The 248,220-nt window shown below is 61.9% G+C and overlaps 7 protein-coding genes, 3 long non-coding RNA genes, 1 other non-coding gene and 1 pseudogene across 18 annotated transcripts in view; 8 read left to right on the top strand and 4 right to left on the bottom strand.

The window, feature by feature from the left end:
• Nucleotides 1-2,241: 2,241 nt before the first annotated feature.
• LOC122203900 lies at nt 2,242-5,487 on the bottom strand. Its single transcript, XR_006195389.1, has 3 exons — nt 5,351-5,487; nt 2,570-3,011; nt 2,242-2,418 (listed from the first exon to the last, which is right to left on the bottom strand). It is a non-coding gene; the product is annotated as an uncharacterized LOC122203900 (long non-coding RNA).
• On the top strand, nt 4,463-26,266 carry MMP17 (matrix metallopeptidase 17). The gene is given in 11 exon segments (XM_042911068.1): nt 4,463-4,606; nt 13,777-13,909; nt 14,658-14,787; nt 15,195-15,234; nt 15,236-15,479; nt 15,731-15,907; nt 17,472-17,571; nt 18,278-18,360; nt 18,460-18,612; nt 23,802-24,059; nt 24,682-26,266. Coding segments are annotated over 11 exon segments (1,803 nt in total). The 3' UTR covers nt 25,023-26,266.
• A 17,390-nt stretch (nt 26,267-43,656) lies between these two features.
• Nucleotides 43,657-44,944, bottom strand: LOC122203902. Its single transcript, XR_006195391.1, has 3 exons — nt 44,461-44,944; nt 43,995-44,089; nt 43,657-43,776 (listed from the first exon to the last, which is right to left on the bottom strand). It is a non-coding gene; the product is annotated as an uncharacterized LOC122203902 (long non-coding RNA).
• A 1,823-nt stretch (nt 44,945-46,767) lies between these two features.
• On the top strand, nt 46,768-67,764 carry ULK1 (unc-51 like autophagy activating kinase 1). Its single transcript, XM_042911083.1, is given in 29 exon segments — nt 46,768-46,920; nt 47,291-47,383; nt 47,467-47,508; nt 55,426-55,458; nt 55,795-55,831; nt 56,573-56,746; nt 56,837-56,910; nt 57,129-57,230; nt 58,149-58,207; nt 58,300-58,382; nt 58,636-58,686; nt 58,925-59,016; nt 59,649-59,802; nt 60,593-60,653; nt 60,794-60,883; nt 61,436-61,558; nt 62,295-62,443; nt 62,566-62,652; nt 62,975-63,243; nt 63,761-63,954; nt 64,249-64,358; nt 64,442-64,474; nt 64,477-64,584; nt 64,967-65,160; nt 65,243-65,415; nt 65,518-65,636; nt 65,890-66,047; nt 66,736-66,871; nt 66,952-67,764. Coding segments are annotated over 29 exon segments (3,165 nt in total). The 5' UTR covers nt 46,768-46,809; the 3' UTR covers nt 67,008-67,764.
• A 3,275-nt stretch (nt 67,765-71,039) lies between these two features.
• Nucleotides 71,040-81,802, top strand: PUS1 (pseudouridine synthase 1). 3 transcript variants are annotated; one of them, XM_042911079.1, is made up of 6 exons: nt 71,040-71,450; nt 71,806-72,037; nt 72,994-73,131; nt 76,964-77,066; nt 79,644-80,335; nt 81,538-81,802. In XM_042911079.1, exons 2-6 carry the CDS (start codon nt 71,816-71,818, stop codon nt 81,565-81,567), a joined length of 1,185 nt encoding a protein of 394 aa, XP_042767013.1. In that variant the 5' UTR covers nt 71,040-71,450; nt 71,806-71,815; the 3' UTR covers nt 81,568-81,802. The 3 variants fall into 3 exon arrangements, with proteins under 3 accessions (XP_042767013.1, XP_042767012.1, XP_042767010.1); XM_042911078.1 differs by having other exon boundaries at nt 71,431-71,468; XM_042911076.1 differs by lacking the exon at nt 71,040-71,450 and adding an exon at nt 71,549-71,716.
• Nucleotides 81,803-86,921: 5,119 nt separating this feature from the next.
• EP400 (E1A binding protein p400) lies at nt 86,922-184,792 on the top strand. Its single transcript, XM_042911081.1, has 54 exons — nt 86,922-87,017; nt 97,407-97,570; nt 100,262-101,622; nt 113,391-113,478; nt 115,021-115,128; nt 115,610-115,992; nt 117,948-118,238; nt 119,169-119,354; nt 121,254-121,394; nt 121,814-121,892; nt 122,594-122,643; nt 123,013-123,070; nt 123,787-123,876; nt 126,195-126,302; nt 127,319-127,503; nt 127,747-127,924; nt 130,338-130,474; nt 131,306-131,475; nt 131,784-131,958; nt 132,052-132,188; nt 134,239-134,425; nt 135,919-136,085; nt 137,498-137,667; nt 138,438-138,647; nt 140,462-140,626; nt 142,093-142,248; nt 143,671-143,765; nt 144,226-144,497; nt 147,841-148,043; nt 148,357-148,526; nt 149,752-149,948; nt 152,996-153,107; nt 153,281-153,424; nt 156,669-156,809; nt 157,018-157,101; nt 157,440-157,574; nt 157,793-157,837; nt 157,917-158,070; nt 158,232-158,473; nt 158,583-158,756; nt 160,593-160,729; nt 160,847-160,903; nt 163,308-163,386; nt 163,508-163,759; nt 164,735-164,780; nt 164,855-164,964; nt 169,589-169,796; nt 169,926-170,119; nt 171,727-171,945; nt 173,716-173,911; nt 174,378-174,502; nt 176,391-176,537; nt 181,038-181,115; nt 181,885-184,792. Exons 3-54 carry the CDS (start codon nt 100,297-100,299, stop codon nt 182,155-182,157), a joined length of 9,234 nt encoding a protein of 3,077 aa, XP_042767015.1. The 5' UTR covers nt 86,922-87,017; nt 97,407-97,570; nt 100,262-100,296; the 3' UTR covers nt 182,158-184,792.
• Nucleotides 149,393-149,523, top strand: LOC122204311. Its single transcript, XR_006195607.1, has one exon. It is a non-coding gene; the product is annotated as a small nucleolar RNA SNORA49 (small nucleolar RNA).
• Nucleotides 184,793-188,019: 3,227 nt separating the features above from the next.
• NOC4L (nucleolar complex associated 4 homolog) lies at nt 188,020-214,877 on the top strand. 2 transcript variants are annotated; one of them, XM_042911070.1, is made up of 16 exons: nt 188,020-188,369; nt 189,773-189,954; nt 208,622-208,742; nt 209,438-209,544; nt 209,823-209,930; nt 210,132-210,281; nt 210,354-210,453; nt 210,558-210,592; nt 210,997-211,047; nt 211,151-211,262; nt 211,492-211,552; nt 211,771-211,881; nt 211,979-212,139; nt 212,797-212,879; nt 213,027-213,140; nt 213,220-214,877. In XM_042911070.1, exons 2-16 carry the CDS (start codon nt 189,943-189,945, stop codon nt 213,340-213,342), a joined length of 1,449 nt encoding a protein of 482 aa, XP_042767004.1. In that variant the 5' UTR covers nt 188,020-188,369; nt 189,773-189,942; the 3' UTR covers nt 213,343-214,877. The 2 variants fall into 2 exon arrangements, with proteins under 2 accessions (XP_042767004.1, XP_042767003.1); XM_042911069.1 differs by lacking the exons at nt 188,020-188,369; nt 189,773-189,954 and adding an exon at nt 208,273-208,408.
• On the top strand, nt 188,294-188,424 carry LOC122204320 (annotated as a pseudogene).
• On the top strand, nt 189,969-193,057 carry LOC122203903. Its single transcript, XR_006195392.1, has 3 exons — nt 189,969-190,169; nt 192,498-192,599; nt 192,967-193,057. It is a non-coding gene; the product is annotated as an uncharacterized LOC122203903 (long non-coding RNA).
• Nucleotides 201,352-208,129, bottom strand: DDX51 (DEAD-box helicase 51). Its single transcript, XM_042911067.1, has 16 exons — nt 207,832-208,129; nt 207,592-207,743; nt 206,523-206,673; nt 206,063-206,208; nt 205,898-205,969; nt 205,701-205,807; nt 205,435-205,543; nt 205,204-205,349; nt 204,837-205,029; nt 204,644-204,759; nt 204,440-204,556; nt 204,163-204,264; nt 203,995-204,058; nt 203,766-203,900; nt 202,398-203,552; nt 201,352-201,428 (listed from the first exon to the last, which is right to left on the bottom strand). The coding sequence occupies exons 1-15, from the start codon at nt 208,127-208,129 to the stop codon at nt 203,526-203,528; spliced, it is 1,935 nt and encodes a 644-aa protein (XP_042767001.1). The 3' UTR covers nt 201,352-201,428; nt 202,398-203,525.
• A 22,384-nt stretch (nt 214,878-237,261) lies between the features above and the next one.
• Nucleotides 237,262-248,220, bottom strand: part of GALNT9 (polypeptide N-acetylgalactosaminyltransferase 9) — a 107,722-nt gene continuing 96,763 nt past the window's right edge. For 4 of the 5 annotated variants that reach the window (XM_042911071.1, XM_042911072.1, XM_042911073.1 and 1 more), the window contains 5 exons: nt 246,938-247,123; nt 244,023-244,160; nt 242,974-243,069; nt 240,170-240,337; nt 237,262-238,068 (listed from right to left, as the gene is read on the bottom strand). In XM_042911071.1, coding sequence (XP_042767005.1) covers nt 237,922-238,068; nt 240,170-240,337; nt 242,974-243,069; nt 244,023-244,160; nt 246,938-247,123 — 735 coding nt within the window. In that variant the 3' untranslated portion in view covers nt 237,262-237,921. The remainder of the gene's footprint in view (nt 238,069-240,169; nt 240,338-242,973; nt 243,070-244,022; nt 244,161-246,937; nt 247,124-248,220) is intronic. The other variant, XM_042911075.1, reaches the window with a different exon arrangement.

The following is a 248,220-nucleotide window of genomic DNA, read 5'->3' as shown; positions in this document are numbered from 1 at the left end:
CCGTCATCGCCACCCGATTCCAGAACACTCCACCCCAGCCGCCAGATTAGCCGTCTGCGCTGCGTCTCCGGATGTGCCTCTTGTGGAGACTTCCCACGTGGACTCGGGCACCGCCTGGCCCGTGGCTCATCAAAGCGTCACCTCCTGTGCGTCCGTCCGTGGCCCGTGGATGCTGGGTATTCCTGCTCTGTGGCCCTTGTGGGTAGCGCTGTGGTGATGCTCACCGGCAGACGGAAGTTCTCCGCCTGGTTCTCAGTTGGGGGAAGCCGTCGCCCCGTGCAGGGTGGACGCGAGGACCCTCCGAGGAGAGACCGGCGAGGGGCAGGGAGCGGCTGCGGAGCCCCTCGGGGACACAGGGCACGGGGACGTGGCCGGCACAGGGTCCAGCTCGTACTGAGGTGCGGCGTGGGCATGAGGAGCTGGGACACGATGGGGTAAGGCCTGGGGGCCCCAGCTCCCACGACCACGTCACCACGTGTCGGGACCCTGCCCCAGTGACCCCTCACCTTCCGTCCAGGCTGAATTGTGTCCCCCAAACCCATCCGGGGGAGCCCTGACCCCCAGCACGGTGGAATGTAGCCGCGTGTGGAGGCGGCGCCCCACAGAGGTGACAGGCTGAAGTGGGGTCACCGGGGCAGACCTGTCCCATACATCTGAGTCCCCACGGGGGGCACAGCAGGACGCAGACACGCACGGGCCTCGACCACTGAGGCCACGGCGAGGAGACAGCATCTGCGGCCCTGGGCCCCTTGCTGGCCATCGAGGACAGTCCCGTCCCAAGATCTTCGACTCAAACACAGCGGCAAAGCCCCTTTCGCCACATAAGGGAACACGCTCTTGGATCCCGGGGGTTAGGACTGGGTGTCTCGGGGCCACTGTCCCACACTTGGGATTCACGATTCATCCCCCGCCCTGGGCGCCAGCCCCGCAAGGGTGGGGATCGGGCGTGCAGCCCGAGCCTCACCGCTCTGAGAGAGCGAAGGCAGGGGCCCCGGTCTAGGGCCACCACCGCCCTCCAGACGCCTGTCTCGGAGAGGGGACCTCATTTGAGTAAGCAACCTTTTGCATCCCGTACACATAGCACACTTCTCCTGTTCTCATTTTTATTGATTTTCAGTTACACAAGCAAACCAGAAACAGCTGCTCCTGGCGGGAATGGAGAACAGGCCGGGAAGCCGAAGGCCTTGACCCGGGGGGCCTCACCGGGTCCCCGTGACAGTGACTAATGAGGAAACCCACCCTGGAGAACCCGCCCTGGCAGTGGGGATGGGAAGGACAGGGGAAGCGAGAGCCGGCGGCCCGGACGGTGCGGGTCACGTGCACGGGCCCGGAGCATCTCCCTCGACTGGTCGTGAGCTTGGGCTGCCCAGGCACGGACGTCCCGCAGCCCGAGGCCCCAGGACGAGGAGCCGCAGGTGCAGGTGGCGGGAGGGAGCGCCTGGGGAGCGTGGGCGGAGCTAAGGCAGCTGCCCCTTGCCCTGCTGCCCGAAGTCATCACCGTGCGCTTCGGTGGGTTCCCTCCAGAACTTTCCCTCTGCTTTCACATGAGCGCAGTGGGCGACGGCGACGAGTGAGTGGCTCAGGCGGCAGTGTCACAAACCCCTGGGCTGACGGGGACAACAGGGGACTTCCTAAAGGAAATTGGAGGTGCTGACGCCACAGAAAGGGAGATGGGTGGCAGGCAAGGCCGGATCGAGGGCTCAGAAAGATGATAGAGACCTAGGTGTTCGTGCGTGCACGTGTGGTCGATGTAAATACATAGTTGTCTCGTGGCTTTTTTTCTGATTACTGTTCTCTTAAAAACAATTTGTTTTTTTCACTCAACAAACGTCTAAGCGGCCAACTGGTGCACCTGGTCCTAACTCCCAGGCAGTGCAACATCTCCCGGGTTTGTCCCAGGGTGGCCAGCCCAGAGCACCGCCCGCTCCCACAGCACCTTGTGGGTCTTACAAGAGGTGCCTGTCTCTCTGGCGGGACACAACACCCCAGGCTGCAGGGACCACAGATGGGCGGGCAGCGCCCTCACCCGCGTCGCGGGCCACAGTGGGCACGACTGACCAGGCCCGCGGCCCTGCTCTAGCCCGTCCGCCCCGCGTGGACGTCCGGGCAGCTTGACGTTAAATCAGTACATCCTGCACCCGTCGTCTCCTGCAAAGACGGGAGCGTTTTTCTAGGGCAGACACCAAGAATGCTGGCCATGGAAAACGTGCTTTTTAAATTTTAATACCTGCTCCCTGCAGTGAGGCTGTACCAGCGGGCCCCCCACCCCCACCCCAGTGGCACCAGAGTCCCCACTTCCCACACCCTTGGCACATGATGACGTATCAGTTTCCCAGCGTCGCCCATCTGATGGTGAAAGCGGCCCCTTCTCGGTGCCTGGACTCCGTCCACATTCGCGCACCAGGATTCCGTGGCAGGCTCCAAGAGAAAGCAGCAGCTGTCGTGTGGTAGTCCCCCGGCATGAAGTGACCCCCGCCCCCCCCCCCCCGCAAGCATCCTTGGTGCTCGCTGAGGTCACCAGCCACCATCTGGACCTATCCGAGGAGAACCACAGCCCGCCCACACTCACGTTTGTGCTCCCGAGGCCACCGTCACAGCCACGCCTCTTTGCCATCCTCTGGAATGCGTCCCCCCACAGCATCCTGCTCCAAACCCTCAAATGCAGGAAGAACTCTTACACAGGGGTCAATTGCTCTGGCACCCCTTCCAGGCCCCTTGATCCAGCCCTGCCTGCCATCCATCTCCCTTCCTCAGACTTCATCACCTCCCGTTTCCTTTGGAAAACCCCTTCCTTCCTACAGTCTGTGCAGGCAGATCAGCTCATTTCCATCCCCCGGACACATGTTTGGCTCAGGGACAGACACATAATCTGCATCATCCGATAAAAGATGGCCGTGGGCCTGTGGCTTCAGAAAGAGTCTGTCTGTGGCTGGGCTTGCTGAGCTGCAAGGACGTTGGCCGGAGCGGCCCTGCGACATCTTTGCTGCCGTTTGGAGAAATCTTGCCTGAGACTGAAGACAACACAACAATGGAGGGAGAAACTGTGCAGCTTGATCCAGCCCTGCCTGACATCGGTGTGCCCTGGGATGTCCCAATCTAGCAAGCCTCTACATTTCCTTTCCTTGACTAGAAGCAGTTTGAGCTGGTTTCTGCCACTGACAACCAGCTTGTCCCCATACACGTGAGCAAAACGTGGGGCTGTGCCTGTGAGAGGTCACTGTGTGCCAGGGTGCCTCACCACATGGGATCTCAACTTGTCAATACAAAGGGCTCCTGAAGCAGGTGCAGAATCTCCTTGCTCCACAGGGGCCACAGCTTGGGGCAGGATGGAGAAGTGGAGGCTTGCCTGGAACCCAGCCCTCACCACCCCCCCCCCCCCCCCCCCCGCAACAGGGTGCCGTGGATGCAGCCGAAATGATGCCTGGGCCTTGGTTTCCCTTTCCATAGAATGGGCCCTCAATTCTGACAGCACTAGCTGTGACTAACCAGATGGTTGGGCAGACTTGTAGACCCAGTGGGATGAGAACTCTAACAAGGGGTGGGGGTGGGGGGTGCATCTGAGCCCCGCCCAAGCCCTCCCCACCGAAGATCCCACGGGGTACTTAATTTCTCTGGGCCTCAGTTTCCTCGTTTGAAAACTGGGAATAATAGTTTCCCTCTCGTAAGACGTTGTGAGAAGCCAATGAGATTATAAATGAGTCAGGCCCAACCGGTGTCCAGCGCACACGGGCCTCGGACAAACGTCAGCATCCGCCTCCCCAGCCCAGAGCCCACAGACTCCCGACCGCGCCCAGACCCCGGGAGACTCGCGCTCCGACGGCGCCCCCGCCCCTCCCACGCTCTCAGCCCCCCACCCCGCCCCCACCCCTTCCTTTCGCGTCTCGAGGGCTCCACCAGGTGTCCGCCGGGCGCGCTGCGGAGGCCGCTTGGGGTGCCCAGCCGTGACCACGAATCTGGGCTCTGGCTCGGGGTCCGCGGGGCGCGCGGACAGGCGGGGAGCCGGGGCAGCCCCCGGGGCGGGGGGGGGGGGGGTGGGGAGGGGCGGCCCCGACCACCGGACTCGGCGCCCGCCCGCGCACCCCCGCCGCCCCGAGACCGTCGGGGGACGCTCGCAAATCTCCTTCATTTCGGGCACCGCAGCCCCAGTGTCCCGCGCTCGCGCGAGGCGTGGGGTGCGACTGGGGTCCGAGTACCTGCGCAGGACGCGGGGCCTTTAAGGCGGTGGGCGGGGTGAGCGCGGCCGGAGTCCATTAGCATACATTAGCATGCCCCGCCCCGCCGCCGGGAGGCGGCGCGCGGGGCTCGGCCGGGCCGGGAGCGGCGCGCAGCAGAGCGGGGCGCTCAGGCGCAGGGGTGCAGGGACGCAGAGCGGCGGAGCGGGGCGCGGCGGCGCGGGGAGCCGGACGCAGGGGCGCGGGAGCGCGGGGACCCCCACAGCCGCGCCGACCGCCCCGCGAGCGTGATGGGGCGCCGCGCCGCCCCCGGGCCCGGCCCGCCGCCCCCCCGGCCCCGGCTCCCGCCGCTGCCGCTGCTGCTGCTCGCGCTGGCGGCCCGCGGGGGCTGTGGCGCGCCCGCGCCCCGCGCGGAGGACCTCAGCCTGGGAGTGGTGAGTGCGCGGCCGGCACGCGGGGTCCCGCGGGCCGGGAGGACCCCGACAGTGCCCCTCGGCGCCTGCGGGAGCGCGGGGAGCCCTGGACCCATTTCCTGGGCGGAAAGCTGAGGCTGGGGCGCAGGCTGAGCGGCGGACGCGCGCGCACCCGGGTCTGGGAAAGCGGCGCCCTGTACCTTCCCGGCACCGCGGCGCTCGCTGCGCGCCGCAGCCGCGGGAGGCAGCGGAGGCTGGGGCTGCCCGGCCGAGCCCTTGCCCGCGGCTCGGAGCGGCCCCGAAGGGGGACCCCAGGCGAGTGGGACGGCCGTCGCAGCCGCCCGGAGCAGCGCGCCCCGCGTGCGTTCCCAGTGGGAGTGGCGGGGGGGGGGGGGAGGGGCGCGCACCCACCACCGAGGAAAGGTCGGGGCTGCGGAGTGGGGACGCCCCGGAAAGCCGGCGGTTGTCGAGTTAGCTCCGTGTGGGGTGTCGGGGAGCGAGAGAACCGGCCCCCAGGCCCCATTGGACGTGGATCTTGGCTCTGTCCCCGGTCCCCTTCCGCCGCCAGCCTTGCTCTGCCTCCCCCTTGGCCCTGTCCGAGCTTGATGGGGTTCCCCTCCCATTCCCAGACTCGGATGCAGCCCCACCGCCGTCCCCAGCGCCCCCTTCCGGAACGCCAGCTGTCCCCCTGCCTTGGGAGCCGTCCTGGGGCCGGCGGCAGCGCCCTCCTCCCACAGCCCTCCCCCTATTCACACTCCTCTGGACCTGGAACCTGGAGATCAGACTTTCTGGGTCTCGCCGCCCCCAGGTTGGCGAGGCCAGGCGAAGGCGCGAGGGGCCGTCGGATTTTTATTTGGGGGCTTCCGCGCCTGCCGCGGCCCCTCACTCCGCGGAGAGACGCGGGGATCCGGGCCAGGGGCCAGGGGCCGCGCCCTCCCCACCCCCGCACACGGCCCACATCCACCAGCGCATAAAGGGCTGTCCTAGAGGGGTGCTGGCCGAGCCCCTCTCCCAGCGCCGTAGACACTTGGAAGCTGCAGGTGGATTTCAGGCAGGCAGGCGGAGGCATTTGTTGGGGGGTGGGGGGGAGGCATCCGCAGCCCTGTACAGTTGGCAGGACTTGGCCACAGGTTCTGGCTCAGAAACAGGCTGGGGACCGCCCCCGCCCAGCTGCCCCAGCCCTCGCAGCCATCTGGGACAGCGCAGCCACCGGTCCCGGCTGCCGGCTTCCGGACGCCTGAGGGACCCCACAGTGGGCTTCCTCCCAGCCAAACTGCCTCTGATATTGGGGTGCTCCTTTGTAGCTGGGGGTTTCCTGGATCCCCTACCCCCCCCCCCCCCCGCCACCGGCGCATGATCTGGGGGGCAGCCTGTCGCCAGGTCCGGGCAGAGTGAGGGTAGAACCCAGGCTTCCTAGCTCAGAGAGACCCTGCTGGGAAGGCTGGGAGTCCTGGCCCGGCCAAGTTGGTTTGTCAGACCCGGGGCGGTTCTGAAGTTTTTCTCTGCCTGCCCAGGGACAGCCGGTTGTGCACACTCCTGGCCAGCTAGAACCTGCGCACCCCCTCTTCTGGCTGCCGGGGTTCCGAGACCGCCCCCCCTCCCCCACAGCGGGTGGGCAGTCACTGGGCCAAACTGTGGAATGCCGTTGTGGGGGCGTGGGGGTGGGGAATGTGGCTCTTTAGCCTGGAACCCCAAAGACAGCAGGGCCCTGGCATCTGGCCCAGTGGGTAAACAGCCGAGGGTTCTGCGCCTGACACTTTTTTAAGGCTCCCACCCGGGAAGGCCAGGACCCGCCCGCCTGGTGGAGCAGCCTGCCAGCTTTCTGCCCGTTTGTGGGTGGAGGGCGGTCTCTGGTGGCCTTCTGGGGAATGACACCTCGGAGCCGCAGACCCAGAGGTGCGGGAAGTCTTGGAGATGGGCAGGATTTATGGGGAGGAGGGGGACTCCATCCCGCCCCCTCTGTAGACGCCCGGGGCCGCTGACTCTGGATATTCAGACCTGGGGCTGCCAGTGAGGAGAAGGGCTTCTTTGTAAGTGTGACCCAGCTTCTGCCAGACAGAGTCGAGCCCAGCGGGTCTGGAGCACTGGCTGGTCGCTGGCAGAGGCTGGCCCGGCCCACCCCCAGCTTCAGAGTGAGGACAAAGCCCTGCATTGAGTCCCCTGCGCCCCGCTAAGGGTGGGCTTTCAGGCCGTGCACAGTGGGACAAAAGAGTGTGCTGTGCTCTCCTGGGGTCCGCCGAGCTTTTCGTTACTGTGTTTCCAAGTAGGTAACACCCGTAGCAAGACATTCAGGCCATACAGAGGGTCCGAGGGAGAAATTCCCTCTCCCCCGTCCTCCCCTCGTCTCCTAAGGATCCTTCTGGAAGTCGTCTGGGCACTCGCAAGGACTTGGGGACCCGGGCCCCTTATTTGTATGGATGACAGCCTCCTGCCCACTGTTGCGTGCCCGGCTGCTTTCACTTGGAAGCCTGTCCTGGGCGACGTTCCGTATTGGCACGTCGCGATCTGCCCGGTCCTCTGTGCTCACCCCAGCTCGCTCCAGCGCGGACGTCACATCCTTCAGCCGGCCCTGGGCACAGACGTGCGGCTGTTGCCGACGTTCTTGCTAAGCCAGAGGCAGTGCCAGAACCTCCCGGTTACTGCAGCGTGACTGTGGGGGGGACCCAGGCCCTGGAGCGGGGGGGCCGGTGACAGGCGTGAACATCACACATTGAGCGTCGGCAGATTTGCCAACCGGTCTGAAGTTTGTGCCCAGGTGCTTGGGTTTCTACCTCCAGCAACAAAGTCCTCGTTGCCCCCAACCACACAGCATCTCGGGGGGATCGCGTGATCTTTGACAGGCAGGTGACCGGTTTGCGGCTGAGGCTGTACGTGAGGATGGCCGGGAGCAAGCAAGGCCCGTGGCCCGAGAGGCCCCAGAGGATGAAGGGACGGGCAGGACGTGGCCGGACGATGGCAGTGGTGGATGTGAGCCGGGACCGCAGAGGTGCTCAAGCCCCGTGTCCCCCTCCTGAGCCGGGGGCGGATTGTGGCCGGGTGACAGTCACCCTTGGCCTCTGGGTCCCTGCTCCTCAGTGCCAGCACCCAAGGGAGCCCACGGGCCCTGCGTGCGCTCAGGACTGAGGTCACAGACATGGCACCCCACAGCTGCAGCCTGGGACTGCCCGCCCTCCGCCAGGACAGACAGCAGGAAATGGTTAACCTCTGCGTGATTTTGCGCTGAGCCTTCCAGAGGGAAGACTCGTGGGGCCCCCTCCCAGCATACCTGTGGGGAGTTAGATGTGAATGTGAAGGTCCTAAGGTCCACCCAGCACCGCCCAGGCCCCCAGCCCTGAGGCGTGCCGTCCCCTGGGAGTTCTGGTCCTGGAGCACTCCTGGCCTCAGGTGGAGCACTCCTGGCCTCGGGGCTGACGGCCAGTCTGAAAGAAGTCTTCGTGTGCTTCTGTGGTGGGAGCCTGGGCAGGGCTGTGCCGGACGCCTGTGGACTGAGCCCTGGGAGTGTGGACCCCGACCACACCGCCAGCATCTGGCCTGGGGGCTTAGGATGTGTGTCCCCCTCACGCAGGCCCTGAGGCAGACCGGGGTCTGGATCCAGCCCGCGGGCCTCAGTCTCCAGTCTGTGAAAGCGGGCCACTGGGACCTTCACTGGGTGAGGCCTCTGGATTGCTCCCAGCGGTGGGAAGTCAGCTGCCTTCCCGTCCTGAGGGGGAGGGAGCAGTGGAGAGGATTTGGGGTTTGGCAGGCGGCTGGTGCAGTGCCTTCCGAGGGTGCTTCGAGCATCTGTGGTTTTTGCCTATTGACGGTGATGAGTTTCCAGTGCGCGGGGTCTGTGCGTCGCTCGTGGAGGGCGAGGGGTCTGTCCCTCATGAGCTGACAGCCTGTGGGGTCTCCCGAGCACCGTCGGCTCTCCGCAGGGACAGGACAGAGTGACAGAGCGGTCTGGCAGGGTGCACACCCTGGCTCTCCCCACCCCCTGCCCAGAATCAGCTTCCACTGCTGACCGCCTGCCAGTCCCTGCGTGCCTGCCTCCTGTACGCCTTTCTCTGTGCTTCTCTACGGAACTTCCCGCTGCCTCCTGCCCCAGGGCCTTTGTGTGTGCCACGCCCACCTCTGTGAAGTCTTCTAGGCCTCGTCCCCTGACCAGCTCCTCATTTCTCAGGTCTCAGCCTACTGTCACCCACCAGGGACATCTTCTCTGACAACCATTTAGTTGGCCCCTGTACCCTGTCACTCACGTCCCCTCCTAGCAGAGAGGTTACGGGCATAGGCTCTGGGCTCCCGTCCCTGCCCTGCCCCATGCTGGCTGGCTGCGTGACTGTGGGTGCCTGTCCTAACCTCTCTCTGGCTCTGTGTCCCCGTCTGTGAAGTGGGGATGACGGTGCTCACCCGTAAGATTAGTGCAGCAGGGACTTATTTCGTGGCTACTGTGCGCCCAGCACGAACACCACAGACGATGCCCCGCACCCCCGTCCTCGGGCAGCACTGCCCTGAGGGGCGTCGTAAGCACGAAGCGGGTTAGCGACTGGAAAAGCACTCAGTAGTTGTCCGCTGTTAGGACCACATCTGGTAACTGCAGTCATGCGTGAAGTCGCTTGTTCCCGCGTCCACTTGTGTATTGTTACTGTTCCCCAGAACCCCGTCCGCTTCTGGAGCCCCGTCTGCGGGGAGGGCTCTCCCGGGTCCCCCCTGTCCCCAGAGCGCCTGGCACAGTGAGTGCTCATTCTGGGTGTGTCAGGGGGATGGACAGGCTGTCCGGGGGGGGGGGGGGGGGCCGGGAGCGTCCCCCTGGGGAAGACACGGGGGCGGGGGGGGGGGGGGATCTCCGCAGCCGCCCACCGCCCCTCCCGGAGCAAGCCGGGCACCAGCTCATTTCCCTCCAAGGGGCAGAGCGAGGCAGGCGGAGACTGATGCCAGACCGTGGCTCTGCCACTGGCTTCACGTGCGACCGAGGGCCCAGTTTCCTCAGCTGTGAGCGGAGGTGGTGGCCGCACGCTGCCCCGACCCGGGTGCCGAGCGAAGGTACAGAGGGTGGGCGGGGAGCCAGAACCTCCCGGGCACAGCTGGGCTCTGCTGGACTTAGCGTTGGTTATCTGGGTCCTGGGGGTCCTCTAAAGCCACTGCCTGCCAGCCTCCACGTCCCCTGAGCCACGGCACCGTGGCCGAGGTCTCACTGTCTGCGCTCTGCCGCGGCCCCTCTGCAGCCTTTGAGCCTCGGTTTACTCATCTGTACAGAGGGGCTCATGCTCTCTGTGCCCCCCCCCGACAAGGCTGGTGGGGGGAATCCAGTCACAGACGGACCGTGCGGGGGAAGGGCCCACGGGTCAGCCACCCACCACCGTGGTGCCTGGCACGGCTGCAGACACCCGGGCCAGGGCCAGTCCCCGGCACATGGTGGCCCCGCCAGGCTCCAGGGGGTAGTGTGAGCCCCGGTCATCGCAGTCTTTAGGCCCCCACTTGCCCCCTATAAGTGAGGACAACAGCGGCCACGCCGTGGGACAGTGGAGAGGACTACCTGAGACCCTGCACACAGTGCTGCTTGTCTGCCAGCCTGGTGCAGCCCAGCACCGTCCCTCCGTCCGTCCCTCCGCCCGTCCCTCCGCCCGTCAGTCCCCCCGTGGGGCTGTGGCTGCAGGTTCCCACCTGCCCACCTGCCGGGGGCCTCACCTGCCGGGGGCCTCACCTGCCGGGGCCACTCTGGGGCCAGGGCTGTGCCTCCCCGGGAATCCAAGAGTTGGGAGGGGAGTGGGACCTGTTTTCCCAGTAAATGGAGGCATGTGGTATCGCCCGTGACAAGCGCACAGGGAAAGATAAAAAGCGGAGAGGCCTGGGGCCGCTCTAGAGCCCGGAAGCACCATGTCCCGCTAGCGCCTTGCACGGGGCACCGCGGCTCCGGCCTCAGTTTCCCCGCGGGCGTTAATGGCCCAGTTCAGGGATCCCGGGGGGGGGGGGGGGGGGGGGGGGGGGGGGGTGAGGAAAGGCGCATCTCCTTGGCTGTTGGGGACTGTCCGCGGCGGGACAGCGACTGCGAGGTTGGGACGTCCCTGCTCTTCCCCTCCCCTCCCTTCCCCTCTCCTCCCCACGGCCTTCTGGAAGGTTCACCTCCGCTGCTGCAGCCTGGTTGCCCTGGAGACGCGGTCGCCGTGACGACGGCGCGGATGGGCGCGCAGGGAGGGGCGGCCCCGCTCGCGCCCCGGGCTCTGTAGTGTTGGGGGGGTGCGGGGGCAGCGCGCGTCCCCTGCCAGGACACCCCCCCCCCACCCTCGCGCCGGTTCTCAGCTCCCACTTCAGAAGGTAGTGCTGCCGGGGGCGGGGCTGGCCGTTTGGCTGTTTGGGACTTTGCCTGTTTTCCCGGAGGTGGAGATGAGCTGGCCGGTGGAGGGGGGGCGCTGTCGTCCTGGCTCCTCCCCAGGGGGATGGGGCCTTCCGGTTCCAGGCACTTCCACCCGCTGGCCCCCCTCGCTCCCCGTGGCCACCGAGAGCTCCCCGCTGCCCACATCCACCCCCCGCCGCCACTCCCCCCCCCCCCCCCCCACACACACACAAGGGATGGCAGGGGCCATGGAGAGGGGACAGCTGGGGCCTTGAGAGGGGGCTGCCTCGTGATGCGAAGGTCAGGGGGAGGGGTCCACACTGGGGGGGTGGGAAGTCAGATTGAGGGTACAGACCCCCACCCCCAGCCCACACCTGCGAGGGAGGGGGCCTTGGCCCCGTTCCTCTGGTCTGGCAGCTGACGGGGTCGTGAGCGGCCGTGTTCCCAGGGCCCAGGCAGGTAGGGGCGGCCAGCGCCTGCACTCAGCTGCCCTCGTGGTTCTGCAAGTTAGCACAGGCGGCCCCTCAGACCTGAAGCTAAAAGCTGCTTTCCAGCGTTGGCAAACATTCCAAAACCACCTGAAGGGCTCTTGAGGCCTCCGAAGCCTGGAAACGCATGTGGTCTCCTGGCCAGGCTCCCTGGGGCAGGGCAGTGCCCCTCCGGGAAGCTCGGTGCCTGTGGGGGGTGGGGCACGGCTCAGAGCACACACCCAGCTGTTATCCCAGCCCCCGGGCCAGACAGCTGGGGAAGGGGGTTCTTCTCCCAGAGTGCCCCATCCCCCACCCGCTTGGGTGGGCCCTTCCCTGGTGAGGAGGGGGGTTGCCGGCACCCTCATCTGGCATCCTGGACATCTGAGGAAACTCCAGAGGGCTTCCTAGAGGAGGCAGCCTCGTGGTGCTGAGCAACGGGGCTGCTGCAGCCCTGAGGCCCTGGGGTTCCGTAGCTCAGGCCTAGAGTCTTAACAGAGGGCTCTGAAATGCGCGTGTGTGTTTTCGGACGTTGGGAAAGAAAACCGCAGAGTCAAAACTTTCAATAGTCTTTGAATCTTTTCCCGAAAACGTGTGTAGCCACAAATACAGGTGTTTAGTGTCTGAGGCTGTCTCGGGTCGCTCCAGTGCCGGGACAGGGACCAGGCACGGGACATGCTCATCCCGCTGGTGGCCCAGCTGGATGAGCTTCAGTGTGTTTGCAGTGATGTGAAGGGGGGGTCCTCCCAGAGGAAGGGGTGCTCGGTGACAGCAAAGGTCTTAACCCTGAGGATGGCACAGGCCAGGATGGGGAGGTGGCCCTGTCCCAGCCAGTGCCACCTCCTTTGAGCACAGGGTGTCACTCCCAGGCCCCCGGGGAGAAGGTGCCGTCTAATGAGGCGCGTCCACGTGGGAAGGTGTCTTGATTGCTGTTCATCGAGGACCAGGTCGCTCCTGGTGCTACTCAGCCCTGTCCGACCACCTCAGAGGGGCCCCAGTTTTGCACACACTCTTGGGGGCCTCCAGTTAGGACCAGGGGGTCTGGGCCAGTAAGGGTTTGGCGGGGGGGGGGGGGGGGGGGGGAAGAAACAGAGAAACCTTGGGAAAGACCCTGTGTTTCCTGGAAAGGGAGGAATCTAGCTGGTTCTCTGCAGGTGTATGCAAATTGTATGCAAATCATCAAGGTGGCAGCTTCTGGTCAATTGAAGCCCCTGGGAACTCCAGGAGGGTGAACCCCCTTCCACTGAGCCAGGCCCCCCCTCTGAGCAGGGAGCCTCCTGGCCAGGGCTACAAACTCAGACGCTTCCGAGGGGCCTGCAGTAGCATAAACGAATCGAGAGGGTTTTTTAAACATCTACCAAAACACATAAGCCTGTAAGCGGGTATCTTGGAGCCACAGGCCTGGGAAGGGCAGGGCTCAGGAATCCCGGACCTTGCCTTCCACCCGCCGGTGGGTTTCCCTGTCCCCCTGCCTGGTGAGTCTCCCCAGTGTCCACATGGCCCAGGCGCTATCGTGGGATTGTCACACAGCCTAGGAAGTGAGCATGAGCACCAGTTGGCTGTTCAAGACACTGAACCCCAAGGGGGAGCTCCCCCGAACAAGGGCAGCAGCGCCTCCCTGTCTGCTAGGGCCCCGCACGGATGGTGGAGGTGACTGGGGCTTGAGACGGGGCCGTACTTGTGTCCGTGCTGAAGGGTCGCCTTGCTTCCTGCCTCCTGCTTGGCTCAGGGAACCCCGACCAGGGCGCTTTCGGGCAGAGCCGTCCCCTGACGGTGCCACGCGTGCTTCATCCAACACCTGTGTCAGGTGCTGACGGGGCATTTTCCACACTCTGACTCATTCTGTGCTCACATTCCCAGGCGGGGAATCAGCCCAGAGGGCTTGAGTGCAAATGCACAGCAAGTGGCCTCAGAGTCTGGGCTCTTACATGCTGTGAATGTGCAGGTCGTGACCAGAGTCCTAACACCGGAGCCTGAGGCTATGCTCTTCTCAGTGTGGGTTTCAGACCTTAGGTCTTCGATTCTTGCCTCCCAAGGGCCTGAATTTGGCACATGCCACATGTAATAACCTTTGTAGAATTTCACTTTCTTAAGTGTCCCCTGGGCATCTCCTGGCTCAAGAGAAGTGAGGTGGGGCAGGCTGCTGTGAGCAGTCGTACAGGTTGTGCACTGCTCAAGCTCACCCCTTCTAAGAGGCATCAGGTTTGTTTAGGCGCTTCTCCAGCATCCGCCCGTAAAGTAACTTAAAGAAGGAACACGAGGTGCCTTGTGGGCTGGTGGGGGGCTGGGGCCAGGGTGGTGTTGATCAGGGCTGGGAGAGGCCTGCCCCTCACCTCAAGGGCCCATAGCTCTTCTTGTGGGGCTGAGCCCTCCCCCCCACCCACTCCGCCGCTCACCCTGCTCTCTCCTCTCAGGAGTGGCTGAGCAGATTTGGCTACCTGCCCCCAGCCGACCCCACAACAGGCCAGCTGCAGACACAGGAGGAGCTGTCCAAGGCCATCGCCGCCATGCAACGGTTCGGGGGCCTGGAGACCACCGGCATCCTAGGTCGGTCCTCTAGGGGCGCGGGGGACGGGCGCTCCGGGAGCCTGGTTTCCCCTAACTCCTCCCCCCCCCCCCACTCCGGGCCCTCTGTGGGGGTGTGGTTAGGGACGGGTCCCCGCTGTCTCTGGGGGCAGGACCAAGGATTCTTGCCGCGTGGGACCCTGTCAGCACGCCCCACCCCTGGATGTGGGCACGGTGATGGGCGCGTGTGTGTCCGTTGTACCCAGACCCACCTCCCCCACTACGCGGTCTGCACCTATGCCCACCCTCGGTCCCCACTGAATCTCGTCCCCTGCAAGTGGGGGATCTGTGCTGCCGAAACCGCCCGCTTTCCACGGGAAACCAGAAACCTGGGGCGTTTATGTGAGCGCCCCGCTTTTCACGCGTTGGGGGCACATTCCGGTTTTGTGGAGGCCCTCCCGGGGGCTGACGGATCACAGCTGTCCCCGGGCCTCTGCAGAGGTGGGCATGCCCGTGTCACCACAGAGCCCGTCAGGTGTGGGTCCCGCGATACCGGACGCAGATCGGGGCCGAGCCTCGCCCGCCCGGCCAGGGCCCCGCCGGTGGCCGGCCTGACCGGTCCGGGCCCTGCCGAAGTTCACACGTGCTCCGAGTGACCCCTGTCCTGGTCCTGCACACACGCCTGGCAGTGAGGCCCCGCCCCCACCCGACCCGGGTCCCCGGGGAGCAGGGCGTGGGGCCTGAGCCCGGTGCCACCTCTAGGGGACCTGACCCCACCCTCCCCCCGCAGACGAGGCCACCCTGGCGCTGATGAAAACCCCTCGGTGTTCCCTCCCCGACCTCCCAGCTGCGGCCCCGGCCCGAAGGAGGCGCCAGGCTCCGGCTCCCGCCACGTGGAACAGGAGGAGCCTGTCGTGGAGGTGGGCGGGGGAGGGGGGGGGCGGGGAGGGTCCTCTCAGCGCTGGAGGCCCGGAGTCGGAAGTCCCAGGGTCACGAGGCCCCCGGAGTCGGAGGTCCGAGGGTCACGGGGCCGCCGCTTCTGAGGCTCGGCGGCGGCGGGGAGGGGAGGGGAGGGGAGGGGAGGGGAGGGGAGGGGAGGGGAGAACCCGCCCCCAGCCTCTCGGCTCCAGGGCTGCTGCTGTGGTCCCAGCCTCCCCTCCCCCCACGCGGCCACCGCCCCGCCTGCCTGCGTGGCCTTGTCTCAACCTTTACCTTAACCGCGTCTGCAAAACCCTGTTTCCAGATACGGTCCCCGGGCGGGCGGGGTAACCCTGGGGAGGGGGCGCCGGGCCGGCCAGACCCCAGGCTCTGACCCCGCCCGCCCTAGGGTCCGCACTTTCCCGCGGGACTCGCCCCTGGGCCGGGACAACCGTGCGCGCGCTCATGCACTACGCCCTCAAAGTCTGGAGCGACATCACACCCCTCAACTTCCACGAGGTGGCGGGCAGTGCCGCGGACATCCAGATCGACTTCTCCAAGGCCGACCACAACGACGCCTACCCCTTCGACGGCCCGGGCGGCGCGGTGGCCCACGCCTTCCTCCCCGGCGACCAGCTCTCCGCGGGGGACGCCCACTTCGATGACGATGAGTCCTGGGCCTTCCGCTCCCCAGGTGCGTGGGGCTGAGGCCAGGTCCCGGGGGCCCCCCTCCCACTCGGGCCTCAGGGACCAGCAGTGACCCCCCCCCCCCCCCCCCCCCCCCCCCCCGGGGCCTCAGCAGTAACTGCACGGAACCGGCCCGTCGAGGACCCGGGCCTCCAGCATGACGGGAACGCCCGTCGCCTCACGCCCCCTCCCCGCGGGTGCCCCATCCGGTCAGCCTGGCCGTCCCTCCCCTGACCCACTGGCTCCCCGTGTTCCCAGACACCCACGATATGGACCTGTTCGCGGTGGCCGTCCACGAGTTTGGCCACGCCATTGGGCTGAGCCACGTGGCGGCCACGAGCTCCATCATGCAGCCGTACTACCAGGGCCCCGTGGGCGACCCTCTACACTACAGGCTCCCCTACGAGGACAGGGTGCGCATCTGGCAGCTGTACGGTGAGTCCCCCCCCCCGCCAGAGCCGGGCCCGGGTCGCCCCGGGGACGGAGCCAGAAACGCGGGGGTCCAGGCCCCAGGACCCCACGGGATGGCTCTCTCTGTCCTGCTCATCTCCCTGCGCTCAGCGTCCAGGCCTCGCGTGGCCTGAGCGGCTCCCTGACGTGTGTGGGACCAACAAACGGGTGGTCTTTCGCGGGGGGCCCTGGGCTGCAGGCGCCCTGCAGGCCTTTGAACAGGGCCTCAGAACAGGGCAGGATCCCCGTCCGGCCCCCAGGTCGCTTCAGGTTGTGGCAGCTGGCACGGACTTGCCCCCGGCCTGTGCAAAGTACATACGTGCGTTAAGGCGTCCGGTCTTTATGACCCGGGAGGTCGGACCTGCTGTCCCCACTTAGAGATGGGAAGGCTGAGGCCGGGGGGCACCCTGGCGGCCGACAGAGCCAGGACTGAACCCAGAGCTCAGGGACCTGCTGTGCTGGGGACGCATCAGGCACTTGCATAGAAGGAGGCCCCACCAGGGAGCAGGTGTGGGCCTGGGGTGCAGGTAGTGGTGACATCCCCGTGGTTCCCATGTCCCTGCCCCGACCCCCGGGTACCCCCCATGACCCCCGGGTGCCCCCTATACCCCAGTCTGCCCCTCATGACCCCAGTCTTCCCCCCCATGACCCCCGGGTGCCCCCCATGACCCAAGCCTGTCCCCCATGACCCCCGGGTGCCCCCCACACCCCAGTCTGCCCCTCATGACCCCAGGCTGCCCCCCACGACCCCCAGGTGCCCGCCACAACCCCAGGGTGCCCCCCCATGGCGCCAGCATACTTTCCACCTCTCCTAACCCCCCTCCCCTGCTGTTGTGAGCGCCCCGGGGTCCACCAGGCTCTGACATGGGCACTTTCCTACTGGAGTAAAACCTACCACGTTAACCCCTTTGACGAGTACAGGCCGGTGGCATATTGGCCACGTTCGCAGGGTTGTGTATCTGCCCCTTCTGCATGGTTCCACAACACTTGTCACCACCCCGCACCAAAGGAGACCCCACGGCCATCAGCAGTCACCCCCCCCACACTGCCTGGCAGCCACTGACCTCCCTTCTGTCCACGTCCACGGCTGTGCCCTCTCTGGACGGTTCGTGCAACTGGGACCACACGCCGTGGGCCCTCTTGTGCCCGGCTGCTCTCACCCAGCGCCCTGTCCGCGCCCCAGGTCCACGCTTCCTTTCTCTTTATGGCCAAAGATTCTGTTTGTCCCCTCATGGGTGGACATGTGCATTGTTTCCACCTCTGGCTACTGTGCACATTCAGACGAGTTTTGGTTTGCACGCCTGTTCTTGGTTCTCTGGGGTCTGCACCCGGGAGGAGGTCTGGGGGGGGGGGCAACACTCATTGAGCCCCTGGAGGTTAAGGAGGGGTCGCGGGGACCCCTGTGTCTCCCCCTCGGGCTGTGATGCTGTGGCTCTGGTGCATGTGCAGGGCCCACAGCTCCGCGTCGGGGGGGGGGGGGGGGGGGGGGGGGGGTCCCAGGAAGGGAGGGGGGCCCTGCCGGGTTCAGTGCAGCCTCCTGTCCCCACAGGCGTGCGGGAGTCCGTGTCCCCCACGGCACAGCCGGACACCCCAGAGCCCGAGGAGCCTCCCCTCCCGCCAGAGCCCCCCAACAACCGGTCCGGCACCCCGTAAGCCGTGGGCCCCCGCCCTGCACGCTGTGGCCAGCACCTCCCCCAGCCATGGCTCAGGGGCCTGGACTCCTGGCGCTCCCGGGGCTAAGCCCTGAGCCACCCTGCCTTCCTTACACTCCTCCGGACGGCGGAAGGACACCCGCCCGCCCTTTGTCCCCGACCTGCGCCCCGTGCGCAAGAACGCCTGTCTGTCCAGATGCTCCTGATGTCCGCTCGCTCCGTGCTCCGTGTCGGCCACTCTGGATGGCGCAAAGGGGACTCGGGCTTTGATTTTTATTACTTGGCGTATAGTTGACAAACCAGAATGCAACTGTCTCTGAGCAAATGACGGGGTGGGGCGGGGTCTCCTTAAGGGGGTCCTTCTGGGGCTTGTGAAGCCCCGCCCCCCCAGAGTGGCTCAGGAACGGAGGCTCCCCCCAGCCCCCCCCACCCCCCTCTCTCTGCCCCAGCCCCCACCCTCCCCTCCCCTCCCCTCCCCTCCCCCTGTTCGCTGCCTCAGCCCCCTCCTCCAGCCCCGCCCCCTCTCTCTGCCCCAGCCCCCCCCCTCCCCTCCCCTCCCCTCCCCCCCTCCCCCTGTTCGCTGCCCCAGCCCCCTCCTCCAGCCCCGCCCCGCTCTCTGCCCCAGCCCCCACCCTCCCCTCCCCTCCCCCTGTTCGCTGCCCCAGCCCCCTCCTCCAGCCCTCCCCCTGCTCTCTGCCCCCAGACCCAGGAAGGACGTGCCTCTCCGCTGCAGCACTGACTTTGACGCGGTGGCCCAGATCCGCGGCGAGGCCTTTTTCTTCAAAGGTAACCCCCACCCGGTCCAGTGAGTGGCTACCGGACGGAAGGGCAGCTCCGGGCCCCAGACCTGCCCCCTGCAGCCCCACCCCCTCTCCGTGCCCCCAGGCAGGTACTTCTGGCGGCTGACCCGGGACGGGCACCTGGTGTCGCTGCAGCCCGCGCAGATGCACCGCTTCTGGCGGGGCCTCCCGCTGCACCTGGACGGCGTGGACGCCGTGTTCGAGCGCACCAGCGACCACAAGATCGTCTTCTTCAAAGGTGGGCGGGCTCCGCCCGGGTGCTCCGCCTGAGTCTCTGCTGGTGCCCCCCCCCCCCCCAGCCCGCCTCTGCCCCGGAGGCCCGGCCTGTGGTGTGCTCCAAGCACAGAGCAGGGGCCGGCCCACTCCTTTGTGCATGCCACCGACGCGCGCTTACTGAGCACCTACTGTGTCCTCCGCACCGCGGTAGGCACTGCAGGTACACAGCGGGCAAAACAGACAAAGGTCCCCGCCCTGTTCCCACAGGGGGTACACGATGGGCACCTGCGTGAATGAGGAAGTTAGTTTCAGTTAGGGCTGAGGGAACGTGCTCCAGCCAGAGGGAGCTGCCAGTGCAAAGGCCCCGGGGCAAGAACAGAGCGGCCAAGGGGCGGAGGGAGGGTGAGCGAGGACAGAAGGGCAGGTCAACACCTGAGGGAAGGAGCTGGACTTATCCTCGATGCACGGAGCCACGCGCAGCTCCCACGTGTCTGTCCAGGATGGCGGGTCTGTTGGGAGAGGGCGTCACTGCACCTTCCACACCCGCTCCCTGGGCTGGGGGTGGGGGTGCGGTCTTGTGGGGGCAGGACGGGACGCGGGGACCTGGGCTGGGGGGTGTTGCTGTCTGTGTGGGGGCGGCGTGCCTGCACCTGTGGGTGCCTCGGGGGCTGTGAGCCTTCCCGGTCTCGCCTGCTGCCCTGACCGGGCTTCCCAGTCCAGCCTTGTGTGGGGTCCCGGGGCCCTGCTGGCTCCAGGGCCGCTGCCCGAGGCCACAGTCCCGGGGTTGGGACCCGCTCGGTGTCATCTTCTGGGTTTGGGTTATTTTGCAACATCCGCCCACGGGCTCCTGCATTGGAGTCTCCGCGTGCCGCCCCCCCCCCCTCCCCGCCGCGCCCCGCCTGTGCTGGAACAGGTGCGGCCGGGCACCCCTTCCGGGGAAGCCCTCACAGCCCGCCCCCTACGCACATCCCGCACATCCCGTGCGGAGGGCAGGGACTCTGAGGCGCGAGCTGGCACTTGTGTTTTCGGGCTTCGGTCACAAAGTACAAATTGGGGGGTGTGAAGCAATGGGTTCGTTCTCTGGGCCGGGGGCCAGACGCCCCAGATCAAGGTGCCGGGCCGGTTCCTGCTGAGTCTGCGGGGGAGACCCAGCCCCAGCCCCTCCCGCCCCTGCCTGTGTCTCATCGGGCTGCTCCCCTCCGTGGGCCTCGGGTCTGTGCATCCTCTTGGTAGAAGGACACCAGTCAGCGGATGCGCCCTCCCCCCGCCCCCCACTCCCACATGACTTCCTCTTAACTAATCTCGCGGCAAAGACCCTGTTTCTAAACAAGTCAGATTCTGAGGTTCAGGCGGATGTGAATTTGGGGAGCATTGCTCAACCTGCAGCAGCTCTTTGAACAAAATTGGGGCGACCGTACCTCTTTGAGGAGGCAAGAATGTTCCGCGTGTTTTTTGAGCTCGTTCACGTCACCTGCCAGTCCCCGGTCCAGGTGGGGCACCTGTCAGTCACCTCTGCCTCTGGTGGGTGTGGTCCCCCCAGAGTCCCCTTCCTCGGGCCGAGTGGCCGTCAGGAGCCTGGCACACGGGAGGGCTCCCTGGAGGCGGCAGCCGTGATTTCAACGTTCACCAAAAAGCAAAACAGGAAGAACGGCGCACGTCCTCGTCCTCGTCATCTGTTACAGTCGGGAGCCACCCGCACCTGACTTAGCCCCGCGGGCACCGCCTTTCAGAGGGACCGTCCGCCAAGTAGGCGGTGTGTATGCGCGCCCTCCCTCCTCCCTCCTCCCAACTCCCTCCTCTCTCTCCGGCCTACTGTGCGCGCCGGCCTCCCCTCTTCTCACGTGACAGATCTTGGAGATTCCTTCCTGTCTCTACACAGAGTCTCCTCGGTCCTCAAACCTGTGTTTTGAAAAATAACGTCCGACTTCCAGGAAAGCTGCCAAAGCAGGACTGAAGGCCGCGGGCTCGCCCCTTGTCAGCCTTCCGCTCTGCTCGCTTCCTCGTTTCCCGCGGACGGTTTATGCCCCTGCTGGCCAAAGAGGGGGTGGCACACGCCGAGCCTTCCCACCGCGTCTGCCCCCCCCCCAACACACCCCGGGCGCGTCTGGGGCCGGCGCCCCTCGGGCACGTCACCTGGCAGCTTCTCCCCAGCAGGTTCTGGTTTTGCACGTTCAGCAGGACCGTCCCAGAGGGACGCGCTCCGAGCTGCCCTGCCCGAGGCGTCATCTGTCTGGCGCTGTGCCCCGCCCCCAGGGCCGCGCATCTGCGAGGTTTTCTCCCCTCTAGGGTCACCGGCTCCTCACGTCGCGGGGAGAGGTTGGCCTCTCCTGCCCCTTGCTTTGTGGGCACGCCTGCCCCCTGTCTCGGCCGTCTGGGGCCCGTCGTGCGGGCTCACCTTTGCTTCACCCCACCCCTTCTCGGGCACGTCTGCCGTTCCCGGTCTCTGGGAAAGGATTCTTAGAAAATTATGTCTACTTTTAATCACGGCAAAAACACAACATGAGAAGCTACTGTCCTAAGCGCACAGTTCGGACGCGTCAGGCACCTTCACGCCGCACGGAGCCACCGCCACCGTCCCCCGTCAGGACTTGTCCATCTTTCCGAACGGAAACTGCCCCCCAGCCCCCCCAGCCCCTGGCGCCCACCTACTTTCTGTGTCTACTTTCTGTGGATCTGGCCGGCTGCCTCAGACGCGTGCGGTCCTACAGCGTTTGTCCTTCGGGACGGCTCGTTTCCCGTAGCCTCGTGCCCTCAAGGTCCACGTGTGTGCCGTGGCAGGTGGCCGCACGTCCTTCCTTTCCAAGGCCGAATGCCATTCCATCGTCTGGATGGACCACGTCTCGCTTAGCCATCGTCCACCGTGGTCACTCGGGTGGCTCCCACGTCTTGGCTGCCGTGAACAGCACTGCTATGGACACGGGTGCGCGAGTACCTCTGAGACCCTGCCTTCGGCTCCGTGTACCGACCCAGAAGGGGGCGAGTGGGCCCTCTGTGTTCGACTCTGAGGACCCTCCACGCTGTCTCCCACCGGCTCGCGTTCCCAGCAGCGGCGGAAGAGGCCTCCCCCTCTCCACATCCTCGCCGGCACTGGGTGTTTTCGGGTCTCTTGATAGTGGCCGTCCTGATGGGTGTCGGATGGTGTCTCGTGGGGTTTGGATTCGTGTTTCCCTAATTAGTGAGGTTGAGCATCTGTTCATTTGTCTGTCGGACGTTCGAATGTCTTCCTCCGAGAAATGTCTGTTCCGACTCTTTGGCAAAAGACTTTTTATAAAAAGTTTATTTAGAGAGAGAGCATGCAGGGGAGGGGCAGAGAGAGGGGCAGCGAGAATCCCCAGCAGGCTCCACGCTGTCAGCGCAGAGCCCGACGTGGGGCTCGGACTCACAGACCTTGAGATCGTGACCTGAGCTGAAGATTTGGATGGTTAACTGACTGAGCCCCCCAGGCGCCCTTCTGGCAGAACACTTTTTTTTTTTTTTTTTTTTTAATTTTTTTTTCAACGTTTTTTATTTATTTTTGGGACAGAGAGAGACAGAGCATGAACGGGGGAGGGGCAGAGAGAGAGGGAGACACACAGAATTGGAAACAGGCTCCAGGCTCCGAGCCATCAGCCCAGAGCCTGACGCGGGGCTCGAACTCACAGACCGCGAGATCGTGACCTGGCTGAAGTCGGACGCTTAACCGACTGCCTGGCAGAACACTTTTAAATGTTCTCCTTCCCCTCCTCCTCCTCTTCCTCCCTCCTCCTCTTCCTCCCTCCTCCTCTTCCTCCCCCTCCTCCTCCCTCCTCCTCTTCCTCCCCCTCCTCCTCCTCTTCCTCCCCTCCTCCTCCCTCCTCCTCTTCCTCCCCCTCCCCCTCTTTCTCCCCCTCCTCCTCCTCTTCCTCCCCCTCCTCCTCCCTCCTTCTCTTCCTCCCCCTCCTCCTCCCCCTCCTCCTCCTCTTCCTCCCTCCTCCTCTTCCTCCCTCCTCCTCTTCCTCCCTCCTCCTCTTCCTCCCCCTCCTCCTCCTCTTCCTCCCCCTCCTCCTCCTCTTCCTCCCCCTCCTCCTCCTCCTCCTCCCCTCCCCCTTCTCCCTCCTCCTCCCCCTTCTCCCTCCTCCTCCTCCTCCCCCTCCTCCTCCTTTTCCTCCTCTGTCTCCTCCCTCCTCCTCTTTCTCCTCCCTCATCCCTACTCCTCCTCATCCTCCCCTCCTCTTCCCCCTCCTCTCCTCCTCCTCTCCGTCCTCCTCCTCTTTCTCCTCCCTTCTCCTTGTCTCCTCCCTCCTCCTCCTCTTTGTCCTCCCTCCTCTTCCTCCTCTTCCTCCCCCTCCTCCTCCCTCCTCCTCTTCCTCCCTCTCCCCCTTTCTCCCCCTCCTCCTCCCCCTCCTCCTCTTCCTCCCCCTCCTCCTCCTCCCTCCTCCTCTTCCTCCCCCTCCCCCTTTCTCCCCCTCCTCCTCCTCTTCCTCCCCCTTCTCCTCCTCCTCCTCCTCTTCCTCCCCCTCCCCTCCCCCTCCTCCTCCCCCTCCCCTCCCCCTCCTCCTCCCCCTTCTCCCTCCTCCTCCTCCTCCCCCTCCTCCTCCTCTTCCTCCTCCTCTGTCTCCTCCCTCCTCCTCCTCTTTCTCCTCCCTCATCCCTACTCCTCCTCATCCTCCCCTCCTCTTCCCCCTCCTCCCCTCCGTCCTCCTCCTCTTTCTCCTCCCTTCTCCTTGTCTCCTCCCTCCTCCTCCTCCTCCTCCCCCTCCTCCTCTTCCTCCCCCTCCTCCTCCTCCTCCTTATATCTTAAACTTTTTTTTTTAATTTTTACATATGGATTTGAAGTTCTTGGTGATTTCTAAACATTTTGCTTCTGTGTAAAGTCTGACAAAGGTGCTCACGCATGCGTCCGCTTACGGCCCTGACGAGTGCCCTTCCTGCCCTGCCCGTGAGGACACCCCGGCCCGCCTGTCGCAGGAGTGGGTGAGGCGTGACTGAGCAGAGCGGCCTCCCGCGGGCTGGCTGGTGACCCCGTTCCCCCTGTCCTTATGGCGGCTGCCTTGTGAGGACCTGGCTTCTCAGGCTGCTGGCAGGTGGGCCGAGCCCGTGCCAGGCACACAATAGGTGCTCAGTAAATGCTCATGAGGACCCCGGGGTGGGGGGCGGTTGCACCGGGGGGCCGGGCGGGGAGAGGAAGGGCTGGAGCGTCCGCCCCGCGGGGCGGGCCGAGCTCTGGCCCACGGCCCTCTCTCTCACCCCCAGGAGACAGATACTGGGTATTTAAGGACAATAACGTAGAGGAAGGATACCCGCGGCCCGTCTCAGACTTCGGCCTCCCGCCGGGCGGCGTCGACGCTGCCTTCTCCTGGGCCCACAATGACAAGACTTATTTCTTTAAGGACCAGCTGTACTGGCGCTTTGATGAGCACACACGGCGCATGGACCCCGGCCACCCCGCCCGGAGCCCCCCGTGGAGGGGCATCCCCAGCACGCTCGACGACGCCATGCGCTGGTCCGACGGTGAGCCCCGTGCAGCCTCAGGCTCCCCACCTGGGGAACGGGGGTCACGGCGGGCTCACTGGGAGGATCCCCCGGGAGCCGCCACGTGCACGTGGGCCCCCCACCGCCATAGGCCTCCTGCTGCGTCTCACGCACCCCTGGGCCTTTGCACCTGCCCTGCATCCTGCAGACACTGTCCAGACATCTGCACGCCCCCTCCCTCACGTGCTTCCAGCCCAAACAGCACAACCCTGCCCGGCAAAGGGTAGCATGCATCTCCCTCCTTGCAGGGCCCGCTCTCGGGGGCCAGATGCCCCCTGCTGTTCTGTTTCCAAAGCTACATCCCCAACACCTAGAACAGCCAGGCACATAGTAGGGCCTCACTTAACATCCCGTAGGGAGAGAAACCGAGAGGTCATCTTGTCTATCTCCCTGCATTTCTGCGGCTGCCCCGAGCTTTCCCAGGCGTGGGAGGCCCCAGGGGCCCGCAGACGGCCACTGGGGCCGAGACAGACTATCCGTGGCGTAAGCCGTTCTCCCGCTTCCCTGCGGCCTCGAGTGCCGCTCCCTCGTCGTCCCGCTGTCTAGCCTGAGTCTGCCCTGTGGCCTGCCCGGAGCTCACGCCCCCTCCCCCCCCACCCAGGTGCTGCCTACTTCTTCCGTGGCAAGGAGTACTGGAAGGTGGTGGAAGGCGAGCTGGAGGCGGCACCCGGGTACCCGCGGTCCACCGCGCAGGACTGGCTGGTCTGCACAGACCCACAGGCGGACCCGGAGGGCGAGGAGGGAGAGGCCGGGGCCCACGCCCGGCCGGGACAGCGCGGCCAGAGCCGCTCAGAGGACGGCTTCGAGGTCTGCTCCTGCACCTCCCCCGCCTCCCCTCCCCCGGGGGCCTCGGGCCCGCTGCTGGCGGCCACGCTCCTGCTGCCCCTGATTGTGCTGTGGTCGACGGCCCCCGGCACTCTGACAGCCGCTGGCCTGTGGTGACAGGGCCGATGGGTCGCAGTGGGCCTCAGGGCGAGGACCAGCGCCCCCACCCCTCCGGTGCCCGGACCCACAGTTCCTCAGTGGCCCCGGCCTTGCAGATCCGGACGCACTGCCGGCCCTGAGCAGCGGCCTGGCCGTGCCCCTGCGGACTGGCAGGAGGCCAGCAGAGGGCGCCGCCCCCCGGGCGGCTCAGCCGCAGAAGAGCAGAAAAGCAACCTACCACCTGTCCTTCCTTTTCTGCCACGAAGTGGCCTGACTGCCATCTGTGAGTTGGGGACACTCTGTCAAGGCCGGGCTGGGGACAGGAAGCGTCCCTGCGGCGAGCAGGCAGCTGGATCGCACAGAACTCAGCTGATGAGCCAGGGGACGCAGGGCTGGGGACGGGAGGGCGTTCGGTGGCCACGCTGCCCCCGGCCCCACCGGCCAGCACCAGCCCCGTCTGTCGTCCATACTGCTGCCCCTGGTGCTCCCGCCCACGGGGGCTTTTGTCCCCAGTCCCCGCGGGCCTGCAGCCGGCTGCACAGGGAAGCAGAGGAGTCCCCCAAGCTGGGGTCTCTCGATCCATTTCAAACAAACACGACCTTTCCCTGCTCCGTAAGCTCAGCCTCGGCTCCCTGGTGCACTGCAGGCAGGAGCTGCAGGGTGGGGTTCTCTGGGGCCTGGAGGGGCCATGCGGCCTGGCCCCAGGCGCAACTGCACTTTGGAGGGGCGGGGGCTTCCAGGAAGGCCCGTGTGGCGCTCGCTCCCTCCCCTGGAGATCCCCGACACCTTCCCGTCCAGCGCGCCCCGACCCTCCTGTCCCTCGGTCCTTATACCCATTTCACAGATGGGGGAGCCGAGGCCCAGCGGGGGAAATGAGCCTGCTGCCAGCAGGCGGGGCCGGGGCAGGTCTTAGGACCAAGGCTCTGGCACGTTTGCCTGGGGCTCACCGACGGAGCCCCTCCCTGCGTGCACGCACTGCTCAGAGCGGACGTGCAGAACGCGCCAGCACCCATTCTCGGTGAGGCATCCGGGATGCCAGCTGCCAAAACCAGGGAGCCTCCCAACAGGAAGTGCAAGGAGGCGGTTGGGCGCCGGTCCAGGGACGGCCCTCCCGCCCAGAGAGCCAGCGACTGGGAGCTGTGCGGCCCAGCCAGGAGAGACCGCCTTTCCCACGGCCTAGCCTGCTCCCTACGCCTGTGGCCTAGCCCCCTCCCCCCGCGGCCTAACCCCCACCCTGTGACCTAGCCTCCCCCGCCGCTGCCTAGCCACCCCTCCGTGTGGCCTACCCCCACCCTGCAACCTAGCCCCCGCCACGGCCTAGCCATCCCTCCCTGTGGCCTACCCCCACCCCGCAACCTAGCCCCTGCCACGGCCTAGCCATCCCTCCGTGTGGCCTACCCCCACCCTGCAACCTAGCCCCTGCCACGGCCTAGCCACCCCTCCGTGTGGCCTACCCCCACCCCGCAACCTAGCCCCTGCCACGGCCTAGCCATCCCTCCCTGTGGCCTACACCCCCAACCCAGCGGCCTAGCCCTCCCTCCCCTGCATGGCCTAGCCCCCCCTGCCCGACAGGCTAGCTGCCCCTCCCCTGCCCCGCGGCCTAGCCCCCTGCGGCCCTTTCCTTCCTAATGGAAGCCACTGTCGCCCCAGGTGTTAGGCCCCGTGCAGGGAGCGGAGGTCCCTCTGGTCTCAGGGTTCTCACTGGCCCTGAAGTCGGTGCCCGGAGGGCCTATCGGGCCTGGTTACAGCAAGTGCTTCCTACACAGCGTCACCTGGGCCTAGTGGAAATGCAGATTCCCGGCCCCGCTCCTATGATCAGATCACTGTGGGGCGGGGGGGGGGGGGGGAGTGTTAACCCCCCACCCCAGTGAGACATGGCTTTCCTGGGGGCCCAGAAAGGCTGCCCGGAGTAGGAGGGGCAGAAACAAGGGGGGAGCTGGTTGTACAGTCAGAGGGAAGAGGCAGGCCAGGGCGGGAGCAGCGGGTGTGAATGTCGGGTGGCGGGGGTGGGGGGAGCCCAGGAGGACAGGGCCGCCCACGGGGGATTCCCTCTGAGCAAAACCCCACACACTGGCTCTAGGGAGGGGCACAGATGTCTGCACGTCTCAGGAGAGCGCAGGCTCCTCCGGCCCCGCACCTGCACCCCTGCCCAACACCCAGCAGAAGAGGCAGGTGGGGAGCCCACCAGGACGCGGATGCGGGGATGTGCGGGTGCACTGCCCACCCCCCCCCCCCCACTGGGCCACACGGGGCTGCGTCCCCATCCATGTGTGTGGCAGCTGGTCCTCAGAGCTGGGAGGGGCTCTGCCGGTCCTTCCGGTGGGAACAAGCTGCCTCCTGCTCACCGAGGATGCCCCTCCAGTGGCCCCCCTTCATGGTCCGGCAGCTCTGGGGGCACCTGCCCCAGGCCCCCCAGGTGCACAGCGGCCTGGACCAGGTCCACGAGGCTCTCAGTGCGGGCGGTGGTCTTACTGCTGTGTTGAAGCCAAACGCTCTTTCCAGAAACTTTCCCGCCGGTTCTGCGTCCCGCGAACACAGCAGCAGCAGCAGGGGTCCCAGGAGATCCTGCCCGCACAGTCTCTGCGTTTTAGGGGAATCACCATGCAGACATCCGGAGGCTTGCGTTGAATTCTGGATTCTCAGCCAGTCTCTGTTTTTACCGCGGGCTGTGCCGGTCCTGCCTGGAGAACTGCCCCCTGCCCCAGGCGACCAGCGGCCGTGTGACAGACCCAGAGACCCCTCAGGACAGGTCAGGGCACTGGCGGCCCAGGTGAGGACGGCCGCGCTCACCCCACATTCCAGGCCCAGGTGCCGGCTGGCGTCCACGTGACGACCACGTGAGCATGGGTGGCAAGTTTACAAAACACACCTACAGGGGTGACCAGGGGCCAGGACACAGCCGCTCCGGCTCCCACCTTGCGGTGGGGGAAACTGAGGCACGGGCTTAGCTCGGGGTGTGCGGCCAGCACCGCAGACGGGCCCGACCGCGCTGGAAAGGCTGGAGGTCTGCGGCCAGGTGCCAGCGAGACGGCGGGTCCCTGCGGTGTGCCCATACGGGAAAGAGCGAGTCCTGGTCCCACGGGGGCCCCACCTCTGTGACCTCGTCCACTCTAACCACCCAGATGCCATCCCGCTGGGGGCGGGGCTTCCCACGAGGACCCCGGCGTTCGGTGCAAACACACAGGAGCGTGGGCCACAGGCCAGACTCAGACCTCAGCTGCACCTTGCCCTCTCCGCCCACTTTCCTGGGAGCAGGTTGGGGGCTTAGGGAGCTCTGGGGGGCTCGTCACCCCAAGGAGTAATCACAACGTATCGTTCTGGCCCCTTTTCGCACTTTACAAATACAAACACAAACTCATTTGGATCCTCTAGATGTCGTGAAGGGAGGGATGTGGTCGCGCCTGCTTTCCGGAAGAGGAGGCCGAGGCTCAGGGAAGGGCAGTGAGTTCCGCGGGCGAGGGGCCTGGGAGCGAAACCCAGGCAGCCACGCTCTGAGAGTGAGCTCGACTCCTGTGCTCTCCCTGTGTCCCAGTGGGTGTGGATATGGGGGGGGGGGGCACCTGATGCTGGCCCCAAAGATGGTGAGCAGACGTTCCTCCACAGCTCTGGGGACTGAGCCAGCACCCGCACGAGTGACAGAGCCAGAGCCAGGGCCGGCCAGCTCCTCCCAGCTCCCAGGGCGTCCGCAGGCCCCTGTGGGTCGCAGCCACTGGCCCCCACCGGGAATCGGGCCCTTGCTGGCCCAGGTGGCCCTCCCTGAGCCTCCAAAGGGTGGCAGGACCCTGGTGCTTCCGGAGAAATGAGAGAAAACCAAAGCGGACCGAACCTGGTGCCAGCTGCCCTCTCTCCCCGGGCAGGACACCGTGACAGGCCGCCCAAAGCTTGTGGCTTAGAGCAGCGATGCCAATCTACTTCTGTCCTGTGTCTGGTCACCGGGGTGCGGCCGAGCGGGTCTCCCCTGGCGGCTGTTGGGACTTGTGGCCAGGTGGCAGCTGGGGCCGAGGGCGAGACCTCAAGAGCGGGGGCACGGTGCACCAGTGATGAGACCTCGTCAGGGGGCCAGCGGGCTGGCTCCTGCCACGGTCTCGGGCCACTGAGCCAAGGGAGGGGACAGACCCACCTCTCCTGGGCAATCGAGTGCCGTCTGCATTCTGAGGAAACCACCGTGCCCACCTTGGAAGATCCGACCGGCCATTCAGCTCCAGCATCATGGGGGAAAAACCAGGGCCCCGAGCTTCCCCAAGGCTGTCCCTCCCGACAGAGGACGGGCCACTTTCCACGTACTCAGGCGACGCCTCATCACCTTTTCTCACAAACCTCCCACCCAGTCCGTGCATGGTCCCGGCTCCACCTTCCAGACACGCCCGGATGTGCCCCTCCGCCCTGCCTGGAATGTTCCAGCAGCCCTGACTGATCCCCTGCACCGCACTGGCCCCGGCCTGTGTTCCCCACGTGGCAGCCACGGGAGCCTGTGGAACGCCCACCAGACCGGGCCCCTGCCCTGACCCCCGAGTCCTCACGGTGGCCCTGCCCTCACTGGCCCCTTCCCTCCCCGGGCCGCTCCGTCCAGCCTCGCCCCAGACCACCAGGCCTGCTCCCGCCTCGCTCCTCCTGCGTGCAGAACTCTGTGTCTGACGTCACCCGTGCGGCAACGCCACTCTGAGCGCCCCCCTCCCTGGTCCGTTTGTATATTTATACACTCCCCCCGTGTCTGGCCGGCTGTCTTTCCTCCTACTAGACCACAACGATTCGGCCGGTCTCTTCTGTGCTGTGGCCCCACACCTACAACAGTACCTGGCTCACCTGATGTTTGTCGAGTGAATGTGCAAGTGACAGATGCCGACTCAGCCGCACGCAGGGGTCCCTCCTCCTGCCCGGCCAGGCCATGGCTTCGATTTAATGAATTGATCGTTTGATCTGTCGTCCAGGGAGGGGAAGCAGGCGTCATGGTGTTAAGCCTCTGTGGGGGGATTGCGGCCGGGAGAGGCCAGCACCCTGTGGTCAGGGGGTGCAGCGGGAGGGGCCAGCCGGCAAGGGGAGGGTAACACAGCGGCTTTTGGGAGCAGCACAAGGGGGAGCGGGGAGAGGGCAGAGCTCGAGGAGCAAACGGCGCCCCAGAAGGTGCCCTGCTGACAGGCTTTCCTTGGGGTGTCGATGCACTGAGATGTGAAGGGGTGATAAGGAGGCAATATGACTGCTCCCCCTGCCTCAGAGACCGAGCGGCCACAGAACGGGGCTGGGGGGCGGGGGAGGGGGCACGGGCAAGGACACTGGCAGGTCCCCGCGACAGCCCACGCAGCGCACGGATCTATCGTGAGGCTCGCTTCTCGGGCACCGGCAGCTCTGTGCACATCTGCGTGTCCCGGGCTGGTGTGGTGTGGGGACGCTGGGTGCCCTGCAAAGGGGACAGGGTGCTGACCGGGTGCCATAACCAGGCACCGGGCGCGTCCCGGGAGGAACAGAGCCCCCAGGGGTCTGCACGGGCAGCCAAGGCTGAGAGCTGACACACGGGTGTCCGTGTGTCCTGGGATCTGCCGCCCCTCATCGCCGCCCGGGAGGCGGCCGGGGTTCCGTCACCCAGGACGGCCCGGGGAGCCCCAGGCCGCGGCAGCTCGGACCCTGATGCAATCCCAGCTGCCCAGCTCAGGCTGGACTCTGCCCTTCCCGCGGACCCGGCCCCAAAGGCCAGCCTCCAGCTGCCCCTCCCCCACCTGCCACCCCGCCTCTGGGCCTTCCCCTCCCACCTCTCAAACAGTCAGGGGCTGGGAGTCGCTGGCCTTTGCTTCTGCTCCCTCTAAGTCTTAGCCCTGGGCCGCTCACCTGACCGGGTCCTGGGCCACCCGTTCCGTTCCCGCGGGTCCCCCGTGCACTTGCTCACTCCAGGTGTCTGGGCTCAGAGGAGACCGCGCGACAGCAGGTGTTTCGTGTCTGCTGCTGCCACGTGATGTGTCTTTCCAGGTGCTGCAGAGAGAATCAGAGCTCCGTTCCTTGTTCCTCGTGGGGCTCTGCCACGTTTTGTTTCTCTGTTCATCCGTGGACGGACAGCGATGGTGGGGGGAGGGGGTCCCTCCTTTTGGCCACGGAGAGCGAGCGGCCGTGGACGTGAACGTTCTGCACACATTTTCGCCGAGACCCCAGTTTCCCTCCCCTGGGGGTTCGTGCGCGGGGGGGGGGGGGGGGGTGTTTCCTCACCCACTCTGTGAGCCCCCTCCCCGTCCCCTCCCCACCTGCCGCCCCGGTGGCTCTGCCTGGGGTGGGGGGGTGGGGTCCCCGGTGTGGCCTCCAGGCTGGAGCAGAGGAGTCCCACCCCCCACCCACGTCCCGGACGCATCGGCACCAGGTGCTCAAAAGCGCAAATGTGCCTAAAGTGGCTTCTGCAGTCCCCGTGCTCCCCCTGGTCCTACACAGGCCCCTGCCGAGCTCCTGAGGCAGTGGGTCTGAGACCCCGGGCCTGCAGGCCTGCCTTGGTCCAGGGAGGAGCAGGGAGGAGGAGATGGGCCCTGTCCCGGGTCAGTCCAGGGCTGTCGGGGTGTGGACTCAGCAGCGAGGCTGGGACGGGGCCGGACGGGGGCTCGGCCGCCACCCCCGTGAAAGCCACGTCTCCCGCAGGTTGATCTGGACCACGTGCCAAAGTTATCACTTGTCAGCGGGGGAACCAGAGAGGAGATGAAAAGGGGCTTTCGGCGGGGGGAGGTTGGAGAACGCGCTTAGCGGTTTGGAAAGCAGGGCATCCCCTAAGCAGTTCTCCGGCCCAGACGCCGGTGTTGTCTCGCGCAGCCCTACACTCGGTGAAACCGGGCGCAGGGACGACCCAAGACCGTCCTCCCCAGGTGCCACGGTCACAACAACCCAAGCACACCAGAGCACACGGACCCACGGACACGGCGAGCAGCCCGGCAAGGAGGACCTCCAGCACACCCCAAACGGGAGCTTCGATTTCCAGCCTCCTCTTCCAAATGCACACCAAGGGGCCATTGTGAGCGGCCTGTGGGCTTCCACAGGGCTTCTGTGGGCGGGCCAGAAGGACAAGGAGAGGGGAGGACAGACATGAGAAGGACAGGACTTCCATCCTTGCCCTCCCCTCCCCGAGTTGGAGACGTCTGGCAGCCCAGGGCCCCTTCAGCTTTCCTCTCCTACCCGCCTGGTGCCGAGCAAAGGTCCCGAGGCCTCAAGAAGTGTTGGCCGCGTGCGTCCGGCAGACACACCTCCGCACGTCCATTCACCGCCCAGCTGTTTGCCTAGCACCCACTCCATTCCAGGCGTGTTCCAGGCGATCTCCTCCATCGTGGCCTGGCGGGCCGGGACACAGTAGATGCGTCACAGAAGAGGAGACAGGAGGTGCCCGGCTGACGAGCCGCCATGGGAGGCGGCAGACACGGGGCTCGTCCACACCACGTGCCATGAGGAGAGCGGGCGGAAGGCCACATGTGCTCTCGTTACAAGACGGTCAAAACAGGGAAAACCATGACTCACAGAGCTATAAAAACGAAGAGGTGTTAAAGATTTTGCCCAAGGAGGAAACCAGGCAGATGTTAGAAAGTTGAGAAGAAAATTAAAAGGCACTCTTGGGGGCGCCCGGGGGGCTCAGTAGGTTGAGCGTCTGACTCTTGATTTGGGCTGAGGTTACGATCCCAGGGTTGTGGGTTCGAGCCCCGAGTCGGGCTCTTTGCTGGGGTCGCGGAGGCCGCTTGGGATTCTCTCTCCCTCTCTCTCTGCCCCTCCCCTGCTTGCGTTCCCTTTCTCTCTCCCTCTCTCAAAATAAATAAACTTAGAAAAAATACTGAAATGGATAAGTACATGGAGGAAAATCTGGGTTTTTCAGTGGGGGTGCAGGGGGGAGATCAGCGGGACACAGTGGATAAGAAAGGATTTGCGTGACTGTCCGTCACGTACGATTTACAGGCTTGTAGGTGGCACGGGAGCCCCGCACGGAGCACTTCCGTCGGGGCCTCCGGCCGTGCGCCCTGAAGCTCGGATGCCAGTTTTAGAAAGTTCAAAAACAAGCAATACGGCTACATACACACGCACGCGTAGACACATACACACAGGTGCACATTGCACATACGCGAGCGTTGCTTTGCGGCAGCCAGCGAGTGACGCGACTTCGTGGGTGCATCTGACAGACGTGATGCTCTCTGGAAGGCGCCAGGCGCAGTGGGCTCCGTACGACCCACTTTTCCAAAGCCCAAGACCAGGTAACCCTCACCTACACAGAAACAGGCCACGATAGTTCTCTGGCAGGGAGCGATGAGGGCACCCAAGAGCTTCTGGGGTCCGGGAAAACCCTGCGTCTTGCAGAGAGCACTGGTTACACTGAACACGTCTGTGAAATTATCCTTAGGATCAGTGCACTGGGGCGCCTAGGGGGCTCCGTTGGTGAAAGCGTCCGACTTCAGCCCAGGTCGTGATCTCCTGGTTTGTGAGTTCGAGCCCCGCGTCGGGCTCTGTGCTGACAGCTCGGAGCCTGGAGCCCGCTTCAGATTCTGTGTCTCCCCCTCTCTTTGCCCCTCCTGCACTCACGCTCTGTGTGTGTGTGTCTCTCTCTCTCAAAAGTAAATAAACATTAAAAAAATAAAAAAGTAAAAAGATTAGCGCACTGACTGCGGATCAGTGACACCTGAATTAAGAGTTAAAGCAAAGGAACGATAAACACAAAATTGAGGCACTGACCACCTCCGAGGGGCTGAGAGAACTGGACGGGTCAGCGGCGGCTTTGAGGTCGTCCATATCTCACAATGCCTTTTTCTATGTGCTACAGACATTATTTTATATGTATCGAATCCTAATGAGAAGGTGTTTAAAGCAAACATATGGGAATGTACAAGAAGTACTCTTGAATCTCTCACACTTAGTGTTTCTCTTCCCTCCGTGGTGAAAATGTACAGCCTTTAGAAAAAGTCTGATGCACAGCCACATACACAGCACCTAGATTTAAAAAGAAAATGTTAATGTTTATTTAGTTTTGAGAGAGAAACAGAGACAGAGTGTGAGCTGGGGAGGGGCGGAGAGAGAGAGGGAGACACAGAATCCGAAGCAGGCGCCAGGCTCCCAGCTGTCAGCACAGAGCCCCACGCGGGGCTGGAACTCACAGACCATGAGATCATGACCTGAGCCGCCCAGGCGCCCTCCTCCAAACGTTTTACAACCAAAGACCTGGTCCGGGGCCACGTGTTTATGTGTGTAAATCTTTTTTTTTTTTTAATTTTTAATTTACATCCGAGTTAGTTAACATACAGTGTAATAATGGTTTCAGGAATAGAATTTAGTGACTGATCACTTACAGAGAACACCCAGCGCTCATCCCAACAAGTGTCCTCCTTAGTGCCCCTCGCCCATTTGGTCCACCCCCCAACCCAATAAATCTTTTAATCTGCGACAGCCCCCTTTTTCCCACACCTTTAACTCGGTGACAGGCTGGGACCCACCACCCTGCGACGGGTCCTGCAGGTAAAGGAGGCCGCGGTCACACGGCGTAGACCGACCGGCTCTGGTGGGAGGAGGGACGTCTGGGCTGAGGCCCAAGAGGCGCCCAGGAGGCCCCTGGGGAGATGCCCGCTGGAGCGCCTGCGCTCGGGGGAGGAGCCGGGCCCGTGTGGGCGGGCCCGGGGGCGGGGCCAGTGCTTCCGGGGCGTGTCCAGTGGCGGGCGAGCCCGGCGTGGGCGGGGCCGGAGAGGGGACCGGCTGCCGGGAGTCCCGAAGGGCCGCACGAGCCAGCTCACCACGGAGCAGAGTGGACACGTCAGGCACACACGTCGGGGCTGCACGGCCGCCTGACTCCCTGAATCATCTGCCGGGTATGCGCGTGTGCTGGGCGCTGATCTCAGCGTGTCGAACAGTCAGCTCCTTGATCCTCAGTCAGGACAGGCCGGGTCACACGTAGTAACAAACAACTCCCTGGAGCGCAGCGACTCAAAACCTTACCGCTTTATTGCTCGCTCCTGCTATGAGGTCGTTGCAGGGGTGGCGGGGGCTCCCCGGGGCCGCCTCAGATGCCAGGGGAAGCAGCTCGGGAGGAGCCGTCCAGAGCTCCAACACGGGGGCTAAAGCATTGCTCCTACTGACAGCTGGTCAGCCGGACCCGATTCGGGGCTCTGACCCCAAAAAGGCAGGAGGCGCGTGCCCACGGGGTGCCCAGCACCCAGGAAGCTGGAAGCATTCCAGTAGATTATGGCCCCATTTTACAGAGAAGAAACCAATTAAAAAGGATGAAAGTAAGTCGCCCAAGGCCCCACACCTGGTTACGGGAAGCGAGGGAGGGTTGGTGCTGGCCGAGGAGGAGGATGGGTGTGGTAGGCGTGTGGGTTCAGAGCTCAGCTCCCATCCTGGACACCCGCAGGAGAGCCTCGCCCTGCCCTGTCTGAAGGCTGGACTCCCGCCTCCGGACGCTTCTCCCAAGCCCGGGGGCTCTGGTGATGCAGGGCTTGGACCAGGGCCCCGAGGCCTCTGCCCGAGCCCCGGCTCTGCCCAGAGCCCCCATTTCCTCCCCCGAGGCAGCTGTCCTGTGGCATCTCTGTCCACACCTGGCAATGGCGGATGGGTCTCCGGTTCCTGGAGCCGGGTCCCTCCTGGGTGTGGCCAAGCGGAGGCCTGGGCCACAGGGGCCCCTAGTCCCCACCTCCGCTGCCCTCCCAGCACTGAATTCTGCAAGCAGGCCTCCTGTCTGGGCCCCAGCCCCAGCCCTGCCTTGCAGGCCTTGCGAGGCCCCTAAGGTCCAGTGATGCCTCTGGAGTAGGGCTCTGTTCCCCACCGGGATGCTGACTGGCGTAGGGTGACGGTAATGCTTACTTCATCAGGTCTGGGACATCGGACAGGGACAGCGCACGTGACCATTCACACGACAAATATCCTCCGACGGCTTCCTGGGGGCCAGGTACCGATGTAGCTTCTGGAAAATCCTCATGTCTTGGAGTGCTCGTTCCAGTGAGGGAGACGCACAATAAACACCATGAGAAGTAAAGCATAAGGTCTGTTAGATGGCAAAAGGGGCCCTGGGAGAAAGGGGGCCTTACGGTCCTAAGTGGGGAGACCAGGACCTAGGGGAGAGCTGGGGGAGGACAGGTCCCTCCCGGCAGAGTGAAAGTTAGTGCAAAGGCCCTGGGGCAGGAGAACTGGCAAGAGCGCCACGGCCAGAGGAGGGACGCACGTGGCGTCCAGGGCCAAAGAGCTGGGTCCTGCTCGGGGCGACGTGGGCTTGTTGGGGGTTTTAAAGAACCGCATGCCTGTCTCCCACCTGGGTGAGGTCTTATGCTGGGCTGAATAATGTCCTCCAAGATTCATGTCGACCTGCAAACTCAGAATGTGGCCTTATTTAGAAAGAAGGTTTTGCAGATGTGCCGGTTAAGATGAGGTCGTGTTCAACTGAGATGTTTCTAAATCCAGTGATGGGTGTTCTTACGACAAGAGGAGAAACACAGACCCAGAGAAGCCACGTGGAGACAGAGGCAGCGATGGGAGGGATGCAGTCACAAGAAAGGGACACCCGTGGCCCCCAGAAGTTCAGGAGGGCGCACAGCCGTGCCACACCTCGGTTTAGGGCTCTGGCCTCCCGAGCTGCGAGAGGAGTCATTGTACTTCAGCCTCCGGTTTGTGGTGACTTGTTAGGGACACTCACGCAGGGGGGGAGAAATGGCCAGATCCTGGATCTGTTTTGAATCTAGAGCCGACGGGATTTCCAGATGTGCTCGAAAGGGCGGGTCAAGGACACCGGGAGCAGCAGGAAGGGTGGAGCTGGCACCCCACGGGAAGCATCAGGGGCTGCGGTGGGGGGTTGTTGCCGGACTGTCAGCCGTGCCCGGGACCAGCAGGGAGCAGCCGGGATGCCCCGGCAGAGGCTGCCCAAGCAGAGGCCCCTCAGTGGGCACCAATCGCCATCCCTACCTAGGCTGAGTCCCCACCTAACGACAGGGGAGCTGGCGGGAAGCGCAGGGCGCCGGGGCCAGACGATGCCTCCCGGGCTTCTCTTCCGCCCCAGATGCGGGCCCCCGGGCCTTGCCCGGATGGGTCTCTGTCGTGCTTGCTTTGTGGCCATTCCCATAACGGCCAAGCGTAGAGAAAACAAATATCTGTCAACTGACGGTTAAAAACAAAGGGTCTACCCACAAAGGGGAATATTATTCAGCAGGAAACAGGGATGAGGCCCGACCCAGCTCCGGTGCAGACAAAACGCCACAGCTCACGCGGCACGAAAGACGCCAGACACAAAAGACCGCGTAGCGTGTGATCCCTCCCACAGAGTGCTCAGAGCAGGGCCACGGACACAGAGGGGGGATTGGGGGTTGTCAGGTGCGCGGCTGTTCATGGGGATGGGGTTTCTTCTGTTGGGGATGGAAATGTTCCGGAGTTCGTGGTGGTGGTGATCGCACAGCTCTGAACATACTAAACGCCGCGGAGATGTTCGCTTTAAGATTGTGAATTCTATGGTATACGAATCATAACGTACATTTTTTCAGTTTACTTTTATTTATTTTGAGAGTGGGGGAGGGGCAGAGAGGGAGGGAGACAGGATCCCAAGTAGGCTCCTCGCTGACAGCAGAAAGCCTGATGCTAGACTCGAACTCTCCACCAGGCTGCCCCTGTAGTTAAAAGAAAATGGATGGGGCACCTGGGGGGCTCAGTCGGTTAAGCGTCTGACTCTTGATTTCGGCTCAGCTCATGATCTCACGGTCGTGACATTGAGACCTGCATCCGGCTCCTGGCTGACAGCTGCTTGGGATTCTGTCTCTCCTCTCTCCCTCCTTCCCTGCTGTCTCTCTCTCTCCGCCCCCCTCCCTTCTCTCTCTCAATAAATAAATAAACCTTTATTTATTTTTTTTAAATTTTTTTTAACGTTTTTTTATTTATTTTTGAGACAGAGAGAGACAGAGCATGAACGGGGGAGGGGCAGAGAGAGAGGGAGACACAGAATCTGAAACAGGCTCCAGGCTCTGAGCTGTCAGTACAGAGCCCGACGCGGGGCTCGAACTCACGGACCGCGAGATCATGACCCGAGCCGAAGTCGGCCGCTTAACCGACTGAGCCCCCCAGGAACCCCAATAAATAAACCTTTAAAAAAGAGTCTGGCAGGGCGCCTGGGGGGCTCAGTCGGTTGGGCGTCCGACTTCGGCTCAGGTCACGATCTTGCAGTTCGTGGGTTCGAGCCCTGCATCATTGGGCTCTGGGCTGACGGCTCGGAGCCTGGCGCCTGCTTCCGATCCTGTGTCTCCCTCTCTCTCTGACCTCCCCCACTAGCACTCTGTCCCTGTCTCTCTCTCAATAAATAAGTAAGCTTTAAAAAAAGAATCTGGGGCCTCTGACATCGGTGCTGGGTCACACCAGCCCCGTGGCGCACGGACGCCAGACTCACATCCAGGGTCACACGTGCCAGTGGGAGACCCTGGGCCAGTTGGCCCTTGGCTTTCTCACCTGTGAAATGGGGAGGGTGGCAGGACCACCGCTCAGAGCGGAGCCTGCCCCTCAGAGCACCTCCCCCAGGCCAGACCCTCGCTCAGGACACGTCTGGGTTTTTTGGGGGGGTGGTTCCATGGTACAAGACCACCGGTTCACTGAACCCGGGAGCAGCTCGGGGGCATTTAGCACGTCCAGCGTTGTGCGCCCGCCACGTCTATCTGGTTCCAGAACATTCTCCCCACCCCAAAATAAAGCCCTGGGCCGGTGAGCAGTCACTGGTCACTGGCCTCCTGCTCCGGGCCCCGGCAGCCACCAACCTGCCTGTCTCTGCCCTTACGCATCCCACACAGGCCACGGAGTGGGCTGTGCAGCATGTGACCTTTGACCTTCTGGCGTTTGAGCCTGCCAGCGTCCGACAAATAGACCCGTCTCCACACGGTTATGTAATCTGTCCTTCTCAAAAAAGTCTAACCCGACCTCAGATGTACTGCCCGGAGGGATCTTGGTTTGTGGTACTCCTCAGCCTGGAGTTACTCTGTTTATACTATGAAAATCCATGAATTCAGCAACCCACTTGAGGCTAAACAATTCACAGGAGCCCGCACCTGCCTCGGTGCCCGCCAGCACAGAGCGGGGTGCGAAGGCAGCGAGGGTGTGGAGGGCCCTGGGGTGCTCCTGGAGTCTGGCGGGGCGGGGAGGGGGGGGCAGGAAGCAGGTGGGGAGGGGAGGCGGGAGGGGGCATCGACGTGGGCCCGGAGAAACACCTGGACGGCAGGTGAGGCAGCGAGGCCAGGTTGGGAGAATTCTGGGGCTGGGGCCCAGGGCTGGGTGGGGGGGACTCTGACGCAGCCCCAGCCCCTGGCCTGTCCCTGTCCAAGTCCTGTGGTGACTCAGGCCGGCCGGGTTTCTGCATACCTGTAAGATGTCCTGCCAGGCGCGTGACTGTCTGTCCTCCCTCAGCAGGGCGGCTCAAGTCCGAGTCAGGCTGAGTCACCCCTCCAGGCTCTCTGCTAAGGCCTTCTGCGGGACCAGTCCAGGCTTCATTGGGGAGCTGCTGGAGGGTAAGTACTGGAACCCTCCATGTGGGAGGAGATGCTGGGGGAAGCGTGCGGTCCCCGTGCCCGCCGGTGGCTCAGTCCTTTTCCCTCCAGGCCCTGGAGGACACTGGCACCAGACCTGCCTGAGGGCCCCGCCCACCTGCCCCCAGCCCGGGAGACCCTCCCTGTCCCCGCCAGCCCCTGCCAGCCACCAGCCTGCTTTCTGTCTCTGGACTTGCCCAGTCCCGACATTTCACGCAAAAGGAATCCTACAAGGCGCGGCCTTTGGGATCTGGCTTCTCACTTCCCAGGATGCTTTCCAGGTTCATCCACACGGCGTCACGTGTCAGTGCCTCCCTTTAAAATGAACTTCATGGGGTGTAACTCATATCCATGACTTAAAAAAAATTAATGTTTATTTTTGAGAGAGGAGAGAGTGAGCAGGGGAGGGGCCAAGAGAGAGGGAGAGAGAGAATCCCAAGCAGGCTCCACACTGTCAGCCCAGAGCCCCACGTGGGCTCCCACCGACTGTGAGATCGTGACCTGAGCCACAGTGGGACGCTTAGCCGACTGAGCTACCCAGGGGCCCCTCCTTCGCGGTGAAATGCTAACATCGCAGTGCGTCTTAAGCCATGTGTCCAGCACGACCTCAGTCACCACAGGACACGTCCGTCCCCCCGAGACCCAGGGATCCCTCTGCCCCAGAGCAGGGATCTGGTCTCGTGGTCGCGGTGACCGAGCCCTGCCAGTGGACGCTGGCGTCCGTCGGGGTGTCTGTGTCCAGCTGCCTGTACTGTGCATGGAGAGTTTTAAGGCTCGTCCACACGGGTGCTGGACTCGGTCTAGACCCTCGGGTTGTTGAGAATATTCCCGCAATTTGTTTTTCCTTCTCTTGCTGATGGACATTCGTTTCCAGCTCTGGGCTGTTAGCTGCAGTGAACCTTTCCTGTGCAGGACTTGGGGATAGGATTTCTGGGTTGTTGGGGAAGTTCATGCTTTGAGTTATAAAGCTACCAGAATTCTCTGCCTGGAGGGACACAGGTGTAGCCCTTCCCTCTGGGCCCAGGGCTGGAGGGGGCTGGCGGGCCAGGCCAGGGCGGGAGAGCCGGGAGCCTCCTTGGAAGCCCTCAGGCTGTCACCTTCCCACTTGTAGGGGTCCAAGAGGTGTAGTCCCACCCCACCCCCTCCCAGCGTTTCAGAACCAACACCACCTCCAGAGCAAAGGCAGGGGTGGGGTTGGGGGAGATCCTTCCTTTGCTTAAGCAAAGTCTGAAGGCCTGAGATCTAACCTGTGCCCTGAGAAGCTTTGCCTACATTCCCCCGGAGGAAGTCAAAGCCCTTTCCAGAATGAGCTCTGACTTCAGTAGCGCTTCCCGAGGGCAGGAGTCGGCTTGGGACCCGGGGGCAGGGAGGTGCCCTGTCGTTCTGGAGGACTCTTCTAGAAGAAGCTGGCTCCTCTCCATTGCTCTACTTAATTCTCTTTGGGGCCTCTCCCACTTTCCAAGGAGGTAACTGAAACGCCCAGCGCCTGGAGGGGACCCACCTCATCCCTCTCTGCTACCCGGAGCCAGGTGGTGAGGGGGTGGTCAGGGTGGGGGAGGACGCTGCCCCCAGGCCCCCCCTCCCCGCCGGCAAAGTGTCAGCCAGGTCTGAGGAGCAGGGAGCCTTGTGGGCAGGGCGGCAGGGACAGGAGTTGAGTGGAACTCCTGGTAAGGACAGTAGTGTGCCCTCTCACTGTCCTACCGCAGTGTCATTTACTAGGCCCATCCGAGGACCGCTTAGCAATTCCAGGGGAGGGTCGGCGCACAGCTTCCCCGGAGGGCCGGGTGGCAAATACGGCTTTGCCACTGCACAGACCATTGCAGTAGCCCTGCAGATGTGGCCCGAAGCAGCCGCACACAGTAAACAGGCTGGGCTGGGTCTAGATAAGGTGAGGACCTCAAACCACCCGAACGGGTCAGAGGACCCGGACGGACGTCTTTCCAGAGAAGACAAACGAACGCCCAGCGCTCGCACGAGAAGATGCTCATCTTTAGGGAAATGCAAATCAACACCGGGGCGAGAAACCACTTCACGCCCACTTGGGTGTCTATTTTTAAGAACTCAAAAAATAACAAGTATTGGTGAGGATGGGGAGCGAGGGGAGCCCCCGTGCACGCGCGGCGGGAGTGCAAACTGGGGCCACCGCTGTGGGAAACAGTATGGAGGCTCCTCAAAGGAGTGAAAATAGAAGTACCCGGTGATCCAACCCTGCCACCTGTGTGGACGTGCCCCACAGAGTTGAAAGCAGGATGCTGAGATATTTGTACATCCCTTGTTCACAGCAGCCTTATTCACAACAGCTAAAATGTGGAAGAAACCCCAGGGTCCATCGCCGTATGAATGGACAACGGACAATCAGAATGTGGTCTCTCCCCATAACGCAATACTATTCAGCCTTGGAAAGAGAAAGAAATTCTGGGACACCTGGCTAGTTCAATCCCCACATGAGGCACAGAAATTATTTAAAAGAAAAAAAAAAAAAAAAGGAGGGGCACCTGGGTGGCTCAGTCGCACTTGGGTGGCTCAGTCGGTTAAGCATCTGACTTTGGCTCAGGTCATGATCTCACAGTTTGTGGGTTCCAGCCCCGTGTCGGGTCCTGTGCTGACAGCTCGGAGCCCGGAGCCTGATTCGGATTCTGCGTCTCCCTCTCTCTCTGATCTTCCCCCGCTCGCACTCTGTCTCTCTCAAAAATACATAAAACCTTTAAGAAAAAAAAAAACCTTTTTTTAAAAAAAGGAGATTCTGACACCCGCGACTACATGGACGAACCCGAGGACACGACACGAAGGGAAAGAGCCGTCATGAGAGACAAACACCGCGTGACTCCCCTTCCGTGAGGGCCTAGAGCAGACAGAGGGTAGAAGTGGGCGCCGGGGGCTGGGGTCAGCGTGGGGTGGGACAGAGCATCAGTCAGTCCGGGAGGACGAGAAAGTGCTGGGGGCTGACGGTGGCCGCAGGGCGGTGCGGGTGTAGTTGGTGCCCCTGAACTAGACGCTTGAAAATGGCTGAGATGGTAAATTTGCAAGTTATGTTTGTTTCCTGTTTTTAATGTTTATTTATTTTTGAGAGAGAGAGAGAGAGAGCATGAGCAGAGGAGGGGCAGAGAGAGAGGGAGAGAGAGACTCCCAAGCAGGCTCCAGGCTCTGAGCTGTCAGCACAGAGCCCGACGTGGGGCTCGAACCCACAAACCATGAGATCATGACCTGAGCTGAGGGACACTTAACCGTCTGAGCCACCCAGGCGCCCCCATCCAGCAACCACCTTTACCGGCCTGCTGGGCCCTTCCTTAATGAATTAAATACACCTCCAGTTCCTGATTGGTCCATATTTCTAGGAGAGTTTTTAACTTTTTGAAAATTACATGCGACACCCTGGGACTCACAGTGACACGAGAATGCGAACTTCCATGTGTTTTAGGGCACACGGACCACCCCACACCCCAGCGTCCGCGACGGACATCACGGACTGATCACAGACCCCTCCTCACTCTCGCTCGCGCCGTAAGGCCCTGGGGACCCACCTCCAGGTCCTTTGACACGACAGCCACTCGCCCTTCCCCTTGTGGGAGGTGACGGCGGCACTAGAGCCCTGTCTGGGCGGGTGTCATCTCCGCGGAAGGTGGAGTGTTTCTGTACGTTGAGCGAGGGGGTCTTTCTTGGGATCAGTCTGAAACTTCGTTCAACTTCCTTTTAAAGTTTCCTCACTGCTGGGGCTCCTGGTGGCTCGGTCCGGTAAGTATACAGCTCTTGATCTCAGCTCAGGTCCTGATCTCCCAGTTCATCAGTTCGAGCCCCACGTCGGGCTCTGCACTGACAGCACGGAGCCTGCCTGGGATTCTCTCTCTCTCTCTCTCTCTCTCTCTCTCTCTGCCCCTCCCCCACTCGTGCTCTCTGTCTCACTCTCTCTCTCTCAAATTAAATAAATAAACATTTTTAAAAAATAAAATAAAATATTCACACACCGGGGCACCCGGGTGGCTCAGTCTGCTAGGCTTCCGACTTCGGCTCAGGTCCTGATCTTATGGTTCACGAGTTCGAGCCCCACGTTGGGCTCTGCGCTGACAGTGCTGAGCCCGCTTGGGATTCTCTCTCTCCCCCTTTCTGCCTCTCCCTCTCTCTCTCTCTCTCAAAACAAATAAATCAACTGAAAAAAATAAAATAAAAACATAAGGTTTCCTTACTGTTTGCTGGGTCTCGGGCAGAACACTGGAGGGCAGAGATGGACAGGACCGAGTCCTTGCTTTGGAGACGGATGCGGTGCAGGAGCCAGAGGGGGTGCGGGTCTAAATCCTCGAGCGGCCGCATAGCTGTGTGACGTGGGGTGAGTCACTTCACTTCTCTGGCCCTCAGTTTCTCCTCCCTGAGGTGAGTGGGAATAGGGATCAAACCTACCCCCGAGGGTCACTGTGGCTGTGAGAGCCACTTCCTGTAGTGTCGCCTACAGGCAGCCCACATAGTTCTCGTTCGGACCCTTTGGTAGGAGAGGGCCGCCCCGGACGGAGGGTCAGGGTGCCTGCTCACTCACCCTCAGCTGGGAATGTACGCCCAGGAAACCTTGTGAGTTCTGATCTGGAGGTCACAGCAAAAGGTAGTGAGGGCACAGATTTGCAGATAAGGAATCTGAATAATGAGGGTATGAGCACCGACAATGAGAGAAGGGAGGAACCTGGAGGTGACCAACAGGGCCCGAGGAGCTGGAATTGGGTGCCTTGGGGGGGCCTCCCCTTGGGGGCTCAGTGACCTGTTTGTTCCAAATGCAAAGCCTCCCCCCACCCCAGCCCGCCCCTAACTTCACTGTCCTTCCTGGAAAATCTCTTTCCCAGGGCGGGCTGGGCTCGTGCCCCGGGGACTAGCCCCCTCCGGCAACCCTGTGCCCCCACCCTCTGTCCTGCCTATTCTTCACACTCTCCTCTGATGCAATTTCATGACCTTTTGTGCAATTATCACCCCTCTTATCTCCCCATCTCCACCCACTCCCGAAGTCCTCTTACTCTGCTCCCGCAGCTCTGGGGGGCCTGGGCGAACGCAGTTGGTCCTGGACAACGGAGGGAATGGAAAGTGACCCCAGGCGTGCCGTGGCTGACCTCATACTGAAAAACAAGGGGCTTGGCCAGGAGACCCCCTGTCCCTCCCAGCTCTGGTGGCCTCTGGCCGCAGTCCAGTGTCAGGAACCTGTGTGTCCTGGAGCCTGAAGAAGGACCTGGGTGCAGGCCCAGGGTTTCCAGGAGATGCTAAGTGGGATTCCTTCCAGGGGAGCGGGAAGTATGGCTGCTGGGTGGCTCTGTGAAGGCAGTGGGGGGTGGGGGGGGGCTGCTTGTTGGAAGCATCCACAGGCTGGTGCGACCACCCGGGGCCAAGACTGCAGGCTGAGGGCAGTGAGGGGGTTGTGGGTACTCTGCATTTACAAAAGCAGTAGTTGAGCGTAAGAATATTTCACCCTAGTGGCGCCTGGGTGGCCCAGTGGGTTGAGTGTCCGACTTCGGCTCGGGTCTCGATCTCAGGGTTCGTGAGTTCGAGTCCTGTATCAGGCTCTGTGCTGAAGACGTCTTTGGTGTAAAAAGGTGATTTTATTAAAGCTCAGGGACAGGACCCGTGGGCAGGAAGAGCTGCGCTGGGGTTGTGAGGGGTGACTGGTTACATCCTATGGAGCTGAGAGAGGAAAAGTCAAGGGGAAGTTTCTTAAAGGGATTTCGTAGGCTGAAGGAGACCCACAGATCACTGGAGGCCTGGCTGTTGTCAAGCTAAGGCTGTTTTCCTTCTAGCAAAGCATTAGCATTAAGACAGTACTAAGTTCCTGGATGTTAGGCTATTGATAAGATGGCCCTTTTCTCCAGACGTTACTAAGATGTTTGTAAACTGATGGAGAAGTTATCAGCTTAACCATTTGTTTTCTGTCCTTTCCTTTGTCCTTGGACAGCCAGGAGTGCCAGAGGATTGTCACACAGGTCCCACCTGAGGGGGGCAGGGCGGGTGTTGCTGGGTCCTGCTTGCTCTCAGCTTGCCTTATGCTCCCTCATCCCTTTGACCCTTCCCGAAGCAGCCACTGTTAACAGTTTCCTGTGTGAGAATCTGGCTCTTTGCCCTGCTTGTGCACATCACCTAATTTCTCTGGGCCTCAATGCTCTCATCTGTAAAATGGTGCTATAATAGCAAGTACCTCATGGAATCGTTGTAAGGAATACGTGAATGAATACATACGGAAAGACTGGCTCATGGTCAGCCAGGGCTTAGCCACTATGCTATATATTACACATGCATATGTAACCTAGCACTATGTGGTACGTACAGGTACGTACGTATATGTGGTTGTCCACACGTGGAGGTCTGGTATACCCACCCCCTTCCAGCGATTTTCTAAAATGACAACTAATAGCCCAGTTCACTGTTTTGCATGTTAATTATAAACTCTGGAGCACTTTACACCTAAGTAGACGTATATTTAGCGCTGTGTCTGAGAATCTGCTGTGTATTATCCCCATGAAATGATTTATCTAACCTTTCCCTCCGATTTCCTGTGTTTTGGTTCCTTTGGCAGACAATTTGTTATGAAACAATATGATTTAAAATGCATCACCTGTAAAGCAGCCCTTCTCTAAGAATTTGTCTTTTCTTTTTTTTGTACTAATTTTATTTCATTTTTATTATTTTTCAAGCTCTATGCCCAACGTGGTGCTTGAACTCATGACCCTGAGAGCAAGAGTCACGTGCTCTACAGACTGAAACGGCCAGGTGACCCTCTAGGAATTTATTCAATGCAGCCCCTAGCCCTGGGGCTACACATGGCACGTCCAGCTATTAATGTGCCTGTGCAGACAGCAGGCAGCCGGCGAGGGACGTAGGGCACGGTCTCCCTTCCCCTTCCAAGTTCCCCCTGCAGCCCCCCAAGGGGCCAGTCCAGTGCTGGCTCCGCCCCGGGCCCGCTCAAGCCCCGCCCCCGCCAGGTCCCGCCCCGCCCCACCGTCCACTGAGCGCGGCCTCCCCGCCAGGCCCCGCCCCCACAAGGCGCCGCCCCGCCCCCAGTCCCGCAGCCCACTGAGCGCGGCCGCCCCGCCAGGCCCCGCCCCGTGTTCCACCTCTCGGAGCGCACTGCGCCTGCGCCGGCGTCTCAGGCTCAGAGGCCCGGCGGCCGCGGCTCTTTTGTTTCCCCGCCGGAGTCCGAGCCGGACCCCGAATCCGAGCCCGAGTCGGAGCCGGGGAGGGATCCTCATCAGCGGCCCGGGCTGCGAGCGCCCCCCCCGAGCGGCCTGCGGGGCTGGAGGCGGGCCCGGCCTGCCCGATGGGGCGCGCCCCCCGCCCGCCGCCCCCGGCCCGCGCCGCCGCCTGAGCCGCCCGCCCGCGCGATGGAGCCCGGCCGCGGCGGCCTGGAGGCCGTGGGCAAGTTCGAGTTCTCGCGCAAGGACCTGATAGGGCACGGCGCCTTCGCTGTGGTCTTCAAGGGGCGCCACCGGGAGGTGAGGGGCGCCGGCGGGCCCGGACCGAGGCCCGGCGAGGGGGAGACCCCTCCTCCCCGCCGCACACCTGGGACCCCCCCCCCCCGTCCCCGCCCCACACCCCGCGACGCTCTTGTCCCCGCCCCACGCCCCCCGGGCCCCGCCCCAGACCCGCGGATTCTTATGCCCACCCCACTCCACGGGCCCTTCATCCCCATCTCCACATCCGGGGCTCCCTCGCCCTTACGTCTCCCGGACACCTCATTCCGATCCCACACCGGGGGCCTCGCCACCGGCACCGGAATCCCCCCAGGTGCTTACCTGGCCTGGGGTGGCCTTCTATGGTTCTGGGATTCCCGGCCCCTGAGGAACCTTTGCGCTTGGTTTTCAGAAGCACGACCTGGAGGTCGCAGTCAAGTGCATCAACAAGAAGAATCTGGCCAAGTCCCAGACACTGCTGGGGAAGGAAATCAAGATCCTCAAGGTGAGCGGGTGTTAGAAGTGATAGGGGAAGGGGGTGCTGGGTGAGCCTGCCTTGGTCATAAGAAACTTGGGTTTCTGTCCTAGGAATTGAAACATGAAAACATCGTGGCTTTGTATGACTTCCAGGTAAGGCTCCAGGCTGCATTCTCGGTGGGGAGGGGGTACGCTACCCTCCCAGGCTGGCCTGGGCACAGCCCGGTCCTAGACCAGCCAAATGCTGGAGACCCTGGTCAGTGGTGGAAGGTTCCAGTCCGGTGTCTCATGTTGGGAGAAGGAGCTGAGCACCTGTGTGTATAGATCTCTGTCTGGCCTGCCCAGGACTACGGAGACTTGATTCTCCATTCTCGGCCCGGTTGTGGGCCCGGGCTTCTCAGGGCACGTTGGGAGGGCCCCACTGCCCCCGGCTGCCTGACTGCCACAGGCCCCAGGGAGCACCCCCGTTGGAGTTACTCTGACTGGCCGAGGTCTGGCTAGCTACTGCACAGCCCTCAGGGGCTGTCTGGCCCTGTGGCCCTGACCATGGGTCCTGTCCTCGACGTAGGCAGGCCCGGGGCAGGGCAGTCCCGCCGGCCTGGCCCACCTGTCCGGGCCGGCTGGTTGTTTGTTGACATTGCTACAGCGGCAGGGCATTGGCCAGTCTCTTCCTGCGTCAGGCTGGGGGAGGGGAGGGGCCGAGGGAGATTCCTTCTTGCTGGCAGTTGGGGCCAGACAGCCCAGGCCCGAGCAGCAGCGGCTGGGAGGCGGTCAGGCCCAGCGGGCTCAGGAGGCCTCAGCCGGGTTTCCTCACCGCCCCCAGGTCCCCAGGGCCCGAGGCGGGGCCCCGCTTCGGCGAGCGTCCAGGACCCTGGACACCCAGTTTGGGGACGGGGAACCTGAGGCCGCAGATCTGCGGGCCAAAGTGCTGACTAATGATTTTGAAACCTGTTTACGGAGGCCACGGGACCAGCCCCTGGCTGAGGGGAAGTTCCCAGCCCGGCTGTCTGTGTTTTGGTGGCCTCCTCCCTCCTCCCCTGCTCTCCCCCTCCCCCTTCAGAGCTGGGCCGTGGCCTTGGGGGCTGTGGCGTGACGTGAGGTGACGGCAGGGCACGGGTCCAGTGTGACAGCAAGTACCTGGAAGCCGGGCACTGGGCACAGAGACACTGTGTCCCGGGGCCAGGAGAGCGGCCCCCCTGCCTTCTCCGCCTCACGCCTTTCCTTGTCCCCCCCCCCCCCCCCCCCCCCCGGAGCCCCCGCCCTCCTTCCTTCCCCATCCCGGCTGCACCGCACACCTGCTTGTGGGCAACGCTTCTTCCTCTCTTGCTGGCAGTGAGTCAGCTCCCCTGCTTGGAGGAGGCACTCGCTCGGAGGCCCGTGTGGCCCCCCCCCCCCCCCCCCCCCCGGGGCCTGGCCTCTGCCCTCACCCCCGGGGTGTGGGCTGGCCCTCTGAGTCCGAGGACTCCACTGAGACACTGGGACCCGAGAAAAAATGGGCTTTTGCAACTAGGTAAGAGATAACTTAGCTAAAAAAAGATTATAAAGCGGACTTGGGAAAAGGCAACCCCTTCCCTGTTGACCCCCGTCTTACCCCGGAGGCACGGCCTCCCCCATACCGGTTGTTTCTGGGTCTCTCCAGGGACAGAAACACGTTCTTACAAGCCCCTGTGCCACCACAGCGTCCACGTGCTGTGGGTATCTCAGGGAAGGACCTTTGTCACTCCACAGCGTCCCAGTGTATGTGAGAAATTACACCCTTCTCCCAAGAAAATGCCCCCTGAACTCCTGCGAGGGTACTGACCCTAAGCTCACACGCTGAAGCTGGATGACCTACTTCAGTCCTGGCTCTGCCCCTTAAACTAGCTGTGGGTCCTTGGGCAAGCCTCTTAACCCCTCTGGGCGTCCATCTCGCTGTGTTAGAGACGATGGTGTGGTGCTCGCATCTGTGTGCGCACTTGCTGTTCCAGTTGTGTCCGTGGGTGTTCCTTGCGGTCGCATTGGTACGATCGCCCCACATTGCAGGGCTGACTTTGCCCAACCCCAGCTGAGGGCACGGGTGTTTTTCCGGGATTCTGACATGTCAGCGGTGTGGGAGAGACTGGCCTTGCCCCCACTTCCGGCCACGTGTGTGTCTGTAACATGGGTTCCTGGACAGGAGTCCCTGGGTAAGGGGGGACACGTGCGTCTGGTTTGGGACACTTGTCAGATTGCGGTCCCCAGAGGTGGGCCTGGACACGGTGCTGCATTCAGAAGGGCCGGTCTCCCCACATCCTTGCCAGGGGGGTGGATATCAGACTTGCATCGTGGTGGAAAATGACATGTCCTTGTTTTTTCACTTGTCGTGAGTGAGGCTCAGCATCCCGACGAGTGTATCAGGAAAACCACCTGTCCTACGCATGATCCCTGTTGGCCTTTAATCACTGAGGTTGGATGGCACTGTGGTTAACGACCGGCCGGCCCCCAGCCATATTGCCTTCCCTGAGCCCAGCTCCTCGATGTACTTTGTGTGACTTAGCTTGGGCAGGCTCGTCAGCCTCTTGGTGTCTCAGTGTTACCGGTAAAATGGGACATAACAGCACACCTGCGTCGTAGAATGGTTGTGATGAGAACCTGGGTCAATTTACATCAGGTGCCTAGATCTGTGGCTGCTGTATAACAGGTGCTATATAAATATTGATTTGTAGGAGCTCTTTATATATGAAGGAAAGCCCTTTTGTGATCGATTACATTCTCTCAGGTTGTAGTTTTGTTTGTGGTCCTTATGGAATAGGGACGTTTGTCAGGCTGATGTGGGTGGGGTGGGGGGGAGGGAGCTTTGGACTGTACTCTGTTTTGAGACACCGCTGACCATGCAGAGGCAGCTGCAGCCTGGCGCCTGGGGCCTTCCATTGAGGCCGCACCTGAGTGATCTATGGTATCTGGACGTGCTCTAGCCCGGGGAGGGTGGCCGTTGCAGGAGTCAGGATATAGGACTGTGCCACCCGCCGGGACCAGCCTGCCCAGCATGCCCCAGGAGGAGGGCTGATGGCTACAGGCCTTGCCCTCCCAAGGCGGCTGGTTCCCACAGCTGGACGTGACTCACTCACCCAGGCCACCCAGCTGCAGACAGCCGTCCCACCTCCTGCTGACGTGTGGCCGGTAGGCACCTCTGTCCTGCTTTACTTTAGTGCCTTTCAGGACACTGCCAGTCCTCAGCCTTGCCGTCTGCTCTCTGAGAGGCGCCAGGGCCCCGGGGGCAGGGTGCGGGCCTTGTGGGTGCCCCTTGGCATCAGCCCCCGAGGTTAGGGCCTGTGAGTAGGCCTGAGGGTCTGGGCAGTTCTGGAAATGCTTGCAAACTTGTGTTATTGCTGTTTTACCGATTTTTTTTTTTTTTTTTGACTTAAAATTGTGAAGCATAATACATCCTGGGCAGTAGGAAACTCAGATTATCATGCTTTATGCAGCATTGGGCGGGACTCCTAGGTGAGGTAAGAGATAGAGTGTGCTGGCCCCAGGGACCCGGCCCCCGAGCTTCTCCCTGCTGTGGGCCCCCGTGGCCCTGCCATTCGCAGGGACCCCTCTCTGCCTGTGTGCTCTCAGCGCCGCGCTGGCCGCCCGGTCGATGCCCTGGAGCACAGCTGCTGCTGGCACACGCGTGGCGTGTCCGTGGGCTCACTGGGTGTGCCGCGGCCAGGGCTTGGTGGTCTCCAGTGGTGTGTGTGTGCTCGGTGTTCTCCGGGGATCGGGCCGGCTCACGCCCCCCTGCCCTGAGTGTCCCCCGGCATTTCCGAGTGGGGGGCGGTCCCAGCGCCGGGAGGAAGGGAGGGGGGGCAGGTGCCTCCAGGGAGCTGCCCGCACACAATGGGCAGCTGGGGAGGCTCCCCGAGGAAGGAGGGGGGGCTGGGCATCCTTCCCTTCTGGTCGCTGTCTGGCAGAACCCCGGGGGCGGCTCTGTTCTGGCTCCCCCGGGCTTTGACCACCTTCCTGAGCGGGGACGGCTGGCCCCTGAGGAGGTAACTAGGTCAGTGCTGGCCCACCCACCCGGCCCAGCCCAGGCAGGGAGTTGGGATCCTATTAAGCAAAGCACCTTAGCGCCCCATGGCGGGGTGGCCTCCTACGTGCCTGGATGCCCGTGCCAGGCTGCTCAGGACGCCTGGCTTGGCTCCAGGGCCTGTGGGACCCTGGCAGGGGCGGGAGAGGGCTCTGTTTCGTCTCCCTTGCACCTCAGGCTGGGGACCCTCACCCCCTTTTTTGGGACTGCACAGGGAGGTAGTCAGGACTCAGTGTCCTGCTCAGCCCTGCCCACCCCAGTCACATGGGGCAGGGTTGCGGGACCCCTGTGTGTCCTGTTTCCTTCCCTCAGGTGGGCTGTGAGGTGGGCGGGACCTGCCTTGGCCCAGGGCGGCAGCTGGCCGCGGAGCAGTGAGGGCACCCGGGGTGGACATGGGGTCTGGCGGGCCCGTGCCTTGGCCACATTTATGTTTCTTTCTTTTATTTTTTTTCAAGTTTGGTTTTTGGGGGGGGGGGCGGGCAGAGAGAGAATGAGCAGGGGAGGGGCAGTGAGAAAGGGGGAGAGAGGATCTAAAGTGCGCTCCGTGCTGACAGAGTCTGGTGTGGGGCTTGAACTCACAAACTGGCTCAAGACCTGAGCTGAAGTTGGACCCTTAACCGATGGAGCCCTTCCCCCCCGCCCCGGTGCCCCACGTTTATATTTCTGTATCAACGGGATAACGGGTCTCCCAGAACCAACCTGAAGATGAGAACACACCGGTAATTCGCACCTGCCTCCCCAGGAGGTGAGCTCTCTCTGGGACGTGGCAGTCATCTGCAGCCGCGGGCAGCGATCCCAGTCTTTTCAAGTGTGGGGCCCGAGTCTAGACTGACCCCAAGGAGGTGGCTTGGTGCCTGGAGCCTAGGTGGTCTCTGTTCACCCCCAGGGAGCTGGGGAAAGCCAAACTTAGCCTGTGTGGAGGCCAGCAGCAGTGGGACTCGAGGCAGGCGGCGCTGACCCCTCCCGGCCCGCCGACGGGCCCCCAGCAGTGCCTGGCCTGGACGGGGGCCTGGGCACGGAGCCTGTCTGCAGAAGGGCCCCCCCCTGGGGGCCGGGAAGCCTGCTGCCTGCACCATCTCCTGGTCCCTGTCAGGGCCAGCGACCGTGCCGCCGGGCTCTCCTGGGACCTGGCTTGGTGTTGGCCCAGAGGCAGGCCGAGAACGAGCTTCCAGGCCTGGGCGTGCTTCCGGGCCTCGCCGGGGAAGTGGCCCGGCCTGCGCCAGCCAGTGCAGTTAGGGTGTCACAGGCCTCTGAGGGCCCACCTCCCAGGTGAGGGGACAGATTCCAGCAGGAAGGGGCTGGTCTGAAGCTGTCGTCTGTCCCAGGGTGGTGGGAGACTCCGATGTGGCTCTCCTGGGTCACGCGAGCCTGAATGCCCCACAGTGAGGTTGGCTTGGTGCCCCGCCCTGGGCCCCAGCCCTACTGTGCTCTCTCCCCGCCGGCCCTCTGTGCCCCCTGCCTGGGAGGGCCCGCTGGGGATGAGGCTGACTCCCGGCCAAGGGCAGAGGGACAAAGATCAGAGGGGGAGGAGGAACCTAGGCCTCACTCTGGCCTACCGCTCCCTGACTGTTCCCTGAGGCTCCGTGAGCCCCAGGAAGGCTTCAGAGTGGTCTCGGGAAAAGAGGCCTCTGGGGAGGCGACAAGCTGTGACCCGTGGGGATGGGGCATGCCTGGGGTGGGCAGTGGCCAGGGGACCCAGGGCCCGGGGGGTAGGGTCTTTGGAGGGAGGGCACCTGCCATGACAGTTGGACGCTTGCCCTGGCCGGGGTGTGGGGAAGGGTGGGAGTGGGGCCAAGGCCCTGTGCCGGTGTCCTAGGGTCTCAGGCACCGGGTAGACTCGTTGTGACTTCTGCTGAGGGGATCTTCTTTCCAGGGGAGGTAGTTGCGGGCTCTGGGGCACTCCCAGATTTGGAGAGGGGAGGTGGGCTGGCCAGGGGTCTGCACCTACTGCTCCCGCATAGCCCTGGCATTCCTGCCGGTCCTGGTGGGTCACTCCCTGCGGACACCCGGGGGGAACCGATGCTGTGTCTCTGTATTGCCCGTCACTTTGGCCCTGCCTGTCCTCGGTCGGTGGGTGAGTTTGGGGCTGTTCTGAGAGCTGAAGGGGCCTGGGCCTGAGTCTCAGCTCTACCGCTCTGCTGTGTGGCCCGGGGCAGGGGACTTGGCTTCTCTGGGCCACTCAAGACCAGAGTGTTCACGGTGTCCCTGGAGCTCACTGGTCAGTAGTAACTATGGAGCACGCCCGGCAGGCAGCGGAGGTGGCCACGGTCAGGGTGATGGCAGGCAGGGAGCAGGTGGCCTGAGTGATGCCATCTAGCCCCTCCCTCTGCCCTCTGCAGGGTCCTGTGCCTGGAAGCCTCCCACCCCTCCTGGCCGCCAGTCCCTGCCCACCTGGCTGCCTCCCTCCTGGTCTCCATGTCCCGTCCCGCCCCATGTGTGTGCCTGAGACTCCCTGTAGTTGCCCAGGGTTATCTCTCCCTTGCAGCTGGCTTGGAAGGACCTGCCTGTGTGGAGAGCCCCGCCCTCCCAGGGGTGGAGCATGCTTGGAACAGGTCCCGAGGGGCTTCAGTGTTGGTCTCACTCTGCGGGTACAGCCCTGCTACCCAGCCATCCCCCCAGGTTGTCCTTGCCCTGGACACACAGCCCTCCGTTGCAGCTCTGGGGGGGCTTCTCGTTTGGGGGTACTGACCTCAACGTGGGGTGTCACCCAGGACGGCAGCTTGTGTCCCTGCTCCGTGCCCACCTTGAATCTGTGCTCAGACCCCGACCCGGCCACAGGGGGGCCGAGCCAGGAGACCATTGTCCCACCAAGCGTGGGTGGGGGGCATCCCTGGGACCTGAGCAGGGGTTGGGGGGGGGGTGGCCCACTGCTGGAGGTCAGGCCTCTGGATCATTGTCAGGTTCCCCTCCCAGAGGCCACTAGAAATGTCCTTGGAGCCATTTCCCTGCCCCTTCCCCGGCACCCCTTCAGGCCTCCCCCCACAATGCTTGGAGGACTTCTGCCGGGTCACAGACTTGCCTCCCTGCACAGTGCGGGGGTGGGGAGTTGGGGTTGTGTGTGGAGCAGAGAAAGGGCTTATGCTGTGGCTCCCCAGGCCCAGTGGTGTGCTGGCACCGAGGTCTGGGGGCCTTGCTGCTGGCTGGCAGAGCCCTGGCCTGGGGGAGAGCTGGGGACGGCTGTCTGGGGACAGCAGAGAGGTTAAGGGCCTGCCTGCTTGGCTGACCTGGCTTCTGGGGCCTTGTTACTTGGCTGTGACTTGGGGATCTCAGTGGCCGCATCCAGGTGGAGGCGTCCTGCCTGCGGACGAAGCCTCTGCTGGTGGCACGGGGCCCCGTGGGTGCCGGCTGTTGGGGTCGGTGGTGGGGGCCGTCTGTGCTGGCCTGGGCCTTGGGCTCCTCGGTCTCGTGGGGGTGGACCCCGCTGAGGATGGCAGCAGCGCCCGAGGCCACGGGTGGCTGAGAGCTGAGCCGGAGGCCGGCCTGTGCTGGGCTCAGTGGGCTGGCGCCGACCTTGTGTGTTGGCGTCTCCAGCGCTGGAATCAGGAGTGGCTTCTGAGGTTTGTGGGTCGAGGCCCTCGCACCCTGGCTGTGTCCTTCCTGGGGACCTGGGTGCTTCACTGGCTGGGTAGAACGTCAAGCTGAGCCCTGTTGAAACCTCAGGGCTGGGCCTGACCCTGATGTTGACAGTGACCTGGGCAGTTGAAGGTTGCCCCCTGCCCGCTCACCCACCCCCACCTCTCCCCGGACCCCAGCCTCCTGCCCCGACTTGGCACATGGAGTGCTCTGATTGGCTGCCACTCCTGTCATTCGAGCCCACGTGCAATGACCTCAGAATCGAAACCCCGCAGCCCTGGGGCCCGCCAGGCCAGCTGTGCCCGTGCTCGCTGGCCTCTCGAGTGTAGCCCAGCTGGTGTTGAGGGCCTGGGTGCCGGGCGTCTGGGGCTCACTGAGGCCGAGGCGAGCTTCCTGGGGGACTGGTGGGGGGGGCCGGGTGGAGAGTGCTCCCCTCCACTTGTCATCGCCTCTTCTGTGTCCTGCAGGAAATGGCCAATTCCGTTTACCTGGTCATGGAGGTGAGTTCCTCCCGCAGGCTCGGCTGTGAGGGCGGGGAGGCTGGACCCTGCTGGCTCCTGTACCTTGTCACCTGGGGGTTAGAAGCTGCTTGCACGTCTGTGGGCTTAGGCTTAGGGCCACTACGTCAGGAGCCCCGGCGGCCCTGGCAGGTGCCTGAGGGGCGATAAAACGCCTCCAGTGACCTCTTCAGTATGGATCGTGAGGGCCGCCTGGCCCAGGAAGGAGGCCGGCAGCACGGGAGCGGGTGTAGGGTTGGGGGGAGGACGGGCGGGGCCGGGGGAGGGTCCGGCCGGGCCGCTGACCGCTGACCGGGCTGTGCCACTGGTCTGTTGCAGTACTGTAACGGCGGGGACCTGGCGGACTATCTACACGGTGAGCGGACGCCCCGTGGCCGGGAGGGCCGCGCGCCCCGTCTCACCCTGGCCTCGCCTGCGAGGTGGCCTGATGTGAGCGAGGCTCCCGGGCTCGATGGAGGTGGCGGGTCCCCTGGTCCCCGCGGCACTCGCCGGGGAAGACAGAAGGGGCGGTGGGCCCCCGCTGGGGGCACAGACGGGGTTGGAGCCGTCGGGAACAGCCTCGCGGGACAGATTCAGTCTGGAAGAGCCCCTCTTGAACGGGGCCCTAAGTGGTTTGTGGGGAGGCGTTGCCTTCCGACGACCCCCCCCCACCCCCCGGCCCTACAGGGTCCCCGAAGCGCTCGGCCGGCTGGGCTGCAGGGCCCCCAGCAAGGCCTGGCTTCCCACCCAGGGCGGTAGGCTGTCACCCACGCCCTCACCCCGGAGGGCAGGCCCTGGGGCTCAAGTGGTAACTGAGAAAGGGCATTAGGACAGCAGCACCTGGCGGCGGGTGGGGCGGTGGCACCGAGACCCCGAGGGGCTGGGCGGCCAATGGGGAGAAGATGCCGGCCCCCTGGAGGCGGTGAGCCCGACCCACCCCGGGGTGAGTCACGGGGGGGGGGGGGGGGGGGGGGGGGGGGGGGGGGGGGGGGGGGGGGGGCCCGCAGGAGGCACTGCGGATGCCCTGGAGGGCCCGGAGGGGCGCGGAGTGCTGGGGGGTGGGGGGGCAGCCCCTCCCCCGGGCGCCTGGGTGAGCCGCGCCCCCTTCTCCCTGCAGCCATGCGGACGCTGAGCGAGGACACCATCCGGCTCTTCCTGCAGCAGATCGCGGGCGCCATGCGCCTGCTCCACAGCAAGGGCATCATCCACCGCGACCTGAAACCCCAGAACATCCTGCTGTCTAACCCCGGCGGGCGCCGCGCCAACCCCAACAACATCCGCGTCAAGATCGGTGAGGCCGGGGCTGGCGGGGGCCCGGGGCGCCGCGCGGGGAGCCCGAGAGCTTCGGCCGCCCTGCTCACGCGCCCCTCCTCCCCCGCAGCCGACTTCGGTTTCGCCCGGTACCTGCAGAGCAACATGATGGCGGCCACGCTGTGCGGCTCTCCCATGTACATGGTAGGTGGGCCGCCGCCAGCCCCCGATGCCCCTGCTGCCCCTGCTGCCCCTGCGGGGCCCGGCTCCCTCCCGTGGCCGTGGCCTCCCCTCGGGTGGCGGCCTGAGCGGCTGTGCCGCTGTTTCCCACCGCCCCCGTGGCAGTCGGGGCACACAGTCCGGTCACCAGGCACCACTTCTCCTCTTGCCCCCGGCGCCGACCCGGACCGTTGACCCCACAGGCCCCCGAAGTCATCATGTCGCAGCACTACGACGGGAAGGCCGACCTGTGGAGCATCGGCACCATCGTGTACCAGTGCCTGACGGGCAAGGCGCCCTTCCAGGTGAGTGAGCCTCAGCTCAGGCGGGGCCGGCTGCTGATTTGCACCCTGACGTTCCCCTCTGGGTCCCGGCTGGGCCGCCAAGGGCTGTTGCCCTGCAGCCTTCCCCCACGAGAGTGCGGCGCGGCCACGGTCACGTCAGGGCCACGGCTGGAGCGCGCGGGCTCCGGAGTGGTCCGTGTGCCCGCGTGTGTGTATGGGCCGAGTCTTGTGCCCTGCCCCCCTGCCCGGGCCAGCGTTGGCGTGATGCACTGCGTTGGCGTCAGGCCCCGGGGCGCTGGGCGCCGCATTTGGTAAGCGGCAGCCTGCTCGGCGGTGGGATTCCAGAGGGCGCGCTCAGGGCTCTGAGCCCACCAGGCCGGGCTGCAGATCCCGCAGGGATTTCACGGCCTGACCAGGCAGCTCTCGCTGTTGCCAGCTTGCCCCTCAGCCTTCTTTGACTGCCTGGTGACCCAGGCTGGCCCGCTGGCTCCCCACACCCCTCCCTGTCCCTCGCCATCAGCCCGGGAAGGTGGGGTGCTCTCTTGCTCTCGGCTGCGTGCTCGTCCTGGGCTCAGTGCCTGGCACCACAGTGGTGTGCAGTGGGCAAACAGACGACCACATACGTGCCGGCCAGCCGCTCCCCATGGGACACAGTGCCTGTGGGGAGGGGAAGGCTTATTCTGGGGTCCTTTCCAGGGTGGGGCTCCCAGAGTAGTTAATTTCAAGAAGCAGATCTCCAGTCATACCAGGGGCCTGGCCGCCTCGCTTCTGGCCCGCCTGACACTCCCCATGTGGTCCCGGTGGTCCACGGCCTGGATGGGGGAGGAGGGGAGCCTGTCCCAGGAAGCCTGGAGGGCGTGTGGTGTTCGGACCAGGGCCCCGACTCTGGCCGGGGGACCTCCCAGGGGGCCTGGATGCTCATGCCGCCCTCCCTCCCAGGCCAGCAGCCCCCAGGACCTTCGCCTCTTCTACGAGAGGAGCAAGACCCTGGTGCCCACGTAAGTGCCCTCGCCTCCTCCCCCCCCCCCCCCCCCCCCCCGCCCGCCCCAGGTGGGCAGCCGCATCATGCTGTGTCCCGGCCCTGCCGCAGCATCCCCCGGGAGACGTCCGCCCCGTTGAGGCAGCTGCTGCTGGCCCTGCTGCAGCGCAATCATAAGGACCGCATGGACTTCGGTGAGCGAGGGCCGTCCTGGCCGCGTGCCCCCCACCCTGGGCTCCCGGATGCCCACGGTCCCTGTCCCGGCAGCACGGGGCCGCGAAAAGCGCGGTTTTGCTGCGGGAAAGCCCCGGGCGGGTGGGGGGCCGGCCGGGACCGGGTCCGGGGTCCCAGAGGGAGTCTCAGGTGGCGCGGAGTTCCATCTTTCCTCCGGGGGCCCCTGGGGCCAGGGCTCTCAGACGCCTCGCTCACCCACCCTCCTTCCCGCAGACGAGTTCTTCCACCATCCTTTCCTTGACGCCAGTGCCACCGTGAAGAAGTGTGAGTCCCCCGGGGGCCTGGGGGGGCTCGCGCACAGCTGACTCCGTGCGGCAGGTTTAGAGGGATAGGAGCTGGGGCGCTGCCCTTGCCGCAAGGTGCCCGGGTCCTCTGGGTGGGCGACGGCGGGTTCCGCTCGGTGCGCCGGTAGCTGTGCGCCTGCTGCCGCTGGGCGGGCCTTGGCGGGCTGGGGAGGGAGGGGTGGGGACGGTGCCCGCGCGCTGACCTGTGCCCTCGCCAGCCCCCCCCGTGCCCGTGCCCTCGTACCCGAGCTCCGGGTCCGGCAGCAGCTCCAGCAGCAGCTCCACCTCGCACCTGGCCTCCCCCCGGTGAGTCGGCCGCGGGGGGCCCGACCCCGGGGTGTGGGGCGCGGGGGTGCCACACTGGGGTCAGAACGGCACCGGGACGCTTGCCTTTATTTCTGTGGCTTTGTCTGATCCGCTCACACGAGGCGCGCCGGACACGTTCTGATGACGGAACGTCGGAGCGTGAGAAGCTGCCAAAAATCCCTTTTAGCCCCTCCCCCCAGCCCTCGCGTCCCAGAGGCTGACCCGCTAGGTGTGGGTCCCTGTTCCTCAGGGCCTCCGTGAGCGCTGGTGTGCGCTCACGGGAACGGGGGCAGGGAGGCCCTGAGTCCTGGGGACCGCCGGGGAGTCCCCGGCGCCTCGGCACGGGGGCGGGGCCGTGCCGGAGGCAGACTTCGACGCTTTATGACAGTGAGCGCGCACGGCCTCCCTTCCGGGCCTTTGCGGGCTCGTGGAGCAGCGGGGGCAGGGCTGTGTGTCACTGAAACAGGGTCTCCCCAGGAGCTCCGTGCCAGCTGGGGGCACAGCGTTTCAGAAACCGATGGGAGAAGGGGTGCCCCTGGGGAGGAGAGCGGATCGTCCCCTCCCCCGGCGCCCAGCAGCCCCTTTGCCACCCGGGCCCTGGGGCCGGGTCTCAGTGGCCTCCCCTCTGACCCGCAGTCCCTCGGGGACATGCAGCAGCCGCTACAGAGGACACTGACGTCCCCGGCCGACGCTGCTGGCTTCCTGCACGGCTCCCGGGGCTCCGGCGGCAGCAGCAAGGACTCGTCCTGCGACACAGATGACTTTGTCATGGTCCCGGCCCAGTTTCCAGGTCGGGGGCCAGGGTTTGCTTCATTGTGAGCCTGCGTGCGTGTGCTCGCGACGCTTTCTCTGCCTGTGGGCCCTCAGGGTGGGTTCTGGGAGCCGTACTGCGTCAGCCAGGCGACAGTCCAAGCCAAGTCCTGCCGGTCACCAGTGGGTGGTGCGGACCGAGTGCCTGTGCTCAGGCCCTGCCCTCCCCCCCACCCGCCACGCAGAGCACCTGCTCGCAGGAGGGAGCTGCCAGCGCAGTCTGAGCACAGGCAGGGCTCAGGCCGCTGGGACAGGCCCGGCCCCTCCCTAAGCCCGCTCCGGGGGTCCCGGTGTCCTCTCATGCCCCTGGACGTTGACACTTCCTTTTGCTGCCCCTGGCCATCTCATGACTTGGGTCAGTCAGACAACGGGCCCACGTTGGGCGAGGCGAGGAGGACCGTTGGAGAGGTTGATGGGGCAGATGCGGGACCCAGGGTGCCAGAGGGGGGCTTAGGCCTGGACTGGGGGCCGGGGGCGCCTGGCCTGGGCTTGGCTGAAGGCCGGGGTATGCACAGAGCACCCAGGGTCTCCCTCGAGAGCCCCGAGGTCCAGTCAGGTAAAGGGAGTCCCCGGTGCACATCACAGGGGGACCTGGGAGCATGGCTTCCTCCCCCACTTTGTCTCACGAAGCCGCCCTTCCTGGAGCCTCCAGCTACTACTCCCTGGAATTGAGTGTGGGGTCACCCGGGAGCCGGGGTGGGTGAGGTGGCCCAGGGGGGTGGAATGCACACCTGTCCTGATGCCCAGCCTGCCCCGTCTCCCACCCGCAGGTGACCTGGTGGCCGAGGTGGCTGGAGTCAAGCCCCCACCGGACAGCCTGATGTGTAGCGGGTAAGCCCCCTGCCCTGCCCTGCCCTGCCCCCTAACCGTTTTGGGACACGGACGTGCTGGCTCCGGCCGGTTGTCCTTCTGCCCTGCCCGGGTCCAGTCGGCCTGAGGTGTGTCCCGCCTATGTGCTCTGTCCCCACCAGGAGCTCACTGGTGGCCTCGGCTGGCCCGGAGAGCCGTGGCCGGACCCCTTCTCCTTCCCCACCCTGCAGCAGCTCTCCAAGCCCCTCCGGGTGAGCAGAGGCTGGGGTGGCGCAGCGTTGGGAGTGGCCCAGAGGCACGGTTAGGGCCTCCAGCCCAGGTCTGGCTTTGCAGACAGCACTTGAGTCTGGAGGTCCTGTCTCAGTTCGGGCCTCGAGGACACTGGGCTTCTCATGGGTGGTGGCCCACGGGACGGGGCTGTGGTCGGAGGGATGTAGACCCGGGAGCGGGGAGCTGTGGGGACTGCTAGGGACCAGTGTGGCCACCACCCCGTCCCCATCCTGCAGGGCTGGGTGGGCTTGGGTTCCTAGGGCCCAGGTCGGGAGCAGGCCCAGCCTCACTGTCCTTTGCCTGGCCTTTTTCCACACGTCCCAGTGGCTGGTCCCATCCAGAAGCCCCTTGGGCACAATGTGCATGGGGTGGGGTGTGAACAGTTCCTGCTGCCTGAATGGTGGCAGTGCTGGGCACATGCAGAGGTGGGGAAGCAGGTGGCCTGGGTGGCCTCTGCCCCAGGATGTTTGCGCCTGGGGTTCAACCCAGTGCGCTGTCTCCCTCGACCGCCCCCCTGCCTCTCCCTACCACAGCCGGGCCGGCGCGTTCAGCAGCAGGTGCGGTGTGTCTGTCCCCATCCCAGTGCCCACGCAGGTGCATAATTACCAGCGCATTGAGCAGAATCTGCAGTCACCCACCCAGTACCAGACCGCACGGTGAGTCTAGTCACCCCTCACCACCCACCTCCGTGATTACAGGGGCTCCCCCTAGCGGCAAGGCATGCCCTACAGCGCTATAGTAAGGATCCCACTACAGGGTTTTCTCACACGCACAGGTGTGCAGGCTGTGCACTGTGTGACTCTCACCGTCACAATTTACATTGTGGACATGCAGATATCCTACATTTATTGGGACAGCTTTCCTGCAGATATCACTATCCTGTTTTGTCTTAGAAAGACCGAGATGGAGCGCGTAGGTGAGCAGGAGAGAGGACCAGAGGGAGAGAGAGTGAGAATCCCAGTATCTGCTCAGTGCAGAGCCCGACCTGGGGCTCGGTCTCACGGCCCTGGGATCATGGCCTGAGCCGAAATCGAGAGGTGGATACTCAACCGACTGAGCCACCCAGGTGCCCCTACAAGACCCGATGCTGATTTCTCACTAACTCCAGTGAGCACAACAGGAGAAGGCCTTTCTTTTGTAACTCCCAGAAGGCCCTGTGGGCCAGTGTCGTCCCGGCAGGGACCGTGACCTCAGGCGTGAGGATGCCCCCAGGAAACACGGGGTCTCCACTCCCTAGTTACCGCTGTAGGCAGGAGGGTGAGGGGTCCAGTCCTCCCGAAGGCTCCTGGTGAGGCCTGTTATTTGAGTGGAGGAGGACGAGCCATCTGGCCTGGCCGTGACCCTCGCTGCACGTGGCTGGGGGCCTCACCTCATGCCTGCTCGTGCCCCCAGGTCCTCTGCCATCCGCAGGTCGGGCAGCACCAGCCCCCTGGGCTTTGCCCGGGCCAGTCCGTCGCCCCCGTCCCACGCCGAGCACGGAGCTGCCCTGGCCAGAAAGCTTTCCCTGGGCGGGGGCCGGCCCTACACACCATCTCCACAAGGTGAACCTGGGCGCCCTGGCGGAGGATCCTGAAGCGGGCCCGGGCATCTCCCCGGCTGGGGGGGCGGTGGGGAGACTGGCTCTCTGTCCGGGCGTGACCCTGGCGATCCCTCTCTCCTCAAGCTGGAATCATCCCCGAGCGGCCGGGCTGGAGCGGGGCGCCCTCCCCACAGGCACCCGAGGTGCGGGGCGGGAGATCCCCTCGTCCAGGTAGGTGCGGCCCTGGCCCAGGGGCAGGAGGGCAGAGCCGGCGCGGGCTGCCTCCCTTCTTACAGTTAGGGGAAGGCGGGAGCCCCGCCAGACGGTTTTTTTCACCATCTCAAGCTCAAGCCTGGAGACCGTACAGGAGCACTCGGGGATTCAGTCTGTGCGCCCACCACACGGTCTGCCTTGTGCACCGTCGGAGCAGTGAGGGTGGAGGGGATAGTTAAGATCGAGGGCCTCACGTACACGCTCCTGCTTGGTGGTGGCGTGTGCCCGGCTGGGTGGCCCCCTCATGGCAGTGACCGGGTCTTGTCCCGTCCCGTCCCAGGCTCCTCTGTGCCCGAGCACTCTCCCCATGCCGCCGGGCTGGGCTGCCGCCTGCACAGCGCTCCCAACCTGTCTGACCTGCACGTTGTCCGCCCTAAGTTGCCCAAGCCCCCCACGGACCCGCTGGGGGCCGCGTTTGGCCACCCCCAGTCCAGCCCCCCGCAGCCGTCCCATGTGCTGCAGTCCTGCCGGCCCCTGCGAGGCTCGCCCAAGCTGCCTGACTTCCTGCAGCGGAACCCCTTGCCCCCCATCCTGGGCTCCCCCACCAAGGTAATGGGGCCCGGAGCTCGGTGGGGACAGGGAGGCGGGGAGGGGCCGGTCCCGGGAAGACCTCAGAGGGTGGCTCTGTACTGAGGACCTCTTCCCGTGCACCTGCACAGGCCGTCAGCGCCCTGCCTGGCAGGGTTCCCAGGGGACGGGGTCTGGGAACGGGGAGCTTTGGGCCCAGAAATGTGAAAGGTGCCACACGTGCTCCGGGACTGCTCTGGGCAAACTACTCACCTCAGCCCTTGCCGCAGTTCCCTCCTCTGTGAGGTGCGGCCAGGCCCTGTAGGCACGGCCGGCCGCGGGGGTCCTAGGGGCGTGCGCGTGCGTGGAGGCGCGGCCACGGGAGGCGGGGGGGGGTCCTAGGGACGTGCGCGTGCACGCGCGTAGAGGGTGTTGCGCTTCCTCCCGCACGTGCCGGTCTTGTGTCTGCGGTGCAGACCCGGGGGTGGAGGCCGCGTGGGTTCTGGGCCGCTGGTGCCCTCACGACGGCCCTTCTCTGCACCCTGTCTGCGCCTCCTAGGCTGTGCCTGCCTTCGACTTCCCCAAGACCCCCAGCTCCCAGAACCTGCTGACGCTCCTGGCCCGGCAGGGCGTAGTCATGACACCGCCTCGGAACCGGACGCTGCCTGATCTGTCAGAGGCCGGACCGTTCCAGGGGCAGCAGCTGGGCCCTGGCTTGCGGCCCCCCGAGGACACCAAGAGCCCCTTTGGCAGGTGTGCGGGAGGGACTCCTGCCGTCGCGTTCTCTCTGGGGAGGGAGGAGAGGCCCTAGTAGGCCTGTGTGTGGGGAGCGGCCTGCTCTGCAGCTCTTCCCCTGTGACCCTTTCTGAGTCTCACTCTGTGCGTCCGTCCGGTGGGGGACGCTGCCTGCTCCAGGGTGGGTGGAAGACCGCAGGGCCAGCATACGTGCAACCAGTGCTGCGTGCGATCTGGATGCGGTAGGCTGCGCTCAGGCCCTGGCTGGGCAAGGACCCACAGGCCTGCTCATCCCCGCTGCTCACCCCGCAGGTCCCTCAGTACCGGGCGCCTCACGGATCTGCTCCTTAAGGCTGCGTTCGGGACCCAGGTCCCTGACTCGGGGAGCACGGACAGCCTGCAGGAGAAGCCTATGGAGATCGGTGGGTGGGCGGGGGCTGCCCCGCGGTGGGGGTGGAGGCAGGGCGCCCGCAGCAGGGCCCTGAGCGCGGCTTCTCTCTTGCAGCGCCCTCTGCTGGCCTCGGAGGGACCCTGCACCCGGAGCCCGTGCTGGGGGCGCCAGCAGCCCATCTCCCGTGGTGTTTACCGTGGGCTCGCCCCCCAGTGGGACCACGCCGCCCCAGGGCCCCCGTGCCAGGATGTTCTCAGGTGAGGACCGCGTGGTGAGCCTTCAGGCTGCAGGGGGAGAGTGGTGCACGCGGATGGGTCAGGACGGGTCGGGAAGCCTGAGGTGCTGACGTCCTCACACGAGGGGCAGGGATAATGCCCACAGCACCCGCCTGTGCGGTGCTCTGGGCGCGCGAGCCCCGGGCCACGCGGACGCCCCAGCTCTGGCTCCTGGACTGGGGGGGGGGGAGGGCGCCGCCTGCAGCAGGGGCAGGAGCCAGGGTGGACGGAGTTCCCGAATGTGAACTGAGGCCAGCAGCCGGAGGGAGGGGCGCCCGGTCGGGGTTGGGAGGGGTCTGGCGGGGAGTTGTGGGGAGCGCGTCCTGCATGCGGGAGTGTCACAGCTGGGGCCCTGTCCCCACAGTGGGCTCCTCCGGCTCCCTGGGTTCAGCTGGCTCCTCCTCTGCCCGTCACCTGGCTCCTGGAGCCTGCAGCGAGGTGGCCCCGGAGGTCCCGGCCCCCGGCCACTGCCGCAGCTTCGCCGATCCCGTCACCGCCAACCTGGAGGGGGCTGTGACCTTCGAGGCCCCCGACCTCCCCGAGGAGACGCTGATGGAGGTGAGCCCCGCGTGCGGCAGGCCCACGGACGGCGGGGCCGGGGTGGGTCGCAGCCCCCACTTAGCTGCCCGCTTCCCCCCAGCAAGAGCACACCGAGATTCTGCACGGCCTGCGCTTCACTCTCGTCTTCGTCCAGCACGTCCTGGAGATCGCGGCCCTGCGGGGCAGCGCCGGCGAGGCGGCCGGGGGCCCTGACTTCCAGCTGCAGGAGAGCGTGGTGGCCGACCAGATCAGCCTGCTGAGCCGGGAGTGGGGGTGGGTGTGCCTGGCGGGGCCTGGGGTTGGGGGAGTGGGGGAGGCGGCCTGGGGGCCGGGGTCTCCGAGCCCGAGCCGCCTGACGCGGGTGCTGCCCTCCAGCTTCGCGGAACAGCTGGTGCTCTACCTGAAGGTGGCCGAGCTGCTGTCCTCGGGCCTGCAGACCGCCATCGACCAGATCCGGGCCGGCAAGCTGTGCCTGTCGTCCACCGTGAAGCAGGGTGAGTGCTGGAGGCCAGAGACTGGGCATGTGAGGGTCCGGGAGGGCCGGGGAAATCCCTGGACGGAGAGACCAGGTGGAGATGGGTGGGAGGGGGTCACCTGGGAGCAGCAGGGGTGGGGGGGGGGGGCGGGGAGGTGGGACGACGGCAGCCCCGGGGGTGGCCTGAGCTGACGGTGGCGGTGCCCATCCCCCCCCCCCCCCCCCCCCCCCCCCCCCCCCCCCCCCCCCCCCCCCCCCCCCCCCGCCCACAGTGGTGCGGAAGCTCAATGAGCTGTACAAGGCCAGCGTGGTGTCCTGCCAGGGCTTGAGTCTGCGCCTGCAACGCTTCTTCCTGGACAAGCAGCGGCTTCTGGACCGCATCCAGAGCGTCACTGCCGAGAAGCTCATCTTCAGCCACGCGGTGCAGACGGTAGGGCGGGTGGGGCGGGCGACGGCAGCGTGGGGGCCGGGGTGGGGCATGAGTCGGTGCTGGGCTGGCGCCCTCCGGGCCCGGTCTGGCGCCGGGAGCCCGCCTGGCTTTTGGCCCCAGTGCCGGGGCTCCGCAGCCCAGGGGGCATCCCTGGCCACACCCCTCCGCGAGAGTGACTCCGTTTCCCCAACTGTGAAGCCAGAGGCCTGGTTCTCAAGCTTCTTGGTGGGTGAGTGTTGTCTGGGAGAAGCCGCTGCGGGCAGCCGCGGGAGCCTGGGCCTTCTCTGCTTCCGCGGCTCTGGGGTCTTTCTGCCTCCAAAGAATGGGCTCCGAGGAGGCGGCGGTTCCTGCGAGAACGTGTTTGTGTAGCATAAGTGCGCAGCCTGAACACAGGTCTGGGGAACTTGGCCTCCCCCTCCCTAGCGGTGACCGCTGGTGAGTTAGGCCATCGCAGGCAGTAGTGAGCACGCCTGCAGAGGGGGCGCCCTGCCCGCCAGCGCCGGCCTTCTTGGGGCGGGGTTGGCCGGCTGGTGGCGCGGGGCTACGCGGGCCCGTCTGGGTCCCCGAGTGGCACCAGCAGCCCTCACGGCGTGCCCCCGGTGCGCGTGCCAGATGGTCCTGGGGACCGCCAGGCCCGGTGTAGGGCTGCCAGGGCAGCTGGGCTGAGCCCCCCGCTTCCCCGGAGCAGGTGCAGTCGGCCGCCCTGGACGAGATGTTCCACCGTCGGGAGGACTGCGTCCAGCGCTACCACAAGGCTCTGCTGCTCATGGAGGGGCTGCAGCACCTCCTCGCCGACCAGGCGGACGTGGAGAGCGTTGCCAAGTGTGAGTGCTGCAGGCCAGCCCCGGAGGGGCGGGGAGAGGCGGGCAGCTCGGGTCCCCTGACGGCGTCTCCGTCACTGCAGGCAAGCTGTGCATCGAGCGGAGGCTGTCCGCGCTGCTGACCGGCATCTGTGCCTGACCGTGGGGTGCCCGAGGGGCCGGATCTCCTGCCGATCCCACAGGCTCGGGGGCGGCCAGCTGGCCGGGCTTGAAGGGACAAGCCTGCGGCCTCGGTGCTGCTCGCTGGCGTCGGGAGAAGGTCGGGGGCTCCCGCAGAGCCAGGCCTCGAGCTGCGCGTCCGCGTCCTGAGCTCTGCCGCGGTGGGCTTCGGCGTGCTGGGAAGGCCCCGGGCAACCCCAGTCCAGGCCGGGGCCCCCGCCTCGCAGGTTAGCAGAGCTCTCCCGGCCAGCAGTCACGACTTCCCTTGGCCGCCTCGCTGGCAGCGGGGGCGCGTGTGGCCGGACCGCCGGGCGGCCCCGATGCCCACCGCCGCGCGGAGGACGAGCAGAGGCCCCGAGACCGCTCTACCCAGGAAAAGGTGCGGCCCCTGGTCCCCCTCCTTCCCCAAGACCACCCACCCAGCTTTGTGAATCACGGAGCACTTTATGCAGGCGGCCCTGGAGCAGGACTGCCCGCCAAGTCCCGCGTGTTGCTGCGGGGCGCGTGTATATACCTATATACATATATACATATATACATAGTCGTGCGAGCGTGTGCGAGCGTGTGCGCTGTGCCTGCTGCCGGGACCCTCTCGGGGAGACACAGACCTCTTATTTAAATGTTCTTGTAGGGACAGACAGTACGAAGCACCGAGCTTTCTGAACCCAGGACAGACGTTGAAGTCTATTCCACTTTACTCCTGAAATGTGTCTTATTTTTCTGCAGCTCTTTTTTTTAACAGAAGAAGACAATTTGTAGTTTGTTTTGGAAGGGTGGGGCAGGACGGGCGGGTCCTGGTATTGCGCGTGCGGCGCACACACGTGGGTGGAGGTAGGAGGTGTCTGTCAGGGTGGCCCCCGCCCTGCCCCCGCCGTCCCCGCCCCGCCTGACCAGGGGCTGTTTTGTGCAAAGTCTCCCATCCAGCTTTCACGGTGGGTTTTGATGCCAAAGTCGTGTGTGGAGCTCCCCCACCCCACCCCAGGCTGGGTCCTGGCTGCCACTGGGGAGCCCGGGGGTCTTCCTGGCCTGCCCGGCCCTGCCTCGCCCCCCCTCGTCTATATCCTGGAGAGGGCAGAGGAAGCCTGCCGGAGTCCAGGCACCCTGGGTGAGGGGTTTAATGTCTTACATCAAGACACAGACATCTTTGTGTTTCTTTCTTTGCAATACTTGAAATATTGCCACTGTGCTTGGACTTAGAACCAGCCCCGCGACTTGTTCCTCGCTGCACGGAACGTGTTCGTATTTATTGCTTTATGGTCGGCTGAGATCCAGGCCACCGGGACGCTGGGGCCACGGGAGGGGACTCGTGGGCGCCCACGCGGGCTGCCAGCGGGTCTTGTTCTTTACGAGACAGCACCTGACTCTTGGTCTACTTTAAAAGGAGTTTTGTGTGACCCCCCCCCCCCCCATTTGCATTAAATTGTGTAATACCGATTTAAGGAAATAAACCTTTGGAACTGAGTGGGTGTAGCTGACGGTTGATGTGTCACCATCTCTAGTTTGTGTCACACACCGCGTTCCGGGTGGCCTTCAGGAGCACAGGAGTCTGGCCCTGCATGTGCTGGCTGCAGGGCTCAGCCTGGGGCACAGACCCCCAGGGCTCAGGTGTGCAGATGGGAGTTTGAGGCTGTGTCCATCCCCCGGGCACCAGGGCCGCCTGTCCTCGTCCCTGAGGGGGTCCGGGAGGGGGTGCGGGTTGTGAGGGGAACCCGCGCTGGACTGCTCCCTCTCCGGCGCTCTGATTCCGCCCTGATTCCGGCTGTGCTGTGGTTGGTTGCTTTTCCTTTACGGCTGCTGACCTTCGGCATCATTTCATGTGCTCGATGGGCCGCTCTTAGGATTGCATTTTTAAAGCTACAGCTGTTCTTGTGACTTAAAAATACCTCATTACCGAAAAGGCTAACCGCAATAAGACATGAAAGCTTGTGGGGAGGTGGTGTCAGAGGCAGCAGAAGGTGGGGCCTGGAGGCCCGGCCCGGAGGCTCCCTGCAGACCCGGCGGTGCTGGTGGGGAAGGGGGCGGGCTGGCGGGACCCATCCGCTCTGTGGGGCTCCTGGTATGTTAGTAACAGGAAGGAACGCCCAGGGGATTAGGACAGTCGTGGCATTTTGTTGCTAAATTAGCAGACTTCAGAGTGCCCACACTCCCCACCAGCCCTCCCTCCGTTTCTCTGATTGTCCACACCTTGGGTGGGTGGGGGACATGTGGACCTACGAGGACACACGCCATCTCCCTGGGGCCATAGTGTACGTTAGGGCCCACTTGCTGCCGTCCGTCTGTGGGTCGGACAGATGAACGATGATGTGTATCCACCACCACAGCATCACACAGAGCAGCCTCACTGCCCCCTGACCCTCTGTTCTGCCCATTCCCTCCCCCCAGCCCCGGCAAACCCGGTCATCTCACTGCTGCCATACTTTTGAGTTTTCTAGAATGTCCTGGAGTTGAAATCACATAGCCTGCAGCCTTTTCGGACTGGTTTCTTCCATTTAGTGATGCACGTCTAAAGTTTCTTCACGTCTTCATGGCTCACTTCCTTCTAGCTCTGAATGTGACTCCGTTGTCTGGATGGATCACTTTATCCAGTTCCAAGTTTTAGCAGTTCTAGCTAAAACTGCTATAAACATCCCCTGTGCAAGAACCTGGTGGGAAGGGGCGGGCCCAGGAGGGCTCGTCCTGGCGTGCAGCAACTCTGCGGGAAGGACTGGCTCCTTTCTGTCCTGGGACCTCACGTGTCCCTGCACGTTCCAGGCACATGCACAGGGGCCCTTGGCCAGGAGGACCAGGCTCAGGCTAGCCACCGGAGCTGGTGGGGTCCGAGGAGGGAGCCGGTATGGTGGTCTGCTCCCCACACAGTGCATTGCAGGGAGCCTCTCACCTGACCTGTCACGGTGTGCACCTTCTGCCTGCTTCGCTTCTACCGGGACCCCTGGGCAGGCTCAAGGAAGGAACAGGTGCCTCCATCCTTCCCACCCGATGGCCTGGCTGGGGGCGCGCCGGGGGGCTCCTCAGGGGCTGCAGGGGGCACAGCCTGGGGGCTTGGGCCTGCCCCTGAGACAGACCTCCACCTGGTCTGGGTCTCCGTTCCAGCACTGAGAGCCCTTGGCTCACGTGTGGCAGGGAGGCACAGCCTGCAGCCTCTGCATCCAGCCCTGCCAGGTCTCGGTTGGGTTAGTCCTGGACTCCTGTGGATGCCCTCCACCTGGGGCTGCACGGCCATCTCCTCGGTGGTGAGGGCCAGGGTGGGGCCTGTGCCCTCAGAGCTGCTAGAGCAGGGAGGGAGCATTCCCTGCAGAGGGCATCTGTGGGAGGAGGGTGGGGGTGCCCCCTGCAAAGACAGCCCAATGCTTCCTAAAGCTGCTGAGCCACAGAGTTCCCTCCGTCACACATGACCGGGCCCTTCTGTCAGCCCTGGAACCTGGGGGCCCCTCTCTTCCCTCCTGCCGAGGGGGTGGGGGCTGTCCTGGGGGTTGTTCAGCACAGGTGAGCCATCCTCTGTCACCTGCATGAGCTCCTTCTCATCTTCACCTTTAAGCGTGGAGTGTGGTCCAGGAGAGACCCCTGTCAGCAACCACTAAGCCCCGCAAAACTACGAGGACGTGTGCATCCCGTTTCTTTCATTGCGGGCAGTGTTTCCAAGGTTCACTCACGTCGCGAGCGTGCGGCCGGTACTTAACGGTTCGCTTTGCACACGACACTTTTTACTTTGTGATGCCCTATTTATTTTGCCGATTGGTTGTTCCACTGTGCGTGCCCCCACTAGAACGGGAGCTTCACAGCTACTGAGCGCCTGGTCCTTCTCTTCGCTGACCCAGCGCAGGCGCTTCCTGCCGCCTCCCGAGCCCCCCCCCGGACCGGAGATGAGGCACCTCCGCCACCGCCTCCAGCCCCCCGCCCCGTCCCCACAGGGCCCTGCTCAAGGTTTCCCCGAGGATTGCGCTCCCTCTCCGCCCCCCCCCGCCCCCCCACGTATGCCCCAAGTGCTCCCAACTGTGCCAGAACCAGCCCTGGCGCAGAGCAAACGCCTGCTACCACGGATCCGGGAGACTTGCAAAGTCTGAGGATGCGCTGGTCTGCGCACCAGGACTGCTGCTGCGAGCCTCTAGGCCAGGGGCTCAGCGGGGGCCCTCTGGGGTCCCCTGGGGTCCCCCTCGGGAACGCAGGGCCCGCGGCGCTGGCTCCCTAGGGCGGGGGTGCAACCGGGATCCGAGCGTCCGCGCCCGCCCTTCTGAGCACCTGTCGGCACCTGCAGGCTCCGAGGAGCCGCGCGCCACGCTTCGCCCCGCCCTCGGGCCCTGCATCGCCCCGCCCCCGGGCCTAAGCTCCGCCCGGGGGACTTTTGTCCGCGCCCGGTCGCCGTCCGCAGCGCGTTGCACTTCCGCCTTCGCCCACGTGGTCCGGCTCGGGCTCGTTCCGCCGCGCCGTGAGTGGGGCCGAGCGGGTGCGCGTCCTTCTGGTTCCGGCGAGAGTGGCCGCGGCCTCCCGCACTCCGGAGGGAGAGCCGGCCGGGCGGGGCGGGAGGGTCGGGCGGGAAGGGCCGGGGAGGACCCGGGGGAGGGCCGGGGCCGGGCGCGCGCCCCCCGCCGCCCCCCGGTCGCGCATGGCGATCCGAGTCGTGCGGGCGGCGGCCGGGGCCGTGAGGAGAGCCTGCGGACCGTGCAGCCCGAGCCTGGGACCGCGTCTGCTCCGGTAATGACGGCGCGCTCGCCCGGGCCCGGTCTCCAGCCTGCGCCCCGCCGCGCGCGGCCGCGTCGCTCACGCCGTCCGTGTCTCTGCAGCTTGCCCCCCATGGCCGGGAACGTGGAGGCCCCCGCACCCGTGGGCGCCCGGCCGGAGCGCGACCCGAAGGCCCGGGGTGGCTGGCGGGGCGGGGCCAGGATCTGGGAGGAAACGGAGCAGCAGGCGAAGAAGCTCCGGAGCGCCTCGGACGCGGAGCAGCACAGGAAGCTGCCCAAACGGAAGATAGTGCTGCTCATGGGCTATTCCGGGAAGGGCTACCACGGCATGCAGGTGTGCGGGGCCGCCGTGTGCCGGGGACAGGCAGGCAGGTCGGGTGAGTCCCCTTGGGCAGGATTTCGGTCGGAACCCAGGCGGCTCTGAGCCTTGCTCTTTCCCTGGGAGATGCCACGCTGGGGGGCTTTCACGGACCTCCCGGGCGTCCAAGAGGCCCCCTCTGCCGCTGACCATCGTGTGGCCACGGGCAAGCGATTGATTCAAGCTCTTCGTGCCCTTTTCTCATCCATAGGCGAGGGGGGGCGGCTGGAAGACTCGGCTGTCTTCTTTGTCAGCTACATTGAGGGTCAGAGCCTGTGGGCAAGCAGAATTCTCTTTTCTGTGAGAATAGGAGGGCCACCTTGTTGATGTCACAGAGTCCTGCGGGTCCTGGAGTCTGGTTAGGGCAAGATCTGAGGGGCAGCATTATGGAGCTTCTAGAAGTCATGGGTGTCCTTTCCCAGCACGCGTTAATCCCAGGAGGTTGTGCAGGCTGGTCGTGTGAACTGAAGGGTTGAGGAAAAGCCAAGGATTCCAAGTCCAGCCCTGGCTGGCAGTGTCCTGGGGTGCGCTTCTCCCTGTGTGTCCAGAGGCCTTCCTCCCTGTGGGGCTAAGACAGGGTGTCCCTCTGCACCCAGCCGCTGCAGACAGATGGGTCTCCAGCAGGAGAGGTGCTGGTTTCGGATCTGACCAGGTGGGAGGAAGCAGCATCTCGGGTGATCCCTGCTGTTGGCTGTTTTCACCTGGCTGCCCGGGGTGGGGCGTTTCTAGAGACTGTGGGTACCCTCCGGTAACTGTCCTACCTGCCATGGGTGGGGAGGAACTGCGGTGTCCCCCCTCCCCCCCCCCCCCCCCCCGGGCCACAAGTGTGGACACAGCACACAGGCTCCCTGTGTGGAGCATTGCGGGCCCAGGGCTCCCACCTGTGGGCAGTGACTGAGTGAAAAAAACTGCTTTTCTATTCTTTTCTTCAGAGGAACGTTGGGTCCTCACAATTCAAGACCATCGAAGATGATTTGGTGTCTGCCCTGGTCCGGTCGGGCTGTATTCCTGAAAATCACGGTGAAGATATGAGGAAAATGTCCTTCCAGCGGTGTGCCCGCACTGACAAGGTAGGCACCGTCTCTGCGCCTCCCCCGCAGGTTCGAGCAGCGCCTGAAGCTCCTGGGCGGCGCTTGTCCTTGACTTCACAGCTTCGCGGCTTTCCTTGTCAAGACTCGCGGCTGCGAATGACCGGTGCACAAACCAGACGCGCCGAAATGGAAGGAACTGAGAAGTTCTGGAGTGTTTCTAGTCCAGGTGTGGCTGGACCTCAGTGCTCCCTGCTGCCCACACTTGGTTTGCGTCCTGTTTGTGAATCCTCCTCCCTTGCCCCTGTGGGTGGCATGGTGGCCACAACATCTGCCTTAGATACAGGTGTCTCAAGCTTGCCAGTTCCTGTGGGATTGTAACGTGAGATTTTCTGAAAGGGGAGAGGAAACAGGTGAAACTGGTTTTAATGGTTTTATTTGAGTCCGTATTTCCAAGATAGCCTTCTTTCAACACGTGGTCAACATAAGTACAGTTAACACAGTTCCCATTGCGAGTGTGCGTGCGTGCGCATGTGTGTGCGTTTTGGCAGTGTGCTGGGTGCTCAGGGCTCAGGGCTCATCACCACCACACTGGCCACATCTGGTGGACTGGGGAGCCTCGGTGGCCGTGGCCCGGTGCTGTCCACTCAGTCCTGAGATCAAGTCCCACTCTGTTGTCTCATTGGCTCACGTGTCTGTCGTGGGCTCAGTCACGGCTGGCGTGGCGGCTGTGCTGGGTGGTCTTGTCCTGTCATGGGACTGGCCTGGGCAGGAGCTCCCTAAGGAGACTGGAGGGGTGCGGGGCGGGTGGGTAGGGCAGAGGGCACAGACCCCAAGCTCTTTGCTGGTAGACGTGAGATGCATAGTGTGCACCAAGCCTTTTGCCCCTGCTCCGAGACCCTGGCCCTGAGATGCCTCTGTGGCTGCCTGAGGTCACCGTGGGTCTGACACAGACACGGGTAGCTCGGGGCCCTGAGCTGCTGAATAATGCCCCCCAGGGTCTCGAGGTACCCAGATCCCCCGGGCTTGTGCGTCAGGCTGGCGGGACCCTGGAACTGGTGCTGTTGAACAGACAGGGGAAAAAGGAAATGGGGCCGCGGGTTCATTTCTTGTAGGTGATGCGGAAACACTTCAGGGTCCTGGACTCCCTTATGGTTTTCCTCTTCTTTTTAAAGTGCACTTAGGGTGCACTTAGGTGCACTTTTTTTGCACTTAGGGTTCTCTGGTTGTTTTCAAGGCAGAAAACAGCAGATATTTGCTTGAGCTGACAAAGAGCATCTCAGAGCGTGGTGCTCAATTTCCACTGTTACTAGAGACTGCTTTGTCCGGGTGTGTTTCCTCTTACACTTCGGAGAGCCTGAAGAAACCAAACTTCTGATACTAACATCCCAACACTTGTGCCTCCGGCCGCTGGGATGAATAAATGACGACATTTTGTTGGTTTCTGTTTCAGATTTTTATTTTTTTATAGTTTTAAAAATACTTATTTGTCTTGAGAGCACGCAAGCAGAGGAGGGGCAGAGAGACAGAGAATCCCAAGCAGGGTCCGCAGTGTCAGCACAGAGCCCGATGCGGGGCTCCATCCCAGAAACCCTGAGATCCTGAACTGACCTGAAATCAAGAGTCGGACGTTTAACCAACCGAGCCATCCAGGCGCCCCTGATTTCAGATATTTAAATAAGTACTTCGTTGAGACACAATTCACTGCTCACAGTTTGGCTACTCAAAGTGTGCGATTCAGTGGACTCGTGCGTTTGAAGAGTGGTGCAGACACCCCTGCAGCTGCTGTCAGGATACTCATCTCCCTGGAAAGGAGCCCACACCCTTGGCAGTCTCTCCTGCCCCAGCAGTGCGTCCAGAAGGTTCTCATGTCAGCATGTGACTGATACAGAAATGTAGCACTGCGATCTGTTTTCATTCCTTTTTTTTTGTTTGTTTGTTTACTCTGGACTCCTGTCCACTTCCCTGTCCCTGCAAGAGAGCACATGGGAAGGGGCAGAAGGAGGAGACACAGGATCCCAAGGGGGCTCCCCGCTAATGGCGAGAGTCCAGTGTGGGGCCCGAACTCACAAACCGTGAGGTCATGACCCGAGCCAAAGTCAGACGCTTAATCAGCTGAGCCACCCAGGCACCCCTCGTTCCCATCCTTTTTTTTTCCTTAAGACTTTATTTTATTGTAAGATTTTATTTTGAAGGAATCTCTACCTCTAATCTGGGGCTCGAACTCCCGAACCCAAGATCATGAGTCCCATGTGCTTCCAGCTGAGCCAACCGGGTGCCCCTCCTTTTTTCCCCCCCGTTTGCTTGCTTGCTTGCTTGCTTGATTTATTTATTTATTTAAATTTTTTTTAATGTTTTTTTTCGAGAGAGAAAGCGAGAGAGCGCATGAGCGGGGGAGGGGCAGTGAGAGAGAGGGAGACAGAATCAGAAGCAGGCTCCGGGTTCTGAGCCGTCAGCACAGAGCCCAACACGGGGCTCGAACTCCTGAACCTTGAGATCATGACCTGAGCTGAAGTCGGACGCTTAACCGACCGAGCCACCCAGGCGGCCCCAGTTTCCCGCTTTAAGCAGAACCTTTGGAGAGTGAGTTGCAGACATTGTTCACTCTGAAATCCAGCGCCCCGGGCACCGCCTCAGTGTACCTGTCGCTCCTGAGAACCCAACACTTGCGGGATCCCACTACCCGCCTGCGTTGGTTGTGTTCCTGATCCAGCACCTAAACCCGGGTTCGTGCCCGGCCTGGCCTTTGAGCTCCCTTTCACCTAAAATGCCTCCTGCACCTTCCTGATGTGATGGCGTTTTGATGAATGTCCTCAATCCGGATTTGTCCGATTGTTCTCGTGGCTCAATTCGGATAAAGGTTCTGGACAGGAACGTTACACTCGTTAGAGTTGGTTTCTTCGCGTGTGTTAAGCCTTTTTGGAAAACGTGATGGGTCCACGGGCGCACGCGGCAGCGTGCGGCGAAGCGGGTGATGCTGGAGTGGACGCCTGGGTGTCTGCACTCGGGTGAGCACCCCACAGAGCCCGCCCGCCCCCCAGGAGCACTCCTGTCCACTTCCCTGTCCCTGCAAGTTCTGCCACGTTGACTCTCAGTACAGCTTTTAGGTGAAAGTGCAGCATCGGGGGGGGGGGGGGTGCACATCTGGATCCAGTCATCTGTGCAGCTGGCACCCCTTCCCTGTCCAGTCGGTACCCCCTGCCCCGGTCCCCACAGGGTAACTGCGGTCGTGGCTTAGGTGGCGCGGCGGTCCCCCCTTGTTGGTGGAGGACCCGCTCCAAGACCCTCGGGTGCCTGAGCCGTGCACGGTGTGAGTCTAGCTCTGCCGGTTGCCGTGCGTGTACCCCTGCGATGGAGGGTGCGCCCCGATTCGGCCCAGCGAGGGAGGAGCGGCGGTGGCTCGGGCTCAACCAGGACCGTGCTGGCAGTGCGCCGTCCTGCGAGCTGCGTGAATGAACGGGGTCTCACGGCGCCTTGGTGTGCCACGCCGCCCTCCCCGTGGGGAGGGGACACGGGAAGTGCCGTGTGGTGAGGCGAGGGGGCGGATGGCGTGCGCGTGGGCCGGAGCGTGAGCCCCCCGCCCCCGCCACGTGCCCGAGCGAGGGTGCCCGCAGGTGCCCGGAGCAGGGTGGCGGATCTTCCTAGCTTTGCCTCGCGGTCTCCCGAGTAAATCGTATCTTCTTCTTCCCCTAGTTTAGGGTCCCATCCGAGGGGGACTGTGTTTCCTACTTGCCTGACGCGGTGCGGGTTTTGTTGGGATTGGAGCTCGTTCGCACCGTTTGGGCAGCTGTGCTGCCGGCCCCCTGGTGGGTGCAGCGCCCTTTCCAAAACCGCAGCTTCCGGCCGTCGCCCGACCCCTCTGCTTCCTTTGCAGGGCGTGTCCGCGGCGGGCCAGGTCGTGTCCCTGAAGGTGTGGCTGATCGATGACATTTTAGAGAAGATCAACGGCCACCTTCCTCCTCACATTCGGATACTGGGTAAGCGCTGCGCGTGCGGGGCCCTGACGTTTCACCAGGCTTCCCTGTCCTCCTGAAGGCCAGCTGCGCAGACAGACCTGGAACCACCCTTCACGTGCTGCCGCACACGCCTCGCTTTAACCAAACGCTGGACGTGCAAGTCCAGGTTCGGGAAAGTTACCACGGGCGATTATTCCCTTTTGTGACAAGCCCGGTGGGGCTTTTTAGTCCGACTCTCTGCTCTTCGGTGGCCTGCACGCGCGGCTCACGTTCGCCCTGGTGCTGGGACGGTTGGTGTCGAACTCGCCGTCTGTTTCTCTTTGTCCTGTCTGTTCTGGGTTCCCCTTTTTTTCTGTTTCTTCTTCTGGACTAACATTTTTCGTAGTTCCATTTAATCAATGATCGTCTTGGCTGCCCCGTTAGCTGTAACTTGATGTGGTTCTTCAGCGGTTGCTTTGGGGCTGAGGGCGGCGGTTGTCAGACTCTGCGGACGGCCGGGGCCGCGCGGCCCCGGGACCTCGGTCTCGGCCGCACGCGCTCCCTGACTGTACCCGCCCTACCTCCCCCGCCGGCACCCAGGCCGAGCGGCCGTGGTGTCGTCTGTGTTCGAGCCTGCCTTGCCGCTTCCCCTCAGCCCACTTGTCGTGGAGCCCGAAAACCACAGCGGCGTGGCCCTGTCCCTTCCCTGGGCTTGGCGCCGATGGGCGTGTATGGCTCCGCCCGGACGTGCCGGCCGCCCTGCGCGCAGCCGGCTAAATGACCGGCCGGTCGAGGTACAATTGCCGAATGACCAGCGGCAGGTTTAAGTATACAGTTGGGAGGTTTTGACGTACCTCACGTCTGCGGAACCTTCTTGGGTGAGACCCGCCCCCCGCTGCCGCTCTGCTTCCTGTCGCTGTGGGGTTCTGTCTGCGGAATCAGGCAGCACGCCTGGGGCGTGGGCGAGCGCGAGTCTCTTGGGCAAAGCCGCCGCGAGCTGTGGCACAAACCAGACTCTGGGCGTGAGGCGGCCAGCACCCGTCGATTGCCGAGCCCGCGTGTGCTAGCGAAGCGGGGCCCTTGTTTGTCATGGGGGGCGGGCGCTCCGCCCCCCAGGAGACGGTCCTGCGGGTGGCGCCTCTTGGAGCCCATCCTCGCCAGGCCTCCCGAGACCTCAAACAGCGCGCTTCCGTGGGAGGCTCTGCGGCGCCTTCCACAGACGGGCCCGTTTCGCTAAAACAAACACCGCGTCCCGTCCAGTCAGCTTAGTGGTCAGCGCTCCCTGCGTGGCATCACACACGGGGCGGCCCTGTGCACAGTGCAGCTTGGCGATGCTCGGTGCGGACGACCGTGAATTTGTAACTCAAATTCCCCCCCGGAGCGGGGCACCTGGGTGGCTCAGTTGGTTGAGTGTCCGACTTCCACTCGGGTCATGATCTCACGGTTCATGGGTTCAAGCCCCGCGTCGGGCTCTGTGGGCAGCTCGGAGCCTGGAGCCTGCTTTGGATTCTGTGCTTCCCTCTCTCTCTGCCCCTCCCCCGCTCACGCTCTGTCTCTTTGTCTCTCAAAAATAATAAACAAACGTTAAAAGAAAACCTCCCCGTGGGGCGCCTGGGTGGCTCAGTCGGTTGAGCGTCCGACTTTGGCCCGGGTCACGATCTCGCAGTCCGTGAGTTCGAGCCCCGCGTCGGGCTCTGGGCTGATGGCTCAGAGCCTGGAGCCTGCTTCGATTCTGTGTCTCCCTCTCTCTCTGCCCCTCCCCCGTTCATGCTCTGTCTCTCTCTGTCTCAAAAATAAATAAACATTAAAAAAAAAAAAGAAAAAAGAAAAGAAAACCTCCCCCCGAGCAGATGCAACAGCCACGCAGACACGACCAAGAACGCGCTGGCTCCCCCACGGGACAGGTGTCTCCCACAGACCTGGCCTCCTCGTCTTCAGGGGCTGCCCGCTGCTTCATCCTGTGATCGTTCCAGAGCATCCTGGATCCGTTTTTCTGTGGCTGGGCTTTCTAAGTTTTCTCTGTTTGTTTGTTTGTTTGTTTGTTTTTGCTGTTAAACATGCTGCTGTCTCGGTGTCTTCGCACAGAACCAACCGCTCGTAAGGGGTGGTTTCGGGTCGCGCCACGCTTCCCACCCGCAGTGTTGTGCGTCCTGTGGAGATGAGCCTCCCGCATCTTGACAAGCCCTGGGTTTTGTTTTTTTTTTTTTTAAATTTTTTTTTTTCAACGTTTTTTTTTTTTTTTTTTTATTTTTGGGACAGAGAGAGACAGAGCATGAACCGGGGAGGGGCAGAGAGAGAGGGAGACACAGAATCGGAAACAGGCTCCAGGCTCCGAGCCATCAGCCCAGAGCCTGACGCGGGGCTCGAACTCACGGACCGCGAGATCGTGACCTGGCTGAAGTCGGACGCTCAACCGACTGCGCCACCCAGGCGCCCCTGACAAGCCCTGGGTTTTAACACATGCCTGTGCTTTTGATGAGTGTGCGTGTGCATGTGCGTGCGTGGCTGTGAGGTTGCACGCTGGGCGGGTGCAGGCTTGTGCGCGGAAGTCGGGCCGTGTGCGGTCCAGACGCCTGTTGGCAGGAAGTGTGGTCCTCATTTGCCCCTTCTCCCCTCAAGGACTGAAGAGGGTCACGGGCGGCTTCAACTCCAAGAACAAGTGCGACGCCAGGACCTACCTGTACATGCTGCCCACGTTCGCCTTCGCCCACAAGGACCACGACGTGCAGGACGAGAGCTACCGGCTGAGCGCGGACACGCTGCGGCGGGTGAACGCGCTCCTCGCCTGCTACAAGGGCACGCACAACTTCCACAACTTCACCTCGCAGAAGGGGCCCCGGGAGGCCAGCGCTCGGCGCTACATCCTGGACATGTTCTGCGAGGAGCCTTTCGTGCGGGAGGGCATGGAGTTCGCGGTGATCAAGGTGAAGGGCCAGAGCTTCATGACGCACCAGATCAGGAAGATGGTCGGCCTGGTGGTGGCCGTGATCAAGGGCTACGCCCCCGAGAGCCTGCTGGAACGCAGCTGGGGCGAGGCGAAGGTGGACGTGCCCAAGGCGCCGGGGCTCGGCCTGGTCCTGGAGCGCGTGCACTTCGACAAGTACAACCAGCGCTTTGGCAACGACGGGCTGCATGAGCCGCTGGACTGGACCCAGGAGGAGGCGGGGGTCGCGGCGTTCAAGGAGCAGCACATCTACCCCACCATCATCAGCACCGAGCGCCAGGAGCGGTCCATGGCCCGGTGGCTGGGCACCCTGCCTGTGCACGACTTCGACGCCACCGCCCACGCGGCAGCCGGCCTGGGTGCCAAGGTGGGGTGGGGACCAGGGGCTGGAGGCGGGGGCCCCGGGGCCGCCACAGGCCTTCCCTTTCGGGAGCTCGGCCGAGCTTCTAGCCTGCTCTGCGCCGGTGTCCCTGTGTCCATCATGCAGACAAGCAAGCTGAGCCCCAGAGGGGGGGTCACGGGGTCACACCACTGCAGACCAGCAGAGCCGGGGCGTTGGAATGGGTGGCTGGTGACCCCAAAATGTTGCTTGGTGTCCGCTCCCCGCTCTGTGCTTAGTGACCTTGGACGAAGGCTGTGCTTGGTGGCCGGCCTTCCGATCGGTGAGAGGGAGGTGTCAGGGTGAGCCCTGCTGGGTCCTCAGCACGTGTCTGTTGTCACGCCCGCTCCGGAATGTCCCACCCGCAAGATCCTGCCAGGGCCGTGGCTCGGGGGCGGCTCATCCCTGCCAGCTGCATTTAGGACGGGGCGTCTGTTCCAGGCCCTGGAGCTAGTGGGTCTGCGGCCGTAGGTCTCTCCCCTGCGGGTCCTGAGCCGGTGTTCTCGGGCCGTCATCTAGGCGTCCACAGAAACACTGCTGCGGGCACGCCTGGGGTTGTAAACTGGTGCACGCGGGTGACTAGGCAAGGCGAGTGGGCCAGGTGTGGAAAAGCAGGTGTGCAGGTGGGGTCACAAGTCGAAGCGCTGTCTGCGCGGCGTTGGGGATCGGTGGAGGCTGGCCGGCAGGAGCGCCCCTGTTCCATCTCCCCGCCACCAGAGAGCGCCACTTCGGGTCGTGGGGCGGTGGGCCATCTCCGGGAGAGGGCCGCCTTGTGCGGGAGGGTCATGTGAGGAGGGGCGGGGAGGGCCACGTCGGGAGAGCCCCAAGTTTTTCCAAGAGAAAGTGGCATTCTGGAATTTTAAGTGAAAATTGCCACTCTAATTTGGCGGGGGGGGGGGGGGGGGGGGGTAGGAGGCGCCGCATGCGCAGATCTGATGGGGGGGGGGCGGGGCCCGCCCTCTGCTCGCCCTTGCTGGAACCACCTTTGGCTGCTGGCTGGCTGGACACCTTGAGAGAGACCTTCCACATCCCGTCCCTTGTTCCCCTGGGTCCCCCGCCCCCCAGGCAGGCAGGCGAGGACACGTGTTGGCGCTCCTCCCCGACAGGGCAGGCGGGGGGGGGGGGGCCCTGGTGTGGTGCGTCCCCGCGGACCGCCCCGCCCCACCCCCACTTTTGCTCTTGTTCCACAGGCACCCAGCCCCCTGGGAGACAGCGACTGAGGCGGCGGCCGGCCCATGGGCGCAGGGCCATCCTCGCCGACCCAGGGAGCCGCGCCGCGGCCCCGCAGCCTCAGGGTCCCGAGACCTGCGTCAGGTTGGGTTCCGTCGCCGGCAGGACCTGTCGCGACTCTGTTTCCAGCTCGTGCAGTAACCGCTCACACCTCAGCACGGAAAGACACTATTTTTTTAAAGAAGCAGTTTTCTTATTAAATAAGTACAAACTTTGCCTCAGGCACCCCTTGTTTTACGTTTCTGTGTGTTTTGCGTCCGGAGAGGGAGGCAGTGCCGCGTGCTGTAAAGGGACAGAGTATGACGCTGGCAAGCGGAGCCCGGACCCGCCCCGGGCCCTCGGGATGGAGCTGGGCAGTGCGGCGGCGCCAGAGAAGCCGGGCAGGTGGCCCTGACCCCGGAGCCGCCCACACGCCTTCACCCGGTCACGTCCACCCCAGTGCTGCCCACGCTCCTGCTGGGGGGACTGGGACAGAAGAGGGACAGGGCGGCCCCTCCAGGAGCGTTCCTGGCAAAAGGCCCACCAGTAGCCTTTTCTCTCGTTGGTCAAGAGCGCGTCTCGCAGGCTGGTCTAACTGCGAGGGACACTGGGGGATGCATTTTACCCAGTGGTGTGCAACATGGCACGGAACACAAGTGACCTGTTAGCAAGACGAGGGGGATCGGGTGACGGGTGGGCAATTGGCAAGTCTGGAACAGTTCGCGTGGCGGAGGGGTGCGTTTTGTATGTGCATGCTTGTGTATGTGCGTGCATACGATGCGTGTGTACCCCTGTGTGTGTATGCACAAGCGATTGCGTGCGTGGTGCCTGTGTGTACATTCAATGTGTGCGTGTATATGATGCGTGTGTGCCCCTGTGCATGCACGTGTGATTGTGTGCTTGTGTGTGCGTGCGTGGCGCCCGTGTGCACGTGATGTGTGCCTGCATGTGATGCGCGTGCACTCCTGTGCGTGCACGCGTGATTGCGTGCTTGAGTGTGTGCGCGTGGCGCCCGTGTGCCCATGAGATGTGTGCATGCCTGTGATGTGTGGGGTGTGTGCATGGGCATACTTGGGTGCACGGGGGCTGGGCAGATATTCTTGAGGTCTTCTTGAGGGTTAATAGATGGGGTAGTTCGAGTAGGATCAGGAAGACCTTTGAGGATGCTGGTGGTGACCTGGGGAGGCCATGTGCAGAGGGTGAGTGAGGTGTGTGTGGGGCCAGGAAGGTAGTTGGGCCTCCTGCTGCCAGGTGGATGGAGGTGAGCACAGAAGGGAGGATTTGGGGCCGACTTGAGCTCAGTTTGAGCACTGATGAGCTGGGGCGATTGACAGATGGAGCCCCCGGGGGAAGGTGGGTTTGGAGGACGTCTGGAGGCTGGTTTTAGGCACGTCAGTGTCCCCTGTGATAGCCAGGGTTCTCTACTAAGTCATTTCTGGGGGCAGAAATTAGCCGAGTAGCTACTGGGACCTTGGGTTTTCCTGTGAAAGGACACGAGGTCTTGGTTGGAAGATCAAACCACTAGAGAAGATAACTCCCAGTTGTGACTGCAGGTAATTAGTGGGTGACCCGTTTAAACCACCTTGGAGGACTCATGGGTACGTGGTATTTTAAAGTAATCCACACACTTGGGGCAGCAGTGCAGAGGAGAGCGGCTGCCTTCGGTCCCTCGTTCCCAGGGCCTCTGCAGGGCCCCTGCTCCTAGTGGTTGCCGTGGCTCCTCCCAGAGAGCTCTGCACGTGTGAGCCCCTCTGACCCCTCTCTTCACACCGATGAAGGCTTACGAGGCACACTGAACTCTCATCTCGACATAGCGTGGTTTCAGAGACATGAGCATCTGCGTGGTCCTTGCTGGTGGCTCATCTTGCAGACGGCCCCGGTCTCCAGCCTGCTGCTGGGCGTCTGTCCGGGCATCGCTGTACCTCCTTGTCCACATGCGAGTATCCCCAGATGCAGAATCAGTGGTCTGATGGGTCTCCGATGGCCACTTGGTTTTGATAGCTCTTGCCCTCCATGGAAGGTGCTTGACATTGGATCCCTGCCAATATCACATGACAGGAGCTGCCCTCTGCTCCTCCTCCAGAACCCCAGGGGAGCAAGCCTGACCTTGGGGCGAGCCTCTGACTGGGTTGCACGATCCCTGAGCGTGGGAGGCCCCAGGAAGCTAAGGTCAGAATCGGCATAGTCGGGGTATCAGATGCCAGCATTCAGATTCAAGCAGGAAAGCGGTGTTATCCCAAGGACGCAGGAAGGCAAGCACCCGCACCTCCTTTCCCTGGCCTGGCCCCTGGATGAGGGAGGATCCCGGCCGCCTGCCAGATCCCCCGTTGGCCAGCATGTGGGGTGTGCGCACGAGTCAGCCACCGGGGACACGTTGGGAAGCCATTTCAGCCGTATCGAGACTGCACACGGGTTTCTGGAGGGGAGGGTGTTATGCTCTGGTTCTGTAGACTTTCTGTACAGGAAACTTGGAGCTTACAGACCGGGGGGTAAGGTGGGAGGCTCAAGGACCTGGATTCGTACTGGACCAGGTCTGGAACGGTTTCCAGAACGATACGGAACTGACCCACTGAGGCACCTTTTCCTCATGCTCCCTCTGGAGGTGGGGGGACAGGAGCTCCCGGCGCACGGCCACACACGTGGAGCTGCTGACAAGCTGCCCGGGGCTTTGGCCCAGGATGAGGGGTTCGTGTCAAGAAGTCACCACTGTCCGCGGCTCCAAGTTGAAGGCAACCCACCACTGGGCCTCCCTTGCAGGGGAGACCCGAGTTCTACAGCCCTGCTGTCAGGTAGCAAGTACGGCCAGGAGCAGCGGGAGGGACGTGGTCACCTCCCTCCTACCTCCAGTGTCACAGATGCGGCAACAGAAGGGGGCTAACTCCACCGGACTCTGGCGGTGGGGGATTGTGGCAGGTACGTTGTAAGTTTCCAGCCTCACCAAGCAGGAGAGCCTTCTGAAGGTTAAAAGAGCCAGACCCCAGGGCGCCTGGGTGGCTCAGTCGGTCAAGCGTCGGACTTCGGCTCAGGTCATGATCTCACAGTTTGTGAGTTGGAGCCCCGCGTGGGGCTCTGTGGCCGACAGCGCAAAGCCTGGAGCCTGCTTCGGATTCTGTGTCTCCCTCGCTCTATTCCTCCCCGACTATTGCTCTCTCTCTGTCAAAAATAAATAAATGTAAAAATAAATAAAAATTAAAAAAAAAAAAAAAAAAAAAAGAGCCAGTCCCCACCCGGGCAATTCAATCTGAGGGAAGCTGTTCTTTTCCATGTGATTCTGGAACAACTAGTAGGTGCAGCTGCCCACTCTTGTCCCCTTTTTGTTATTTTTTAAATATTTATTTTGAGAGAGAGCAGGGGAGGGTCTGCGAGAGAGAAACAGAGAATCCCAAGCAGGCTTTGTACTGTCAGCACAGAGCCCGACACGGGGCTCGAACTCATGAACCATGAGATCATGACCCAAGCTGAAAAGTCGGACACTCAACCGACTGAGCCGCTCAGATGCCCCTCTTGTCTCCTTTTTATAGCCAGATTTTAGTTTTGTTTATTCTAAGGATTTTTAGTTTAACACCAGAGGGCCTTTGCACCTGCACTTTGCCCAGGCACTTTACTGCTCTGGCCTTCATTTTTGTAAATGAATTTTTTATTGAGATATAATTCACATACCATACAGGCATCCTTTCAAAGTACACAGTTCAGTAGTTTTTAGTAAATTCACAAAATTGTGCAACCATCGGCACTACTTAATTTCACAACATTTTCATCAACCCCAAAAGGAAATCGCACGGCCGGTTGCAGTCACCCCCCACCGCCTCTCCTCAGCCTGCCGCAACCACTAACCTACTTTCCACCTCTGCGGATTTTCCCATTCTGCACATGAAAAAAAAATTTTTTTTAATGTTTATTCTTGAGAAAGAAAGAGACAGAGCACGAGCAGGGGTGGGACAGAGAGAGAGACACAGAATCTGATGCAGGCTCCAGGCTCCAGCCGACAGCACAGAGCCCAAGGTGGGGCTTGAACCCACAAACCGTGAGATCATGACCTGAGCCGAAGTCGGACGCTTAACTGACTGAGCCACCCAGGCGCCTCTGCACATTTTATATCAATGGAATTACACGATATTCGGCCTTCCACGTCTAGATTCTTCCGCTGAGTTCTGCTTTCAAGGCTCATCTATGTTGTAGCAGGTGTGCTAGACCTGCTCCCTTTAATTGGCTGAGTAACAATCCATTGTATGGACACGGCCACATTTTATCCATTCATTTGGGTTGTTTCCATTTCTTGGCTGTAGCGAGTAACACTAAGAGTATTTGTGTGCATGTTTTTGTGTGGACATGTGTTGTTAACTTTCTTGGCTATACACTAAGGGAGTGGAACAGCTGGGTCATATGTCAGCTCTGTCTTTAACTTGGAGGGGTGCCAAACTGTCTTCCACAGAAGCCGTATCATTTGAGATCCCCGCCAGCAGCGTCCGAGGGTCCCAATTTCTGCGGCCTCGCCAGCACTTACTTTTTCCAGGTCGTCTTAGCAAAAGAAGGGGTTTTGGTCTGGATGATGTTGAGCCAGGAGTCTGTTCTTTTGGGACATATCCACTCAAGTCTTTCGCCTGCTTAAAACTCCTTTGTCCCGGGATGCCTGGCTGGCTCCGGTCCTGGTCTCGGGGTTGTGGGTTGGAGCCCCTTACTGGGTGCAGAACTTAGTTAAAAATAAACTGTTAGCTAACTTGACAATAAATTACATTAAAAAAAAGGTATGAGACACAGATGTAGTCAATAAACTAATTAAAATGCAAAGAAAGAAGAAACTTTAAATTTTTTTTTAAGTTCAATTTTTTGAGAGAGAGAGAGAGAGAGAGAGACAGAGAGAGAGAGAGAGAGAGAATCCCAAGCAGCTGTCAGTGCGGAGCCAGACGGAGGGCTCAATCTCACGACCATGAGATCACAACCTGAACGGAAATCAAGAGTCGGGGTGTCAACCCACCGAGCCGTCCAGGTGCCCCGCAAACAAGCTCTTTAAAAATCGTTTGTTTGTTGATTGCTTGAGTTGTGAGCTCCCTGTCTGTTTTGGATCCAACTCGCTTATCAGGTGTATGCTTTGCAAATATTCTGACCCCTGCGATGTGGCGTCCCTTCTCAACAGCCTGTGGAAGCACCAGCGTCCTAGTTCTCACGACGCGGGGTCTGGGGACGCCGCTCTAGCCCCGCCCACCCTCGGGGCCGAAGCGACGGCTGTGCACTCCGCCACGCCGGTCCGCCAACGGCCCGTCGGCCCGCCCCTCTCCCGACCGCTCTAGCCCTCTGGCCGTCTCGTCGCCTCCCTCCGCGCGACGTCACTTCCGGCTCGCCGTAGCGGGCGCGCCGCCGCTTCCTCCTCCTGCGGTCCCGGATGCGCCTAGCGGAGCGGCGCCGCCTCGACCGCCGCCCCCAGGCCTCAGCCGGACGCGGCCGGAGTGCGGTCCAGCCTCGGGTAGGTGAGGCCGCGGCGTGACCGGGGACGCTGGGGGTCGGGGTCGGGAGTCTTGCGGTTCGCGCCCGGCCTTCTTAGAGCCCTCCCCCGCCAGGGGCGTGTAGTCGGGGGCGCGCCGGGGTTGGGGGGAGCTGCCGGGAGTTGGGGGGGCGCTGGCGCGGGGGCGCCGGGGGTGGAGGTGGCACCGGTTTGGCGCAGAGACGCGATACGCGGAGACGGGATCGCCGGGGGAGGGGCGCCGGGAGTCGGGCCTGGTGGGGGTGTGTGAGGGTCGCCGGGGCTGCGGGAGGGAGCGTTGGTGCGGCGCGGAGACGCGGCCCGCGGTGACGGGGCGCCGGGGTGGGTGGGGGGCGCTGGCGCGGCGCAGAGATGGGGCCCGCGGTGACGGGGCGCCGGGGAGGGGGTGGGGAGGGGGCGCAGAGGCCGGTGGCGGCGCTGGCGCAGGGAGGTGGCCCGCCGTGATGGGGCGCTGGTGCAAAGATGCGGCCTGAGGTGACTGGGCGCCCGGGCGAGTTGGGGGGCGCCGGCGCAGAGATGTGGCCCGCCGTGATGGGGCGCCAGGGCGAATTAGGGGGCGCTGGCGCAGAGACGGCGCCCGCGCTGACGGGGCGCCCGGGTGGGTGGGGACGCCGTGAGGGTGGAGGAGGCAGTGGCGCGGCTCAGAGACCCGGGTGCCAGGCGGGGCGGCTCTCCAGCCCTCACTGCAGGCAGGCCGCGGGGTCCCGCGTGGTCTCAGTTAGCTGTTGGCTTGGCTCGATTTTTGTTTGGTTCTGGAGTCTGCACGTCCGACATACTCAACAAGGATAGGTATTCCCCGGTGCACAGGTCCTTCTGCGCGAGGCCTCCCTCCTTCACGGATGTGGGAACAGGTGCAGAGGGAAAGTGACTTGTTCGAGTCCTTCTGTGGGGGACACCTGGGCCGATGCAAACCCGGCTCATTTGGACGCGGCTGCGCGCTGCGCACTAGCGTAGTCGGAATGTTCGAGGCTCCGCTGTGTAGCCAGCCCACTTGGGCTCCTCAGATGGCTCAGCCTTCTTACCGCCAGGCCTTTGCGCTGGTTGTCCCCCGTGCCTGAGCACTTTTCCACAGAGATCGGGAGCCCTCCGTCTCTACTCAGATGTCACCTGATCAGTAGAGAAGAAGGGGACAGCCAGTGCTAGTGGGTGCCCATCCCTGCTGTTGTAGATGTTTGAGTCTTTCTGTATTTTTTGATTGGTTTTTGAAGTGACACATGCAATAGAACGGTTTTGGTAACTGTTTTGAGTGGAGTCAGTAAAACAAATATGCTCTCTGAACGGTTGCAGCAAACGCAGAACTATATTTTGAAATGAAATGATTCTGCCGCCTAAAAACAAGCACAACTGATGTTTTTTTAACGGCACTTTGTTCTGTCCGTGTAATTTTTTTTTTAATTTATTTTTATTTTTGAGACAGGGAGAGACAGAGCATGAACAGGGGAGGGTCAGAGAGAGGGAGACACAGAATCTGAAACAGGCTCCAGGCTCCGAGCTGTCAGCACAGAGCCCAACGCGGGGCTCGAACCCACGGACCGCGAGATCGTGACCTGAGCCGAAGTCGGCTGCTCAACCGATTGAGCCACCCAGGCGCCCCTGTGTAATTTTTTTTAGTAAGATTGTATAATGCGGGTTTATGTGCTTTTGTAAACACAGGGTGATGACACGGTGTTCCCTCCCGGGCTAGCTGCTGGTGGCGCTGCAGTGTTCACGGCCGTTATTTGCTCTCTCGTGTCGGATGCACCGCGGCTCGTGTGCTCTAGGCCACGGCTCTGATGTTGTCTTGTCTTGAGTTTATCCTCGCTGCAGCGTATTTTGTCACGACATACAAATCTTCCAGCCACCGTTTCTAGGTCTTAGTTTCCTCTTACGCCAGATTTAGAAAAAATCCTGTCCTTCCCGTCACCACCTTCTCTCCTCATTTGTCTTGAACCAAGTTCACTGAAGCTTTTGGCCCCACCTCTCCTCTGAAAGCGCTCCTGTTGGGGTCACCCGAGCTGTGACATTGCCAGGGCCCCTGTGGACAGCCTTTGACCCGGCTGCCCTTGGCTTCCGCCAAACTCTGTCTCCTGGTGGCGCTGGGACGCCACCCTGCTGGTCCTCGTACCTGGCGGGTCGCTGCCTCAGTCCCTCTGCCGGCTCCTTCCCACCTGCCTCGTTTTAAACGTTATGACGCCTCAGGGCAGTCCCCAGGCCTCCTCGCCGGTCTGTACAGCCGGGCGGTCCCTGTGTCACGGCTGTAGGTCCCACGCCAGCATCGCCTGAACGTGCAGCTCCTGCCTGGATCTTCCCGAGCCAAGGTCCACGCCACACTTGCACTCGTGTGGCACCTGCCGCTGACACGCTGTGGCGTTTCATTTGGAGGCAGCTCCACATTTGTGGCTCCTCAGCTCAGGCCTCTGGCCTGATTTGTTTTTCTTGCACATCCTAAATGTGACCTGTCAGCACTTTCGGAGTAGAATTCAAGCCTGGCTGCCCCTCACTGCCTTCTTGGCCACAGTCGCCCCTCTCTTACCTGGGTTATTCCCCTCCCTGCTTCACCTGCTCACCTGAGCTGTTCTGCACTGCAATTTCAGCAAAGCAGCTGGGTGACGTTTTTATTTTGTTTTTTTTTTATGTTTATTTAACTTAATTTTACTTTTTTTTAATGTTTATTTTTGAGAAAGAGACAGACAGATAGAGGGGAGGGGCAGTTAGACAGGGAGACACAGAATCTGAAACAGGCTCCAGGCTCCGAGCTGTCAGCACAGACCCCGACGCGGGGCTCTCACTCGTGAACCACGAGATCGTGACCTGAGCCGAAGTCGGGCATTTAACCGACTAAGCCACCCAGGTGCCCCCGTTTATTTATTTTAGAGAGAGAGAGAACGCGCACGTGCCGTGAGAGAGGGAGAGAGAGAATCCCAAGCAGGCCCCACGCTTTCAGTGAAGAGCCGGACACAGGCCTCGGACTCATGAACCGAGAGATCATGACCCGAGCCAGAGTCCAGCGCTTCACCGACCGGGCCACCCAGGCTCCCCGAGTGACGTTTTAAAAACAAATCAGGGGCGTCTGGGTGGCCCGGTCGGTGAAGCGTTAGACTCCGGCTCGGGTCATGATCTCTTGGTTGGTGAGTTCGAGCCCCGCCCACACCGGGCTCTCTGTTGGCGGCGTGGAGCCTGCTTGGGATCCACCATCGTCCTCTCTCTGCCCCTCCCCTGCTCACGTGTGCCATCTCTGTGTCTCTCTCTCAAAAACAAACATCAAGACGAGACAGGAGTCAGACTGTGCATCTCTTTTCTTGAAGCTCTCCATGGTTTCCCGTCTCCCTCGGGAAGAAAAGCCAGAAGTTCTTCGGGCAGTTCATGAAGTACCTGGCGACCAGGTCCTTACTGCTACTTCATGTCCCCCGCACCTTACTCCTTGTCCCCTGGCCCAGCCACACCTGGCTCCGGACCCGGGCGAGCCCTGGCCCTGTGTGGAACGTCGGGTCCTTACGTGGTCTGACTCTTTCTTTTCAGAAGCCCCTCTTCAGACCGGCTTCTGTGGGACTCCGCACCTTGCCCACGTCACTCACACTCACTGTCTTTGTCCCTTACCTTGCCACAGCTTTCTGTTGCGCTTGTCTGCCAGCTACAGCTTCGCGTGTCGCCTGTCCCCCTTGTGGGTGCAGGAACGACGCTGTGTTCACTCTTGTACCCCCAGTGATTCACATAGTGTTTGGAGTAAGTGTGTAATAAATATTTATTGAGTAAACATATTAATGAACAAATTTTTCTCTAAAGCAGGAGGATTTGGCAGGAACTGGGCATACTAGGTAACGAAGGATTCCAGGGGATGCCGAGGAATAGAATTCACATGCTTAGAAGAGGGAAACTGGCTCTTCCAAGAGGGACAGACACACGCAGGAGGTGACGCTTGATGCAGGGAGAGAGGAGGGGGAGAGAGTCAGGTGGGAGGTGGGGGGGCTTGGGGCGTTCAGGGAGAGAGTCTGTCACCCGACCCCGCATCCAACTGAGGTTGAATGTCCGGCCGCCCGTGGCGTCGTCCGTAGCGCCGGTTCTGTGTGCGGGAAGTGAATTCTCTCTGTCCGTCCCCCTGCCCCCATTTTTATGTCCCTGCTCTTGCACGGGAGGGAAGCTTTCCTTCTCTGTCAGGGGGTTTGTGGCTGCCCAGCGGGGCCTCTGGGGTCCGCCACTCGTCCCGCTCTTGCGGCGCCCGAGGCTCTGCAGTCCCAGAGACGGGGTCTCGCCTGGCCTGTTTCCTTCCTCAGGTTTTGCCTGCAGCTGCAAGAGGCAGCCGAGCCTTTTTCGGGTGGGAGGGCAGCATGTTGCTCAGGGAGCCTGGCTCTGCCCCTCGGCTTCCTGGAGAGGGACTGGGTGCCCGCTGCCTTCAGGGGCCGAGGTCTGGGCCTCAAGTGTTTCCTTCTGGGCTGAGTGTCCTTCCGGCCTGTATTCTCAGCCCCGCCCACTGTGATTGCTGCTTTATTTCTGGTCAGTGGAATTTTTTATCTTGTTTTGGTGCATTAGGGTAGCAATAAGTTTTTAAAATCATTTCTGTACTGAGTGGGAGGGAAGGTCTTCGCATAACCTCACGGCCATTTCACTTGGCTTTCTGAGAGTTTTGACAGATGTGGTGTCGTTTCCATAATAGTCAGGAGCCACAACAACGTCTTCACCCCAGACAGGTCCCCAGCGCTGCCAGCCTACCCAGCCCCTCCCGCCAGCCCTCGGCAGCCACTGGTGTCTGTCCTTTCTGGGCTGGCCGTGTGGACGCTCTCGAGTCTGGCTTCTCTCTCGGCGCGCCGTGCGTCTACGCTTCATCCGGCTTCCGCCTGTCCCGGAGCTTCTTTCCTCCGATGCTGAGTGGCGTGGCCGCACTTGAGCCGCTCCCCTGCTGAAGGGTGTTCGGGTCGCGGCTGGTCCTCTAGCACAGGCAGCGCGTGAGCAATTCACGTTGCGTGACGTTCGCGCGGCACGGAAGCTCTCACGGGTTGCCAGAGTTGCCCTTCGCTCTTTCCCCCCGTTCTCGACGTCCTCCCCACAACGAACTGATCGGGTGTCCGTTCCTCCGGGTTTCCTTCTGTGCATTAGAAGCGGGAGCACGGTACGCCTGAGGGCGGTGTTTCTCGCAAGGGACTGAAAATGGGTGCTTGGGAGGAGGGTGAAAAAAGTATTAGGACAGTGGTTTAGGCCTCACATAGGGTCAGGCGCTTCAGTGGATATGTGCCGTGGCCGTGGGATTAAAATTTCACAGGGGGCGTGGGGGGATTCGGAGAGAAATGTCTGAGCAGGGCCTTCAGGGGCTGTGGGTAAAAGACTGAGAAACGACGGCAGTACGGTGAGGCGGGGGCTCGCACCTTTGTGACTTGTGAGGGGAGGGACTTCTTCAGTTTGTGCGGACTTTTCCTCTCAAGCTGAGCTAGATCCTGTCTGCCTGGGGAGCACGGAGCTCTGTGCTCCGTCAGGTGAAGGACCTCCGCCACTGCCACGACTGGAGACCCTTGGCGTCCTGGCCTGTTAAGTTAGAAGGGACGTGGAGGTCTCGGTCCCCGTTTCCGCGCTGTGGCACTGCGGCACGACGCAGGGAATGCCACGTTGTTTTAAAACTCTGTTTAGCCTGCTTTATGACATTTGGAATTCACATACCTTAGGAATGAGTATGGAGCCTTCGTCATCGGCTCTGATCAGGGCCAGAAAGAGTGAACGCTTTGTCGGTGTCTGGGACTCCGGTTACAGCCCTTGATTTTTTCCTGTGATATTTTACTGGGAAAATTTCAAAGAAACACGGAGGCTGAGAGGATTATACAGTAAACTACCAACATACCCATGACCTAGTTTCTGTTAGCATTTTTCTGTGTGTGCTTTATCACTCGTCCGTCCATCCATCTGCCTTTTAAAGTTTTGGGAAGCATTTCAAGGGAAATAAAAGCAGTGTCTACTATGTTTAAGCCTCACCCCCTCCTTTTTTTTTTTTTTTTTTTTTTAGCTTCCCCAGTGTTGCCTGTTGTATCCTTTGTTTTTGTTTTTTTTATATTTATTTTTAAGAGAGAGCGCAAGCAGGGGAGGGGCAGAGAGAGAGAGAGAATCTGAAGCAGGATCTAGGCTCTGAGCTGTTCGGCACAGTCTGACATGGGGCTCGAACCCATAAACCGTGAGATCATGACCTGAGCTGAAGTTGGATGATGAACTGAGCCACCCAGGTGCCCCCCCCCCCCCCGCCCCTTGTTTTTGGTGTTTACCAGGTTACTTAGGGGAGTACTAGCCGCCTGCTAGAAAGCACTTTTCCTGGGGGAGCGGAGAGCAGGGGGCACTCTCTGCAGAGGGATGTTATGGAGAATGGCAGTGCTTTCTTGGGAGAAGAGGGAGGTTTCACGTGGCTGCAAATGGGTGTTTGTGGAAGGTCCTTGTGGCAGAGCTGCTGCTACCGTGGGTTGGGGTTCGGTCTCCATCCTGGCCCTGGCTCTCCTTAAGCTGCTTCCTCACAGAACCGCAGCGTGGCGGTGCTTGGATCTCCCAGGCCTCAGATCCGATCTGGCCCGCTCCGAAGGAGTTCCTGTCCTGGCCTGTGGGGGCACAGCTCACCCGGAGCCCCAGCATCCTTCTTCACCCCGGTCTTTTTTTTTCCTCATATTTACTTGCGGGGGGGGAGAGAGAGAGAGAAAGAGAGAGAGAGGGAATCCCAAGCAGGCTAGCATTGTCAGTGCAGAGCCTGATGCAGGGCTCGAACTCACGAATGGTGAGATCATGACCTGAGCCAAGATCAAGAGTCAGACACTTAACCGACTGAGCCCCCCCAGGCACCCCCACCCCAGTCTTTCTTTTTTTTTCCTTTTTAAGTTTATGTATTTTGAGAGAGCAGAAGAGGGGCAGGGAGACAGGGAGAGAGAGAGAATCCCAGGCAGGCTCTGGGCTGTCAGCACAGAGCCTGACGTGGGGCTTGAACTGATGAACCATGAGGTCATGAGCTGAGCCAAAACCAAGACTCGGACGCTTGACTGACTGAGCCCCCCAGGAACCCCCACCCTGCTCTTTCTTTTAAAGAAAAAAATTTTTTAATGTTTTTATTTTATTTTTAAGACAGAGAGAGAGCATGAGTGGGGATGGGGCAGAGAGAGAGGGAGACACAGAATCCAAAGCAGGCTCCAGGCTCCGTGCTGTCAGCACAGAGCCCGACACGGGGCTCGAACTCACAAACTATGAGATCACAGCCTGAAAGTCAGGCGCCCAACCGACTGAGCCACCCAGGCGCCCCTCACCCTGCTTTTTTTTTTTTTTTTTAATGTTTATTTATTTTTGAGACAGAGAGAGAGACAGAGCATGAACAGGGGAGAGTCAGAGAGAGAGGGAGACACAGAATCCGAAACAGGCTCCAGGCTCTGAGCTGTCAGCACAGAGCCTGACGCGGGGCTCGAACTCACGGACCGCGAGATCATGACCTGAGCTGAAGTCGGACGCTTAACTGACTGAGCCACCCAGGCACCCCTCACCCTGCTCTTTCTTAACCCACTTGTGGCTGCCTGCTCGACTCCCCTCCTCCCCTCCGTCCCTCCCCCCCCCCCCCCCCCCCCCCCCCCCCCCCCCCGGTTTTTAGGAGTGTGGGGGTTGGGTGCACATCAGCTTCTCTGTTTGTAGAGAGGCTGCGGTGAAAGGAGCAGCTTTAGTTAATCTTCATTGCCTCGATTTGTTTTTATTCTCAGCATTAACCTTAGTTTGAAATTCAAATAGCATTAAGTGAAGGTCTGACTACTCTTTCAAAGATGGGTAAGGTTAACAGAGTCAGGAGCCCCTGTCCTGACATCTCCTAGCCCTTCTCCCCTTTGTCTTCTGTGGAGGCTGCTGCCTGCTTGCTGGTGGTACGTGTCATCGTGTCCTGCCCCCCTGCCCCTGGGGTCCTCCATTCTTCAGGGGTGTCCTTGCTTGTGGGCCATTTCGGTAGCAGAACTAGATGTGTTTTAAGGGGAAAAGCCGTGTTTATACAGACTCCTGGTTCTCGTCCAGCAGCACGGAGTTGTTCCATTGTCCCCTGCCTTCCCTTTTCCATTGGCGACTGCGTTGTCCTTTCTAGAGTTCCGTTGTCGTTTCTGTTTGTATTGGCTTTTAGGGAGTTCTTCGTCTTTGTTGGTTTAATTTTGCTTTTTGAAGATGTGACTCACACGATTCTGAAAATCAAAGTGATACACGATGGTGTGCATAGGAGTGTCATTGTCTCCACTGCCTGTCGCTCTGTCTACACCACCCTCGGCAGGTCATCAGCCTCCTTCATTTCTGGCTCATTCTTCACGAGTACCTGTTTTACATGAGCAGATGTTTATGAGACGTCAGTGCTCGTAGACTGTTGTAACGAACAGGACTGGGAACGACGTTTCTCAAGAAAAAATTAGGTATGTACAGATATGTGTGTATCTGGGGGCTTTTTTTGGTAGAAGACCGTGCAGTGCAGGCAAGATGTATCTATATGTCTCCGTCTTTTCCTCGTGGGCAAGGGTAGCGTCTCACACATGGTCTTTTGCACTTTGCTTATCTGACTCCGTGTTAGCCCTGCGTGAACGCACGAGAGCTTTCTCCTGCATCTGTGTGGCCGCGCGTGGTGCTGCACGAAATGGAGGGACCACGTGGATTCAGCCCGTCTCTGAGACGTGGATGGACGTGGCGTTTGGTCCTGATGTTCTGCGTTTACAAATAAAACTTTGTGCGGGCGCGTGGGTGTGTTTTTGTACGGGAGGTGGATACTCAGGGCAAAGCGGAGCGGCGGCCTCAGTGCGTGCACGGGCACGGGCAGGTGTGCGCGGCGGCTCCAGGCCCGTTTGGGGGTCCCGCAGCTCCCCGTGGCCTCCCCGGCAGGCTCGCCGCCTGGCTTCTGAACTGTTCGGTCTGTAGATGAGCAGTGACGCTTCCCCTCAGTTTTAATTGCCATTTTTTGACTAGGAGCGATGCTGTACAGGTGAAATGCGTATCCTGGAGTTGTACCTGGTTTTACTGGTTTTTCGTAATAGGAAATCTCGTCTCATAAGTAAGGGCTGGGAGCGAGTGAACGGAGGCAGACCTGTAGTCCACACTTGTGAGCAGCCCCGGAGAGGTAGTCCGTGTTTTGGTGGATCTCAAGGGCCAAGTCTAGGCTCTGGTTTTTGCATTTGGGGTGTTGGACTGGTCCTTATTTTTAGCAGCCGGACTGTCTTCTGACACCCCGTGTCTGCCGCTCTGGGTCCTCACAGCCCATAGGGGGCGGTGAGCATGCTCTGTGCGCGGACACGTTGAGAAACACTTCCCTGCAGGAACAGCAGTGCTCCCTGCGTGATGAACGGTGCCCGGCCCTGCTTTGGCCGGGGTGGGGCACCGTGACCATGGCAATAACACTGCGGAGCCACCCGAAGCGGGAGATGGCCCCGGCCGGATCTGGGGAAGCGTGGGGGCAGAGAGGGATGTGGGTTTGGGAAGGCAGCAAGGCTCATGGCTTGAGCTCCCGACCTGTTGAAGGGGAGGAAGGGGGGTTCTGATCCCTAGCCGCCTGGACTCTGGCTGATCCCGGATGGGAAGCTGGGAGTGGAGGGCGGGCAGCGGGAGCCGTTCCAGGCCTAAGCGAGCGGGCTCGGAGCAGCTGCTGTAAGCGTCCGGTCTCCCGGGCCCTCCACCCACCCTCTGAAGGGACCTGGCCCGGGCAGCCCTGCCCTCCACTGATAACTGGGCCCAGGCAGTATTCCTTAGAGTGGCATCTCCCTGGTCCCCAGATGTGCCCCTTTATGATGTCATTGCCGCCCTGACGGAGCAGCAGCAGGCACAGATGGGCCCGTGGCTGGCACCGTCCTGCCGGTGGCACCGGTGAGTGTTGCGTGCAGTGGTCTTGAGGGCTTGCACTCGTGGTCTGCTAGCCTGGTGCCACTGACCTTGGCCTCCTCCTGAGCAGTGCCCACGTGGCCCATGCTTCAGGGTTGGCTCCAGCTCTTTCTGATAGACCTTGAAAGTAGACACAGCCGCCGTAAAAAAAAAAAAAAAAAAAAAAAAAAATGTTGTTTTGCCATTGGTGGTAGCTTTGCTCTCCCTTGGGGTACCTGTGGCACATTTTGGGGTAAAGCTGCTTTATGTAAGCAATTTCTTTACATTGTAGTCGATTGGCTTTATTTCTGTATCTTGACCATAAGCTCACTGAAGTCAGGATTCACTTTTTCAAAAAGCTGAGATGTAATTTACACGTAGCAGAGTTCACGCTTTAGCGTGTGGGCTCTGTGACTTGGGACAAACGCGTTTGTGACCATCCTCACAAATCAAGTGGAGAAACGGATCCACACCCCCAAATTCCCTCCTCCTCCTCCTCCTCCTCCTCTCAGGTCTGCTGCTGCCTCACCTGCAGCCCCCAGGGTCTGTCTAATCTCTGTCCCTTGGTTTTGCCCGTTCCAGGATATCACGTCATGTCAGTGACCTGCGGTACATGATCCTCGAGTCTGGCCGCTCCTTGGCGTCTCTCGACTGGTCCTGGTGTGGGCATGTCACTAGCTTGGTCCCTGCGTTGCTGAGGCTCCGCGTGTGGCTGCTCCAGTGCCGTGTGCCTTTGCCAGGTGAAGGTCAGTGTTTGTATTTGACATGTTTCACTGGATCACTGTGTAATTTATACTTTCAGCAGAGTGGTGGTTATATTACATATCGGTGTCTCGCTCTTTTCACTTAACATGTTTGAACGTTTTTCGTTTTTATTACAGTCTCCATCTAGAACTTGGACACTGGATATTTCTGTTTTTTGGGGTTTTTTTTTTACTGAATTTTACTGCAACGAATATTTTTACGCACAATTTAAAAAAATAGGTCAGTTTTCTCAGGAGAGATTCCCAGAGATAGTATTACTGGGTCAAAGGTAATGGGGTCAGATGGGTTGCTTCTGCTTTCCCAGCACCATCGCCCACCCCGTTAGGCATGCTCTGGGCTCTGAGCCCTTTGAGATCTCCACTCCGTGTCCCCATCTGCCTCCCACACCCCCTAGCGGGTTGGCAGGGCGCCTGCTGTGGGATTTAACATCTCGGCCAAGTGGGCCTGGGAGGTAGTTATTTCCATGCGTGTCGCATTCATTAGTAGTGAGGTTGGATGTTGTCCTTCCAGCTGCTTAAGTACATGTTTTTCTTTCGTGAACCTTTGTCCTTGATTCATTTTTCTGTGGGGTTTGAGTGTTTTTCAGTTTACAGGAGTGCTTTCTGTGATACTGGCCGTAGTCCTTTGTTGTAATTACCCCAAATAGTCATGATTTTGATGATTTGCTTTTGAGTTTTAAACATTTTTAAATTGCGTGTTTTCAAATCCATGTGTCTTTTCAGATACAACTTTACCGCGTTAAGTTTAGGGACTTGAATTCTCTTCAGAGCTTTAGTAAGTATTCACTTTTGTGTTCTTTACATATTTCCGTTTTGACTTTCCTACGTCTGGTAAAAAAACTTGGAACGTTAGCTTGTAAAGTGCTTCATTTATTTTGGTGAACGATTTGTGGTGACACTTTAAATGGGGTTTTCACCACGTGTCAGTGATCCGTTCCCCCTGACTCTTACCTTCCCCTGGTTTTGTGAGTTGTGAGACATAAGAGAGTCTGTTCCTGGCCTCTGTTTTCTCTCACTGCTCACTCTGGGGACGTATTGTAGGGAAGTAACCGCAACTGTGCTCCTGTGTGCGTGTTGACCCTGTAGTTCTGTCTTTGTGCCATTTCCGCGCTGGTCTTCGGTGCGTGCTTACGAGGACCAGGCGCAGAAGCTCGTTCTGAGAGCAGCAGGCATGCCTGAGGCCCCTCTGCGGGGCGCCCGTCGGGGTGGCTGCTCGAAGCCTTCCTCCCTGTGGCCCTGATTTCCCGTGTAGACGCGTGCTGCTGCTGGCCTGTGATCGTTGGGCTCTGTCTTCAGAGGCGCCCGCCGAGCACAGAGTGCCGTTTCTGCTGTTTAAATAGGCCCTGATTTTCAGCCTCCTCAGCCTTGCCTCGTGTAGCCGTACGTCCTGTGGCTTCTGATTGCATGTATCCGTCTCCTCCAGCCGGGGCCTGGGGCCGTGGGGCACTCCACGCGTATATGTATCTTTGTCAGCTTGATAACTTCTGGTTTATGATGTTTGCATCCCTACTTTCTGTGAGATGAGCTATGAGGACGAGAGGGCCGGCCCTCTTGCTCGTTTTGGGGGGCAGGGATGGAAGGAACACCCAAGAAGCGGGGAGCCAGGTGGGAATTTCAAACCATGGAAGGGTGTTTCTGTGCCTGTGACCCTGCCACAGCAGGAAGCAGACAGCCGCGGGGGGCGGTGGGTCGGGGGGTGGGAGCTGTGGGTGGCACCCTGTCCCTTGCGGACATAGACTCTCTAGCCGGGTCTGACTTGGGAGCACTTTGGGGTCCCACCTCACCACCTGCTCAGCCCTGTCCTGAGAGGTGACCCCCAGCGGGTGTCTTCCTCTCCCCCAGCGCCTCCCTAGTTCTGTGCACGAAGCAGTTTTTGGGTGGGAGCCCTTTGAAGCCATGGTACCGGGCTCAGACAGTTTGCAAACCTCTGAGGGAGACTCTCCCCAAGCAAGGGCCCTAGTGCCCACCGTTCCCCTTCTCTCCCTGAGGTTTGAGGCATCTTCCTGTTTTGTCCTGGCTCCCGCAACAGGTCTGAGGCGAGGCTTTGGCCCCAGGCCTGGGCCCTCTCTTTTAGGAGCTTAGAAGAGACTGTTTGTCTGATACGTAGTGGGTGCTCTGTGTGCTGGCAGTTGATGTAGCCCAGAAGTTGGTGGGGGCTGGTGGGGTGTTCTGTTCTGGTCATGGGGTGATGGCAGCATACAGCCCGCGCCTCTACTCGGCAGCGGTCATGCCTGCCGGCGAGCAGGGCGCCATCCCTCCACCGTGTGTGGGAACAGAGAAGGGCCGCGAGGCCAGGGGAAGGCCTCTGGGGAGAAACGTACCCGTCACCAGTGCCAGTGCCGAGTTCAGATCCTGCTTGGCCTCGAGCTGGTGATGCCGGTTACCGTCCATGGTAGCCGGTTGGGATCACCCACCTACAGCCAGGCTGTGCCCTGGCCCTGGGCACAACTGTGACCCCAAAGGACCTGTTCCTCGTCTGTGCTGAGGGACCTCGGCTCCAGCGCCGTCTCTCGCGTGGCTCGACAGGAATCTCAGACTCACTTGCGTCAGATGCCGGTGGGAGCGTGCCTTCAGAATCTCTCTCTGGTGCTGCTTAATGGCGCTCGTAGTAAGTGCCGATCAGACGGTTACACTTGACTCAAGTAACTCGATTTTAACTTTGATTTTTTTCAGGAGAACCTTAAGTTGGATTAAAAAGGGGGGCGATAATGCACCATGGCAGCGGCCCTCAGAGCGTCCAGCACCAGCTGCAGAGGCCCCGGGCCTTCGCCAGCAGTGAAGAAGAGCAGCAGGCCCACCCAAATCCACCCCAGTCCCCGGCCACGCCCTTCGCGCCGTCGGCCAGCCCGTCTGCGCCTCAGTCGCCCGGCTACCAAGTGCAGCAGCTGATGAGTAGGAGTCCCGTGACCGGGCAGAACGTGAACCTCGCCCTTCAGAGCGTCGGACCAGTGGTGGGGGGAAACCCCCAGATCACGCTCGCCCCTCTGCCGCTCCCCAGCCCCACTTCTCCAGGTTTCCAGTTCAGCGCCCAGCAGAGGCGGTTTGAGCATGGCTCTCCGTCGTATATCCAGGTCACTTCGCCGCTGTCACAACAGGTGCAGACTCAGAGCCCCACCCAGCCCAGTCCCGGGCCGGGGCCGGGCCTGCAGAGCGTGCGGGCAGGCACCCCCGGCCCCGGCCTGGGCCTTTGCAGCAGCAGTCCCACCGGGGGCTTCGTGGACGCCAGCGTGCTGGTGAGGCAGATGAGCTTGAGCCCGTCCGGGGGCGGGCACTTTGTGTTTCAGGAGAGCTCGGGCCTCGCCCAGATGGCTCCGGGCACCCAGGTGCAGCTGCAGCACGCGGGGGCGCCCATCGCGGTCCGAGAACGGAGACTGTCACAGCCCCACGCGCAGTCCGGGGGCACCGTCCACCACCTGGGACCTCAGAGCCCCGCGGCCGCGGGCGCGGCCGGCCTGCAGCCCCTGGCCAGCCCCGGCCACATCACCACCGCGAGCTTGCCCCCCCAGATCAGCAGTATCATCCAGGGGCAGCTGGTCCCGCAGCAGGTGCTGCAGGGGCCGCCACTGACCAGACCCCTGCTGCCCGGGGTCGGGGTCGGGGTCGGGGGGGCTTCGGCCTTTGGGATGACGTCCCCGCCGCCCCCCACGAGCCCTTCCAGGACCACGGTGGCCCCGGGCCTCTCCAGCCTTCCTCTCACGTCTGCGGGGAGCGCGGGGGTGAGGAAGGCTCCCAAGAAGTTGGAGGAGATTCCCCCGGCCTCTCAGGAGCTGGCCCAGATGCGGAAGCAGTGCCTGGACTATCACTACAGAGAGATGGAGGTGTTGAAGGAGGCCTTCAAGGAGTACCTGATTGAGTTGTTCTTCTTGCAACACCTCCAAGGGAACATGATGGACTTCTTGGCTTTTAAGAAGAAGCATTATGCTCCGTTGCAAGCTTATCTTAGGCAGAATGATTTGGACCTGGAGGAGGAGGAGGAGGAGGATGAGGAGGAGGAGGAGGAGGAGGAAGAAAAGTCTGAGGTTATCAATGACGAGGTGAGAAACGGCAGCGTAACAATTAGAGGACCATGCTACGCAGATTTGAGCCTAGGTGACTGTTGTTGACGTGTAACCTACGAGCCCGGGGTGTTTCTAGGATGTGGTCTCATCAGGATGTGATCCGGGAGTAGACCCGAAGGCATGTTTTGTTGTTTCCTGAGGTGGGGGGGAGGGGGGGCAGTTCTGGATGCTGGCAGGAAGATGCAGGGTGGCCCCAGGAGCACTGCTGTCCAGAACTGAGCACTTTCATCCAGAGAAAGGTGGTCCCGTTTCCCGAGGGCTACCCTGGCACGACCCAGCCTTCCCCTGTGCTCGGCTGGTGGCATGGGTCTTGGCCGGCACGGACGCTAGAGGTGTGGAGACTTTCTGGCTGCTTGTCGGGGTTTCACATTTTACTCCTACGGGCCCACCTGTTGAAAACCCCACACGTGTGGTTTTTATTTTTTTTTTTTTAATTTTTATTTTTTTAACATTTATTTATTTTTGAGACAGAGAGAGACAGAGCATGAGCAGGGGAGGGTCAGAGAGAGAGGGAGACACAGAATCCGAAACAGGCTCCAGGGCTCTGAGCTGTCAGCCCAGAGCCCGATGCGGGGCTCGAACTCACGGACCGCGAGATCATGACCTGAGCCGAAGTCGGACGCCCAACCGACTGAGCCACCCAGGCGCCCCACATGTGGTTTTTAAAGAAGGGATTTGAATCACTAGGTTTTTATAGAATACCAGTCATGATTTTAAGTCACTAGGTATATTTGTGTGGTGCCTTTGTGATTAAAACACAGTTGTTACAGCAAAATGAGAGTTTTTCAATTTTTAGATGTAGTCTTCATTTTGAGAAATTAAGCAATTTTGTTTTCAATGTTTATGTATTTTTGAGAGGAAGAGACAGAGTGTGAGTGGGAAAGGGGCAGAGAGAGAGAGGGAGACACAGAATGTGAAGCAGGCTCCAGGCTCTGAGCCGTCGGCACAGAGCCCGACGCGGGGCTCGAACTCACGGGCCGTGAGAGCGTGACCCGAGCCGAAGTCGGACGCTGAGCCGACGGAGCCACCCAGGCGCCCCTTCAGTTTGAGAAATTAAACTCCCGTGTGTGCAAGTACCTACCGAGTAGGATCTCTTTCAGACAGTGAAGTTTTCGGGTGCCTGGAACGGCTGCTTAGTGAATCCCCCAGTTGAGGTTTTTCATTTCCATAGTGATCGCTGAGACCCTTTTACTTGTACTTCCTGAAAAAGAAGCTGATGAAAACAGGGCGGTAGCGAGGGCTGCTGTAATGTGCTGTGCTTTGTGCCTTTGTGTTGTGTAGTCTACAGTACGTTGGTGGGACTGACTTCGTTTTATGATACAGCTCAAGTAGTCGAACTCACTGTCAGCTCTTCTCCTGCAAAGAAATCAGCCTTTGCTGACCAAAAGCTGATCTCTTTGCTCTGCCGTCCTCGTTGAGATTTATGGACGTATCTGTGTGGCTTTGCCATTGTGTGTTTTCTTTTAACACCCTTTCCAGAAAGGACCATTTTTATGTTCCAAAAGTTTATACGACTGTTTCGAGGACGACACCTCTGTTGCCATGAAATAGTGAAATTCAGTTCTCTCTCTGGACTCCAGCGTTGTCCGAAAGGCTCAGCCCCCCCTTATCTGTGCTAGCGAGGAAACAGTTCCCTTTTTGCACCTTCCTGCTGAGACAGACGCAGTAGGCCCCGGGGCGGCTGGCACGCAGCGCGGGTCGCCCGTGAGGGTCTCGGGGCTCTGGCGCCCGGACACCGCCTGCCGCTTCCCCGTTGACGGTTCGAAGCCGCAGAGGGTACGGGTGCCGCCCCGCGCTCAGACCGGAGGCGCGCGGCCGAGTCAGGTTGTTACGTGGCGAGACCACCGTGAGTCAGTTCGGTGTCCTCTTACGGGAGGTAATGCAAAAGCGTTCCATTTTTAAACACCAGACGTCGCCGAGCTTATCAGCGATAAAATTCTGACAAGATTTTGAGCAGTCTTAAAAATTATGTTGCCTTTTTTTCTCAAAATATTTCCTCTCAGGTAAAGGTTGTGACAGGAAAGGATGGGCAGACTGGTACTCCCGTTGCTATAGCAACCCAGCTTCCGCCAAATGTTTCTGCTGCTTTTTCATCCCAGCAGCAACCGTTTCAGGTACTTTTCGATGGTTCTCAAATGTAGCCTCATCCCAGACTTCCCTCCATCCAGATAATTTAACCTTCGATTTACTATTTGCTCTTCAGCATTTTTGTCCAGAGCCCATTCCTTATTTTTAAAAAGTTAAAAAGCCTTCCTGCATATAAGGTGATAAAATTAAGTTGCATGAGTCAATGACAGCACAGACCTTAACGCATCATCATTTTTTGTGTGTCGACTGTAACGCAGCGGTAGCGCCAGCATGCATGTCATTTAACACCGTCCCGTTGAATGTGTGCTCGGGATTCCTTGTGCGCTGTGTTTTAAATGTTTGGTTCTTTCTTGTGTCTCCTACCTGTATTTTTAAGAGCAGTGCAAAACAGAACAAGAGAAAAAAAAGGTGTAAGCAGGTGGTAACTTGATGTTTTCCGCAGCCGGAAGAAGCGCTGAAGGGAGACAGTCTGGAGTCATCGGGACCGTAGGCTCCGCACGGTGTCCACGGAGGGCGAGCTGAGTAGCGTTAGTTGTTTGAGAAGCAGATCTCTCAGTGTGCCCTCGGCGATGCCGAGAACCCGGAAGCAGAGATCAGATTCTACTAGGACGGAGTGGGAGTGGGCAGCTCTTGGGTCTGAAGGCACGAAAGTGCTCTCGTGTTTGTAGTGACACTGTCTTGTAAACAGTTTTTTTAGTTTTAAGTTTGCCACAGTTTCAAATGTACGTGTGAGTTGCAAAAACAGTTTTTGGAAGAACTGCCTCTATGTCCTTTACCTGGATTCCCCGGACGTGCACCTTTTGCCCCTCTGTGGTGTCTTCGCTCTCTCCTCCGTGTGTCCGCACACGTTTCCCCCGGAAGTGGGTGACAGGCAGGTGCCCACGCCAGGCCATGCGCTTTTATCCCTAATCCTCAGCATCTGGTAGGGACGTTGTTCCCTTGCTTAACGCGGTACAAGTCGCATCAGTGCTACGACTAAGCCACGGCCCGCGTGCAGTTTTTGTCTCTTGCCTCGATGGTGTCCTTTATACAGCGGACTCTTAAACAGTGCAGGGGCACCATCCCCCTCGCACAGTGGAAAATCCACATACGGCTTTTGACTCCCCCAAAACTTAACTACCGAGAGCCTATTGTTGACCGGAAGCGTTACAGACGATCTAAGTAGTCAATTAATATGTTCTGCGCGTTATGGGTTTTATATATCGTGTTCTTACGGTAAGCTGTAGAGGAGGAAACCCTAAGGAAAAAGAGAAAACACAGTTGCAGCACTCTGCTGTCGCCAGCAATCTGCACAGACGTGGGCCTGTGCGTTTCAAACCCGTGTTGTTCGAGGGTCAGCCGTAGTGGTTTCACCCTAGTCTTGGGTCATTGACAGTGCTTGGTTGTCATGTCTCCATTAATGTCGTGGCACGTCTTTAATCTGGGCTGACTCCTTGTGTTTTTCTTTCCTTTTTTTTTTTTTTTTTTTTTTTACTGTTTGTTTATTTTTGAAGCAGAGAGAGACAGAGTGCCAGCGGGGGAGGGGCAGAGAGAGAGGGAGACACAGAATCCCAAGCAGGCTCCAGGCTCGGAGCTGTCAGCACAGAGCCCGACGTGGGGCTCGAACTCACGAATCACAGGATCATGACCTGAGCTGAAGTCAGATGCTTAACCAACCGAGCCACCGAGGTGCCCTGCTGGCTCCTTGGTCTTTCCTGACCTTCACCATTTTTAGTCGAGGCTGGCTGTTTTGTGGAATGTCCTTGGAGAGCAGGTTGTCTGACGTGGGCCGTGTAGCGTTGAGAGGAGTGCCGCAGAGGTGGCCCGTGCCTAGGTCACGGCCGTGTCGGGGCCGTGCGGTCCACGGTCCTGCAGCCGGTGACGCGCACTCTGACCGCTGGGGGAGGACGGCGTCCACCAGGCTTTTGCAGTGGAAGTTCTTCTCTTTCCTTTGGTAAATGGTGAGTAGTTTGGGGAAGATACTTTGAGACCGTGTAAATATCCCGTATCTCATTAAACTATCTTTCCAAAGTCCGCTTTCACCTTAAAGCTTGCAAAACGGATCGTCAAGCTCCGTTGTCCCTTCTGCACTTAGCGGTTGGCCATCTGCTGTTAACGGTGCGCTTTCTGTATTTGTTATGTAGGTTTTTATTTTAATCAGTGGATTAGGTCACTGATGGTACTTTTTTTTTAGCCTTATTTAATTCAGTGAAACTCGCTCTGTTTTGTCTCTAGTTCTATTGAGTTTCTAGTTCTGTTCTGTTTTGTTTCCGGTTCTGTTGTGTGGCCACCATGGCGGTCCAGAAACCGCTCTGTCGCCCTCTCTGAACCTTTGCTCTCTGCCTCTGTGGTTTTGCCGTTTCCAGAATGAAATCTAGAGGGAGCCCTACCGCGTGTGGCTTCTGTCGCTGAGTGTCCACGCTATGCCATTTACCAGTAGTCTTTTCTCGGTTTGTTTATTCGTTCACCCTTTGAAGGACACTTGGCTTGTTTACTTAGCACAGCTGCTGTCACTGTTCGTATCCAGCCTTGTGTGTGTGCGAACCTAGGCCTTTGTGTCCTGTGGGTACGACGCAACCTCAAAGGAGGACTGCGGGGTGTTGCTGAGTGTGGGTTCGATCTCAGGAGAAGCTGCCAAAGTCGCCCGGGTGGGGGGGGGGGGCTGTTCCGTGCCGCGTTCCTGCCACCCCCCCGTGGCTGCTGGGCCCCGTATGTCCTCTCTGGTCGTGCTGACATGTGTGCAGTGGTTCCAGTTTGTGGGCTCAACTGGCCAGCTGTGTATCTTCTTTGGGAAAGTCTTGGTGTTTCTTTGCCGAGTGTTGTAGTTGAATCGTGTGTGTCGCTGTCGCGTTTGAGAATTCTTTGTATCGTGAATGTGAGTTTCTTGTCAGGTACAAATTTGCACATGTTTTTCTCCTATTCTAAGGCTTATGCTTTTCTTCTTTTACACTATTTTTCACAGAGCAGAAGTTCTACATTTCGATGCACTGTTTTACCGTTTTTTTAATCTTATGGATTGTGCTTTTGGTGTCGTATCTCAACTCTTGGTTCAGCCTGAGGTCACAGATATCGCCTGTGATTTCTCCTGGAAGTTGTATGGTCCACGGTCCCCTCTGAGTAAAGTTGTGGATGACGTGGCAGACGTACGCAGAGGTTCATTTTTCTGCGTGTTGATTTCCTGTTGTGCCCGGACCGTGTCGTACACCCACTGTTCTGCTTCCCTTGCGCTGACTTTGCATCTTGGCCGAACACGAGCCGACTCTTGTCTGTGTGGGTCTCTTTCTAGACTCTTCGGTCTTCTCTTCGTGTGTGTGTCTTTCTGCCAGTGGCACACGTTGTCGGCCACCGTAGCTTTGTAGGAAGGCTTGAAACCAGTGTGGGTTCAACTTGCTTTTTTCAAAATTGGTCTGGTCATTCTCATAGAAATTTTAGAATCCGCTTTGTCGCTGTCTACGGAATTTAGATTGGGATTGTACTGAGTCTCTTGACCAGTTTGGGGAGGAGTAGTGTCTCGACCGTATTGAGCCTTCCAGTCTGGAATATGCCGTGTCTCTCTGTTTTGGTCATTTTTTGTTTTTGTCTGTGTTTTGGACTTTTCAGCATGCTGATTCCGTACCTATTTTGTTAGATTTGTAACCGAGTAGTCCGGTTTTTCTGCGGTACTGTAAATGGCAACCAAAAAAGAATTTGAGATGTTCCTTGCAAGTGTATAAGAATACGGGTGATTTATTTGAACCTATGTTCCACAACCTTGCTGAACTCTTTTATTAGTTTTAGGAGCTTTTCTGTAGATTCCGTGGCATTTTCTACATAGAGAATTGTGTCTGCAAAGGAGGCAAGATTTCTTTTTTCCCTGTCTATATGCCCTTTATTTATTTTTGTTTGTTTTGCCTTATTGCCCCGGCAAGGGCTTCCAAATATGCTCTTAAATGGAGTAGTAAGAGTAGACATTCTCACCTTCCTCCCGATGTTTGGGGGAAAGCATTTCGTTTCTCACCGGTGGGCCTGATATTTGCCTGCGGAGTTTATAGACGTCCTTCACCGGGTGGAGGGTTCTTTATGTCTAGTATTGATCGCGAATGGCTGTTGAATTTTGTCAGATGCTCTTTGTGCATCTGTTCGTGTGATCATGTGATCTTTCTTCTTTGGCCCGCGAGGGTGGTGAGTTCCGTCACATCGAGGTGTAATCTGTTGGAAGGACGTGCGCAGATCCTGAGCGTTAGGGTTTGTGGGCTTTGTCAAGTGCCCGCGTTGCCCACCTCCGCTGGGCCTCCTCGTGCCTCCGCCGTCGTCCGCTGCCCGTTCCCCTCCCCCTCTTCTATTGCTGTGTGTTTTGATGGTCAAATGGCAGGTGACGTGGAGACCTTCGAGCTGGCCCTCGGGCGCCATTGATGTGTTTGCGTCACTCTCTGAGCCCCTCCTTCCTTGCCAGCACAGAGCGTTTAAGGTTCATCCTGTGTATTCCTCGACCCAGCCCAGGCTTCGTTTCTGCACGGTTCCGGTTCCCTCTGGTGGGGAATAGTAATTTGGCCCTCAGACGCGTAGGTGCTTCTTGTAACGAGTCCGGCACGATCGAAGTTAAATTCTTTACGTTTGAGATCGTGGGAACTTCTATCAGCAGTGCGTCTTTCCGTTCATGCTTAGCAGAATGGAACGCATTATCGTGTTTATAGACGGGTTGATAAATGTTTGCCTGAGGACGGGGGGATGGGAAGGCAAGGAGTGCCCGTCAGCTTACGAGAAACAGGTGCGGTCTCCACAGTGACACAGATGATTAAGCCACTGTCATCCGCCACCACACTCACTAGGTTTCCAGAAGTGAAACTGGACAGAATCTGTTGACGTAGGTCAGTGGGATTCTCATCTACTTTTGGCGGGAATGTAGCATGGAGGTGTGTGGGAACATTTTGCGTGACCTGAAAAGGTGGACACGGGCAGACCCTTTGTCCCGTCAGCGTGCCGTGAGGAGTTCTCGAGCGTCTACACCGGAGACCGGCTACGGTAGCGTTCCCCACAGCGCTGGTCCTAATCGCCCCCGCCTGGAAAGAACCGGACGACCCCCAGCAGGAGCCCGGATCCGTGGATCGTTCACGTTCATACAGAGGAGTGCTGACGAGAGCCACCGGTGGGGAGGGGGGCGGCCGTGGTCCCGACGCCCGTGGGTGTGTGTGGGGCTCAGCCGCACCTTATGGAGCGGAAGGGCTTACGGGAGGTTCTCTAGGAAGCAGAGCCCAAGGAGTACCTTGTGGGGGGAGTCTGAGCTGACGGCGTCCCGGGAGGTGCACACTCGTGCACACTCGGCTCAGGTGGCGAGTCCCCGGGCGGGGCAGGGGGCAGGGGCAGGAGCGGCAGTCTGAGCCTCGTGAACAGCCCACGGGAGGTTGCTGTTACTACTCTTTCCAACTGCGTGTGTTCATTTTTCTCCTTTCCCTTCTCCACGTTTTATTATGAAGAACTTCAAACAGAAAAGTTGAACAGTGTTCAGTGAACAGCCATATCCCACTATTTAAATTCTCATCGATTTTACTATGCCTTTAAGGTCACATATGCGTTTTGGGATATTTTTTTGTGTGCGTGATATATTTTGTAATCAAATATTTAAGAGACTACGAGAGGAAGACCAGGGAGTCTCCAGTCTGAATTACAGGTCTCTGAGGCAAATATGACTGCGTGCCTTAGGAAACAGGAGAATGGAGTGTGTGGGAAAAGAGTTGAAATGAAAACACGTCCCTTGTTTTCTTTGGAAAAAACATCTCAGTTTGAGTGTTATTATTTATAGCCAGTAAGTCGTAGAGTTTTTATATTGTCTGATCTGTATCAACCAATGAAACGCTAGAAATAAATTCAGAATTTTCTGTGTTGCATATGTATTAATTTGCTTCCAGAAAATGCCGAGGCAGCGCTATGGGTAAGAGGTGTCCCGTGCACAGTAATGTGTACACGCGCGTGTATGCGCGCACACGTGTTCACGAGAAGAACCCTTGTAAGTAGTAGCTCTCAGTGATTTTTCTGTTAGGAAGTGAATAATTGCCCATAATTCCGTCCTTCTGACACTAAGGTGTTGTATGATATACGTCAGTTGACGCGGTGTATTTACTGTCTTTCAACCAACTCTCATGTTTTATTTACTTTCAATTGTTCTCATTTTGGCAGCTCCGAACATGCCATCATTTGGAGGAACTGTAATTCACTAAACCGGTTTTCTAAGTGTAGGTTCTACCTTTGCCGTTTGGAAAAAACTCTCAGGCGCAGCATCAGTGAATCAGGAAAGTCTGTCTGTGCTGCTTGCCGTGTGCCATCACTTGGTTTTCCGCCGACAGTGGACACGCAGCGGCCCGGCGTTACTTGGCCCGGCCGGGACAGTTAAGCATTCTGAGAAGGGTTTAAGACGGAGTCTCAGGATGACTTTCATTATTTGCGCCCAGTTTGAGGATTTTTATAATAACCTGATCGGTTGCCAGTTAAACTCTCCAAACAAATACAGAGTTCTCAGTTTGTGTATTCGTTCGCTTCTAGAAGAACTTGAGGCGTAATTCTATTAGAGCGCAGTTGTTTACAAGAGAATACTGTCTCATTATTTAGATTTTTTTAAAGCCTCCTAATTGAAGATTATTTTTCAGTGATGATGGCGTTAGAGAAAATGAATAATTACAGTCCCGTAACCTTACCCTACAGATGCTCTTGATTCTTCCGTGTGTGTCCATATCTTTATGTGTATCGTCACAAGCGTGTAGGTATAGACTGTGCAGAGGTTGGCAGCTTAGCGTGCTGCCACAGACATGCCGTTAGAAAGCACGAGTGCTTGTCCTGTCTGTGACGTCCTCGGTTTCCCTGGGCCACGGGTGAGCCCGGGGAGGCCGCCCGTGGAGCCTTGGGCTGAGAGAGCGGGAGCCGTCTCGTCCACGGCCCTCCCCACTCCCGAGTCCTCACCCCATTCTGACTTAGTTTATGGTTGGTTGGTTGGTTGGTTGGTCGGTTGGTGAAATTGCGTAGAAGTTTCCCCCCCGGGGACTGCCAGCTGCAATGACCGCTTCGTTTCTTCCTCAGAATAACTTGTCTGTTCCTTGCTCGGTGGCAGACCATCTTTTCTACAAGCTGCATTCCTGGTTCCCTCCATTGTTCCGTTTCTTGCCATAGCTTCTAGATTCCCTGCAAATTATGTTGTGTTCTATGGATACAGTTCGTTCTGATGTTTTCTCTTAAAATGGGGACTCAGAATTCAGTTCCAGCAGAGACCATCTCTTTTCTCTGTTTTCTGATTTTGTTTTCAAGAGTTCTAATAAATGATTGCTAACTGAAATCAGGTTTGTATTTTAAACACCGCAGCTTCTTTCCCAGTAAAACGCCCGTGAAGACAGCGTAAAAGGAAGCGAAGTCATTCCGAAAGCAAGAGTTGGTGGCAGTGAGGAAGCCGGGACGAGAGAGGCTGGCCCTCCCTGCCCGGGTCCATGAGGAGCACGGGTGGTTTGGTTTCGTGACATCCAGTTTTCCAGCTTCTTCGTGTAGACATGCAGCCTCCCAGCACCGTTTTCTGGAGGACTTTCCATTCCCTCTGGGTGCTGTGTAGCCTCGAGGACGTGACCGGGTAGCATACGTGCGCGTGTCCTGGGCTCTGTCCGGTTCTTGTTGTGCGCCACCCTGGTCCCCGGCCCTTTCCAGGGCCGCAGAGTCTGGTCCCCTCGTCTCCTCTCGGGACTGCTTTCGGTTCGCTGAACAGCCCACTCTGCTGTCCAGGGAATTCTTACTCCAGATATTTTGTTTTTCAGTTCTGGAATCTCCATTTGGTTCTCTTAATAGTTTCTTTTTTCTGGTCGAGATTTTTTCTCGTCCTTCGTTACGGTATGTTTTCTTTATGTCTCCGTGCATACTTGTTAAAGCCACTGTGGAATCTTTGCTGCTGATTCCAGTATTTGCGTTACGCGGGGTCTGTGTCCGTGGACTGTATTCTGAGTGTGGCTCGTGTTTTCCTGTTACTTTGTGTTTTTGGGTGATTTTGAATGTCACGAACGACAGGTTACAGATACTCGGGATGCTGTTAGGGTCTTCTGAGGAGCACTGACTGTTTAGCTTTCATAGTTACCGTGTTTGAATCTTAACTGTGAAAGCCGGTGTCCCGAGTGAGGGCCCCTGAAATCTCAGTGTGGTTTTGTCGGCCTGTGCTTGGCGTCTTTGTTTTGGCGTTGTCTTAGGAGAAAGCCAGAGATCAGCAAGAGAACTCGGGGCCTCCCTGTCTCCAGCCGTCTCCTGGGGTGATTCCCCCTTCCTTCCTTCTTCTGTGGCCTCCTGCTCTCTGTCCTGGTGGCCTTCAAGCCATTGAGTCTCTGTGTGTCTGGTTCTGAGCTGCTCCGTACGGCACACACTGGGGCCTGCCCTCCTGCCGCAGACCTCCTGGTTCGCTTCCCCGCTTGCAGGCGTCCGGTCCTATCCTCCAGGTTTATGTCTGTCGGGAGTATGTGTAGTCCAGTAGGAAGCACTTGGCCGTTACTGGAGACACAACCCTCTATCGGTTTCTTTTATTTAACAACAACAACAACAGCATTTTTTTATTACAAAGGTAGTATATGTTCATTGTAGAACGTTTGGAACATTTAGAAAAGTACACACACATGCACACACACAAAGTACAAATTGCCTGTAATCCTGTCCCCAGACGTAGCCACTGTTCACATATCGTGTGTTTTTCAAATCATTCTTTTCTTTCTTCTCCTTTCCTTCCTTCCTTCCCACATCTTCACTGAATGCAAATGGGGGTGCTACTGTCCCATTGGGTCAGCCACTGCACCTTTCCCCACAGGAGGCCATGCCCTGCTGGGGCTGGCTGGTGCGGGCAGCGTGGGGCCCACCCTGGGACAGCAGGCCCCACAGCCCCCGCGGGCCATCATGGGGCCCATGCCTTGTTCAGGGCATGTGTAACTTGGCCTTTAAAATGGTTGGCTAAGTAGAGTGGACAGAGTTGAATTGTTAAAAAAAAAAATTAGCAACTGGTGATTGGTGAACATCGTCCTTAGCATTTAGCATTTAGGTTGGTGGAGAGATGTGAATGGCGTGGGCGCCCAGACTTGCCTGGTGCCTGTCTTGCTTGGCCAGTAGGTTTTCATTTGAACATCTTAAATCAGCCAGCCCTACGGTGTAGGACAGATGAGTATCAAGCGGGGCGCTAACTTGCAAAAATGCCGTGTGAGGACCCAGGTTTATCGGATGGTTGTCTGTCGAGGAGGGTTTTAGGGTCATCTTCCAGGCGGAAGAAAATCGCAACCTTCCTTTTTGTTATTCAGCTTTTGTTTTTTGGTGGGGGGTGAGTGATGGCAGGCAGCGTGATGGACAGGGAGGCCGAGCTGTCGCATTTAGGACTGGCGTTTCCCGACACTGGCGGGTCCTCTGCTGTCGCTGTTGGTGCAAAGCCCGCTCGTCTCTGGGGGAGTGTGGCCCTGCATTGATAGGAAACTCCGTTAAAACCAGAATAAGATCTGTCACAAGTCCTTTTTGTCCCTCCAGAGGTAAGTTAGAGCTTGAAGCTACTTGTTACATATAAATCTACGTCACACGCAGCGGGCAGATAATGTGTCGGCAGAGACTAGTGAGGCCAGTGTGGAATAATCACGATAGTTCGGTTTATGCCTGTTCTCTGAGGCACCTACGTGATCAGAATCTCATGTTTTCATTTTCTTTTTCAGCAGCAAGCTCTCGCGGGGGCCCTTGTGGCAGGGGCCGGAAGTGTGGGCGAAGCGGACCCCTTTAAGAGGCAGCAGGCGGGGCCCCCAGCAGGTACGTCCCGGAGCCCGGGCCTGCGCGGCCTCAGGGACCCGTTAGCTTCCTGCCGTGGGAGGTGCAGCGTGACGGCCGCGTGAACGCCGACGCACGTGGCTTGGGTTCGTTTCTTTGTCCTTTGAAGGTAATTTTGTTGTTTTGACGACGACCAGCTGAAGAGAACACTCATGTGGCTGTGTGTGTGCGCTGGGGGCGGAGGTGTGCCCGTTGGATTGGGCGTGTCCGTTTTGGTTCTCTGTGCCCTGGCAGGCTCTTGAGTCCTTAAAAGGACTGCGGGTAAAGCCGTCTTATTTTTCGAGTCGTTACTCATTTTTTCATACGGAAGTTTTTCTTCCAGTTACAAGAGCCCACATTTTACGTGAAAAAGTCGGGCAGTCGCGGAAGGCGTGACTCAAGTCTGCCTCTGCTGTGGCGGTACGTCCCGCACCCCGGCCACCTGCCGGCGGCGTCCCCGCGTGCACGCACCTGAGGACGTGGAGGCGCGCTCTCTGTGACAGCTGACGACAGGGCCGTCGCTTCCTGGGCCGTCCTGTCCTGCCAGGGACCGCGCTCTCCCTGCCGGCTCTCGCCCTCGGGTGCACGGCGGGTCCTTTCCTCCTCAGACCTTTGCTGGCGCTCCCTTTCGTTACCACCTTTGTTCTTTTACGGTGAGCACAGTCGGACATCTAGTCCCAGATTGTTTTCGACGTGTCCGTCACTGTGTCTGAGGAGGAAACTCCCAGAAAGGGAATTACTCCCTGAGAGTGTGTTGGGGTACACACGGCCCCACGGCAGGCTCGGCCTGTTTCGGGTCCGTCTGCAGTTTCTGTCATGCTCACGTTTTGACCACTTAAAAATTTTTTTTTAATGTTTATTTTTGAGAGAGACAGAGCACGAGCAGGGGAGGGACAGAAAGAGGGAGACACAGAATCCGAAGCAGCTCCACACTCTGAGCTGTCAGCACAGAGCCGGATGCGGGGCTCAAATCCACGAACCGTGAGATCATGACCTGAGCCAAAGTCGGACGCTCAACCGACTGATCCCCCCCAGGCGCCCCACATTTTGGCTTTTTTATGAAGTACGATTACTCCTTTGGTGTTTGTTAATCTGATGGGTGCAAATATCTTTTGTTTTTCTGTGGATCTCTTCAATGTAGCTTTTCATGCTTATTAACCGTTCGTGAGTCCCCCTCTGCTCAGCTGTTCATGCTCTTTGCCGTTTTGTGTGTCCGGTGGCTGGCAGTTTTCCCACGAACTTGGAAGAGCTTTCCACGTGGCGGCCACATCAGCCTTTTGCCCGCACGTGTGCAGAACCCTCAGTCTCCAAGGATGTCACTCCCCCTTCGTTCACTCTTGTGTGAGACTGCTTCTAATACTTGCAGAGTTTTAATGAAAAGAAATTCTATTTATCGACCGTACCTCTTCTGGCTTCTGGACTTTGAGTCACATAGAGGAGGGCCTCCCTGTTCAAAGATTATAAAAACACTTACATGTGGTTTTTCTACTACTTGCACGGTTTTATTTTTATATCAAATTGCACCTTTTCTGAAAATTATTCTAGAGCAGTCTAAGAGGCCTCGGCTTGAAGTGGGCCACCAGGGGGCAGTTTTCCAGCACCCGGGGGCGAATGCAGGCGTTCCTCTTCAGCAGCTAATGCCGACAGCTCAAGGTAAGGCCCGGCGCCGGGAGATCTCCTGGCTCAGAAAAAGCGTGTGCAGAGAGGGGTCTTGTGGCCCAGCTTCGGGCCGGGATGCGCGCGGTCATGGCACACGGGGCGAGTGGTTCCTGGGGCCCGGCCACTGCTCTGAGCGCCGGTCCGCGCAGGGAGAGGAGGCCCCGCGGGTGTGCTCCCGGCCCTGGAGCTGCCGTCTCCTCGTCCTCGGGCCCCAGACACCTGCGCACTCCTTGATCGCTGCTGCAGTAGGGACCCCGGTGACCGTTCTGTTCCGCCTGATGCTAGCTTGCGAAGGTCGAGCGCCCGTCTTTCCTCTCTCGCGGGCTCACTCCTGCCATTGGGTTTACGGGGCCAAGTTGCCACCGGTCGGATTCCCCGTCGGGAGTGTGTGATGGCTGAGGCGCGGGTCCGTGACGAGCAGCGGGTTGCTCGGGACTCCAAAGTCAGCGCTGCCGGGACTTCTCCTGTCTTGCAGGAGGGATGCCTCCTGCCCCTCAGGCCGCTCAGCTCGCCGGACAGAAGCAGAGCCAGCAGCAGTACGACCCGACCACGGGGCCTCCGGTGCAGAACGCCGCCAGCCTGCACACCCCGCCGCCGCAGCTCCCTGGCAGGCTGCCCCCGGCCGGCCTCCCCGCCGCGCCCCTCCCGCCGGCGCTGCAGTTTGCTCAGCAGCCGCAGGCGGTGGAGCCCCACGCACAGCTCCACGTCCCGGCCAAGGCCCAGCCGCCGAGCGTCCCTGTGCCCGCGCCCCCGCCCGGCCAGCTGCCCGCCCCGCCGCCGCAGCCCGTGCCGCAGGCCCCGCACGCCCCGATGCCTGGGAAGGCTCAGATGCAGGCCGCCCCGCTCTCCCAGCCGCAGGTACTTGGTGGGCACCTGTCCTGTCGGTTAGAACAGGGGCAGAAGCTAAGCGTGCTCTGGGTGGGGCATGTGCCACACCGCCATCGCGGGGTCTGCCCGTGGCTCGCCGTCCCGCTCGGAGCCAGTCCCCCGCTCAGCGTCGTCTTACCCGGCTCTGGAACCACAGTCAGGTCGTTGAAACACCAGAGAACAGAACAGCTTTGGTTGCTGGTTGCGGTTTAGTGGGAGCTCAGAGGGCCGCGTGGCCGTCGTCCCGGCTGACGTGGCCAGTGGTGTGGGAAGGGTGCCGTGGGAGCGCCGGCCGGGCCTGCTGCCGGGCCCTCTGCGGTGCTCTGCGCTCCGTGAACCTGTGTTTGTATCCATCGTGCTCCTCCTCCCCTGCGGGTTGCTGTTTCTGAAAAGCGTGTGGTGAACCGCTCACCGTGCCCGAGGGGCGGCGGGTCCCTGAAAGTGAGCGTGAACCACTGGGAGCACTGCGGGGAGCACTGCGGGGAGCACTGCGGGGTGGCCGGTGGTGTTCTCAGGGAGCTGTCTTAGCGTGTATGTTGGAGCCCCCTGGGAAGGCTTCCCCTCCCTCTGGCCATTTCCCTTACGAACAAGGGGGTTTCCTTGGTGGCTTTCGACTCAAATGCTTCGTGGCCGCTCGAGGTTGATGGTGAGGCTTGAGCTTGTGTGGAAACGGAGCGACAGCAGTCACGGCTGCTTTGTGCTCGCCGCGGGCCTGCCGCCGCGTGCCGTGCGGAGCCTTCGTCGGCTCTCCTTTCTTTCGTCTGCCGGGCAGCCCTTTGCCGTAGGATCTTTCTTGTCCCCGTTTTGCCATAAGAAGGCCCGAGGGGCCGCGTACCTGGGCGAGATCCCGCAGCCTGCGGCCGGAGGAGCTGCGGTCTGCACCCCGACCGCGTGCGGGGCCTCTCGTGTGGGCCCGCGTCACGGCTGCGCGCGCCTGGTGGAGGAGGGCGCTGCCGCCTGGGCAGCCGAGCCTCCCCGGGCCACCGCTTCCCTCGGAGCTTTGTGCAGGCCGGCCTCCGGGTTTGGAACACTTGGTCTCTCTGAGCCGCATGCTGAGGTTTCGCCTGGATTCCGCGACCCGCCCTTGTCGATGAAAGGATCAGCTCCTTACGGACCCCACGGAAATCTGTCCCTTGTGCCCTGGCTAGAGGCTGACGGACCTTCCCTGTGAGGGCCCAAACGGCAGGCGGGAGAACGCGTCAGGCCTGTGGGCTGCACGGTTTGTGCTGCAGCCTCTTTCCCCCGCCGTGGATGCTGAGTGGCCCCCGAGCACGCACGTGAGGGCCGTGCCCGGACCTCCAGCGCCTTCTCTCCACACGGTGCGGCCGGCGGCGGGAGGACGCTGGAGGCCCGCGCCTGCTTGGGTGCGGTGTTGCGGTCTGTGTCTTCCCGGGTTCCAGCTTGTAAATGTGGCGCGTTGGCAGCCGTCGGCGCTCGGCCCTCTTAGGCTGCGCCGGCGCCTTGCCCGCCCTGCTCCCGGCGCCCCCACGGAATTCCCGCGTGAACTGGGCTTTGTCTTCGGTCCGGGAGGAGGGCCCTCTGGTTGCACACGCTTTGACGTACGGAGAGGGTGTCTCACCCGACGGCCTGCCTGCCATGACGGGCACAGGGGATTTGTATTTGCTTTCCAGAGAAAGGGTGCAAGGTGACCACTGGGTAGTTTTTAGTTTAGAAGAATCTTATACAATTAATTCTAAAAAAACCCCATAAAACAGGAGAAAGTGCTAGAAAAGGTAAAAACCAAAAGAAGCTCCCGTGGGATAGCCAGCGCGTGAAAGCCCATCTGTGACGTGCTGCGCGTGTGTGTGTGTGCACGTGTGTGTGTGCGCACACGTGTGGGCCTCGTTCACACTGCCGCAGGAGGGGCTCCGGCGCGCTCGCCGATGTGGGCGCACGAGCAGGGCTCAAGTCTCCTCTTCACTTCCGGCCTGTTTTCTGCCCGCCAGGCGGTGGCGTCCACAAGACCACCCGTGGACCCCGCCCAGCCTTGTCAGCGGCCCCCACCAGCTGCCTCTTCTACCTCGTCCCTCACTCCCGCCAGCGGCTCTGGCCCATCGCCAGCACGGGCCTCCACAGGGAACAGACCCTCCTCGGCAGCCAGCAAGTCACTGTCTCCAGTCACCTCCCGGTCCCCAGGGGCAGCCGTGTCAGCACCCCCGAAACCGCAGAGCCCAGCTCAGAACGCCGCCCCGCCCCAGGACAGCTCTCAGGATAAGCTGGCAGAACAGATAGCACTGGTAAGTGCGCTTAAAACCATCTCAAGAAGGTTGTGAAATGTGTTCCAATTTGTGAGGCGCATTTGATCTTAATTTCTAAGGATGCGGTAGTTTGAAACTGAGCGCTTGGTAGTGAGGACGGTCGAACGTAGTTTGTGGTCGCTTAGAGACCAAGGTTACAAGCAGGTTGTCTTTTTTTGCATTTTTAAAAAACTTTTTTTAATGTTTATTTCTGGGAGAGACAGAGTGTGAGCAAGGGGGTTGGGGGGTGGGGGGAGGGCAGAAAGAGAGGAGGACCCAGAATCCGAAGCAGACTCCGGGCTCCAAGCGGTCAGCACAGAGCCTGACGCGGGGCTCGAACCCACGAACCGTGAGATCGTGACCTGAGCCGAAGTCGGACGCCCAACCGACCGAGCCGCCCAGGCGCCCCTCGCGGAGGTCGGCTCGGGAGAGAAGGTCCGTTCTGTGCCGACATCACAGCCTGTGCTCGCCGTGGGCTGCGGGTGAGGGTCAGGAGGGCTGCCCAGGCCGGCGTGGCCGTGGCCCAGCACCTAGTTAGCACTTGCCATTTGTGGGGTGACTGAGCGGTGGTGTCGTTAGACTTCGTCAGGGGAATCTAACTCGTCAGAGTTGGCAGGATGCCGCCGCCCCGGTGCTGCCGGCTGTCCTCTGTCAACCCTGTGGCCCTGTGTGGCCAGTCTTGGGCGATCGGTTTCTCCCCTCCCCGGTGGTTTTGGAGCCAGGGCCAGACGTGTGTTGTGTCCCTCGTAAGCGCTCTGACACGAGCGTCGGCCTGTGCCTTGTGTCCTTGATTCTGGGACGGGGCGGGAGCCTTCGACCCTCGTGTCCAGTCTGGTCTTTCTTGCTGAGGCTTCGTGGACGCGGGGTCAGGATTAGCGGAGTTCGCTTCTGATCGTGTGCCGGACGCCCCCTCCCCTGCGCTCCCGGCAGGAGAACCAGACCCATCAGCGCATCGCAGATTTGAGGAAAGAAGGCCTGTGGTCCCTCCGGCGACTGCCCAAGCTGCAGGAGGCCCCGCGCCCCAAGTCGCACTGGGACTACCTGCTGGAGGAGATGCAGTGGATGGCCACGGACTTCGCCCAGGAGAGGAGGTGGAAGATGGCCGCGGCCAGGAAGGTGGGTGAGGCCCAGCGGCTGCGTGGCCCAGCTCGAGTACGCCGCCGTGCGTGGCGGGGTGTGGACCGGGTCTCGGAGGGGGCCGGCTCCTTCGCCTGAGGAGCGTTTTGCTGTTGTCTGGAAAGCGACTGCCCTGTGGCTTCTTCCCGAGGGGCCAGCGCGGTCTCCCGTGGCTCTGGGATTCGCGGAACGGGATGTAGGTTCCCTCTGTGGCCAGTCTGTCCCGGCCCTTGGAGCGAGGATGCCCGGGGTGAGGCGGGGTGGGCGCCGAGCAGGCTCGGGGTCGGGAGCGGGCAGAGGCTGGTCAGTCGGTGGGGCAGCTTGGGTCCCGGCCCTGCCTGGTCTTGTGGTCTGGTGTCCCCCTCCCGGTTCTGGCGGAGGGCGGGTCTCTTCCTCACCGGTTCCGGAGCAGGCGCCCCGTCCTGGGGCGCCGCCAGTAGAAGGCAGTGCCGGTACTGGGAGAGTGTGGACAGGGACCAGAAATGTTAGGTCTCCGCATACGAGGCAGCTGTGTCCTTGCTCACGCGTAAGTGGCACCGGGCCCTGCTCTCACGCTGCTGCATCACCGTCTGTCCCTCAGGGCCAACTGTTCCCTTCTTCCCGCGCCCTCAGGCCTGGGGGGCGGTCCTGTGTGCCCTGCCGTCCACCTCCGTCCCCTCTGCGGTCCCCACGTAGGTTTGGTAGAGGGAACCCGAGAGCTTTGGAAGCAGTGGGACGTGAGCATAAAAGGTCTTGAGTCCCGTTAATGGAATTTCAGAGAAACCTGACTGCTCCTTGGGCACATCTCATAGAGGAGGGTGGGCCTGAGCGTGTGGGCACCGGGTGGATGGGGCAGGTGGCAAGCCACCGAACCCTGCGCTGTGGCCACGTGCTGCCCCTCTCACACGGCCCCGTGCCGAGGGTGTGATCGGACCAGGATGTCGCCCCGAGGAGTCTGTGTGTGGGTGGCCATCTGCAGTGTCCAGCTGGCCCCCAGCTTGGGGTCCCACAGCCGGGCGTGCTCTGGCTCGTAGTGTGTCTGTGTCAGGTTCCTTATCGGCACCTGTACTTTGTTTGTTCGTTTCGAGAGAGAGGGAGAGAGTGCAGGCGAGAGTGCGCCCGCGTGTGAGTGAGCCCACGTGGCAAGCAGGAGAGGGGGAGAGGGAGAATCCCAAGCAGGCTTCACGCTGTCAGCACAGAGCCTGACGGGCTCGATCCCACCAACCGTGAGATCGTGACCTGGGCTGGAGTCGAGAGTTGGGTGCCCAACCCACTGAGCCACCCAGGCGTCCCTCTCAGCACCTTTTTCGAGGACTGCTGGGATGATGTAAGAGCATTTGTTCTAGAAAGCAGTTTGGGATTTAAAGCAAAAGCCTCGAAAAATATGAATCCCCTCCCCCCAGCATGTTTCGTGCCTTGCAATTAAATACATCTTGCCGGGGCGCCTGGGTGGCTCAGTCGGTTAAGCATCCGACTCTTAATTGGGGCTCAGGTCATGATCTCAAGGTTTGTGGGATCGAGCCCCACGTTGGACTCTGTGCTGACAACTTTCTCCCCTCTCTCAAATGACTAAACGTTTAAAATAAATAAGCGTATGTTGCTGCACTTGGGCAGCGGAAGGGATGCTTTTGTTACAAACGTTACTCCACGTTTGGTGGGCAGGTGTGAATCGCATGTCAGATGAAGAAAGAAGGCTGTAACACAATTTGGCGTTCTTTCTGGAGAAGAATAAGCGTGGTTAGCAAACGGCACTTCGTGGACAGTCAGACGGGGTGTCGGTGGGGTTTTTGCTGGCGCCGCGTGTCCCCCGCGCCCTCAGATCAGACGGAATGTGTGAGCTCCCCCAGCTGAGAAGTTCCTGCGCTGTGCGGACGCGCCTCCTGGGGCGTGACTCCAGGCTCTCGACCTTTCGTTTGCTAGCTCGTCAGGACCGTGCTGCGCCATCACGAGGAGAAGCAGCTTCGTGAGGAAAGGGGAAGGAAGGAGGAGCAGAACCGATTGAGACGAATTGCTGCCTCGACTGCCAGGGAAATAGAGTGCTTTTGGTCAAATATTGAACAGGTGAATCCTGAAATTTAAACGAAATTTAAGTTAAACCTAACAGCACCAACTGTGCCTTCCGAGCACGCCTGACCGAGTGGCCCGGAGACCCAGGCGGGGAGAGCCCGCGGCGTGGTTGGCCGTGGGCGTGAGCGCACGGGCCCTCGTCTGCCGCTGTGGGTGCCGTGTGCTTCGCGGGGCTCCGAGGGGCTCTGCGGCGCTGCCGGCGCGTCCGTTAGCGTGGGCGCTGTCCCGGGAGACGGCTCCGCCTCGCTTCCCGTCGCGGGCAGCGGGTGGCTGCAGAGCGCCCGCAGCGCTATGCCGAGACCTCCGTCGTCAAGTGCCTCGGGGGGAGGTTGGGACGGCCGTGCTGTCAGACGCCGTGGCGGGACCTCCAGAAGCCCCCTCAGTGCCGTCTGTGTCCCACTCTTTGCGCCTAGGTCGTGGAGGTGAAACTGCGAGTGGAATTGGAGGAGAGAAGGAAGAAGGCCTTAAATTTGCAGAAGGTTCCCAGGAGAGGTAGGACTCTCGTTAAAAGTCTTCACCGTTCCCGGCGCCGCGCTGGGACCCCGCCGGCCCGCTGCTGGCCGACGTGGCGGCACCCAGGGCGCTTGCGCGTTGGTCTGAGCATCTGCTCGGCCCGACACTACACGTCTGCCTGCGTGGCCGCTCTGTGGCTTAGCTCAGCGCTCTGAGGCACCCCCGGGCTGGTCCGCTTTTGGGGTGCTCTCAGATTGAGGGTCTGAGCCAGTCACCTGGGGCTAGGCCCGGACACTGGGCTGAGTTCTCCAAGGCACTCGCCCCCGGTGGGGCCCCGCTGTGGCTGCTGGGGGGTCTCCGCGGCACTCAGAAGCGGCTGCCCCGTCATCGGGCACTGGCAGAAGCGGCTGCCCTGGGGGGCGGGGTGGCACGGGCAGCGCGACGGCCCTCCTGTTGATGAGGAAGTCGAGGCAGAGTGGTGGCCTCTGCTCAGTCCTACGGCCGTTAAGATTGTAGAAATCACAGAAGACAGGCTTTGCCACCTAGCCTCCCTGTCCCTCTCCAGATCAGAGACGTCCGGAGAGCGGCCAGCGCACTTTGTAGGTACAGGGGTGCGGGCTGGTTCCCAGAAGAAAGGAGCGGAACTCATTCCTGCTGTATTCCTCCCGTGGGGAGGTGGCAACAGGGTGCAGCCTGCACAGGCAGTGTCAGTGAAAGCGAATCATGTTCCCTGTCTCTAGGAAAAGAGTCGAGACCTAAGGGGCTTGATGTCTTGCCAGAAGCTTTCCTGGTAAGTTGAGGAGGGCTGCTGTACGGGGTAAGAGTGTGGAAGCCGTGTGCGTGAGACGTGGTGCCTGGGGTTCCTCCTCTTGTCTGGAGAAACGTGGACGCCTCTGTAGTGTGCTCTTCTGTTCAGAGTCGGTTCACTTTGGGGAAGAAAAGTGGTTCTTCTCCTTGTTAGGCTCCCATGGGGTGTTGATCTGGGGACATGGGAAGACGCGGGTGGGACTGTGGGGTTAGTGTCACCTACCTGCTGCCCAGCGCCTTTCCTGTGCCCAGACTGCTTGTCCTGGGCTCACCAGGGCCTTCCCGGGAGCACGCGAAATGGACGTTTCTGCTTCGGTGTCCCATTCTTTGTGAATTTTATTCTGTGTTTCAGGAGTCAGCACTGTCTGGAAGGAAAAGAAAAGCTAGCACATCCCTGACCGATGACGAAGGTCTGTTCCCCGGTACTCTCTTCGCCGTCTGTGTGACGAGCCCTCAAACTGTAGGCCGGGGGCATCCTCAGTGTACTCAGGGTGCCCGGTGGCCCAGTGACTTGTGTCACGGGACCAGGCGCCTTGGAGGGTGGGGGAGGGGACGGTGGAGGAGGCAGAGCGCAGGACCTTTTGTGGATAGTTCGTTTGCGCAGAGGAGCCAGCTGGGAAGGGCGGAAGCTGGTGGAGGGAAAGCGTCGGCTAGTGGCAAGGCCCCGGGGGCTCGTGTGCGGATGGCGGGTGGGCCCGCAGCCACCCAGAGCCTGCCTCTGTTGAGGGTGAGTTGCGGGGTTCACGGAACAGCAGGCTGGGCAGTGGCTGACTGTCGTCTGAAACGGGCGATGACAAACTCAGAGCGACCCCGAGCAGCAGGCTGGTGGGTTCTGCGGCGGGGTCAGCCGACGGACGAAAAGTGTGACGTCGCTCCGTGTGCCGCTGGGGAGGTCTGTCGTGTAATGAACCGGGCTGTGTTTCGCAGCCCGAGGAGGGAGGTGAAGTGCGGTCACTGGGTTCCTGCTCACTGAGGAAGCCTGCACTCGCTCGCCTACCTCGAGGGGTGGAAAGGCCCAGCTCTCTGCTGGCTGGTGAGACGGCGGCGGAGCCTGGTAGCGTCTCGTGAGCAGGTGGGAAGACGCGGGGAGGTCTGTTTCCCTGACACCTGGTGGGGGCCGTTTCAGTGGAGGACGAGGAGGAGACCATAGAAGAGGAAGAAGCCAACGAGGGGGCCGTGGACCACCAGGCGGAGCTGTCCAATCTGGCCAAAGAAGGTAGGCCGCGAGCGTGGGGCTGGGGGCGCCCAGGGCGCCGGGAAATGCACGGAAGTGCGTGTAGAATCGTGTGAGACCAGCGACCCCCCGGGAAGCACGCTGTGTGCCGGCGCGGGGGTCCCGCCGGGCAGCCTCGGCCCCGCTCGCCCCTGCCGTCTGCACACGCCGCCCGGCTCGCTTGCGGGACCGTGTGTAAATGGCATCGCGCGCCGGGCCTGTCGCTTCTTCGCCCGGCTCCTCTGTTCCCGGGCCTGTCCGGTGCTCGTGTGCCGCTTACGCCTCACGGGCTCTCCCTGCCGAGCCGCGGCCCCGGGCGCAAACGTGTCACTGACTCCCTGCTGCGTGCTGCCGGGCGTTCCGCTTGTCCCCCGTTCTGCCTCCGCGCGCTGCGGGAGCGCCCCCGTGGCCCGTGCCCACGCACGGGAGGCGGGTTGGCCGGTGCGCACCACGGTCCGCCGTGCAAGGCCGGCCGGGCTTGGGCTGCGGGTTCCTTCCGAGCCCCTCACGTCAGGGCGCCGGACGCTGTCCCGCCGGGATGCTTCTGCCGAGCCGGCGGGCTCCTCTTTTCCGTTTTGCTTTTGGGCTTCCTTTCTCTGTCATCTTGTGAGTGGTGTTTGTTTATGGCACACGTGCGTCCTTCGTGGTTACTGTGCCGGGGGCACCTCCTGGCTCGTGTGTCTTCATTCTCCTCACGGGACCTTCTGAAGAACAGGCATTCTAAATCTCGGCGCACTTGAATTTGTCTGCTCTCAAAAACCCTGTTTTAGCCTCAGGATCACGAGGATGTCTCCCTGTTTGTCTACAAGGTTCTAATTTTAGTTACGTGTCGATGTCTTTGAACCGTCAAGAATAGCATCTGTCCGTTGTGTGAAGACTGCGATTTTTTTTTTTTTTTTCTAATCCCAAAACAGATCACAGCTGTCCTGGCGCCCTTTGCCAAGCGGGTCCTTGCTAGCTGGTTGTCCCAGTCTGCTCAGCCCACTCCCCTGCCCCGGCCCTGTGCTCCCCCTGAGAACCAGCCCCCCCGCCCCCCCCCCACCCCATACCCCCCATGAAAACCGGCCCCCGTCGCCCCCCGGCCCCGTGCCCACCCTGAGAGCCACCTGGCTCCCTCCCCGCATCCTTCTCAGGGCAGCCTCGGCCGTCTCCGGCTGATTTAGGGTACGCCTCTGATCGGCTCGTCAGGCTTCAGAGGAAAATTGGTTGGGAATTTTGACCTGAACGTAGTCGAGCCGGCGGGTGATGGCGGAGAACTGCATCCTTACCGAGTTGAGCGTTTCTAACCTCTGATTGTGGCGCGTCCCCGATCTCACAGGTCTTGGTCAGGAGCTGCCGGGCACGTTTTACGATCGTGTGTTTTTTGTTAGATTCATTTCTAGGCGTCTTAACCTTTTTTGAAGTTGCAGCGGGGAATGCGTTTGTTGGCGTCAGGGGAGCCGCGGCCGCGTGACGGGAGGTGACGTGCAGCGGCTCCGCCCGGCTCACGATCGCTCCGTGGCGCGTTCCCTTCCCCGCCGCGGTGCGACCACTCTTCCCGGGGAGTCTCGGCCCCGTCTTTTCTCCTCCTGCGTGGCACACGGAGTCGGGGGGGGGGGGGGGGCGGGGGGCTGGTGCCGGGCGCCCTGGCTCACTCGCGGCCCTAAGTGGCAGCGGCTCGCTCCACCGCGCAGGCAGGCGCTCTGGCTCTTCTCGCGTCTCCCCGGTTCCCTTCCCGCGTCCTCGCTGCCGTGGCTTTCTGAGCTCGGTGTCACCTGTAGCTCGGAGTCCGTGTTGGTGCCGCACCGTGGCGCCTCTGCCAGCGAGGGTGGGTCACGGGACCTGGCCGGGGTGGGGGGTGGGGTCCGTTAGGGTGAGCTCTTTGTGCAGAAGGTATCACCGCTGTTGTACCCGCTATTCAAAACGGTTTTTGCTCTATTTTTGTTTGACTTTTATCTGACGTTGCGTATTTTTATGTATCGCCAGTTATTTTCTATCAATTGCGTTTTTATAGTTACACTTATTGGTGCATAGGTTCTAGTATGTATTATTTTAGAAATTTAAAAATTTTTTTATGAATAAAAATTGAGTTTCTCAGTCTGATTTCAAAGATTCTCATTTTTATAAAGAAAAGCGTCAGTAATGGGCGACAGTTACTCTTTGGAAAACATCAACGTGTCTTTAGAAAGTATGTATTTTTTCCAAGGAGTTAAAGCCAAGAAGCGGAGAACCTGTGAAGAAGGCCCTTTCCCCTTTGCCGCACCCTCCCTCTGCGTCGTCTTCCCAACTGCCTGTCACCCCTGATGGAAACTAACCCCTCTTCTCCCCGCGATCCTTTCCAGCCGAATTGCCCTTAATCGATTTGATGAAGTTGTACGAAGGAGCTTTTCTGCCCAGTTTCCAGTGGCCGCAGCCGAAGCCTGACAGTGAGGAGGCGAGTGAAGAAGAAGGTCTGTGTTCAGCCTTTAAAAAACTGAAAAACTGAGCCTTAAAGCAGAAGCCAAAACACGTAGGGGTTTGAGTTGCCTTCGTTTTCTTTTACTCTGATGGAAGAAAAAGTTGCAAGTGTGTTTGACGTATAATTTTCTGTTGATGTGGTTTTGTTAAACTTTATGCCGTATTCAGCTTATTTATCTTGAGAGAGAGAGGGAGCGAGAGAGCGAGCGCGTGCAGGCTGGGGAGGAGCAGAGAGGGAGGGAGAGAGAATCCCTAGCAGGCTCTGCACTGTCAGCATAGAGCCCGACACGGGGCTCGATCCCACCAACTGTGAGATCGTGACCTGCGCAGAAGTCAAGAGTCAGCCGCTTCACTGACTGAGCCACCCAAGCCCCACTGTTTTTATTTATTAACTTGGTAAAATTTCAGAATACCCGATCGAGTTGTAAACAGCGTAGAAATATTTTTCTCAGATTTGTAAGAGTCGTTATTTTACAGGCTTAGAATTCATCGTATATATTCAGGCTACGCTAGTTTTGACTTTTTTTCAGTTTTATTAGACATTCCGAACAAACACACAGGCTGCACCCAAAAAAAGCCTACTTTGTCTTATTTTCATTCTACTTGTTCTGATCCACAGGTACAGATTCCTGTGAGCAGAGAGGCTAGGGGCGGGCAGGACCAGAGGGAGGGCCGGTGGCCTCCTCGCTTGCCGAGTTTCCCTTTCTTGGTGGTGGGGGTAATCACTAAGCCCTTAGATACCCGTAGATCTGGTGACGCCAGCTCCTAGTCGCTACAGAGACCTTCGTTCTCCGTTTTCACGCAACAGCTGTCCAGAGTGGTTCTTCAGCTGGTAGCGTCCTAGGAATTTCTAGCCACGTATTTGGTCGGTGTTGCTAGGTAGTAGAACGGATCAAAGACAAAACGTCTACTGCATTTGAAGTATTTGGATTCTGTCAGCGCGTTCCCTTTTTATTCTTTCCATCATAAAACTCTCGCAGCGGCTACAGACCCGTTTTTCTGTTCACAGATGTGGAAGACTGCCCGGCCGAGAGCCGGAAGGACGTGGTTCTCATCGACTCGCTGTTCATCATGGACCAGTTTAAGGCTGCAGAGAGAATGACTATCGGGAACCCTCACACAAAGGACATCGCGGAGGTGACCGCTGTGGCCGAAGCTGTCCTGCCCAAGGGCAGTGCCCGGGTCAGCCCCACGGTGAGGCACCGAGCTGCCCCCCGGGGGGCGGTGTCTTGGTGAGGCCGAGAAAAGGCTCGTGACTTCCCTGTAACTGTTCCAGATGCAGAGGTTGGTAGGCAGGCAGAGCGAACGCTGCTCTTGCTTCCCTAGGTCTCCTCTGTGGTCCTCCTATAGGCCCACCGCACGACTGATTTGACTTCACTGCGGAGAAAAGTGTCTAACGGGTAGTTTGAGGAGTATTTGGCCCGTGTGTTGCTGCAGGTGAAGTTGAACGCCCCATCTCTGTTGTATGGCGCGCTCAGAGATTACCAGAAGATCGGCCTGGACTGGCTGGCCAAGCTCTACCGGAAGAGCCTCAATGGTATATTGGCAGACGAAGCCGGGCTTGGTAAAACTGTACAGATCATTGCTTTTTTTGCCCACCTGGCTTGCAACGAAGGTAAGATTTTGTTGTTTTGAGGACCGCGTATTCGCTAAGACCGACGGTGGGCGGTGCGTCGGGCTGGAGGGTGGGGAGTGTGGCCTGTCTTCCCCTGCTCCACTGCCCTGCGCTCCGGTCCAGGACCCAAGAGACCAGGGCTCAGAAATACGCGTCGTCTGAACAAGCGGAAAACTCATTTGCGGTCCGCGCTAGATTGAGCAACTCACTGTAACTCAAAATCTGACACGGTGACGACCCACTGGACCGTGTGACCCCAGTGTCCCCCGCCAGTCGGGACCCGTGCCTTCCCTGGGCTGCGGTGCCTGCACCCCTGCCTCCCGACTGGGCCTGCTGCCTGGCAGTGCCTCTGCTCCCCTGCCTGAGTTCCTCAGGGAGCGGCTCGCGGACCTGGTGAGGGTTCGGGGGCCGGACCACAGCGGAGACCCCGGCCGCTTCCTCGTGCCTGACTCTTTGGACTCACACGTCACCAGTCAGGCCCCGCGGCCTCCGTAGCGGCACGTTCAGGGGCCGGCCCCCCACTCACTGCCCTCCACTCGGCCTGTGGGTCAGGAGCTTTCTTGTCCCCAGCTCTGTGCCTTTGAGGGGGCTGTAGAAGGGCACGTGCCTGGTGTCTTTAACATAGGACGGGGGCTTACATACAAGTGAGTCTGGAACAAACAGCGTGGTGGTCATGGGCACTGACCCCCCCGCCCCCCCCATGCAGACAAAAACCCGTGTGTAACTTTGACTTCCCTAAAACTTCACTGAGGACATAGTTAACCGTTGATCGGGGGCTGAACCAAGAGCATGAACAGACGACCAACACTTATTTTGTGCATGTGTTACGCAGCGTGTTATTAACGATAAAGTGAGCTAGAGGAAAGAAAACGTCAAGGACGTCATCAGGAAGAGGAAACAAAGTATCGTGTGTGTTGAGAAAGATCCGTGTGTGAGTAGGTGAACCTGTGTGGTTCACGCTCAGTTCACACTCGTGTTGTTCCCGGGTCGGCCGTAGTGTTTCTCTTGGAAAGGAAACGTTCTGGATCCAGACTAAACGGGCTCCTGGATAGCGGAGCAGACGCGTCCTCTTCCTCTTCACGGACCTTCGGAAGCCAGGAGGAGGCTCACTCAATTAGGGAGGTGGCGTCCTGCCGTGGGGCGCGTGGAGACCTGGGGGGGTGCGGGTGTGGACAGGGCTTGTTCCCTCCACTCGGGGCGGTCCCCCCGCCCCGTCTGCCTGGTTGTGGTGCACTCCCCTCACCACCGCTAGTACGCGCCTCTTCTTTGCCCTGTGTTTGGAAAGATTGATCCAGCTCGGTCAGGTTTTAAATAGAAACGGATCGACGTCAGGGCTCCTTCCTTTCTCGCATTAATCGGTTCTGGGTTTTGCCCCAGCTCCGGAGTCTCCAGCTCTCAGGTTCTGATACCCGCTTCCCCCTCAGTACGCCACCTGGCCTCGCTCTCTGGGCGTTGAGGTGAAAGGGGTGTTGGTTACCTAAGTGTTTGTAATAGGAAGAAATCGGAAGCAGACAGCGCTTCCAAAAACGGGCTTTCGTTCCATCGGCTGAACGAACGAACGAACGAACGGATCGGTCAGTCCTTCGCGCGCTCGGCGTTCGCGTGGCGCCTGTGCCGCTGCGGGCGCTGGGCTGTGCGGGAAGGGCAGCAGTGAGCAGAGCGGGAGGCCCGCCCTGGGCGCCTGCAGAAAACCAGAAGCGCAACTGTATTCTGAATGCGGGTCTCTTAAAAACTCTCGGTTCTCGCGGTGGGGGAAGGGCACCCGGGGTTGACGTGCGTCTCTCCTCCTGGAGCGCGCCTGGCGCAGAGCTTTTGTCCACTTCCGTGATTTCTTCGCGAAGCGGTCGTTTCCATTCTCGTTCACCTTCCTCTTGGGCGGATCTTCTCGGAACCGGAGGGGACGCCGTGCACAGGGCGAGTACCGGTTGCAGACATGCGCACTGCGTGCCGTTTTCTCGAGTCTTCTGTCTCCGCCTTCTGACCTGGTTTATGTTTCGTTTGTAGCACGGAAGTTGGCGTTTGTCACGTACATGTTATTCTAATACTTGAAAACGTTATTCGGAGGACCGAGCGGAAGCGGAGGGTTTGGGGCGGTCCGGCAGTCGGGCCGGGTCCGCACGCGCCTCTCGTGTCCTGAGCAGGGTCCCCGTACAGGAGAGCTCTGCCCCGCGCCCACAGCACGCTCACTCTACCCGGTCCTCCTTCGGCAGCTCCCTGTCGAGTCTCTCCTGTCCAGGGGCACTGGCTGAGCGGGGGGTTGGGGGGGGGGGTGGGGAGGGGAGGGGAGGACGCCTGTGCGTGTGCCTGCCGTGCTTCCGTGCTCGGCACGGCGCCGGGTGCCCGCTTTCTGTTACAAAAAAAGGGTGAGGCTTTCTGTTACGGACGAAGGTTCTGTGTCTCCTCTCTCACGTAGGCAATTGGGGCCCTCATCTCGTGGTCGTGAGGGGCTGTAGCATCCTCAAGTGGGAGCTCGAGCTGAAGCGCTGGTGTCCCGGGCTCAAAACCCTCTTGTACGTGGGCAGCCACCGAGAGCTGAGAGCAAAGAGACAGGTAGGTGGGTGGATGCGTGGAGTACGTCGCACAGGAGGGTCTCCATCTGTGCGGAAGGCAGATTTTGGGGTGTCAGGCGAGCCTTCTGGCGGTTCCTGATTTGGAGCCCCCTAAACGCACAGATGCCCCGTGAGGAAAGCCCCCGTGCGAACGGGCACCTTCGTGCCCAGAATCGGGGGCCGTCCCTTCCCTGCTGCCTGCACGCCCCCGAGCAGCGTAAGCCCAGCGAGATCTTGTGCCGCGCACGCCCTGATGCGTGCGTGCTAAACGCTCGCCGGGCTCTGCCGACACGCGGGCCAGCTGCCGGGACACCTGCCCTGTGCCGTCTGGCACCGGATCCTGAGTGAAAGTGTACTAGACGGCACTGTCTTTCGCTGAAGCTGACACACTGCCTCGTTGTCAGACCGTGACGTTGAGTAGTAGTTACTGGAAAAGTGAGTATTCTGGGATGTATTCACGTCCCGTCGCCGGTCGTTAGCTCGTTTTTGAAAAGCCTGTGACGCAGTCAGTTGCGGTGCGGACGTGCGGACGTCCCGTGACGTTCTCCGTGCGGTGTCCCCACGGACGATGGAACAGCTGGTTTCCCTCCGTGGTTCTCCGTGGTGACCCGTCTTCCGGGACCGGTTGTTGACGCCTCAGAGCAGCTTCTCGGGTTGCGTCTGCAGTACGTTCGCTCCCAGAGGAAGAGCCCGGGAGGACCTGTGCCGTGTGCCGTAGCGGCCGGCGGGCCGGAGGAGCGGGGTGGCGGGATGGGGCGGCGGCCTGGGAGGCGCCGTGCGGGCCGTCTTCCCGCAGGGGAGGCGTGCTCGCGGCCGGGTTCTTGTGCCGCAGGAGTGGACGGAGCCCAACAGCTTCAACGTGTGCGTCGCGCCCTACAAGCACTTCTTCAGGGGCTACGCGTCCTTCACGCGGGTGCGCTGGAGGTGCCTGGTCATCGACGAGATGCAGCGCGTCAAGGGCATGACTGAGAGGCACTGGGAGGCCGTGTTCACCCTGAGGAGGTGGGACCCGCCCCCGCCCCCGCCCCCGCCCCCGGGTTCTGGTCGCCGTGCCGGTGCCGTGCCGGTGCCGGTGACGCGAAGCAGGCCGGCGGGTGTGGTCGGCCGCACGGGGGTTCCCTTCGCCCTGACGGGCGTGTGGGGCCGCGGGTCCCGAGGCGCCCGTGTCGTCCGGTCCGTCCCCGGGGCGCGCGCTTACCCGGACCCCGTGACCCCCCCCCCGCCCCGTGCCTTTCCTCTCGCGTCCTCGGGGGCGGCGAGCCCGCGGCCGGCCTGCCGGGCGAGGGCTCAGCCGCGGCCTGTGCTCGCAGCCAGCAGCGCCTGCTCCTGATGGACGCGCCGCCGCACAACACCTTCCTGGAGCTGTGGACCATGGTGCACTTCCTCATCCCCGGCGTCTCCAGGCCCTACCTGCACCCGCCGCTCAAGGCCCCGAGCGAGGAGAACCAGGACTACTACCACAAAGCGGTCATCCGCCTGCACCGGGTGGGCGCCGGGGGGGGGGGGGGGGGGGGGGCGGGGGCGGCGGGGGAGACGACGGCAGGGAGACGACGCCACGTGCTCTCGTGTCTCGTCCAGGTGACCCAGCCCTTCATCCTGAGGAGGACGAAGAGGGACGTGGAGAAGCAGCTGACGAGGAAGTACGAGCACGTGCTCAAGTGCCGGCTGTCGAGCCGGCAGAAGGCCCTGTACGAGGACGTGATCCTACAGCCCGGGTGAGCGGGCCCCCGGCCGAGAGGGCGCGCGGCCTGCACCCCGTGCCCTCCCTGCTCCCCGGGGTCACGGCAGAGGCCGGCGAGGCACGCACGCTCCGACTGGGCGGCTCGGTCTGTGACGGCCCGAGGGGACAGGTGGTGACCGGGGTGCCGCCCTGAGGCTGCACGTGCGGGTCTCGGTGGGGCTCAGGGGGCCCAGCGGGGCACGGTGTCCCCGTGAGACCGTTGTGCGCGCCACGTCCTCGCCGGCAGCGTCGTCGGGATGGTGTCTGCCTGCAGCCTGTTCTCCCGGGCCGGTTCTGGAAAACCCGAGGCCGGAACGTAAGCGTGCGTTCTTGCGCCCTGGGACAAGGTCTTAGTCCCTGACGGGTGGCATCGGTGGTGCTGCAGGGGAGAGGAGGAGCCGCAGAGTCCTCCTGCCCCGGCCGTGCCCCGGGGACCGGCCACCTTCTTTCGCGTCCGGCAGCTCCTCTCTCGGATGTGACTTCGGGTTACGGAGAGCGGGGTCCGTGGAGGGCGCTGTCACGCCCGTGGCGGGAGACCCGTCCTCCTCGGTGGGGCTCCCCTGGCGTTCCTTCACCGGCAGCAGACGGTGCCCTCAGGACGTCTGGGCCGTGGGCGTGCTGGGCTCGCCCTGGCGGGGTGGTGCCGGTCCTGCCTGCGGACGTGGGAGGATGGCGACTGCGGACCTGGGCTGTGTGTGGCGTGGCTCCTGCTCCTCGTAGAGCGGTGGGAAGTGACTCTTCCTCTTCGTGTCCGTGGACCTCTTTTTCCCTGAATCTGTCCAGTCACACGGGAGGCGTCGAGCACACCTGTGGCCAAGCCCACTTTAGCTCCCGATGACGGACGTGCCTCGTTGCACGTTGACGCGACGGTCTGGGGTCCTCGAGCGGGCTCTGAGCTTTGCTCTGGTCACTCGGCGGCAGGCCGGGTCTCGGTTCTTGCCGTCTTCCGGTGCGCCCTCTCCTCGGCAGACCTCGTCTCCCCCCCCTTTCCTGGGGCCTGGCACACCTGCCTGTGTGAGCCTCTTCCGCTCCAGGGCTTTATTTCCGGGGTCCTGGGCCTCGCTTGTGCTTCGGCCTTTTCTTCTGAGATACGTCCCTCGTACCGGCCCTCGCGTAGACAGGGGGCGCCTTACACGTTCCCCTCCACCTCTCCAGACTCTGCTCTCCGGAGCCCGGCTTGCAGACCGTGTACCTGTCCCTGTCCCTGCCCGGCCGCTTTGCTGGGGCCCGTTTCTTTGTGGCCGAGAACGGCTCGTGTGGGGTTCTGCTGACTTCCAGCACAGCCCGCCAGCTGGCCACATTCTCCCGCGGCCGCTTCAGCTATCCCTTGAGGGATACCCGGTCTCATGAGGGCGTCCCCAGAGCACCTTCTGTCTAGACTTCCCTGTCCTCGGACGCAGTAGCCCATCACCCCGATGCCCATCTGGAAGTCTGGCATCCTCCCTGCCACTCCCTGTCCCTCTGTCTTGTCGCCTCTGCTCCTGGGTCTCTGAGGACCAGCCTGCCCTCCATTCGGTCTCCACGGCTCCTTCCCACACCTCCTGGGGACACCACGCCCTCTTCCTCACCCTGGGGGTCTCCAGCCACTGTGTTTCCCACATGGGCCTGGCCTGGCCTGCGGTTGGCCTGGGTGTCTGCCTTCACGGCTGCAGGGCCAGGGCTGCTGTCCCACCTGGGGGGCGCTTCCTCCCCCGGGTCGGGTGCTCTCGCCCCGGTGCCCGCCCTTGCTTTACGGCACTCGTGACTGTGGGGCGGAAACACGTCAACCGCTGCCCGTTTAGAGTGTCGTCCTCCCCTGGGAGAGGTGGCTGGGACAGCTGTGTGCCCATTCGACCCTCCCTCCTGGCGCTCTGCCTCCCGGCTGGTTTCAAGGGAACGGTAAGTGGCTCCGAGAGTCCTGACTGCCTGGAGGACAGTGGGACGTGAGTGTTCCGGGGGGACCGCTCACCCAGACCTGGTGAGGATGCGCCGGCTGTGCTCCTGCGGTCAGCGGTGTCCACGGCGCCCACACTAATGCCCGTGCTGGTGTTTCTCCCCGAGAGCAGGACGCAGGAGGCGCTGAAGAGCGGGCACTTCGTGGACGTGCTGAGCATCCTGCTGAGGCTGCAGCGTATCTGCAACCACCCGGGGCTGGTGGAGCCGCGGCTCCCGGAGTCGTCCTACACGGCGGGGCCCCTGCGGTACCGCTCCGCCTCCCTCGTCCTCCAGGCACTCGACGGAGACTCGCGGGAGGTCTGTGTCCGCTTGGCACCCGCAGCAGGCGCCCTGTGCGCAGCACCGGGGCTGGGAGGTTGCTTTCGGCGCGCTCGGCCCGCGTTGGAGACTCGCCTTCCCCTGACGCACGGTCTGCGCCCTGGGTCGGCCCGGGAGGGACGAGCCCGTGGCTCGACGGCTGCAGAGGAGGGGCTCCTAGCGCCACGTGCGCTCTTGGGCCGTTTGCGGGGAGCTCAGGGCACCACTACGGGTGCCCGTTGGGGATGCACGCTGGCGTCTCCTAGGCGAGCGCCCGTCACGGGCCGTCTGACGCCTCGGGTGGGTCCTGTGCCCGCACGTGTGTGTTTGCGGGAACCTGGCGTTCTCCGCGTGCCCCCCACCCCACGCGCTGGCGGGGGGGCTTTGGGCTGAGTCCCCCTTGGTGGGGGGCGGGGAGGGGCGTAACCATGCCCTTCCTGCGTGCACTGTGTGTGTGGGATCCATGGAAAGAACCTGACGCCGTGCCTGGCGTCCCAAGAGCTTGGTGTAGGTCACATTTTACCGTTTTCTCTCCCTTGTTCAGTGAGCACTGAGGCCTGCTAGGGGCCAAGCAGTTTTCTGATCACTGAACAGCAGGGAGCAAGACGCCAGTACCCGGCCTGCTTCCATCTTTTGTGTCTGGCTCGCTTCGCCGAGCGTGCTGCTTTCAGAGTTCATCCGTCTTGTGGCGCACGTCAGAATTTCCTTCCTGCTCGAGGCTGAATCGTATTCCCTCTGCGGGTGGAGCGCGGTCTGCTCACCTGGTCGTCCGTTAAGGGACACTTAGCTTACCTCCACGGTTTGCCCGCCGTGAGTCGTGTTACTGTGGATGCTCAAGGAGCAGCTTTGTGTGGACGCGGATTTTGTGTTTCTCGGGCACGCGTCTGGGTGTGCGGTTGTGGGGCCACGTGGCTCCTCCGCGTTTAACCTTTTGAGGAGCGGCCAGGCTGTTTGCACATCCCCCCGTGTGTTTGAGGGTGCGGGGGGCTCTCCGGCACCTGCTGTCCGTTTCCCTTGTCGACGTCGCGATGGGCACGAGGCCGTGTTTCCTCGTTAGAGCACAGGTGAGGGGGTCTGCCCCCAGCCGGAGACTGAGGCCGTGCTCCCGCCTGTGCAACGCGTGTCTCCAGGGCTCCGGACCGAGCGGTGTGGCGCACACCCACCTCCGCTTCCCCAGTGCGCGTGGTTCTCTGCCCGAAGGCTCCCCTTCTCGATGAGGGCTGGCACTCACGCTGTCCGGTCTCTCTCTCTCTCCTCTGCTGAGTCCGTTCTGTTCCTCAGCACTGTCTTCTCCGTTCCCACTGGCACATGAGATGGTCTTAACGACGGGGAAACTGAGGCATGCTGGGGTCCGGTGGCCCGTCTGAGCCTCGGAGTGGCTTCAGGGAGCCTCCCGGGGAGCGTGGCCGCCTGGGCCTGGCAGTCCTCTTTGGGATGTGCTTGGGTTCCCATCTTTTTCCTGCCTCGTGGAGCAAAACTTTTTTTTTTTCCAGGAAGCGGATCTGTCTGTATTTGATCTTATCGGTCTGGAGAATAAAATGACCCGCCACGAAGCGGAACTGCTGTGTAAGAAGAAGGTGACGCGGAAACTCATGGAGGAGCTGTTCGCCGCGCCGCTCCCGTCGGGCAGGCCGGCGGCTCTCAGACTGAAGCCCGGCAGGTGTGTGGCGTGAAGCGCTGCCTCCTCACCGAAGCCCTTGCTTGGGTCCGGGCCGGCCCCCGATCAGCCATCGGGTCGGTGATGTGTCCCCCCCCCCCCCCCCCCCCCCCCCCCCCGCCCGAAGGGCCCAGCCCCATCGCCCCTCAGGAGGCATGCTGTGGGTCCACGCGAGGACCCGAAGGTGGCTGGGGATGAAACAGCCACGGGATGAGGATCCTGTCACTGGGTCGCCTGCTTCTGGAAGCTGGCCTGGCATCCTGAGTGTCTGTGGGGGCAGCTTGTGCACGTGGCGTGCGTGGGCAGTCCGTCCCCCTGGGCAGGGCAGGGCGGTGTGGCCCTTTGCTCTCCTAAGAACTATCTGGTGGCGGTTCAGCAGCATTGGGACGTGGGAGGGGACTGTGTGGAGAGGAGGTCGGGGCGGGAGGTCAGGCTGGATCTGCCCAGCGCGTGCTGTGGTGGCCGCTGTTTGGGACAGAGGGTGCACCGTGGGCAGTGTGTGGTCGGGGGAGACGTGGGGGTGGGCAGAGGGCTCCGCCCCTGGCCGCGGCACAGGGACCCCTGAAGGACATCTGAGTCGATTTTGCAGGTGCCGCGTGGCTGGGAGGGGCAGGACACGTTAGATGATGAAGTGGAAGCAAGTGGTTTAAGATGCACTAAATCTAGCAAGTTGGAAATCCGCGAAATCTCCTACTCGGGCGGCAGATGAGAAAGAAGCGAGAAAATAGGGAGCTTAGCGAGAAAGGGACCCGTTCTGCAAAACGGCACCTGTTCTCGTTGCCTGTGGTGCACGTGCCTCCCTGGGCACCTGGAGCCCACCCCCCTCCGCCCCCTTCTGTCCCCCTCCGCCCCCCTCCCTTAAATACACGACGGGCCAGCAGAGCTGCCGTCCTCGGGGGCCAGCCCGGCTTTGTTTCGTGGCTTCCTGTTGGCTGCCTCCAGCCCTTGCGTTGCACGGGGGCGTAAGAGTCTAGAATTCGCGTTGTTACGGTCTTCCAGGTAAAAGGGACGTAAAGAACACATCGCGTGTGGTGGCTGTGGGAGAGGTCCCCTGTTGTGGTTTCATCCCCATCGCCTCCAAGGCGCCCTTGCCGCTTCCACTGTGACCTGTGCTGCCTTGTCACTTGACTGTTGGAGGTGGCTCCCCCGAGCCCTGCTCCGCTCACACTGCAAGCAGTAGCGTTGAGGCTTTTGAACGTTAGATGCACACGTTCACCGTGTCCCCCAGCCTCAGGGTAGACGGTGCCACTTTGTGTCCTGAGGGCGGTCGACGCCTCCCCGCCCCTGCGCTGAACTGCTCGTTGCAGCCGCACCGGGAGTGGACCCCGGGAGTGGACCCTCGGCATCTCGGGGCGGGGCGGGGGGGTGGGGCGCGGGCCCTCCGTGTCTCAGCGGCACACACGCCTTCTCGCCAGGTTGTTTCAGCCAGTGCAGTACGGCCAGAAGCCCGAGGGTCGCACCGTGGCCTTCCCCAGCATGCACCCGCCCAGGACGGCGGCTTCCGCCGCGGCCACCGCCGCTCCGCAGGGCCACGTGCGAGGACGGCCACCGATTGCTACGTTCTCTGCAAATCCGGATGCAAAAGGTAGGCCTCGTGTGCTGGCGCGCCCTCGGTGAGACCGCGGCTCTCTGTGGATGTGCTTCCTCGGCTTCCCCTGCCCCTCTGCATGGGCGGCCGTGGCTCTGGACGGGAACGGGCCGCCTGCTTCCGCTCTGCGGAGGACCTCGCATAGCTCGCTCGTGACTTTCAGGCTTTTTGGTTTGTTGAAACTGGAGTTTCTCCCCCGCAACCCCCCACCCCCACCCCCCGAACAAGACATCGCAGTGTCAGTCGAGTCACTGTGGGCGTGCTGACGCGGATGTGCCCTGGAGAAGGCTCTCAGCCATGCGGGGAAGCGTGGGTCCAGGGTTGTGTGTGACACCTCAAGAAGGCCGCTCGTGCTCAGGGTCGCTTCTGTGGCCCGACTGTCGCCGTAAAGAAGGGGCGGGTCGGCTGGCAGGAGGCGACCGTCGGTGTTGCAGCTGTAGTCACTGGGTCCTCAGCGTCCGGCCGGGGCTCACGGCTGCACTCGTGCTGGGGTGGGGTGGGGGGGGGGGGGGGTGGGCTCCTGCGGGACCAGCCGACCCCCGGCACCCCGTGTCCTGTGGCAGCAGACCTCGGCAACCAGCACACAGCGGACACAAAGTTAGGGTTCTCTCACCCCGTAGGCCGCACCCCGCCCTCTCTGCAGGGAGGGTTTCTCCCTCCAGAGACGGTAGATGTTTGCTTTGCTCCTTCGAGACTCGGGTTTGAAAACACTGCGTTTCGTGAAGAACCTCTAACGGCTTTGCACAAACCAACCTTATCGATTGCAGTGGCGGCAGCCCCGTTTCAGACCTCCCAGGCCTCCGCCGGCGCGCCGAGACCGCCCGCCTCGACCTCCAGCGCAGCACCTAGCGCGGCCCATCCTGCGAAACCGCGGGCCCCGCCCCCGCCCCCGCCCCAGGCCCCCCCGCACCCGGCCGGGCAGAGCGCGCTGCCTCCGGGGCTGGTGCTCACCTCGCAGGCCCAGGCGCGCCTGCCCAGTAAGTGGCCTCGCCCCTCCCGTCCCGCCGCGTCCGGTCAGCGTGTGTCAGGAGCCTTGCCACCCCCTCTGTCTCCCTGACCCCATGCCCGGGTGCTGCCTTTCTCGCCACACTGTCGTTTCTGGCCCTGAGTGTGCGGGGCCCGCGTCCAGGGCCCGGGCCTCCCCCATCCTTTTGCCCGCCCCCCCCCCCCCGCCCCCCTTCCCCCCCCACCCCACCCCCACCGGGTGTCGGCTCTGCTTCCGTCCTGCGCGTGCTCTGCTGCTGTGCCGGTGGCCCCGCTCCTGCTCCGCACCGGCCGGGGGCTCGCTCCCTCGGCCGCAGGGCTCAGCCCGTGAAGCGGGTGGCACCAGAGCGACAGCACGGAGGGCACTGGTGGCGGTTGCCAAAAACCTGCCTGGTTTTTTACTCTCACTTAGTGTCACCTTGAAGCCTGGCATGAGTTACTGCTCAGCTGAGGCATCTTGTAATGATTTGGTGATGGAAACGTCACAATGTTACTTAATTTCCTTAGAACCGTTTATCGTGATCGGGGTCGTTAACCCATTTCCAAATCTTGCACGCGTCCCTGCTCGTTGTGCTGTGGGACGCGTCCTTACTGAGACAGTCGTAGGCATCATCGTTTCTCACACGCCCCGTGAGCACTTGGTGTGTGGGTGCGGCCAGTGTCGAGACCTCTCTGGGAAGCTGGGCGAGGGCACGTCGTGAGGAGACCCCCCAGTTCAGCTAGTCCCTCGTGACGAGGCCTCGTTCCGCTGCCAGCACATAGAGCGACTGTCTTGGCGAGCTGCCTGAGGGAGGGACATTTCTGTTTGTCGGGGCCAGGCGTGCGGGGGGCCGTGCCACAGGAGCTGAGCTCGGGCAGAGTCCCCCGCCGCCCTCCTCTTTGCATGGAGCAGGGCCGGGCGTCCTGTCCACACACACTTCTCTGCGCCTCCTCCTGTCCCTCCTCTTCGCTGCTTTCCGGGGGCAGGACGTTCTCCTACTCTTCCGCTAACTGTTCTCTGTACGGTGTCGCTAATCGTTCTGCCGTGGGCTTCCTTGGGGGCGGTGGTTAGTGTGCATCATCAACCACTGGGGGTCGGAGCCCCGTGCGCCCCGTGCCCGTTCACAGCCCGAGGGCAGCACCTCCCTGAGTTGGGTGCACAGGACTCTGTCCGAGTTACGTTTTCAGAGCCTGTGTTCTAAGCAGTGTCGAGTCTGGCATTTTTCAGTCAACGTTCTGGATCGAATCCTACAGTCTAGTTCCAGTGAGCGTGAAGCTTTATACTTAACGCTACATTTGTGCGACGTATGTATGTCCTCAGATGCGTTCCCCAGTCGTGCAAATGTCGTGGGTGTCCCGGAAGCTAGTTACCAGCTCTCTTACCCTTGCAGGGGCGCAGTCGTGTGCCTCTGTGGACTGAATCGGACACACCCTTCTTCACGTTTTCAAAGTTCTCTGAAGAGGTTGATGTTAGAGTTTCAAAGCGTATTACGAGTAGATTTCTGCCATATTTGACGTTTGCTGCTCTTTCGTTGGTTACGGAGAAAAGTAAAATATTTCTCGGTAGTTTCGTTATCATGAATATCTGATAATTTAAAATCTCTACCAGTTATAATTAAATAAGTTAACCATTGAGATCCAACGTTAGTTTTAACTTCTGTTTTCTATAAAAATATTTTCTGAAAGCGTTAGAAAGCAATCCGTAAGAGACGTTTCTGTGACACCTCAGTGAACCACAGACGGTGGTTCTAGACCACAAGCGGTCGTCAGTGGAAGAGTTGCAAGTTTCCCAGAGGCTTTAATCCCCTTTTCCTCCGCATTTCCGCAGGCGGGGAGGTGGTCAAGATAGCACAGCTGGCGTCCCTGGCGGGACCGCAGAGCCGAGTTGCCCAGCCAGAGACCCCCGTGACGCTGCAGTTCCAAGGGAACAAGTTCACCTTGTCGCATAGCCAGCTGCGGCAGCTCACGGCCGGCCAGCCCCTGCAGCTGCAAGGTAAGGGCCAGCTGCCCGTGGTGACCGCAGACAGCTCTCCTGTCAGCCCGGCCCCCCCCCCCCCCCGTCCCCCCCCGTCCCCGACTGCCTCTGGGACTCAGAGGAGCTCACGTCCGACCCCGTAGACGGCCTTCGTGGGTCCTCCGTTGTGGGGTGTTCAGGGCACTGGCCGGGTAACACCAAAGCACGTGCTTGCCTGGAGTTGAGGCACGCTCTGTCGCTGATCTGGGTTTTTTTTGGGGGGGGGGGGGGTTTGTTTTTGTCATTGTTTTTTTGATAAAATGTGCTCTTTGGAAATGTTCCCCCCCCCTTTTTTTTTTTGTTTTTTTACATTTATATTACCATTTTTTAAGTAAGTTCTTCGCCCAACGTGGGCCTTGAACTCACGACCCTGAGATCAAGAGTCGCATGCTCTACTGACTGAGCCAGCCGGGTGCCCCAAATAGTCCCTATTTTAAAAATCAAAGTAAAAATATGTGTTAGTTTCTAATTTTAGCATGAAATAAATCGTCCTGATGCCACCAAAGAACGAGCGATTTACGTAGAAGTTACCTTCTTTCGTATACAGGTTTTATGGCATTGACTCCCAGACCAAAGCCCCCCAGGCCTTTGTCTGAATGGACGTGTTCCTATGGTAACTTCTCCGTGCAGAGGATGAGGGCTGTAGTCTGAGGGGCACGCGGGGATTAGCCCGAAATTACCACGTGGCAGCAGCTCAGAGTCTGAGTCCCCCTTGCCTGTGGGTCCCGGCCGGACGAGGTGACCCTTGTCAGCCAGGGTCGGGGCGCTCCGTATGGGCGCCGGATGGTCAGGCGCGGGTTGGCAGAGCGGAGCCCCGGGAAGTCTGCAGCAAAGACGCTGCTCGGTTTGGCTTCATTGGCTCTTCTTTCGGTTTTCCGGCCAGAAGGGCAAGGCTGTCTGGCAACGCCTCCAGCGTGTTGGAGCGCCACGTGGGGCCGCTCCTCCAGAGTAAAAGACGTCAGAAGGAGTCACACAAAAGGCCGGGTGTGGCAAGCCCCTTAACCAGTGAGGAGAGCTGCGGCATTTGGGCCAGAAACCCTTTTTAGCGGCTTCCTCATCGCGCTTTCCGGACCGGCAAGCACCAGCGTGGGGTCCGGGGGCCGGGCTCGCCCCGTGAATGGTGTGGGTCCTCAGGCTGGTGGCACACACCTTCGTGGACGCCTGTTGCACCGCTGCGAGTCAGGAGCTGCATAGATGAGAGGAGCGTTTTCTTGACTTTGAGCAAAAGCGACTTTGCTCCATCTGGTGTTCGTTCATCGTTAACGAGACGTTCTCGTTGTTTCTCTAGTAACTAAACTCTGCGTTGCCTCGCCGGGAGTAAATTTGATTTCGGATTCAGTGTTTTGCTTCATGTGTTCCCCGTGTTTGGAAGTGAGCGTGGCCGGGAGGGAGAGGCGTGCACGGCCTGCGGCTGACCCTCCCGCCGTGCGTGTGATTGATTGCAGGCAGCGTCCTCCAGATCGTATCCGCCCCCGGCCAGTCCTACCTGCGGCCTCCAGGCCCCGTGGTGATGCAGACCGTGTCTCAGGCGGGCGCCCTCAACGCCCTGGGAAGCAAGCCCCCGTCGGGCGGCCCGGGCCCCGCACCCGTGACACCGCCAGGTAGGGTGCTCGGAGCGGGAAGACTTGGCTTCCGGAGCTTCTTTCCGTGCGACTGTGCTTCCGAGGTAACCGGAAGGTGTCTGTGGTTTCCGCCGGTGGCGCCTCCGAGCCCGAGTCCGCTGGTGAGCGTCTCCGGTTTCCACAGACAGGCCGCCAGCAGCCTGGGTTGTTTTCCTGCTCTTCCCCCGCACAGCTGTCTGTGGAGTATGACCAGTCTCCACTCGACCTCAGATTTTTTCTTTCTGTTCTAACGAGAGGCTTGGAATCGTGAGAAATTTTGCCTGTCAACGTCACAAGTATGTTTGGTGAACATGCTTGGATTTCCCCGGGACCGGTGATGGACCAGGATTCAGGCCCTTCTCTGCCTGGCCTGTCCTTGGCCTGCTTCCCCCCAGGGTCCTGCTGTCCTGGACATACTCATCCTCCTGTGGTCTGAGGCGGCCGAGCGGGCAGTCCGGCAGGGACCCCTCCCGACCCATGGCCCTTGTCCCTGCTCGGCCCCGGTCTCTGTGTTGTCTGTGCCGAGACTGGGTGGGGCCTCTGTCCCCGCTCCCAGTCAGGCCCCGTAGTGGGGTCTGGAGGAGACTGCGGGGCTGGTGGCATTTGCGCATCCCCGCCACGGCAGGTGTCCCCACCTGTGGCTGGTGCTGTTTCCCAGGCCTCCCTCGCCTTCCAGAACTCGCTCCTGGCCCCTGTCCCCACAGGGCGGTCGCCCTCACCACACTCTTGTGCCCAGTGCCTGCCCCTGCCCCATCCCCTGAAGTGGCTTTTTTTTTTTAGTTTTTTTTTTTTTAAGGTTTTATTTGAGAGAGAGGGAAGGAGAGCGTAAGTAGGGGGGGAGGGGCAGAGAGAGGGAGGCACAGAATCCAAAACAGGTTCCAGGCTCCGAGCTGTCAGCACAGAGCCCATCGCAGGGCTCGAACCCGAGAACCGTGAGGTCATGACCCTAGCCAAAGTCAGACGCTTAACCGACTGAGCCACCCAGGCGCCCCAAGGTGGCTGTCTTATCCCAGGTCTCTGTCAGTCTTCAGTGCCCCCCGTGCAAAGTCCCTGTCGGGATGTGCCGCGTGGCCTGGCTGACGGGGCGGGCTGGGCTGGTGGGGCGCAGATCCATCCAGCCTCAGTTTGGAGAGACAGGGCGGTGCTGGCTCCCTGCCGGGGGGCATGCAGGCGAACAGAGTCCCAGGGGACGCGCGCATGGTCACAGTGAGGATGACCACGGGTCTCCAGTGTGGGTGCCGCCTCTGGACACCCTGGGGGCTCTCCACACCATGCTGTTCAGCTCAGACGGGGGCCAGAGAGTGGGGGCTTTGCTGACGGCCCCAGAGGATGTGACACACTGCATAGAGCGAGCTGCTGGGGGAGGGGGTCCGCAGAGCCACCGGGAGCTCTGTTTTCCGACCCGTCCCTCTTGCTTTGCAGTTGGTGCGCCTGGGCGGGTGACAGTGAACCCCCTGGCCACAGGAGAACCTGGCATGGCCTCAAAAGCGGCCTCCCCCGTCGGAGGGCCGGCCCAGGTACGGCGGGGCGGCTGGCGCCCATGCTACGTGGCTGCCCACGGGCCCCTCTTTGCGCGGAAGTCGTTTCTCAGAAGCTACTTGGGGGGTGGGGGGGGAAGGCATGGTTTTTAACAGTGTCATCGGTATACATGCCTTCGAAAGCACATCGTCTCTCAATTTCAGAACTTGATTTTATAAATACGTTTCGTAACAGATGAGACTGGGTCTTGTGATTCCAGAAATCACATTTCACCTTTTTCATGCTCCTCTGTCCGTCTTTTGGGTGTCAGAAATGCTCACCACGTTAGAGGAGAAGTGCACCCATCGGTTCTGCCTCCTTGCTGTTGCTTTTTGCCGCGGGATGGGTCGTGGGTGTCCCCGAGGACTGGCGTGCGGGAGGGACGCCACAGGGCTTGGTGAGACCAGGCACCGGGCTTGCTGCTCTTCAGTGGCCATTTTCGCCCTGTTTCCCATAAAGGAGGAGAAGACCAGACTTCTGAAGGAGCGACTGGACCAGATCTACTTGGTCAATGAGCGACGCTGCTCTCGAGCTCCCGTCTACGGCAGAGATCTGTTGCGGATTTGTTCTGTGGTCGGCGGAGAACAGGCACCTTGGCTCGGGGCTTCTGACAGCGGTCACCAGAAAGGGGCTGGGCCGGCCGGCGGTCACTCCTCACCCTCAAGCGGTCAGAGGGACCTGGTTTTGACACTGACCCAACGGCAAGCCTGCCTGCAGGACGTCATCGACAGGTGGGGCGACCTCTGTGTGTGCTTGCAGCCTGCTCCCCGAGACGGGCCTCCCAGGTGCCCCCCAGCAGAGCGTGTCTCCCCCCACCCCCCCCGCCCCGCCCCCCCGTTTCGTGGCTGTTGGTTTCTCCACGAACCGTCCCTCGGAAAGTCTGTTGAGAAATTTCCGGGGTCTCTGGCTCCGGCATCAGTCTGTCTCTTCACCTTCGGGGAAGGTGTGTGTCCTCGGGGTGCTCTTTTCTCCCTTGGGTTCCAGGCCTGTCCCCAGGGCAGCGTCCGGGTCGACGTGGGCTGGCCTGGGTGCAGAGCCACAGCACCGACCACAGCCTGGCCGTGGGGGGACTGTCCACCGTGGCAGTGAGGAGTTTTCTCTGTTGTGCTCCCTTACGTAACATTTTACTCAAAAGCCACACGGAAAACGTAACGTTGCTTGACAGGAAGTGTGTGTTTGAGATTGAAACTCAGAAACGCGCTATAGAAGAGAAAACAATCACCCGGATGCTGTGTGCACGGCCCCCTGGCCCCAGCCCGCAACTCCGCTTCCCCCGCCCCGTCTCCGCTTCCTCCGCAGCCAGCAGGGGGGCCTGGCCCATTTGCGCTCCATCCCCTGCTTTGAGTGCGTGTCCGGTCCCACCCGGGCGCGAGTCTTCTCTCCCTCCCGCTCTGTCCGTGGGGCCGGGCGCAGGCCTCATGGTCACCGCGCGTTTCCAGTGGGGACGCAGTGACCTCCAGCAGCCTGGCTCGGGTGGGCCGTGCGGTCTCACCACCCTGAAACCCCCCGTGCTCTGCCTGTCCGCCCCTCCCCTCGGAGCCCGCCGGCCCCGTGGCTGCCCTGCCCTGCGTCCGGCAGTGGTGAGCGACCGCCCCGCTGCCCCCGTCCTCGTCACACTTCCGTGGCCGGTGTAGTGGGCTCGGGTCGCTCTGACGGGCGTGCGGTGGCGTCTCACGGGGGCCGTGATCTGCGCTTCCCTGAGGACGTGCGACACGGAGCCTCTCTTCGTGGCTTTTTGCCGCGTTCTGCGGAGAGGTGTCCGTTGAGGTCTTCGGCCCATCTGGTAAACGGGTTGCTCATCTTCTCGTTGTGTTTTAAGAGTCGTGTGTGTGTCAGGACCGCAGTCCTTCATTAGCCGTGTCTCTCACGGACGTCTTGTCTACGGCTCGTCTCCTCGTGACGCTGGCTTTCACAGGGCAGAGTGTTTGGTTTTAGCGGAGCCCGGCTGTGTCTCCTCTCGTGGTCATGCCTTTGGGGTGGGACCCGCAAAGTCCTGGCCAGCCCCGGTCACCCGGGCTCCCCCTGCGTCGTTCTGCAGGGGGAGCCCCGGTCACCCGGGCTCCCCCTGCGTCGTTCTGCAGGGGGAGCCCCGGTCACCCGGGCTCCCCCTGCGTCGTTCTGCAGGGGTGCCCCTGTCTGCGTCTCCTATTTACATCTACGGTCGGAGCTGAGCGAGGGCCAGTGAAGGGACTGGGTCTGTGTCTAGATTCAGTCTTCCCCAACCCGCACACCTGCAGTCCCGTGTTGCGGAAAGTCTTAAGATGCACACGAGCTAAAGAACGCAGCGAGCCCCGTGCTCCCGGAGCCCGTCCTCGGCAGCTGTCAGCGTCTGCCCAGTCTCGAGTCACCCGTCTGCTGCCCTGGAGCAAGGCTGTCCTGAGACAGGTTCCAGACAAACATGATTTTGTCGCGCTCTGAAAGCAACACGGTCGCCTGATCGCAGCTAAAAAAAGGAGCCGTTCCTGATGTCGTTAAGTGCGTATTGAGCCTTCTCATTTTTGGTTGTCTCCTAAATCCTGTCTGTGTAGTTCAAGTCCGAATCTTGGCACGGAGGTGCTCAGCGGTCGACAACTCTCTCTCTCGTGTGTCTTCCTTTTTTTTTTTTTATTTTAATTTTTTTTTTTTAATGTTTATTCATTTTTGAGAGACAGAGACAGAGCATGAGTCGGGGAGGGGCAGAGGGAGAGGGAGACACAGAATCCTAAGAAGGCTCCAGGCTCCGAGCTGTCAGCACAGAGCCCGACGCGGGCTCAAACTCCCAAACTACGAGATCGTGACGCTCAACGGAAGGAGCCACCCAGGGGCCCCTGTCGTGTGTCTTCTGATCGGGTTCTGCCGCTTCCTCTTCTTTTTCCCCCCGCCGTGGACTGTTGGTTGAGGAGACCTGGGGGTTTGCCTTGTAGGACTTCGCACAGTCTGGATTTGGCGATGGTTCCTCGAGGTGTAACTGGACGTGTTACTTTGTTCTCTGTCTCGTCTGTAAATTGCTCGATCCAGAGGCTTGATCAAGCAAACGTGGGTTGTTGCTTTGGGGTTTTTGTTCGTGAGAACGGGGATGACCGTGAGTCCCGTTAGGAAACACGGGGTGTGCGACGTGTGTGTTTGCACACGGCTGTTGCTTGTTCCGGCAGCTTTGTCGCGAGAAGGTCTTTGCTCCACTGGGAGTGCTCGGGGGACTGTGCTGGCCTCTCTGGGGGTTCCGTCCCGTCCTCAGCACCGTGGCGGCATCCTCTCCATCCCTGTGGCTTTGCGGTGAGACTTGGTGTGGGGAGGCGTCCCTCCTCCAGCTTTGTTCTTGTTCGGTGTCGTGCGGGCTCGTCTGGTCGCTGCGTGCCCACGCTGACCAGGGTGCGGGCTGTCTGCAGACTGGCCGGCTGAGGTTTGCTCTGGGATCGCGCGGAGCCTTTAGGTCAGGAGCAGACGTGCTAGTCCTGTGGGCTCTTCCGACCGATGAACATGGAGTTGCTTTCCGTTGTTTCAGCTCTTTGATTTTGTCCGTCAGGGTTTTGTTGACGGATGGCATTTTTGTTTACGCACACTTGGTGGCAAGTCCGGGACGTTCATCTGGAGCTGCCCTCCCGGCGCGGGTGGCCTCCGGAGGCCGGAGGGGTGGTACGTGGCTGCTCTCTGCAGGGCCCTCTTCCTGCTGCGTCTGGCTTCCCTCCTGGTGGCACGGTGGCTCTACGGGCTCTGGGGGTCACGTCCCCTCCCCCAGCCATCCAGGAGACATGGCACCTGCAGCCCCAGACGGACACGTGCGCTTCGTAGAGAACGGGCCGTCCCCGTTCCTGCTCCTGCGACCTCGGGGTGCCCTGCACTGCTTGTTTCCGTCCGGGTGGCCCTCATTGGCCGGCCCTGGAGGGACCCACACCCATGGTTGTTGTGACGGGTGGTGTGGGCCAGCAGCCACGTCACCCCCGTGGGGACTACAGTTAGGCACTCTGGCTTCTCTGGCAACTCGCTCTTAGAAGGTTCTGCCCACTTCCTTCTTGAGCCTTTGCTTCCTGAGACAGGTGCTGCCCGGTAGGGACGCTGTGGGCACCACGTGTGATGCGTGTACTTTCCGCTTCTCAGGGTGGTGTGTGTGATCCCTCCGGTGGTGGCCGCGCCCCCCTCCTTGTGGGTGGCGAGGCCGCCGTCCCTCTACAGCCACAGGATGAGGGTCCTGAGGCACTGCCTGCGAGAGCACACGGCTCCCTACGCACAGCAGCTGCAGCGCATGACGGCCCTGCGCTCCCTGCGGTTTCCCGAGCTGAGATTGGTGCAGTTTGACTCAGGTACGAGAAGGCTCCCTTCTGCTCTGCTCCTTGGTTTCGGTTTCGGTTGCGTTTATTTTAAGAGCGTGTGTGAGCGAGTGGGGGAGGGCGGCGAGGGTGGGTGGAGGGAGGAGAGAGAGTCTCCGGCAGGCTCCACCGGCAGCGCGGAGCCCAGCGCGGGGCTCGATCTCACCAGCTTGAGATCGTAACCTGAGTGGAGATCGAGAGTCGGACGCTCCGCCGACCGAGCTGCCGAGGCGCCCCAGCTCTGTTCGTGAGGTGGGGTTCCCTTGCCCTGGGTCGTGAGAGACTCTTGATGGCGTTAATTTCATAGGCAAGCTGGAAGCTTTAGCCATCTTACTTCAGAAGTTGAAATCCGAAGGACGTCGGGTGCTGATCTTGTCGCAGATGGTTCTCATGTTGGACATTTTGGAAATGTTCTTGAACTTCCATTATCTCACCTATATCAGAATCGATGAAAACGCCAACAGTGAGCAGCGGCAGGTAAGGAAGAAAAGATCTTCTCTGTTACAGCTTATGCTTCGGCGTCGTTACCCAGTTTCGCCAGTCTCCGCCCTGGTTTCTCAGAGCCGCGGCGGCCCTTCAGTAGGTCTTTAGCACATACACGCCGTTACTGGGCGTGTGCGGCCCGCTGGCTGTCTCAGCGTCGGGACAGGCGGCCTGCGGTCACGAGGAGCGGGTCGGTGGGCTCCAGGAAGCAGCGGGGAGTGGAGGTGCGGGCGCGGTCCCGACGCGGCGCACCCGGCGAGCGCCGTCTCGCGCGGCCTGCCCCTCCGTTACTCGCCAGGTCGGCTAAGCGTGTGTTGCTACAGCGGGCACAGCGAGACAGACGTGCTCGCGCGCTCCCGGCGGGCGTGAGGCCGTGCGGCTCTGTAGGAGACGGGTCGACGGCGTGGGCGTGCGCCTCTGCCCGGGTAATTCCGGGTGGAGGGCTCAGCCCTTCAGCGCCTCGCTCCCTTCCAGAGCGACACGCGCGTCCAGCCGTGCGACGGGTCGGCAGGTCGCGTGTGTGCCGTGGTGCTTGGTGGTGTCGTGAGCGCGCGCTGTCCCCCGTGGGCTGGACGACCAGGTCGTCATCGGCGCGTTTGGAACGGCAGTCGGGAGCACGGGAGAACGTTCCCGAGCGCCGGAAGGCCTGCCGCCGGATCGTGGAACGTGTCGGCCTCTTCGCGTGCTCCCGCGCCCACGGGGCTTTCTGCCTGTGCGCACGCTCGCTGAGGAGGGCCTAGGAGGAGACGCGGCGCGGTGTTAACCGACGAGGTTTTTTGGCAGCGATGTCACAGGTCACACGCGGAATCTCTGGGAAGAAGAGGGGTCCCTGCAGCGGCCTCTCCGGGCCTGTCTCCCCGCTCCCTCAGCCTTACTCCGGAGCCTTTTGCCGTGAAGTGCTCCGGCATTGCCTGAGGGTACAGGACCGAGCACACGTCCCTCCCCAGGAAGACTCTGTGTTCTCGTGGGGCCCTCGGGTTGAGCTGACAGTGCCCGTCAGGTGGAGTCAGACATCTTCCTTTTCGTAAAAGAGCGAGGCTCGGTGTCCCGTGAGGAGTGTGCGGAGAGGTTTGTGGTGAGCGGTGGCCGCGTGCACGTGGCAGGAGCCGGGACGACCAGACGCTGGCTTCTAGCTGGCCGATGTCAGATCGCGCCCACGGCATCCGGCGTTTGCCGGGCGGGGGGGGGGCGCTGACCCCAACATCTCACTTCATCTCAGGAACTGATGAGGAGTTTCAACAGAGACCGGCGGATTTTCTGTGCCATTCTGTCGACTCACAGCCGCGCCACAGGCGTGAGCCTGGTGGAGGCCGACGCGGTGGTGTTCTACGACAACGACCTGAACCCCGTGATGGACGCTAAGGCCCAGGAGTGGTGCGAGAGGATCGGGAGGCGCAAAGACGTCCACATCTACAGGTGAGGGCAGCGGTTGCCGTCAGCAAGCCGCCGAGCCCGGAGCGCGGGAGGCGCGGGGGCAGAAGCGCCACATGGAGCTCGAGCGCACGCTACGGCTCGCACCCCGTGGTTCTGCTGTGGCGTTCGTTTTTTCTTGCGAGTTTATTTTGAGACCGAGCGCGCGAACACGCGCGAGAGGGGAAGGGGCAGAGAGAATCCTAAGCCGGCTCCACGCTCCGTGCAGAGCCCAACGCGGGGCTCCCTCCCAGTGGCCCCCGGGTCGTGACCTGAGCCGAAATCAGAGTCGGGTGCTCAACTGGCCGAGCCACCTGGCGCTCCTTGTTTTCTCTAAGGCACTTTTCTGTTCGTGCCGCTTCGTTTCTCTGTGCCCGTTTGCTCAGTTTGTAATCTGCTTGCTCAAGATCGTAACGGAGTTAGTTGTTTCGACGTAACGCGCTGTCCACGCCGTCCGTTCTAAGTATACCCGCCGCGCCTCACCTAGAGGACCTGCGAGTTTCTCAGTTACCGTCAGGTGTGTCTGTCCTAGGACGGCTGCGGTATTCGTTACCCTCAAACGTGAGTGGTAACCGGCCAAACCCGGAACGGAGGGAAGTGGAGAAGGTCCTACTCTGTATCTCTAAACTCCCGGCAGCATTTATTATACTTGCTTAGTGACAAGCGTCCGCGTCCCGTCGCGCGTCCTAGGCCGGGTGTGCCGGCACGCGATGGCCTTTCTCGGGAGCCCTGCCGCGTGTGTGCCGGCGGCGTGCCTGCGGTGGCGGCCTGTGCACGGTGGTGGCGTGTGCGTGGCGCCGGTGTGCAGCCCCATGGGGCGGCCGGCCCGGGACTCGAGCCCGAGCCTGTGCCTGCAGCCTTCGCCGAAGCGGTCCTCCCGAGGCGGACGTTAAGGAGCCGTGTTATGCTTCTGAAAGTCAGTGAGCAAGTGCTGCCTTTACAGATCTCATCCCACGGAGATAGAAGCTGACCACGTTTTGGCGGATGTCTCTCCGACGTCTTTTTAACGTTTTCCGTGGCTCTTGCCAGCAGTCTCGTGTGTGAATCCCGTTTCTCTCATCGGCATCGGGAGCCTGTCTCCGTGCTGGTAAACGTCACCTCGGTGCACCGTGTGCGTGTTGCATGAGTGACGTTTTCCTGGGTGATCTTCTCCTTGTCGTTGGCCCTGCGGCGGTCATTGGCCAGAAACGGGAGAACTGTTTTACTCTCGGTAACCGTCATCCGTGAACGGTCTGGAGCAGTCTTGGCAGCAAAGGTGCAGAGTGTGTAAGAACCGAGAATAAAACCAGGACGCGGTAAGACACGAGTAGCAGACTGTGCTGTGTCCTGGGACAGAAACACCTGGTGCGTAAAAACGTGCTTTCCCCAGAGCAGTGTTGAAAAGTAACACGGTTTTAACCAAAGCCACGGTCGTGTTTGCCTGTATTTGTTGCACGCATGTGCACATGCAGTTGGATGAGGTCAGTCGGTTTTAAAGTACATTCGGAGGGCGCCTGGGTGGCTCAGTCGGTTGAGTGTCCGGCTTCGGCTCGGGTCATGATCTCGCGGCCCGTGAGTTCGAGCCCCGGGCCGGGCTCTGTGCTGACGGCTCAGAGCCTGGAGCCTGCTTTGAGTTCTGTGTCTCCCTCTCTCTCTGCCCCTCCCCGCTCATGCTCTGTCTTTCTGTCTCTCTCAAAAATAAATAAAAATGTCTAAAAAAATAAAGTTCATTTGGAGGGAAAGCTGGTAACAGCCAACAGAAATGCTAACGAGGGTTGCAGCAGAGAGGTGCGGGAGGAGGGGAGCAGTGAACGGTGCAGGTGTGAGCCTGTGGGGTGTGGGGGGGGGGGCGTCCAGCCTCACGGGAGCCTGTTCATTTAGTACATGCTGCTGACGCTGTGCTGACCGTGAGAAAGGTGCCTGCTTTATGGCCAGAACACCACCCCCAGGGCTAAGCACGGAGGCGTGGAAGTGAGATGGTGGTCAGGATAGTTGAAGGGACAGTATCTGTGGCTTGAAGGGATAATTTTCGCCGGACAGGAAGCTCGGAAGGAAGGAAAGATAGACATATTTGACTGCGGTCAAATGAAAACTTCAGTTTTGTGTTTGTCAAAAGATACCATAGCAAAGCTGATGCCCAGATAACAGACTGGGGGGATCGTTGGCAATCTCATAGCAGACAGAGGGTCGGATAGCTCTGACAAGGTGAGAAGTAAAGGAGCCTTTATTCAAGAAAGGCTGGGGGGGGCGGGGACCTGAGAATCCAAACCAGCCATTCCAGCTGCCCACGCATGTGGTGGGACGGGCTTGGCAGGCGGAGGTCCGGTGGCCGCCTGTGTGATGGCCGTCCTCACGCACCCAGATGGGAGGCAGCGGTGGGCGAAGCTGCTGGCGGTGCTGGTGAGGGCAGCTCCCACCCGGAGTGGGGAGTGGGGTCGTCGCTCTGTTTGGACAGCGATTTATCGAGGTCTGCCGAGCGGAAGGTTGTGCGTGCCCTCTGTTCCCAGCCTTACCCTCCAGGGGACCCCTGTGGTGCAGGCCGTTACTGTAGCTTGTTTATACAGCACCAAGCGGGAACCAGCAGATGCCCGTGCCCAGAGTACAGCCGTACCCTGGCCATCGAACAGCCACCGGAACCGATGCGGGGGGGGGGGGGGGGGGGGTCGTCCCTGCAGCACGTCACTCAGGAGGGAAGCATAGCGTAGAGAAGTGCGGGGCAGCAGACGCGGCCCGCCGTTGCGTGTGCACGTGACCGTGTGAGTGGCGTGCTCGCCAGGCTGTCGGCTCTGGGGGGTCGGGTGTTCCGTGTGAGGTTCCTCTGGGGGACCCAGGAGGACTTTTCTAGGTGGAGGCTGGAGGGGAAGAGGACAGAAGAGACCGCGGTCACGGAGGCGCGGGACCCTGTGCGGCAGGGGAGCGGACACGGGAGAGGTGGCCTTGGCCACCGTGTTAAGGCGCGCCCCAAGCACGTGCAGAGCCTTCCAGCCCCTGCCGAGCACCCGCATCCCAGCCGCTCGTGGCGTCATGCTTCCCGGCGGCCCCGTGCTCATCGTCTGTGTCTGTCTGTCTCGTAGGCTTGTGAGCGGCAATTCCATCGAAGAGAAGCTGTTGAAAAACGGAACCAAAGACTTGATCCGAGAAGTAGCCGCTCAGGGCAACGATTATTCCATGGCATTCCTGACGCAGGTACCCGTCACTGGTGTGTGGTCCTCGCGCCTGCCACCTGGTGACGGGGCACGTGGGTTCACCACGGACGGGTGAGGGGTCGCCGGGCGGTTTCCCTGGTGACGCGGTCTGGCGCTCTGGTCAGGCACCGATGCGAGTCCCGTGTTGGACACTAACGTGTGTCTCGTGCACAGCGTACCATCCAGGAGCTGTTTGAGGTGTGCTCTCCCACGGACGACGCCGGCTTCCCGGTGAAGGCGGAGGAGTTTGTCGTCCTTTCTCAGGAACCTTCTGCCACGGAAATCATCGCGCCCAAAATTGCAAGACCTTTCATTGAGGTGAGGACAGATCCTCCTGGAGGTGACCCGGGACGTGCCCTGCCTGCGCTGTGGGCCCCCTCGCTCGGCCCCGGTGCACCCCTCCTGCCTGCTTTCTTTCCATTGCAGGCGCGTGGGCTGGAAAAGCAGGGAAAGGGAGCAGCGGAGAGGGGGGGCCTCAGGCCCCTGCTGCCCGGCTCAGCAGCCATCCCTCTGCCCCTCTGCCCCTCTGCCCCTCTGCTCCTCTGCTCTTCCCAAGCCAGACTGCCTCCCCCAGGCCGCAGCCGGCCGTTCGGTCTGCCCGTCCCCACGGTCTGCAGTCTCAGCCCCTCTGACAGGCGCCCCGTGTGTACGAGCATAAAACGCACACCTGATTCTGGGGACAGTGCAAAGGAGAGCATAAATGATCTCGTTAATACCTTTTTATGTTGCTTACCGTTGAAATGGTAGTATCTGTGTATACTGGGCAGAATACGTTTTTAACTTAGCTAGAGGTTTCAGATGGCGCACGCGCTCATGTGCTGCTGTGTAGACCCCTTACAGACCCACTGTTGGGGCCACGTCCCCCACCCCCACCCCCCCGCCCTGCCTCGTGCAGTGGTCTTGCTGCAGCGCCCCTGGGCGCCCCCTCCCCTCGGCCCGTCTTGGGAGGCCGTCCCCTGCTCCCCTCCTTCCTGGGTGTTGGTTTCCAGGCTCTCGACCTCGGAGGGACCCCTGTGTCCTGGGCCTCTTCCCGCCCTTGCCTGCGATGTAAAGTGCACCGGTTCCCCTGTGGGGGCTCTCCGCCTGTGTTCCCATCCTTGTGCCCTTGGTGCCCTGAGAAATTTCCACTTGGTTATTGAGAAGTCATAAATGTGTGTGTTAAATCCTCAAGAGCTTGTAATGGAAGCAAGCGCCCCGCCCCAGGAACCCCCCACCCCCCCGCCCCTGCTCAGAGACAAGCACTGTGTGCGGTTCCGGGAGTTTCCTACATACGATGTCCCCTGCGGGGACACCTTATAGCTCTTCATCTGGGGGACAGATAGATTGACCCCCTTCTTTCAAACATCGGGGTTATTTGCACAAGGCTAAAAAAGAAAAACAGCATGAAAGAAAATAGGTCTTGTCTATGAGGTAACCGTCTCGGCATTAAAACTCTTGATTGTGTCCTGGGAGAAAAACGAGGCGGGAAAGCATGTGTGCGGGAAACATGGTGTTTGGGGTGCCGTTGGCTTTGGGATGTGTGTGTGCCGCTCCGTGCGGTGCACAGGCTGACGCACACTTGCTGTTGAAATGTCCTTGTTGAACGTCTTGCTGTGTGTTGGCTGTGTTCTAGGTGGCAGGGATCTAGTGTCGAGTAAAAGACACAGTCTCCCCTCCCCATGAAGCTTGCATACCGGGAGAGGAGAGACTGAAGCACGCAGGCTCTCCCTGCTGAGGCGGAGGGCCCTGTGCAGGGCGGCTGATGCCTGGTGAGGAGTGCCACGGGCAGAGGGGTGGCCGGGGGTCAGGAAGGGGGTGAAGGGTGAGGGCAGTGAGGCCTCCCGGCTCTGTGCTAGGTCTGGATCGTGGGGGCCAGGGCACAGGCTGATGGGAGCGGCATGGCCCCATGAGAGCAAGAGGTACTGGGGGGGCTTTTGAAGGTGAAATGAGCGTGGGGGTCTGGGGGAGGCCCCTGTCGTCGGTGTGCTGGAGTGAGCAGCCGGCACCTTGGGCTTCCCGGCACCTCTCCAGTGGGCGTGGTGCTCTTCCGGGGACTGGCGCGGGAACATGGCTCTCAGTGGAAGTTGTGATAAAGTACGAGAACGTATGGCAAGTGTGCACGTCATAAAGAGCTTGAGAGGGTGCTACAGGGAAGGCACCCCGGGGACCGCCTGCCTCCTCACCACTCCTGTCCCTGAGGGCGGCTCGCTCTTCTGACCCCTGACCACCCTGGTGTCTGTGTGGGCCTGGCCTCTGGTTCTGGGTCACGGTGGTTCCCGTGTCTCCCAGCGATTGTGACTTCATCAGGTCCACTGTGGGACCGTGTGACTGTGTTTTGAGCCCTGCGTCTGTATTTTCTCCGTGTCTCTTGGCAGACACCCAAACTGCATCTTGGGGTGGGGCCCCTGGGTCATCAGTGAGCATGTGACTAGCAGGTGCCACTGGCAGTTTTCCAGACCGGCCGAGCCGACCTGTGCTCTGTTGGCTGCATGGGACCTGAGGCGTGGGGGTGTCGTTCCGGCCGCGTGCTGGCGGATGTGGGCCGTCTCTCTGGTGTTGTGTCGCTGCTGTCGGCCCATGAATTTGTGGACCTCCGTGTGCTCCCTGGCAGGGCAGGCACTTTTTTGTGAAGTGCCTGTTCATGTCCTTCTCCCTTTTTTGTGTTAACTGGGTTATTTCTTTTTCTTAGTGGTTTGTTGGCACTTTTTATGTGCTCTTGGTGAATCTGTAAAATACCTTTGTGCATTCTATGGTTTGCTCGTCTTTCAATGAGCAGAAACCCTGGGTCCTGAAGCCAACCAGTAGCCCGTCTTTATCATGGTTGGGGCTTAAAAAACATTCTCTTTACCCTGGGTCGTTTTACCCTGGGTTGTCTGGACGTCCTCTTTCGTTTTCTTGTAGGTGCTTCAGTGGTCTTCATATTTAGATGTGCGATCTGGAATGATTTCTGTATTGTGTGAGGTCAGGTAACATTTTAAACGGCAGATTTTGCCAGATTGCCAAGAAAAGAGGTTATACAGTTGGTAATCGATACCCCGAAACCAGAGACTGTGGGCTCATGTCCGATGCACCAGCATGCCCATCCACACCCACCCCTGTCAGGCGTGAGCTCCTTGCTGTGGGAAGGCGCCTCCTTCCTCTTGCTTGGTTTCTTGATCTGCGGTGATGCTGACCGTCTCACACGCCTGTCGTCTGTGTTACCTTTTCTGTGGGCTTGGTTTTGGCAGCTGCGGCGTAGGGTTGTTTGTCCCCCGTTCGTGCTGCGGAAGGGTTGTCGTTCATCTGAGCCGTGGCCGTGCCGGGTGCCGGTTGCGAGGTTGAACGAGGTACCCCGCGCTTCTGTGTTCTCAGGGCCGGGGAGCTTTGTGGTGTGGCAGCGCTCGGCCCTTCGCTGGGGCTTGCTGTCTGCCGTGGCCGTGAGCCGCTCATGTTCATTGGCCTCCTCTGTCAGGCTTAGTTTTCCGTCACCACAGGGAGGCTCCGTGTGCGGCACAGGCGTGTCGGCATTTATGCAGGGCCGCTCCTTTTCAAAACGCTTTTATTTAAAAACACCTGAAAGTAATTTAAACGATAATTTCTTTAGGCCCTCAAGAGTATCGAGTACCTGGAGGACGATGCCCAGAAACCCGAGGAGGAAGCGGTGCCAGGGTCGCCCGACGGCGACGGCCCAGGGTGGAAGGAAGAGCCATCGCAGCTGGAGGAGTTAGCAGACTTTATGGAACAGGTCTGGACGCTTTCTCTTCTGTGCTCCCACTCACTTAGTTTCCGGACACCTAGACGTTTCAGCGCTTGACCCTTTCGTGATGTTTTCCGCGGTCACTGTGACAAAGAATGATCCTTTTCTCGATCCGGGTGTTGGCGGGGGGTTATATAAGGACCTTCACCTTTCTGATTTGCTGTTAACTCCGTTCAAAACGTGATTTTTGAAACAGCTTACACCTATTGAAAAGTATGCCCTGAATTACCTGGAGTTATTCCACACGCCCGCTGGCCCGGAGAAGGAGGGCAACGGCGAGGTAAGGGCAGGTGGGCGGGCTTCTGGTCCCACCACCCACGAGGGCCTCGGCTTCAGAGGCAAATTCAGCCTGAAGTAAAGTGACTTGCCAGGAAGTCAGGGAATGAAAATCCAACCCACCGGTGTGGAAAGAGACAAAAAGGAAGTCTTGGGAAACCCCAGGGAACGCTTCTCATTTGACCGGAAGTCGCTTGATGCCGGCTGGGTCGGAGGGCTAGGTGTTGGGGGCGGGGAGGGGTCCGGAGAGCCCGCGGCCGGAGAGGGGCTCGGCCGGTGACGCGGCGAGCCGGGCCACGGCGTCGGGAGTCCCAGAGCCCCCGTGTGCGGTCTCCCCGCCAGGACGCCGTGCTGACCGCCGTGACGGAGTGGGAGGCGCGGAACGCCAGGGCCCAGCGGGAGAGGGAGGCGCGGGCGCTACAGGAGCAGGAGCACGAGCAGCTCCTCACCTACACGAGGGAGGACGCCTACAGTGCGGTACGCGGGGCGCGGGCTGCGGGGCGCTGCTGCCGGGCCGGGCCCTTCTCTGTTCCCGTGGCCGCTGCGGGAGGCCTGGCCCTCGGCTGCAGGTGTCTGCTTCCCGCGGGCTTCTCCCCGAGTGCGGTCAGGGCAGCGTCACCGGCGCAGGGTAGACGGTTGGTGGCCTGTGGCTGCGTCTCGGACCGGGTCGCCCTGAGCCTGCCCCTCACCCGCAGGAGTACGTCTGTGAAGGTGCCGACGGGCAGATGGAGGTCATGCCGGTGAGTGCCGGTGCCCCCGTGCGTCGGGGCGGCCGCCCTCCCAGAGCCGCACGGCTCAGGCTCTCCCTCCTGTGCGCAGCTCTGGACGCCGCCCACGCCCCCCCAGGATGACAACGACATCTACGTGGACCCGGTCCTGTGTCTCACGTACGAAAGCACGCCCATCCCGGAGTCCAAGCTGCCTCCCGTGTACGTGAGGAAGGAGCGCAGGCGCCACCGCACGGACCCGTCAGGTGCGCCCGCGGCCCCGCTTGGCGTGGAAGCGGGAGGGTGGGTCCGTCTCCGCCAGCGGCTCCGTGGTGACCGCCCCCCCCGCCCCGCCCCGTTCCTGCCCCTCGCCCGCGGAGGCGCGGTCTCCCGTCGGCCGCCTGGCTGACGAAGGCCCTCCGTGCAGTCGCAGGCAGGAAGAAGAAGCAGCGCCACGGGGAGCCCGTCGTCCCTCCGCGCTCGCTGTTCGACCGCGCGACGCCCGGCATGTTGAAAATGCGGCGGGAAGGGAAGGAGCAGAAGAAGAACATTCTGTTGAAGCAGCAGACGCAGTTTGCCAAGCCTCTGCCAACGTTTGCCAAACCCACGGCCGAGTCGGGCCCGGACAACCCCGAGTGGCTCATCAGCGAGGACTGGGCGCTGCTGCAGGTGAGCGCGGGGCCCCTCTGGCCCACGTCCCGTCGCCGTGCTCCCTTGGGAGAGCGCGCGAACCGGCCGGTGGGTCTCGCTGACCCGTGTCGCCTGGGACGTCCTCTAGGCCGTGAAGCAGCTCCTGGAGCTACCTCTGAACCTCGCCATCGTGTCCCCGGCCCACACGCCCAACTGGGACCTCGTCAGCGACGTGGTCAACTCCTGCAGCCGCATCTACCGCTCTTCCAAGCAGTGCCGGAGCCGCTACGAGAACGTGCTCATTCCGAGGGAGGAGGGCAAGGTGAGCCCCTCCCCACCCCCCTTGTACCCACGGGACTCCGGCCCCCGGCTCCGCGCAGCCTGGCGAGGCGGGTCGCCTGCGCCGTCCCTGGCGTGCACCCACGGCTCTGCCTTCACGGCCGCCATCGGTGCAGGCCACGGTCCCACACCTGGAAAGTTCCGTGTGCCGTCCGCAAGCTTGGCCCACCTTCGTCTCTTTTCCTTTCCTTTCCTGAGAAGGTGTCGGGTGAACTCGAGAGCCTTTCTTTGGCTCCGTCGGCTCTACCTCAAGAGTCTGTCGGTGTCTTCCCCGCCATGTCATTGCCGTGCTCCCACCGGGCCCGTTGGCTGCCACGGTGGCAGGACCGGCTCTGGACCCCCGTCCCGCCGACTGTGCGTGGCACGTGCGGAACGCACAGCGGCCAGGTGCTTGGCGTCTTTCCTGAGAAGCCGGCCGTGGCGGCGGCCTGACCTCTCCCCACCCTACCCCCAAGAGCCGGCCGTGCGGACGAGCGTCCGCCTACACGCTTTTTCTCGTTCCTTGAGCCGAGCGGGCTTCTCTCCGTCATCTGCTGTCTTCACCGCCTCCCGTCTTGCCGCTCGCCCGTTCGCCTCCCGTCTGCCTCCCTTCCGGAGAACGTCCCAAGGCCTGCGCCCATGCTGACCCCACAGGGCACGTGCAGCAGAGGCCCACGCGGTCCTCGGATGAAGGCTGAAAATCACTCTATCGTCTCCGTGTTCGTTTTTCCAGAAACGTTTGTCTCAGGGCATTCATTTGCTTTTTGTTTAAGAACAGAAATGCAAGCGTTTTTCACAGCACCTGCGGTGCCTTCACCGACCAGACCTCGCACAATCTCGTGTCTGGTCTGATGTGTTGGAAGCACTACAGCCGTAGCGTTAACGCGGGAAACGCGATGCTGGCGCTTTGTTTTCCTTTGTCACACGTGAAGTTAACCCCTAGGAGAAGACAAAACACCTGTCGGGCACGAAGGTGACGTTCCGAACGAACCGTAGGCAGCGTGCGGAGGGCCGCGTGTGGGGCGCAGACTCCGCCCGGAGGGTGGCGCTCACAGACGCGGGGCGGCGGCGGCGGCGTGTCGCGTGGAGCCGGGTGGGGGCGGAGCCCCTTCACCACCTGCCACGGCCGCTGGTGTTCTCGTGACGTACCTGGTCCCCAGCCTGCTCTGCCTTTCTTCCTTCCCCGTACGGTGACGTGGGAGATGAGGTCCCGCGTTCGGGGCCTTCCCGCGCCCGTCCTGTCGTTCTGGCTTTCCTCTGATGCCGCCCTGCTCGATCTAATGGCGTCACTCAGACGACGCAGGGAGGTGCCCGTGCACCGCGTCTCCCAGCACGGCGCTTACTGGGTAGGGGTCTCGGTTCCCGTCCCACACGCTGTGTGTGACTCCCAGTGGCAGGGCGGTCGGAGCCTGGAGCTGCAGAGGACGGTCCCAGGGAGCCCTGCTTGGTTTAACTGTGGGACACGTGAAGGGGAAGGTCGCCAGCCACACACGGTGCCGGGAGCCCCCGAGGACAGGCTCAGACACCCGCACGCGCCTCTCCCCTCTGTGCGTGCGGGCGGAGGTCTGCCGTGGGGGCAGCCACACCGGCCCCGCCTCACGCGACGCATGCGACCGCGGGCGCCTTGCCCAGCGGCCGTCCCAGCGGAAGGGGAGTCCTCCCTCCGCGGGGCTCACACGAGCGGGCGCGTGGAGAGGCCTGGAGAGGCCTGAGGACCCGCAGCCGGCGGGTGGCAGTGCCGCCTCGGGAAGGAGGACCCACGCGCGATCTGGGAGGCCTAGCGCCAGGCCTCCGAATCAGCCGCCGCCCGCCTGACGCGCTGTCCTCGATCTTGTCTCAGAGTAAGAACAACCGTCCCCTGCGCACGGGCCAGATGTACGCCCAGGACGAGAACGCCACGCACACCCAGCTGTACACGAGCCACTTCGACCTGATGAAGATGACGGCCGGGAAGAGGAGCCCCCCCATCAAGCCTCTGTATGCTCCCCGAGCTCCCCTTTCCGCCCGTGACGGAGCCAGTGTGCGCGGCCTGCCGCGAGCATCCTCCCGCAGGCGGTCCTCGCTGGTAACCGTCGTCTCCTTTCTGTGCTGCAGGCTCGGCATGAATCCCTTTCAGAAAAACCCCAAGCACGCCTCCGTGTTGGCAGAAAGGTATTTTTGTATCTGTGACACGTTTTCGTTATGTGAAATGTCTTTGTTTTCACGTTCCCCTCGACTCAGCGCGGTCAGTGAATCGTGCAGACGACGCGTCCGGGCGGCGGCTGGTCATCTCCAGCGACTGCCCGCGTGGCGTTCCCGTGACAAGAGTCTGTCCCTGCCTGCAGCCTGCGGGGTACGCTGGCGGACGGGCAGGGCAGCGGTAGGGGCTTTGTCCCCTCTCAGCCGTACCCGCCCCTATCCCGGCATACGTCGTGTTCTGCCCGGAAAGTACCCCGGGCGTCGGGGCGAACGTACCTGCTCTGTGAGTGAGCAAAAGAGAACAAAGGACGGACCGGAGGGGGTGGGCAGGGGCGGTGAGGCCAGGTCGGGGTCTGCGTGCGGCCGTCCGGGAGTTCGGCGCAGGCTCCCCTTGCTTCCCGAGCGTCGGACGGTTTACGACGAGGGAGCATGTGTCTAGATGAAGCCTGGGTGCCCACCTGGGCCCAGCCTTCCTGGTTGTCCGGGCGACGGTCTGCAGCATACCACGGGCCCTGCTTCCTCCTTACCCGCTGTCAGCGTGGTCCCGAGCTGGCCCGTCTCCCCTGAGACCCCGGCAGCCCGTCCTGGCCGCTCTGCGGGCCTGGCCTCCGTAGGATGCTCCCCGCCTCCTGGTCCCGGGACGGTTTCCCTGAATGTCCGCGTGGCCGGTGCCCGGGCCCCCCCTCGCACGCCACCTTTCCCCCCTTGCCGACAGTCAGACCGTGGTCCTTTGTGTTTCTTCACAGTGCAGACCGCCTCCGCCTTCTGTACTCGAGTTGTGTAGTGCCCGTGTGTCTGTGGACGTAGGGGTTCTGGGGTCTGGGTTACAGAGCTGGCACGGTACGTGTTTGTAGATTAAATTAGCGGATCGATCCCCGCGACGGACCATTTACTGACACGCTGTGTGCCTGGCGCTGTGCTGGGCCCAGCGGTTCGTCAGCGAGCAGGAGGGCACGTTCTTATCTTGTTTGGTGTGCCTGCAACAAACTCAGACTGATCTTATGGAGGTGGAAGGTCCGTCCCACAGACGGACGGCATGAAACAGCCCGGCAGAGGGGACCGGGGGTGCTCCTGCTGGATGTCGCTCTGATGCGAGGGCATGTCAGGTCACCCGTCATGGGGCTGAGGGAGACGGGTTACGAGGCAGGTCTGCAGGACGAGCACGAGGGGGCCCGGGTGGCTCCGAGGTAGGGGAGCGGGGCAAGCGGGGAGGTGGGCATTTCGGGGGTGCCCGGGCGGACGAGGCTGTTCAGTGTGAAAGCCTGGCTGGGGTGAGGCAAGCACTGGCCTGGGGGTCTTGGGGGCTCAAGTCAGTTTCTGTGTCTGGCTCAGGTCAGAGGAACGGGCCCCGTGTAGACAGGGCTAGAAGGTGGGGGTGAGGGGAGAGGAGAGGCCGGCATGCGGGCCCGCAGCTGGCTGTCCTCTCGGAGTCTTGTGGCGGCGGAGGGTGAGGGTCCACAAGGAGCCGGGGCCGGGCCAGCGGCCCAGGGGAGGACGAGCTGTGGGGGCCCCGCCTGGAGCCGGCTGGCCCGGGGAGCCCTGTGTGCAGGAGGGACCACCACCAGAGGAAGGCCCAGGTGATCACGTGAGAGCAGGGGCAGGGCGGTGGGATCTGGTGAGACGTCCCGAGCGGGCTGGCACGAGCATGGGGGCAGTGAGGGGCTGACGTGCAGGGGCACCCGATAGGTGCGGCACAGCCCGGGCCTTGCTAGGGAAGGCCCAGAAACGGGGAGGGCGTCCTTGAGGCTTGAAACAAAGCTGGACTCTCTGTGACAGCAGGCGTCGAGGAGATGGGGAGGGAATAGTAACTGGGGGGCACCCCCCCAGGAGCAAGGGCTCAGGATGGGGAGGGCTCTGAGGGGGCCCACCCTCCCCCTGGGCTCCCCTGGGCTCCCCTTGGCTCCCCCTGGGCTTTGCCGGTCAGCCTGGAGCCATTGGGAGGCCAGCCGGGGGTGTGGGCAGCGCTAGGCCCTGATGTTAGTTGTAGTGGATACAGGGGGACATCTGGAGGGCCGGAGTGGGGCCTGGGGACACAGGGCTACTGATGGCTCTGCTGGTTGGGGGAGGGGAGGCCCGCCTGGAGCAGGTGGTTAGCCGTGGGGCGCACGCACACATTTCAGTCCCCCGATGTACCGGGCACTGTACTGGCTGCCGCTGTGGTAGAGCAGACCTGCCTCCTGGAAGGTTCTCTGTGGAAAGGGAACGGGAGACGTGGTCTTGGATGACTTCTGCAGCTTTTTTTCTTGCGAGGGGGCTTGGCCAGAGCGGCCTCCTGGCACCTGGCTGCTCAGGCGGTGAGAGCCCCCCTGCCTTTCTGGAGTACTCCGCTCCCCCCGAGCGTGTCCATTTATCTTCCTCATCTGCTTTTGTGTTTCAGCGGCATCAACTATGACAAACCGCTGCCTCCCATTCAGGTTGCATCTCTTCGAGCAGAGCGTATCGCCAAAGAGAAGAAGGTGTGGATGCCGGGGCCCCCGGGTGGGGCCAGGGTGGGGGGCGTGGGGGGCGGGCTCCTCCCCACGGCTCGGCTCCTCTCCTCTCCTCTCCTCTCCTCTCCTCTCCTCTCCGCCTCTGCAGGCGTTGGCCGATCAGCAGAAGGCGCAGCAGCCACCCGTGGCGCAGCCCCCGCCGCCCCCACCGCAGCCGCAGCCCCCGCCGCCCCAGCAGCCACCCCCGCCTCTGCCCCAGCCCCAGGCAGCGGGTGGCCAGCAGCCCCCAGGGCCACCGGCCGTCCAGCCGCAGGCCCAGGCGCAGCCCCAGGCACAGCCCGCGCAGCCCCCGCCGAAGGTGCCCCCGGCCATCACGACAGTGGGCAGTGCCGCCGTGCTGGTGAGGGGACACCTCTCCCTGGAGACGGGGTCGGTGCGGAGGGTCTGTTTAGACACAAGCACGGCTTACTCAGGAGGCGGAAGGCCCAGCTTTGCCCCGGCGGGAGCGTGCAGCCACAGGGGGCGCCCTCAGCCGCGCTCCGCCCGTGCTGGGCTCCGTGGCTGGGCTGTCGGGCAGGGTGGGAGGTGGAGGCAGCCGGGAAGTTTGGGGCTGGGCCGAGTGAGGTGTCGCTGTGAGGGCCCACGGAGGCACGGGGACCATTGGTGTCACCATGCAGACTCCCTTGTCCCGACCCTCGGGCCTTGCCTCGGTGCCCGTGTGGGCGTGTTCCCGCACACACGTGCGCACGGGTCTCCGGTGCCCGTCAGGGAGAGGGGTACAGTGACGCACGGAACAGGGAAAGAAAGGCTGACTCGTGATCCCACATGTCCTGTGCTGCTGTCATCGTGCTCCGGTGTGCTCCTCACTGTGTGCGCCCACGTGGCCTGTCCCCATGCGGTGTGGACACTGGAGTCACACGTGGGGAGAACGCCTGGACCTTTTTGGGAAGCGCCACTGCCGGGCGTGGGGGCCGTGGGTCCTCGTCTGTAGCTGCGTCCGCTGTGGTGGGCTTGTCGCGTGACCTGGACGGTTCCTCCGTCAGAAAGCTCACTCGCTCACGGAGCCCCTGCTCCCGTGGCCCCAAGGGCACAGCGGTGGGTGGTCGGGGAGGGACTCTGCGTGCGGCCCTTGTGACAGCAGTCTGTGGGGAGAGAGTGGGCAGCAGCTAGCATGGAGCCTCGGGCTTGGCGATGGTGGGGGTCGGGACGGCTGGTGTGGCCGGGGCCCCGGAGGAAGGGGGCAGGAGTCGGCCGTGGGGCTGTGGGGCTGTGGAACTAGGCACGCGTTTGGATGATTCCGATGAAGTGGAAACACTCGGAGGTTTGACGCAGGGAAGAATTTGTCCTGAAATCCAGATGCTTTTGCTTTCAGCAGGCGGGAGCCATTAAAACGTCCGTCACGGGGACAAGCATGCCCACAGGTAAGGGGTCAGAGACGCCCCCATGAGAACTCCCTGCATCCCCGTGCTCCTGCCTCACAGGTCTCTCCCCTCAGGCACAGTGAGTGGAAACGTCATCGTGAACACCATCGCGGGCGTCCCTGCCGCCACCTTCCAGTCAATTAATAAGCGTCTCGCTTCACCGGTGGCACCGGGAGCCTTGACCGTGAGTTGTCCCTGCGCACGGGTACCTTCGGTAGCACGTGTGACTTAGGACCCCGCGGAGCTTGTTTGTATTTATTTATTGTTTTAAAGTAATCTTTACACCGAATGTGGGGATTGAACTCACAGTCCCAAGATCAGGGGCTGTACTGACTAAGCCAGGGGTTGCCCCAAAAGTTGTTTGCTTTTTAAAGAAATATCCCAGTGGGGCAGAAAGTTCCGACCCAGCTTGAATTTCCTAAGATGATGTAAGTGTTCAGGGAACGGCATCTGCGGTGTGCTTGCTGAGGGCGTGTGTTGAAATCCCTGTAGCGGTTGTGGGAGGAGAAAGGCGGGTCGTGAGGCTGGGTCGCAGACTCCACTGACGGGGGCGCCTCATGTACCGTGACAGATTTGCTTGGGGGGACGTGGGGCCTCAGAGATGGCCACTCTTGGGGGAACCGTACAGGTGGGCGTGCGAAGCGCAGGAGGCGTGGTCAGCTCGTGGGGCGGCCAGACCTGTGCGTGGGAAGCGGGCAGAGGGAAAGCCGTGGGGCCGTGAGACCCTCTGAGCGCAGAACCGGGAGACCTTGCACTCACCCAGACACACGCCGTGTCTGGCCACCTCCTTGCTTCTGGTGCTTCACTGTAAATGACAAAAATAAGCGAGACTGAGGAGGCTCGACTTACATCTCCGTTTCCAGTTCAGTCACGTGTCCAAAGACAGCACGTGCCCTGCGCGAGCAGTGCCCTGACAAGTAGAGTATTGTCCCTCTTGGTTTTGAAAGTGTCTCCTACGAAAGGTGCTGCTGTAGTGATCGAGACAAGGTGGCGGTGGCAGGGCAGGTACAGCTCCGCAGAATGGGGTACCGAGTCCCGAAAGAGACCCACGTGCGCATGGGCGTTGGTTTCCATGGAGAGCGCCAGGGGGTCACGAGGGGAGAGCCTGGTCTTCTCGACGAGTGGCGCTGGGAGGCCTGCGAGAGCACGAGCTGGGCCCCCGCCGGCTACGAGGAGTCACCCGAGGTGATGGTACACCCAAACGTAAAACCCGAAACAGAAGGACCCGTACACGGAAACCCTGGGAGAACAGCTTTGCTCCCTTGCTTTGGACGGAGACCAAAAGTTAGCCTTCATGAAAGTCAACATCTGGTGCTTGAAATATATTAAGAAAGTGGAAAGCTTGGAAAATGCTTGTTGGCCACGTGTGGTAAAGGACCGGTTTGTGGATCGAATGAGGAGTCTGCAGTAAGAAAACAATTTCACACAGCGGACCACAGATCTGAGCAGTCACCTCCCCGAAGAAGAAGCAGGGACAACAGACGTGGACAGGGGTTGGACGTTGTTAGTCCTCGGGGAAAAGCAGGCGAAGGGCCCAGTGAGGTGTGCCGGCGTGTCTCTGAGCGCGGCTTTAGAAACCAGACCTGGCCGCCCGCCTGGAGCTCGCGCTGCTGATGGCGGGGTCTTAGCGTCGTGTGGGAGATGCGGGGAGGCGGCCTGCCGCACAGCCTCGCACCTCCACGCCTAGGATTTCCCCCAGGGAAGCGAAAGCACGCTTCTGCACGGAAAGCCTGAGTGTGAGTGCGTGCAGGGGGCTTCGTTCATAGTCGCTCGGAGAGGAAGCGACCCCAGGACTTTCAGCCGTGAATGGATGGGAGGGCCCGCTGGCACGTCCGCTCCCTCTAGGAACACCCCGCCGTGCACAGTGGGCTGCTGGCCCGCGTGACAAGGTTTGCCAGTGAGCAGCATTTCAGAAGGCCTCACGTTTAAGTAACGTGGGAAAGGCAAAACGGTAGAGACAGGAGACAATACGATCCGTATCTAGATTGCGGTGGCTGCTTGGCCACATGCACCTGTGAACGCTCATAGGTTCGTATACCGGAAACGGGAGAGTTGTACTGTCTGTGCTACGGCATAAATGAGAAGTTTTTCTAGCGTGTCATTTAGGATTACTTTACTTATTTTTCTTCATGCTTTGCAATAAAGCACTTTTGATTTAGCGTCTTAATAAATAACCGCAGCCAGTGGCTGGGCGTGTGGCGTTACGAATGTCCTGCGTGGCCAGTAGCCTCCTGGTGTGAGGGTGGACACCCAAGTCGTTGCACTTGTCCTGTTTTGAAAAAGACCCGTTTCTACGTTTGACGTTTATAGGAGGTAAAGTAATCCATCCGTGACGTGTTTTTTGAGTAGCTCTCAGAGACGAGATACTCTTTGTGGCGACGGAGTAGAAATTGGAGTCCCACGCGGCGCGCTTCCCAGGGCTCTGAGAGACCTGCGGCGGGACCGCCCAAGAGCGACAGGTACCAGGGAGGCCTCTCTGAGCTTCCAGAGGACGGGACGACGTCGTCCACGCACGCGACTCTTCGGCACTGGGAAGGCGTGTACGGGGCCCGGCGGGTGGTTCTGTTCAGGGGGCACAAACAGACGTCTGAACGGAGGCAGGGATCCCCCTCCCAGAGGGGCCCTGTGCGCTCGCACCGTGGGACGTTGAGCTCACTGGTCTTAGGGTTTGTGTGTCTGGCTGAAGGATATGGGTTTGTTCGCCGGCAGCCGGGAGCCCTGGGAAGTGCCTGAGCAGAGGTGTGCTCTAGGACAGTTCCCGTGACGCTGCGTGTGTCGCAGGATGGGACCCGAGAAGAAAAGGGCAGAGGGAAGACCGTCCCAGAAGTCCAGGAACGGGCTTCTGTTTCTGGTAATGAGGTCCGGCCTGTTACTTACGCTGCTCTCTAACGAAATGCATCAGAACCATCGGATACAGAAGACTCGTCGTCTCTTTAAAAGTTTTAAGGAGCTGACGAAAAACGTACCGGGGCAAAGTCTGAGGAGGAAGAAATGCAGAGAAACTGCACCGACGTGGTGTCTGCCTTGCGGTGCCTCTCACCCGTGTCGCCGGACAGGGGACCCCGTGTGAGCCTGAGGCTCGCTCACCCCTGGGGAGTCTGGACGGAGGTGCCGACCCCGTGGGCCGGGAGCCCGGCGGCTCTTCCCGGGACGCGCAGCCGAGCCAGAAGTGAACCCCAGCTTCCCTCCGCCCTCGTGCTGCCCGCAGGGGCGGCGCAGGGCGGGGCCTCTCTCCCTCCAGAGTTGGAGTCCCAAGTCTGTCCTCTGTCAGCCGGAGGGTAGTAGTCAAGTTTTAGGGCACAGTTGTGGGTTTCCAACTGTGCGGGGGCTTTGGCGCCTGTGGCCCCCACACCCGTCCAAGGTTCACTTTGGACGTAGAGAACGTCCGGGAAGGAGAAATACGGTCACCAGGATTGAAAAAAAGAAAAACTCTGGTAACGGGTACAGCGTGTTTACACACAGTTGGGAGCATTAGCCGGAAGAGGAGTCCCGCCCAGTGCCGTGTGGGCGACAGCAGGGAGTGCGCGAAAGCGCGCGAGGCCGCCGAAGACCGACCGGGAGCCTGTGGTGCAGCGGGGTCCAGACAGGGAGGAGGGCGGGCAAAAGCAGCATTTGAGGATGCGAGTTTTCCAGAACCGAGCGACGGCACCGACCCGTACTTACGGAAATCCCGACCCGTCCCCGCGCAGCCCGCCGTGGGACCACGGGACGGGGCCCGCGCCCGCACGGGGTCGGCCGCAGAGAGACGTGAAAGCAGCCCGAGCCCGGCACGCCGCCTCCGGGGGCGGTTTCCTTCTCGCCGGCCGTGAGGCCGGGAGCTGCTGGGACGACAGGATGCGCTAGTGGCGGTGACGCCGCCTCTGGTGTTCCGTCTCTTCCGGGAAAACTTAGGAGAACGAGGGTAACGTGGCGTTCCCAGACGAAGACGGGTCCCGGCCGGTGGGCCCTTGCCGGATGAAGCACGCTTGAGGCAGAAGGCGGCTGTCGACAGACGGAAGGTGTGAGGAGCGGGGCGGACGCCGACCCGACTGCGACTCCGCGCGGGGCCAACAGCAGGGACCACGCGCGGGGACAGCGGCGCGTGAGCCGGCGGGGGACCGAGGGGCCGAGACGCTCTGCGGTCTCTCAGGAGGAGCGCGGGTGTGCCGCCGTAGAGGAGACCCTAGCAAGCGTTCACGGGGTAATTGTAACGGAGCCACCAAAGGAATGCGAGCGTGACTCCCGTGCTCGGGAGGGAAGAGCAGCAGAGAGAGACGTGCTGTGAGGGAAGGCGGGAGAGCAGGGTCGAGGCGCGTGGAGCCGGATGGCCGCCCGGGAAGCACAGCGCGTGGTGCCGGGTCCGCGCGCGGGGACGGGGCGGCCGTCCGCACCGCGGGGCCGGCAGGGACCAGGGGAGTCGGTGGGGCGTGCCCACTGCCCGTGGCGGGATGCGGGCGGCCGTGGCTCCGAGGGTCCACGTGTGGGGCGCGGGGAGCGGCAGCGCCTGTGCGGGGGCGGGAGAAGCTCGGCGTGTCTGGGGAGTGAGCACCGTCGTCTGGAGGCTGGCCCGAACCTCACAGTGTCCCGGGGACGAGAGTCTTTGAGGACAGCGGGGACGGGAGCACCGGCGTCTCAAACTGGTTTTCTGTGGTTAACCGACCCGCTTCAGTGGAACTGTCTCCGTCGGCACGTTCAGCCTGTCAGGCCGCTGAGATCCGGGAAGCGCTCCGTTTTCTTGGGTTCGGAGATTGGGGTCCTCTGCCTCCCACGACCGAGAAAAGAGAAAAGTGCCGAGTGACCTGACGGCCTCCCCCCGTCGCCTCTTGCAGACCTCTGGAGGCCCTGCTCCCGCCCAGGTGGTCCACACCCAGCCGCGAGCGGTCGGCTCCCCGGCCACGGCCTCGTCCGACCTGGTGTCCCTGGCACCCACCCAGAGCGTTCGCGCGGTTACCTCTGTGACAGCCTCGGCCGTGGTCACCACCAGCCTGACCCCGGTGCAGACCCCGACCCGGTCTCTGGTGACTCAGGTGTCCCAAGGTAAAGGCGGGTTCGGTTTCCCGTGTGACCCTTCTCACCGTCAAACCGAGCCGGGACCTCGAGCGGCCGTTTGTCACGGGAGGAGGGGAGGGCCGTGTGCGCGCGAGGTCTGACGGAGCCCCTCTCCAGCCGCAGGGGTGCAGCTGCCCGGGAAGGCCATCACGCCCGCACACTTCCAGCTGCTCAGGCAGCAGCAGCAGCAGCAGCAGCAGCAGCAGCCGCAGCCGCCGCCGCCGCCGCCGCCCTCCCAGGTGCAGGTCCCGCAGATCCAGGGCCAGGCCCAGTCGCCGGCGCAGATCAAAGCTGTCGGCAAGCTGACCCCGGTGAGTATCTTGCGGGGAACCGCACGCACGCCATCCGATGCCTCGCCTTGTCGTTTACTTCCGAGTGTGTTTTGCACGGATCCGCTGTGGTCTTTGGGGGAGGCGTGCTTGTCTCGTCTTTAACAACCACTCTCCGTACGGTGCCCCCCCACGGTCGTGTGAGCGGCCTGGTCACAGCGCTCTGGAGACGTGTCTTCCCGCTCGCGTTCTGGCGCTCCGCGCCGCAGTTCAGGCTCCGAAGTAGAGGTTCCGTCCCCAGCCAGAGAAAATGGTGACGCGTAGCGCATGGGCGGTGTTGTTCCTCAAAGTGATTTGAGTCCTGACGTTCCTGATTTTTGCCGCTCTGCACCACCTGTGCAGTCGTGTACAAAAATACGTTCACTTTGAAGGGAGATACTGTATCTGCCACATTGGAAGAGCGCCATTGCTTGGCATGGGTAGTGAGTAGAGAGAACTGCTAGAAACAAGACAGTGTTTTAGAGTTCCAGCTAGTTCCCGGGCCTGCCACAGTAAGTACCCGACCTTGGGCCTGCCCTTCTCGCTTGCAGAGGGGCAAGAGGGCATGCCGGAGGGCTGCGGGGCGGGGGGGGAGGGTGTGCAAGCCCTCAGCCGAGGCTCCACTAGTGAGGCCCCGGGCGCACCAGAGAAAGGACGAGCCACCTGATACGGCATTCACGCTCGATCATAGCCAGAAGGCCCAGAAGTGATCCCAGAGAAAGCACTGAGCTCCTGTCGCGCCAGCCACGTGTCAGGGGCTCTGTGGCTACCGAAGGGGACAGCCCGGGTCTAGAACGTGGCCGTTACTGCAGAAGTCTGGGGGACGGCCCTTAAATTAGAAAGTTACTGGGCCCAGCTCCCTCTCCCCACCCCCCCACGCCCCCCCACCCTCCCCACCCCCACCCCCACCCCCACCCCCCGCACTGCCTTCCCTCCTCCCCATGTCCTGCTTCTCCCCAGGACACGAGGGCCTGCCCACGGCTGCCAGGGCCTCCCGATCACTCACTTGTTTGCCTGTGCCTGGGCGCAGCCTGCCCTCCCTGAAGTCGATTTCAGAGTTGTTGTCATTGTTTCCATGTAGACACAGATCTGATAGGAATTACACAGCATAAGTTCTCTAAAAAGAAAATTGACTCCTTAAAATAGTTTTTGGGCTGTTTTGGCATCTTGATGTTTTAACTTAAAGGCATGAGACTTTTTTATCGATGGTATTCATTTGGAGACACTTCGAACAAAAAGTTGAGAGCTGATGCACGTCTCCTCATAGACTTTAGAAGTTCAAAAAGGATTATGATTTAAAGACTTTAAAAATTTTATAGGCTACAGATTTAAGGTCACTTGTTTGCGAGTGAGAGAAACCAAGAAATCTTGCTGTGAATTCACTCATCTGTCAGAATTACTGTTTCTGGTTTGCGTCAGTAATGCTAGTTTTTAACAAAAGAACATTTTTTAAAAATGTCAGAAAGCCCCTAGATTGTGGTTTGCATATTGCGTATTAGCAACTGTCTACCTCGGTGTCTAATGGATAGTTCAACGGTAACTTGAAACCAAGATTTATGGATTTGGAATGCGGCTAATATTGATGAAAAGCTACTTTATCTGGGTTTTAGGAACATCTGATCAAAATGCAGAAGCAGAAACTGCAGCTGCCCCAGCAGGCCCCCCCACCGCAGGCCCCGCCAGGGCCCCCACAGCCCGCCACACAAGTGCAAGTGCAGGCCCCGCCACCCACGCCGCAGCAGAGCCCCCAGCTGGCCACGGTCACGGCCCCGCGGCCCGGAGCCCTGCTCACGGGCACCACCGTGGCCAACCTCCAGGTGGCCCGGCTCGTAAGTTCCAGTTGATACGTTTGTTTTTCCGAGGCAATGTCTTTGAACGTTTACGTGGACTGTTACTGCTTGCTCAGGCCGACGCTAGGCGTTCTGGCGGGCCTCCTAGGAGAGCGATAGGTGCGCTTCCCTCCCCACGCCGCCCAGAGCTTTGGCGGGCGGGGCAGCTGGAGGAGGCGGGGAGTGAGCCAGACGATGCAGGGAGGGCCAGGCTCTGTTGGGGACGAGGCCCGTGTCGGGAGGTGGGCGAGGCCTGAACACCAGGCTCTGGTGTCCCTGTGCTCTGTCGGCCCAGAGACGCTGGAGGTTTCTGAAGGGGAGCAGAAAGTCGCAGTGAAATCAGCATCTGGGAAGAGGAGTGAGATTCGGCAAGAGCGGGTCTCATGTGCTGTGGGCCAGACACTGTCCCATCAGGCGAGCCTGTGTCCTGCTTGGGGAGCCCCGCGTTCTGGCCCTAGTGACCGCTAACGGCAGGGACCCTGCTCCGGGCCGGGTGCCGCCCTAGGCCCTGGACCTCTCACGTGATCAGTGCTCGCAGGCTGCTGCTGAGGCAGGAGTAGGGCGGTTTGAGTGTGCACTCAACTGTGCAGGTGTGCAGACTGAGGCCCACAGCTCAGGTAACTTGCCCAAATCGTACTGCTAGTCGCCTGCCACTGGGCGGCTCGGGCTGGGTGCTCAGGCTCTGCTGTGCGTGTGCCTCACGAGGCCTGCTCCAAGGCCGCAAGACGGGTGGGAGTGGACGGGAACCGGGAAGGCAAGTGTGGTTCTGCCTGTATTCACAAGAAACGTTTAGTTCAAACAAGAGTGGGGATCACGTGCGGTGGCCAGGGTGTAGGGAAGGCGGCACGTGCCCCCTGCAGGGTCGCCGGAGGGAGATCGGCTCCGACTCTGGGGGGAGTTCCAGTGATTCGGCCAAAAACTGCTCGCCAGTTTACCTCGGGGACCTGTGTCTGTTCCCTCTAAAGAACTAGTAGGAGGAGTACCACGTGCCGGGCGCACAATCCTGTCGTTTCGGGCGTGTTAGAGGAGGGACGTAGGCCCCCCTTAACTGGGGACTTTACCAAATAGTGCAGTGGCGTCCCACTCGTTGGGACAGCACGCAGCTTTGGACGATGATGTGGCAAAAGGCAGAGAAACCGACCACAAGCTACGTGCAAGTCGTCCCGCTTGCACACTTTCGCAGCAAGTCACGAAGGTGAGAACGTCTCATGGGCTCAACGCTGGTTTTCACACTCACGTGTGTGTAGGTTTAGGGTTAGCCGAGTGCTTGCACGGGTAAAGTGGATCTGTTTTCCTCTCCGAAGATGCAACATAATCGACGAGCACTCGGTAGCAGCGTGGTGACTGAGTAGCAACAGGTGGGATCCGTGGGAGAGCTTTCTGGAAGAGTGCGGCAGGGGCCACAGGAGGGGGCGGCAGGCCGGCCTTCAGTCGTAGCGGAAGGAGCGGGAGACGGCTTGTGTAGCAGACGCTGCAGGCCGGGGCTCCTCTGGGGAGCGGGGGCGGAGAGGCACAGGTGCGAGCTGCGTGGCAGGGTCTGATCGCGAGTGTGGGTGTGCAGCACGTGGGGCTCATGGAGCCCCCGTCCCCGCGCTCGCCGGTGGCGGGTCACGTGTAGATGAGCCCACGCCTCCGTATGTTCCTTCAGCCGACAACCACTTTTCGCTTTGTGAATCGTTTCCCACCGCTTGGCCTCTTGTGGGGAAACGTTTGCACAGACGAGTGCCGTCCCGAACATCTCTGGACTCTCCCATTATTTTCATTGTTTAGACCCGGGTTCCCCCTTCGCAGCTGCAGGCGCAAGGGCAGATGCAGGCTCAGGCGCCCCAGCCGGCCCAGGTGGCGCTGGCGAAGCCTCCGGTGGTGTCCGTGCCTGCGGCCGTGGTCTCCTCGCCGGGTGTGACGACCCTGCCCATGAACGTTGCCGGGATCAGTGTGGCCATCGGGCAGCCGCAGAAAGCTGCAGGTGCCTGTCTTGTGCGGCCCCTCGTCCCCCCCCCCCCCCCCGCCCCCCCCCCCCCGCCCCCGCTGCGCTTAGAGCCTCGAGCGGGGCCAGCGCATCCTCTGGCATGATGGCCACCCGCCCTGCCGGCTTCCGTGCTGGACGCCCACGTCAAGCATGTCAGGGCAATGCACCTTCAGCCGGAGTGCCCCTTGGCGTCCCAAGTACAAGGCTTGGCCCTTCATTTAACCGTTAACGTTCTGAGCTCCCCGTACCTTTACGTGAACGTCCTCATGAGCCCAGAAACCATGTAAGCGTACCCGTGGGGTGGCCGTGTTTGTCCCGCACAGATCCCGCGTGGGGTTTTCTACAGGGACGGCCGTCCGTCTGAACCACCCGGCGGCTCAGGGAGATGCAGGGAGCTTCAGGGAAGCCCCGAGACCCGCGCCCCTCCTGAGCTCTGTGACTAAGGACTTGGTCGTGTTCGCAGGACAGACCGTCGTGGCCCAGCCCGTGCACGTCCAGCAGCTGCTGAAGCTGAAGCAGCAAGCCGTGCAGCAGCAGAAAGCCATCCAGCCACAGGCTGCCCCGGGCCCAGCGGCTGTCCAGCAGAAGGTACCGGCTTCCTGCGGGGATTCTCCCGCCACCCTGTCTCCACGCCGAGCCGGGCCCTGCCGCCGGGCACGGCGTGCGCGTGGGACGGGAGGGTGCTGCGCGCCTCGCCTCGCTGCCTGACGACCCCGTGCCCGTGCACTCAGGCTGCGCGGGGGGCTCGGGGTAGGAGCTGCTGTGAGGCCTCCCCGGGGAGAGTGTGGTTACGGGACGGGGACCCCCGGGTGCCAGGAGCCTGCGGGGAGCCGGGAAGCGGGCTGCGGAATTGCACGGCTGGGAAAGGGCCGGAAGGATTCAGGGGTGGAGGTGTAGCTCTCCGTGTGTGAGTGCCTGGCCCCCCGGTGTACCGGACGGACCTTGTGCTCAGATGAGCCAGGCGGGGGCTGTGTCCTTGTGTGTTTGTACACGCGTGCGTGCGTGCCGTGAGGGGAGTGACGGGCTGAGGGGAGAGGGGCCTGCCGGAAGGAGCGCTGTCAGCGTCTCGCCGACTCACAAGTGTGCGAGCACGTAGCTCTGAGCGGATTCGGGTCCCCAGGCCGTGCAGTGTGCAGGCGCCCCACTGAGAGGAGGTGAGAGTGAGGTGCTGGGCTGCTGTGCGTACTCACTGGTAGCTCGCAGCCCGACGTGTGGGCGATGACACTCTGGTTCTCCGGGTGCGTGTCAGACCCGCTGTTTTCCTGCACGGGAGCGGCTGTCGCTCCGGTGTCGGATTTCAGGGCAGGGCTGGGAGTGTTACCCAGAGGAAACTGAGGCTCAGAGAAAGGAAATGACTTGCTCAGAGTCGCAGAGCTGACCGTCGGACCGCAGGGTCCCGCGTGCGGCACACGTGTCAGACGGACGGCTCTTCCCGGAGTGTCACCGTCCCGCTTCCAGGGGCCTGCTGGGGGCGGAGACCCCGCCCGCCTCTGACCCCGTTGTGTCTGTGGGGACGGCAGAGGGAAGGGGCTGCGCCGGCCAGGGGCGTGGTTAGGGCGTGCCAGGGCAGACACGTTCAGGAGGGCAGAGGGGGCGGGGGGGGGTGGGGTTGGGGCTCGGGCAAGAGCCATCCTGGCAGCAGCCGCTCCACGTGCCAGATGTGTGCCCTCGGGACCTCTTGCCCCTTCCTCCCGGGTGGGTGGAGCCGTTGGCCTTCGAGAAAGGTGTGTCTCGTTGGTTGCAGAGCAGTCAGCACACCCACCGCCGGGAGCCGTGTCCTCCCCTCGGAGGAGACCCTCCGAGTCCCCTCCCTGGTCCTTTCGGGCCATCCTGGGACTCGGCTCCATAGGCGTGTAGGGCGGGGCCGCTCGCAGAGCCGGCCACGCTGGGAGGCACTGGCGCCAGGATGCCGAGGACACCGTGGTCGGGCCTGTGTCATTGTAGGGTTGGCGTACCTTGGGGCGGGGAGGGGGGGCGGGGGGCCTTAGCTGTAGCGTCGGTCTGATGTTCGTGTGGCTCGAAAGACTAAAGAATACCGTGGGTGGCCACGGCCTCCTAAACCAACCGTGTAGACTGTGTGCACGGCCTGGGGAACAGTCCTCGCTCCTGGCAGAGAAAACTAGAAATGAGATTAAACCTGCAAAGGTCGTGCGTGTAGGTTTCTCGCCCTTTATGCCAAGTGGTTTTGGGTACGTGCCCAAATCGTAAAATTAGATTCAGGAAATCGTAGGCGGGTGTTTTTTGTATCGTGGTCAAGTTCACTCACTGACGTGAGGAGCGGGCACGACGCCAGGCGTACAGACGGTGTAAAGGTGAGCCCCAGCCTGGTCTCCCAGGGGACTTGGGCACGGCCGGTGACACACAGGCGGGGCCGTGCCGGGAGCATGGGCCGGGGGTGCCGGGGGCCCTCCCGGCTGGCCCCGAGGAGGCAACGCCTGGCCTCGCCTGGCTCTGACCTAGGGCCGTCTCTCTCCAGATCGCCGCACAGCAGATCGCTGCTCAGGGCCAGCCGCAGAAGGTCACCTATGCCACCCAGCCAGCCCTCAAGACCCAGTTTCTTACCACACCCATGTCCCAGGCCCAGAAGCTGGCCGGGGCTCAGCAGGTGCAGACCCAGATCCAGGTGAGCGGGAGCGCGTATGCGGGGACCGCGCAACACCGGGCGCGCACGGGCTGGTCGGATGCGTGGGGCGCGGAGTGACCGCCGGCGGATACCCCGAAGGCCGCACGGTGGGCCTCTGCTCCTCGGAGGTGGCCGTGCCCTGACGTGCCTCGCTGGCTTTGCCGCCTGTGGGGTCGCAGCGGTGTGGCTTGGGGGCCGTGCTGAGGTCACGCTCCGGGGACGTCCTTCGTGCCTGTGAGGCTCCTCCGGGAGGTAGCGGTCAACTTCCTGCTTGACGCATCCGCACGCGCCATCACTCGGCTGCCGCCGGCCCGTGGCTGCTTACGGAAGGCGGCAGGAGCCGCAGAGACGCGTGCCGGGCCTCAGCAGGGGGGCTGCTTCGCGCACGTGAGCCGCGCACGCGGCCACCCGGGGTGGGGGAGCAGTGTCGTGGGGGGTGCGCGTCCATCGGGCTTCTGCAGCGGTCCCAGCCCCCCGGGCCTCCTCCTGGCCTCGGCCTGCCTGCGTGCCGCCGTGTCCCTCCGGCGGCTGCCGCGGCTCCGCCTGTCAGGACCCCGTGAACCGGCGGCTCTCGTCTTCTGTGAGCCGCTGCCCGTTCCCGTGCTCTCCCAGCGCTGCTCCCACCCTGGCTGTTAGCCCTCGGGGCTCTGTACTGTTGCCGTCGGCGCCCGATCTTTGCACTCACGGCGTGGTGTCTCCGGATGAGCGAAAGTTCTTAACTTTAACGTACCGGGACTCGTCAGTCTTCCTGTTTCTGAATGGCGCTTTCTGTGTCTTGCTTAAGAAACCCTTCCCAGACGTCCCGACGTTCCTTTCCCTTGTCTTCTACAAACCTCGTAGTTTTTCATTCACACTTAGGTTTTTAACCTTGTTGGAAGTGTTTTTCCAGGTGATAGACAAACAGGGATTCGTTTGCATTTTCCCATCAGAACACCCTGTTACTTTCGGTACTACTTTTCCCCCGATCCGTCGCGGGGCACTGGCATAAACGATGCCTTCTCCAGCACCGCGCTCTGCGTCCGTCCCTCGGGCGTAGAGAGGCTCGGCATCCGGGAGGCCGACCCCCCACCTCGTCCCGCTGGTGACATCCTGCTGCGCTTGGCTCTCTGCGCTTCCCAGCTCGAGTCAGCTGGTGAAGTTGACACGCCACGGCCACAGCTGTTGGAATTCTCGCTGGAACCGCTCGCTTTGGCACACGCACGCTAAAATTAGCGGGGTGCAGCATTCCTGGACTCTGTAGACGAATCTGGGGGAAAGCTGATGTCTCTGCAGCCTCGACTGGAGATTCACCAACGTGATGTGTCTTTTGTTGTTTAACTTCTTTAACGCCCTTTAACTAGGTTTTCTGAGTTTTTCCCAGGAAGGTCGTATCTCTTGTATCGGATTTGTTCCTGCTTAGTGAATATTTCTGATGCTTCTGTAGTCCTGTGTTTCTGAGTCTCTGTTTTCTGTCTGTGCCTTGCACAGTCTCTGTACCTTGACCTTTGAATCCGGATGCCTCCATCAAGCCCTGTTCCTTCGACAGTCCACCCGTGGTCTCCTGCGCTCCCTTTGTCCCCCGGCACGTGGCCCGCACAGGGTGGTGGCCGGAGCCTTGCTCTTGCCCCGCCCCTTTCTTCCTGCTTTGTTGTGCCGGTGAGGCCCGCAGAGGCCCCGACGGAGTGGACGGGAGGCTCGGCCATATCTGTTCACGTGATCACCTTTGCAGGTCTGATTTGTTAAATCATCCTTCGTTAGAGCAAGACAATTTTCTTCTTCACCTAGTTTGCTAGAAATTTTGTTCCCTTTTTTCTGTGGCGTTTTAAAAGTGTTTTTAGAGGCGCTTCTTCCCTTGGTGATCCCTCCCAGTCTCGACGCCCCGGTTCTGTCTCTGTGCCCATGACTCCAGATTCACACCTGCAGCCGATTGCTACTCCTGTTCCAGACTCTGGTCCTAACCGCCTTTGGACAGGTCCCCGGAGACGTGTGGCCTCTGCGGGGCCTTGGCCTCACGTGACCTTCGGCCTTGCCTGGGCCAGACCCAGAGCAGCTGTCCTTTCTTGATCTCACACTCCAGATCCAGTCCGCCAGCGATTCCGGCTCTGTGGCAGTGTCGGGCACGGTTGTCAGGCCATCCTGTCGCTGGGTCAAGTTTACTACTTGGGTTGCTCCAGACTTCTGCGTCCTTACCGATGCCTGTTCTGTCAGTTACTGCACAGATGTGTTAAAAGTCTCTCACTCTGCTTGTGCGCTTCTCCTTATGTTTTTTTCCATTTTTGCTTTTTTTCTTTTTTAATTTAATGTTTATTTTTGAGGGAGACAGAGCGTGAGTGGAGGAGGGACAGAGGGAGAGAGGGAGACACAGAATCTGAAGCAGGCTCCGGGCTCTGAGCTGTCAGCCCGGAGCCCGACACAGGGCTTGAACCCACAGACCGTGAGGTCATGACCTGAGCTGAAGTTGCACGCTTAAACCGACTGAGCCACCCAGGTGCCCCTCCGTTTTTGCTTTTTATATTAGATCCCTTATTAGCTACATTTAAATTAAGGATTTTATTTTTATGTCTTTGCTGCTGTTGTTTCGGGAACTGTGTTTATAGTAGTTACCTTCTTGTGAGCCAGCTCCTTGAAGCCCGTCTTTGGGATTGCTTTGAGCTCTGGGTTGCAGGCCGATTCCTGCTCCTGCTGGGCTCCCGGGGGCTCCGCCAGGGCCAGATCCGCTGTGGCTTGAGGGTCGGTGTCCCTCAGGTAATGTCAGTCGGGTTCTGCACCTGGGTCCCCTCCCCTGCCAGCACCAGGGCCTCGGGTGGTGCGCTTCCTCGCAGATCCCCTCCCGGTGACGGAACCACAGGGGGGCCTCACTGACCATGGATCTGAACTCGGCCCCTTGTCTGCCGCGCCCCTGGCGACCGTGAGAATCCCCCGCGGGGCCTCCTCACGGAGCACGTGCTCTCAGGGTGAGCGCCTCCGCCCGTCACTCTGGGTGCCACCACAGCCGCGGTTTGGGACCGGGACTTCCTCGCCTCTGTCGAGTTCATGGACGCATTTAAGATGTGTCCGTGTCACCCACGGGGTCTCCGTGTTTTCGTGGTGTGCCCACGGAGTCCCGGCCCGCTGTGTGCAAGTGGGGCCCTCATCCAACTGCCTGAGTCTTTGTTTCCGGTCAGTGCTGCGGAGGACTTGGGCGCGTTCGTTGTCCCAGCAAATCCTGTGACGATTTTTTTTTTTTTTTTCAACGTTTTTTATTTATTTTTGGGACAGAGAGAGACAGAGCATGAACGGGGGAGGGGCAGAGAGAGAGGGAGACACAGAATCGGAAACAGGCTCCAGGCTCCGAGCCATCAGCCCAGAGCCTGACGCGGGGCTCGAACCCACGGACCGCGAGATCGTGACCTGGCTGAAGTCGGACGCTTAACCGACTGCGCCACCCAGGCGCCCCAAGTGACGATTTTTAATACAGTGAACTGGTGTGTGCTCTCCGCATAATTTCACGTTTTATAATGAGAACCAGCATTTACTTGGAGCTCTGTCGTTTACAAGTGTGTCACGAAATTTCACATTTGCTCCAGAATTGTCTCAGAAAAGACTTAACTTCATCCCTGTTCTATGAGTTAGAGACCCAGGCAGGAGTGTCCCGGCCCGGCCCCCAGCAGCTGCCCACTCAGGAGCCTGATCTGCCTCTCTGAACCGACAGCCCCGGGTAGACCCGAGTGGCCAGAATCCTCTTTCTGCCTCGGGACAGCCACATACGCACATGGCGAAACATTTGTGAGAGGCAGTGGCGGGGTGGGAAGCGGCACTTTGTCGGGAAGGGAGATCTCAGCCGTGATCGAGAAGAAGATGGCAGCGTGATGAAATGTCGGTGCATCGTGAGAACAGGCTGAGCCTTAGCTGCAGTGGGGGTGCCCTCCCGGGACATTGCCCAGGCTCGAAGAAGGGACTCTTGTGAGAATTCTGGAGACGCTAAACTATTTCATTCTCTCCTCGATTTACTTCTCTTACATGAACTCTCCCATACAAACAGTTCTTAGTAAAAGAAAAAACGTGGCTGAGACACGAGACCAGGAGAAGCTGCTAGTTAGACCCGCTTGCAGCTTGCGGAGGCGGGCACGGTCCCCCTGCAGCGTGGTAAGCGGGGTCTCTCAGGCTCCAGGTGAGCAACCCGAGAGGGGCTCTTCTGGGTCACTTGGACGCTGTTCTGTTTTTGCTTTTTTTTGTTGTTGACATTTACTGACTTTTGAGAGAGGGCGAGCACGCGTATGAGCATGAGAGAGGGACGGGCAGAGAGAGGAAGACAGGATCCGAAGCCGGCTCTGCACTGACAGCCCCGACGTGGGGCTCAAACCCACGAACTGTGAGGTCAGGACCCGAGCCGAAGTCGGACGCTTAACCGACTCAGCCCGCCCCGGGCGCCCCTGTTTTTGCTTTTTTTAAGAGCTGAAGGAAAGAAAGGGGGAGAAAAGTCTCTTCCTGTGCATACGTTCTTTTGAATTCTACATTTGGCTTTTCTTTGTTTTGTCGAAGGTTGCCAAACTCCCTCAAGTCGTCCAGCAGCAGACGCCCGTGGCCAGCATCCAGCAGGTCGCCTCTGCTTCCCAGCAGGTAGGACCCACAGACGCACAGCCCTCCGGGGGGGTGTCACGCCAACTTCTCAGTAAACTTCACGTTTTCCTTTAGGGGGGTTCTTGGTTTTGGTTGTGAGAAAGTAGAACGTTAACAGAACCACTTTCGATTTTCATAATTCAGAAAAAATTCACTTCGGGGAGGATTCTTGAAACCCTTAGGCCAGCAGGACAGAGCTGAACGTACGTGTTCGGGTCAGAAATCAGGGGTTTATTCTAGGGTCACTGCTTCACCGGTGACTTCAGATGCACCTACAGGCCGAAGCCCCCATACCTTAGTTTTAGGGAAACACTGAAAGAAAACTGCTCGCAGTGACTTTGGGTCCTAGAAGGGTAAGGACTGCTGGGGACAGTGGTGACCCTTGTCACCTAACCATCAGGCTCCTGCCTTTGTATCTGTTGCTACGGCCGTACAAAGCAGTGCTTTAACAAAGTATCATTCGAAGTCACGCGGGCGTGTGGATTTCAAGGAACCAGCTGGTCTGAAGAGCTGATCCCGCCACCAGCGCCCCGTCGTCAGTCTTCGCCTGAGAGCAGCAGTGGTTTCATTCGGTGGCTTTTTTTTCTGCTTTTGTGCAGTCGGAAACCAGAGTGCATCCTTGGATCCATCACGTGGTTTCACGTTTCACAAAAACACTGGTGCTCATTAGGCCTTACACCCCCTCCCCACCCCCGAGAACCTTTTGTCGGTCACGTCGCTAGACCTGTGTTTTCTAGGCCGCGCGTGTTTTCTAACTGTTCTGGCTCAGGCTTCCCCGCAGACCGTGACCCTCACCCAGGCGCCCGCGGCCGGGCAGCAGGTGCAGATGATCCCCACGGTGACGGCGACGGCGCAGGTGGTGCAGCAGAAGCTCATGCAGCAGCAAGTTGTGACGACCGCGGCGGCCCAGCTGCAGAGCCCCGGCGTCCCCAACCCGGCCCAGGTGCCAGCCAGCTCCGACAGCCCAAGCCAGCAGCCCAAGCTACAGATGAGGGTCCCCGCCGTGAGGCTCAAGACGCCCACCAAGCCTCCGTGCCCCTAGTCCCGAGAGCGGGGCGGCCTCAGGGTGGGTCGCCGTGCACCGCGCCCCCAGCCAGAGGCGGGTAGACTGTCTGTCGTCGAACCCGGGGACGATGTCATTTGAGATGTGCCGCACCTGCGGAGTTCTCCTTGAAGCGGAGCAGCGTAATCCTTTCCTCCTGCTGCGCCGCCCCCGCCCCGTAGCGTGTCGCCGGTCAAAAGAGTGACGGTGGCGGTTCTACCTTCCGGTTTCTCCTCGAGAGCAGCAGCACTGGGTCTCGAGGCCGTTTAGAACCTCCGTTAGCGCGCCGTGTCTCACGCATCACGGTAGCCGCGTGGAGTGCGCGGTGGGTCGTAAAACACTTTCTGAAGCTGAACCGTGGTCTCCGACCGCGTCTGCCTCCGCGCGGGGCTGCACACCTAACTGAGGACCCGCTCCGGTCCTGGGAGAGGAGACAGACCGCCTGACGCAGCGCAGCTCAGACCCGAGAGGCCCAGGGTGCTCTCTTCTCTCCCTCCCGAGAGGGGGGCCTGTTCGGACGTTTTCGGGACGTTTTCACCACCGACCCCCGTCGGAGCACGTTCGTGAAGTGTTCCCACGGTGTCGGCCGGGTACCGTCTCCGGTGGAACTTTCATTCCAAAGAGCGGCCCGTGTGGCCTCCCGCAGGCCCCGCCCACAGCGTGACCGGTTTCCGTCCCGGCACTTCCAGGACACTTCCCGCTCGCGGAGGAAGCCCGTGCTTGGACTCCGCGCGCCGCGGCGGCTCCGGCAGGCTTTGTGAGGCTCCGGTCTCGGACTGGTTTGGGGCCCGGAGGGCTCAGTGCGGGCGGGGGCCCGGTGAGAGCAGGGGTGCCTGGCATCGCCCCCCTCGCTTTCCTGCCCGTCCCGGGCGTGGTCTGCTGCCGCGGGAGACCTCCTCGAGCACGGTGACTTCTTCGCGAGCCTGTAGGCGTTGCCTGCCGAAGCGGGCGCGGTCCACTCTTCCCCCTGGGCTCGCGGCAGGTTCTGTTGCCCGCCGTGCCAGGGGCTCGTCCGTGAGCGCCTGCGCTCCCCGCGGTTCTGTGGAAAGCGGAGAACCTTCTGTGCAGTATTTGGGGGCGAGGGGGTGGTACAGCTGAGGGGCAAAGGGGAGGCCCCGTGTGTGCCTCTGTGTCATTTTTGTACTACAGCGAGAAAGCAGGAGTTTTTGCAGTGGGCCCGGTCGGCTGATGACCTGCGCTCACCTGGCCGTTTTCACCCCAGCAGAAGCGCCCCCCGCTCGGGGACCGCCTCTCTGCTCTGTCTCCGTGCCTCTTTTATGTTACTCGGTCCGGGAAATCCGGTTGTCTTAGGTCTGTGTGGGCATCCCGAGGGCTTTTACCTGCTAATTCCGCGTGTTCTCCCCTCGTCGTACCACTTGAAGTGACACAAAGGAAAGCGGCCCGTATGTGTTTGTTTCCGTTCAGCGTGCGTGGACGGTAACACGGGGGCATTTACCGAAGCAAGGAGGCGGCTCGTTGTTGAGCTCTGGGTGGCAATTTGGAAAGGGACTTAGCATTTCGGTTAACTCGAATGGATCCAAAGAGTCCTCCACTCTTGTCTTCTTACAACCACGCTTGTCGGTTCAGGTGTGGCAGGTGCCGTCAGGAGGGACCACAGGGTGCTGGGGGCGCTCTGTCATGCTCCTCCTGTGCGTGCTGAGGGGATTCCTGCCCCTCTTCGTCCCCAGCCGTGCCCCGGAGCCCCCTTGTCTTGTCGCAGCCCCTCCTTCGCACACCCGGTCCGTGTTCCCCTCGCCCTTCGTGGCGCTGGCAGTCTGCAGCTGGGGCAGGTGCCGGCTGCACCTGCTGGAGCGTCCCCGAGGCGGGGCTGCCCGGATGGCGGTCCTCCGTTAGTCTGGACGCCAGGAGGGAATTCGGAGCGTCGCTCAGAACTGACCTGGGGTTCAGGGCGTTCGTGGCGTGGAGCCCCCGCCCTTTTCTCAGTGCGTGACAGGAGTCTCCCGTCTCTGAGGGGTCTCCTTCGCGGGTCCCCTCACGCAGAATACAGAGCAGGAGACGTGTTACTTCTCTTTTCCTTAGACGTCACCAGCAGCCCCGCAGCCCCCAGTGGTCACTCCGGTAAACCTCCTCCTCCCGGTGTGTAGTTTCTCGGTCTTCTGTCGTGAAGGTTCACTGTCCGTGTTTCAGAACTGAGTGTGTGTGCGGGGGGGGGGGGGGGTGTTGCGCAGACCTCAGGTGGTTCTGTGAGCGGAATCCCGCACCGCCCGGGAGCCGGGTTCTTGCCTGGCCCGTAGTGACCGAGAACGACGGCAGCCAGAGCGCTGTCACACTCCACCCGGCCGCCACGGGGAGCAGTTCCCCATATTCTTTACGAAGAGACGTGCGCTCCAGTTAAGGGCGGGAGGCTGTGGCTAAGACCCCGTGGGGAGCGGGACGCCGGGCCCCGCGCTTGGCCGGATGCGGTGCCTGTTGAGGCAGGGCTTTCCCGTTTGAGGTCTCCACCATCTTCCGTTTCCTGTGTGACCAGACAGCCGTTGTGTTGTAAAACATAAAGCAAGAAGACTGAGACTGTAAATATTTTGTAAACATGACCGTTTGTACTTGAAGAGTAGGATTTTAAAAAGGGCACCGGTATCCCACCAAACAAAAGGTGTAATAAAATGACCTTTTTATATGTTTGCTCGTTTTCTCTTTCATAGAAAACTAGTATTCTCGTTAAAATAAGACGCTAGCCGTGTTTGTTACATCCGTGTGAAGAAGAAACAAAGGAAAGCGCGGGATCGGAGGCAGAGGCCTGCCCGCGCCGCAGAAGGAGCCGAGCTCCCCTCGGCAGTTCTCAGAGAAGGTCACGCTCTCTCTGCGGGGACCGCGCCCACTGGCCCTGTGCGCAGACGGCCCGCACGCGTTACTTTTCTTTATCATCTCTTTTGCTTTTAGATTACCTTTTTATTGTCGTCGTTAAAAAAAAAGTTGCTGATTACAAAAAATACCTACTTTTTTATAAAAAACACGCACAACTTCATACAAAGCTCAGACGGTTATTTTTGGTATCTTTTCTTCCGCTGCAGAAGCGAGGGCAGGCTCCTGCGGTGTCACCTGCGTCCGCAGACCTGGCTGGGGGAGGTCACGGGGACCTACGACCCTTTGCCAAGCGCCTGCAGGTGGAGGGGGGGTGGTGGTGCTCGGGACCTCTGTGCTCCGTGGCTGTGATGGTCTGCGCTCAGGCACCTGCCTAGCCATGTGATGGGGCCAGTGACTTCACTCCTCAGGGTCTCGGTTTCCTCCTGTGTCCCCCTCTCCCGAAGCGGTTGTGACATCTGGAAAGCACTCAGCCTCCGGCACCCGCACCCAGTAGATGATTTCATTGTGATTACTCTCGGTGGACAGGACCGTGTGTTTTCCGAACCGTTCCTCACCGTGGCCCTGCGATCACGTCTTTGCCAGCGGTACAAAAGCCTGCAGGTCTCGGGCCACAGCTGGCCCCGGGCCGTATTTCCGGGTGCATTTGAGGTGGGGCTGGGGCCACCAAGTACAGGGATTCTGCTGTCTGGCCGCAGCAGGGAGCACCTCCCACGGGTCCATTTGCCACCACCTCCAGCGCGCGGGGCGTCTAGATTCGGTTTACCGTGAAACACGCCCCGTAGGCTTGCCCGCGGGCCACCTGACTCCGACCAGCTTTAGAAGGCTCACTCGGGTCTCTCTCTCAACTAACCTCCTGTCTGCCGTTCAGATCCGATGTCAACCCCTGGCAGCGTGCTTCCCACGCTCCACGTTAGGGGCTGTGCTCAGGGGCCCGTGGGAGACAGGAGACCTTCTGTCACAGGTTCTGGGCAGGAGTTCTCTCCTCCTCCGTCCTGGGCCTGCAGCGTTCACACCCTGAAGTAAACGAATCTTGCAAAGGTCCCGTCTGACCGGGTGAATTATGGTACGTGCATTCTGCGAAATGGAGTGCAGCCACTAGGAGCGAGGTAGGGCTGTATAATCTGGAAAGGAGAGGTCCCTCCACGGGTCGGCCAGTGAGAAGGTGCAGAACCGTCTGTCAGGACGGAGCTGCTTGTACGCCTGGATGTGCCCAGGATGCCCCGAGCTGGCGTTAGCCGCCTCGGGAGGGAGGGGGGTGAGGTCGCTCAGGGATAAAGGGGTGCCTGCCATCTGACATACCCATTAAGGTGGTTCAAGCAGTTTGCCAAGTACACGACTTAGTCGTTTTTGAATAAGGCTCTAGAGGGGCGCCTGGGGGGCGCAGTCGGTTGAGCGTCCGACTTCAGCTCAGGTCACGATCTCACGGTCTGTGAGTCCGTGAGTTCGAGCCCCGCGTCGGGCTCTGGGCTGATGGCTCAGAGCCTGGAGCCTGCTTCCGATTCTGTCTCTCCCTCTCTCTCTGCCCCTCCCCTGTTCATGCTCTGTCTCTCTCTGTCTCAAAAATAAATAAACGTTAAAAAAAAAATTAAAAAAAAAATAAGTAAGGCTCTAGAAATCGCATGCTCCCCACGTGCCCCCGCTGTTCAGGAGCCTTCACGGGGCGGGTCCCCACGTCCTTGCCCACCCCACGTCCTTGCCCTGTGCTGGTACACAGCACACGTACCCTTCTGCTCTGGGGACGGCCTATATTCCCCCGAAGTTCACCTTACCGTTCGGTCCTCTGTTGTCAAGTGTGTTTCGTCTTCGAGGACCAGCCCAGACAGAGCACGCACGCCTTCGCTCCTCCCCAGAATGTTCTCCAGCCGCACCTTGTACTGCATACTAGGATTTGTGGTTTCCCCAGCAGCCCTGCTGTTCTGTTCTACCTCTGCTCAGAGCGTTTGCTGAAACTTTGTCAGTAGTGGTGAGTAGAGGCCCGTCCCTAAGGAATGTAGTGAGAAAAGACCTCATGACAAGGGAAGGCAACCAGGCTACGTGACATCCCTCACGGCCCTATAACATGAGACCACCCCATCAGACTGTATGTCCGTATGTTACCCATAGATGAGAGACAAATCGAAAATGCATAAAAGACCACATGTGGCGTTCAGGGCTCAGTTCTCCGGGTATGAACCCAGCTGGGGTGCCGACACCAATAAAGTTGCTTCCCGGAAAGAAAAGCCTGAGTCACGACTCTCTGTGCGAGAATCCTGCTACAATGGTGGAAGTTTTGTTTTGTTTTTTTTAATGATCAACAACTTGGCTCTTTCCTTCAAGAAAATCAAAATCAATGAGTGGGATGGGTGAATTACTGGTTTAATCAGATGATGTCTATTGAGTGCATACTACACGCAGTTTGTTGTCTCTGCCCAGAGCTATAGCCGTGTGCAAAACAGAAAAGGAGGTGGCCTTCTAGCAGGCCAGACGTGACCATGCTGAGCGGCAGACCTCTGGATTTGCAATGCTGGAGCTCACCCAGTCTGCAGCGGAGACGTCAGTCAAGGCTTCAGAAGCGAAGCCGGGACACGCCAGACGTTGCCCTAGAGCAAAAGCTGTGCTCGGGGACCTCCGCACCCCAGGCTGAGGCGCCTCGCCCCAGTCGAGAAAGCAGGCACTGGAGCGCCCCTCCTTTCCTCCGCTGCCCGGCCTCCTCTTCTGACTGGGCTCCGGCCACTGCCGTATGACCGCCCCCGCCCACGTCCCCTAGGGCAGGGACGAGACGTGCGTGGTCTGTGGCAGACAGTGACCTGAGGATGGGCTGGCTGGATGGCCGGGAGCACGTGACGAGGGCTGCAAGCTCCGGCTCGCGAACTGACCAGCACCGGCACGGGGACCGAGGGAGACCGGAGGAAGAGGAGCGCGCAGGAGCCGGATGTGAGCCGCGCAGGCCCCGCCCCTTCCCGGGGGGGGGGGCGGTCCTCGCTTTCGCCCCGCCCACTCCGATTGGCCCGTGCTGCGCCTGCGCACTGGGCCGGCCGGCACGTTGGGTTTCGTCCCCTGGTCCGGGCCGCTGCCGCTGTCTCCGCGCTCTCGTCCCCCGCCGGTAGTCCGCGCCGCGGTGACGCTTCCTACCCGTGGTGTTAACCCCGCCCCGGTGACGCCCCCTCCCTTGGTGGCGACTCCGTCCTGGTGGCGACCCCTCCCGTGGTGGCGACCCCCTCGGGTGACGCCCCCTCCCGTGGCGGTGACCCCCGCCCCGGTGACGATCCCCTCCCCGTGACTGCGCCCCTCCCTCCCGGGGCCACCGGCTGTCTTGGGGCCTGTCCTGCCCACTGGGCCCACCCGGGGGATGCCGTGGTCACGAAGGCGGTTTTCCGCGGCGAGCCTTGTCCACTGCGGTTTTCCCGAAGGTGGGAAACTCGACCCATAATCTGCGGTCGTGGGGACCGGTTCGCGCCCTCCCTGAAGAAGGAAAAACGCTTTGGCCCAGGGGCCGCGTGAACCGTCCTTCCTCAGAGAGCGGGCGCGGCGGGAGGCTCGCGTGCCCCTCTCGGTGCTCCAGGGGCCGGGTGTCCGGTGCGCAAGGGGGCGCACTGCGGGGGCTCCAGACCACGCTCCCACGCTCCCGCGGGTCAGAGCGCTCCCGGGGGTCACCCTCCCGCCGGGCAGGACCCTAGGGCCTCACACCCGACCTGCTTTCCCGGGGTCCCTGGGGTCCCAGCACTGCTTGCGCGCTGTCGCACACGCCTTTCTGTGCCCTGCGAGGCTGAGAGCCGTGCGCTTTGTTCCTTTATATTATGAGTCTCCATCCAGCGTTCACATCACAGGCACAGACCCAATAGAATTTTCCCCGTAAAGATAGGTAACAGGGGCGCCTGGGTGGCTCAGTTAAGCAACTGGACTCTTGATCTCAGCTCAGGTCCCGGTCTCAGGGTCACGAGTTCAAGCACCTCGTTGGGCTCCTCGCGTAGGTATGAGGCCTACGTAAAAAACAAACAAACAAACAAATACAGGAAAGATAATGGGATGCCGGGTACTTCTGGGCGAGACTGTCCGCACACCTGGGGCTGTGGATACAAACCCAAGTGACCCAATCGTAATACCAAAACTGAAATAGAAATGGCCATTGTAACAGTTTGATCGTGATTTTCAGGAACGACCCCTTAAGCACTGTGAGGTACCCCACATTCAACCAGGAGAACAAAGTGCTTTAAGGTGGTTGTTGGTCCCCAAGGGCTGTGGCGCCTCCCACTGTGGGCGGCGAGTGCGGAAGGCCTGTGCTCAGCTTCCTTGCAGCAGAAGAGCAGCCCGGCTGCGTTACCCGCGTGTCTCACTGCAGCTGCCCCAGAAGTGATACGTGCATTTCTGGATTCTTTTTTAACTACTTTTAATCTCAACTTTGATTTGCCAAAGTCATTTTGTGTGTGTGTCTTAGAATGAAGCATATTTTATTTTATTTTATGTATTTGTTCTTAGAGAGACAGAGCAAGCATGAGCAGGGGAGGGGCAGAGCGAGAGAGGGAGGCACAGAATCCAAAGCAGGGTCGAGGCTCCGAGCTGTCAGCCCAGAGCCCGACGCGGGGCTCGAACCCACAAGCCGTGAGATCATGACCTGAGCCGAAGTCAGACGTTTAGCCGACTGAGCCACCCAGGCACCCCTGATGGAGCATATTTTTAAGTGAGATTTTAAATGTTGTGAAACACGTCCTCATAACAAGATTCCAAGCAACACGGAAAAATCAGGGTTCCTCCCTGTGCTCTGTCCTGCCCCATCCTCCCACCTCCTCCCCTGCTTTTTCTTCTTACTTAGCAGTAGGTGTGTGACGTCTGTCCAAGTCAGGACATGGATAAACAGCAGTCCACGGCAAGGGGGCACCGTCCTTCTCACTCAGTCCCCGCTGGCGGGGTTTCATCTGGGGCCTGGCCGGGGCCACGCCAGTCTCTCGTGGACGGGATCCCGTCAGCGGCAGCTGCGCTGGGACCATGGGTCACAGGGTAAGCATACTTAGATCTTACGTTAGTTGGTATTGACACGGTATCTCCCGGAAAGTCACAGCGGTTGACATTCCCGTGCGCGGTGCGGGAGGGGACCCTTTACCTCCTATCTGCTGCGCTCTTTGCCATCCAAAGGGTGAAGGGCATCCCGCTGCTGCCGTTCCTGCTTTTCCCTGGTCGCTGGTTAACGTCCCAGTATTCTCCTCTGCCTGCTGGTGAGGTTTTGTTTCTTTACTAATTTGTAGGAGCTCCTTGTGTATTAGAAATATTGCCCTTTGCAGCCATTAATAAAATGATGCATGTATTTTCCCCCTAGCTTTTTTTTTTTTTTTTTTTTTTTTTGCCTTGTTACTTTGTTTAGAGCACCTTTATGTAGTTTTTTCCTTTATGGCATTGGAGTCTCCCAAGAAACCCAGGTTTACTAAGAAAGTTTTCACCATCTCAGGATTATAGAAATAGTTTCCTAAATGTTATTTTAATAAAGGTTCTCCCTCGTCTCTCCCTCCCTCCTCCCTTCCCTTCTCCCTCTCCACCCCTCCCTCCCTCCCTCCCTTCCTTCCTCCCTCACTTCTTCCTTCCTCCCTCACTTCTTCCTTCCTTCCTTCCTTCCTTCCTTCCTTCCTTCCTTCCTTCCCCGCTCCTTCTTCCTTCCTTTCTTCCCTTCCCTTCCTTTTCTTTTTTCTTTTTTCTTTTTTTTTTCTTTTCCTTTCCTTTCCTTCTCTTTCCATTTTCTTTCCTTTCCTTTCCTTTCCTTTCCTTTCCTTTCCTTTCCTTTCCTTTTCAACAGGATGTTTTATCAGTTCCCTTTCTATGGTCTGTTGCTGACATAGAAAAAAAGCTATTGATGTTTCTGTGTTTCTCTTGATCCCAAGCACTTTACCAAATTCTGTTATTTTTATTTATTTGTTTATTTTGAGATAGAGAACAAGGGAGGGGCAGAGGGAGAGGCAGAGAGAGAGAGAGGGAGAGAGAAAGAGAGAGAGAATCCCAAGCGGGCTCCGCACTCAGTGCAGAGCCCAATCCCATGAATCTGGGATCATCACCTGAGCCAAAATGAAGCGTCAGACCTTCAACCAACTGAGCCACTTAGGCGTTCCTCCTCCTTTTTTTAATGTTTATTTATTTTTGAGAGAAAGAGAGAGAGAGACAGAGAGAGGGAGACACAGAATCTGAAGCAGGCTCCAGGCTCTGAGCTGTCAGCACAGAGCCTGACGCGGGGCTCGAACCCACAAACCGCAAGATCGTGACCTGAGCCGAAGTTGGACGCTTAACCGACTGAGCCACCCAGGCGCCCGGTTTTTTTAAGTTTATTTATTTAATTAATCTTTACGCCAAATGTGGGGCCCGAATGCACGACCCCAAGATCAGGAGCTACACACTCCTCCCGCGGAGCCAGCCAGGCGCCTCCAAATTCTGTTATTTTTATAATTTTTGATCTCTTAGGTCTTGTAAGCATACAATCATAGCATGTGCAAATAATGATAGTTTCAGTCCCCCGTTGTTCAGTTTTTTCCTTTTCCTCACTGCGGAAGCCTCTGCCGAGTGTTGGATGAGAGGGTGAGACCCGCACGGTTGCTGCGCTCCCAGTTTAGCGGAACTAGTGTCTGTGCGTCAAGAGTAACGTACTCGCTGTGGAGCTTGGGGAGCTGGCTTAAACAGTGTTTCGTGGGCATACGTGTTATTGCGAATTTTTTTTAGGACTGGCTGCTGATTTTATAAACTATCATTTTGTCATCTAGTGGTTTTTAGCTTTAAAATGGGCGATAAAGTTAGTGAGTTTCCTGACATGCTAGTCTCTTAAATTTGGGGCCTCCCTCCCCTCTGAGGACAGCATACTGTTCCATTCGTGTCTGCTGGGCTCCATTTACTCATTTCTTAAAGCAGTTTTTATATCCATACAGATGCACATTTTGTGGGTTTCTCGCCATGAGACTCTGTATGGCACCTGCTGTCTTCCAGTTGGGTCCTGTGGTCGGTGTGGGTTTGTGTTTAACTTGGAAACAAAGTGCCGGACCGTCTCCCAGCGTGGGCGTCCCTGTCGCACATTCTGAGCAGCGGCGTCCGAGGGCCCGGCTCCCCCGCTGCCCTGCCGCGCTGTGAGGTCGGTTCGGGCACGTCCTCGGGACCCGCCGGGTCAGTGTCTCCTCGCCCTCCCAGGCCCCACCCACACATCTTTCTCTGGTGAAGTGTCCGTTCTAGATTTGGGGCGACGAGTTGTGCGGACCCATCCCGGTGCTCAGCTCACGGCGGCAGCACGCGGCCCCCTGGCGTGGGCAGGTGCCCTCGAGGCCTCCGTCCCCGCTGCATGCGCTCGGCCTCAAGGCCTGCTCCTCGGTCGGTCGCTGGGGCAGGGGTGACAGCCTTCAGCGCCCGTGCCAGGGTGCTGATAAATACCACGGCCCAGGGCTTTTTTTTATTTAGGATGATGTTCGCTTGTTGGTAATTCTTCGCCTTCCAGGCGTCCTCAGCCACACGAAGCGGGTTCTGTTCTTGTACTTCCCCGCGTGAAGTGCTGTTGGACTCGGGGCTAATTTGCTTTCCAGGGTGCGTTCCGTGCGAAGACCCCGGACAAGAAGCGGTTAATTGCTCTGGAAAGACTCTTCCGTTTGCCTGACTCTGAGAAGTACGCTGTGTCAGACACGCAGGTTCGCTCAGGTCACGATGTGCTTCCGAGGCGTGGACACTTGCAGTGTGTGTGCACGCGTGGCCCCCCCCCCCCCCCCCCCGCTGCCCCGTGGGCACACTCGGGTGACTGCGGTGAGGGTGCCCGCGGGTGAGCCTGCCTGGCTCCCAGCAGGGCCGCAGCACAGCTCCAGGGCGGGCTTTCCGTCTCTGCAGCCCCCTGTTGTTCCAGAGCAGCGTGTCCCCCGAAACCACCAGGTGGCAACTCACTTCTGTCTCCTCTTCAGTGAGGTCCCGCCGTCTGGGTGTGAAATGCAGGTTTTGCTCAACTTTGAGAAACTCTCTTTTCCCCTTTTCCCCCTCCCTTCCCTTCCCACATTTCCCCCCCAGGTGCTCCCGTTGCTATAGCAACCCAGCTTCCACCAAGTCTTTCTGCTGCTTTTCATCCCAGCAGCAACAGGTGCTTCTCGGCGCCCCCCTCCCCCCCCCCCAGCCTGCCCCTGCTCAGATCGGGGGTCCGCTGAAGCCCGGTGCTTTCCAGGAGTCCGTGCTCTGAGGTGAAACGGGGCGTCTGGAGGGCACTCCGTGGGGTGAGTCAGGTTCTCTTTTCCTGCTGCAGTGGGGCGGGGGGGGGAGGGGTGTCTCCCATGTGTCAGCCCCCGTCTGTCGACCTTGCAGCCTGAATGGTTTTCATCCTCATTTGCTCATCTGATGCTTTTGCCTTGTTATGCTTTTTCTGTGACCGTCCCCTCTTTGTGATAGATTTTCCTTCTCTCTCTTCCCCCTTTGTCTGCTTTTTAAAAAAGAAGTAAATTTTGGGGGTGCCTGGTTGGCACAGTCGGTTGAGCACCTGACTCTTGATTTTGGCTCAGGTCACGATCCCAGGGTCATGGGATCGAGCCCCGTGTCAGGGTTCATTCTCTCTCTCTCTCTCTCTCTCTCTCTCTTTCTCTCCCCCCCCCCTTAGATACAAGTAATCCATCTGTCCATCATCTATCAGGCATCCCCATCCTGCCTGTCGACCCGCCTCTCCTTGTATCTCTGTGTCTCACCTCTTTCCAGAGTCCGGTCACAGAGGCTCCGTCCTGAGCACCGTACGCACGGCTCCCAACAGGGTGTTTTCCTTGCACAACAACAGGGCTCTCAGCGCCTGGCAGCTTTGTGCAGCTTCCCTGCTGTCGGGAGACCCTCTGCAGCCGGTTTGTGTTCAACCCAGGACTCGGCCGGGGACCGCAGGGGCCACGGGCGGGGGGGTTATAAAACCCAGATCCCTCACTTTCTGTGGACTTTTCTTCTGCTATTCACGAATCGCCAAGTTGTCTGTGCGCGAGAAAGGGCTCGTCTCTGCCTTCAGACCCTCTGCCCTGTCTTTTCAGATCTTGGATGACCGTGTGTGAAAAACTGGAGCTTTATTTGTTTCCAAAACATTTGTGATGCTCTCGTGTTTTACTCTGCTTTTCTAAGCACCAGACTCGGTGTTGACATCAGGTTTTGTGGGGTTTTTTTTTTGGTAATGTTTGTTTATTTTTGACAGCGTGAGTGGGGGAGGGGCAGAGAGAGAGGGAGACACAGAATCTGAAACAGGCTCCAGGCTCCGAGCCATCAGCCCAGAGCCCGACGTGGGGCTTGAACTCGTGAACCACGAGATCACGACCTGAGCCGAAGTCAGTGCTCAACCGACCGAAGCCCCAGGCGCCCCAACATCAGTATTTTTGACGTTTTACCTTCACACTTGTTGGCGGATAGCGACGGTTCTTGTGCAGACGCTGCTTCTAAAGCCTCGCCCGGTGCGTCGGTCTTCAGCAAACGATCAACAGTCACAAAACCAACGATAAGAGTTTTTTGTCCTTTTTGGCAAGTTCAGAAGCTAATGTGGAGTTTTTCTGAAATTTGTACTCCATCGGCTGGTAGATCCAAGCTGTGAAGTCTGGTTCTTTGTCACAGACGTGGACGTGACCGTAGGCAGAGGTCCCTGGGAGTCCGTATGAAATGTGTCAGCACACGTTCCCCTTGAACGGTCTTGTAACCGCACACCCAGGGGCCCCAGGACCTGGGCGTGCGACTCCCCCCCGGTGCTAACAGGGGTGCCCCGGCTCACCCGCAGGAAGCAGACGGGGCTTTTCTCCTCTTCAGTTCATCAGGTGTGGACAGGTGACTCCTGCGGGCTGGGGCCAGGGCGCCCTGTTTCGGGGATAATCGGAACCTGTTCGTTCTTACTGACAGGGCGTCGGTTTAACACCATCCTGATCACTTCGGCCCGTGGGTGTGCTGCAGCGACAGATGCGATGAACACGTTTTCTGGAAGGCCACACGAGCACGCAGAGTGGCACTACCTGGGCCGGCCGGGGGGGCCCGGGCACTGGCGCCCAGCTCTGCGTCGGTCAGCGCACCCACCGAGCAAACCTGCGGCCGGCTCCCGCTCCCCTGTCATACCCGCGGGCTGGGGAGTCGGACCGTTCCGTGACAGGCACCCAGGCCACGGCAGGTCTGCTCTAACGGAGGCTCCTCCCAGGGGCTGTCGTCTAGACGGGCATGGGCTCCCCGCCCGGCCACCGCTCTGTCATCACAGCAGCCCGCGCTTCTGACGACAGCGTGAGCATCGAAGCCGGAGCCTGGCCGGCCGTCTTGTGCTGTGATTGGCACGGGTGACACAGAGCCTCCTGAGACCACGGCAGGTGGCCAGCCACCTGGGGATGGGCCTCCAGCGCTGGGGGACTTCCGGAGCTGCTCCCCGAGGCTGGTGCTGACGGCCCCCGGCAGGCGGCGGGACTGGGGCTGCTCCAGACTCTGCCAGACGCGAACTGGGTTTTGGCAGTGGTGCCTTTGTGCCTCGTTTGTTTCCTGGGCCACGTGTGCCGGCTCGTGATGCTCGTGCTTAGAGTGTATCCTGTGGTCGGTTAAAAGCCAGACTGACGAGAATCCTTGTGTACTTTCCTACCTCTCTCCACGTGGAAGCATTCTTATTTTCTCTAGAACGATGTTTCTAATGCTGTTTCCGCAGTTCACGTGGTGTCAGTGTGCTGTGAGGTAGGGGTGCGGCTCCAGAACCCTCCGCTCTGGCTGTGGGCACACCGCTTCCGGAGTTTGCTTTGCGGGTTGGGTGCCGTGAGGTCGGTCGGGCGCTCAGCTCAGCCCTGGCGTTGCCCAGCAAGCCGCTGGCCGGTGTGTGAGCCAGGTCCCCCGGGAGGCTGGGGGCGCCTTCCGGGATCAGTGCCCATCCACAGAGGCGCAGCGGGGAAGACACACGGGAGCTGTGGATGGTTTGGCCGCCTGGACGGGAGGGCCGCGTGGTGGCAGAGAACAGAGATGCGTGGGGGGGGGGGGGGTCACTGAGCGCGAGGAGGCTGCCCTGGGGACGGTGACACACTGATGTGGGAGGCAGGGAGCGGGCTGGGGGGACGGCAGAGCTGTGGGGCAGACCCCACGGTCGGCCACGGGCAGAGGTTAGGCACCCCGCTTCTAGAAATTACCTGTTGTTGTTGTGAAGGTAAAATAAAATCTTTTAAATTGGCTACCTTGAGAGCTTTTGGAATTGGAACAAGCGCTGCAGAAAGGACTTTTTTAAAAATATGTGATCGTGTCATAGAAGAATTCAAATTTTTTTCTTTACCGGTTTCAAGTGCACAGCTGGGGCAGGAAGCACACCCACACTGTTGTGCAGCCGTCCCCGCCACCCGTCTCCGGAACGTTCCGTCTCCGGAACGTTCCGTCTCCCACACTGGAGCCCTGTCCCCACTGAGCACCCCTGCCCCCTCCAGTCCCTGGTGCCCACATTCCCACTTCCTGTCTCTGTGAAGCGGGTGACCCCGGACACCTCGTAAAGGTGGGGTCACACGGCGTGTTTCCTGTGATGGCTCATGTCACCCGGTGCTCACGGCCCGGCCCTGTGGCTGCAGCTCCAGGACGGATGTGCCGGACAGGACAGCCAGCAGCAGCACGACCCGTCCACGGGGCCTCCGGTGCAGAACGCCGCTGTGGCCCCGGCGTGGAGGACAGACCTGGCCCCGGGCCCCAGTGGCGCATACAGAGCCGGTCGTCACCGCCCCGCCCCCGCCATCGGGCCACACTGCCCCCTGCTTGTGCTGAAGATCCGTGTGTCTTCCAGGGTAGATCTCATTGGTGAAAGTTTTCGTTATCAAGCAGTCAAATGTTTAGGGCCACGGGGCAGCCTTTGGTGGAAGCTTCTAGCAGAACAGGAAGCACAGTGAGCTGTCCGAGCAGCAGAGTTGGCTGATGTCATGAGCAAACCGGCTACTTCCTGGACGCGGCCCCCGCCGGCCACTTTGTCTGGTCCACGCTCAGCTCCCCGTGCGGACGGGCAGCCTCGGTCCCCAGAGCTCAGGACGCCACCGCGGTGGCCCGGCCCCCAGACGCTCCCAGGACAAAACTACAGAGCAGATAAAGCTGTAGGAGAAGGCTCGCGGCGGGCCGGGCAGTTTGATGAAGCTGTTTGGAGAGGTCTGGAAATGTTTGCGTTTCTTCACTCTGCCCAACTGGGGCAGAAGAGATCTTCTGAAAAGTCGACCTGTGCACCTAGCTGGTGGTCACCAGCCAGCTCAGGTCCAAAGGCAAGGAGGTGACTCCAGACGCCCCTCTCTCCTGTCTCTCCAGCCCCTCCGGGCTTGGCTCCCCGGCCCCTGTTCCCTTCTCCCTGCTGCCTCCTCTCTGCTCCATATTTCTGCTCGGTGCTCTGCCCTATGGCACTTGTGGTCACGTTTAAGCCTGGGAGCAGGGGTGAGGTAGGGAGGGGCGCAGAGGCTTCAGGGGCTCGTGATGATTCTTTGCTACTTGGACAGAAAAGATGTGCTTAGCTTTACCTTCGAGGAGTTAGTTCCTTAATGTGCCCCATGTTCAGAATAAGTCCCAATTGCAGAGGTGAGTCTGGTGAGGACAGTCGCTGGGGCCGGAGCACTTGGTGTGGGGCAGGTGGGGGCACGCCCGCTGGCCGGGGAGCCAGCACAAATGCACACACCGCATCCCGTACGAGGAGCGCGGGGCGCCTGTCCTGGGGACACAGAGAGAGCCGGGCCGCGGCTGTGCAAGTCCAGACACGGGATCGCCAGTGCACTCAGTCAGGAAATAGAAGCTGGGGGGTTAGAATCTCGGAGATTTCGAAATAACGTCAAGGTTGTCCTTCTGATCCCCTAATCAAACAAAGTGAAAACTGCACTCAGTTTTTAAGTGATTTATCCCGGGTCATGCGGAGAGTTGGAGGAGAAGCTGGCATTTACACCTAAGTATCAGGGCGCCTGGGGGGCTCAGTGGGTTAACCTCTGAACATCTCAGGTCATGATCTCACGGTTCGTGGGTTCGAGCCCCGCGTCGGGCTCTGTGCTGACAGCTCCGAGCCTGGAGCCTGCTTCCGATTCTGTGTCTCTCTCTCGCTCTGCCCCTCCCCTGCTCACACTCTCTCCTAAAAGTAAACATTAAAATAAATGAACAAACCAAAATATCACCGCAGTCAGGGTGTGCATCTGAATACCGCCCTCCCTCCAGTGCATCTCAGGGTATAGAACGACCTTCTTTTTTCTTTTTAACTTTATTTATTTTGAGATAGAGAGAGGACACTAGTAGGGGGAGGGGCAGATAGAGAATCCCAAGCAGGCTCTGCACAGGTCGGCGCAGAGCCCAAGGCGGGGCTCGAACTCACGAACCATGAGACCACGACCCGAGCTGAAGTCGGACGCCCAACCGCGACCTTATTTGCTATCGGCGGCGAGGGAGCTCTGTGAGTGTGTGCTCGCGGGACTCTGCACTGAACACTGCGCTCTCTGCGTGCATTTATGTGCCCTCTCATACACTGACACTGTTTTAAGTATCTGCACACTACGTTTGTAACATTGTAAACAAAGCTAGAAGAAAAGAGGTTACGCTCTGGAGGGATGCTGTCACGCTGGCGTTACATAGGTGTGATACGACTGTTTTTATCAGCTTTGGGATACTGCTGAGTAGATCTCTTTTGCTAAGATTTCACTATGAGAACACGTGCCTTGAGTAGAGTAATCTGGGATTTTACCTCCTGAGAAGATTTGTTTGTTTCTCGATGGCGCTGAAGTACGACCTTGTCCCTACATCTATGGTGATATTGTAGATACGATCTCTTTGTGTAGAGACACATATTTCCAATACGTTAATTTTTGTCAAAGGTTTTCTGTGCTTTAAAGAGTTTAATACTTACTTTCAAATATTCAAATGCTAAAACCTACTCATGATCAAAACATACTTCGTATGATTTCAATTTTTAAAGTTTCTTTGACGGCTGGGACTGTAGTCTGCCTCAGCGAGGGCTCCACGTGCGCTGTGGCTGGGTGTGGCGCTCCTGGCTGGTGGTGTCACGGGGTCCCGAGTGTTCTTGCTGACCGACGGTCGCTCTCCCTCCTCTGCCCGCGGGGACAGGGGTGTGGCACCCCTTCAGCAAGCGCGAGGGAAGTGGCTGGCAGTGCCTGCGGGGCGGGGACCGACAACAGCACAGGCTGGCCCTGGGAGGCACCCCCCCTCCCCCAAGGTCCACGGCACACGGTGGGGGGCAGGCTCCCCGATCGTGAGGCTCGCCTGTGTCTGGTCAGCGACAGCAAGCACAGAGCGTAGGAAGGTTAGGGCTGACGGTCATCATGACGTGCAGGTGACGCCACACAGGGTGTGAAGTCTGTGGTCTGGGAGCGTCCTGCTTTTCGTTAGGGTTTTGGGGTTTCTCGGGAGCCTCTTACAGCAACTGGTTATCCAGAAATTGGCTTACATCTGTCCTGAGAATTTGTAATCTTAAGCAGAAATTGAAAACGCATTAGAAGACTATTCCAGGGCAAACAAATCCCCTTTGTGAAGGTCGGGCGTGTAGTTTGTATTCAATTCTTAGTGAATCCTTCGGGCGTGTTCCAGGAGACTATTCACGAAATGACATTTTGGTAGTGAAGCCAAGGCAAACTCATCGGAAGGAGGCACGAAACAATGATGAGACCTGTCGCGGCGCCTCCTGAGAGAACCTGCCGGAGAAAGCATCTTGAACGTGGACTCAGTCACACAGGGTGGACCTCGGGCCGGTCCTGCTGTGGAGCCAAGGCTGCGTCCGGGTTGTGCGGTTCCTCTAGGATTGTTCGAGACTGGATGGGAACGTGGCCCGGGGCTGGGAGGCCGGACGCGCGTGTGCCTCGTGGACTTTAATGAAGAGCGGAATTTGCAGCAGCCAGACAGACATGCTTTATTAAAGGGCTTTAAAGTTCAATTGAAGGAACAAATTTGAGAAAACACTTAACAGGAGATTTTTCATACATTCGGGGTTAAGGAAGGTACAAGACAGTGAATGAACTACACGTGAGCTTTAGGTAACAGATCTGGGTAGACCCAAAGAAAATTATTTAAAGACGCAACGTTTAAGAAGGTCCGGCAGCATTTGTGACGCAAACGACCGGTGCAGAGACCCTGGGGCGAACGGAGGTGTGTGTGCTGGGGGTGTGAGCAGACAGGCTTCTGGAGGATTCCGCGAGCATTCGGCCTCCATCTGCAGCATCACGGCTGCCGCTGCTCAGAGCAGGTCCCTGGGACAGTCGCACGGGGCTGGAACACGGCTCCCGTGTCACAGTGTCCACGCAGAGGGTACAAACCTCTCAGAGGCACGCCGCCCGGGCCCCACGACCTGCGGAGAGGAGAGCGCCCCGGGACCGGGCCGGGCCGCGGGGCCGCGTGTACTTCCTGCTGCATCAGGAGTGCCGAGTCGTGGCCGAGGACGTTCCCGAAAATCACGTTTGTCTCGTGCGTTGGGTCGGGTGAGGCTGCAGGCTTCGGAGGCGCCGGAAGGTAGGGAGGTCTCTCCTCTTGGGTGTCAAGTGTGTCCCGTAGGTTATTTGCTCCCGAAGCAGACGTGCAGGGCGTGCTCGGGGCAGAGGCTGAGCCCGGGCTCCGGAGCCTGACGTCCGCCCGCGGTCAAGGCGGAGCTTCTCTGGGCGCCCGGTCCCCAGCGTGCAGCGTCCGGGGGCCTTCACCCCGGCGTCCAGACCCATCGGAGCCCCGGAGACGCCCGGGGCTGGTGGACGGAGCTGGTCTCCCGGGCGCTGGGCCCCCGGCATCACCAGCAGCCCCCGAAGCCGCAAACCCGGTGCGGATCCTTAGCCTTTCACAACAGCAAGGCCCCCGGGACGGAGAAGTGTGGGCCCTCGGGGACGTCCCGTGGGAGGGGGAGGCCTGAGCAAGGCGCCTCGTGTCCTGCCCGGCCAGCAGTGTCTGCCGGACCCAGGCACCTGCCGACACGCTCCCGGACCGCGGACCGCGGCGCACGGGCTTACGCTGGGGCCTCCGGGCCCTTCAGGCTTCCTGGTGGAGGCAGCCCACGGGGAGAACTTGCCACAAACTCGTCACTACTCAGCCGCAGGTCTCGAGGAGACTTCAGGTCACCTATGGCCACCAGGTCGCTCACGCTGGGCTGGTATCTATGTGCCTTGTCCCCGCCCCTAAATACCTCGCTGTGGCTGCACCTCGCCCACTGGCTGTGTGGCCCGCCCAGTCAGGGTGCGGTCACCTGCCACCCGCACGCGGCATCTACGCGCGCCGACTGCGGCTGTCACAGGTGCAGGTACAGCGTTTCCCGGGGAAGTCTGATAGCCAGACATGTGGCCTTCTAAAGGCGCGGGGACGTCCCGTGCAGACACGGGTGGAGCTTTCTGGCCTGGGACAGGGACGTGGGTCTGTGTCAGGGGCTGCGGACGTAGAGAGAAGCGGCGGTTACACGGGGCACCGTGTGCAAGTCCACGGGGAAGCGACAGCTGAGAGCCACATCCACACTTCCTGCCGGTCACTCGGTGTCCGTGGCCCCTTGTGTGCTGTGACCGACGGAAGCATACCTCTTCTTAGAGCACGCGTGGCTAAAGACAGAGAAATGCACAAATCTTCGTCCTATTGCCGGGAAAGTGACAGGTCCCAGATTAATCACAGTGAAACTCATCGCGTCTTGAGATCACACAACCACTTATTTCACAGAGATCGAAAAGCTTCTGACCCAGAAACGTGGCCGTGGGTCAGAACGGCATCTCCCCCCGCCCCCATCAGAGGCCTTGGGGGAGGACGCCACACTGAGGACCCAGTGAGGCTCGAAAACACCCGCTGGACCAGCGCGACGTGGCCCCTCTGGTCCTCCGTCTGCAGAGTGGGAATGTATCCACTCACACTCCTTACCCTTAAATACTGTACGTTAGGATTGCACTCGAGGATGAAGTGATGCTTATCTTTCAGTCAGTGGGTCATTTAAAACAGCGAAACAGGTGCCTGGAGGGCTCAGTCGGTTAAGCGCCTGACTCTTGGTTTCGGCTTAGGGCACGATCTCGTGGTTCGTGGGTTTGGGCCCCGTGTTGGGCTCTGTGCTGACAGCGTGGAGCCTGCTTGGGATTCTCTCTTTTCCCCCCCTCCCTCTCTGCCCCTCCCCCACTCGTGCTGTCTCCAAAATCAACGATGCAACCACACAAAATGGTTGAGGATCCGGTGACAGCCTCCTTCCCGAGTTCTGATGGGAGGTGGCGGTTCGTGCGGAGCCCCGTCTGTGCCCAAGCGTCATCTGTTGGCCACGTCCGCGTCTCCCGAGCCAAGAGCGTGACTTACGTCCCTTCCCTAGTGCCCGGTCCACCCACTATTAGGTACAGACGAACGTGAAATTGGGCAGCAGGCGCGAGCCTCACTGTGTGAAGGAAGAGACACCCTGCGGGTGGGAGACGAGCCCCCGGGGAGAGGTCTCCTGAGCCAGCCTGGCCTCGTTTCCCTGGAGTCAGGGGTCTGTCCACGAGGAGGCCCAGGAAGAAGCCCCCATCGGCGAGGCTGGCTCCGGCCCACGGGCGGCTCACCCGTCCGTCCTCGGGGAAGCGAGAGCCATCAGGTGATTCGGACCATCGGTCTCGCCGCCACGCAGGCGGTTCCGGTGCCCGTGGTGGCGGTGCCCCAGGGTGGATGTCGAGCGCCATCCGGCTCCGGCCGTGGGCGAGGCCTCAGCCGGCTCAGCGGGTCCCTGGCGCAGAGTGAGAACACACGGGGCTCACAGGCCCCTCCTGGCCCTGAGCACCTGCGCCCTGGCGTCTCTGGCATCTCTGGCTCGTGCCGGGGGTGCCGTGTGCAGCACGTACAGACGCGTAAGCTAGTTCTGCGTGGAGGACGCTGGTTTTTGTCTCTAAGGGGTACGACGCGTTTAGCTGGAGATTCCCAGCTTGAGTGCTTCCTACCCCTGCCACACGCCCCCCGTGGGCAGCCACGCAGCCCAGCCTGTGCTCCGGTTACCCTGCTGATTGCTTCAGAACAAAGGACTACAGCCCGACCCTGGTTTGTAAGGTTGTTTTAATTTCGGCAAACGAACCGTGGAAACAAACCCTTGGCACAGCAGCGGGTCAGCGCTTCTGAAGCAACAGAACGTCGTGGCGCGACGGGCTTACCCCGCTCCCGCGTGGTGACTGACGGGAAAGCGCGTGTGGTCTGGTCCACGCCGACGCCACGGGGATGCAGGCACGCCACGCTGGGACGGCGCCAGGAGACGTCACACGCCAGCCAGCCCCCGAGCCAGGTGCCAGTGCGGGACGCAGGGCAACCTGTGTGACGCGGGATGGCGGGCACCATGGGGACCCAAGTGGCTCGAGGCTAGACCCCTGAGGCCGCCCTGCCAGCTCTGGACCGCGGGAACGGTCCTACTAAGCCCTGCTTCCAGAGAGCACCGTGCACAGAGGCCACCGAGCCTCCCCCAGACCCTCACCCTGGGCCCGGAGCCAGGCCTGCTGCAGGGACTGTCCTGGGGCCGGGCACAAGGCGGCAGCGGGCGGGGGGACAAGCGCCCTCTCGGCCGGTCGCTTCCTTGGAAATCCGAGAAACCTGTCTTCTGTTCACATACGCGGCAGGCGGTGCTCAGAATTTTCCAGGAAGGAGGTGGCTAAGCCCAGCAGGTGGCACAGGGTGGGAAGGGGCTGCTCTGCAGCGTCCTCTGAGCGCATCTAGGCCGCCTTCTGTCTTCGCTCTTCCTGTGGAGGGGAGAGGTAGAGACTCGCACGGTGCCGGCCCCCCGCCCCCGTCCGCGGCCCCGCCCTGGCGCCCCAACCCTGAGACGCAGCACCTCCGGATGCTTGCTCAGGAAGTGCGGTTCTGGACCCGGCCCCCTTCCCGCCCTCCCGCCCCCTCCCTCGCTCTCGCACACGTTGTCAGATGCGTGTCGCGAGAACGCCACGGCCCCTCACCTTGACGGCCTGCTCCAGCTGGGACAAGGCCTCCTCGTAGCGAGGGACCAGCGGCCTCAGGAGTTCGCCGGGGACGTCGTGCCGCGCCAGCTCCGGTGCCCCCGCCTCGGCCAGCATCCGGAGGAACCTCCTCTCCTGCAGGCCAACGACGGGAAGGGGTCTCAGCCTCCCCTCGGCCACCGGCCGAGCCCTCCCCACCCATCCCCCGGCAAGCGCCCCGCAGACTCACCTGCACCTTGAGCAGCAGCGTGAAGGCCTGTCCGGTTCTTCCCGCGCGGGCGGTTCTCCCGACCCTGAAACCGAGCACGACCACCTCGAGTGCTGGCCCCCAGGGGTGCCCCGGGACGGTGGCTTCTCTCCGGGGCCCTTCCCTCCAAGGCCACGGGACAGGCCTCACCGGTGCACGTAGGTCCGCAGGTACTGGGGGGCGTCGTAGTTGACGACCAGCTGCACACCCTGCACGTCGATGCCTCGAGCCGTGGCGTCTGTGCTGATGAGGCTGGGAAGCGCGAGGGGCTCAGACCCCGCCCGAGGCCGGGGGCCCCTCTCCCTCCGGCCCTGCGGGGGACGCCACCACCGACTCCAGAGGGGAGCTTCCTTTGGGGAAGTACGCCCCGGACGGCCCAGGCCGGGACCCGCCGTGAGCGTCTGCTCCCTTCCTTCCGGGTACTCACAGCCGGATCTTGCCCTGCTCGAACTGCTTCAAGACCACCTTTCTCTGGCCGGGCCCGCAGCGGGAGGAGAACTCGGCTGCCGTCACACCTCCGAAAGCCTGGACTAGCAGGAAGAGCCTGGGCGGGAGAGGCGGGAGGGAGACAGGTGGGCAGGGCCCGGAACCCGCCTCCCCTCTGCTCCCCTCTGCTCCCCTCGGACCTCACCTGTGTGAGTTCTCACGGGAGTTGGTAAAGCAGAGGACCCTGGAAAAGTTCATCTCCAGGATCAGGTGCAGGATGACCAGCGGCTTCGTGCGGAGGCTGCAGGGGACGTAGCAATGCTGCGGGGACGGCACGGGGTTGGCCCCGCCCCAAGCACCGTCGTGCGCCCCCTCCCCGCCCCGTGCGCCCTGCTCACCGAGAGCCCTGCGGGGAAGGTGTACTTCCCGCCCGAGTCCCCGTCCGCATCCGCGTCTTTGGGGCCCCCGCGTGCCAGCCCTGTGGAGAAGAGCCGGGGCTGGTGGAGGCCCAGCTGCTGCAGCTTCTCAGGGTTCTGTGTCAGGGTGGCCGAGAAGAGCAGCTTCTGCAGCGGCATCTGAGGGCAGCAGGTGCTGGAACGAGAGCAGGCGGTGGGCCGGCGACCTTGGCCCGGCCGGCACACCTGCTGAACCTGGCCGCCCGGGACACGCCAAGGCAGAGCGGGTCCGGGAGACAGAGGGGAACCGCGACGGGACCCACGCTCAGGGTGGCCCCACCAAGCTCAGGGCAGAGTTCGCTGCGTGTACCTGGCGGCAGTGGTGGCCCGGAGCCAACTCCTCTGGAGCAGAGCACAGGGGTCCTTGGCGCTATCGCTCGGGAAGGCCGCCTCCACCACCCGGGGCAGCCAGGACTGGTGCATGCTGTCGATCATCCGGTCGGCCTCGTCGATGACCTAGGAGAAGCAGGACGCCTGGAGTCTGGTGGCCGAGGTCAGTGTCGGCTCCGAGCCCGGGCCTCCCTCTAGGCGCCCGACGTACCAGGAAGCGGAGATGCCGGAGGCTGAACCCCGGGGTCTGGTCGATGTGGTCCACCAGGCGGCCAGGGGTGGCCACCACCACGTCAGCCAAGCAGCGGAAGCCGTCTGCTCTGTGGAGCGGAGAGCGGCTCAGCAGAAGCCCCCACGCCGACCCCCAACACAGGGGAGACCCGCAGACAGCCAGGCTTTCTGTTCTCACGGGGGCCGGACGGCTACGATGCGGCCGCTCCCTGCTCCCCAAGGGGCCCACGACCCATCAAGACCTACGTCCTCTGAACAAGACTCTCCTGCTCCTTGACCAGCGATTTCTGCCCAGTGATCAGGGCGACACGCAGAGGAGTGGCGTCCGTGTAGACGTTGAACACTTTGCTCACCTGGGGAAGGAGCGGCCGTCACCGACCTGGTACGGAGCACCACAGTGACAAGGACCCCGAGTCTGACTTCAGAGCGTGGGGTGCACATACCTGCTGGGCCAGCTCCTTGGTGGGCAGCACGACCAAGGCTCGGACCTGGCACACGGCACGACACAGCAGGGCCTGTGGGGTGGGGTGGGGACAGCCACCGGCCTCAGCAGAGCCGGTTCCCTGTCGGCCGAGCCCCTCTCCGAGGACGGCGGTCCTCACGCTCACCTGTACCACGGGGATGACGAAGGCCAGGGTCTTCCCGCTGCCCGTTGGGGCAGACACGCAAAGGTCGCTGGGCCGGTAGCCGCCTCTGGCCACCAGAAACCCGTTAGCTGTGCTCTCCAGGAGAGCGGGAATCACCGCGGCCTGGACTGGACAAGGAGGGACAACAGGAACATTTGTGCCGGAACCACCAGAATCGGCAAGGCACCGAGGCCCAAAGGAGACTTATCCCCCATCTATGACTTCCAGGCTGGGCTGTTCTCACTCGAGGACGACACCAGAGCCTCTAGGGACTGCCAGGCCCGGGCGGCCAAAGATGCCCGAATCCCAGACCACGCTTGATGCTGGCCCTGCCCAGGGCCCGTGTTGTCAGCTGCTGTGCCACGGCCTTGCCACTACGGCTCTGGTGACTCTGGGCGAGGAGGCTCTTGAAGGCACCTCCCCCTCCCCCCACCCCGAGCACCTGGAAAGTAGGAGGAGATGCCATGTGCCCGCAGCTTCTTCTGCATGTCAGGATGGACGGCAGGGATGTCCTCGATAGGCACCGAATCTTCGGTGACGCTCTTTCCGACACAGCTTGGCTCAGCCAACCACGAGGGCAGGAAAGGCTGGACCTACCGTAAAGAGAAAGGGGCCAAATGAAGACTCCAGGGCCCGCGGGGTTAGGGGAACAAGACCAGCGGAAACTAAGGACTCGAGACACTCAAACCGAAGAGGCCACAGCAAGGCAGGCCCCACGAGCCTTCTAACGCGTCTCCTGGCATCTCCCCACCCCCACGCCACCTCTAAAGGAATTAAGCAACGCACACCAGAAAGTACCTCTCCCCTGAGCAAGGTCACCGGGGGAGCTTCCTCTCACACCCGCGGTAACGTCCACACCCTGAGCCTGGCCTGCAAAGCCCTCCGTGACCCGCACTCACCTGCCCCCAACCTCCTATCGCTGCCTGAGCCTTAACCATACAAACCTCGTTTTACATGCCACAGCTCACTGCTGCCTCAGGGCCTTTGCCCTGCTTTCTCAGGTCCACCTTACCCAGGCTGCCCCTGTCTTCCGATCACAAGTCAAGGTGCACTTCCACACTGGCACTGACACAAATGCTCCCCCGCGCACCCTGGCAAACCTACCGTTTCCTTCTTGGTAATCACCATCACCCAAGAGCTCTGTAACCTACTAGCTGCTTCTTGAAAGCTTGCACTAAGATAGTTATTCCTTAGATACGCCCACCAACTAAGAGAATATGTTTTAAAACACTGCTGTGATGCAACCCAGAAACCCATTTAAAACGTTTACCTGCAAGTTTCACTCTTAACTTTATTATAATCACAAGCAAAATTCTGAGCTGACATAGAACTCCAGGCACCAAGAAGAAAACTGCAGGACAGACCACTGAAGTCCAAGCCGTTCGCTTGCTGAACAGGCGCGACCCTCGGAGCTACCCCAACACGGGCTGGATCCGCGACAGCCGCCAGACCCCGACTCCCGGCCGCAGCAAAGCCGTGGAAGACTTTCCTTCCCACCCCGGGCCGCTCACCTTTGGCGCCCTGCTTCTCTCAAAGCCCCCGAGCAGCAGGGCGTGGGCTGGAGGTCCCGAGGCCTCTTCGGGAGGCCGTTCTCCCGAGTCCCCCGGCGGCCCCGCGGCCTGGGCGCTCTCGCTGCTCTCCCCGGGCGCCTCCTCGCCGCTCCCTGCGCGGCAGAAGCGGACAGGGGCGGCGCGTCAGCCCCCCACCCCCCGCGGACCCGGGACCCCCGTCCCCGCCCGGCCCGGCCCCACCTGCGTCCGCGTCCTCGCCGTCCACTTTCCGCCGCTTCCCCCGCGGCGCCTGCGGGCTCCCCGGCGGCCCGCCGCACTCGCGCCTCCGCGCTCTGCGCGGCCGCCGCCGCCGCCGCCCCGCCGCCTCCGAGTTCTGCGCGGCCCCCGCGGGCTCCTGCTGCTGCGGCTGCTTCCGCCGCTGCCGCTCTCGGGCCCGGCACTGCAGCCGCTCCAGCAGCGCGCGCGCCCGGCCGTCCGCCCCGGCCTCCGGCCCGGCCGCCTCGGGGCCCGCGTACCGCGCGACGTGGAAGAGCGCCATGCCGGCCGGCCGCACGCCTCTCGGCCAGACGCGCGGCGATGACGCCAGAGGCGCGGGGCGGGGACGTCGTGCGGGAGGCCTCGGCGCGGGGCGGTGACGTCAGGGGCGCGCCGGACGGCGGCTTGAGAGTCCGTGCGTGCCGCGTGGGGCGGCGGCGGCGGCATGGAGCGGGACCCCAGCCCCGGGGGCGCGCGCCGGGCGCTGGGCCGCCTGCTGGAGGCGGTGCTGGCGAGTCGCCGCGAGGCCAACGCCGTGTTCGACATCCTGGCCGTGCTGCAGGTGGGGGCGCGCGGGGCGCCGCGGCCGGTCCCGGGTCGGAGGCCTGGCAGGGGGCGCGCACGCGGGCCGCGGCGGGATTCCGGGCTTTCCCGGGCGTCCGCTCCCGTCTCGCGGGGCTCCCAGGTCGGGGAGGGGGTGTCCGGTGGGAGGGTAGCGTCGCGGCCCTGAGTGAGGAGGGAGGGCCGGCCCCCTGCGACCTCCGTGTCCCTGCAGTCGGAGGACCCGGAGGAGACCCAGGAAGCGGTGCGCGCGTGCAGCCGCCTATTCGGGGCCCTGCTGGAGCGGGGAGAGCTGTTTGTGGGCCAGCTGCCCTCCGAGGACACGGTCATGGCAGGTGAGCCTCCCGCAGCGCGCGCCGGGTCCAGGGCCTCGTCTCTGGAAGGGCTGGAGGGAGACTTTGTCAACACGGGATGACCTCACACGGCCTTACCTCGGGTCAGGGGAAGGGCACAGCAGGGGCTCCCTGTGGGGAGGGACCATTGCACTCAGAGTTGGGGTGGGAGAGTCCGTATGTGGTCTGTTTAGAGCAAAGGTTGAGTGTGCTGTGCTTTTTCAGGGTTTTTGTTTTGTTTTATTTATTTTGAAAGAGATAGCATGAGTGGGGGAGGGACTGAGAGAGAGAGAGAGAGAGAGACAGAGGGGGAGAGAGGGAATTTTAAGCCGGCTCCACGTTATCAGTGCAGAGCCGGACGCGGGGTTTGAACTGATGAATGTTGAGATCACGACCTGAGCTGAAATCAGGAGTTGGGCACTCAACTGACTGAGCCACCCAGACGCCTGTTTGTTTTTTTGGGATCACTTGTAGGATCTGATCCTGTTTAACGTGGGCAGTCGGGGTTACGCGTTCCCACCGCTGGTTGTGTAGGTCTTGGGGTGAAGTGAGGCGAGGAGGGTTTCCCACCCCGCACCAGGTCTGGGGCCACGGTGACCCGTTTCCGTTCACTTCCGGGTGGGGCTGCGCAAAGAGCGGAGGGGGGAGAGCTGCGTCCAGCCTGGTGTGTGTGGTCTGACCACCCTGCTCTGCCTCAGGGTCCCAGGGGGCGACGCGGAAATACAAGGTATGGATGAGACACAGGTACCACAGCTGCTGTAACCGCCTGCGGGAGCTTTTGGCTCACCCCTCCTTTGAGGTCAAGGTGAGTCAGGTCGTCGGCCTTGCCTCTACCCTGCGCGTTCCCTGCACCCCCAGCCGCCAGGCTGCGCACACTCAGGCAGGGGTGAGGCCGCAGGCTTCTGCGTGTCCGCGCTTACCTGAGGACGTCTGGTTTTCTGTCTGCTGGGTGTCCTAGCGGCCGGTGTTGTTCTGTGTCCCAGCGCGTAGGGGAGCGTTGTCTTGGGTGCACTGAGACTTAGGTGCCGGGGAGGTGACGTGTGGTCCGGGCACCTCAGCCACTCCCTCGCCCGCTTTCCCCAGGAGCTGGCTCTCAGCACGCTCATGAAGTTCGTACAGCTGGAGGGAGCACATCCCCTGGAGAAACCCAAGTGGGAGGGCAACTACCTGTTCCCTCGCCAGCTTTTCAAGGTGGGGGCACAACGGTGTCGCGGGGGGGGGGGGGGGGGGAGCAAAAAACCTCTGGGCACAGCCGGGATGGGCCTTCGCTGCAGGTGGTTCCGGGACATGCTGCTTCTGCCACACCCTTTACCCCGGGGGGCGGGGGAGGCTGTGGGGTGTGGCGGGCACCCCGGGTGGGCCCACCGACCTCACCTCCCTGCCGGCCCGCAGTCGGTGGTGGAAGGCCTGCTGTCTCCGGAGGAGGACCACTCGCTGCTGGCGTCCCGGTTCCAGGAGTACCTAGAGCACGACGACATCCGCTACCACACGATGCAGGCGGCCACGGGTGTCGTGGGCCAGGTGGCTGACAGGTACCCCGAGGTGAGCCGGGTCCTGTGTCTGGGGGAGGGGTGCGCAGGGGCCGCGCCCGAGCTGATGCCAGGCTTTCGGCAGGTGCCGCCCGCTTTCTGGAACAACGCCTTCGCGCTGCTGTCTGCCGTGAGCCTCCCCTGCCAGGAGGTCAGCTCCTCCAGCTTCTATGTGAAACACGCTGGTGAGCGTCCCGGGGGGCGGGGGGGGGCGGGGGGGGCAGGCGGGGGCACCCTGTGAGCCGCCGCCTCTTTCCCGCACGCCCTCTGACCCCTGCCTTCCCTACAGAGCTGTCGCACAAGTGGAAGGTCGCTCATCTGAAGGTGAGACGCTCCGGGGGGCGCTCTGGGGACAGGGCCCTCTCCACGCGTAGGCAGCACGTGTGGGACCCAGAATTTTCCCGGCTCAGACAGCCTCGAGGCTCCCTCACGGGGACGGGGGTGGGGTGGAGGCCGCCGGTACCTGGCTCCCAGGCTCTTAGCGGGCTCCTGGGTGCCGGTGTCGTTGCCGCGTGCGGCCCTGGGTGCGCTGCTCACCGGCTCCTCTGTGGCCGTGTTCCGGGTGTGCGTTTCTTCTCGCTTTGCTGGAACTTCTCCGGTTCTGGGCTTCTAGTTCTTACGCAGGGCGGGAAGGAGGCCGTGAGTGCCGTTTCCCCTTCCGGGGTCCGGGGGCTGGGGTGGGGGCCTTGTGTGCGGCCTTGACGGCACCCCCACCCCCTCCCCCGCAGGAGCACAAGAAGGCCTTCCAGCTGATGTGGCTTGTGTTTCTCAAGCACAAGGTACTGGCGGGCTGGGGGGCAGGTCCCCCGGGTCTGGGCCGCTCTGGCCCACGTGGGTCTTGGGGTGAGGCAGGTGCACCCACCGCTGCTGCCTCCCCGCCAGCTGCCCCTCAGGCTGTACAAGAAGGTGCTGGTGATCATGCACGACGCCATCCTGCCCCACCTGGCCCAGCCCACCCTCATGATCGACTTCCTTACCCGCGCCTACGACGTGGGTGAGTGCCGGGCTCCCCTCCCGGCGTGCTGGGCTCCCGGAACTGGGGCTGGAGCAGCCCTCGTCAGGGCCTGGCCGGTCGGGGACGTGCATGCTGGAGCCCGAGTCCCCTCCCGTCCCCTCCCTGGCGGGACGGAGGAGCCGGGCACCTCTTGCTCTGTTGAAGTCACCGGTGGGGGTGGGGGGGAGCAGGCCGCGTTGGGGCTTCTCAGCCGCACGTTGGTCTGCAGGGGGCGCTATCAGCCTGTTGGCCTTGAACGGACTTTTCATCCTGATTCACAAGCACAACCTGTGAGTGTCGATTTGGGCGCCTGCCTGTGGGTCTAGCCGTGCGCGTCTGCCCCTCCTGTGTCCTCTCCCTGTCCTGGGCTGGGGGTCTTCCGGGGTGCCCTAGGGGAAGTTGAGGCGTGACAGGGCCCCTGGGAGCCATGATCTGTGTTTTCACTCCGTGTCCCCCTCCCCCCCCGCCCCCCTGGCTTGCGTGCCACTCCTCACCCCTGCACTCCCAGCGAGTACCCTGATTTCTACCGGAAGCTCTACGGTCTCCTGGACCCGTCTGTTTTCCACGTCAAGTACCGGGCCCGGTTTTTCCACCTGGCCGACCTCTTCCTGTCATCCTCGTGAGTGCCGGAGAGGGGACGCGGAGGGGCTTAGACTCAGAGCAGGGGCCGGGAGTCTGGGCGACTGGGGGTCACTCACGTTCACCATCCCGCCCAGCCATCTGCCCGCCTACCTGGTGGCTGCCTTTGCCAAGCGCTTGTCCCGCCTGGCGCTGACGGCGCCCCCCGAGGCCTTGCTCATGGTGCTGCCCTTCATCTGCAACCTGCTGCGCCGACACCCCGCCTGCCGCGTGCTGGTGCACCGCCCGCTGGGCCCCGGTGAGCGCGTGGGGGGGAGGTGCTTGAGGACCTGGGAGGGGAGTGGGGGGGAGCCTGGGGGGCGTGGGGACCTGGGAGGGGAGTGGGGACCTGGGAGGGGAGTGGGGGGGAGCCTGGAGGGCGTGGGGACCTGGGAGGGAAGTGGGGGGGGGGGAGTCCGGGCTTGGGGACCTGGGAGGGGAGTGGGGGGGAGCCTGGGGGGCGTGGGGACCTGGGAGGGGAGTTGGGGAGGCTGTGGGAGTGGGGGGCCCTGGGAGGGGAGTTGGGGGGGAGCCTGGGGGGCGTGGGGACCTGGGAGGGGAGGAGGGGGGAGCCTGGGGGTTGTGGGGACCTGGGAGGGGAGTGGGGACCTGGGAGGGGAGTGGGGGGGTGTCTGGGGGGCTTGGGGACCTGGGAGGGGAGTGGGAACCTGGGAGGGGAGTGGGGGAGCCTGGGGGGGCATGGGGACCTGGGAGGGGAGTGGGGAACCCTGGGGGGGGCCGAGGGAGTGGGGGGGCCCTGGGACGGGAGTCGGGGGGGATCCTGGGGGGCGTGGGGACCTGAGAGGGCTCAGAGACCTGGCAGGGGAGTGATGGGGAACCAGGAGGGTGGGGGGCCTGCCCCCAGCAGCCAGAACTCAGGAGCAGGCTGTGAAGCAGGGCCCGGGTCTCGCTCTAGAGCTGGATGCCGACCCCTACGATCCTGCAGAGGAGGACCCGGCCAAGAGCCGCGCCCTGGAGAGCTCGCTGTGGGAGCTGCAGGTGAGCTGTGCGTCCACCCCCCCCCCCCGCCCCGCCCCCGGCTCCCCCAGGGGCTGCCGTGACTGGACGTGTTCCCGCCGTGTGGTGCCGTCCGGGTCCCCGGGCTGCCCTGGGGAGAGGGTGGTGACGGCCCGCGTGCCTCTCCAGACCCTCCAGCGGCATTACCACCCTGAGGTGTCGCAGGCCGCCAGCGTCATCAACCAGGCGCTGTCAGTGCCTGAGACCAGCATCGCACCCCTGCTGGAGCTCACGGCGTTCGAGGTGAGGGCGCGGGGCTGAGGCCTGGGCGGCTGGGGTGCAGGGGACGTGCGGCGTGGGAACACCTGTCCGTCCCTTGCAGGTGTTCGAGCGGGACCTGAAGAAGAAGAGGGGCCAGGAGTCGGTGCCCCTGGAGTTCCTCCCGGCGCAGGGGCTGCTGGGCCGGCAGGACGATCTCTGCGCCCAGCACTTCACGCTCAGCTGACCCTGAGCGCCCGCTCCCCGCCCCCACCCGTGGTTTTGTAGGAGAGAGATGGGGGTGGGCCGTGGGTGGGGGGGCGGAGTCTGGGGAGCGCCGGCCTGTCTTCTGACTGCTCCGGCGGCCGGGTCTGCAGGCTGGCGGTCACAGTGCCGGCCGTGCACGGAGGGCACCTCGTGTCCACCCGCGGCCCCCCACGCCTGCCCCCCGCCTCTCCCCTCCTCCGGAAGTCTCTCCCTTAGCCGGAGCCCGGGTGGGCGTGGGGCCAGGGTGGGGGTCGGGGGCTGCGGCCACACGGGGCTCTGGGTGCACTGGGCGGTGGCTTCTGCCAGCCCTGTGTGACCCCGGGGCCCCTTGCGTCCGAGCGTCTGGGCCACATCCCCCTCCCTGCTGCAGCTGGACTGTGACCTGGGAGCGACAGTGAGGGTTCTCTGTCCTGGTTAGTCGTGGGCAGCACGGAGCACAAGCCACCTGTTCCCAGTCGAGCTGAGGAGGACCTACCTCTTTGTCCCGTGGTGCCTGTGGTCCCAGGTGCGCAGTGGGCGTGTCTGCCCCACGAGGGGCAGTTACGGGTGGAGCCACCTGAACGTCGCGGCCCCCCAGTGGCGTGGGTGCTGGCAGCTGCAGGCCGGTCGTTTGCTGTGTTTCCGGGTTCTTTCTTCAAGGCCCCGTTTCTGCCGGGCGAGCTTGGTTCCCCTCCGGCGTGAGTCCAGCTTCCTCTTAAAAAGCGTCTTGTTTAGGGAGAGAGTCACGTGAGTGATAGCCGCTCCCGTGGGTTTGGGGGCCTGGCGGAGATGCAGGTGTGGGTGCAGAGCCGGGGAGGGGGCGTCCCTGGTTCTGCAGCCTCTTGCCTGAGCCCCCCCTCCCCGCCCCCACGGGAGCCCTCGGAGTCGCAGCAGGCAGTGGTTTGGCCGCCTGGGTCTCTAGGGAGCAGCCCCGGTGGCCCAGGACCCTTGTGTGCCTAGTGGGGACGCTGGGTAAGGGGTGAAGGGGTGCTGCTTCTGCGTACACCTGTGTGGTTTCAGGGATGCTAGCGCCCCGTCCCCTGGTGGTACCGTCCTGGCCCCATCTCAAGTCCGCTTCTGCCCCCGGGCCTTTGCGCTGCCTTCTCTGCTCCTGCCTGCGGACCCCAAGCCGAGGGAGGCCTCAGGGAAGCCTCTGCCCGGCATCCTGTCGGTAACAGCTTCGGGCATGCACGTGGGGCGCCGCCTGTTCACGGCCCCGCTGCCGTCGGTGCCCCGTGGACGGTCCCTGCCACCCTTCCCGGAGACCGAGGGAAGCTCGTCACGACCTGGTCCTCGTCTGGTCCCCGGGGCCCGGGACTTACCCGGCACAGAGGAGGGGCGCATACACGTCTGTGGTAGAAGGGCCCGGGGGTCCTGAGCCGCCTGCTTCCGGCAGGGTTCGGCACGTCCGAGGCCGTCCCGGCCCCAGCTGAGCCCCGGCACGGGGACACCGGGGGCAGCCCTAGAAGGGCTGCGGCCTCGCGCTGATTGAGAGAGATGTCATCCTGTTTTTTAAAGTAAAACTACAGAACTCTCCTCAAGCAGGTTTTCTCGATCGTTGCAGCATCGTGTGCTGTCGGTAGCCTTCCTCCTTCCAGCGGGTCCGGGGCTCACCCCTGCACACCCCGCCCGCGACACCCCCTCACCCCCGCGCCTGGGCAGCTGCGCTTTGTGGTGTTTCTCGACCTCTGGGCCCCATGGCCCCGTGGGCAGGTGGCTGAGGGGACGCAGGGCGGGGACAGATGGAGAAGACCGGCAGGGAGGCGCCCCTGGGATCTGAGCACCTGATGGCCGTCAGGGCCGGGCTTTCAGGGGCTCGAGAACCGTCTGGGATCTGAGTACGAGTGCCAGATGGGGCCCGGGGTCTGCATTTGCAGGGGCTCCCAAGCCGGGGGTGGGCACGGTGACCGGAGGTCTGCAGGTGGCGCCCCCTGCGCTGAGGGCCCTTCTCCCCGGCAGCTCCCAGCCCGCGGCCCCGGGGCCTCCGTGTCCTCCCGTGGAGCCGTGTCCCGCCCTGACTCCCTGAGGCGCTGACGGCCGGCGTCGTGCACTTCAGTGGTCCGAGTGCCGTCGGCTCCGCGATGGCAGAGCCGTGTGCCTCGTCCCCTTGTCCACGAGTGTCCCGGCGCCCGGGACGGCGGCTGGCGCCTGTGTGTTTCCTCCAGCTGATCTCTCAGAACCGGCCTTCCTGGGGGGCCTGGCCCGAGGCGCTGTGGGTTCCCTACAGCGCAGAGGACTCTGTGTGGGGCCTTGGGGGGAACTGACCGTGACGGGGACGGGGGTGGGGGGGGCGGCGGGGAGGAGCGAGCGGCTCCAGGCTGCACCGGGACAGCAGAGCGGTTATTTCCTCTCCTGTGAACCGACTGCCTTTTTCCCAATTAAGATGCAGTTCTGGTTTTGTTTCTCATTTTTAAATTACAAACGCAATGCAAAGCTAATTATGAGTTCCAGTGATACTCGGGCTCTTCCCTGCGAACCTCTCGGCCTTGGTGCCTCCCTCCCTCCCTCTCTCTCTCTGTCCACCGTTCATGCCCTCAGGTGCCAGCACTGCCACCCCAGGTCCCCGCCCGATGTTGACCCTCCTCTCTCTGCTATGAGCTTCCCTGCCACTCAGCGGTCCTCCCTTGCTGTGCTCCCTCTCTGGTGCCCACGCATTCGCCTGCCACAAGCCCACGGCAGCCACCCTCGCCCCAGGAGGCCACCCGGCTGGGTCCGCACGAGTTTGTTTGCAGCTGGGGACATCACACCCTAGCTTGAGTCAAAAGTTTTCAAAAACCAATTTTGGGGGGAATTTGAAATGCACACTAAGTACCTTTTTAGTAGAAGTGTGTTCTGTGCGATGTTTGGGATGTACTTACCCTGGAGATTGAGAAGAAACCCACCTGATCTAAATGAATCATTTTAAAGTGTATGATTCGGTGGCACTTGGTGCATTTACGCTGTGTGACCACCGCCTGGACCCGGTTCCAGAAATTTCTTTCCGTCACCTGCTTCATAATTACACCCGTGGGAAGACGGCATCTGAGAGACCAGCCCCCGACAGCGCCCCCAGGAGTCCTGCGTGGTGGGGTCTCCGCCATGCCCCCCACCCCCCTTGAGGATGGCCGGCCACTGCCAGCCGGGTCAGCCCTGGTCCTCGGGCAGGAATCTAAAGCCTCGGTGGACGCGGGGCATCGGGCCGGGGCCCCTGGGCTGTGGCTCTGTGTGGGGAGGGGGTCCACGCCGCTGCCCTGTCCGCCGTGCCTCCCGGTGGCGCGGGGTCTGATGGAGCGTTGAACCCGGGCTGGAGTGAGGGCTGGCCTTTGCCCGGCTTCCGGGAGGGACTCGGGCCCCGAGTGCCCTGTCCATCGGGGGTCCACGTGCAGGTCATGGCGGGCTTTGGGCCGCACGGCATCCCCTCTACCCCCGGAGGGGCCGGTAGCCACCTGGCTCCGCAGCCCCCCGTAGACGGGACACCAAGGCGGGAGCCCCCCGGTTGGCAGTGACCCGTGTGCACTGTCACCCGTCAGGGCCGGGGAGCTGAGTCAGTCCAAGACCCCAGTGGAGGACCCCGCAGGTGCGTGTTTGGGGGCCCCCTGGGCCTTCCCCTGGCTGGTGTTACCCTGTGTCCCTTCCCTGCAGTGAACCCTGATGGCGAGAAGAGCTGCTCTCGGGGAGTTCGGGGGTCCTCCTAGGGCGTTGTCCAACCTGAGGGTGTCTCGGGGACCCCGGGCTGGCCGTGGGTGTCAGAAGCGACGGGGGCCTCAAGGACCCCAGGCTGGCCGCGGGTGTCAGAAGCAGAAGGGGGGTGTCTTGGGGACCCTGGGCCGGCCGTGGGTGTCAGAAGTGACGGGGGCCTCAAGGACCCCAGGCTGGCCGCGGGTGTCAGAAGCAGAAGGGGGGTGTCTTGGGGACCCTGGGCCGGCCGTGGGTGTCAGAAGGGGGGAGCTTCGGGGACCCCGGGCTGGCCGTGGGTGTCAGAAGGGGGGTGTCCTGGGGAAATGGGTGTGTATGACTTTGGGAGGTCCCTGAGAGGGGTCCTGCACTGCCTTCCTCGCAGAGCATTAAGGGGGCGAGACCCCCACGATGGGGGCTCATGAGGTGATCAGGCAGAGCAGGGCAAGGGACGCCTCCAGGGTAGGAAATGTCAGAGGAGGGGCCGTGGATGGAGCGTCCAAACCAACGTCCAGGCCCTGGGGGCAGCAGGGCAGGGGAGGACCAGCGGCCTCCTGGACGTCCTCAGGGTAGCAGGGTGGGGCTGCTGGGGGTCGGGCAGGACAGGCAGTGCAGGGGCCACTCGGGGGGGGTCCTGAGTGCCGCGGGGTGTGTGACCCTGACTCCAGGGTCAGCCCCCTCAGACGGCCTGCCCCCCACTGCATCCCTCCCCTTGGGGGAGCAGGGGCCTGCCGCACCCCAACCTGGCCGGTCAGCCACCCCCCGGTGTCAGATGCTACGTCCCTCTCCCCGGCCCATACGTCCCTCCCTGACACCACCCACCCCAGGGGAAAGGAGGCCCCTGACCCACGGAGACCCCACTCTGCCCGGTTCAGGACGGGAGCTTAAAATGAATGCACCTCTCTCTGCAGAAATGCAGGGGCGAGGCCCGTGGGGAGCTGCTCGGGGAGTTGTCGCCGCACCGCCCGCGGGGGCGCCCTCCTGGTCAGTGGGCCGCGGATGCAGGGCCCTCCCGCCCGTGAGCATCTCGTGGCTGAAGGCCCCGTTGGACCGTCACGGAGGCCGGTGTTGACAGGGCACCTACTGTGTGCCCCGCAGTGTCCTTCCGTCAGGTCCTTGCGGCTCATGCCTGGCCAGCGCTCTCAGTGGAGTCTCCTGTCCGTCTGTCTTAGTCTCTCGTGCCCTCTCCCCCCGAGGAGGCGAGTGGGGCTGGGCGGGGAGACGCTGAAGTCGTGGCGCCCGTGCGACGAGATGCGGGCCGCACGTCCTGCTGATAAGCGCCACGCTCAAGCACTGGACGGGCACGGAGCAACTTCTCGGCGACTAGGTGTCAGCCGGCTTGCTTCCTGAGAGCTCGGTGAGGGTGACGAGCGTGGCACACGTCCCCACCGGCAACCCCCCGGCCTCTAGGCGAGGAGGTGGCCGGCAGCGGGGTGGCGGGGGCTGCGGCCTGGGCGCCCGCCAGCCTGGGACGCGCACGGCCCTCCAGCCTCAGCCGCCCCATCCTCACGGCGGACCGTGCCAGGTGCCCCGGCTGCACGGAGGGCCAGAGTGACTGCTGTGGCTCGCGGCCCCGTTGCAGTGGTCACGGGAAGATGAGCTCACCCGTGCCCGAAAGGCCATCCACCGAGTCAGGCGGTGGGTCTGGCCTGTGGCTGGTGGCCGGCCAGCGCCCGGCTGGCGACCTCTCTCCCCGGCCCTTTGCGACCCTCGGCCGCGCGCCTGGCTGAGCGCCTCCCATCCCCGCACGTGCCGGTGAACTTGGCCTGCAGGGGGAGGGGCCGGCTTTGCGCGGGTCTGGGGGTTCCCTTCGGGCTGCCTGCTAGGCCCGCGCTTGGGCTTCTCCTTGGAGCTGGCTCGTCTCGCAGGTCGCCTCGTTACGGAGAGCCGCACAGACGCCCCGATGACGCTCATTCACTGTGTCGTGTGTGAGGTCCCCGCGACCTCCGCCCCGGCCACGCTGACCACGACGGGGCAGCTCCCCTTCCTCGCAGACCCCGGAACCCACGCTGCGGCCCCACCCGCCCTCTGCCCGGGGGAGCGCGACGACCCAGCGCGGGCACGTCTCCTCCTCCGCCGGCTGCAGAGCGTCCGCTGCCCCGTGTGTCCCCAGAGTCACGGTGTTGACCTGTCATTCGGGACGGACCCCTTTTGTTTTGACCACGGAGAACCTTGCTGATGTTTCTGAGAAGCCATGATTAATTTCTAGCATTACTGGACACGACCGACTCTTGGGAAGTGGATTAAATACCGGGTATGCAGCAAGGCGTTTGCTTCCAGAACGTGGCAGGGTCTGGGACCCCGCAGGCGGAAGTGACGCTCTGCGGCGTTTATGAATCTTTTATTACTTATTTTTGTTTTATTTTTTTGAGAGAGCGAGTGAGCAGGAGAGGGGCGGGGGGCGGGGAGACAGAGAATCTCAAGCGGACCCCACACTCGGCGCAGAGCCTGACGTGGGGCTCAGTTCCACGACCCTGGGATCGTGACCTGAGCCAGAATCCGGGGTTGGACGGCCGACCGACTGAGCCACCCAGGAGCCCCTGAAATTTTATTTTGAAGTTTATCTACTTATGACTTTCGTCTTCTCATTGAGGTGAAATTCACACGGCACGAAATCAACCATTTTAACGTGTGCTGAAAATTCAGGGGCCCCCCGGGGGGGCTCGGTCAGGTTAAGCATCTGACTCTTGATTTTGGCTCAGATCGTGGTCTCACGGTTTGGGAGCTGGAGCCCCGCCTGGCGCTGTGCGCTGCTGGCGAGGAGCCTGCTTGGGATTCTGTCCCACTCCCCTCTCTCTGCCCCTCCCCTGCTCGCCCCTGCTCGCAAGCACTCTCTCTCTCTCCAAATAAATATACTTAAAAAAAATGCTTGAAGTGTGCGATTCAGAGGCAGTGAGTTCATTCGACGTTGTGCAGCCATCACCCCTATTGATTTCCCAGAGATCCCGTCAGCCCTGCAAGCAAACCCCACAACCGTTCGCCCTCACGCCCCGCCCCGGCCTCCGCCCATCCGCTTTGTCCGCACGGACTTACCGATGCCGGGTGCCCATCCACGCGGAATCACACGGTGTTTGTCCTTTTGCGTCTGGCTTCTTGCCAAAGCTCATCCGTGTGCAGCAGGTGTCAGGGCTCACTCCCTGCTGGGGCTGAGCAGTGTCCCACTGCGTGCACGGACCACAGCCGTTCACCGCTTCATCCGTTGGCGGGCATCCGGGTTGCGTCCACCGTTGGCGTCTGACCGGTGCCGCGGGCACGCTCGCGTACAAGCATTGGTTCGAAGGCCCGCCTCCTCCCTGGGGAACTGCGGGGGCACGTGGTCACCCGACCCCAAGGTTCCGAGGAAACCCTACACTGGTTTCACAGCAGGAGGGTATTGGGTTCCGATTTCTCCACATCCTCACCAACTTCTGTTGTGTGCTGTCTTGTGACAGTAGGTTCCGGTGAGCATTTCCCTGGTGACCAGTGACATCGGGCTTGCTGTTTCCTCTTCGATGAGTGTGGGTTGGACGAGGCCACCCAGCTTCTGCAGAGTCTCTTGGGACACTCACCTCCGGGTCCTGAGCCGCTGTGGGAGCAGGGGGTCCCCAGGCCACCCTGCCACGTGCTCCTGACGGCGTGGAGAAGCTGGGTCTGCGTGAGGATACAGAGATGGTCACCAGAACGCGGCGGCTCCCGGCCCTGCCGGTCCAGCCCCAGCCGTGGCGCACACCGGACCCGCCCAGGCCGCCCCGTGTTCCAACCCCCAGAGACCAGGGAGACGATAGAGTGATTGTCGTTGCCTTAAACTCCGGGATGGCTTGTTACGCGGCTTAGATGACCATACCCGTGGGCTTGAAGCGCTCGACCTCCCGCCAAAGGGCAAGGATCCAACACGAAGGCAGGAAGATGCCTGGCAGCACTGTCTTCTCCCCAGGGGTGACCCCAACCCCCTCACTGTCCCTGGGGTCTTGGGGGTGCATTTTGGGAGGAGGGGGTGGCATTGAGCTGAGAGCTAACATTATTTACACGCCATGGGGTGGCCACACGAGCTAGAATGGATCCAAGGACCCGTATGTTCAATGAAAACAATTCCTGGGGTGCCTGGGTGGCTCAGTCGGTTAAGCGTCTGACTTCGGCTCAGGTCATGATCTCGCGGTTCGTGGGTTCAAGCCCCCCGTCGGGCTCTGTGCTGACAGCTCGGAGCATGGAGCCTGCTTCCGATTCTGTCCCTCTCTCTCTGTTCCTCCCCAGCTCATGCTCTGTCTCTCTCTCAAAAATAAACTTTAAACACACGCACACACACAATTCCCAAAGGGCTCATCCAACAACAGCGAGGCTCCCAGCAGACCTGTGCAAACAGCCCTCCCGCACACCGTCTGGGGCAAAGTCGAGTCTTTGGAGGGCCAGCTCAGGCCCCGGCGTGGGTCCCACGGTGGCAGAGGCCTGGCCACGCCACGGCCCAGAGCCGGTGGTCAGAGGGTGGGGTGAGGCTGGGCCCCAGGAAGACCCCATCGTCAGCGCCTCTCAGGCCACGATGGGGCCAGCGAGCCCGCCACACCAGCCTCCCCGCGCGTCCCAGCCCCTTGGGAGCTTTGCTGTGCTGTCCCAGCGTCGCTGGGGTGGGCTTGTGGCCGGCGTGGACAGGGCAGAGCGTGTGGACTTGGAACCCTGGCTTCTTGCACCTGCTGGCCACCGAGCCTCGGCCCCCCCACCTCCCCGTACTGCAGGGCGCAAAGAGTTCTTGCCACAAGATCTCTGCCATCGGGGAACCCGTGGCCCTCAGGCTGCCGTCGGCTCTCGGGGAGGCAGATGCTGAGACAGGAAAGGGGTGCAGGGTGGGCAGGGGGGCTCAGACCCCACCGCTGGGGGCCCTCCTCCTGCATGAGGTGAGGTGGTCGGCTGGTCGGCCTCCTGGGGCTGGTGGCGGGGGGGTGGGGGGGGGGCGGCGCGCAGACCTTGGGCCATGCCCACACCACGGTCCTCCTCCTGCACAGACCGTCCTTCCCTTCCAGCCAAGATCGGAGGATCCCTGTCCCCGCAGGGAGGACCATCCCCTGCCAGACCACCACCGCCCGGCCCCCAGGAGCCTCGTAACTCGTCAGACGGAAAATGTCACCTGGCGTTTCCTCTTGGTGTGTGTGATCAGGCCTTCGGCTTCTCCCCAGCCAGGGAGGCCGGGTTCACGCTCGTTTAGCCGTTTAGCCCAACAAACAAAATCGATGCGTTCTCATAAAACACTGCTGGCGACCGCTGGCAGGCAGAGCTCTCCGAGGGGCCGGTCCGGAGGCTCTCTGATGGAGGCCCGTTCAGCTGGGGTGGGCGGGGGGGCCCCAGCTCCTCCTGGAAGGATGGCCAGACACAGCGGGCAGGGGTGAGGGGAGTCGTGGAGACGTTCCGTGATTCTTCCAGAAAGGCGGCATTGCACAATGCGAGCCGGCCCTGGAGCTGCCCTGGGGGTGGTCACAGACCCCACTCGTGGCCGTGGGGCCGGGGGCTTGGGGACCTGTCTGGGGGCCATGGGCGGAGGCTGCTGGCAGGCGGGTGGGAAGGGGGCGAAGGCCTCCAGGGCTGTCTCCCTCGGTGCTCGTTCATTCAACAGACACTCGTGCGCACGCCTCCTGTGTGCATACCGGTGTCCCAGGAAGTGGGGGTACACAGGGGGCTCGCCAGACTCCTGTCCCGGCCCTTCTGGGGCTCGTTCTGCGGTGGAGGGGACAGATGGTGAGGGGACTTTAGTTAGTCTGGGGTTCTAGAGGCAGTCAGCGCCCTGGAGGTGGAAAGGGAGACGAGCCTGCCAGCAGGGCTGTTGCGCTAGACAAGGGGGCGTCTGAGCAGAGCTGGAGGGTGAGGGGGGAGACCCGGGGCTGTGGGGTGACGGGGAGCGGGCTCCAGGAACAGGCTCGCCAGCGCAAAGGCCCTGGGGCAGGAGTGTGCCTCGGGCACCAGAGACCGTTGCGGAGGCCGCTCTTGCCGAGAGCGGAGTGAGGAGGGGTGGCAGGGAGGCGGGGGGCAGAGCCCCGGTCCGTCTTGCTGGCTTGGACGCTCTTTCTCAGTGGGGTGAGCACCGTCAGTAGGCCGGGACGGGCGCACCTCAGCGGGCTCAGCTGGGCGGTTGTGAGGGCGTCTTCCGTGCGTGTCGGCGGCACGGCTCGCTGAGGCTCTCGGAGAGGGTCCTGGGCGCGAGCTGCCCGGGCGGGGGTGGGGGGGTCGCAGTCTGCCGCTCCTGGACCAGGCTGTGTGGGTCCCCGCGTCTCCCGGGGCTCGGCCCGGGGCGGGAGGGCGGGCGGCCTCGGTTCGCAGGCTGAGCCTGTCGGCCGCGGGGAGGGCGGCGGAAGCTCTGGGTTCTTCTCTCCGTCTCTGTGGGTCCCGCAGCCTCCTGGAGCCAGACGGGCTGGCGGCCCGGGGCGGGGTGGGGACGAGGCCCTTCCCGCCGGGCTCCCGTCGTGCCGGGTCAGGGTCAGGTCGGCCGTGCAAGACGAATTCAAGTTCTCCCCCCATTTTTCCGGGTCAGGGAAGGCGGACCCCCGGGGCTCCAAGCTGCTACCCGGGTTTGGGGAGCTCGCCGACACCGACCACGGGTGCCGCTTCTGGTGTGCGCCCTGCCCCGGCCCCTGTCCCTGCAGGTGGCTCTGGCGCCCTCCCGCGGGGGCTCCTGACCCTCGGCGCCCGTGCCTGGGGCCCCGCCCTGCGGGCTGCGCGGCCAGGAGCCTGGCTCTCCGCGTCGCAGGGTCAGCGCTCCCTGGGCTGGGGAGGCCCGGCCCCGGCTTCCCCTCCCCGCCTCCGCCCCTGGCTCCCACCCTCCTTCCTGCACCCGCTCCGTGCCCAGAAGCCGACCGAAGGGCGGCCCCGGAGGAGGGGGGGGCGAGAGGAGAGCGAGGGGAGGCCTCAGGCGGGACGCGTCCCCGCCCCAGCCCGGGCTGCCTCCGGGCGCCTCCGTCCGCTCTGCGCCCAGGTCCGCCTCTGCGGGGTGGGGAGGTGTCCTCCGGGGCCACCGTCACCGGCTGCAGGCCCAGCCGGGCGGATGCGGGCGGTTGGAGGCCGTGACGCTGGCTACAGGGGCCGCCAGAGAGCAAACACGGTGTTGTGACGGTTGGGGTGACGGACTCGGGGCGGACGGCAGGGGCAGCCAGTGGCCGGGGCCTGGGTCTGGGCTTGGAGCCCGGATCCGGGCCGGCGGGGGCCTCAGCCACCCCCTCCCAAGCCTCGAGTCTCTGCTCCTGTCCCCACGAGGGGCCCGGGCACACCGGTGACTGACCCCTGAGCTTCCACTCGTGGCCCTTCCCTGGCCTGCTGGTCCCCGGCTGCTGGGAGAACCTCAGCATCACGCTGGATGCGGGGGGGCCCTCCGCTAGGGGTCAGCAGGCCTCCGCCGGGGCTGGGACTTGGGGGCCAGGAGGGCAGAGGGGCCCCCTCAGAGGAGCAGCGGACACGCCCCTCGAGGCTAGCCATCCACGGCGCCCACAGACCGACGGCTTACGGGGCTGAACAGAAATGTCTCCTGTCCAGGCCCGGAGGCCAGAAAGTGGGGTGTCGGAGGGCTGTGCTCCCCCCGGGGCCCTGCCCGTCACGGCCACCGCACGGCTCCCCTCCCTACAGGGTCACAGTCACAGGGATTCGGCCCACCCACTCCGGTCCCAGCTCATTTTAACCTGGCCGGTTACACAGAGACGGAAACGCCACGGAGACGTCAAAACGCCCAGGGTGCCGGTCGGGGAGGGATTGGGGTTGTAGACGGCAGAGCCACGGCGACGGCGTGGGCAGAAGGGCCGTAGCGAAGGGCGGACGGTCGTCCCCCGGATCCTCCTCGACGGCCTCCGCGCGGCGAGCGGGACACCCACCTGCACCGCGTGGCTTCCCCGGAGGACGCTCCGTGGCCTCCATCTCCGTGGCCTTGGTGTGGAGGGACAGGTTTGGCTTTCCACATGCAGCACGTGGCGGGACCTCTGTCTCAGGGTGTGGCGCAGCCTGGAGGGCACAGGGGCCTTGGAAGGGAGCTGGCGGGCTCGGGGAGGACCCCGCGTGAGCCAGCGTGGAGGCTTCGTGGAAGGTTCTGGCTCTCTCACCACGGACACGCGGGACTGGAAGGGCGCGTTGTCTCCCTATAATTTGCTTCCGAGAAGTAAGCGGGAGCCCACCTGCGGACCTTACGCTCCGACGCGGGACATCACAGGCCGTTCTAGGCCCGTGAAGGGCATCCTATGCCCCCGCGAGCGGGAGTGACGACAGTGAAGGAAGCAGTGGGCTGGGGGGGTTGGGATGCCTGCCTTCCCGTTGAGGGGGCGGCTCCAGGAGGGTGGCCACAGGGCAGCGGTTTTCCGTCTGCGGCTTAGGTCCTCGTGGCTGGGCAGGGTCCTTGGAGCGTCGCGGTCGCCCTCGGCTGGTTAGAGATGCGGACGTGCGGGCCCCGGCAGCCTCCTCTGCCTGCCGATTCTGCAGGGGCACACGAGGCCTGTCTCAGGGCCCCCTGGTGCGCGGCCCTCCCCCAGTCCTGTCTGGTCCTTCACGGAGCTGGGGGCAGCGGGTGCCGGTCCCATGCGCCATCAGGCACAGGCAGCGGTGGGAAAGCCTCCTTTGGGGTGTGGCCCTCAACCCGGGACGCTGCCCAGCACGTCTGTGGCAAGGCTTCCTGTGTGTCTGATGCAGGGGTCTGCTAACCCCCCCCCCCCCGCCGTGCTTCTGGGCCATAGAGGGGGCGTGGCTGGGCTTGAAGGGGGGTGCCGTGGACGGAAGGACAGTAGGCTTCCCGAGAGGACGCCCCTGCCAGCCCGCCCCTCATGTCTCTTTCCAAAAGGACAGCAAAGGCAGGGGGCCTCTGAGTCTCTGAGGCTCGGAGCCTTCCACCGGCTGGGTGGGGTGGGGGCTGGGGGTGGGGGTGGGGAGGCTGGCAGACCTGGCTGGGCGGGGGCTGGGGGAGGGACTGGGATAGTCTGGCGTCCACCCCCAGCCCGGATGGGGAATTTATAGACCAGCTTGGTGTTTGATGAGCACAGAGCCCGAATGCGTCTCATCAGTCAGCCTTACTCTGGAACTGATTCCGTGCTAAACTTTGTCTCCTTTGTGCCGGTCAATACCTGGGAGCGATTGGGGGCCGCTGGCTCCGCAGCCTGTCTCTGCTTGGCGTCCAATCTCCCGTGTTTAAAGGTGCAGACGCTCTCCCTGCACGATGGAAAGTGCCATTAATTAGCCTTTCTGATGGTTACAGGAATTCTTAATCACACACTTATGTTCTTGGGTTTCTGGGCCGGGCGCCTCCCAGGCCGACCTCGAGCTGCACCCACGGTCGGCGGCGACGGGACGAGAAATGTGATTTCCTTTCCAGACCTCATGACCTCACGAGTAAATTGCCGTCAGCTGGTGGGACAGGCGATCGATCAGCCCTCCTGTCTCCTCGATGCTGCCTCCGGCTCAGAGGGGAGCGTGGGGGCTGCCCGGTCGTCCTGGGCCGGCTCCCGGGTCCCTGTGGATCCGCACGTGTGGTGAAGCCACTGGCCCCCGGACCCGATCACAGCCACTCTCCCGACACCACCCACCCAGGTCCTTTCAACACCAAGAGCGGGAAAGTCTCTGGGCAGATCTGGTTCCGGGCGAGCCCAGGGCCGTCCCGAGCCCTGTGACCACGGCCTCTGGAAGAACGACCTGGACAAAGAGGAGAGAGGCTGCGTCACGGCCGGGGTCGTGGAGCAGCCACAGGGACGCGGGCAGCGGGAGGTGCATCGCTGCCCCACAGACACATTCACGGAGCACCTGCTGGGTGCCTGGTGCACGTGCGAGGCCCGCGGGAAGGCCAAGGATAGGCCACAAGGGGCAGTCAGCCCCCCTCCCCCCCCCCCCCCCAGAGACTGACCAGGAAATACTGGGAGAGCCGGGGGCACGTGTAATACTAGCTATGCCTGATGGTCGCCCCGACCACTTTGCACGGGCAGCCGTGTCCCCGTTTGGACGACTCCTGGGCCTTAACAGCAGATCCGGCCGCCCGGCCAAGGGCGGGGAGCCTGGGCCAGCCAGGAAGGGGGTCAGGACAGGAGACTCTGCCACCCGGGTGTCTCACGTAGGGAAGTCCATGGGGCCTCCCCCATCCCCTCTGTTTCTGGATGTGACAGCATGTCCACCCAGGGCCCTCTCTCCAAAATCCAGAAACCTCCACGGCCTTCCAGAGAGACAGCAGGTGGGACAATGGGGCAGCCGTGAGGGTCGCCTCCCACGCCCTGCTCGGAACCACGGGGTGACCACGCCGTGGACTGGCTTAACCAGCATCTGTCCAGCCCTGTTTTCTGTTCTCTACTATTGAGCCAACAAGCTTGTCAGACTCTCTTGCAGCGGGAGGTGGCCACGTGAAACACGTACCCCTGAGACAAAACCAGAAGTCTCCTGAGGACGTTTGGGAAAGCCTTTGTCCTTCTGATATACACCATTGCTTTCTCCTCCTTCCTCTTCCTCATTTGCATTGCCTAGAAAGTGTGTGTGATGGTGGGAGTTGCAGCAGCCATCTTGAGGTCACCAGGAAAGGGTAAGGGAGTCTGAGACACTTGGTCCTGATCTCCTGGAGGCTCTGAAACGCTTCCCCAGGGGCTAAGTGTGTGAGAAAAACGGATAAATAGCTAAACGCTGTCTCGTCAGGTTCCCCGTTTCTCCCGGCCGAGAGAGACTGACCGTCTCTCCCACAGTGGGTCTCTGCTCTCCTTGGAAAGACACTCCCATTCTTGCACAAGTAAGACCAGATTTCCGAGTCACAAATGACCGAAAGATGGGGTTTTGTGTGGGAAGGATTTGTCAGAGAAAGAAAGTCAGGTGCAGGAACGCAGAAGCCAGAGGACCTGGCTCTCTGCTTTGTTTTCTTTCCGCCGAGTTCTACCAGAACGTCAGCTCCGTTGGTGGACACACGCCCTTTATAGTTTCTTCAAACAGGGAGGTGGATCCAAATGCCAAGTGAAATGAGCCCATTAAGCAAACAACGAGCAGGAAACACAAGGTGTCCGTTGACGCTGTGCTGTCGATTGATGTAAATGCTGGGAAAGGAGAGAACACGTCCAGAGCTCGTCTCCAGGAGAAGTTGTGTGTTTTTGTGGAAATGGCTCGGCTGGTTCTTGGGGCTGGGCCTCCCCAGGCGCTTACACATTAAAGATGGTGGCGGAATGGCTCTCCGAAGCTGGGACGGGGGTCCCAGCTGGACGCCAAGCGCCGCGAGGCGGTCCCCCAGGACGCCCGCAGGTGGCCGGACGGCGTGCACCCAGGTCCCGGGGTCCCCATAACAAGCGACCACAACTTGATGTCTTCAGACAACAGACACTTGTCCTGTCACGGCTCCGGAGGCCACGAGCCCAGAGCCAGGGTGTGGTGGGGCCGAGCTGCCCCTGAGGCTGTGGGGGAGGGTCCGTCCTGCCGCCCCGATCCCCCGGCATCACCGGGCCCCCGTGTCCTTGGCCTGTAGGCAGATGCTCTTTTCTCCCCGGCCGGTGCCAGGACGGACGCGAGGCTTCGAGGACGGGGCTCCTGCCCGCTGCCCCCAGCGGCTGCCTGGCCCAGCATCTGTTTCCACGCCCCGCGTCGTCTGGGGCTTTGCGGACCCCGGTTCTTGTGGAGATCGGGGGCCGCTGGCCTTGCTGGCCGCATGGACACACGGTCCCAGACGCCGGGCTCACGGCGCCGGCTGAATCCCCACAGAGGCCCAGAAGCGGTGCGGCCGTGGGCTGTGGTCGGAGGCACCGGGGGCTGGGACCCACGTGTGCGCTCACAGCGGTGGCGGGGAGCACCCCGCACACCGGAGCGTCGCCGCGGCAGGCCGGGCGCCGAGGGCCCGAAGGGGGGGCCACCGGAGGGTCCGATGAGGCAGCGGACAGGCGCGCACGCACCACACGCGCTGGCGGCAATGGGAGACGCCGGGGGGCCCTTCTGCGCTTTGCTAGCGTGCGTGGCTGCTCGAAGGGGACGGCAGGCAGCGCAGAGGGGGGGCGGTGCGGGCGGGTGCGGGAGGACGACAGTACCAAGGCGGCCGGAGCGCCCGGTGAGCCCACCCCTGGGCTCCCGTAGGAGCAGCGGCGACCTCTGAGGACCGCGTGCGTCGGGAGGCCGGGGCCCCCGAGCCTGTTCGAGATGCCAGTGACGCAACTGCGGGGAGAGCAGCCGCGGTCTGTGCGCTGGGACGTCCCGTACGCGGCACACCCGGGCACGGAGCCTCCTCCTCCGAGGTCTGATCAAGCCTGCCCGTTTTTCCACGTGACTTTTCCACGCAGACCCGGAGGTTCTCTGTATGTTTCGATATGGTTCTTTACGGTGGGTAGGACGATACCTTTTTGCTCTAAGAAAAGGGGTGCGAATTCTGGCCCCAGCCGGCTCAGAACCTCCGGGGCTGGCTATTTTAAGTGAATAACATAGCCATCATCTTATTGTGCAATTATTAATTATAGCTATATAATTTTTTTAAAATTTTTTAAATGTTTATTTATTATTGAGAGACAGAGAGAGGCAGAGCGTGAGCAGGGGAGGGGCAGAGAGAGAGGGAGACACAGAATCTGAAGCAGGTTCCAGGCTCTGAGCCGTCAGCACAGAGCCCGATGCGGGACTCGAACTCACGGACCGCGAGATCATGACCTGAGCCGAAGTCGGACGCTCAACCGACTGAGCCACCCAGGTGCCCCTATAGCTATATAATTTAAGCACTCTAATTATTAGTTATTGGCAATAACTATATAATTCATACGTTGCTAATTTAAATAGTTTATCTCATTTATAGCAACAGTTAAATCAAATTAATATAATTGCTATAGATACCATAACAATTATAATTCTGGGAAGATGATGGAATATTATTTTCTTACTATAGTTAAAACAGAAAAGCAAAAATAAGACGTGAAAAATCTGATGCACTGTGGTGTTGGGGTACGTTTGTTTCGAAACCTTTCGGCATGCACGTACGAACACATTTCATTCACTAAGCAGAATTACGCTTTATGCGGTTTTGAAATAAGTTTTTCTTTGTTGAGGTATGATTTACATCGGGTAAGATGCGCATTCAAGAAAGCGTTTTCTGACTCTTATTCATTTCGAATAATTTCACAGGGACACCGGTGCACATCCCCCTACACACACACACCCCGCCCCTGCACGGAAGAAGTGAGCCCAGCCCGCAGGCGCTCTGGGCGCCTTGGCCTCCGGCCTGGCCGGTCCTGCCCCCCTGACCTGTAATCACAGGCCCCCCTGACCTGAAACGCAGGAGCCAGCCTGCCGGGGGGACGGGGTGTCCGTGCGGACGCTGCCCCCCCCCCCCCCACCGGACGACACCTCAGAGGCGGGTCCTGAGGTTCCAAAGGACAAAAATCGGAGCCCGCGCGGCTGTTACCTTTGAGAAACGAACCCAGGGTATCAGTCCCGAGCCCGCGGCGCGGCCGGGCTCCCGGGTCCACAGCGAGCTTGTAAGTGATCCGCGATCAATTAGTCGCAGAAGACAGATCGCCCTGTCGATTCGAATTAGCACAGATAAGCCACTTAATTTAATCTTAAAATGACTATCAGCTGCTTAAAACAGCAGAAGAAATAACAAACCAGGCTTCCCGTCCTCAAGGCTGTCCGTTTAATTAACTCCGGCCGTCGGGGGAGGCCGCTCTTACCGCGAGAGGAAGCGCCCGCCGGCCGTGCAGCGGCAGTTCGGGCCGGGGCAGGTTTCCGGGGCCCCCGCCTGGCGGCCTGGCGGCCTGGCGGCCTGGCGGCCGGCCGCCCGCCACCCCCTCCTCCGCCGCCCCTGCTCTCAGGCCCCCGGGCTCCCGGCAGCCCCCTCCCCTGCTTCCCGGGCCCGGCGCACACCCGGGCATCCGTGTCCGACCGCCGGAGCCACGTGCGTGCGAGAACACTCCTCGAGCGTCGAGGCCCCGATCGCCTCAGCGGCTCGGGGGCCTCCTCATCACCCTCGCAGGCGTGACGGACGGACACCGGCCCGCCTGACCCTCGTAGTGCCAGCGCGCCATCGACAAAAGCCGCGAAGCTGTGAAAACAGGCACTAAATGGCCCGCGAGGACCCTTGTTCGCAGGCGACAGCCGGGTGAGAAGGCGGGTGGGGACGCGCGGCCGGCCGCTCACGGCCACGCCGCTTGGGCTCCCTGGGGCGGATCGCAGAGCGTGTGCGGGCAGGGTGCCCGGCGGGGGCGGCCGGCCACGCTCTGCTTAGCGCCCCGTTCTTGGCGATTGCGTCACATGGAAATCGCGCAACGCGGCCGTCACGGGAGAAACCCGCGGGGGGGTCACTCAGCATGGCCCTCGTGGCTGTCGCACCTGCCGATCGGTCTGGGCACTGGATGCACGAATGCCGGTGCGTGTTTCCTTCTCACAGTTTGCAGCTGGCGGTTCCCGTGGGGTCGGTGTCCTCTGTAATGCTACGGACTCTATTCTGCGCACTAAAATACCTGACTGTGGTGCAAATGGCTGCCAATCCCCCCCCTTTCCTCCTCCCCCCAGGGGGAGGCGTCATCCGGGCCTCGGAGCTGGAGCCCCTCTTCCCCATTCTCGTGCAGTCTCCAGCATGGACATCTTCCGGACCAGGATTTGCAAATCTGACCTCTTGCTCTGCCGCCCTTCCGGGGACGTCGGACGTGCACAGGCGTGGCTGCTCCGGAATGTCGGGCAGAGAGTGGGAGGCCACGGGGGTCCACGTGGCGGGGGGGGGTGTCAGTGTATACACACGAAAGCCGCAGCCCCACTCAGACGTGTCCGGCCAGCGCCGGCCGGTGCCCGGCGAACGGCGAACGGCCGGGCTTCGGTCCTGCTGTGTCCCCGCGATGCTCTGTGCGGCCAACAACTCGCCTCACGTCTCTGAGATGGGAGCGTGGCCGCGCCCGGGGCCGCCCTGGCGCAGGACCGCACACAGGTGGCGGACGCCAGCAGGTGCTTCTTCTCTGGAGCCCACGTGTCTGAGAGCAGGCTGTCAAGCGGGCGGTTGCGGGGCTGGGGGGACGTCCCGTTCCAGTCCTTCTAGCTTCTGGTGCCGCTGACTCCTGGGCTGGTAACGCGCCCCTCCCGTCTCTGCCTCCGTCTTCCCCGGGCTTCTTCCTCTGCGTGTCTGTGTCCCAACCCCTCCTGCTACAAGGACCTGTCCCTGGGTCAGGACCCACCTGACTTGCGGGCTCTCATCTTTACTAATTGCACCTGCAAAGACCTTATTCCCAACAAGGTCGCCCTCTGAGGTTCCAGGTGCCCACGATCTTGGCGGGGGGACCTTCTCACTGGCCGGTCCACGGCCACGGAAGGCATCGCTGAGCCAGTTGGTGGCCGTGGCTCCCGAGCCTTCTGACCCTCGCCTGGATTCCCCCCACCGCCCTGCTCTGGGGCTCCTGTCGCCCTGGGCTTTCCGGGTGGAAAGTGCCACCGCGCAGAGGCGCAGGCCCCTGCCATCCCCAGGCCGCCCTCCAGGCTGTATCGAGAGCCCCGCCTGTGGAGAGCCTCACCCCTAGAAACCAGTCTGGTGAGACGAAGGTCTGTGTGTGCGGGACAGGCCGTCGAGAGGGCCTGGCCACCTAGTGGTCGGGCTCCTGAGCCGGCAGGCAGGTGACGCGGCTCCCGGGCCGGCTGTGGGCGCCTGTGATGTGCGCCCGGGGGCGTGGCTGGCGATCAGTCGCCCTCGCCTCCTCAGTGCCCCGGGGCTGACCCTCGGGTGGACTCAGGACCCAGGCTGAGGTTCGGGGGAGGTGCACATGGCAGGCACCCGCACCAAGGCAGACCTGCAGACAGGACGCCTCCCCGTGGCTTCTAGGTGCCGTGGGTCACAACATGGGCGTTGAGGGCAGCTGGGACACCGTGTTCCTGGTGCCCAAACGTGTGGGGGCCTCCCCGAGCTCCTTCGGGGGGTCTGTGAGTCTCGGGACCAGCACTAAACCCCTCCAGCTGGAGGAGCTCGGGGCCCAGGGCCGGCACGACCAGGAGGCGGCCGTGGCCGGCTGTCAGGGCACAGAGAGCCCGTCCCTGCCCTGCTGCCCCCCCGGGCTCTGAGGAGGGGCCCTTCCCCCCGGAAAACCGCGCCCCCAGAGACAAGGTTGGGGCTGTGCAGGATGTCCTGCCGCCTCCTTTCCCAAGCCTCAGGGGTGCCCCGGGCCCGTCCAGGGAAACACGCAGGCCCCAGACACTGTGACGGCCCGTCCAGTGGATGACGGCCACCAGTCGGGGAGCCACATAAGAAAGCCACGACAGCAGGCTTTTGGAGACCTGGCGACCCCAGGAAACGGCAGCCGTGTCAGGCGTCAATGCAGGGATGCAGAGACCAGCCGGGCCCCTGAGACCGGTCGCCCGACCCCACTCCCGCCACCGCTGTGCTCAGGCCGCGGGGCCAGGGTGGCGGCTGCGTGGGGACCGGGCGGCCCTGGAGTGAGCGTCAGGCTCCACGTGCACACGAAGCCGTGTGTGGCATCGACAGCTGGTGCCGACGTCCACCCGGGCCACGGAGCACAGGCGTCCTTCTCTGGGCCCGGCTGGGGTGGCGGGGGTGGGGCTCTGGCCGCCTTTGCCTCCCACGTTCCCTGCGCCCCCCCCCCCCAAGCGAGCAGGGGAGTGAATACCCTGGTGAGTGACCCAGGCGGCCCCACGGGGAGGGGCTCGGGAAAGCCTTCTGGGTGCGGCGGGCGTGCGCACGGGACCCTCCTGCGTGGGGCAGGCTCCTTTTACCCACGTGACCGGAATCCCGGGTGAGTGTTCACAGGGGCTGGGGCCCTGCTGGGGCCGGGGCTGCGGGACTGGTGGGGCGTCTGGGCGGTCTGTGGGGGGCCGAGGTGAGCCCCCCTCGCCGCGCATCCTTCCAGAGTGCAGCCGCCGGGCCCTGAGATAGGCCGGTGCCCAGACCCGCACGCCCCCCCGACTTCTTGTGCCCGCAGCTGCGTCTGGGACCCCCGGACCGGACCTGTGGGCGCTGGAGGCCCGAGGAGGAGGCCTCGGACCCCCAGGACCCCCCATCCCGTTTCCTCTTCCAGGCAGCCCCTCCTTTGGGGCCTCTGCTGCAGGGGGAGGGTGGCGGAGGCTTCCGGGCTTCTCAGAAGAGTCTTTCGTCTCTGTGTCTGTTGGGTCCCTGGACAGGCCTGGGTCCCCACTGTCCCACCTCACTCCTGTCTTCCCTGCTCCCCCTCCTCGTTCCCACTCCCCTTCTCGTGTCCCCCCCACTCCCTGGGCCCCTCCACACCCTCCCGCGCCCCTACTTCCTTCTCCGCTCCCCTACCCGCTGCCCTGTTCTTCTCTTGGGGACCCCACCCCCAGGCCAAACCCCTGCTTCTCACAGGATCCACTCACCCAAAGGGCCTCAACCATAAGTGAAGATTCACTGAAGCCATGAACGTTTTTATTGGAACTAAATTGATGTACACGATCAGTTCAAGAGCAGAGGGAAGGGAAAAAGCCTCTGTGCGTTCGCTGCTCTTCATCAGAAACGTCTGCATATCAACAGCCTCTCCCGGAGCCCCGGTGGGTTGTCACCAATGAACTGTCTTAAACAAACAACATGGGTTTTTTCTGAATTCGCTGCAGAGCTGATTTATAACTGAATTGATGGAAGAGGCAGGTCCGCTATTAAGTTTCAGCAAATTCTGTTTGTTTGTGTCTTTGCCATTTGAACACGACTGTTGTTTAAAAAGAAAAAAAAAAAATTCTAGGCAGCCAGGCAGAGGGGAGGGGACACCGGCTTGGGGTCGAGCAGATCTGAGTATGAACCCCTAGACCTGCCCCTGGGCAAAGTGTGCGCCTTGTGCCGAGTCATTTCAGTCCTCCGAGGCTCCGTTTCCCCGTCTGTAAAATGGGCACAGAAGTTCTCAGCACTACTGAGGGTTGTTGAAAGGATGTAGTGGGATTGTAATTCTAAACCTATGTCTCCCTCCTGTCCTTCCTCCCTCACCTTCTTCCTCCTTCTTCCCAGAATGGGCACTTTCCCAAGCAGGTGGCGAGAGGAGATTTCGTGGCCGTGCACCTTCTTCCCTCCAGCTTGCAGACTCACGCCTGATTTCATCGCGGGCACCGCACGGCGGGACCCCGGGGGGTGAGGGGGTCACCTGTGCTGGAGAAGAGGCCCTCTGGCTGCCAGCCCCGGGTCGGCGCCCAGACCCTTTCCTGCCTCCGTTCTCCCTGCTGGGCTGAGAGGCGCCCACGGTCCCGGTCCTGAGATTCCCCGAGTCGTGGCTTCTGGGAGGCTCAGCCGAAGGGGCCGTCGGTGGGAAGCCGGGGGTGCAGCGGCGGGGTGTCCTCTCCCATCTCTGATGGGGGGGGTGATGCTCCCATCGCTCCTTCTGTAGCGTCAGCCCCATAAGTGGCCGGGCTCCTGGGTCCCTTCAGCCGACAGAGGGTGCGTCTCCAGGGTGCCCTAACACCCTGGCCAAAGCCTCAGCACCTCCCACCCCTGCATTAAAGTCCCTGTTTGATGGATGGGCTCCTTCCTGGGGCAACCGGGTGGCCTCCACCACAGACCGGTGTTTGAAAAGCGGACAAAGAAAAATTTTTGTGCTTTAAGGCAAAGGAAGTGTGAACTAGAAGTCAGGGTCTCAGGGGACTGCGTTCACTTCAGCGCAGCCCGTGGATGGTGCGAGAGCTCCTTCTGAGTCCAGGGGGGCGGTGGGGGCCGGGGGACTATGCATCACCAGGAGTTAGAACGCACAGGGATCTGCACGGGGTGGGGGGACGCCCACAGCCACGGCCACAGCCGGGGCCACGCTGTGACCGCACAACCGTGCGGGAGCGTCTCCACAGCGCCCCCACAGGGCATGGGCTGTAACAGCAGCGGTGGTCGGCGGGGCCGCCCTCCTTCCTCCCAGCCGGTGACCTGGTGGGGCTCTCTGGGTCCAGTCAGCCCCCTCCCCGGCCCCGGGATCCTCGGGGCAGGCCTCGGTGGGGGGGACACAGCTCTCACCAGGCAGTGGGGGCAGAAGTGAATGGAGGTGAGGGAGCTCCGCGGCCCTGCCCCATGGAGAAGGCGGTCTCTCCATCTTGGTTAGGGTAGGCCAAGGGCCTCGCCCCGCCGTGGTCCTGCTGCCTGTGGGCCCAGCTCGGCCCCGCCGACCCTCGTCCTCGTGCCGAGGCAGGAGCTGGGGGCCAGCCAGGACCCGACAGCGCGCTATCAAAACTCGCCGCCTCCCGCAAGGACGGGGTGTGGGGGGTGCTTGTCGAGACACCCTCCGCGTCCCGTGGGCTACAAACCCTCACGCTGGCGGTTTCGATAATGCACGGTATGCAACAGCGAGTTTTCTGGGTTTCAGCTGAGATACTTTCTATTTTGAACCACAGGCAATTAGCTCGCTCTGCCCGCCAAGGGCTGCTACCATTTCACCTTCAGTTGGGAAACTTCTGGATGTGTGCCCAGGTCTTTGGCTAGAGGCTGACTCTTGAGGTCTCGCTCACTGCTGGCTTTTTGCCTCCACTATGGTCTTACAATTTGGGCAAGATCTGAGATAGACAGAGGGGGCTTTTTGGGGAGTTGGGTGGGGGCTGGTAGAGTTCTCCGGGGAGAGTGGGGAGGTTGGGGCCGGCCAGGGCTTCCCACAGTGGCAGGAAGCAGGGGACGGGACCCAAGGAAGGAGCAGAGGAGGACGGGGCTGGGGTGGGGGGTGCCCAGGGGGCAGGTCAGAGCCCCCACCTTCCCCAGAGACTCAGAGCCTGAGAGGTGGAGAACGAGTGTGGTCTCACGGCTCCGAAGCCCCCTGGCACTCCCAGAACAACTTTCTGCTTCAGAAAGACACTGCGGGGAGCGGCTGTGACGCCTTCCCCGGAGGGGCAGCCGGGCTCCCCGCCCCCCGGAAGGCTGGTTGGTCCCAGCTCGGCGGGACCAGCTAAGTCCTGTGTGAAGCAGCCCGGGTGTCCAGGAACCCTGCTCTGGGCTGCTCTACAAGAATGGGGGGGGGGGGGGGTTGGAAGTCTCCAACACAGCCACAGTTTCTGCCCCGGGGGAGACCCCTAGGCGCCGGGAGACCGCAGTGCGAGGGCTGTGCGGGCGTCGGTCTGGTAGCTGTCCCCACCGCTGGGCGACTGAGGCCTTCCACCCAGAATGAGGGCGCTAGTGTGGGGTAGTACCGGGGAGCGGCTAGTGTCGGGCGCACCTGCTGCTGGGCGTAGCGGGCGGTGGCTCTGCTGGGGGACGGGGACGGGCGGGGCCCTGTGATGTTCACCTCAATCATTAAGCACCGGCCCGCCCAGAGACGGCATCTCGGAGCCCCTGGGACGGCCCGTGGGGCGCGTGCTCCTGCTCAACTCTGGCCCCGGGCAAGGGTCGCGCCGGACCATACAGAGGCAGGTGGGTGCGGCTGTGTGCCAATAAAACTTTATTTATAAAAACAGGCACAGGGCTGTGGGTCGCAGTTCGCTGACCCCCGCCTTGGAGCAACAAGGCTGGGGGGAGGCGCCTGGCCCCGGGCGAGATGCTGGAACAGGGGCCCCGACCCCGGACGACCCAGCCGCTAGGGCTCCGGAGGACAAGACCAGCTCTGTCCTGTTTGACCCGCTCGGCGCTGGATCGGGGCGGCAACCGGCCTCCTGGTCAGCACTGCCTGGGGCGTCGCCGGGACGGCCGCAGCCGCGTCCCCGCGCCCCCAACCTCAGAGAGGGCTCTGCTCTGCTCTTCTGGGCTTTTCCTTAGATGGTCAGAAGACGGGAGGAGGCCACGGTCCTGCCCGGCCGGGACGGGAGCTTGGGCCACCCACGGAGCTCACGGGGGTTATTTCCGCGACGGGGGGGGGGGGGGGGGGGGAACGTACAGGGGGCTTCATGCAGAAGAGGTGGCCGGCCCGGCGGCCCGGACAGGAATACCGTAGAAAAGGCACGTGATTCCGAGGTGGGCTTGGCTTCGGGGTCTGTGCTCCTGCTGGGCCGGCCGGTCCCTGGCACCTGCCTCCGGAGTGCACAGGGGGCCCCCGCGGTCCCAGGGACGCGGCCCAGCAGGCGGCCCGACGCCCTCCCCGGGTCCTCGGGGTCTGCATCCGGGAGGGCACGGGGGGGGGGCTGGCGGTCAGTGTCGCCCGCGCTTGAGCCAGCTCCTGATGGTCCACTTCTGCCCCGAGCATCTCTGTACCACCAGCCGCAGCCCGAAGTTGGCGTCCTTGGACATTTCCACCTCCAGGCACCTGCCTGTGTCTCGACTCACGATAGGGCCGCTCTGCCAGGAGGGGAGACAGGTCAGCATGGACGCCCAGGGGGCCCGTCCCGAGAGCACCTTGGGAGTGGGGCGCTGACCGGCCCCATACAGGTCACTGCATGGCCACCCAAGACTCTGGGGTCTGTTTCCCATTCCTCTGTCCCCTCCTGCTCCTCTGTCCCTCCTGGTCTCTCTGTCCCCTCCTGGTCCCTCTGACCCCCCCACCTCTCTGTTCCCTCCCATCCCTCTGTCCCCTCCTGCTCCTCTGTCCCCTCCTGGTCCCTCTGTCTCCCCACCTCCAATCCCTCTGGTCTCCTCTGGTCCCTCTGACCCCCCCCACCTCTCTGTTCCCCCCCATCCCTCTGTCCCCTCCTGGTCCCTCTGTCCCTTCCTGGTCCTCTGTCCTTAGGCATCTTCACCCTATCAGCTGTGTCACCTGCCTGCCTTGCTCCTGGGGTCCAAGGAGTGACTAGCACAATGGAGACAGGGCCCCTGAGACAGGGGGCTCCCCCAAGTGCGTCCCCACTGCCTGGCATATCCGATCTGCCCACAGGTCACCCACGCAGGCCCTCTGGTCTCCCAGACATCAAGGACCCCGGCCCAAGCCTGAGGACCTCAGGATTGTACACTGTGTTTTCCTTTCTTTTCCAGACAGCTCCTTCTCGCCATCCCGACCCCAAACCCAGCCTCCTGGGGACCTCTGACCCTTGCTGGCTCTGCCCCCGAAACCGTGACAGCTCACCCCTGCAGCCCCTCCGGTCACTGAAAGTCCCAGTCCCCGAGGCCCAGGGCAGGGCTGCCAAGGGTGTTTATTTGTCACAGGGCTGCCTGGTGGGAGCGGAGGCAGGGAGCGTGTGGGGTTGGGGTGGGGGATGAGACCAGGGATGTCCCCTGGAAGATGCCCGCTGTCAGGTGGGAGAGCCCGGGACGGGGCGGTGGCGGGGCTGGGAGTGGCTCCCCAGGCCCAGAGCCTGGCTACCAAGTACCAAGGGCAGAGAGTTCTAGAGAAACAGGTCAGACGCACCAGGCCCTTGCCCCCAGGACCTGGTGCTGTGGCCTGAGGGTCTGAGCAGATGTGAGTGGTGAAGACAGGAGAAGCCAGAGCAGGGTGCCCTCGGCCGACCAGGGGACAGGTTTGGAGACCGGGAGGCCAGACAGCGGGCTAAGGGAAGAGAGGTGTGGCCACAAGCCCAGGAGAGGCTGGAGAGGCAGGAAGGAGCCCCCAGGGCCCTCGGCACCTGACCTCAGACGCGAGAGCATGCACATCTGGGGCGTTCAGCCGCCAGGGGAGACGGCAGAGATTTAGGACACAAATGGCTTTGAGGGAGAGGGGTCGGGGGCACTCAGCAGGGCTGGAGGGAGGCGGGGTCTCCCCAGGAGCAAGTCCCAAGAGGGCGAGTCCTGGGCTGATGTGGGTGGAAACCTGGACGCCAGAGAAGGGCGTGCGGTGTTTGGATGGACGCATGTGGGGTGCAGGGGGAGAGCGGGGGGCACAGAGGGCGGGAGGGGCTGCGGAGAGGGCCACACGGAGGAAGGCAGCCGGACAGAAGTGCCAGCGGGATTCGGCCCAGAGCCGCCCGGGGCTGGGAGGCCCCTCCTGCCCCTCCTGCGCCTTCCCCGGGGGCCAGCTGCCCGCCGCGGCTGTCGTTCTGGGCCAGGCAGCATCCCAGCCGGTGGCTGCTGTCGGGGAGGGGCCTGGGCCGGGGTCCCCAGGGCTGGGGGGGCGGGAGTCCAGGCTGCTGCACCAGGCAGGGAGGCCGCCACTGACTCGTCCGCCCCATATGTTCTCGGGGCTGGAAATTCTAAGCCAGGGCCCAGCAGGGGCTGATTTCGGCAGGGAGTCCAGCCTGGCCCCGCTTGGCCAGGAGCTGCCCTGAGGGCTTCCCGGTGGCGGTCACACCCCGTTCCCTCCGGGAGGCCAGAGGAGGCGGGAGCTTGGGCAGCCACAGTGCTGTGCCCAGACCGGCGGGCCCCTCCCTGGCTGTGTGGCCAGAGGTAGGTCACCAGGGGGAGTGGACCCGGGAGCGGCCGATCCAGGACCCCTGTGCCCTCACAGCTCCTCCCCCGCACCCGGGCCCCGGGGGCAGGGGCGGGGGCAGGGGGTGCCCGGTGCCCTGCCGACCTGGGTGAAGTCCCACAGCCGCTGCGCTGGCCGGGCCACGTCCTCACACGTTTTCAGGGCGGGCACGCGGCTCCTGCCGTCGTCCACCAGGCACTTGGAGTCGGGCAGGAAGGCGGTGGAGCCCAGGGGGCCCAGCTGCAGCAAGCCCTCAGCGCTGTAGCGCACCAGCTGCGGGAGGACCGCGGGGACGGGCTGGGTGTCAGGGAAGGCGGGGGGGCGGGCACCGGGCGAGCCAGACGCCCGCTCCCCTGGCCCCCCCCGTTCCTTCCACCCACGCCCCCCGCAGGACTGCCTCAGGCCCCCTTCCAGAACTGTGCTCGGCCCTCAGCTTCCCGGGGCCCCTCTCTCGGCCCAGAGGAGGGAAGCTCACACGTGCCCTCAGGGCGCACCATCTGCCCAGAACCACCAGGGGGTGAACGTTCACTTCCGCGTGGGGAGCGGCCCCAAGTTCACGTGCGCCTGGGTCCCACTTGTTCGCCAAACACCACGAAAGTAACAACCAAACCCTCAGGCCAGGAGCCAGTTCATAGATGCCTGGCATTCCCCAGTTGTGTGGCCCTGGGCAAGTCACGTCACCTCCCTGCCTCCGCGTCCTCGTCTGTACACAGGAGGTCGTGACAGCACCTGCCTGGCTGGGCTACCGGAAGGATCCAGGGGGCACGACACAAAAGCGCTTCAAAAGCAGCTCACGCTCAGTCAACAAGCAGGTGCTACGGCTGCGTCTCTCTCCCCTCCCTGCCCCGTCTCTTCCCCCTCATGCGTGAGCACGTGCACATACAGGCACACGTGTGGACACGCACAACGCACACACATCTATGCATGCACGTGCACACATGCACACACACACCCACGCGCACACACACGTATACGCATGTACACGCATATACACACACGTGTACACACGCACACACATGCATGCACGCACACACACGTGACGCACCCATGAATACACACACACGCACACACGTACACGCGCACAACACACTCATGCATGCACATGCACACACGTGTACATACGCACACACCCATATGCACACATGCATGCACCCACCCATGTACACACACGTGACGCACCCATGAATACACACACGTGTACACACGCACCCACCCACGTGCACATGCCCATGTGTACACACATGCACCCATGCACATGTACACGCGCACACACACACTCATGCATGCACACGCACATATGCACACACGTACACACACATGTACACACACGCACCCATGCACATGCACGCACCCACACGCATACACATGTGACGCACCCATGAATACACATGTGCACACATGTACACGCACACACTCGTGCATGCACACGCACATATGCACACATGTACACACACCCATGCACACGCACCACCTGAATGCACTGCGGGCCCCCCCCCCCCCCCCCGAAGGCTTTATTTTCCAGCACAATCTTATGGAACACAAGCTGTAATGCTGCCTCCCGCCCCGCACGCTCCGTAGCTGTGACTTTGACCCCTCCTGTTAAGGGTGGGGACCTACAGTCTCCCCCGGATCTTTCTGGGGAGCGAGTGGACACCACGGACGTGCGGTCTGACTCCTGAGGCTGGGTGTAAACGGTCGTGACGCCCCTGTTCTCCTGGGGTGCTTGCCCTGGGAACCAGCAGCCTGGGGAGAGGCCACGTGGGGAGGCTCCGAGGTCCTCCTGAGCTGACGGCCGGGCGAGCGCCGCCCCAGAAGGGGATCCTGCAGCCTCGCCATGGCCTGGCTGGTGCTGTGCGAGCCCAACGGCATGTGTGAGCCCCGCCAGGAGGGTCGTGGGGGCCACGTCGTTTATGGCGTCCCCTCTCATGCCGCAGGACTTGCTGGGGAAAACTCTGGTCCACTGATCCCCTCCGGTGGCTCCTCGTCGGGCGTGTTCAGAGACGCCCAGCGGGACGTGGCCCCTCACATCGGGCGCCAGCCGGAGAACAGGCCAGCGGACCGGATTTCCTCCTGGAGGCCACGCCTGCCTCCCGGTGGGTGACTGTCTTGTCTCAATCCCAGCTGCTGCGGGACGAAGCTGCAGGAGGCGGCCGGGGGCACCCACGCTCTCCGCTCCAGTGCCACAGCCCGCCACGAACCGCCGGGGGCCTCGTGGACACGACAGCTTCTCGCTGCCCAGGCCGGCGCAGGTCACCGCGAGGGTCCCCCGGACGACGTCCGAGAGCGCGGCTGAGACTCAGAGAGTGCCTTCGGGGGGAGCTGAGGGTCATTTGGGGAAAGCACCCTGGGGTCTGGCTGAAATAGCAGCAACATGCACCAAACAGAAGCACTGCCTTCGCCAGCAGCGGGTCCCCTCGGGGCCAGAATCCCCGGGCTCTCCGCCGGGGCCGCCTCGTCCGCATCCCCAGACCTGCCCCTGTGCCGCCTGGTGCCGCCGGCCCGGGCGCTGGGCGTCGGTGTGCACGTTGCTAAGTCCCCCCAGGTGATTCGGGCTGGAGCCCGGGCTGAAGATCACGTGGGAGGAGCTCAGCCGGTAAGGACCAGTGGGGACCGCGACACCTCCCCGGTTCTGCCCACGCCGCGGCAGACGCCTTCCCACGTGATCCACAACAGCCCCGACAGGTCAAGTACCTTTAGGGTCCCATCTGCTGGATGGGGAAACTGAGGCGAGGGAGGTGACGTGACTCGCCCAGGGCTGGTTTGGCTGCAAAAGCCCTGGTCTCGGTGCACCTGGGGCGGGGGGGTTCCCTGAGGGTCTCCGCGCTGCCCGAAGCCTGGACCCAGCCTGCCGCGACCCGCCCCTCCTGCACGCACCTCCCCCCGTCGTGGGGTGCAGCCGCCCCTCGCACCTGAGAGGACATCCCGTGGCAGGGGTAGAGGATGGCGTGGTCGTCGTCTTCCGCTCCCTGGTCCAGGCAGTAGCCACTGGCTTTGCTGTTTCTCACCTACAACCAGAAGCCGAAGGAGAAACCCCGTTGTTGGGGGGTCCCAAAGGCCAGCGCGAGGCCGCCCCCCCTCCCCAAGGGGCAGAGAAGTCTGCTCTGCCGGAGAACGCGAGCTCCAGGAACAGACAGGCCAGCCCGCACCGTCCACCCGGGCACCCTTCTCGCCGCGCGCTGAGCGCGAGCCCAGGGCCAGAGGGCGTGCGCTCCTCCCACACGGGGCCAGGGTCCCCCCGGAGCGGCAGACGCCCCGACTGAAGGGAGACCGCCCTCCCCGCCAGCACAGACCAGGGTGACGGGACGGGGACACGGCGTCCTCTCGCCAGCTGTACAGAGCTGCGAGTGCTGGTGCAGGCGAGGGCCCGTGCGGCGGGCGCGCGGACCCACGTGTGTGTTCTGTTTGCACTTACGTGCGTGCTCTGTGCATACGAGCCCGGCTACGTGTGTGTGGATGCGTCGGCCGGCACATCTCCGTGGTCAGGGAGCACCCGCTCGCCTGACATTTTGTGTCAGCGAGTATCGTGCGTCTCCGTGAGCGCAGGCGGGCACCTTTGGGCGTGTGCCCCCGAGGGAAGGTGTGTCAGTAGCTCGCTGTGTGCGCACGTGAGCCAGACTGTGTGCAAACGTACCCTTTCAGGTCTCGCGCACGTACACGTACGAGTGTGCAGACGCTAATGCACTCAGGGGTCCGCTCTCGTGCACGTGGATGTGTGTCCACACACACGTGTGGATGTGTCTGTGCACACGTGCGTGCGTGCACGTGTCCCCGTGTCTACCCTGTGTGCTTCCGTACGCGTGCGTACCCGCGTGAGTCTGGGCTCTGACACTGCTCCGCGCGCGCGTGCACGAGAACCCGTCTGGGCACCGTGCTGGCTGGTGGCGGGCACGTGGGCGCGCGTCCGGGCGGGGAGCCTGCCCGACCCGCCCGCGTGGGGCCCCCCAGGTGGAGGCGGTACCTCTCCGTACGTGAGGGTGTCGTTGTAGGTCCGCATCTCCGGGTACACGTTCTCTAGGTACCACTGGAAGCTGCGGCATTTCAGCCTCTGGCGAAGCGCCAGCCGCTCAGACACGTCCCCGAAGTCCACCCCTGGGTTCTGCAAGGCGGGAGGCGAGGCGGGGGCTGGCCGCGTCCCCCCGGCCCGTGACAGACAGGGGAGCGGCCCCACCCCTCAGGGCTTGACCGGCGGCGGCCCCCGGCCCTCCCAGGACCCGTGCTGGCCCGGCTGTTCCCGAAGGGGAGGGCCTGGCCTGTCCTGCCTGCTGGAGACCAGCCCCGGCCGGACAGACGGCCACGGGCCGTGCGCTGGCTCGTCCCCTCGGCCCCCACCCCCGCCCCCTGCGAGACGACCTCTGAGCCCTCGGACCATCCCGCCTGTCACCGAGCGTCTGCCTGGGGTTTGGGCCCGACGGTCTATGCCGCAGGGCGGTCTCTGCGGGGCTTTGGGCCGTGGTGGGGTATCAGTGTGACCTACGGGCTACGGTCAGCCGTGCGGAGGCTGGCTCTGCGTGGACAAGCCCCAGGCTTGGGTTGGTGTCCCTGGTTGTTGACCCGCCATGCATACCGCCACACGGCGTTGCCGGGAGGGGTACGTGCTGTCTACACGAGCCCTGGGACTCTGTGTTCTCTCGCTGCAAGAAACCACAGGCTGAGCAGCACAGCTTTTTGGAGTTCTGGGTCCTTCTGGCCGAACGTCGAAGCTGAGGGTGGCCTTGGGGCCCCCGACACCGTGACAGGCACCAAGCCCTCTGTGAGTGGGTCTGGGAGAGTGCCTTCCCAGGCCAGGGTGCCCGGGGCTCCAATGCCAGCCAAGCCCGGCGGGGAGGTCGCTGCCCAGGGAGAGCCCCTCTCCCTCCTCCACGTGGTGGCCGTGGCCACAGAGGAGCCCCTCACAGCCTTCACACGAGCAGCAGGTGAGTCCGGGCAGGGGGCGGGGAGCGCAGGGCTACAATGAGACGGGGGAGGGCGTCTGCCAGCCTCTGGTCCGGAGCCGTGGACCCCGCACGCACGTGGCCTGCAGGCCCCGTGGTGACAACGCCCAGGTTCCCTTTTGAGGGGTGATGGGGCAGCTTCCTGAATGGGGTCCCTTGGTGAAATATGAGGGTTCATAAGGGACTGTGTGCCCTCCCTCCATCTCTGATAAACGTGCGTGTGTTTCCATGGTGTCGCTCACGTGGCTGGAAACTACCGCTCGAGGAGCCTCCGTGCCCCCCACCCCCGTCCCCGCCTGGGACAGCGGCCTTGTGAGCAGGTGGCCCAGCCTGCCCCTCCAGCAGCGTCACCCAGACTCTGGGCACGCCCTGTTGGTTTGGGAGGTTAGCTGGTAGCAGTGAGAAATGCACGTCTCGGAGATCGGTGGTGTTTCTGCAACTTGTGTTACGTAGCGGGCGTTCTACACGTGGGCAGATAATCACACACACACGTGTACACGTGGGTGCAGGCTCATGACTCGAGATCTGGCGCTTACGGCGTGTTTTTCACAAAGCCGTGTCCGGGACGGGTGTCCCCAGGGCGCCCAGCCTCGTACCCTCCGGTGGCCGGGGAAGCCACACGCGAGTGAAGGCTGGTTCCACAGCCGATGCGCCGGGACCGGCGGCCTAGACATCGCCCCACGTGAGGGGCAGCCTCTGCTGGGTACCCGCCCTCATTACCGTCACAGAGGCCGGGGAACCGGGTCTTCTGGGTTTTCAAGAGAAGCCAGAATACAGGCTATTTACGGGACTCGGTTGACCACAAAGTAAAAACAAACAGCAACCCCTCACTAGATGTGGGTCGAAGCTGCAAGGACCAAAGAGACAGGAAGCAACCCGGGTATCCGTGGACGGTGTCCGTGGACAGAAGGACGGCTAAACCAACCGTGGTCCATCCATACGTGGAACGTGACCCGGCCACGGAAAGGAAGCACTGATACCCTGACACCCGCCACACGTGGACGGACCTGAGAACATGGTGCTCCGTGCAAGGAGCCAGACACAAGAGGAGAAGTGCCGTGAGCCCCATTTATGGGAAGGAAGCGTCCGGAACAGGTAAATCCCGGGACAGAGCAGACGGCCGGGTGCTGAGGGCTGGGGGGCGGCAGACGGGGATTAGCTGCCTACCGGGTTCCGTGATTTTTTGGGGGACTAGGCAGGTGGGTGGTCGTGCGGCACTGTGGGTGTGTGCGAGGCCCCAGAACTGCGTGGTTTAAAAGGGCTAAAATGGAGGGGCGCCTGGGTGGCTCAGTCGGTTGAGCGTCTGATGAGACTTCGGCTCAGGTCGTGATCTCGCAGTTTCTGAGTTCGAGCCCCGCGTTGGGCTCTGTGCTAATGGCTCGGAGCCTGGCGCCTGCCTGGGATTCTGTGTCTCCCTCTCTCTCTGCCCCTTCCCAGCTCATGCTCTCTTTCTCTCTCTCAAAAATAAACATTAAAAAAAAAGGAAGAGTAGGGACACCTGGGTGGCTCAGTCGGTTCAGCGTCCGACCTTGGCTCAGGTCATGATCTCACAGTTCGTGGGTCCGAGCCCCGCCTCGGGCTCTGTGCTGACCGCTCGGAGCCTGGAACCTGTTTCGGATTCTGTGTCTCCCTCTCTCCCTCTCTCTGCCCCTCCCCCGCTCACGATCTGTCTCTCTCTCAGAAATAGTCATAAACAAAAGGCCGCAATGCAGACCCTATACCGCGTGTAACTGGCCACGAGAAAGCACAAGCAAACGGCACGCAGGGTGCAGCGGGGCGGGCGGCGAGCCGGGGCTGCACGCGCTGCCAGAGCCCGCGTCCGGCGAGACCCCGTGCTTGTGCGTCCGCACATGGGCCCCGGGTCCTTGCCGGCATCACCACGGGGCGCGGCGAGGCTCGCTCGCAGCCGCCGCCCCCCCCGCCCCGCCGCGCCCCGGCTTACGGTCATGGGGATGTTCCAGGCCATGTACACGTGGGACTTGAAGCTGTCCATCCACACCTCCGCTGCCCGCAGGGCGTTGCGCTTGGCGTAGTAGTCGATGTCGTTGTTGTAGGGCTTCTTGCTGCGCTCGATGTGGGCCACGCGGGAGCAGGGGAGCACCTCCATGCTGCCGCCACACTGCCACACCTGTGGGGACACAGCACGGCCGCCCGCGGGCCCGGGACCACGCTCCAGAGCCCGCTCCGGGGAGACGGCCTCCCCTTCCGGGCCTCCCACCACATTCGTCTCTCCTGCCCCCTGCCCCCTTGCCCCCCTGCCCTGTGCTTGCTCCGTGCGGGGGTGGGGGGGGGGCCTGGCCCGGGGGCTTCAACACCAGCCGCTGCCCCCCCGCCAGAGGAACAAGCCCGCAATCCAGTCTGGAAAGAGCAGGCCGACCATCCAGACACCCTCGATCCGCGGTGCTGGCCTCGCAGACGCTGCCTCAAGCACCCCAGACACACCCGGTCTCGGCCAAGAAAGCGTCTTACAGCTGCTTCCCGGAGCGCAGGACTCCCTGAAGTCCCTAACTGTCCCCAAAGACCCTGACCCGCGGGCGCACCGTCCTCTCCTCGTCTGTCTCAGTGCACAGCCTGACCATCCAGACACCCTCTTGGGGCTGCCGCTCACTCACTACAGAGCCGAGCCCTCGTTTGGGGAAGGTGACGGGGGATCCCTGCCTCCTCCCCTGCCCGACTTTGCCTTCAGAAAGCAGGGGAAGGAGGGGGGACATCTCGCAGCTGAGGGTCCCCCTCCTGACACCCCACACGGCCGCAACAAGTCATGTCCGGGCAGGTGGGACGTCCTGTGTGTGGGGGGAGGCTGGGGGTTCCTCACGGGTTCCCAGCACGCGGCCAACAGTCTCCCCCTGCTGGGCTCCTAGCCCGCGGGGGACCCGTGCTCTGCCCGCTGCACAGAGCCCAGCGGACAGAGCCAGCTCCTTCACACTGACGGTGGGGACCCTGCCCCCAGCGCCTGGTCCTGGGAGGCTGCAGGGCAGCGGGGAGGCTGGGGACGCAGCTGGACGCCTGCTGAGCCAAGAATGTTCCAGAAGGCAAACACAGAAGCACCACAGTGGGAGCCTGGCGGACCTGCAGGGACGGCGCCGTGATTTCCCCCCGCCCCCCCACCCCGGGCCTTCTGCAGCCGCCATCACTGTGCATCCTGGAGGGGCCTCCGTGCCTCAGCTGGCCCCTGGTGCTCCCGGGGCTCCCTGCCCCCACCTGTCTCTCCACTGCTCTCCCCAC

This window comes from Panthera leo, chromosome D3 (assembly GCF_018350215.1).
Source record: "Panthera leo isolate Ple1 chromosome D3, P.leo_Ple1_pat1.1, whole genome shotgun sequence".
Classification (NCBI taxonomy): Eukaryota; Metazoa; Chordata; class Mammalia; order Carnivora; family Felidae; genus Panthera; species Panthera leo.
The sequence above is the reverse complement of the archived record's forward strand: the minus strand, read 5'-3'. Positions and strand labels throughout refer to the sequence as shown.

Coding starts and splice junctions, on each gene's coding strand:
- PUS1 (XM_042911076.1), top strand. CDS start 71,628: ATGGCGATCCGAGTCGTGCGGGCGGCGGCCGGGGCCGTGAGGAGAGCC. Junction 72,038..72,993: donor AGGGCTACCACGGCATGCAG/GTGTGCGGGGCC, acceptor TCTTTTCTTCAG/AGGAACGTTGGGTCCTCACA. Junction 80,336..81,537: donor CAGCCGGCCTGGGTGCCAAG/GTGGGGTGGGGA, acceptor CTTGTTCCACAG/GCACCCAGCCCCCTGGGAGA.
- EP400 (XM_042911081.1), top strand. CDS start 100,297: ATGCACCATGGCAGCGGCCCTCAGAGCGTCCAGCACCAGCTGCAGAGG. Junction 101,623..113,390: donor CTGAGGTTATCAATGACGAG/GTGAGAAACGGC, acceptor CTTTTTCAGCAG/CAAGCTCTCGCGGGGGCCCT. Junction 169,797..169,925: donor GGTGACTCAGGTGTCCCAAG/GTAAAGGCGGGT, acceptor GCCCCTCTCCAG/CCGCAGGGGTGCAGCTGCCC.
- DDX51 (XM_042911067.1), bottom strand. CDS start 208,129: ATGGCGCTCTTCCACGTCGCGCGGTACGCGGGCCCCGAGGCGGCCGGG. Junction 205,808..205,897: donor CCAAGGAGCTGGCCCAGCAG/GTATGTGCACCC, acceptor CTCCTTCCCCAG/GTGAGCAAAGTGTTCAACGT. Junction 205,350..205,434: donor TCCGGCATCTCCGCTTCCTG/GTACGTCGGGCG, acceptor TGCTTCTCCTAG/GTCATCGACGAGGCCGACCG.
- NOC4L (XM_042911069.1), top strand. CDS start 208,292: ATGGAGCGGGACCCCAGCCCCGGGGGCGCGCGCCGGGCGCTGGGCCGC. Junction 210,282..210,353: donor TGGCTGACAGGTACCCCGAG/GTGAGCCGGGTC, acceptor GGCTTTCGGCAG/GTGCCGCCCGCTTTCTGGAA. Junction 211,553..211,770: donor CTGATTCACAAGCACAACCT/GTGAGTGTCGAT, acceptor CTGCACTCCCAG/CGAGTACCCTGATTTCTACC.